Below are 220,441 nucleotides of genomic sequence, written 5' to 3' on the forward strand. Positions count from 1 at the left end.
TCAACATAATCACCAGTAATACAAGGGATTCCAGCGACAAAATAAGCTAAGAATCTACATACAAAGTATCTCTAAAAACAAATACACCATAACAACACGAGAGACTATCACCTTTCATGCAGTACTTGTGACAAGACACAGTTTGCTATCCCTATTGACATATTTTTCAATCATATTGGTTTGATGTTAACTTTTATGATCACAGAAAGATGACTTTGATTGGTCGTTATCTGCACACACACACAAAAATCGCAAACAGCTTGCCATTCCTCCTGACAAATTTTAAATCATATTGATTTAATTCACTGTTTCATGACCATGGAATGATGATTCTAATTGGTTGTTGTCTGCACAGACAAATAATCGCAAACAGCTTTGTATCGGACTGGAATGATGCCATGAGAAGCCTGACCACACCCACCTTTCTTGACGTGTCGCCGTCGTCGTCCCACGTACCGATCTCCCTCCCCGACGCTCCGGCGATGCGGGACCCGGCCACGAGGTTACCCATCATGACGGAGGCTGGTCCCACGTCCGTCGGCTTTATCCTTGGCTTGGGAAGATTCGTCACACAGCTGAGGAAATAATGAAAATTAATGAAATAGAGATTACTGATTCACCGAGAACTACATAAGAAATCAGAAATCATCTATTGATGACTAATGTGTAGTGGCTGTAGTTTGTGCGACAGACCTACATTGGAGAAAATCATAAAAAGCTTTGTACTTGGCCTGAAAATGAATCTATCATTAAGAATACAGATTTAATCAATTTCGCATGCTCTGCCTAAAATTGTTTTACAGCAACTTTTAAAAGACAGTTCTTTGATGGCTATTCCTTGTAAGAATTACATCAAGAGAAACTTAAAGGTGCATAGTCCCGGTAGTGTAGAGGGCGCTGTTGATGATACTGCCGATCACCGTCAGCATTGATACGAAGATTACCGAAGTTGAGCTGTCATCAAGAGTAAAGTGCGTAGGTGTTGCTAAGTAACGTTGCCTTCGTTGTCTTCTCTGCGTATCGCGCATTCTGTAGTAATGCCAGGGTGTGTGCATGTGTGCTTGTTATTATGACATCACAAAAGAAGTTTGCTAAAGCTGTCACCTCCATCAGTCGAATCATGAGCCGAACTGTGATCGGACCACTGACTACAGTGAATCTAACTTCTTCGGACTCGGGGAAGTGGGCCAAAGCGTAAGCGCTACAGAGGAGTTGATAGCGTAGGTCTCTATAGGAAACTTGCGCCGTGTGCACACTGGGACCAATCCTAAATCTGAACACATAATTTGCGACCATGGTCCATAGCAATACACAGTGTACAAAACACGACAAACGTGTGCTGTGGTACACTTGTCATGCAACTTACGTGTGTGGACACATGAGTACATTGGTTGGATGCAGGGCTCCTGAGATAAACCTCTGTTTGGTTTCCGACAGGTGGATGCCTCCAAGGGGTGTCTGGAAGACAAAGGGAAAAACAAACTAATAATTATCAAAAAAAAAAAGACACAGAAACTACCTGCCTGTAACATATCTTCTGGTACTCCTCTGCCAAGCTGCGGCCCATAACTATCATATCATCATCATAATCATCACCACCATCATCATCATCATCATCACCATCACCACCACCATCATCATCATCATCATCACCATCATCATATCATCATTATCATCATCATCACTATCATCATCATATCATCATCATTACTATCACCATCATCATCATCATCATCATCATCATTACTATCCCCATCACCATCATTATCATCACAATCATCATCATCATCATCATCGCCATCATCATCGCCATCATCATCATCATCACCACCTTCATCATCATCATCACCACCTTCATCATCATCATCATCATCATCATCATTATAATGCTGATGCGGGCTGAAGCTCACCTTGGGAAGGGAGTTTGGAGGGACCAGTGCCAGACAGTAGACGCCCACCTGGTGGATACTATCCACGGCCTGTAGTACTCGGCTCATCCACTGAAAGCACTGCAGAGGGAGGGTGCACAGAAAACGGAAGCAGCAGTGATAAGCACCATGTACGGAAACAGGCATCAATAAGTTAACAACTAGCAGATAGAGTAAAACGTTACCAAAGCCACGATGCGCATGAACAACATGAAATTATCCTACACTACAACATCATGACAAAACTGAAAATCAATTCCATAATAACAAATGCAATGGTATAGATATGTCTGGTTCATTCCCTCTCTTTCCTGTTTTTTATTGCATAACCAATAACTTTACTCTAACTAAAAATAATGAATATCAGGGTAAACATTCCTCCAATTTCAATCCTTAAACTACAGTATGGCAGCAACAAAATCTCATTTCACGCTTATAACACAAGCAGTTCAACTAAATATGCCCGACTTGCCGACACCTTCTTCTGAAGTGGACCATTCCCATGCTTACACTGCAGAAGTTGGGGAGGGTAGTACCATTCTTTATATAAAGGGGTGTTTGCACTCTTTGATGTTGTAACATTTATTTGTAGTTAAAAAAATGTACCTCTTCCTCTGTAGCTTCTGGTCTCTGCTCTGCGATGATGATTATTCTCTCATCCTTGAGCACTTTGATGGAAAAGACGCCGATTCTGAAACACAGAAAGGAGGCATGAAAGCAATTAGTAAGCCAAGGTTCATATTGTACAACCTTGTGATAGCTGTGGATTGATGAACTGCATAAGTTTCCTTTTCCAAAACGCAGTGATCTTACGACACACATTCACATTTGAATATATGGTTTCAATAAAACTATGAGCACACCACAATTTTACTAATCAAACAAATGATGTCCTAAAATTGTAACCAAGATGAAAACCTATGCATTATAATATATATGTATGTTCACGTGGAACTCACATGGAACCTGCTTATCAACAATTCTTTTTTTGTGAATACAAGCACGTACCAATGTAGAACAGATAGCACTGTAAATGACAAGATTATGATGAATTATCAAGAAAAAAGAAAGAAATTTGACGAAGTAGCTGTAATGCATGATTTCTTATGCTCATTATAGTAAAAATTGTACATTTCAATCAAACGCATAAACACACACACACAAAAAAAAAAATAGCTAGGACGACATACCGCCCTCTGTAGATGAACTTGAGGGGCTCCACGGCCAGTACCGTTGCAATGATGTCGTCCGTGTTGTGTCTCCGCCCACTGACAATCATGAGACCATCCACCTTGCCGCAGACGAAAACCAGACCTCCCTACAAATACAAATGCAAAGTTGGCTCATAAAGACTTTGTGATGATGTCAGGACTAATGTATGTCTGATCACAGGGATTGATAATGACATGAAATGAAGCATGTGGGACCAAGCAAACACACATGTACATACATACACAAATGAAAAATTCTTGTTGGTTATATTTCTTCTAAAGATGAAATTTCATCATGACACCACATAGTGTTTTTCATGAAACATTTATGCTACAGGTGACAAATGACCTTACAAAACATTCTAATTTTTGGTTCAATCGTATATGCTACTACAACAATGAAGAAGTAGATCTCACGGGTTACAAGTACAACTGTTTTCATATTCAACTTGGAATTTAACCACAGTTAGAATTCTTATTTCCAAAGAGAAATATGATTTCATCTAAGTATTGCAAGGACGGTTTGCCAATAAAAAGTAAGGTTGTGAGAAACGTCATTATGGTATGCAAGCTGGAGCACTTCCATTATTGGATTTCTTGTAAACTCACCGGCCCTAGGAAGCCGAGGAGACCCGTCTTGACAAAGTGCTGTTCGCTGATTGGCCGCTCATACTCCCCGAGTGCAGTCACCTGATAGAGAGAGGGGACCAATCACAGATCAGGATTATCAACAGGAATCATTCAATGTTCACAATGCAATGCAGCTGAGAGCAAACAAGTGGTTGTTAGTATCCGTCATCAGTGTACGAATACCCAGTGAAAAGCAAATTTGCACCTTCAAGCAAAATGAAAGACTGGTTATGTGACAGCTCTCAGCCAATCATTTGATTAGGATCCATATCACCATTTTATAATGAAAGCATGACGGTACTTGTACACTACATAGATTGTATGATTATCTTCACTTTCCTCTGATTAAAAGAGAATGAAATTTTCAATCTACACTGGAATGTAAAGATAAAATCATCAATCTGGCATTCAACAAGGTGCATATCCTTAGTTGATTTTGCAGGATGCCATCACGTCTTTTAGGAATCTTCCTGCTTTCAACCTCGGAATCTGTCCTAATTTCCTGCATCTATGCAAATCTGATTTACACGACCAACGTTAAGTCTCTATGACACCCCAGTCAAACTTTGTGTGCAATTTTAATCATTTAACCATCAATTCATAACAGGCAAACTTGCTAAAATCATAGAAGGGATCGAGCCTGAAAGTGTGATTTAGCCCGAAATGAGACACCAATTAAGTCGCTCTCTCATTTGATCAACAAAGAACAAAGTGATGCCTCTGACACCTTTCAGGATAGAAGGCATAAAGATCCTCAGCCAGATTAACAGATACTCAATGCTTGTAACATGAAGTTTTTGAGTGACACTCACATTGAATGTGGCATTAGTCTTCCCCTTCAGACCCCAGAAAGATCCGCCCACTGACTCCGAGGCCACGCACAGCTCTCCAATCTCGTCCGTCTTGCACAGAACGGGCGGTCCGTCAATCTTCACAACCACCATGGCAGCTGTTTTTCAAAGGATACAAAATCAAAAAGAGAAGGTATAATGTAGGTGAGATAAGTTCAATAATTTGAACTCTGAAAATATAAAACTGTAACACAAGCCTACTTTCAAGTTGGCATTCAGTGACGTTCTTTGCACAAGCTTCATTCCAAATCAAACAGATACATGCATATATGTTCATAAATTCTGAATTACACTGATTTCTTGGGAAAGGAATTGTTGTATTTGACAGAATATATTACATTGGAAATAAAATTTGATCTGAATTGAAACTGAAATTGAATTGAGAAGTAAAACCTTTCAGGAGTTGTTGAATTTAATTTCATTTCTTTTCAGGAATGACTACTAAGAATAACTGGTAGAATGCAGCTGGATTGACCATGACAGTGTAATTACATCCTTCTTGCTCAAAAGTGATGCTGTGCTTGTTTAAGTCCTAATATCATATGTAGCTTCAAAGACTCAGGAGTGCAGGTACAGCCTTGTTGTTCATAAGTGACTTCTATTTCTCTCAGCTGGTGGGTAATACAGACCTCCCAACCTTTCTGACTGAAAAATAGGGATGATTTGGCTCAAAAGTAGGAAAGAAAGAGCAGTTCCCATATGAGAGTGTAGCAAAATTATCCAGAAAAATAGGAAACTCCTGTTGAAAAAAGAGCTGGGAATGGTCAAAATTCACATTCTTTCCTCAAAATTCAGTATGGTTGGGAGGTCTGCTAATAGCAGTTATGTCCTTCTGGCTCCATCAAGCACCACCGTGCATATCTGCCAATCATCTCACCTCCTGGCATGACCACACCCACATCTTGCAGTGTCAGCGACGTGAGTTTGTCGTCGGTATCCACCCTCACCACACCGTAGCTCAGACCGGCCATTGACAGCACGCCCCGCCCGGATGCTGTCATACCGGTCTTTCCAGGCCTGATTCAAGGAGAAACAAATCAAAACTAATAAATATTCATATCTGACAAACATACACCATCATCACCTTGTATATCAATCCTATACATATTGATGCCATCATCATCATCCCCACCATCACTACCATCATCATCACCACCATCACTACCATCATCATCACCACCATCACTACCATCATCATCACCACCATCACTACCATCATCATCACCACCATCACTACCATCATCATCACCACCATCACTACCATCATCATCACCACCATCACTACCATCATCATCACCACCATCACTACCATCATCATCACCACCATTATTACCACCATTCAGTGCCACCATCTTTACTCTCATCATTTTCTTATCATTGTCAACATTTCACAAGTGGGGCATTCTAACTGCCCTTGTGGTTGATTGCTACACTGCAAAGAAAGCAAGAAAGGAAGAATAAAAGAAATGAAGGAAAGAAAAGAGAAAGCAAGTGAAAATGGGAGGACAGAATGAAAAAGAAAGAAAGTGAGCAAGGAATCCAAGAAGACATGAGAAATGGGGGGAGAGAAAGAGATTGAGAATTTGAAAAGAGATTGAGAATGAGAGAAAGAGATTGACAGTGAGAGACAGAGAAGAACGAGAGAGGAAAAGGAGCAAGAAATAGAAACAAGGGATGGTAATCTCGATCGTACCTTCGTATTGACACTGTCAGAGCTTCTGTTGCACAGGCGCAGGGACAGAGGACTTCTGGTTTGAGTCCTTTACTCTGGAACGTATTGAGGAAGGCATCGCATGATGATAATGACCCTGGAAAGGTAGATGGGGTAAAAAAACAAACACAATCACACACAAATAATCAAGAGTGGATGGAGAATTGTGGAAAAATATGTAACAAACAAGCAAGCAACATCAACAAAGGTGACATAATAACACTATTTCAAAGATGTCTCTGGCAATCAACCGCATTTCCTTGGGCAGAAAGTGGATTTCATTACAGCGATTGTCACTACGTCAGGCAGGGCTCTTAGTAACTCTTACAAAGTAGAGGGTTGTCCTTTGAGTCTTGTAAGATGAGAGAATATACAGAATGCTTTTCTTTTTCCTCTGGTAACATTTTGAAAAAGAGGTACATTCTTGTAAGGAAACGCACAATCACAAAATGGGGAGACGTAGGCTTATTCTAAAAAAAATAGAGTAATTTAAAAAGAAGAAGAAAGAGCGGGATAGGAAAGCAAACACTACACAGAAAACAGAGTCAACCTCATCTAAGTGGAATCCAAACGGCCTACAGAAAATCCTTTGACTTTTGCATTTTGACTTACTTTATAGAATGAATGTTCTTTAATATCCATTGTCAACTTTTTGACTAATGAGAGGTTGACTGTGGAAGACAAAATGAAAGAAACTAAAAGAAAAAGAGCGAATGTAAAAAGGAATGACAGAAAAAGGAAAGAAAAAAGAAAGAAAAAAGAAAGAAAAAAAGAAAGAAAAAAGAAAGAGGACGCAGAAGATGTCAGAGCAGGGCGTAACTCACAAGGGTTTGCTCCATCAGCTACCAGTAGCATCCTGAGTGTGTTCAGGTTGATTCCCTTGTGTTCCTTCTGAGCCATGAGACCCCAGTGCATGTCACGTGACTTCACAATGGCAAGAGTGGCTGGGGAAAACAAACGAACAAACAAACAAAGAAACACACATATGAGCAAAACAAAAATTTGTTAACTTTCGCATTGACAGCAACATTCTTGAATATGATATTTTTGATGCTGGCACGTTAGCTGTATTGACAAAACAAAATAATTTTACGCTTGACGGGGCACATCCGCATAGTACTACTTGGAGTGGAGTTACATCACTTTAATAGTTAGCCTGTTGAGGACGAGTCCCGAGTATACTTGGGCAGGTGTCTATGGGAAATGCGTGTTGTAGCAAAATCAGTCCGTCCTCAACGGGTTAAGACAATGAAGATTTATATCTAAATTTCACATATTTGCATGGGCAAAGAATTTAATTATCATTCCTAAACTTCGCATAATGGATTCCTAACTGAATTGTAACCAAAGTATATAATTAAACAAAAATTTTTTTCCCCACATGATAAAGTTTGAAAGTCTTATCACTATTAACATCTGATTTTCAATAATAGTACTGTTCACACAAACCATAATTAATGATTATTGAAAATTGAGTTCTGCAACACGATACAAAAACCACTATTTCTTGTGTGTAGACACTATCCCCAACTATACGTTGCAATGCAGAAGTCGATCCTGCATGATTATTTGTTGTGAGCAGTTCGTGTGTGACTGCTACGCAAAAAGAAACTTGAGGTTATCAATCCCATAATGCCACTTGCCACACTCACATACCCAGGATACCATTCTAGTCACTCTCGATTTATCTTCTTTTTTCTTTTTTTTTCTGTTATCATTGAAACATTGCGATAACTTGTCCTGCACAGCGTGTGTGAACAATGGCAAATAAACCATGAACCCATATGTGTGCATGCAGATATACTGACCTTTGTACTTGGTGACAACATGCATCCATGAGGCGGGGTTCACCTTCATTAGGGAGTAGGGCACGAAGTAGACCTGCATCCCATTGAAGATACTCTGGAAGGGGAGAAAAGAATTTGCAAAAGTGACTTTGAAATTTCTAACAATCATCACATTCATTTCAATTTTGACTACTGACAGAATCTCTGATTTGTATCTTTCAATCGGGAAATTCTGCTGGTTTGATTTATAGCATGTATCACATCACAACCAGTGTTTACACAATGTGATTAATACAGTATTTCATGTATAAACAAGCACTTCAAAATTTTACCTTAAGAAAATGGAAAGTTTCCTGACTATACATGTTAAAAACACAAACACAAATCTCCATACCCTTAAAAAAACAAAAACAAAAACAAAACAAAGCAATGCCTTCTCCCTGCTCCTGTTTCTCAATAGAATGAAACACACAAACAAACAAACAAACACAGGAAGAATCCCACACAAACAGAATTAAGACCTGGCTCATTGTACAATTGATTCAGCGCCACTTCCACAAAGGCCGTTATTTCCTGGCATGGCCTCAAAAACAATGCATGATGAGATGACCTTTTCATGTACTTCAAGACCCCCGACCCCTGACCTTTGACCCCATCCCTTCCTATCCAAGCCCAAACTGCACTCACCGCCTGCACACTGTGCCACAGACCAACGTCCCTCTTGAAGTCCAGGACGTTCACCATTGTCTCCCCCTCCCCGTAGCTGCACGCCACGGTCAGTGTCCGGCAGTGGTACAGCATGGCCTTCCTTGGCACCGTTACCCCCATCACGCTCCCCTCGTTATCTGTTGTGTACTGTAAGAAGGGATGACATAAAATGAATTACATTTGCTTGAAAAGGATATGTTTTTATTGACATCCAACAACAACCAAAAAAAAAAAATGGGCAGAGTTGAAGAAAATATTAGGATACAGATTGTGACTTTACAAATGGCATTAAAATACCACAGAAAGTGTCCAGTGGATGTCAGAACCAGAATACTTCTATATTATAGTGATGACCGTTTAAAAGAACCCTGTATTCTTCTCGTACATATTCCCTAATGCAACATACATATGCCATCACAAAACATTTCAATCAATACCTTAAGCAGTGATGTAAGAGTTATGTTTATTCTTCTTTTTTTTTTCCCCTGAAACCTCCGAGAGCAAAACTAACCTCAATGTATGCGGCAGCATCGTCTGCAGGGCGGGGCGGAATCTGCCAGTCCTTCTGTGGCTTGGAGAGGTGTTCGGTCACATACCAGGTCAATTTAGGCCAACCTGACAAGAACAGGAAATCAGTTCTTTATCATCATCATCACTGTCATCGTCATCATCATCATCATCCTCATTATCATCCCCATCATCATCAGTATCATCATTCATTCATTTATATCTTGTCAAGTGGTGAAAATCCTAGACACACCATCAGAAATCCCCATACAGAATCTGTGATACACAACATGAAACCTCATGCTTTCCATAGACAAGAAATGCCTCATTCATATCTGACTCAGGGAGCTCTGAAATATCACTTTCTCTGAAACCTGCCCAACTCATTCATATCAAGCCATTGAGAGTTCAGAAACTGTGCAAGAAGAGATCTTTGCATGCACTCTCACCTTTGAACCTTGACACCTCCCCGGATTGCGTCTTGGGGAGCTCCTTGAGACAGGCACTGGTCGTCAAGGCAACGGAGATGCCGCAGCCGCCCAATAGGAAGCCAATCTGCTGGCTCCCAGCATCCTATTGGTGGACAAGACGGAGTGTGTGAATGAATATGAGAAAAGGGAAAAGTTGTGTGACCACCACTCTGACAATAGGTAAGGGTGTACTTGTAAGGATATTGAGCATAATGATAGTACATTGTACATCGTATTATCACTACTGAGCCCTGTTGCATAAAAAGATGCACTCAAACATAAGTTTAAAAAAAAGTAAGAAATAAAACATATGTCAGGTGTCAGCCAATCAGATTTGTGCATTCAGAGAGATTTTCTGAATTATGTTTACTCTAAACTCTTATGCAACAGGGCCTAGCTCACGGTATTCTTTACACGCTTGTAAATGAGCTTTGATGTACAAATAACACAGACACTACACAACAGTATGAAAAGGAGTGAGTCTTACAAGTTCTTTTCAAAGACGAGGATGTTCTTCTTGAAAGACATGTAAAACTTTTGAGCTTATGAGCCGATACTGTAAATGATTGGTTGTTATATATAATTCTCTGTGATGGTTTCTATATGTTCCTATGCCACGGTGCTTTACCTTTCTTGTGACGGGAACGTCTATTGCAACCGGAACGATCCCAGCAAAGAGGCACCCGTAGAATGCACACATGAAGGCGGCGGGATCCGAGTTGGGGTACACTAGTGCCACCTGTTTCGTAGAAAGGGGGGGGGGGGCATGGTAAGGGGGTGCGAAAGGGGAACAGGATATAAGCAAACATATAACAGTATAGGGTATAAATGACATGACAGTATCTTTGTGGACAATACACTTTCATAAATGCAGCGTACTCTGAAAAGACGTGCATTAGTCATTGGACAGATTTGTTGACATATATCGACTCCAAAAACAAAGACTTGTTTTACATTTTCACAGCAGAAAATTTCATCTTCATCAATTTGTATGTCTACCTGACTTCTCCCCTAACAGACATAGAAAAGAGGGATAAGAACAGAGAGAGAGAGAGAAAGAGAGAGAAACACAGAGACAGACAAACAAACATGCCACAGACAGTCAGGATACGTAAAGAGGAAGTACCTAGAAAGACACAGCAGATTAACGCAAGTGATGAGAAAGAAAGTTGTGGCTGAACGCACACAAATTTTGCACACATACAAAGGATTGAGGAATTTCTTACCCTGTCTCCTGGCTTGAGAGTCGGTTCCTTGCCCCCTAGCTTGTGGAGGAGGAAGTATGCAATCTTGTTTGCTCTGCTTAGTAGTTTCCCTGTAAGTAAAGAAAACAAATAGCAGCTAAATGCTTAACAATATTCATTACAAGCTGCGTATTTGAAATTGCGTCCCCGGTAGAAGATCAAGCACGATGCGACAACTAAAGCAGTCATTAAAACAAATCTGAGATATAAAATAAACACATTCATTGTCTACCAAACCAATATTTACATTTGCTCTGAAAAACTTCCATTAGTAAACTAGACATATCGCTACGGCTACTGATATGCCTCCGCCATAATGCATGGTTCTCCTAATAGGTCTATAGTACAATGTCTTGACAATGTGTGATGACAGTTTCACACAATTGGCAAAATATTAAAAGGACAGGTTTGACACAAATGTGCTGAATGTTCACTTTCCTAGAACTAGGTTCAATTGGATGAATGATTAAAATGTCAGAGTGCAGGTATTTGGGGAACTGATGATTTTTACTTGACTTTTGACCCTTTTATAAGTTTATGCATTGAGTAATTTTCAAGGTATTGAGGAAAAGTATAATTTCAGTATCAAATGGGAAAAGAGCATTATCTAAACCTGGCCTTTGACCTTTGACCTCACAGTTCCAAAGAGAATCACTGTTAGGTTGAACATGCATAAATATGTAAGTTTCATGATGATACCTGGAGTTACTTTCGAGATATGGAGGAAAAAGTGCAATTTAGCACTTTCACTTGACCTTTGACCTTTTACCTTTTGGCAAGAAACTTCCCCAAAAATATATATTGGGTAATACATGCCATACATCAAGTTTAAAAAAAAAAAAACCTTCAGGCATATTGCATTCTAAGGAAAGTAGTGATATTTTGAGGAGTTGACCTTGATGTTTGACCCCCTGACCTTTGACCCACGACCCCAACTTCCCTAGATAATCACTGCCCATCAGTACAAGCATATATACTAAGTTCCATGAAGATCCCTTGAACCATTTGCGAGATATGGAGAAAAACATGAAATTTCAATTTTTTTTCACAAAATAACCTGTGACCTTTGACCTTTGACCCTGTGACACTAAAATCCACACAAAGTATTATCCCCCAAGTATATACCCTCATACCAAGTTTGATGTAAAACCACCACACGGTTCTTGAGATATCGACAAAAACAAAACGGGACGGACGGACGTACTATTTGTACGGACGTACGGACGTACGGACGTACGGATGTACGGACGGACGGACGGACGGACGACCCGAAAACATAATGCCTCCGGCCACTTCGTTGCAGAGGCATAAAAATGTGTGTGTTTTTTTTTAACCCACTTAGGGCTTTAATTTCACTCCTAACGAGCAAATGGTCATGATGTTAACAGTCATATACACATTTGTATTAAACATAATTGACAGTATTCATCCAAGAGAATACTTTATCAACATTTGGAAAAATATTTCATGGCAACACTTGATAAAAATGAAGAATTACAACGCAATGTACAAATTGAAGAGAAGAGAAATGTGTGTGTTGTTGTTTTTTTAATAAAAGACAACAGTGTGAAAATGCAATTTACAGAACATACAAAGTATATATATCTAAAGACATTGAATAAATTTGTCTATGCAGAGGGCACCCCAAAAGCGTACTCTTTACACGAGTGGCTTACCATACGTCAGCTGGAAGGAGATTTTGCCATTGGCATCCAGGGAGGAGACGACAGGCACCTTGGGGGTAGCCGTCCCGTACCTCTGCACCGCCGCCTCCAGATTCCTGGGCAAGCCCGTCGGTACCTGGACGGGGGGCGTGGGCGGGATAATTGAAAGTGATAACCGCATTGGTGAGCGCTCGTGATATCTTGCACGGCTGCAACATTTCTCTCTCTCTCTCCCTCCTGTCAAAATCTCCTAACCATGCTTGCTCTACATGTACATCTGGACTAGCCTATCGCTGCTAGTAACATTAAGGGGCTCTTGAATTTATTGTATAGAGTTAACCACAGCTTGGGATGATGCTATATGCAATTCAAATCAGTCAATTGATCTACTACACAAACAGTTACCCCAGTGAAGTTGACCTTTTTACTTTGGGGGCAAAGAGAGATGGAACATTTTGTCTGGGCTATTTGATACCAACACCATTTTCATTGCACACCAAAGCATAGTTGTATCTATCTGTGTTTAAAAATGTTATGGTAGCACCTTCTATATTAGGAAAATAATTTATATGAACAGAATAACATCGTTTTTTGACTTGTTAGCATCCATTGCGTAGCTGCATATGCATAAACTTCCAACAATAAACAATGAAGAAGTGGTGGTACCTGATCTGTCTGCATATACACACAATGTCAAAAAGAGACAACACAGAGTCATTAAAACTGGCGAATGATACAAACTGTTACATGAAACTGCATGTGAACAGAAAATTCAACCCTCCACTCATTACGGTAAAATTATCGTCACAGATATATGAAAGCAAAGCAAAATTTCTATCCTTAACTATTATGACTGTTGTAATGATGCATTTTAAGAGCACAGCGAGACTGCAGGTGAGCACGGGGACAACATACAGCAGTCATTTGTCAAACACAGTTGGTTTGCTGGTATGCTACGATGACTAAGCAAACCTGATGAGAGACAAGTTCCGCACATTGCTCAAAACCTGGAATTCTCTAATTCCCCAACCTCCCCATACTGGACATGTCCCCCCCCCCCCCCCCCCCCCCCCCACCACACACACACACACACACACACACACACACACACACACGCGCGCACACACACGCGCACACACACACACACACACACACACAAACTGAGGTACATACTTTAAAAGTTGAATTGAAAAAACAAAAACAAAATGTGCTCTCTCACCCCTCGATAAACACTATGGCCCGAATTCACGAAGGTAGTTTAAACTTAGACCATGGTACAAATTTAGACCATGGTCTAAAATAAGCGTTAAATAGGCGTACCAATACATGCGCGCATCAATGCACGTTTTTTTACTGGATGCCTGTTAGCGTACGCAATCTGTCAATCATATCTACGCAGAAGAAATTTACATAAACCATGGTTTAAATTTAGACCACCTTCGTGAATTCGGGCCTATGCTCCCAGGGGCATTTAAAAAGAAGTAGATCTTGTTGATTCTTCAGTACAGTCAAACTTGTCTAGCGAGTCTGACCACCATCTATACTGGCAACCTGTCATATGCGACCACTAAACACAATTCCCCCTAAGAGAAAAGCCACGTTAAAAACCCTGTCTATAGCAGCCACCTGTCTACAATGGCCACTTTCTACGTATCCCTTGGGTGGCCGCCGCTATATAGACAGGTTTGACTGTATTTTCCACTCATTGATCACGTGTACTGATCATTTCTGAGGAAAACACAAAACAACAACAACAAAAAATGAAGGCTATGACAGAGGCTACAATGTAGTGTATATAGCCCCTGGCTGAGCATTATGGGTAATGTTGTTGAGGTCAGGATGGCGCACACACAGGAAGGTGGTGTGTGACATCTCAAACAGCTGTCTCTGGTCTGAAGGGGTCCTTCACGTGTCTTGCCCTTTATCATTCTGAGCTGTGCCACAAATGTCACAACAAATAACCCTTCACATTTGATCATTCCCTGGATTTGAACACGCACACACAAAAAGCACCAAATAACTGCAAACAATTCTCTACACTTGTCTTCATACCAGCCACATAATTCTCTCAAGTACTCGGCTGATTTTCCAGATATCATTTTCATCATTTTTCCAAAATAGTTTATTTCAATGAATTTTCAGTTTGTTGATGCAAGATGAAAAACAAAATTTCTGATGTAATGAGTGAATAAGCATACCTGCAACATAAAGCAGTCAAGGCATATCTGGGACTGGCTTTGAAAAGCATAAAAGGTGGCACCCTCTAAACAAATGTTTTTGCTGATTTGATTTTATGGCTCAAGGTTGTAACTCCCATGATCTTCTCGATAAAGTGTTACTACATACATATCAGACTGCCTTTGTAACCCGAGCAGAAAATAGGGAGCATCTAAATCTTCTTTTCATGTGATGAAGTCACGCACATTTCTGCCCAATGAAAATCGTGCCAGCTTGTCATGGGACAAGGTTATGGATAGATACAGTTGGAAATGGATAGATGGACAGATGGATGGATGGATAGATGGATGACTATATGGATAGATGAGTGGATAAGTGGATGGATAAATGGATGAATGGATAGATGAATGAACAGTTTATGGATAGATGGATGGATAGATGGATAGATGGATGACTAGATGGATAGATGAGTGATAAGTGGATGGATAATGGATGAATTGGATAGATGAATGAACAGTTTATGGATAGATGGACAGATGGATGGATGGATAGATGGATGACTATATGGATAGATGAGTGGATAAGTGGATGGATAAATGGATGAATGGATAGATGAATGAACAGTTTATGGATAGATGGATGGATAGATGGATAGATGGATGACTAGATGGATAGATGAGTGGATAAGTGGATGGATAAATGGATGAATGGATAGATGAATGAACAGTTTCTGGATAGATGGATGGATAGATGGATAGATGGATGACTAGATGGATAGATGAGTGGATAAATGGATGGATGAATGGATGAATGGATAGATGAATGAACAGTTTCTGGATAGATGGATGGATAAATGGATGAATGGATAGATGGATAGATGGATGCCTAGATGGATAGATGAGTGGATAAATGGATGGATGAATGGATAGATGGATGGATAAATGGAGGGATGGTTGAATGGATAAATGGATGGATAGAAGGATGTATGAATGAATGGCTGAATAGACAGAAAAATGGATAAATCGATGGATGAATGGATTGATGGACAAAGAAATGGATAGATAGATATATTTGTTGATTGATTGATTGATTGATTGATTAATTAAATGATTGATAAATGGTGCTTTCTTGGAGTATCCATATATATCTCGCAGTCATATCAAGACTGAATTGCATAGGGCATTACAGTGAAGAATGTTAGAAAAGTAGCCAGCACTCCACATTGTATGAAGGGATCTGCCTTTGAAAAGGCTTGTCGGTGTGCACTCACATTTAGCTGCTCCCCAATGGCAGGTGTGATGGTGTTGCCCTCCGGCTGCGGCGCATTCGGGTCCATCTCATTGGCAGCTGTGTGAAGAGATGGGAATAAGATTCACTGGTAATCTCATTTCACGGAGATACACTATATCTGGGCATTCGGTTCTAAAACTGAGAGACCAATATTGTATGGAAAGCCAACTGCGCCAAAATTGATAATGCATTAATAACGGCAACTGATCAATTATTGCCACTGACTCTTGCATCACAAGCTCCCCATACTGACACTCCTGATGAAGTTTGTCTTTGGGTTCGCATGCAATTAGATAAGCACACTAATGCAAAAAGCGGAGTTTCCTGGCAGAGAGTAGTCACAGAGTACTGTAAACGTCAATTTTTTATTTTTGCACGATTGATTTTTCGCCATGAACACAAATATTTGTGGGTTCTTGAATTTGTGCCATGCCATTGTCAATTCTTTCAAACTGTGCAGAGAAAATAATGATATTTGTTGCGGGTTTTAGAATTCACGCTCGCCAAAAGTAGCAAGAAATATGTGGGAAATTAATGTACCACGAAAAAATTCACGTTTACAGTAATAGGATCTAGGTGTACTATGATTATGATAATGATGACAGTGGTCATCATTCTAATCAAGCTAACAATAATGCAAAAAAAAAATCAAAATAACTATCTGGGCTAAGATGAATGGTAGTATTCTATCTATGGAGCAAATTTTAGCACATTTTGAGATTCGAGATAATAATCTATTAGTCATATTACAAGCAAGCAATGTCTCATTGACTGAGCAAAACATTGCATGGCCTTCTTCTTCTCCTTCTCCATCTTCTTCTGTTTCAAAGACGACACAATGTCTTTCCAGAGAGACATCAAGCCATTTTTGATGGTTGCTACACCTGCTAAGTGTTGTAGCAGGTTAAGAGTCTCCTTCAGCAGTAGCTTGGGCAGTGAGCCAAACCAAAATGGCATTGCCACAAGTTACCAACAGCTCGTCAAGCAGAAGTGCCCCCCCCCCCTCCCCAAACCAATCCTTTATTTCCAATTGTTTGAGTAAAGACCAGTAGAAACTTTGCAACATTGATCGTTTTGATTGAACAACTTACGCTCTGTGCAATGCAGAGTGATCATAACCTTGGTCTTTAACATTGAGACTACCAGTACGTACATACCCATACTCTACCAACTACTACATCATATAACAGCAGTAAAACAGAAGGCACAGTTTGATGAGGGTTTGTAAAGTGTGTCTGTGTACCTGTGTGTGTGTGTGTGAACTACAATGTGTACAGTATGCTTTCAACTTACATACAAACACATTTACATGAATTCTGCATCATGACAACTTTGACTGAGGTTAAATTTGCCAAAGGTATACTGTGCAACTGATTTGAAAGATTGCTCATGCTCACAATCTCTCAGTCCCTCATATATATTTTCATGCATGAGTTCCATTTTGCAGCACCTAAAAAAAAAATGTGAGGAAAAAAAATCCCCTATCAGTCCCACATACACAAATTCATGTACAGTGAAATTATCTGACCACTGCACACTTTTCTAAGTCCCACATGTTTTATTTAGTGTATGTGCTACTGTGGCCAGTTCGCACTCACCTTCTAACTCTTCCTCCTCATCCTGGAAGAACTCCTGGAGCGGCTTCCTCTTGGGCCGCTTGAGTGTGTTGAGGAGCTGTTGGATCTTGGCCGACACCTTACTGTTGACTAGCTGGCCTGGTTGTTGGGAAAGACAATCAAGCAAGGATTGCATTATCATCACAACTCTAAATTCTTCTAGAAAATATTCTCAATAATTCATTAATGACCTGATGGACTCTATCTGATCATGACTTTAAGTTTTCTCTCAAAAAGTTAATAAAAAAAGAATGAATTCACGGAAGACACGATCATCATACTTCTGAATTTCCTCTGAATTTCCTCTTCAAAATATGGTCAAACAAATATATTTCACTGAAGACAATAACGAGGAAATCAAAGGGTAACCATAACGCACATTCAGAAATTAATATCACATCAGTACATATCATGTTCAACACATTCACTATCAACACGTAACATCAACTCAATCTATGCAGCTTAAACACAAAATTCTGACCCTCATTTATTTGTCACCTTTTAGATGTCATCCTTTAGACTTTACATCATGGGCAAATACAATCATGGGCACACCCTACCCAACATTTAGAATGCATGCCACAACACACTCCTAGATGTAGGAAACATTCCAAATCTGCAACAGACAGGGCTGTTGTTGTTGTTTTTCTGCTGTGCACTTCTTGAAATCTGGGACATGAGTACAATTCACTTCAAGAAAGCACATACCCATGTCTTGGAAAGGTGGGGAAGAAAAAAAGAAAAGAATAAGAAGAGGTACTACGTTGAAATGGTGCACGACTGTCATGTGCATGTTTTGTATCTGCTGGCAACAGCCTCGCAACACAATGCTTCCCCAAGGTGATAACATGTCACAAGGGTGTGACAGCGTGCGACATATTACCCCATCTACAGAACTTCACACACACACACACACAAATTCTGCACAACAATCCCTCTCCCCTAAAACAAAAATTTCAAACAAAAACAAAAGCCCAATCTAAATGCAAATGTATCCTTTATTTCTGAAACATAGAAGGCCTATTGTTCTTTTTTAACAGATAATTGGTGAAGGGAACAGGGAACATACATTGCAAATTCCCTTTGTCTTAAAATATCTACAAAATATTTAATATACTAGCAGAACACACACACACACACACACACACACACATGCAACATATTTAAAACCAAACATTTGAGCTTGCCATGATATAATAAAAGTACATAATCAATGATGTTTCTGTTCTAGCATCACATAAATTTTGAGAAAATGACTCATAATTGCATGGGCACTGTTTTATCAGTTTCCAGGAAATGCAAGCCCGCATTCTGAAATCAAGAATCTCGCAGAACAACTGCCGCAAAAGAGGAACACATCCGTATATCAGTGCTATAATCACCACCCTTAGTCCCTTAGTCCCACGTGGCCTAAAAGATGTAGTGTAGGCACTGTTGTCTGCAGGTACTTCCCCGGTCCCCCTACGCACTGCACACTCGACCGCGATGACAGAGAGGCTTGCGAAGACGTCAGGAAATATTTCCTCCACTTATCACCCTTCACGTGACGCGGGTTACAGCATTATCGGCCGAGACGTGGTTTTACATTGTATCACAGGGAGACGGATTCTCCAATATCAATCCATAGTATCCGATACTCTGCGAATAACCTACACATGTATGTGTACAATACCTGCATTGTAACTCCTGTTACAGTTACTCTCAGTTAAAGTGCTACAAATGAATCAAACGTTCTCCCTAACGGTATACCAGGGTGCTTAATACTCACACTTGCTCACCTACATGGGGCAATTACTAGAGTCACCACTGGGTAAGTAATAAATCTTAATGGATATTTGCCAGACAAAAGAACAGTGACCTTGCCCAATTGCCCACACAGGTAAATGGAAGGAATACTATATTTGTCCTGCCTTGAAAAACTGCTATGATACAGCTCATATAATGATGCATTCATAATGCCTACATACATGTACAATGTAAAAACCTGTGCAAATACCATCAACACCAGCTCCTTACATTCATAAAGCTTGTTTGGTGGAGGGGGGGGGGGGGGGGGGGGAGGGGGGAGGGAGTAAAATGTGCCACCATGTTCATACATAGTTTGGGATTTGCACTCTTTCATCACGTCCAAGTTAACCCGTTGAGGATGGGATGATTTTGCTACAACACGCATTTCCCATAGACACTTGCCCGAGTATACTCGGGACACGTCCTCAACGGGCTAATATGAGAATAAAGCAAGATTATGTACACACAGTGCTGAATGGTGCTCTCCTATACAAAAAGGTCACATGCGTGTCTTTTCTAAAGGCTATCCCAGTGGTGTGCATCTGAAAGTTTGTCTCGTGGGTCATCTGAAGGTTCTGGCTTGGTCTCCGAATGTCTGCAGGAAGCACTTTCCTGGCATCATGTCAAGCGTTTAAAACTGCCATCCACCAATCCAGCCTGTAAAATGCTGCATTCAGCCCTCTGAACAGGCAACAGTAACACCACACATTTTTGCGGGCATGAAACTTTCACAAATTTTGCAAGAAGCCAAGATTCATGAGAGTATAGTAGTGTACATGAAAGAGTTTGTCTACAAAATGTCTCAAATGCCAGGGGCAATTTGTGAAAGTTACATGCTGCTATATTAAAAAAGATCACCGGCTCCAATTCTTGACAAGTTCAGGCGGCGAATGTTTCTGGTTTCCCAGTACGTCAGGTTTATCCACCACTAACCACTAACAAAAATAATTTCCTTCATATTACCTGTATTTCCTAAATAAGATGCAGCATTCCAATTAATTATTTTTCTTTTAATATCTAAGTGTTTGCAAAGTATCAAATCCTGGCAAAAGCATGGTATGTGTAGCATTTCAGGGGTGAATGTGAGTGTAGCTAGCACAGCATTCAAACAGGACTTTAAAGGGACTGTACAGTACTGGTTGAGGCGAGGATTCATGTTTTGAACATTCCTAAGTGAGATAGTGAGAAACCTCCTATGAAATATGAAAGAGCATGTAATTCTAAGAAGGATTCAACGTTTGTTTCATGAAAATTGGTTTTCAAATGGCTGAGATATCCAAAAAAGTGATAATAATAAAAGGCGACAGGCCACGCCTTTTATTAGGATCTCTTTGTTTCACCTTGTTTTTGGATATCTCAGCCATTTCAAACCCGATTTTCATCAAATAAACTTTTGATACCCCTTAGAATTGCATGCTCTTGGACATCTCATAGTGTGGTTTCTGAATATCTTGCAATATATTAAAAGCTAAATCCTCACCTCAACCAGAACTGTACACACCCTTTAACGATTTTCAAAACAGGACTATAACAATTTCCAAAGCAGGAGCACCTTTAATAATACCTATCACAAACTAGAGCCTGAAAATGGTCAAATCCTACCTTATATTGTCAGGTAATGACCAATTACTCAAAGCCTGGATGCTTACAGCAATGTTATTACCTGATTTTTTTCCAGCTTGTGCACACTAATTATCGTCTACATCATCACTTTTGGGTGGGTCAGAGCGATATCGGTTTCTCTTTCCAATTAGCTGGTTATCTACGACACACAGCTTTATCAGAGCGCCCAGGGGGGAAAGAAATATGAGTTCATCTGCCACTGCACTGCTACTAGTGAGGACCTTTACTGAACATCTCCTCCGTTGTAAAGACAGGCCAGTTAGTTCATGACGTTACAGACAGATATATGCCCATTTTAGCTTTCACCTGCTGGCTGCACAATCTACCGGTAACAGATGAAGCACTGCTATACTCAAAATTGTTACATGGAAACATCAAAACTTTTCCACTCTTCTTTCAAGCTGACAAGATACCATGGAAATTTACTGAAATCATCTAGAAATTAACAAAGCAATTAGATAAAAAAATCTCCGTAATTGTCGCTGTAAAACTGGAACCGAGCTTGCTGTACTTATAGGCACATTCCTATTTGAACCAAATTGTTAGCTAATATGGAATTTCTTTTACGGAATATATGAAATAAAAAAGTAGAACATATCCACAGAATGAGAGTACTACTTCTCCACAGTTAGCTCAGTAATCTTTAAAAAAAAAAGTAAAACTATCATCGCAAATTACGGAGAGTTCATGGACCTCTTGTTTTGAAAAGAAACAAACAACTCCCCAACTTCCCGGTAAGATGAGTAGAGATAGCCTTCTGAAAAAAAAATCTACTTCAAAACATCCCACTAAATTTTCACTTCCAGTCATATTAAATGTGACGCTTGTCAACGAAATCAAAGGCGGGTCGTCGGTTCTATTGACATTGTGGGAGCGTGCACAGTGACAACCATATGGGCTTCTTCTGGCTGTTTTAAACATGTCACCTGCAGCAAGTACATTAAACTAACACTTGGACACAACTGATGAATACATGACGAATATAGTATCTGAATGCACTTTACTATAGAATTTTAGAATGCCCTGACTGCCGAGGTTGGTAACTTTTGAACGATTTATCTTTCCTCTTGGCCATGCCAGTGAACTTTCCCTGTTTTGGGATGATTTCACAGATTATTTCTAACCATACTTTTAATATTTCCCTAAAATATCTTTGTTTTCATTTTTCACACTAGTCTAGAGTAACATAAAATTTGCACAACCCCCCCCCCCCACAATTCTACACTGCAGAAATATTCCATTCATGTTCACCGCAATCCTAGCAATACAAGATTTCTTTTTTTCTCCAATGTAACCATTGCCATCACAAGGGGGCTTTTTCATATGCGCTGATTTCTGTGAAGTCAGCACAGAATAGAGCCATACCCCTACACTCCTGCCAACACAAAAGTGTCGCTGCATCTACCAAGAAAGAGTCGATGTTGTTCCTCTTGTTGTGAATTTGACCCAAAACTGAGTTGACTTCTGGCTGCTAATTACCATTCAAATTGAGTCGCACTCTCTCCAATATCCAGGACACTCACAGGCATGCATACTGTTTTCTTTCTGCTACAGAAGTAGAAAAACAAAACGCAGACCTCGGCGATAAATAACCTGGTAAGGAAATCGCTTCTTCCTCTGTGAGCTCAATGATAAGTCGCTTCTCTTTTTTTTCCACTCTCTCTCAGAACTGGGAGGGGGGGGGGGGGAGAAGGGGGAGGGGGAGAAGGGACTACGAGGAAAACTTTTTTTTTCAGTTTGTCTGTCTGAATCTCTATGTTGCAGAAGGAAGCGAAGATTAAAAATTGGGGAGTGCATTTGACAAAATGATGAGATCTGAGATTTCCTGAAGTCAAGATATGCATAGCAATTTGTTGCCTCAGGAAATTTCACCTGACATAACAGATAGGGGCACAAACATAGAAGGCTACTCTCATAAAGGAAAGTCTGAATAAATGCAAACTCTATAGGGCAATAAATTAAATATCACCATTTTCATATTTTGTTAAAGGTCAGACCTATGTAATCGAATATGAAACATCATGTAGCAATCACGATCAGGTAAGCTCTGAGATTGTAGTACTTCTGGCAAAGTAATTGCCTAATATTTTGCATCTTCGTCGTTACCGAACTGAAATCATGTTATTATAGTGCTATATTACACATTTCTTAACTATTTCTGTACATTCTAGAGCAAAAACTAACAATTCTGCAGCTGTACAAGAACTACGCTTTCACTTTAAAGATAATATAAAGTTTTGGTACCTCAAAAGTTTCCCTGAGTTTCCTTGTCTTAGTTTGTGTTTTAGGTTAAAGTACCTTTGATATAACTAACACTGTGAGACTTACTCGCCCCAAAGTGCTCTCATGTCTTAGTAATCATGCAATAATGGTTTCGTACCGGAGCAGAGCGGGCTCTGAAAAATTCGAACGAGCCGTTAGTTTGACTCGACGCGGTACCGCAACAATCAATATACACGTATTGTACGAAACCATTATTGCATGATTACTAAGACATGAGAGCACTTTGGGGCGAGAAGTCTCACAGTGTTAGTTATATGAAAGGTACTTTAACCTGAAACACAAACTAAGACAAGGAAACTCAGGGAAACTTTTGAGGTACCAAAACTTTATATTATCTTTAAGCCAAGTGCCTCAGCACAGAAGGGGTTTAGGACACCTGTTAACGAAGCGAAGGGACATCTAAATTGACGCTTCCCTTGAGTGCAACTCTCTTCTTGAGACAGGTGGTATTGTACAGACAGAACGTTGAAATTAGACGAATGTTTTCCTAGTGTCGGTCGACAGACTGTGAGTGGTACGCTGTCAGTCAAGAGGTCATAAAAGGCTTGACCATACCAGGGGGTTAGTGGCCTTGTCTCCCAGAGGTACGTAGAACAATGTTCAGTTTACAATGGTTCATAGAGATACATGCAACTATTATTCCACAAGGTTTCGACAGGTCGCTTTCAATGAATGGCTGAGCAATTTTGTAAAATCAGAAATATCATAAAGTGAAAACCTTCCATGTTTTCTTTCATAATACACATGATAATTTGTATCTATTTCATGAATGTATGATAATGGCACAAAATCAATAAATCAAATAAAATCAAATGATTGTGTGAAAGAATGCATTATAACAACACTTGTGTGCAAGTTCAGTGTACACTTTAGAATCACTTTAAAGTTACTCCTTGATAAGCGAATAAATCTGACATTTTTAATTTCATGAAGAAAAAGACATATTATAGCAGTCCCACATATAGCTATTCATGATGGTACTCTAGTCTAGCACATTCAATTTTGTTTTAACCTTGCAAGACAGACACAGTCAATAATCTGTGTAAATCTGGAAAAACAATGTTTGACAAGTGTTTCTCTCTCTGTTAAAAAAACAAATAATAATTACCATTACACTTGGGCCATAAGGAGACTGCTGGATCAGATTAGCAAATGATGCGCATAGGCAAACTCCGAAAACTTAATGTAGCTCCATATGCGAGAAGTATTCCATATTAGGAGATTTACAGCACAAGAGTCCTTGCAACTGCTATGAATTTCCAAACAATTCCACTCAAGGTCCGACGATGGTGACACAGTCAAAGTGTAGCCTCCCAGCACGGACAGCAAGAATGTCATGGCGTTGACAACAACCGGTACCACCCAATGCACGCGCGTTGTCAGGGAAACCGTCCTAACGGAAAGTCGCAAAGTACATCTGTTCCCAAAACAGACATGGACGCACAAAGCATTTGACAAATAGTTTTCCACAGCTGAGGCACAAAATAAATTGTTGTATATATTGCTCCCTTCCCGCCCCAAGTACGAAATGGTGATAGAAAGAAAATGGGGGGTAATGCTACATGGGCAGACTCGCTAGAAAAATTACTCACCAGTGATGGGAGACTTCTTACGGAGAGGAAACGTTTTTCCCCCCGTTTCCCTGAGGAAGCTACCGACCCAACGTGCCGACACACAGGTACACCCGCACACACACTTACACACACACACTTACACACACACACTCGCGCACGCACACGCACGCACACACACACACACACACACACAAATACATGCACACACACATGCAAACACACATGTTATACCAAGCATACTGCTTACCTCCATCTTCGGCATGCTTGCTCGACCCCTGCACATAGGCGATGTGGCCGGAGCTCGCTGTAACGTCTGGCGGTGGTTGCACAGCGCCCCCGGTCCCTGGAAATGGGAGAGGTTCGAGGGGTGTGTGTGTGTGTTGCCCCATGAAAGGGAAGGAGAGGAAGGGAGTCAGGAAAGGTAAGGGGGAGACACAGATGATGAAAAAGGGGGAGAGAATTATAAATGAGTGGATACATATGTGTATGTACAGATGGGCAAATGAATAGAGAAGGATAGATGGACAGACAGATAGGTGGGCAATAGACAGGTGGATGGATAGATAGATAAATAAATAGATAGATAGACAGATAGATAGGTAGATAGATAGATAGATACATTGTAGAAAGACAGATAGGATGATAGACAGACAAAAAGAGATGCCGAAAGAAGATAAAAAAAGTCCAATTAAATTTAAAGTATATACTTTATATATACAGTACAGCTGTATGAATGCACATTAAACATTAAACATATGAATCCATACAGATAACCATTCTAACACTTTTCTTAAAGGACAAGTTCACTTTCATAAACATAAGGATTGAGAGAATGTAGCAATATTAGTAGAACACATCATTGAAAGTTTGAGGAAAATCGGACAATCCGTTCAAAAGTTATGAATTTTTGAAGTTTTTGTGCAGTAACCGCTGGATGAGAAGACTACTGCAGTGTGTGAATAACTTAGATGTCATATGCGTACAACAATATAAAGAAAATATAAAGAGAATTTCACAAAATTTCATCTTATGAAAAAAGTTCACATTCCCCCGACTCGTTACCGACAAATGTTATGGGTAATATTATTCCCCCTGCCTTTAGAAAGAGCAAAGTCAAGTGCTCTTTTGTTATGTGAAAAAAGTGAAAATATGTTGAATTTTCTTTATATTTTCTTTATACAGTTGTACGCATATGACTCACAAGCTGTAGTAGTCTCCTCATCCAGCGGTTCCAACACAAAAATTTTAAAAATTCATAACTTTTGCATCGATTGTCCAATTTTCCTCAAACTTTCACTGATGTGTTCTACTAACATTGTTGCATTCTCTCAATCCTTATGTTTATGAAGGTGAACTTGTCCTTTAAATGTCATGTATAAATACAGTATTTTTGTGATGTGCTTTAATAGTTATGTTTTTGATGTTACACACAATTTGTGTGACCTGTGAACTTGCCAAAGGAAAAACAGGGAAAATATAAAAACTTGAGCATTAGCAGCATAAAAGGACAGCTATGCAAATAATTTTGTATGTTTGCCATTGCAATTTATTCCATTCATCAATTCTTTTGAATATTCTTATTCTATTTTCATTCATTTCTTTATTTATTCATCTCTTCATTTACATTTTATTTTTTGTCTTTTGCAAGGGGGAATTGTCTTGCTGAATTGTACTCAGGTCTGACTTTTCGCTGCTCCTTCAGACTTCTCCTTCAAGTTAACATCACAAAAGGAATTAAAAAAAAAGGAAAAACAGAACAATACTGAAATGCCGCAACGATCACACTTCTCTGAATCAAGTACAGAGGATTTGCAGTGACCAACTTTAGAAGTCCACTTTTGATTTTAACATACTCATGGGGAGAGTTGGTCACAATGTTTCACAAGACAGAGACTGACTTTGAAACAAAAAAATTGGTCAATCAGCTCAATTTCTCTGGCTGATGCCTTTAGTGAAAATTCTCTGGTAAAAATAAATACAGTAAGAAAAAAAACACAACTAAACAAAACAAAAACACTTTGAGCATGCAATTGCATACACTTGATATGTAAATGTGTAGAGATACAATTGTACATTGTACAATGTAAGCTGTGTGAGAGATATGCACAAAGAATGTAGGACAATAGAGCGAGAATGGACACACAATGGCAACAATGGTTTCTACTGCTCACTGACATTCCAAGGCAATGACACTGACACAGCAGGTCTTCCAGGGACAGATGTACTGATTTCAAACATAGAGGGCGCTAGAGCACTAGGCTGATGGCTGACTAGCAGCAGATAGACCAGGAAGCTTCACTACAAGTTTTATTTTGGTGAGACACTGTCGAACACCTAGGACTGATATTGGGCTGGAAACTATTGGAAGCACGTTCCCTTTTAAATAACTACATGTTGTTCTGTCTAGTACAGCAGTTACTACTCAGCGACCTTGCAAATAATCTAGAAATTCTTCCATAGGTTGCTGCCTTCGACCTGACATTTCAATTTCCACTGCAGATTTTATTTCTATTTTTTAATTTTTTGAGAAAAGAGCAGGACATGCAGCAAATACAATTGAAATCTACCTTACCTTTCCAAAGGAGAATGGAAGTTTCTTAATGTGCAAAAGTTTCATCAAGTATTTTGTATGTCATTAGCTATCATTGTATTTCTTTTCTTTTTTTTCCAGGAAGGATTTATTCTTTTTTTGTGCACATGCCTTAATCTCTAAAGAAAACACAAAACCCTCAAAAACACATGCTTTCCAAAAACAAGATGAATGTCAGTGCGTCTACAAAACAGTCTACAGCGTGCCTATATTTATGGTTTCCAAGCAGAGCCTGTCCTCAGGTTATTGCCGATCTGTATTTCAAAACGTGAGATCCTCAAATCCTCCTGAGGGCAGAGTGGGCACAATGCGCCCCCGCCACGGAAAATAGCGAGCTGCTTTTGGCTGCTCGTGAACTCTCTCTCCGCAAAGCAAATGGCTGAACGGGTCACATTTATGTCTCACTTTGCACATGCATAGCAATAATAAAGCTGAGTGAAGAAAGTATTATTGCTTTCAGGACACCATGAGTTATGGTGGAAAAAAAAAATCCACGCCTAGACTGCGATGGTACAAACAGTCCACTGTCTGGCGAGACTGGATTTTGCGCCAAATGTCACGCCGTAATTGGAAGCACTTTCATTTCTGCTGGGTATCCCCACGGGATACGGCCGCCGCGGAAAGGGAGGCGGACGATTTTTGTTGCCTCGCCGATGTGGCGGGACGCGAAGGGAGAATATGACGGCATTTTGCGATCTCTCAGATGGATGTTTGGGAAAAAACTTGGCAAAGCTAAGAAAATGTCATTGGTTTGCAGATAAACATTAGATTCTTGGGCTACAAAACTATAGATACAAACATTCTTGGTGGCCTATAGGGATTTGATGATATCCATGACATATTTTTGGAAATTGTCATTACAAGGGATGCAAACTTTTTCTTTGAAGCTCGAGGACTTTGCTTTTTACTCTGATTACCAACCCCACCTCCACGATATATTCAGTGTTGAAACTCAGCTTACTGTGGCTTGCTGCCAGCTTTGTGATAACTATATAAGTGCCCTCATATATTCCAATTCATGGATTTGCTGCAGTACTTGTTCTTAAATTTTGGGACCTGGCAACAAATGAATTTCATTCACCCGCTCCTACTGCATACATATCAAGTCATGGAGTCCTGTTTCAGGTGCATTACTTGTTGCTATGTGAGACAAGCCTTGGGCAAGCAGTTGTTCCCTTGGCACAATCGAAGGTTTGTGCATAAAATTTTGATTACTAATCCCATCTGTTCTTCATGTACCACATTGTGAAATGTTGAAGAGGACATGGGGGGGGGGGGGGTGTATCATGATGCAGAGAGTTCAGATGGGTATTGAGATTGATGGAGGAAGTCTAGATAGGGGAGAAGGTGCTCATGAAACCTACAGCTGCTTGCAATGTCCAGGCCCCTGGTGCCTTGGGCGCCGCCGCGTCCAGCGCTGACGTGTCCGTTGGCGGGCTGCAGCCGGTGGTACATGGGGTTGAGCCCTGGCTCGGCGCCCACGTAGTGGAAGCTGGAGGGGGCCGCGCCCATCTCGTGGGTGTGGTGGGAGGATGAGGAGGAGATGGAGTCATCATCATCCGTCTCCGATTCTGGTGGGACGAAAAAGAGAAGACATAAAGATAGGGCTACACGGTATCTGCAGGTCAGCAAACATCTACCCATCGGTATAAAAAAAGATTGAAAAGAGTTAGCCAGGAGATACCTGTGTGTTACAATCTCACATTTTAGGGCCAAATACACCGGTATTTCCTGAACCACAGAGATTTTTATATCCTCTTAAATATCTAGATGTGAAAAGATATTAAGGTGTTCAGGAAGCCTCCCGCCGAATCAGGGAGCCTTGGCAGCTACGAGTCTAAGAAAACAGTACAGCAAAATATTTTTTGGAACACCAGAAACAAATGTTATAATGATGATAATGACAAAACTCAATCAGCAGCACAGCACTACTATCCATATTCCTGACAAGCTTGGTTTCCATGTTTTCTAATCTTACTTCACCACCATAATGGATGACTTGCCACAACTAAATTCACCAATGAAATATTCTTTCTTTCCTACAAAACACCCATTCTTCCTCAAAATACCCATTCCTCCTCAAAACACCCATTCCTCCTCAAAACACCCATTCCTCCTCAAAACACCCATTCCTCCTCAAAACACCCATTCCTCCTCAAAACACCCATTCTTCCTCAAAACACCCATTCCTCCTCAAAACACCCATTCCTCCTCAAAACACCCATTCTTCCTCAACACACCCATTCCTCCCCAAAACACCCATTCCTCCTCAAAACACCCATTCCTCCTCAAAACACCCATTCCTCCTCAAAACACCCATTCCTCCTCAAAACACCCATTCCTCCTCAAAACACCCATTCCTCCTCAAAACACCCATTTCTCCTACTCCATCTCCAAACTCCCGGGGACCCTGCTACCAGACAGACAAACAGACAGACAAACGTTCACTGACCTGGAGGTGTCTCTATGGCAACCACGTTGGTATGCAAGGAATGCCTCTTGGATGGCAAGGGCATCTGAAGGTCATTGTGCTTGGCCAGGGCCGCCTTGACGGCTTCCTCTCGGACATCTGCAAAAGGAGAGAAGAGAAGAAAAAGAGAGAGATAGAAAAAGAAAGAGAAAGAGAGGGAAAGAAAAAGAGATCGAGAAAGAGAATATGGGGGGGGGGGGGGGGGGAGAGATAGAGAACATTAACATTAGTTGCAGGTCTGCACATTAGCACTCCAGAGCGGGTTCAACAGTTCAAGGTTAAGGAGACTCATGAACTTGCACTACTTGCAACCGTATCTCCCCCCACCCCCTCCCTTTAAAAGCAAGGTAATGCACACTACTAACTTCATCACTGGATTCCCACTTCATTTGAGATCACTGCCAGTTATGAAAATACAAAACCTAGAATTTTGCCAGGGGCCAACAGGGAAATACCATCGTACCAAAGCTTAGTTAACCACCTGGATGTAAATTGTACACTCACGGCCTTCCCGAGACTAAAGCGGTGTTGAGTGCAAAGCGAAAATCTGTCACAGTTTCAGATAAGAACATGAGCATAATGGAAATTAATCACGCAAGGTGAAACTTTATAAACTCGTGATGTCTTAATTTAGTTCTACTGTCATAACAGTGTCCCTGTAGAATGTCTGTCCAATGACAACCATAACAACAACATCTAAGTGCCACTTCTCGATGTCATCTCCATCCTCACATAGAAACTGGTCTCTTTTAATGATATGTAGGCCCTAACTGTCTTGGAACCAGTAAATGAAAGCGATATCGATCTGGCATGAACAGGCAGCACTGAGAAAAAAACAATGCTTGGAAGGGTGTGCAAGTGTGTTGTTGCGTGGAGTCTTTACAGGCACAAGTTCACCTTAATATACAATTGTATGAATTGAGAGATTGATTGATTGATATATGCTTAATGATACTATCAACACGTTTGTATGTAAGTGTCAAACAGTTTATCTTAATCTAAATGATTAAGTTCACACACAGTTTTAACATGCACAGTAAAAATACCAGGCATCTCAAACATAATATTCATATAGTGTATTAACTAAAGACTATGAACTATTTCACCGTGATAATTCCCTACTCTTTTGGAAAAGTGAATAGGTTCTTTAACATGCAAATGGTGTGACTCTCCTTTACACGGGACCGACATTAAAGTCTCCTCCGAAAGACTTACGAATTGAGAGAATGCTGCAATATTCATAGAATAGGCCTACATCAGTGAAAGTTTGAGGAAAGTTGGGCTACCCATTCAAAAGTTATGAATTTTATGAAATTTTTTTCAATCTCTGTGCAGCTATCGCTGGATGAGAAGACTACTACAATTTGTGATGTCAAATACTGTATGTACAATGATATGAAGAAAATCTAGAGAATTCAGCAAATTTTGATTTTTCATGAAAAGTTCATATCCCCTCGACTTGTTACTGACACATGTTAAGGATAATATTGTTTCCCCTGCTTTCTGAAAGAGGCAAGTCAAGTGCTCTTTCATTTTGCTAGAAATATGAAAATATGTTATATTCCATTCATGTTTTCTGTTTATATCATTGTACATACATCTACACAGCATCACAAACTGGTCTTCTCATCCTGCAATGGCTGCACAAACACTTTCAAGATACATAACTTTTGAACAGATTGTCTGATTTTCCTCAAACTTGCACTGATGTGTTCTCTTAATATTGCTGCATTCACTCTATCCAAGGAGTTGAGTGGGGGTTTTTGGTAATGGCATTCTTCTTGTGAATGACTTTTCGTCATCTAAACGATAACTTATGAATTTTCACAGCAGACTGTAGTTCACTTTAGCACAGATAAAGCAACCTTGAATCTTTCATATTCACAAAGATCTCTAAGGTGTCTTGCATAGATCATCTGTGATACTATCAGGCTCCACTCAATTAAAGCTGATCGTGTCAAGTCAATTTGATTCAATTCAATTCAATTTTCAACTCAATTTGTTTTTTACTTTTTTTCTTTCTCAGAACATAACATAAGAGAATTATAAATGATCCTGAGTCTGATGTTTGATGATTTTCATTTGTGCTGACTTTTTTAGTATATTCTACAATGTAGGCTCCTGTCCTGTTTTGACGAAAGAGGGTAACATCGCCTAAACTCACAGTCAGATATAAAACAAGGAAAGACAAAATTTTACAGGCTTACACACAAGTTTATTCTTTCCAAACTATAATGCAGGAAGCAATTTCAGCGAAACTCTGGCACAAATTCTACATAATACCTACAGTATGGATGAAAGTTCGTGGGGGGAAAATAACAAGTGTGCTAGAGATCCTTTAACCCGTTGAGGACGGACTGATTTTGCTATAACACGCATTTCCCATAGACACCTGCCCGAGTATACTCGGGACTCGTCCTCAACGGGTTAATAATAGGCAGTGGTTGCTAATGAGTTCCTTGTGTGATACTGGCATCAGGTGATCAGAGAAAGGCACGTACCTGGGATCTATGATAACTTTCACCAGAGGGGGAAACATGATAACTGGTGATGGACTTGTTTTGGCAGGATTTGGAAAAGCCACTTATGTGTTTAATATTGCTATAACCCCTGTGAACCTACATGTAGGAACTTTGCCTCTTTACTCATTCAGTACCATATGGGCCCCTCATTATGACAGTCACTCACTGCAACAACAAACCTGTTTCGACAGCCAATCACCTTGCAGGATCTTTGCTTGTTGCCATGGCAACTGCTCTACTTGTAAGGTATCATCATTACAGTAGAGCATGAAATCTTTATTTAATTTGCCTCATCTCTAAGTTTTCAAAGTAATTACAGCTGTAGCTACCCAACAATCCCCCAAAGGTAGATTTTATAAAATCCTCTTCTGGACTACTAGAATTAAAAAAAAAAAAAAAAAACACCCCAAAACAATGCTTAATAACGCATGGTAACATTTGTTAAATGATTTAATTTATAATGTACAAAATGCCAGGTTTATATAATAATCTTATATATGCCCAAATATTTATATACAGGCTTTTTTTTTTTCTTTTTTTTTTTTTGGGGGGGGGGGTAAAATATCAAATATAACAGACTTCAGATGCTAATGTTAAAGTTTGTTTAATTGGGACTTTAAATGAGCATAGTCTGCAACACAGGCTAAGTATAATATAACAGCAGCGTATTCTTTGACAATTGAAAATCCCCTTTGTATAATACACAGTAAAAAAAAAAGTGCAGCTTTTCATTATAACACAAAACATGGCTCCAATGGAATGGAATATCAAGAAAGTTTGAAAGATCCAAAAGAAAAGGTTATGTGGAGCATACACACACAAAGCGAGACAAACACACCACAACAACAACCCAAACTGCAGTGCAACCACACAGAATGAGAAGGGAAGGAGATGTGGAGATTTTTCAGTGTTACCCTATAAACACATTTAAATATGCGCAAAGCTTTACTTCACACTAAAGGGGATGATTTGTATTCTTTGTTTCAGAAAGAATTTTTGCATGAAACTGACAAATTGTGAAGGTAATGACAATGACAGCGAAGATAATACTGCAAACGATTAAGATGATGATGATGATAATAATCATAATAATCATAATCTTATAATGAAAATAATAATAATAATAATAATAATAATAATAATGATAATAATAATAATAATAATAATGATAATCATAATAATAATTATAATAATGATAATAATAACAATAATAATCATAACTTTAAGAATGATAATAATGAATATAACAATAATAAACTGTCCAAACAGAACCCTGTTTGCATGTTTTCTAGTTTCATTTTGGCTGACATTGATCAATACTAATACCTGTATTCCTTTTCATCAAATAGGCATTGAACGAGTATGCAGGATATAAATGTATTCCTCACTTGTCATATATCTAAAGATTGATGGTATTTTGTGCCAAGGCAGTCTAGTTAAATGTATTCCCCTTTCTGGAGCAGACGGAGAGGTATTTTCGTGCCGGTGGGACAGCTGTATTAAAAAGACAGGGTTCAGCGAAGTGTCATGAGGCAAGAGGAATCTAGGCTTCTGAGCTTCGGGCTGAACCAAAAAAAAACTGTGCCCTTTCTCTATCTGTCTGTCTGTCCGTCTCTTTTATCTATCCCTCCCCCTGTCACATGTATGCAGGTTTAATTTTAATTTCAACAGCTGAATCAAATTAAAAGGATCATATAGTTTTGGTTGAGGTTTCAGGTTTCAATTTTTTTTTTTTTTAGGTGAGATAATGAGAAACCTCCTATGAAACATGAAAGAGCATGCAATTCCAAGAGGGATTCAATGTTTATTTGATGAAAATTGGTTTTGAAATAGCTGAGATATCCAAAACAGAGCATTCCTAACAAAAGATGGGACCCATTTTTTATCATGATCACTTTGTCTTACTTTGTTTTTGGATGTCGGAGCCATTCCAAACCGATTTTCATCATTTAAACTTTGAATTCTTCTTAGAATGCTCTGTATTATTCCACACATGGTTTCTTGGTACACGTATCTCGCAGAAAGTTATTTAAAGCCCAATCCTCATCTCCATCAATACTATACCATCCCTTTAAATGCCTTTCCAATGATACACCATCTTTGCAAATAATGCGGCTTACAGTAGGAGTAGACCTAGACATTCAGGAGGGTGATAATTTGTGCATGCAGCCAATATTTTGTTTTTGTTTTTGTTTTACTAGATGAGAAAGACGAGCCAGAAAGTGAAAATGCCCATTTTCCCTGTATAGCGGACTATACCAGCTAATTTTTCACAAAATATTGCATATGATTTGAGTTTACTATTCTTTTTATTCTATTTCTTTTTTTTTTCAAGAAACATGAGCATAGGAAATGTAATGCCTGCCAGCTTTGTAATTATACACTCTTCAAGGCAATTTCACTCTCAAATGGCATGATCTTCCCTTTAACACTTTTTGTTACCGTTGGCAACCTGCTTGTCAACAATGCCCATGCCATTTTGAGATTGAAGTGATAAGAGAGTTAAATACTTGTATGTTTGCTACGTTGCCAAGGATACTTGCATGATTGCACATGTCACCTTTAAAAGAATGGAATAGTTTTGGATGTGATGGGGCTTCAGGTTTTTACTTTTCTTTTAAAAGACGATTAGAAAACCAATTAGGAAATATGAAAGAGCATACATTCGAAGAGGAAATCAAAGTTTATTTGATGAAAATTGGTTTTAAAATGGCTGAGATTTCCAAAAACAAAGCGATCCTAATAGGAGGTGGGACCCTTTTTGTTTGGATTGCTTTGTTTTACTTTGTTTTTGGATATATGAACTATTTCAAAACTTATTTTCATCAAATAAGCTTTGAATTCCTTTTCAGAATTGTATGCTCTTTGATATTTCGTAAGTGGCTTCTAATTATCTCAGAAAAAGCTGAAAGCTGAATCCCCATCTCAACCACAACTATACTATCCCCTTAAATGCTGCTTGTTTGCTTGGCAGGTTGCAGGAATGCACAATTATGCTAGAATATCATTGAATTATATCCCGCACTAAAAATAAAAGATAATAAAAATCATGTGACGATTTTGGATGGCAAGATTATTCCTATATCACTTTGGGGGGTTTCTGAAAGCAACACAGTTATAATTCAATAATGTTCATTCTAAAGAAAGCATCTTCACGTATATACTTTTTTTTTTGAATAAATGATTAGGAAAGCTGATGTGCAAACAAATTTCAAAAGGCAAAAATAGGGGAAAAGAAGAAAATATGAGAGGAAAGTAGGAAAACACAACAGTCACAATCACATGAACACAAAGAGGATTTTTCTTTACTGCCAGGGGAATGCCATTTCCCTGAAAACCCATTGTGCCCGCAGTGCCAATGCCACACTCCGACCAGACAGGAACGTCAAACCAGACGTGCTCAGACATGTTATGCACGAGCTATTGGACCCCAAACGAGCTCAAATTCTTAAAACCGTTTTGTGCTTCGCTCTGTTATGTTCCCTATTTTGTTTTGTTTCTGTTTTGTTTTGTTTCGTTCCCTTTTTAGAAAGTGCCCCTGGGGATAAGTCAAGCGAGTTCAGTGGGTCACAGGTCCAAGCCCCCCTGGGGGAAATAGGCAGCCAACAGTTTCGATACTGGCTGGTCTTGTCTGCTTATTGGTGCCCAGCATTCAGATGACCCATGACAGCACCTCAATGAGGCTACTGCAAAGTCAGAAACATTTGCAGCATGAAACTTTCGCGAATTGAAGCTGACGGCCTTTCTCGCAGCATAAAACTTTTGCACAGTGCCATTGGCATTCAATGCCTTTTTGAACACAAAACTTTTTGCGTGCATTTTACTTTCGCGAATCACGGCTCCTCGCAAAATTCACGAAAGTTTCATGTACAAGAAAACTTCTGGTTTTACAGTATTCTGCCGGGAGATGGTGCTCAAGATATCCTTTAATTACAACATGACTGCAAACAGAATTTTACATTCAAATTGTCTGAAACAGATATATTTATGGAAGCATTTGTCCACCCTTGTAAGGCTGCTTTTTCTGTAACCAGTACAGGCTTTCTGAACTAAAAGGGAAATTCCAGGCCAGTAAAAAGTCAGTTTATCAAGAAAGTATGATTTTTTTTTAAAGATTGTGAAAAATATATCACAATTGGATAAGAATCACGGAAGGTGTGAAGTTTTGCTAATTTTCACGAATCAATTCTTGAATAGTCAATCTGAATATTAAAATGAGTGAACTAATAATGTCATCACCTTTACAACTTGCCATATAATTTGTGGTTACAGTTCGTTATTCGGAAAGTCTGTTATTCCGAAGGTTCTTTAGTCTGAAGGTTCGTTATTCCGAAGGTTCGTTATTCCGAAGATTCATTATTCCAAAGGTTTGTTAATCCGAAAATGTGATAAGGTTTGTTATTCCGAAGGTTCGTTAATCCGAGAATGAAATAAGGTTCGTTATTCCGAAGGTTCGTTAATCCGAAAATGAAACAAAGCTCGTTATTCTGAAGGTTCGTTACGGTCCCTATTTCACTGTCAGATCAACGGACCCTATTTCACTGTCAGATCAACGAACCTTTGGAATAACGAACCCTATTTCATTTTCGGATTAGGGCAAGTCCAAGATAAGGTCCCCTCAGAAGGCAAAATTTCATCTTTGCTCAATATTGACATGTTTGGTATCATTTTGAAGCCTATGAGTTGGAGTTTTGATTTCCATGGAGGAAAAAATTATATTACGTAAATTTATGCAAATTTCAAGGGCTTCATTTGCATAAATGTGAAACACAGCGTTACGTATGGGACATTTATAAAAATTCATATCAATTCAAAGGAAAGCAAATGATATTTGATTAATATGTGGACATAAGAAGTTCATCAAATAGTTTAACTTGGTATGAAAATTTAAGGATTATGCAAATGATTATGCAAATTAGCTCATGTCCTATCATGAGATGTCCCATACGTAACAAATTGAGGTAATTTTTTAAGGTTTTTTCTGAAATTGCTAAGGTTATATTAATGCCCTTTTGGAAAGTTCTGATTTATTGTTTAGAGAAATTAAATACCATAGAAAAAAGAAAAAACAGTAACAGAAATATTTTTTATTAGGCATTGAAATAATGTTACGTATGGGACAAATGCGTTACGTATGGGACATCCTCATACATAATGCATGTGAATGTATGTAGCTAGCTGGGAAGGTCTCTCAGTACACAAATGGTCAATCATCCTAAAGAAAGCATCCCAACATTGTAGCTACTTTTTGAGTTATAGACACTTTAAACAATACATGTACTTGACTGAACAATTTTCAGAAAGGGGGAGGGGAAAATGGTAAAATACACAATGAAAAATCAGCATTAAAGGGATGGTATAGTTTTTTGTAGAAATGGGGATTCAGTTGTCAACATTTAATGAGATGATTGGAAACCAATTATATGAATTACTAAAGAGCATACAATCCTAAGACTAGAGGAATTCAAAGTTTAGTGATGGAGATCCAATTTGAAATGGTTGTGATATATATTAAAAAAAAAATAAAGTTAAATGATTTTTTTTTATTGCAAGTGATACACAAATTGTCCTTATTCAGTTTTCAATAATAGCCACGACAAGCCACGCAGCAGGTATTGCTTATTTATAAAAATTAATATTTCTTGTGTCAAGTTGTTTTTTATTGAAATGAAATGGCAAACTGCCCTTCATCAATGGAAGTAAACATTTTAAACTATTCAATTTTTCAGTAGTAACTATCCTGATAAAAATAGGGCATACATACTCAGGTTGGTCATAAAAATATAGAATATGATTAAATATGATTATGATGGTAAATATTTGGGGAATATTGTTCCCTTGTCAATCTGGATCAGTATTTGAGTAATTTTAATTGATTCCATTTCAATAATTATGCAAAAATTTGTTTATGGGTATTTTGCAAAATTATTTTGCAAAATACCCATAAACATGTCTCTCCACACACTAAACAAATGGGGGACAAAGGGCATGCATACTCAGGTTGGTCATAAAAATAAAAAAATATGATTGAATATGATTAGGATGGTGAATATTTAGGGAATATTGTTTCCTTGACAATCTGGATCAGTATTTGAGTAGTTTCAACTGATTTTACTTCAATAATTATGCAAAATACCCATAAACATGGTTCTTCACACACTAAATGAATGGGGGACAAACTGTCCCATACGTAACTGTCCCATACGTAACACGTCATGTCTGTCTTTAATTAGAACCTGTAATTAGAGCTTTTTGCCTAATGACATGAAACTTAGCTGTGATAATCTTGAGTGTTGTGACTTTCATCACAGTGAGTTACAAGTTGTAGAATGAAATACTTTCAGAGAGTTTAGAGGTTGAAAAAAATGTTCAAAAAAACAAAATTTTTCTGGTCCCATACGTAACGGCACATATTTTCTCTTCTAGAATATAATTGTGAAGGTCATTTTTCTCTATTTTTTGCATGATTATACTTCTCCTAGATATCAATCACCATGATAAAGTTTAATATGATCAAAAGCCATTAACACTATTTTTCAGGTCATAAAAGTCTCTGAATGTCCCATACGTAACATGCGCGTTATCTTGGACTTGCCCATTAACGAACCTTCGGAATAATGAACCCTATTTCATTTTCGGATAAATGAGCCTATAGCGAACCCTATTTTACTTTCAGATAAACGATCCTTTGGAATAACGCCACAAATGTTCGGATTAATGAACCCTTTTTCATTTTCGGATTAACGAACCTCTAAGTATAGGGAATGTGTGTGTTTCGGATTAACGAACCTTCAGAATAACGAACAGCACCCATAATTTGTATATGAAATTATGAAAGAACCATTTTTTGGTTTAAGTGCAATCATGCCCCAGTCTCAAATCCTTAATATATCTGACTGATCTTGATTTTTAAGTTATTCAGCCAGGAATATCATTATGTTTTACACTTTTATCGCAGAAAAATTGAATTTTCATCACCTTATTGTACACTAGCAATGGAAAATTGTGAGGTAATGACATCACTAACTCACTCATTTGTAACTACACATCAAATGTTTGAGAACCGCCTTGCGAAAACTCATGTTATAACTTCCCCTGTTTTATCTGATTTTGATCAACTTTTCACTGTTGTGCTTATAATTTTGTCTTTCTTTTTAGACTAGTCTTTTAACTGATCTGGATTTCTCTTCAAGAAAAATCTACCAAGATGATGAAGCTGTTAATAAAAAGCTCATGTACACACAAGCAGACAGTGGAACTTTGAGAGAAAACAGATAACTGTTAATTCCTCATAACTTTCCTGAAATTATCAGTTAAAATTCATCAAGTCCTCTGAATTCTACTGAATGATTTATTGGGCAAAGACTAGATGGAGCTGATTTAAACCATCAAATCTTCCCAAAATCTCCCTAAATCTGAGACCATGATGAAAACATAACCAAATATAGACAAAAATCTTCACTTCAATCTTCTAAAAAGTGTTGCCAATTTTGCTACATGAAGTTTCAGATTTGGCACTTTAGACGTTTTTGACAGTTCTGCAATGAAAACAAAAAACGGTACATCATGACCAAAATTAAGGGTTAAAATGTCAGATTTTTTTTTCTTAATTCCACGTCTTGAAATACTAACAATGAAAAGTAATATTTAAAATAACAAAATATGGGATCGTACGACGGAAATATGGTTCCTGACACTCGATGGATTAATCATGTGACACGGCATTCCAAAAGGGATCATAACAACAAGCTGTCTTGGGCATGTGATCATGACTTCATTATAGGAAATGACAAGAAACATATCGCACTCTCTTGTTACAAAAAAAAAAAAGGAGAAAACCTCTTTACACTGTGTATCGTGAAAACAGTGTCTCCTCCTTTATTGAATGTTCCATTAAACTTAATTCAACCTCACTCTCATTCCATTTTGGACAGTTTGTTCGGCTGGGAAAAAAAAAAAATTGCAGAGCTTGTAGATGCATTATCAGTACGCCGACGACCAAAATGCAATGAGTACAAATCAAATTTAATTCCATTTCATTTTTCACATTAGCCTCCCAGGATTGAACTGGACAGTACATTGTCACATGAAAAAAGAAAAATGGTGTTTGGTGTGATGTTTAACAATGTTGACGTATCTGCAGTGGGTCCTTAGAACTTTATATGTGATGTTCCTAAAATAAGATGAGTACTAATAATGTCCAATATCCAATGACAAAGTCATACTCACATGACCATGCAGACTTCATAACACATTTCCAATTTCGCTCAAAAGTTCCACTGACCTGTTGAGCTCTCCTACTGCTTTTCTAGAAACTTTTTTTTTTCTTTCCAATGAATATTCCTCAGTGGTAGTAAGCCTGTGCGCAACCCTTCCCAATACAGACCAAACTTGGTGTTAAGGTGCCGGTTGGTACAACAGAATAACACACGTCAAACTTTAAATGCATTACAGATTTTACCATGTGCAGAGAAATGAAAGCACTTCTAAATAGAATTTCGCCATATTTGTTTAAATGATGCTTACGGTTTCTTCCCGTTTCTGTAAGACAAAGGGGTTGAATTAAAGCAAAAGTAATGTCATAACATTGAACGTATACATTTGGGCTACAAAAAACAATATCTCACAGATGCCCCTCCCCTCCCCCCCCCCCCCCCCAAAAAAAAAGACTATAAAACAAATAGAGATGTGCAATCTTCAAAAGGTTCCCACAAGAGAATTTATAGCACACAGAAGTGAAATGCTGTATTGTACACAAGCAGTCATTAGGTTACACATCAATAATACAAGCTGTGTGAAATTCACTCAAATCATGAAAATCATGCACAAAGCTGAAATAGCTCAACTCTCCATAATACCTCCCTCGTGTATCTTTATCATGATGAACAGTTTACATCACACAGTGGTGTTTTGGTTTTAAAAAAAAAAATGTTTTATGAAAGGGCAAGGCTGGTCACAAAACTACATCATTATGTGATTAGTATTCCTCGTTTTACACTGTCAACAAAACACTTTCACTTTTCTTGAATTCACATATGAACTCTGCCTTCATCAAGTTGTCAGAACATGCTATCCTGGATGTACTTTGAACAGTGTTGTGTTTATTTCTCTCTTTTTTTACTTACCTTTTTCCCCATTATTCATTTAAAAAAAAATGTTTTCTGTTAAAAAAAGAGGACCATACAAAGGCACTGTTACAGTCATATGACCAGGGTGTGCCACTCTGGTCTAGCCAAAGGGCAACATTTTTGTTGTCATAGCGACATTAAGTGGTTTGTGATATTTATCCATTTATTTCTTTGTTCCCCCTCGTGATTCCGCTTTGTCCGATTTTCCTATTGGTCGCTGCCACGTTTTTGCTGCTTTCAAGTGAAAACAACTTTCCCTTTGGGAGTGGATTCTCCAGCCGAGGGTGCAAGCAGGGCAAAATATTAGCAAGGGTCTAGAGCTACCAATTTGGTTGAAAGACAACTCAAAATATCAAATCAGCAAAGCAAACAAGCCACAGCAACTATTACATTGAGAACATATGAACTTGGACATGGACAATAACACGTTTGTTATTGCTACAGTTTTAAGAGTATTATGGGGTAATGGGAGAACTTGATCTCTACTGTTTTTGACAGCTACTGTACACAAAATCAACACAATACTATCATGATTTCTTTTATTTATCAATAACTTTAAAGATGACATCACAGATCACAGATAAACGACATTCTTTACTCATACTGTAAGAACAGATATTCAACTCATACCGCTTATCAAAGAACAAAGTTGAATTTTACAATTTCAATTAATACATATTCGCACAAGTACATGCATTATTGGTCAATCATGGCTAATCCATAAATATCCAAACTATGAGGTATTCATGTACAAGTACTGGTACATTTCTTGCACATCATACCAAGACTCACAAGAGTTCCTCACAGAATCAACTTCATCAACATAGGTATTGACTCTTTCAAGGTTTTGATGGTGGTAGAATGTTAATAGTGGTAGGTGGTTTTGTGGTTTACCATACATTCTTTCTTGGATATGAATGTGGTCCTGAAAAGACCACACACCTACGTGAAATATGTGATATATTTTTGTCTCTGTCCTTTCTCGCCAGGATGGAGGTGGACAAAAAAAAAAAAAAAACCTCACCTGATCTGTATCTTGTCTCAGGCTCATGGTGTTCCCTCCGCCTGCTGCGCGAACTTCTCCGCCCCGCCCCAGAACTTGCACCTTGGTCTGATGGTCCACCTGAGGTGCACACAAAGAAAAATGGACGATAAAAACTTAGAATTAGAAATTGAGATGAATTGATCTGTTCAAAGTGATCACTGAGGAAGCATCATCATCATCATCATCATCATCAGTATCTTTGTACCCTCTATTGCCAGGATTGATGCCATCCTGACAATTTCTTTTTCTTTTTTTAACTATGCATTCCTATCAGTATCATCACAATAATGATTCATAATGATCATCATGCATTGTTGATCAAGATTTCTATCTTTATTTTATAATCATCATTATCATCATCATCAATTATTGTCATGACAACAAGAGCATCAATCAGGACTGTCATGACAACTTTGCATTCCTATCAGTACCATCACAGCACATTCACCATAATCATCATCATCCATTTTCGAAAAATTCATCAGGATCTTCATCTTCTTCACTGTCTTCCTCCTCCTCCTCCTCCTCCTCCTCCTCATCATCATCATCACCATCACCATCATCATCACCACCATCACCACCATCACTACCATCATCACCATCATCATCATCATCCTAATCCTCGCTACCATCATACCTACATAAGTGATCATTACTGTCACCACTACTACAACATACATCACTGTCATCATGTAATCATCACCGAAACAGCATCACTCCTTTCCATCATCAACAGTATTATTGGCTCTAGATACACCATCATCATTCTATCATCAAAAAACATAACTGGCTTGCGATCAGTTTCACTATAAGAACATCTTTACCAAGAGAGGAGCATGGTATCTATAGAAAATTTAAACTGCGAAGCAGTGCATGGACAAGGAAGTCCTTTGGGTATGACTACACGCCATGCTCTGGTTCGCTCTCCCTTCATGTTCCAGCTACCTGCATATCTTAACCTTTGCTGTGTTCCAGTAAAAGACTGGTATTACATTACAGACTTGAAATCCTCTTTTTCTTTTTTCCTTTTTTTTTAAAGGGGCACATTGTGGTAAGATGTATCCAGATGATTCCAATACCGTGTTAGAATGCAGTGAAAACTATTGGGTCAGATTAGTGAAGTAAATAGAGTGTTCTACATGATCATACCAGCAAATCACTACAAGACTGTCTGTTAAAAGGTGTCACAGATTTTTTTTTTCATCTATTTATTTTCTAGATCTTTTCCAGAACACGGCATACCCATTTCCAATTCAAAGTGCTCCATAAAACAACACAATTACACAATATCAGAGAATCTGGCAGCATGTTTAAGACCATGCAGAGCACTCAAAAGTTTTCAGAACTCAGATGCGCTGCTTGTTATGCAGTCCCTTTAATAATTGATATCGCTGGCATGCTGTCACTCGTAAAAACATTACGAGGTCCATGTAATACATTGACGTGCACTTCGTCATTACATTTGTGCGGCTGGGGAGCGCTCTCTCCACACCACACAGAGCGTGCCTGCATCTCGGAAGCGAAAGTGGGAAAATATTTGTCGACTTAATGATGATGAATGCACGCATCTGAACCATGGCACTTGCAAACATTCAGTGTCTCATACATGCTACAAATAGTCTCCATTTCCAGTCTCTTCTCTTTATTTTCTTTAGCAGAGACTCTGACAGCAAATAAAACCCTCTGCCTAGACTTCATGGGGTTCAAGACTAGCAAATACGACAAGACATTTTCTGATCATGATAAATGAGCCAGACATGTGCAGTTATGAATCTAGAATATCTGAGGGGGCATAGTGTTAGGGGGGGGGGGGGGGTGTGAAATTATCACAGAGTGTGAGTTGTTTTGATTGACAATCATATCAGTTGTGACTAAAGCAGCAGGTAAATGAAATTGTGAGCTATTAAAATCAGATATTACATGTATGATCAACATGTCTTCACTTCCGTATATCAGAAATTGCTAATCATCATAATTATATTGCATTCCACTGGGTACCTTCAACAAGCCGTCTCGGTCATGTGACTACGACAGCTGATATCTTGTGCCAATCATTTGCTTTGCCAGTTCATGATCACAAAATTGAACTTTTTTGTTTGTTAAGTGTAAAGTTTGCACAAAAGGCTGATGTTCGAGAACCTTTTGCCCTGGACACATCTCGAGCAAATTAATGAAAGAAAAGTTGGAAAATCATTCATACTAGGTGATATTTAAGTACTGTATAAAACACACAGAGAGCTTTATTTAAGTTACAAGATCAAAGTCACATGACAATGTAAGTCATGTATAGTGTCAGAAGGATGGAATGTACATGTTCAAGTACATTGTACTCTACAAAAAATGTTTGTGTTTTGAATATGAACCCACAACATTTGATAACACATCACCACAGCTGTTTTTGATAACTGTCCCCTTTTCCTGCTCAGCTTTGCTTTCTGGTCTGGGGCTTGACTTGATCCAGTATTGTTTTCTTTTTGTTTTTTTCACAGCCAATTATGTTCACATACCTTTCCAATACCTGAATACACTGTAGGTCTCCTTCCCGCATCAACATTGCAACTCTCCTTCAATGCTAGATACACATACATTCACAGGAACTATCACAGTGCTTGAAAGCTACTACACAATTTATCCAAATGTTACAAGCTGTCACACATTTATATCTATTGCATCTAAGAGGATTTCATGATGGCACAGGTCACCAGAAACCTTTATTTACTGTAATGATATCAGATTCTCAGAAACATATAGCAGCAGTTACATTGTAGTTGTGGTACACATATAATTTTTAGAGACTGTGCAATATTGGATTGTGACCTCCATAACAGTACTATGACCTCCGTCAACATCAGCGCAGTGAGTGTACATTGTACCTATACATACCATTAAAATTGTACTGTGCGTACACTTGGATGTACGGGTAGGTTGGGTTTGATATTGAACATAGCAGCAAGACACATGCAATACAATTCATTTGGGGTTATTTGCCTTACTAATACTCTCACAATTGACACAAAAAAAGTAAATAAAAAGAAAGAAAAGAAAAAGGTGTCAAGCATGGAGAAAGGCAGAACAAAGAAATGGAGACAAACAGAGCTGTTTACTTCATTTACGGCCGGTGGTCACCGGTGTTTGGCTTCTCGGTCACAGTGGCGAAAAAAACAAGGACAAGAACAGCAAACTAACAAGCATAATATAATGTAGGGCCTACGTAATGCAGTCGGAGAATTGGCGATTCGTGTCCTACAGATATGAACAGGGAAGTCTGCCATCATGCCGAGTTTTCGAAGTAGATATATCATCGTTGACTTTTTCTTTTACTGATGAGGATGACTACCACATCTGTATATCAAAAGTACTAACATCATTATAAATACAGTTTTTATTTATTTTGAACTCGTAAAGCCTTTTCAGTATTGACATTGCTATAAATGTATCATCCATCTTGTGACTACATATCATGTAACGATGACTTCCAACTTGGATTTGAACTTCCATGCACAGCCCAAACTTTGTGGGCGAAACCACAGACTGTCCTTCTAGGATTGTGTTTGACTGCGGGGTAAAGACAGAGCACGCCTTTCTGAGAAAAAAGTGAGTAACGCCAAGCAAGCAGTGTTGACAACTGCCTGGGCGTGTTGCTGTCTGGTGTAACCGCCCTCTCAGGCCAACAGGATGTATCTTTAACAAGTATTACGACGACGAGATGTGGGGCAGTTAAAACTGGTTACGAGCGACAGGATAGAACTCTGCGATGCGGTGGTGAAAAATGATTTATAGTTTGGTGATACTACTGCACAAATGTGCAGGAGGGGCCGTTAACACGGCCCAATGAAAGATTTGCAATGTCAGATGAATGCCCAACATTGCGCTGAATGTTGTAAAGGTAGCCAGGCCAGGGGCTGTCCGAAACATTGCACATCTCTAGGGCGATTGCTCTTGCTTGCATGAAGTTTGCCATCACGATTTAACATGACAAGGCTCATGTGAACGCGACACCCTGAGATGACATGCCAAATACCAGCTCACTAGCAAGGGCATTGTTTACATCATCTGCATACTGTAAAAGCAGAAACTGTCGCATAAATAATTTTTTTTGCACTTGGCCTTACGAGATGAAAAATCACATGTTTTTGATCCAATGGCATCAAAATACAGAATAGTGTGATATAACGAGCAAAAATATCGACATGGTTTTATTTTTGCACTACACTGTAGTATGTTGTGTGTAAAATGCGTGAAAAACATCTACTTTGACAGTACTTGCATGCAACTCTGTGAAAACCAACAGTGAATGCGCTTATTTGTGGCAAAATCTTGTGACATCTCTCAAGAGCCTCAGCACTGCGATTTTTTGTTGCAGTGTGAACGGGGAAAGGTCCAACATTACCTTTGTATATATCGCATTATTTTTCCCCAATGAAAACATGCCTAATCATCATAACCTAAACTTCACGTACAACAACACCGTGTGACGTTAACGAGACGAGAGATCATGTATCGGACTCCAGAAGATATTGGATGACATTTCCTTGAAAGCCATAAAACATCAAATAAAGCAAGCACTGTCCTATGTCATGGATCTCGTACACAGTTCAGACCCCAGGGGACAAAGTGATCTGATCCTTAACTTGAAAAAAAAAAAGAAAAGGAAAGAAAGAAAAGAGGGGCTTTCTTGTTCCTTTTTTTCTTTTGGGAGACAGAAAGCATGTCAGGATGATTACTCATCCCCCCCCCCCCCCCCCCACAAAAAAAAAAAAAATACAATCCAGGTAGTGATAGGGATCGAGTAAAGATTAAGATAAGGGTTAGGGTTTGGGTCAGGATTAAATTCAGGATAAGGTTCAGGATTAGGACTAGGGTTAGGGTCGGGGGAAGTGTCTGGGGTGATTGTCCTAGAACCGGAAGAAATGTGCTACCATTTTCCACTATAATGACTAGGTCTTATATTGACTATACAAGTACATAATATTGAATGGGTCCCATTTATAGTCTTGGTCCCATAACGAACACATCAACTTCATCCCATATTCATTATACTGAGTTGTCAAATATTTAATTGACTATGTTGAATAAGTCCCAGTTTTTATTATACTGACTAGTTCCCATATTGACTAGTCTTGATAAGATATTGACTGGGTCCCATAACTTAGTCTCACATTGACTTTAAAAGTGTGTATTGATTACATTTTGATTGACAATTTTGACTGATGTACAAGTACACAGTGTCGATTACATTACATTTAATCTGTTTTTTGCTTGCTTTGACCACAAAACAATCAAACTGACACGCGATACATAAATCAGTAGACAAGTATTGTGTAGCAAGTAGGACGTATATCTTTTCACTGCGATGGCAGACTACTTTAGCATATCAGATGAGCGTGCATACATGAATGTGGGTATACATTGTACAAGTACACATATATCATGTGTAACTTTGCATGTTTGTTCCCATAGAATTATTACAAAAGGCACCGGGGTTTCGGTTTCATAGAGGTATAAATATTCCTTGTTTCAGATGGACAAAGAGCAGTGAACTTTTGAATCTATCAACCTTGATGCATAAAAGTTTAAACCCTACTAAGTTCAAATGAGGGTTGATAATTATCACCATCGTTTTATAAACTGTATTTAGGGTCAACATAATACAATGTTATATACTGTCTAAAACTGGTATTTTTGCGAGGGTGTAATTTCTAAAAATTTCAACAATTTTGATAACAGTTGGATCACAAATTTAACAACACATGAAAATGTCACAATAAGCTAGGAAAATAGTGCATTTACGAAAGCATCAGTGTCAACTTGCAAAAACAACATCTTGCGAAAATGTCTCTGACGGTTTAGGTATTTGACTACCCAGAGGGTGGTAAAGCATATAGATGCATGCACATTATTTATGATGTCATGGAAGTTGGCCCATCGACATGGCAACGCATATCTCGTACCTGGAGGTGGCGGTGGCGGCGGCTGGTAGACGTAGTCATCGTTGTACTCGAGGAGGAAGTGCGAGAGTCTGGACCGGGCGCTGTTATAATCCATTATCGTTCCAGAGAGCGGGGCAACAAACTGACGAGGAGGCTTTTATAAGAAAGCTTGTCAAGAATTACAGTGTATCAATCCTCCAAGAAATCATCACATCTCCCTCTCTGGGACGGGACTCAGATTTTTAATTCAACTCCCCGGCAGACCACGATGTGGATATAAAGTATGTATGCAGCACGACTTCTTACGAGACGAGACGTTGCTTCACACAGGACGGGTGACTGACAGAGAAGTGGTTATCCGAAATCCAGCTGCACTGTTAATTCCTTTCTTCAACAATGTCTGTACTCTCCCCCCTCTCTTCTCTCTCTAAACAGGAGAAATAAACAGGTCCCGGTCGGTCCAGTCAGGGGCTGGCTTTTATTTTATGATAGCAGCGAGGAATTCCTTTACCCAGACTCCTACGAGGCAGAGTGCGCGAAGGGTGAGAGAGAGAGAGTGAGAATGGGGACCCGAGTGTGTCTACTGACTCCACCCGACTCTGAGCTCTGCCGACGGACGACGACGCCCGCCGAGGAAGAGCTCAAAACCAGAGGGCATAAAATCGGTACTGGAAGTAGAAGCTCTCCACTTTTTTTTATGATCGCTGACACCCTAAGCAATGAGTCAGACGGCAAAGAAGGAGCTCCGTCCTCTTTTTTTCTTCTCCTTTTCATTCACTCTCTCCCCCTTTCCTCTCTCTTCCTCTCTCTATCTACACAATGTTCCACCACTACTAACACACACATATACACACATGCACACACACACACACACACACACACACGGACGGACAGACTACAAAAGAGTGGATTGCCCTCCTCTGTTTCTCTGTACCACAAACCACTGCGGTATAACTATAAACAGTTCAATGTCACAGCTTCACACAAAGACGGAGCAAGAGAGAGAGAACAACAGTTCCTGAGCACTGTGTGTACTCAGTTCACTAGACCCAGACAGGTCTTTGAAACAGGGAGGTGAGGCACACCGCCCTGCCCCTCCCCCAGTTTGAAAAGGACTTGACACTAGCCTCTTCGACAAGGGCAACCAACTCTGCTGCAAGACTACTGGACATTATACGCAGAAATAGCTATCTGCTCCCCAGCAGCGAAACACGGCAAATGAATGTACAATGTAAGCTTGGAGGTGAGGGCAGTGCGTCTGATTCTGGAAAAGTGTATGCCTGTGAGGAACATGCAAAGCCACTTAATCATTATTAAAAGAGTAGGTGTTTTCTAAACTAGAAAACTTTCATAACATACCGACATCTTGCATGCTGGGCCAAACATTTCTTATGATCATCCTCAAGTGTACTGATACATAGTATAGTACAGTATAGTATAGTATAGTATAGTATAGTATAGTATAGTATAGTATAGTATAGTATAGTATACTGTATACGCCGAATATTTCGTGAGGTTTTTATTTTCGCGAATTTTGTGAATCGGGTGCTATTCGTGAAATTAAAGGACAAGTTCACCTTCATAAACATAAGGATTGAGAGAATGTAGCAATATTAGTAGAACACATCATTGAAAGTTTGAGGAAAATCGGACAATCCATTCAAAAGTTATGAATTTTTGAAGTTTTTGTGCAGTAACTGCTGGATGCAAAGACTACTGCAGTGTGTGAATAACTTAGATGTCACATGCGTACAACAATATAAGGAAAATATAAAGAGAATTTCACAAAATTTCATCTTATGAAAAAAGTTCACATTCCCCCGACTCGTTACCGACAAATGTTATGGGTAATATTATTCCCCCTGCTTTTAGAAAGAGTCAAGTCAAGTGCTCTTTTATTATGTGAAAAAAGTGAAAATATGTTGAATTTTCTTTATATTTTCTTTATACTGTTGTACGCATATGACTCACAAGTTGTAGTAGTCTCCTCATCCAGCGGTTCCAACACAAAAATTTAAAAAATTCATAACTTTTGCATCGATTGTCCAATTTTCCTCAAACTTTCACTGATGTGTTCTACTAACATTGTTGCATTCTCTCAATCCTTATGTTTATGAAGGTGAACTTGTCCTTTAAAGACACACGAAAATATTGACTCTGATCCCGATGTGAATGTGACGTACGCATGTAGGCCTACATTTCTCCGTTCAGTACAGGACTCCACGATCGCGAATTTAACCACTCGCGAAATTGTCGTGAAGTCCCGATTTGCGAAAATTTAGACTCGCGAAATATATGGCGTATACAGTATACTGTAGTATAGTAACTTTAAAGGAGGAAGTAGAAAGTAGTTATGCTGGAAAAAAAAAATCATCTTGTTCTTACTGTTATGTGTGTCCATAGTTTAAATAGGCCTATATATAAACATACATAGGGTATAGGCCTATAGGCCTACATTATGTATATTACACATGTAAAATGTACATACACACATACACTTTGTATATCATCAACATAGATTGACTAATCTCTAGACAGAATAGAAAGTGACACTGATGCTATTGAGAGCAATTATTGGTGTGAAAGCCAATCAGCTTAAAGGGATTTCTGCTTGTTGCTAGGTAGCTGTAATCAAAAGTAAGTTCGGCCTCATCCAAAAGTCCTCACAACAACTGGGCACTATGATACCGCCAGAGGGCGCTATTGATTCCTTTGGTGACACGAAAAATATGATTGTTATCCTATTGGGCTAATGGTGTTGGCTTTCTGCATAATCTGGAGAAACATTTTCAGTACTTATTACTTGCTCTAAAAGACAAAAATGAAATAAAAAAGACTTCAGATGCACGCTTTTGATCAATATAAGGCATTTCAGCAAGTCTTGGAATTCACGTTGATGAACTGTGGTACTAAGATTTGTTATGAACTCTGTGTGTCCCAAGTTCACAAAGCACTTGTCTCCCACCCCCCCCCCCCCATAAAATGGTTCCACTGACTTTACAGAGAAAGCAAGACCCCCGCCCCCAACTTACAATTAGCTAATGGTAAGTCATTATTTGCAGGAACCATGAACTTTAGGTGCCCTGTAAACTTGAAAAGAAATCAAAACCGATAAGTGACAATGACTCACACCGTCAATGAGCAGAGAGGTGCAATTGCACAATGAGCTCCTTGCTATGCCTTATTCATTTTAATAGCACAATTAACACACACAGATTTGAAAAAAAAAGAAGATCATCACAAATTGATTGATCACTGAGGTGATTCATGCATTTCTTTACAAGTACATTTGTACATTATGCCATGATATTCTCTTGCTGAATGCACAGAAGACCAGAAACCACACTCGTCCTCTTCCAACCCCTCCCTTTAGGGGAAAGGGATGCTCAGAAAGGGTTAAGGGAGTGGTTTAACCTCATTAATTAGAAGCCCTCGTTTTCCAATAAAACTGATCTCTCCACAACAATGGTACAGGCCCCGGATTTCACTAATCTTGCTGCCGCTCTTAAAGGGGCATCCCCTTGGATGGATGCCTTTCTACAATGCACTGAAAGCAAATTGACACTAACTTTCAATTCTTGCGTACAAATCCTTGGAAACTCCAGCTCCAGAGTATTAAAGCAGGGAATGGTACAACATCACTGCTCTATATATCTCTGAAGAATGCGCGATAGATTTCACGACATGGATGAACAAAATTGAAAGGCAGCAATCCACTTTATGGTGACGACGAACTCTGTTCTATTGTGAAGATCGGACAATGATACAAACAAACAAACAAATGAAAAGATCTATACAAATGTACATATTTTGACAAGCAGGATGCCAGGGAGTCTTTCCCCTGAACTGTAGGACGATGCAATTACGGGCGAGAGATGTGGTCTTCCGCTTTTCCCCAAAGAACGAAAAGTTCGCTCGGCACGTTAATCTTCATCTCTCTCTTTCTCTCTATTTTTCTTGTTTTTGTTTTTGTAATGATGTCTCTTGTCTGGCAGGAGGGGAAGTGCAAGATCGCCGGCTTGACAGCTGTTGATTTCATTCTTCCCCAACATTATCCCCCATCTGCTCCCCTCCCCCCCCCCCCCTGCTCCATCGTACCCCACTCCATCACAAAGCTGGTCCACGCGGCAAAAATTCCTGAATCAACATTACCCTCAATGTACCTCACAATATTGGGTGGATTTATATCATGGCTCCTAATAAGAAGATTACTCTATTCTTAACTGCAACCCCCCCCCCCTCCTTCTTATTCCCTCCCATATGATTCCAGTAAAGCAAATTCTAGTTTGGGGAAACGAGAGCTGACTGTTTTTTCCTGATGATTTCTACATGAATATTTACTAGATTGTTTGTTATCCACTTGGGCAATCTCAACTGCATGGGCCTAAGCAACACTCACACAGCCTTAAAGGAATTGCACAGTTTTGGTTGTGATGGGGCTTCAGGTTGTGACAAAATGAGAAACCTCATGAAAAATGAGAAAGCATACAATTCTATGAGAAATTCAAAGTTTATCTCATAAAAATTGTTACTGAAATGGCTGAGATATCCCCCCCTCCCCCCCAAAAAAAAAACAAACAAAGAGGTCCAAATAAAAGGTGGGACCAACCTTTCATTAGGACCACTTTGTTTTACTTTGTTTTCACGATATTTTGGCAATTTCAAATTCGATGATCATCATTCATCAAATAAACTTTGACTGAATTCTTAAGAAAATTTGCTCTTTAATATTTTGTATGCGGATTCTAATTGTCTCGCCAAAAAGTTAAAATCTGAATCCTCACCCCCAACCAAAAGTATTCCATCCCTTTAAAGGGGATTTATCTCAAATAGGCATGTGGATTTGGTGGGGTAAAGATATACCTATGTGACTTACACACATTTCTGGAGTTTGAGGAAATTAGCATTATCATTTTCTTCCTCCATTCTCCCTCCCCTGCAGGGAAATAGCTGCTTGAATTCGTTAAAGCTAAACAACGGACCCGCTGTATCAAAAGAGCAAAAAGTTCACTGTAGGGTCATGGTCATATTTAGTCTCTGTGGGTATTCTCCTCTGTAAATTCTTTGGGAGTATTATTAGGTATCCACAACGGAATACTACCTCACTATAGCATGTAACCATATACTCAAATTATTTATTCAAGCTGTTTGATGAGACATTACTATATGAGATTGCTAAACCAGCAATTGTGAGAAAGCAACCTTGTACTAATGAACAACATCAACAGCACAAACATAATAATAACAGATACAAAATTTAGAGAATTCATACACGGCTGAAACTTCTTGAAAAAAAAAAAATGCTATCACACACTGTCCCAGGATTTCAATATACCTGAGATAAAAATGAAAGAGAAAAATCACATGATGATTGTGCTCGTGACATTTAAAGGGGTAATCCAGATGATTTACATAATTCATTGTGGTCCCGAGAAGACAAACCACCTCTTCAAAACCCATAACATATTACACTGAACAAAGATGATGACATAGGAGGCTCATATACTCCACTATGAAATGTAGCAATGTAATTCATTACCATACCCCATGATTATTCACCTATATGTGGTGTAGAATGAATGCATACTTTCCTCTTTTGTTCTGCTTCCATAAGAACCCAATCATGCATTTTTCTGTGAAGCTGCTATGTCATCATCCTTGTTCACTGTGATTTGTTATCAATTTTGAAAGCATTCCTATCCCTTATCCAAATCCCTATAAATTCTGTAACTCTGTACCCAGTATAACCAGTTTATAGATGTTCAAATGCAAAAGTCTGAAAATCATCCGGAGGTCTCCTTTGAAACACAATGAAAACAACGCTTCCTTTATGGCACAGCTCACCTATCAAACAGTAACACCAAACCTTCTGAGCGATTGGCTTACAGCGTAATACTTGACAATGTGGATTAGATTTCACACCAAAGACTCGTTTAAGTTGAGAGAGAACTTTAAAGGGAACATTATCATCACAGAAGAAGCCTAATTAAATTCTTTGATTCTCGTAATAAATGACAGAAACAGACCAGTACAAATCTGAATAAAAACTGAAAAAAAAAACCCCAGAGGTGTTGATGTTTGAATGTGAGTACATATCATTGAAAATGCCTTCTAAAAGTTTGTTTAGAAATAACCTTTTCAAAGACTCCGCTACAACCATTGTACACAATGGCATCTCTTGTATATAATTCATGATTTGCTACACAAGATCATGGTAAAAATCTATTTGCTCTTTGCAGAGCTACCAAGTCTCACGCATTCTGCGTGAGACTCAAGCATTTAGGGTCTGTCTCATGATCTCACGCATGGCACCCATTTTTCTCACGCATCGGGTGAAGTCTGCAATTGGGCCTAAAATAAGTAGCATAGCTCAAAGGATTAAAGTGATAGTTGCAATTGAAGGTATATGTCCATTTTGTCTTTCAAAATTAGTAAAAAATAGTCACTTAAGTATGCACCAGATCGCATCATTAAGAGCTAATAATTTAAAAAAGCTCCCTACCATGGGAGGGAGGATAGCCCCCTCGTTCGCAGCGCGCATGCGTGTGAGCGCCGAGACGCCGAGTCATAAGAATCTCACTCATAAAAGTTTTTTGAACTTGGCATCTCTGTCTTTGCTGTATTTGTATTAGAAGCTCTTGGCTTTCTCTGTCCAGTGCCAAAAACATCATGCCTTAGAAATATTGAAATCGGAGCGGAGGCAGGGATATTATTTTTTTCTAGCAAGACAAAAAGTTTGATTCAGAAATGACAACTCTCATTCAAAACAATGGGGAACATTACTACATGTACTTTACACCAAAAGTCATATAACAAAACAGGCGTTTCCTGACAAGCTAATCTTCTGAAAGTCATAAAATCATCCTTAATTGTCTGTTGTACCAGAAGCAGCCCAACTCCATGAGCTGTTGTTACTGTTTTGAGCACACTCATTAAAGGCATAAATTTACCATTTGCAGATGAAACAAAAACCCAGCATTAGCACTTTAAAATAGTTCTTAAACGTGAGTGAGGGATAGAAACAGCCACTGTAAAAATCTGAATTTGTATAATCGATGTTAAGTATTGTAAAATACACAAAATGTAAACAATAGTTATAATAAAAATGTTTCCAGACTAAACCGTCTACAGTTATGGTTTATTGAGAAAAATACTGATATCTCCTCATATTTTTAGGCTTTATTGCAAAAATTTTATATGGTAGGATGTTTTGTGACACAACAGACCTAAAATGTGCATCAAATGTGATATTTTAAACATCTTTTAAATCATTACTCCCAAAGGTAAATAGGATCTTTAAGATAAAGAGAAAAAAAAAATCTATTTTTCCCTTTAAATACAGAGGGGGCGGGGCTTTTTTTTATGAGTGGCACTTGAATCCTGACAGGCACTGTATCAAATTCCACGGTGTATTGATGTAGCTGCTTGCACGCTATTTAACTATCTATTGGTCCTGCATTCAATGCTGGAATGCACATTGAAATCTGCATGACCACAAGAACACAGAGGCTACATTGTATTCATTCTCTCCGCATGAATGTCATCGCACATATCTCTCCCCCCCCCCCCCCCCTCCAACCACATTGGTCGCTGATTCAGAATTAGGCACTGCATTCATGCATGTGGTGGTGAGCTTCCGTAGCAGAATATAGAAGTGTTATACCATCTAAAACCTAAGGGTAAGATTGTGATAGTAAAATTGCATTTTGAGAAAAACAAAATCATATATTTGTTCAGATTGATAACTTTGAGGTAAACGTAACCCCAGCCCAGTCGAGTTGATAGATTTTGAAGAAACAAAACTATCTGATATTCTATTACAATGAAATAGCATTATTATCACAACTATCATAATTCTGATCCTCATTATCATTATATTTCACTAAAATTCATACAATTACTATTATCATTATTGTGACTGGTATAAATACTATAAGCATTCTCTAAATCATTGCAGCTACCTTCATTCATATCAATATAACACTTTAATCATTATCATCATCATAATCAACAATATCAATCTTGTTTCATATTCCAGTAATATTATTTTCATAGATATCACTTGCAATAAAGATTATGAAAACAGTAAAAAGTAACTTTCCAAAGATATATTAAACATCACTGACATTTCACACCTCAAGTTTTTAGAACTCAATGAACCTATGTGTACGCCAAGAGCATCACTAGTGTCCCTACATTTGATGTTATCATGCATTTCCTACCGGTATCCACCCCCCTCCCCCTTCCCCTCCTCCCCCACTGATCAGCAACATGATACTGTGATTAGCCTAAGAGCTTCTCTTTTACTTAGCTGGGTGGGATTAGTACCAGGAAAGAACGCCTGTCCCGGGCGACCGAACAAACGCGTGACAAGGCATGTCTCAGAACGTACCACTGTGTGCTCGCATGGAAAAGCACAAGTTACCCCAACATCTTGTCTTGCTGGCAGACAAAAATACCATCGTAAAATCTACTGGGTGCAAAAAAGGAATCCCCCCCCCCCCTCAAAAAAAAAAAAAATTCTGCTGACAGAATCTCATATATGACAGCACTGGGAATATGATATAATTATGATATATGATAATAACATAATATAATTATATTGATATAATATATATAGGCCTATCATATACTTATGATAAAAATAACTTGAGGATATAATTTTGGTAAACTGCCTTGTTTTGGTTATCATTTGGCCTTGTTATTGTTTAAATATGGATGTTCCTTGACCCTCACAGCAATGAAAAAGGAAAAAAAAAAACCCTATCATTATTATTGTATCACTTTATGACTATTGCTACTGAAATAGCCATAGGGGGGGGGGGGGGGGAATGCAGACCAGGTCACATGGTTTGAAGTTGTCACAGAATTTATTTTGGGAAGTTATATCATCAACGGACTTTGAAGGAAAAGGTCCATAAAAACTCTTTAAAGACCACAATTGCTTGGGGATTCATGGAGGGGTAAGGTAGGCCAAGTTCGGATATATTCAAAAATCCCCGTAACAAATTGTGTAGAGCTTTATCACTGATCATGATGTATTGAGGTACACACACAACCAAAGGAATCTCATTTGAACTCTATCGCTACCAATGAGCGTATGCTTTGAGATGCACAGATTCGCCGATGGGCGCTAATCGTGGTTTCTGAATGTAGCCCTCTAGGCAGCAAATGAAGACCAATTATGTATGCCCATGATTTTTTTAATTTTTTCATCAAGGCTACTAGTAAAACCTGAAAACTGTATACGCCGAATATTTCGTGAGGTTTTTATTCTCGCGAATTTCGCGAGTCAGCTGCTGTTCGCGAAATTTAAAACACGCGAAAATATAGACTGTGATCCTCATATGAATGTGATGTACGCATACGCATTTCTCCGTTCAGTACAGGACTCCACGATCGCGAATTTAACCACTCACGAAATCATCGAGAAGTCTCAATTCGCGAAAATTTAGACTCGCGAAATATATGGCGTATACAGTAACTGGTGATAATTTACATTGATAGAGGGCCATGTTGTCACTTGGTTATAGTGAAAACAACTTGTCGCAAGAATTCTTCCATTTGAAAACGATTCAGTCACGCCACCCATATTTACCTACCCATGCTACCAGGTTCCTTTTTCAATAACTCAAGTCATTTGATATGAAACGTCTGTCATGATTTGCACTTTCAACATCCCTCCAATGATCTGGCTGTGAACATGGGCACGAGACAATGGGATAATCTGTCTCAGCCTCGCAGGTGAGGCTGCGAATGCACTTTTGGCGATCTGGGGTAATTCAATATTGGGCATGTGTCTGTGCAAATACATCCATGTCTCAGGCTCAGCTCACTTTCTTTTGCTTCCTTTCACCAGGATCTAGATTGAAAAAAATCTTCCATAAAGTAGGTGTGTTTTTCATTTCTTGTCTCTTTTTTTTTTAACCCCCGAAACATAGCCATGTAGTGATGAAAAGATTTAGATCATGATCTATTTCATTTGAGAAAGAAGGAGCAAACGCAAATAAGGCAGCTACTCCAAAAATCATGAACTACAGTGTACCCCCAAATGCAGTCGCACTTGAATGAAATCTCAATGGAAAGACAAAAAGATTTGAACAAATTGTGAGAGAAAAATGTTCAGCAGTATTAGCTAGATGTCATCAGGGCCCTATTTCATAAAAGATGATAGGATAGCAACTCTTGCTGGAATGTCAACTTCCCATAGCAACAGCCAATCAGGAAGCTGGATTCTTGTCGTTACCATGGCAATTGCCATCAACTTTTTATGAAACGGGGTCCAGATCTACAACCACCATCCAAGAATTTTATATTGATATTTCATTTCGCATACAGCATATTGCACATAGCAGTAGAACAGTTAAAAACACAACACATACTGGGGAGTATTGTAGCAATCAAATCCAGAACATTTACTGTAAATACAATGCTCTCCTCTCTTCCCTCAACCTCACCCCGCCCCCCTTTTCTCTACTCTCAAACACACACAGACACAAACGTTTTACACAAACTGCTCTTGAAAGTTCCTCTAAAGAAGCCATCATACAATATAAGTCTCTCAGCAACAACAACACAGAATTATTGCAAATTGCTACAATGTACAATTAGCTCTGCTATCATAATTGATAGCGGCAGTTGAACGCAAGAAGAGTGCAAGTATCACAGGTTATATCATGTTGCTCTGCTAGAACCAAGGTTCTTCGAATACTCATGTGACAGCAATCTGTTCATCAGAGGCAAGATAATTCCACGTCTGCGTTACGACTTGCCAGCTGCTATCACATTCTCACACAACGAACTTTCTGGAGGCTCTTCAGTGCCTGCATACTTTCACAACTTCCATAAACGGCTACATGTACAGCGCGGCATTGGGTAGCTTGGTACCCAATAAACATCGTGACCCAATAAACATCATGACCTAATAAACCTCATGACCTAGTAAACCTCACGACCCGACTCAATGTGGTCATACATTGTACCTCCACATTTGCGATTTTGTGGGTTTGAATGATACAGGTTCCACATTTGGACTCAAGAGGACAACAAATTGATCATATAAGACGTCTCCTGAAATCACACACTCCTTTCTCAGACAGCACGAGAAACAACGGGTACAAATTCGATCAATTTCAAGTAAAAAACCTGCAACTATTTCCCACGGAGTCCAACATCAGTAAACTGCAGTAAGAATCCCCTCGCCTTTTTTAGCGCAAACAGTAATTTTGCACATTCATAGACACAGCAATTGCATCCTCAATATTGTGCTCTTCCTGTGCATGCGATGTAAGACTTTTTTCCGCAAAAAAAACAACAGCACAATCCCACTACATCACACGATCCACTGTCCACACTATTTCCCTAGGTACCCATGGTGTCATCCATTTGAACTGCTTTCATATGTAGGCCTTGTTGTGGTTCACAAGAAAGCAAATTACACAGTTGTGTATAGAGATCCCCCCAGAGCAGGGCAACATCCACAAATATTGAAGCAGCGCTACGCTACACACTGCTGTCCCTGCTGGGGGAAGACAAACTTAGCATAGAATCTGCTATGAAGACCTCAGCTTGTTATGAAGTATGCCACATCCTGACAGTATTAGCGAGTACACTCGCTCGAAGCTTGATCGAGGAAAAAGAAAAAAAAAATGATTAAAGGATGAAACACTTTGAAAAAAACCATCATCGGGCAAGAGCAGTTTTGATCCTCTCTGCTGATCTCACCATCCTGGAGGCTCAGCTCGAGGGACGACCTGAAAATCTTTACCTCGGAAGGCAAGAGGATTTGAGACGGCTGATACAAGACGTTTAGGAGGGGATCCCTCGCTTGAGAAGCGATAGTCTTGAACACATGGCCATGCAGACCTTTTCCTTTCTCAAAAACACTACTGAGGAAAATTATTGGTTGTCTGCTCTTCCTTGCTTGTCACCATGCATAACCTGCAAGTGCAGTTCACAGCATCGATGACATTGCGATTCTTATACGGGTGAATGTCTGATGCAGTAAAGATCAAATGCTCTCTTTTGTGAGGCTTCAAAAGTTTCACTCAACTCACATACAAAGTATATCAGCACGAGACCATGTGTGTTTACAGACTTGTCATCAGCTTACACTGTGCACAAAATCTTCCTTATTTGCTCCGGGAATGTATGGAAGACTGGGATATCTGTTTGTTTGTATATTTTCCTTGAATTGGTACAAAGGTATAGAATTGATTTCATCTGTTTCGGCAGATGTATATGAGATCTCTCTTTATTCAGGATATGCAATATGAGGAGCTATGGAAGAACATGTTTGTTTGATCTTGCTTAAATTCCTGTCAAATTATTGCTATGGTTATATTGTGTGGATTTCAACAAACTTTCTCTTGAACTCTGCCGTAATACACACGGAAAAGGGAAAACAAATAAAAACATGCAAAGATTCAGGAGAAATTGAAGAGAGAAAACAACAAATATCCACCTTCACAAGACAATATCAAGGCATTCATGAAGGCCCACACATTGTAATATTTGTTTGCTGTCAGGGCATTATCACTCTCATTTCTTTGACTGACAGAATTCGCCACAGTTTGTGATTACCAGCAAAACATGTTTACATCCCTCCTGCCACAGCCAGTGCTCTACTGACATAACCATACAGCTTCCTGCCTGAGTGTACAAGGTGAAGCATCCCTTCCACATCATATATGAGCATGGAAATGGAGTTTCAGACTCACAAAAAAACTTGTTTCTAATCCCATTTCTAAAATAATAATAATGATAATGATATTGATAATTACAATAATAATGATGATGATAATAATAATGATAAAGATAATAATAATAATAATAACAATAACAACAATAAAAATAAAATAATAATAATAATAATAATAATAATAATAATAATAATAATAATAATAATAATAATAATAATAATAATAATGATAATAATAATAATAATGATAATAGTTTCTGGAATTGTTAATCTGTTGTAGACTAGTCCTAAATTATACCTCAGACAGGGTCTCTGGGAAACGTAGTTATCGCACAATCAGCTCATCCTCAATGGTTTAAATGTTGGGGAGTGTCCACACTTTCAGTGGCCAATCCATCAAACACTCAACAACTCTGGATACACTTTATATGTGACAGCACACATTAATCATATCATGGAAGAAATTGTATACAATGTATGGTCACTGTAAGTTCCATCTATTCAATGATATTTTAGAGTATAGTAACTTAGACATTGAATTATCAATACTGCAAATATGCAATACCCATGCAGAGTTGACCAAAATATACTGGAAACCCCTCCAGGCCCATTCACGTCACAAGTGACTTCATTAACATGTTTTGGTATAGAAACATGATTATGCTACAACTTTATAATCAACAGCTTGGATTAGCATGAAACATTCTTTACATCCATTTACAAACAAGTTGTCTTTCTCCAAGTCTGAAACCCTTCAAAAGTTGAATAAACTTCTCTGGAAACTGCCAGTTTCATGGACTGTTGAATTACGATCTGTGGCCAGATGTGATTTGGGTGTAAATTGTGGGAGAAAGAGTATGGTATGATGGCGACTTTAAAGTCAAATATAGAGGTCTACCCTTTATGACATTGGTTTCTACAATCAGCTGGTTTTCCATCGCTGTCAATAAAGAGGCAAGATTCCAGGAAATGCATACTAGATTCACATCAATATGTTGCCACAAATCCTTGTGTATACTCTACTGGATGAACATTGAGTTGAATACATATCAAGCTCAATCACAAACGCATGGTACAACAAGATTTGTTTTTCTTTTTTCTTGACTGATACACAAATCATGTAATTTACAAGATAAAGAATGACAGATTAGAAATAAGGTAAAGATCCATATTTGATGAAAAGGTTGTGAAACAGACATCATAGATCACTTCAAAACACCATCGGTCATTTCTGTGTAATAAAACAACAATTTGTATAAGTTGTGAAACTTCCTAATTTCCTCTAGCAGATCAAAATTTTATTTTACTGGGGGGCGTCAAAAGAAAAATCCAATCAAAGTTCTAGCCAGATCAGGATAATTATGACTGCTCGAATTGCTGGCGAGGTGAAAATGTATACAACACAGCATTTAAAATGAATATCTCACAACAGCCATTCACATGGTGGAAATATTGCCCCTTTTTTTTCTGTAGAATATTTCTCTTCTGTAACAAGAAAATAGTCACCATTATTTTTCCTTACAGTCACAGGACATATTTTTTGCCATATACTCCCCTGAAGCTAAAATAGGTAATATCGTACCTGATTCCACATACGTGGGATTTAATGTCCACTCGCCAAACATCATAAAATCGAAACGGACTCTCCCCTCCGGATCTCAATTAGACGGGCAAGGCGATATCCGTGAAAAAAAAAAAAAGGTCTCGGAGCAAGATCTCAAATATTCCTCAATATCAAATCGAGTGTACAAACCACTTTACACGGAATGCCTGCGAATAGCGAATAGGCCAGATCCTTTGATTGCATTAATGACTAGTGTCCAGTGTATCTCCTAAACATCTCGCGACTTCTGCATTCTGTTCCATAGCATATCCAGTCCCGAGCGACAAGTTAACGAGTGATATATACATGACATATACACATGCACATATATGTGGTAGATGGTAGGATACCGGTCCCCTGCATAAAACAACCTGGAATAAACCAACAACATGCCCTCAGAAGCATGAGCACAGACGGAGCTCTCCCCCGCTATGTGGCACGCACAAATACCCTCACCTGCAGATAATATTTCCGCCGAACTCATGCCCAAATGTCTCGGGGAAAATCATGGCGGGATGGTAAAAAAAAAAAAGCAACAACAACAGAAATAAAGAGAGAAAGAGTGGGAGAGAGGGAAGGGGGGATAGATATGAAGGAGAGAAGGCAAAAAAAATATGCGTGGGATTCCTTCTGTCAAAATTACGTAGGTATAGGAACAGGATACCACAACATGCACTGGTGCTGTCAACATTTCCGATTCCCGGTAATCGAAAGAAATATCTCTTCATGGGAAGATGGCATAACATGATTACCAGCAAAGTTTAGTGTTTGTTTGGTTTTTTTGTTTTTGTTTTTGTTTGGGGGGGGGGGGTTGGTGGGGGTGGAATTTTGACTTCAGGATGTAAAAAGTACATCATTGGTCAAAGGTACTATTCCCAGGCTCAGCAACATTTTTGCCTGACAGCTGTGCCATAGAATGCGCTGATATATGTGACACATTATTGCAACTTTTACAGCTGCCAACATTCTTCACATCAAAATCAGAAAGGGCCCAGAAGGCAAGCAGGGATGCATGTCAATGGGCTATAAAATTATTCCCAAATAGGGAAGATGTTTGGCAGTCTCTTGTCAGGATACGAAGCGACAACTTTTGGAATGATTTGGACGAAAAATACTTCAATAACTGTCTAATATTACAGTTCCTTTAAGGATAAACTTACATTTTTCTCCCTTAATTGATATTCCTGTTGCGATTTTCATCATCTTGCTGGGCACTCTGTGTGCATGCTTCGCATTTCCTTCTTTGTGTCGGCCTCATCTTGCTCAGGTGACTACATCACTCTTTTGCATTTGCAACTACTGTACTGGACATTCATTATTTCTGTTTTCTCTTCAACGTATCCACTTTCCCATTTCATAATTGGTTATCCTTTACAACTGTAAATTTCCTGTTAGACTAACGTTACATCAAAAGCCCAAACAATATCCTTTTGGAAACCCAACACCAGAGCATACCCATGGGAGTGTTCATTTCTTTCACTGGAAAGCAAAACAAGTTTTGACCAGTAAATGACATAAAAGAGTAGTTTTGAGGATTGACATTGCTAGTGGTATTACATTCCAGAAACTTGGGAATAACTACTTTAGTAGAGTACATTGTACACGCACACATGACATTCAGTGACATTCAGATCTATCTCAGAACCTTCATCTAGGCTGACAGTAGAGGGCGACATACAAACAAAAGATATGCAGAAGAAATAAGTGTTACATCCACAAAGAGAATTGAGCTTTAATACTTTGGATTAGAGTACTTACCGATTGACTGACACACGAACATGTACGTCCCAGACAGATACTGGTTTGATGCTGGCCATCGCTTGAATGGCAATGCCGAGTGATTATTCCGAGTCGTCTTGCGTGAGACGACTTTCTTACTCATCTTCGGTTTGTAAAATCCAATACCTGAGCTTTTGATTTGTTCTGTTTCCTTTGCTTTGTTCGTTCTAACTGATTTCAAAGTTTCAAGCTTCTCAAACTACACAATGGGGTTGTGCCTCTTTCTGCCAGCTCGTGTCCGGGGTATCATTCCAAGTTTGATGCAGCATGGGAACCGAATCCCAAGGAAAATTCGATTCGGAGATGGGCCGCTGATGGTTTCATCGCCAGCCGAGACACTTCAAATCACGTCATCCATCGATTTCACGCTCTTGGGGGTTACGAATGTTTCAAGTGGAGCACCGATCTCTGCCGCTACATATGGGAAATGGGAGGAGATATCAGCACAGCGAAAGACGCATGGAACAGTCAAAGCGACAAAGACAAAATCTTTCTAAGGAGCAAAGTCCCCAGTGGATGGAATCCAATTAAAGGAAGCTTTAAAAGCAGTAGTACAACTTCCCATCAAAATAAATGCTCAGTGCGAATCATTTTGTCATATCCTACTACAGTCCAAAATTAACAAAGGCAGGAGAATGATTTTATATCCTGAAACAAAATTGTCAAAACTAAACCATTTCTTAATGCAGGAAGGAAAAGAACATTGGATAGAAAGATTTCCAATCATTTCTCCTATAACCATGTCCCTGTAGTGCACAACAGGAGATAGTGCGTTTCCGTCCTCTTTCAAAAGACTGCGCTAATAGTGGATCTCCTTGTCCTTGAGGCATCACGCATCCAGAGTATTCAAGCCCTTATCGTCGTTGGAACTCTTGATGGAGAGCAGGATGCCGTGAAATGCGTTCCCTTCGTGCTTTGCATCCACCGTCACACAATGACAACGACAACAACAACATCTAGGCATGGGACTAAAGACACAAGACCAATATGTCCTGTCCCCTAAACACAAGCAGCCTTTCTTGCATGGATTCCCCCCCCCCCCCCTTCCTCCATCCGAGATAGCTCCTGTTGTGTTTTTCCCTGGGGATGCCCTCCAGCTTTGGTTTCAAGACCCCATCATCTATCCCAGGGATGGCATCATCTCTCGGACTCCAGTCTCCTCCTGCTTCCCTCAATCAAGATGAGAGGAGGAGTTGATCCAAGAATGCGATGCCTGTCTGGTCAAGATCCTTAACCCTTCCGATGCCGAATTCCTGCCTTCAACACGACACAACAAAGTGCAAACATTTTGTGATGGCGCAAATCACGTGTAACCATGCACAAGGAGACAAATTAATTTTCCCCCGCAGCCTGTGAAAAATCTGATAGTGATTAGATGCATCCGGTACATGAAGTTAACAGCATGAATATCTCTCATGTCAATGACAACTCAAAAGAGGTTGGTTTCAGACATATAGAGGAACTTGTACTTAAACGTGTATAGACACAAACATCATCCTTACTGAGCTAGTCTTCTACAAACCAAAATCATGTTTTTCCGAGACACATTTCTCAAATCGCACTTGGCCAAATGTACTCTGGAGGTATTTTCTGAGGAGATTTTTGCTTGATTACTTCACTAGCAGTTTGAAAGGCTTGAACTCTACAACACTAACAAAGAGAAGTCCCGAAAGGTCATCTTTTGCCATGCCATGTGCATGTACATCTACAGCATGCATCTGTAGAATATTAACATAAAGAGTTTGAAATAAGATTGGAAGGCCATGAAATATGTGACAAAGCTGTTATACAGGTAATGTTCTTTGCAGTTGAACAGCAGCCAATCGAGGAGATTTTATTTCAGAGTATGAACACTCCGCAACTCCACACATGCTAGGAAATGTGTTTCAGAAACGTGATCCCAAGCAAGTTCCTCTGTACGTCTGCAACCTCTCATAATCGTCTGCGACGGAAGAACGAATGAAAAGTTGAGCCAAAAGTTTGCTGCATCTTCCTTTGATATCATATTACTACTGATAATCAGAAATCCACATAGCATAGATGAACTTCTTCAAAGACGAAAAGAGGCACATAGAAAAATTACAGATCTCACAAAAAATGGAATGCCTGTCCCACTGCACATCACACCAAGGGTGAACAATTCCTCAGAATGATATAAGATGACCATAAGACCTACCTTAACAGATCTTGGCACCTCAAATGAAACACACCAAAATAAGAAAAGAAGAAAAGAATGAGGGTCGAAAACCTCTTTGAAGTAAACGGCAGATCATAAAACATTTCAGGCCACTGCAAAGGATTCCCAAGCCCTCGATGTCAGAGGAGAAAGCCACACATGTATGGGTTTATCGCTGAGAGTAAACATACATCAACGATAAATAAATATGCACTTGACTGCAGAGATGTCATTGACACGATGGTCGCACGGCCTACTTCCATTGAGCCATCTTGGAGTACTCCTTGTCCAAGTTCACGTCAGGTTATCCTCCATCGCAGCGACCCATGAACCCCACATCAGACAATGACTCCCAACAATACCAGAGAGAGCATACTGATCGTCAAGACATGAAGCCTTTACTGGAATCCACACTTGTGTCTTCCAAGAATTCTACAGTCATAAAATTCAACCCATCCTCAGTCGATTTACAGTCATCAGCCAAATATGAGACATACCATGTACCTGCTGTGATTAACAACCACCAGTAACGAGAATGAAAAAAAAAAAACCTCTCCAAATGGGCGCTACTGAATCCCCTATTTAGAATGACTGCAATCCCAAATATTAATTGTATTCCTGAAAAAGAGTTTTCCCCTTCTGGTGTTGAGACATCTCATACAGACCTATCGCTGCTGGTTGAACAGCAGCAGTGGATAAAATCACGAGCTTGTATTAAAGATGTGGAAAGACGTTGAAGACAAACATATACCCCACAAGCAATTTTGATCTATACTTCAAGCAATTTAGTTGAACCGTACTCGGGTGACGCACGATTTGTATTACTGCACTGAACAAAGACGCAAATTCATAATCTCTGTGAGTCCTCACATACATTGTGTAGTCGTACCAGAAAATACATTTTTGCTTGCTGCAAGCCCTCACTGCTGCATATTTTGGGAATGCATGATGGTATCCTCTAATCAACAAAAGCTAACAAAACAGACAGACATGGTACAAATAAGCAAACTTGGAAAACCAATAGCGACGGCAATGTTTCTACCGAAAATCACTCCATCCATTTATCTGGGATGCTCCTGCACTGGCAAAAGAATCCAAACAGCATTCCAAATTCTTGCACGAATTATGGTATATATGTATGCTATGCTACCTTACAGGCAAATAACTGCCATATTGATGCTGTCTCTGCATGATAAGAAATATGAAATGCAAATAGTACCATCAACTAAAACCATAATTCAAACGCAATTAATCAACGCTTGGCTTCGTCACAGCTGTACTACACCAAATGATGACTCCACACTTTCTCTGGCACAAATAACAACTCTGCTCTGACAGAAATTAACGAGAATCCGCAGACACAAGTGCCACATTTAGACAGAGCATAGTCTCCAGGTGTCCCAGCTACTGACCATCAATAGGATGACTGACGCAATTTGCCTGCGACAAAATCTCAGAAGGGATTCATCGACAGGTGGAAGGACCACTACCTCTACGCGATATCTCACTCTGGAATGACGAGTAGCATTATGACACAAACAGTCAGATTACGGTACAGTGGCATCATACAGGTTTTCAAAATGTTTGCCGGCCGAGAACAGACGAGGGTCAAAAACTACTCATCACTGACCGACAAAGCACACACTGGACGGTGTGCACCGCTTGTTTACGGATCCCTGTCCACACTGTTGACCAACAACAGGGGATCGTCGACGACAGTGATACCACCTGAACTTTGAAACGGCGCTTCCGACAAACATTCCAAACTATAATCACCTTCATTCCAAGAAGAATATACAACATATGACCCTCCTGTGCATTTGCAGTTAGTGAGTACCAGTCAAACGACAAGTATCCACAGTCGTTGATGGTGGCACGACTTCCAAAAAAGGTCTTAAAATATTACTGACACATCGTGTGTACCTTTCCCCTTCTTTTTCGAGTTATTTTAGTGGGGCGACACCCAAGCTCCAGAAGAAAGAGATACCCACAAAAGCCCTCTTCTGGAGCACGCTAAATCACCTACAAATGAATAGCACACTTTAGTTTAAAGCCTTGAAAAAAACCCAAAGAAGCCTTGCAAACTCTTTTTGTTTTGTTTCGTTTTCTCCCTCTATATCTCTCGCCTGTACCACTGAGACTGTAGTTACGGACAGTTACGTCTGCCCAACCAAACAAAAAAGTGTCTTCCTAGCGAAAGGGGGGGGGGGTATGGACCTGGAAAGGGTGAGAAGAATGAATGACAAAGAACAAATCTGGGAATCCTTTGTGAAAACCAGTTAGAAAAACCACAGATTAATCCTCTTGAACCCAAGTTAACTACTGCAGAGCTTTTTTTCAAATCTTTGCTTTCTCAATAGCTTTATTTGTCCCCTCTCCTTTTTCTTCTATCTGTGCGCTCTCAAGCCAAGCTAGGACCACGCTGTGCCCCAGAGTTGCGTGAAGGCCATTTGAACCTTTGTTCCGTCTGTGTACCTGTTATGCAAATCAACCCCTTATTACCCCAAATTTGTGCCTAATACCTTTTTTTACCCCCATCACATGATTCTACTACTCATTTATCAGTTGCTGTAGAGAGCAAATTACTTCCAATTTGTTATCAATCAGATGTAAAATACAATTGAACTGTTCCCAAATCAAATGATCATTCATTTGACCAATGCATTCACATTGGCAGCAAGACATCAAATCCCTTGGGGTAAGTGTTTGGTTTGGATTCCAAAGATACTTGCTGTCCCTGCATCTGGGAATAATGATTTTTAAAAAAGATCAAGAATGTTTGATATGACGAGCAGAGGTTGCAGTGTCATAATCAAATCAAGGCAGATTGGGGATTTATCTGAAAATGCAGTATTTTAGAGCAAGTATAACCCAAGTTTTTAGGTATCATCATTACTACCACAAAAGTCAGTCCTCTGCATTTGTCTTTTATCAACGAATAGTATCTATGAGACAAATCGAGAGAGTAATTAACAAAATTCAGTTGAAGCCAGCACAGATACTAGATATGATCCCAGCGAAAATGCTGAAAAGATATTATTCTGTATGGACCTCTCCCGCTGTAGCAAAAAAAAAAAAACCAACAGCAAAAAATAACAACAAAAACAACAAACAACAAACACATTTACACAAAGTGGTATGTGAAGTGTTTCACAAAACAACTGGAAATTCTGTCTACACAATACAGTTACGACTAGTCCACTAAATGATATTCCTGTCTCTTTCTGAAATATTTCTTGCACTACAATACAGTATGTCTTATGTCACAAAGTAATTACTTGACATGAAGTCTAGGGGAAGAAAAAACAATTTCAAAGATACCAGACTGAGGAGGTGCAAAAATGATTGGACAATTGCAATAGAGATAGAGCGTCCTGTTCCTCATGTAAATCACGACCTGCAATGTCTCCAATTTCGTTTATTACACCACACGATACGACTCTTCCGAGAACAGATGGAGGGACGTGTGATCATGGTCGCCCTTGCAGATCATCACCGCTTCGTTGATGAATTTCGATCCGAGCCGGCGATACAGTCTGATTATCCCGAATCACACCTCAGCAGACCTGGAGATGGTTTTAAATACTACTCGGTGGGGCAAACCAGCTGTTCTCAGGTAACAGATCTCAACCCTTTTTTGTCTCATTATGGCACAAAACATGACTTACAAAAAAAAAAGGCATCATTACTGACAAGTGCCTTCCAGGAAGTGTTTATGACCATCGCCTCACACACACTTGGATGATTTTTTTCTCTTTTTTTTTTCTTTTCTATCCTCATTTTGGAGGGCGGGGGTGTAATGAGGTGAAACCCAGATGAAGTACAAGACACTGATCTTTACTGTGTCACTACGAGACAGCAAGCATAATGATCATGATTACTATCATCATCATTATCATCATGAAGTTTCGTCGTTTTTTCTTTTTTTCTTTTTTTTTTTTTGGGGGGGGGGGTAACTTGCTGAGTCATTTAGTCATACACCTGTACGTACGTACTTGTACAAGTAGAACGTCAGTACTTTTCAGAAAACTTGCTATATCCGAAGCACACCATGTCTTCTCTGTGCATACTACTGACCATCTGAAAAAAATCACCACTATTGCAGTTTTACTGCATGGAAATACTGGGAAGAAAGCAACCACACTGCCTGCAGTTTCTAACACAGAGAAAAACAATACCAGGGTCACTTCTTTGCAACATACATGTGCGCATTTATTGCTATGACCGTGCATCTATTGTGCGACTCCATGGCACGATACGCCGACTGCCCTCAAAACACTTCAGGACCGACACTCGCACGGCTGTCAACGTCGAGAGTCACGGCACGATCTCACCTTCCGCGACTCCCGGAATTTTTTCCACTTCGGCCACCGGTGAACCGTACGCAACTCACCTCCTCCACAAAACGCCTGTGCATCTCCCTTCGAAAGGAACAGATACTCTAGACTCGTGTTTTGATCATATCAAAACTTCACTACCTTTCTGAACCAAAAAGTCAGAGAATGTATGCTCACAATTCCTCCTTCCACATTACTTCCAAACAATCCACAGCGATCTTCCTTGGACTTGAGTTACAACAAAAAATGACAAAGTTTCTTTTCCTCAGCCACAAGAGGTGAATCTCCCTTCACTGACTGGCCGGGCAGAGCTGCAACTGTTGTCGGAGCCAACGATTCTGAAAGTATGATGTCTAAACCACGCTGCATTCAATTTTTGAAACATAATTGGTGGGAGCGTTGGTGTGACTAAGCCTGCTCTTCATTTTTTGCCAGGTTTAGACCAAAAACTTCGGGGAAGCCATTAGCAGTATTTGCTCAGGATTTGTGAGATCAATGACGACCGACAGACAACAAACAAATAAATGAACTTGAGTTCAAGGTACAAAGACACAATCATCAAAAACTTTTTTCTCTCCCCTTTTCTTTGTCCTCCCTCCCCCCTCCCTTCCAATTTCAGGGATCTGCTTAATGATACGTAACATTTATTCGATATGTTGAGTCACAGTTAGGACTTTCAGTAGGTTGGTGCCCATTTCATTGTTGCATTCTTTTTAATCAACACTTTTCAAATTAATTCATTTTCGTGGCAAACTGCGGCAAGCAATTTTTCTCCCTTCAGTAGCAAAGGCTGGAGGAAGAGACTAGGGGAAAAAATTGATTGAAAATGTGAGATTTTTATTCCTATAAATCACCCACAACATATGGCAATTTTGTTCCCGATTTTCCTCACAAAGGGAGTACAAACCTCAACATAATATGTCTCCCACAAAACTGTGCCTTAATGATCCCGACTATTGGTATTCCGGCAAATAACTTTGCGATTGCTCTTCCTCAAAACTCAAAATGCAGGTGAAAATTTATGAGTCATTCTTATGCAGCTATACATGGACGATGTGATGAATGAAACACAGAAAAATATCTGATGGCTTTAAAATGAGTTGCAAAGAGAGGACTGTTTTCATCACTCAAGATTTTTCTTGTTCTTTTTCACACATTTAAAGGGGATGGCTAGTAACTGATCAGTGGGAATCAGTGGGAATGCTGGGGGATGATTGTTCCAATCCTTGCGGGATTCATTTAGGAGTACATTATATATCTAATGTTGTGTGAAAATTATTTGCTTCAGAATGGTCTTATATTAGAGTAATGTGCAGTTCAATGTTTCCAGGTTAGCATGCCTGTACAGTGATGGGGCGATCGTTAACGGCCCCATTAACAATCTGAGAGAGCTGTTCACCCATTTCAAATTTAATCTTTTTTTTTTCTTGATCTCAACTGAACCTGTTGCCTTTGATCTACTGGGGAATGTTCTCATTATACAGCACGCCTAGTTATACTGGTAAAGGGATTGGGTTAAAGGGATGGTATAGTTTTGGTTGAGATGGGATATTCAGATTATAATGTTTTGCGAGATAATTAGAAATCTCTTATGAAATATGAAAAAGCATACAATCTTAAGAGGAATTCAAAGTTTATTTGATGAAAATTGGTTTGGAAATGGATGAGATGTCCAGAAACAAAGAGATCATAATAAAAGGTAGAACTCACCTTTTATTTGAACCAGTTTGTTTTACCTTGTTTTTGGATAACTTATCCATTTCAAAACTGATTTCCATCAAATAAACTTTAAATACCCCTTAGAATTGTATGTTCTTTAATATTTCATAAGTGGTTTCTAATTATTCCATAAAAAAGTTAAAATCTGAATCCCTCATCTCAACCAAAACTACACCATCCCTTTTAGGTGTAAGCTACGGCAGCAATCGCACAATGGCACAGTGATCTCCTCTTTCGTCTGGTACACTGGATGACCAAGCTGGGAAGAAGGAGAATCCAACATTTAAACAGCCCTTGGCCCACTATTGGTGCCGGGGTCTGAGGTTGGATTGAACTAGCGATGTCCGTGACGTGCCGCTGCAATTATCGGTCGGGGATAGCACCGAGATTAGATGACAATGGCTGAGCAATGACTCATGAGATAGGAGTCTGGCCTGGCGGACAAACAGCTTGTGGACCCAAAAAAAAAAAACACTTTGTTTTTAAGTCTGTTTCTCTCCCCCTCTCTCTTTTTTTCTCTCTCCTTTTCATTCTCACTCTCTTTCCTCTCTCTCTATCTCTATAACAACTCCTCTATCTATTTATCTATCTATCTATCTATCTATCTATCTATATTAGATCTATTGATTGCTTCTGTATAGTTTGCATAGTTGTTGCATATCCACCTTTCTACATACATGTCTGTTTATCTATCTATCCATTTATCTACTTCTGTTGATTTGTATAGTTATCACATTGCTACTTAAAAAAAAAGCATCTAGTCATATGTTAAGCAGCAAAGCATGACGATGCTGATCAAACACAAACATAGTGAAACAAAGTAATGCAACAGAGCAGTGTTGGTAAACTCAAATACATTCAAAATCTGTGAATATCCCCCCAACTTGCGTAACTCAATTCACCAGTTCTTTTAAAAAGCAAAAACAAACAAACAAACAAGCAGCTATATTCCAGTTCGGCATACTACAAATCAAGTTTGTACACAAATTGTTGCTATGTCTGGCAAAGCCCTCTGGCAAGCTTCCAGGTTGTTGGAAACAATCTTCTTTGTAGTAATATGCACAATAATTCAAACATATTCACGCACCTGTACAAATTAAACCACCATCACCTCTGCCAATATTGCTCTATTTGCCCCTTATTTTCCCACTACACAGACAAACAAAAAGTAAATAAAAATAAACAGAGAGAGAGGTTCATAACACAAGTTTTCAAAGTCTACTTCATACAGAGGATGTCACATAAAAAAAATAAGACAGGAAGAACTCATCATCGCAGTAGAATTTTGATTGGCCTACCAGTTTCCAGTGTCAACAAACACACACACCAAGGTCTTGACCACAGAGGAGTGCCAAACCAAATATGTACAGACCGTTGACGATTCAGCCTTCAAATTCATCGGGTCAGTCCGCAGTCGTCCATTCATTGTTGCTGACCAACAGAATGGATGTCAATATTAGGCCATGTTTCGGGCAGATCCATTCAAAATCTCTACTGTTTCATTGTGTTTCAATGTGAACACGAGTTTGAAAATTTATCGTCTATCTATAGAGGCATCCTAACTACTTCGCTTTGCACATTCTTTTGATATTGGTGATGGGGGGGAGGGGAGGACTGGAATGTTTGAAAAAAAAAAGACAGATTTGCTGGTGCAATGGACTTCCTACTGTCATTCTCAACCTTCTTCTAAAATGATATGTTACCATTTTTGTTGAGTTTTAAAGAAAAGACAGATCTATATACAAACAAGGAAAACACAATAAACAATGTATGCAAAATTCATCATTTATATCACTTCTGGCATTTTGAAAGGATCCCCATGCTAACAATCCCAGTTGACAGTTCATGAAAACCTATGGCATACTCTTATCACATCAAATTGAATATGACATGATATTTGTCTTGCCCAGGTAATACTTAATTTTTCATTATATGTAATTGTAATTCTGTGGCAAAGGTAAGAAAATTGTATACTTATGACTTCTTCCAGCTAAAGTGGGTACTGTTGTTAAAGGACAAGTTCACCTTCATAAACATAAGGATTGAGAGAATGCAGCAATATTAGTAGAACACATCAGTGAAAGTTTGAGGAAAATTGGACAATCGATGCAAAAGTTATGAATTTTTAAAATTTTTGTGTTGGAGCCGCTGGGTGAGGAGACTACTACAGCTTGTAATGTCATATGCGTACAACCGTATAAAGAAAATGTAAAGAAAATTCAACATATTTTCACTTTTTTCGCATAATAAAAGAGCACTTGACTTGCTGCTTTCTAAAGGCAGGGGGAATAATATTACCCATAACATATGTCGGTAACGAGTCAAGGGAATGTGTACTTTTTTCAAAAGATGATACTTTGTGAAATTCTCTTTATATTTTCCTTATATTGTTATACGCATGTGACATCTAAGTTATTCACACACTGCAGTAGTCTTCTCATCCAGTGGTTACTGCACAAAAACTTCAAAAATTCATAACTTTTGATAATTGTCCGATTTTCCTCAAACTTTCAATGATGTGTTCTACTAATATTGCTACATTCTCTCAATCCTTGTGTTTATGAAGGTGAACTTGTCCTTTAAAAGCAAATAACACTGTCATTACTCTCAGATTCCTTCGTTTCGCATCAAGGCCACTGCTACATACGAAAGCTACTGCATGTCTAGCTCCTGGACGACTCCAAATGATTAAATGGTGATTCATCAAGGTACTCGTTTGGAAGAGCTCTGAACTACTACACGACACCAACCAGCGCTGCCCAGAGGTGAGGAGTGCCCCAATACATTCCCCGTGGTGCCAAATTTACATCTGGAGAGCATGAAGCTAGTCAATGGGGGGGGGGGGGGGATTCACTTATCTGTACTTTCACAACTTTCAGAGAGTTTCACAGCCTTTTGGTCTCAAAAGTTAGCAGAGAATCTCAGTGTCAAGCACTAATATTGAGAAGAATTATCCTTATTGGCCCACAGGAAGTTCAACAAGTGAGCAACAAGTCAGTCTGAAACTCTGGAGGCCTTACCCCTGCTGTGATATACATTGCTCAGAGAGGGGGTAGGAACACATGGTACATACACCAAAATAATCACAAAGTAATCATGACCAATGACATGTGGTTAGACACACTGCACAATGAAATAATGGAAAAGCTTTTCTTAAACAACTCATGATTCAACTTGTATCACTTGTATATGCCTCAATGACTTGCCTATTATACAAACAACACAACAGCACAAAAGAATTGCACAATGGTCAGTTATCGCTTCCAATCAAAGACAAATTCAGAACAAAATGCTCGAGTCTTGGATGCACTAAACATCCACAGCACCGGAAGGCACATGATCCATGTTTGCTATAATAAATCTCCGATAAAATATCGCACTGACAGCAATGATACACAGACAAAGATGAATGATACCCCACGTCAGATCCGGAGTCACTCTCTGCGTGTGATGCACTCATGTGTGCTTCCCTCAGCAGTCTGACACGCTTTGTCATGTAATGATGATATTCCCAATCACAAATGAATGAATTGGGAACAGAAGATGAGGGAGGAAAAGGGGGGCGGTGGATGAACAGAAGGCTAATGGGAGAGGGGAGGGGAGGGGGAGAAATGGGATGGAGTTTTGACATCGCCATCAACTTCAACCACAATGGAACATCTTATGTCACTTCACGGAAACAGATCTTGACAAACCATTCAAGGAGCTTTTTTTTTTTTGTTTCGGTACCCTCTCATGCTCGGCTGCCCCCAGCCATGCACGAAGGTCACGATCCGTAGATGGGTATTCCAGCCCCTGTTTGTCCAATCAAGTTCTACCCTCTAACCCACATCCCCATAAAGCTCTGCCTTTAACCCGCTGAGGACGAGTCCCGAGTATCCTCAGGCAAGCGTCTACGGGAAGAGTGTGCTGTAGCAATGTGCTATAGCAAAATCAAAACGTCCTCAATGGGTTAACAGAGCATTTCTGTCAAAGTCCTCCCCCTAGGCGTATCTCAACATATGTACTGACACTGTAGTCAAAATGATGACTTCTTTCACTAATGGACAAGATAAGAAAATAAGAAGGATGCTACAGTCTGTATACCTGAATGATCTATAGTGTTATCTCATTAGATGTGGCCATTCTTTGGCAACATGACAGATTATGCAACAATGATTCATCTCATTTCAATTCAATGAACTTGAGTCCTTTTGTAATACTGCTGTCACATCATGGAAGACTGTCTCCGTCAGAAATTATGAGGGCTAGAAAACCTTGCTACACCAAGTGATGTTGCTCCAGACAGTATCAGCAGCTTGGACATAAGCCTCTGACCTCCCCTTTGTACTGCATCATACGACAGAAGAAGAACTGCATTTCTGTTTCTTACGGTAACTGTGACATCTTTTAAACTGGAGATGAGGATACAGACTGGTGATAAGCTGAGAAGAAATGTAAAAAAAACCCAAAAAACAATCACACTTCATTACAACGAAAACAATGAAAATCCCCCAACACACAGACACACACATACACAATAGCTAGACATGATGTACTTGCAGCGTATAATCTGTCTCAGCCATTAGGGAGGGGGGGGGGGGGGGGACATGGGCATGGGCTCATATTTTATCGGTTCTCCTTCGGTGACATGATCTCCACATTAAAACCATCACTCAATGCGGGCCAGCAGAACAGACAGACCATGAGAAGAAGGCTGGTTTGTTGATGAGGGTCTTCGTCAGCCTCTGGAGTCAACTGGGGGTAATGTGGGGAACAGTAAGGGTGAACATTAGAGGTCAACAAATGAAGGAAGTAGGTCTAAAGATAGGCTGGTGATCTTTCCAGATATTCTTCCCTTTTTTTTGGGGGGGGGGGGGGTGGATCAGAGGGGTGATGACAGAGGAGACACAGTGAACAAAGGTTTTTCCAACAAATGCTCATACACTCAGATAGGATATGACATTCTAGGAGGAACGGGATAAATCAAGAACTGTTGCCTCAAGAAAGGTGCACATAATAATCCTGCTCTACATTTGATTTCTGTTGGGGGAAAAAACAACAATAATACAGCAAAAGCAACACAAACATAAATTTACAAGGTTTGAAAACCAGCACACTCACAACAACACACACAGACATCGTACACAAAACATGCATTAATCATCACTTCTGTTCTTAACACTCTGGAAATTTAGTCACTATTTTTCAGGGAACATACTTTTTTTACCCATAAAGATCTTTTAACAGTGTGCTGTGAAGAACATTAGAATGTATCCCCTAAAGACTGACATTTGGACAAAAAGAAGAAGAAAAAAAATCCTACAGCCAAGACAGCTGGCTAAGATGTTACTCTGCAGTCATAAACTTGGCCATGTTGAAAAACATGAACTCTGTGATACGTGAGAGTCAGAAGGGCTTAAGTTAAGGGGGGGGGGGGTGGGGAGGTGAATTCTTCTCATATGTTCCACATGTCTGGTCTGGATAATTTGACTAAATACTTCATACAGATATCTGTTATATGCTTCAAGTAATCTGTTCACAAAATGGGAGAGAAAATTTGACTAGAGCTTCATGAAAAATTACCAATGCACTAGGTTAACATTCACATGTGTTTTTAATAGCATTCAGGCAAACATATCTTAAAGGGAACACATGGCCATGTTCCAGTTGTCTTCAACAGATCAGTATAAGTTTTATTCTTGTTGGAAACATAATAAATAAATGACAGTGTGATATCACTGTGAGTTAACATACTGTGTTTAGAAAACATAAAATAAACCCTCAAAATCCACTGCCTTTATCATTTGTCTGATTTAAACGTAATTGCTATTATTTTGTTTGCTTGATTTCATACTTGTTTGTTTCATCAATCTACAGTTCTGAGAGAAAGCGATTTTGTGGACATGGCAGGGGCTGAATGACTGGGGTAAACTTTTAATACGAAGAAACATAGATTGGGGAATTACCTGTTAAAAATCAAGGAAATACCGCATCACATCAATATGGTGGGAATGATGCCAGCTGATCCGTGCGTCACACCAAAGAACCATGCTGGTAGTTCTTGGGGTCAGCAATGCATGTCCATGATATCATGCACTATGGTGACTCATGCTTTTTTCTTCCTTTTTTTTTTCTTTTGGTCATTTGTTTCCATGGGATGACTCTTTCTGAGAAGTGGAATATAATATCCATCCCAAGGAGACGGTACATGTATTCTCTAATGTACAGCATGGATTCCATTTCTACAATGTCTTTAGGAAGGCCAATGACCTTGTGCTTAAGTCAAGGACGGCCATTCCATACACAAACACACGTAGGAACTGATATCAAATAAAAAAAAAAACATGCAATGCTTATTCAGAGGGTATTTGCATATTAATATTCCTATCTATCCATATAGGGGCCTACTATATCACATATGAAGATCTTATAGATAGATATTTAGATGGATACATTATGCATGACTAGCAATAGTCAGCAAACGGTATCGACCAGGCACATCGTGCCATATACTTGAATGAATGAATGAATTACGACTTATGAATGAGTGGGGTCTGTGATGAAAATCAGTCATCTCAACAGAAAATGGCTTTGGCCTCTGGCATTAAAGGAACTGTACAGTACTGATTGAGGTGGGGATTCAGGTTTATAACATTAATAAGTGAGATAAGGAGAAACCTCTTATGAAATATGAAAGAGCATGTAATTTTAAGAAGGATTCAACGTTTATTTGATGAAAATTGGTTTTCAAATGGCTGAGATATCCAAAAAAGTGATAATAATAAAAGGTGACAGGCCACGCCTTTTATTAGAATCTCTTTGTTTCACGTTGTTTTTGGATATCTCAGTCATTTCAAAACCGATTTTCATCAAATAAACTTTTGATACCCCTTGGAATTGCATGCTCTTTGACATCTCATAGAGTGGTTTCTGAATATCTCGCAAAACGTTAAAAGCTAAATCTTCACCTCAACCAGAACTGCACACACCCTTTAAATACAAGCTCTGATGCTCTGAAGCATTTAGTCATAAAAAAGAGAATACAAAAACAAAAACACAAACTGAACATGTATTTGTCTCCTAGACCCTTTAAGAGAGGCAGACAGTCTATGCATGGAAATAAATCACATTTTGTTTTTCCCCTCTCTTTCTCTTGATGGAGACAAATATTGGCAGCGATGACAGAGGCATAAAAGTATTGACATCTATTGGGGCAGGCAGCGGCCTCGAGACATGGCGGAAAAAACAAGACGAGAATAGAGGATCGCCTTTGTGACGGTTCCGAACTTGGGTTTTCAGGTCGGCATACGGGTCAAAGGCCCTCTAACCACACACCCCATTGTGTCCGAATGTTAGGTGGGACCGGGTTGGCGACGATTATAAGTTTGATGGCAATGCCACGTTCACAGTCGCGGATGCAGCAGAGCCGCCGCGGGGTATGTATACATGAGACACTGCGGTTACACCACTAGGGTGTTGATGACTGACCAGAATTCAGAGGGTGTGTGTCAGTTTAAAGGCCTTGCAAATTTTTGTTTACAAAAGTTTACAAATTCAATTTCATACACGCATGATATACATACAAAATGTTTCAAAAATAAATTGGATGAATTTACAACTACGGAATAAATCATAATGCAATGCTGATTAAAACATTAAACTCAAGGATTGGGACATTGGACTATGATTTAAGAGAATATTATCTAAAATGTATGCACAAAGAGCACATCTCAGACTGGATGAATTACAGTGTATCTTGTAGATCCATAATTTTGCCAGAAATTCAAAATATCTCCTATAGGCCACTTCCGGGAGGTTTTTTAAACTTGACTTTACTTTAAAAATATTTACACCAAATTCCACATCACATAAAAGTCAGCAGTTCATATTGATTCGAAAAAAAAAATACAATCTTTTTTTCTTTTTGCCTTTAATGTGAGCAAGAGATGAAGCGATATTCTGGAGACAAAAAAAGAAAAGGCATGACATCTGAAAACATAGTTGCAACTTGACAATGATGGAGCCTAGACTGATTTCACCTGAAAAGAAATCATATTCACGACCCTCGTCTCGCCCCTGGGGTCAAAGGGTGTGATGCTAATTGACATATTGATGGAGCGAGGGGAAATCTTTCATGACATTGACGTGGGGGGGGGGGGGAGTGATTCTGCCTCACCCTTGCTGTTTGCTGCAACAGATGAGAACAGACTAAATCCATATTCACACAAGCATACACACATAAGACATAAACAAAACACCACACACATACACACACTTACAAACACACACACATACATCATCAGATAGTTTTATCCCACTTCAGTCCCTGCGAATAACGAAACACATCCACTTGTAGCTAGTGTTCATCTTTCCCCTAACGTCTTGAAGGCATGGCTGTTTATTATTCTCTGACAAGGATCACTTGTTCCATGTATCAAGTTGACTACCAAGAATAGAACACTACGACACAATGGTGATTTATATGAATCAAAATCATCCCTCCAAAATGAATATTTTACGGAAGCTTCACTTTGTTGTAACATAACAGTGATGTTGATGAAAATTACACAGGCAAAAAAAGAAAGGGTGACAATGTCACTGACTAAGTACTGTAAAATGAGGAATGTTCGCGTGCATTTTAATTTTGCGAATTTCGCGAGAGCCAAGATCGTGAAATTAAAATGCATTCAAAAGTTCTTACCTGCACTATATGCATTAAATGCCAGTGGCAATTTACGAAAATTTCATGCCGTGAATATATCGTGTTTTTAACAGTATGTAAATCTCCACCTTCTATCCTTTGCTTTGAATGAATTCAAAGAGACAAGATTTATCTTTAATATGAAGTCAATTGAAAATTGTAATGATTTAGTAAATATCTTTCTCCCTTTTTATTAGATGGGGGAGGTATACAGTGTAGCTGCAAAGTCTAGCAAAATTTGTTTGGACGATATTTTCATATTCATGTAGTCTTCCAGTACAGACCTGGTGTTGCTATTCACAGATGCTACCCTGGCAGGAAGTGATTTGAGAAAGGAGGGGTCTGCGGTATCAAGGTCAAGAATCTGGAATCATTTAACATTGTGGTGACTTTTAAAATCAAACTTGTGCTTGATAGACTGATGATATCTGCTGCCACAGCTGTATAGTGATGCTAAAGTGGATGACAAAACAGACAAGCATATAAAATTTTTTGTACCTTTATCTTTAAACTGTTCCTCACATGGTCTGTTCTTACACTTTAGTGCGTGAGAGAAAAAAAAAGGGGTAGGCTACAAATGTAAATCTGGTCATTCTAAATCTTGTCACCTCCCTGCATCCATAGAGTTCCACTCTTCTGAAGTCACTGAAAATTACTTTAATCCAGAATTGTGTAAATCACATCATCTAAAATAAAATCAAAGATACTTGTAGCATGTTGTATGGATGCAGCTTCTCAGTCTGTTCAAATAGAAACATTGTTTCTGGGAATAATTTTCCTGGTATGGCATTGCAATTTGTTATGTTGCTTTTTTTTTCATACTACTGCCACACACACTAACATTTATGAAGCAGCTTTCTTCCATAGAAGTGTCCAAGATACAATTTGAAATATTACTCATCAGCTGAAATTGCTATTAAATCAAAGAAGAGTTGGAAAATCAATCCCAGTGTTTGAATGACACCTTTAAACATGACCATAGCTACAGAAAAGAGGTACATAATTGTACTGGGAATCAAAGAACAGGATAGGATCATAAGAGGATCCTAACTCTTGATTAGGCTTAGATACCAGACATAATATCAGAACATGGCCAAGGTAATGATCTCACATATAATAGCATGTTGTGCTACTCAGCAGCTCTGAGTGTTTTTATATAGGAACATAGTTTGATTGACACCTTTAACATGTCCCCACAGCTGCGGAAGGAGGAAGCTGGAATGAAAGAACAGGATCATAACAGAGTCCTATCTCTGGCTACGCTCGGATACCAGACACATGAGAACATGGCCAAGGTAGTGATGTCACACTTGGGGGGATGCCTTCCGCTGCCGCACCGGGTCTCGAGGCGGCTGCAACGTGGAAGAGGATGATGTCATTTCCTATCTTTAGAATATGAGTCTGGCGCGTGGACACTCCCTACTGTTTGGCTCCTGTATTTTTGTTTCGTTTTGTTTTGGCTGCTTTTGTTGTAAGTCCTTCTAGGCAAAGACTTTTCTCTTTTTGTCTACCACCATTCTCTGAAGGAAAGCAGTCAATTTTGTACAATTTTGCATTCTGTGCTTTTGACAAATTTCCATGTATTTATCTACAGTGGTTGCAGTGCAGATATATGATATGATATGATATGATATATGATATGATATGATATGATATGATATATGATATGATATGATATAATATGATATGATATGATTTTATATGATATATGATATATGATGATATGATATGATATGATATGATATGATATGATATGATATATATGATATATATGATATATCGTCGCTGGGGTGACAAGACCTTGTATCTGCAATTTTGGTGAAAATGACTTTTTTGGATTAATGGTCAAATAATGGGTTAAGTGATGTCTAGTCCAAATCCCAACTGTTTTACTCCAAAAATGCAGCCACCACGGCATGTCAAAGGAAAGGCTATCCCATTCACCATAGTGCTTTGGCCGCCATATTTTTTGGCTCTCTTGAACATTTGACATTTCGTAGATACGAGGTCTTGTTGCCCCAGCGACGATATGATATATGATATATGATATATGATATATATGATATATGACATGACATGATATGATATGATATGATATGATATAATATGAGCTAGGCAAGGAAACATACATTTTTACACTCTGTACCTCAACACACACACAGCTAGATAGACACGGACTGAGAGACAGACACACACATACACATACAGACAGGCAGACAGACAAGTGCACAGACACACACAAAGGACAGCGGTGGGTGGATCAGGGGGCTAAAGGGATGATAGATGCATACTCCTAGAAAGATATTATCCAAACCACAATCATTTACTTTGATGTACATAATCAGTATACTGCTAGGGGAAGAGAATAATCTTATGTAAATTTGTCCATGTATGGTTAGAAGGTCAACACATATTATTCAGGAATAACCCTTCTCTATCATAAATACATACGAGCTGCCTTTTTGCTTCAATTTTCATTTCCAAGAGATAGCATGAATACTATGAATAATTCTTTCACAAAACTGGCTTGATTGTGATTTGCTCACTTACTTATGGCATGCACTTCTTTCTACATGGTGCAATATTGGCCATGCGTGTGAACGAGCACTGAGATAAAAATTTACAAAATTTAAACATACAGGAAATTCTGTATGGTCAAAGGAATATCTATTTGTTATCATTTAAAACAGAGCCATGTATAACAAGATGAATGTTGAAGACCTGGTCTACGAGTGATAATCTTGAGTGCCTCTGATGTGCATACACATAACATGATGCCTTCACTGCCATGGCCTTACAAACTTGTTCCTGTGGTTTTCCATAAACTACGATTGGGTAATACAAATTTTCATATTCTGTGTTCTGTGACTTGTGATTTATATTTCACTTTCACTGAACTGCGAGTGTCAGTCAGCAAATGATGACAGGACTAACGGAATGATTTGACACATTTGTATGTCAACAAGCCCAAATGATAACTTGTTTTGTATAGCAGTTCTAAGCACTTTTAGTTTGTGAAAACTATGATGCGACTGTTTTTATTTTATAAAGAGAGTGACATCAGAAAAATTTTATTTTTATTGTGGATAAAACTTTGACTTGACAGAAGTAAAGCTCCCAAATCTTTGACCCCTCAAAAAAAAAAGAGAGAAATAATTACAGTAAAACAACAGAAGTGAAAATAGAATAAGATGCATACCAACATCGACTGGACAACCAGAAGTCAAAGTTTTGAAAAGTAGTGTAATTTGCTGGAGGACTTGCCGAACAAATGCATTTTGTACTTGTCAAATTATTGTTTAGCGATAATGGGAAGAAAAAATTTTACTCTTTGCTGTCCATTTTTATGTACTGCCATGTGAAATGATGATGCACAAAGACCAGAATCTACTGGAGGAAGTGGCCCAATAGTGTCAAAGAAGGTTAAATAATTACCACCAAGAGATGGCAGCAAACCACATTCTATCACATGGACATGTTGTCTTGTGGGACAGCCCAACACGAGAGGGCGCTACTCCAAACTAACTTCACCTCAATTATTGACCTCTCGGTTTTCCTTTCCACAATTTGCATCGTCACAACCACATGTGTTTGTTTACAGTTACAGTTGTGGGTTTGTTCACTTCTTCCCTTTTTGCTCTCATATATAATGCTTGTCAGCACTTGCTTGGTTTTTTTTATCTCCTTTGCACTCATTGTAATTCAAGTCACATGGGAATGAGCAAATGTTAAACTGACCCATTTTTTTTTTCCTATTTCCTACGGCTACTTTCACTTGAGATAACATCAATTGTGATGGTAAATTCTGTGAAGAGACGGACAGATATGTTAATGAATCATGAGTTGGATGCAGGCAGTGCTGATATTCAGTTTTGGCATGAGCAAGGCCAGGAAATAACATCTGGAAGAGAGACACTTCTCCTGCATAATGGTGTGTATGCCGGTGTATACACATACATCATAGTACGTTAGTCTTCCTATTCTATTGTACAAGCACTGGAGGGAGTTCACACTCACAAATTAACCCATTCCATACCTTATCAAGTTGTTTTACTAATCTGAGAGCAACGTTTCAATCACACTTCTCCAAATTTACGTTGCACTTCTCGATATATGTGTCTGCCCAGTCAGAGGCTCAGAGACGTGTTTCCAAACTTGCTCAATATGAGAAGATGCACTTTTGTAACTTGAACTGTTTGACCACTGAAACACAAACAACGAGGTGGAGTCCAGTTGACTTTCTATTCACATCTGCCACGGTACATGCATATTATCAACATTTACTTTTGCACCTCAGCATCCTCTGAAGTTGAGTCAATGTGCATTGACACGACTTTTGTATGGAAGGAATGTCATTTGCAGCTGCCTTTTAGTGAGAATACTCACGACAATGTCTGGGTTAACCATTAACTCTTCACACATTTAGATATTCATAATATATATGCGTTCCACAAACATGATTTGTGAATAAGTTCCTTTGCAAATCTGAAACCCGCTCCCTATCTGTCCATCTCCATCTCCGCCTACAAAAACTTCCACAGCTGAGCGGAGCTGACGAGATGCCCGACGACAGGTAGGCTTCTAGGAGGCTGTCCTGGTATTCTCTCTCCCTCTCTCGCTCTATCTCTCATCTGTTTCCAGCATTGAATTGAATGATCATTAGGCCATCTGATTGTTTGACCTGTGCTGAATGAACATCTATTCATGGAGGGTGACTAGTCTAACTTTCAGACTTGCAAACCAGAGTAGAAGTACTTCAGTATTCTCTTCTTCCTCTTTCTCCTCCTCCTCCTCCTCCTCTTCTTCTTCTTCTTCTCTCATCATGGTCCTCAAAGTTTTGAAAAATTCCCATTATACCACAAAAGACCTCAATAAAACAGAACTAAAGAATACATGCTAATTTTCTATTTATGAAGCAACTAGATCTGTGTAATTATCAGGTTTTCTATATCATCAACTGTTACATGTTCGGGGGGGGGGGGGGGGGGGGGGATCAAACCATTGTTCTGCTTCAAAGCTTGAAGCCTCCTTCCTGTACAGTGTTGCTACACTTTTAACATTATTTACTAATATTCTAGGTTTAAAAGTAGAGCCTGGCCAGTATGTGGTCCTAGTGTATAGAGAAAACCAAACTTGAGTCCTCGGTAAACCAAATATTCTACCAAAAATGTTCAGGCTGCCTGATCAGGAAACTAGCATTTGGTTTACAGACCCCTCTTAAAAACAACAACAACAACAACAACAATAACAAAAATAAGGAGGAAAATTGTCTATATGCCATACAAACCAGAAATTTTTTAACTGCAAATCTGTAGTCAAGCATGTTCAGAGTTTTCCAAATACTTCTACTGCATCAACACTAAGTGCCAGCAGTGTTTTTTTCAACTTTGTCCACAGAGCCCATTTAAACCACCACACCTGCCTTCTTATTAGTTTTGTCAGGAACCAATTAAATGAACACTGATGAGTAAAAGTACATGTAATGGATATTCCATTAAAGATAAAACACACACACACACACACACACACACGCATGCATGCATAACCGATGACACAGTTTAACAATGCCAGACCAAAGAAAAGTTTGAACGACCCTTATGGGGGTGTCAGGAACCGTCTTTGATTTGAATGAATTGATAGTGACACAGGGGGGCGTGTCCCTATCCAATGCAATCACTGTTGGGAGCAATGGCATTTGTACGTAACTGGAAATGCACTGCCCGACCACTCCCCTTGCAGTGAAACCAAATCTAATAGCGTCCGAGTTTTAAAGTCGACAGAAACGTATTAAATGTTTGCACTTGATTACACAAGCAAAAAAAAAATACATATTTATATCACATATATTTCAACAACAAGTATGTGCATCGTGGAACAGAGTAACATGTTTGTTTGATGACTTTAGTGGGGAAAATGCAGATGTCACATCTAATGATCAAATAACAGATGATGCAAAGAGGAATTTATTTTCATATCATGAATGCATCATTTGATAGGAACACATGAACCTACTGCTCATATCAAAACACATTTAGAAAAGATTTCTATTTCTACTACAAATAACAAAATCATACAATTCTTTTGCAAATGGTGAATTTCTCACTGCATGTGATCAGACATAGTATTGCAGACATGTTACCATATGCTTTAAAAAAAAGATATCAGAATCACTGTCGACATGTCCATTCAAAATTTCCTTTTTAAGATTTCATTTTTCCTTCCACCTTTATTACAAAACATCATCAGGTGAGAACAAAAAGGGTGATAATCGGGTCTTTCATGTACTACATGGACAACATCCTTCTGATACTACACACATATATGCTGACATTCTCATTCCTGGCATACAACTAGCATATATAACAACCACCACCAAAGTGAACACCGGAACAATTATTAGCATCTAGGTGAGCCTATTTTCGGCACAATCTCCATCTGCGGCTGATGCCTGAACTTTTCACCGCTTAATTCTGACGTTGACACGTTGTTAGCATGCACACTCCACATGGAGCCAACATCTAGCCTTCACTCCAGGCCAAATTACAATTATCGCCCACAATAGACTGCCATTCCACTTTCCTATATATATTTGTTATCCTACAAAATACACTTAAACTTCATCAAATCCCTCCCCCTTCCCAAGAGAAACAATACAGAAAAAATTAGAAAAGTATTTGCTACCCAGTCTTCATTCTCCAAGCTGTCTACATATTTTTCTTTCTTTTCATCTTGAAAACTGGAAGTAGAACATTACAAAATTTACATCTTCTAAAGGGCTTGGAGGTCGATACTACAGGCATGGGTTTCATGCAGTGTCAGAACAGAGTCTATCATAATATTTCACACTCAAATGTCAACAGACTCTGTCCAGCAAGCTCACACCAGAGCAATGGCACGGACTCCCTGCCTACGAAATGAATGGCATAAAGGTCAAGTGATGCACTCTCCCCACTAGGCTTCCACACAGGCTCTATGTTGCTAGCATCCATATAAGGTAGGCACACACTTTTACAGGTTATCCCACCACCCCCACCCACACACACAGCCCATATAATGAAATGATATTGAAAGATCGTGTAAAAATGAACATCAGAGCTCAAAATGGCAGACACCTTTGCAATGATATGAATATCCTTTTATATTAATTGTTTCCTAATAATGATGGTCATGACTGACAATCATGAAGTAGCAGCAGTGGTACATGTAGTACAAAAGAATAATGATGATGATGATGATGATGATGATGATGATGATGATAATAATAATAATGACAATAACAATAATAATAATAATAATAATAATAATAATAATAACAACAACAACAATAATGGTAATGGTAATAATGACATTGATGATAATGATAATAATAATAATAATAACAATAATAATAATAATAATAATAATAATAATAATAATAATAATAATAATAATAACAATAATAATGAAGGTAATAGTTTAATCAACAACGGTAGGGATGATAATAAACAGTTTATGGTGATCTTGGTATTCTCTTCGAAAGTCCAACAATGACAGGTACTCATTTACATGTCTCGGTCAAAGGAACACTGCCCTGCATGACACTGCCACCCCCCCCCCCCCCCCTCCCCATTTGATGCCATTTGTGTGGGAATCCTGATCTGGTCATAGGCCTACATATGTATGTATGCACACAGGGGACAAAATCGTGCCATTTCAGAATTTTAGGATGCGAACGTCTCCTGTCTCACAAGATATAATATGACAAAGATATATAATCCTGGAGCACCCATCATGTTTCATGATCGAAGGACACTCAAGTGATCGTAACGTCCTTCACATTTTTGTCCTGTTGCCCATCACTAGGATTTCCACTTCCATCAAGCCAAGAAAACATCTCATTGGGCGCGCGGTCCACAAGGGACCCACTGCCGCACTAAACGTTCTATCATAGCCTTCATTACTACTGTATCTATTTTTATCTATCCTAACTATTTTTGGGGTCTAATTACCCACTGACTTGACTGGAGACTAATAGAAGCTGACACAAAAGGGCCAACTGATGTCCACTGTTGTTCTTTTAACTGCTTTTGGTTGCCTTTGATTGTCGCTAAATGAGGCAGGAAGAAGTGTGGCAGGTTTGTGGAGGCATCTAGCCTTATTTCAAGGCTACAGTTCAATCGCCTACCCAACACTGGGAGGAAATGCAGACACTTTAAAAAAAGCATGGCTTGCAAGGCTCTTAAATGACATACTGATCATAAGCCATCTCCTTCAACTGCTAATTACCTACCTTACATGGTGAAACTAGAGGATGTTACCCTTATATTTGAGAAAATTGAATTGCTGATCATTATTACAACCCTGCATACCTGAGATATACAATAACATGTCAACTACATGCATGTTTGAACTCCACCACCCCTCTTGCATGCAGTGGCCCAGTCACTATCAACTGTGCCAGTCTCTATCACCAGGGGGAGGACCACTTAAATATCCATCCTTATGAAATATGTGGAATGCACGTAATATAGTCCGGATACAAATTGGTGTAGTCTATTCCACCATACTGTTTCATTTCCTGGTATACTTTCAGCAGTTTGTAAATTTTCAACTGTATGACCTTTTTTGTTTTGTTTTGTTTTGTTTTGTTTTGTTTTGTTTTGTTTTGTTTTGTTTTGTTTTGTTTTTTGCAGTGTTCCATTTCTTTATTTTTTTTTGGAGGGGGGGGGGGGGATAAACTAGTTTCTGTTTCTTTTCTGCTTTTCCCAAAATGAACTACATGGCAAAGTATTACTCTCGATACATGAATGCAATGTAGCTTTGCACACAGGATACACAATACTTTTATTATTAATCAGCTACACTGGTGCACTCATGCACAGTGTTTTGGTTAATAATCATGAATATTTAACTTCTTGAAAATTTGCTTCATGAATAAATTTTTAATCTTGCAAAAATTATGCCCCCATTATATACATAACATATGACTCATTTGGCTATCTAAAATATGAATTAGTTGCAGTAACAAAAATGAAAATGCTACGATATGCTGCACACTGTATGTTAGAATTGAAGTTTTCAGAGAAATGGGACCAATGCATGATATTCCTTAGATACAGTCACTGAATTCCAAATATTTTCTGGATGAAATTGTGTGCTATCAAATTCATTTTCCAAACTGACCGATGTATGTTGTGAATTATAAATATATCATTTGCAGTCTATGCGGGAATAAATAAAAGAAAATCAATACTTTAAGACCAAATATCATTGTATACTGCAGCTGTAGCCATCGCTCTCTCTCTCTCTCTTTCTCTCGCAGTTTAGATTCTTACGACTGCATACAGATTTGTTGCCGTTGCTAGAGAAACGTGTGCTTCTCTATGCACTGACTTGGGGGTGGGGTCAAACAGATATTTTGTGTGCAACCAGATTAGTGTATTTTAAGAGTGGTTTCCCTCGAATCGGAACAAGTTCTTTTAAATGACAGATGGATCAATTAGTCGTTAGATGAAAATCAGACCCTACAAAGAGCTTTTTCATTTGGCTGTGGTGGTCGGATTGCTCTTCTGTTTTTGTTTTGGTTTTTTTGGTTTTTTTTCATCCTGTGTACTGTATGTTGCAGCAACTGCCAACTGGCTGCCCATTTCCCAGGGGTTTGTTCTGCCAGCCCTATCACATGATAACATCGCAGATTGCATAATGGATTTTGCGCTTCTTCAGCACACATCACTAATAGGATGGGAGATTTTTTTCTTTCTCTTTTTTTTTTTTTAAACTCGTCTCGACTGGGCCAAGAGATTCGATCACATGACCAAATGAACTGGAAGCCACTTTGAGTTCCATCCGCAGGCGTACGACGGAAAGCCGAAGTTAGCATAAATTATGATGGGGTTTTTCTCTCGGTATAGTCGCCTACTTTCAGCCCAGTAATTACATTTGGATTAGCTTCTGGGTCGTGCGGCCATTAAATCTGCACACGATCATCGGGGGCAGAGGGGTTCCTTTTGAGGGGAAATGGAAGCATCGGTGGTGTAAAATGGCGCCTCACTTTGCTAGCATAAAGAGCATACAAAAGAAGCTATGAATGCAGAAATTAGGCCATCTTGTGTCAAGAATTCAGATTTCTTATTGTGAAAAAAAACACAAGGATGACACCAAAACTGAGCAACACAGGTCAACAACTCCCTGTTTATTGTAATAACGTGCCTCATTTCCTCCAAAACACATTACTGACACCATGGTCAATCACTGATAATCAACCATCATTTCCAAAGTATACTGAGACGTGAATGCATTGAATGAGATCGGATGTAACTATTGTCTATCTCTACATCTATGATTCTTTTTAAAATTCTGCCAATGAAGTATCATATGGCGTCCAGTTGCAACCAAAAAGACAAATTTGAAGCAGCAAATTAAAGGGAGTGTGGAATCTCTGATTATCCCTCATTGTGACATCTCTGATTAAACCTCATTGTTCTTTCTTTGCCAACTGGTGCAGATGTCTGGAAACTAATTGTCAATGGATTAGAGATTACCTAATCTCCTTAATCCCTATTGTGTTACCATGGCCTCCCATGGTAGACTGAGGCACATTGTTATGCCTGGGTGGGCTGGCTTTAAATAGTTACAATTTATATAGGTCAAGTCTGGATAAAGTACGTAGGCCCTATCTAAATGCTGATTTACCCCCCCCCCCCCCAAAAAAAAAAAACAAAACAAAACAAAACAAAACAAAACAAAACAAAACAAAACAAACAAAACACCATCATCAACAACAACAACAACAACAACAGTTATAGCAAAGAGACTGGGCACAAAGAGGGTTTGAACATTAAAAAAAAAACACATAAAATGCTACACTTTTCTGTATTGTGTGTGTGTGCGCCTAGCAGCAGCCTGCACCCCTCTCCTCAGCCTTGACTTTTTTCTTGTGACACTGTTTGATCTACTGGATTAATTTTACATCAGTCTGTTTGGGATATCTTCCTGATCCTACTGGCCAATTGTGGACTTATTTACTTGTTTACTCTTTATGGTCTATGAGCATAAAGATTTTCTGTTTTCAATTCAGAAATTAGAGACCAGTGGCCATATTTCTTGTACAGTGACAACATGGCCTATTGATATTTGCTCAACCATACTACTGAGTGACACACTTGGAAGTGAACAATGGTGTCTTGGAGGATTACACCCCTTGCTCTGATTCTTCTATGCTGCACTTTCAACTTCAATCAGGGCTGCTTGACTGAACCCATTCAAGTTAAAAAAGGGTATACAGAAGACTCTTGGAGGTCTTTTGTTGGAGGAAGAGTCTTGTATCATACCAATGGTACAAGCAGTTTTCGCATTGAACTAATAAAACATGGCGACATCCATCCAAATCCAGGCCCTCTACAGCGAAGCAATTCCACACTCAGTCATGAACACAATGACTCATCACCAGCTGTTTTGTCTTGGCAGTGTTCGTCTAAAGAACACATCAAATATGATAGGGAAGAATTATTGAACCTTAGACCCCTTTCCGCCACTTTAGTGGATGCAACGTTATGGTCTACACTAAAGTCACTCGGAATATCTTCTAAGCGCCCCACTCATAGAGGAGTTAAGGGAGGACGTCGAATTCAAAAACAAATCAGAAACAACCGGGCTCCGTCATCTCAAAGTGTACAACATGGAGAGAAACGGCATGAAGTACCTCATCTTTCTCAGTTTGCATTATGGAATGCGAGATCCATTAAGAACAAGTCCCATATGATTTCGGACTTGGTGATTTCCCGCAATATTGACATACTGGCTATAACAGAGACTTGGCTAACTGGTGACGCCCGTGATGACCGGTCTTTGGCAGATATAGGAGCAACCCTCCCTTCTTATCAATTTCTTCATTCCCCACGAACTGACAGACATGGTGGTGGTATTGGTGTCTGCCTGCATAGGAGCTTTAACGTACGGGAAGAAAAGTGTGAAACTCCAGAATCATTTGAATACATGAATCTTCTCCTCACTGGGAAAAAACTGCTGAAGCCACTTCGTCTGGTTGTTGTTTACCGTCCGCAGAGGAAAAGAGATGGAAGGATCACTGCTCCAATATTTTTTCAAGAGTTTTCCACCCTTCTTGAAGGATTGATGACTGAACCAAATTTTCTTGTCATAGCAGGTGATTTCAATTTTCATTTTGAAGATGAGAATGATCCCGAGGCATCTACGTTCTTGGACATAACTACCGGAGCAAATCTTAAACAGCTCATTGATTTTCCAACCCATGTGAAAGGGCACACACTGGACTTGGTCTTGACCCGAACTTCCGAAGACATAGTCTGTCAGACATCATGCACTAATTATCTACCATCTGACCATTCAGCCATCATTTGCTCTCTTTCAGTGGGCAAACCCGAACCTATAAAAACCAGAATTCGGTTTCGGAAATTGAAGGACATAGATATTGTTTCATTTCGTGAAGACATTCTGCAGTCCAAACTGTATACTTGTCCCCCAGATGATGTAGATGAACTTATCAATCAATATGAGTCGGTACTTGAGAACCTTTTTGATAAGCATGCTCCTGTGATTAATAGAACAATTACATCACGACCGCAGTCACCATGGTTCAACAGTGACTGTCGTGAGGCTAAAAAACACCTTAGAAAGTTGGAGAGACGCTGGCGTAGTACTGGGCTGGAAATCGATCATGAAATCTTTGTTCATGCAGCTGCAAAATATAATAAAACTCTACTTCAGGCCAGGAGGAAATACTATTCGTTGGAACTCGAGGACTGTGGTCCTCGGGAGTTTTTCCGTAAAGTTGATAGATTGTGTCAGGCCAAATCTACTAGAACTTTACCTAAGGATGATAATTCAAGTCCATCCTTAGCTGACCGTTTTTGCACATTCTTTGCAAATAAAACTGAGAAAATAGTAACCTCCCTTCAAGAAACCTCCTATCGAGAGATAGCTGATATCGCGTTTCAGATGACTGAACAAAGATTTGAGGAGTTCCATGCTGTCACGGACGATCAAGTTCTCAGGGTACTGTCTGCTTCAAAGTCAACAACCTGCGGGCTCGATCCTATTCCAAGTGATCTTCTGAAAAAGTGCTCCATGGAACTGATTCCATTTTTCACCAAGATTGTCAACATATCCCTGACTAATGGCTATTTTCCGGACACGTTAAAGTTTGCTCACATCACTCCTCTGTTGAAATCAGACAAGCTTGATCCAGAAGTCCTGAAAAATTACCGTCCCATTGCTCACTTGAAGTTCCTTGGGAAGCTGCTTGAACGGTTAATGGTCTCCCAAATGCAGGATTATTTGATGAGTAACAATTTGTTTGCTAGTGCTCAATCTGCATACAGACCTCACCATAGCTGTGAAACTGCTATTGTTAGAGTTGTAAATGATATTTTGTTAGCTCTTGATAGGGGACATGAGGCAATCTTACTCCTTCTTGACTACACAGGTGCATTTGATACCATTAGCCAACAAATGTTAGTATCGCGCCTAGAAGAAAGATATGGATTTACCGGAAATGCACTGAAGCTAATCGCATCTTATCTTGAAGGCAGAAGTCATTGTGTAGTTATTGGGGACTCAAAATCCCAGGTTTATTCATCTACCCATGGTGTCCCACAAGGGTCGGTAATTGGCCCTTTAGCATTTACATTGTACTCTGCTCCACTGCAGGACATCATTTCACATCACAATTTGAACTGTATGATGTATGCTGATGATATTCAAGTTTATGTATTTATTGAAGGTGGTAGGCAAAATGATGCCATTCAGAAGCTACAGGCTTGCATTTCAGATATTAAGCATTGGTCTATTCACAATTGTCTCAAACTTAATGCAGATAAAACTGAGGTTCTTCATTTTACCAGTAGATTTAGACAACGTAATCAACTTGAATCTGTTACACTGGATGAAGGAGTTGTTAATACAATTGCCGACTCTGCTAGAAATCTAGGTGTCAGACTCGACAAACATCTCATGCTGAATTCTTACATAAATGATATTTGTAAAGCTGCATCCTTCGCACTCCATAAAATTGGGACAATACGACAGTACTTAAACCGGAAATCAGTAGAGAGACTTGTTCACGCTCATGTGATGTCACGTATTGATTTTTGTAATAGTATTCTGTATGGTCTTCCTGACATGCAAATAAACAAGCTTCAGAGGATACAAAACTCTGCTGCGAGATTGGTGACACATGCTCAAAAGCATGACCACATCACTCCTATTTTACATGAATTGCACTGGCTACCAATAAAGGTCCGTGTGCAATACAAAATACTGTCGCTGACTTTCCTATGCTTACAGGGTCTGGGTCCCACATATCTCCAAGACCTCATCCAAAGGTATCATCCGACTAGAAATCTTCGCTCAAAATCCAAGTCTCTCTTAGTTTGTCCCCAGACTGTCACCAAATTTTATGGAGCACGAACATTTGCTGTAGCGTCAGCAGAATTATGGAATAGTCTGCCTGATAAAATCAAAGATGCTGAAACAATTGATTCATTTAGAAGAATGTTGAAAACACATTTATTTTTGCAATGATAAGGCTCATGGCCATCAGTGTTTCTCAGTGTCAGCTTAATCTTAATTTTCTATTGTTCATTTACCTGTCCCATTTTCACCTTACTTCCTTTACTTGTATTGTTTCATTCTTAAAGTGCATAGAGACTTCTCCCTGAATGTGATATGCGCTATACAAGCACAGTTTATTATTATTATTATTATTACACTGCAGGATGACTTTAGGATGCTGACTGTGTTGTGGCCACAATAACATTGCCCTTCAATAATAGCATATCAATTAGCATGCACCCAAATGATACCAGCTCAGTACATATCATCTACTGCAGGCATATCGCATTTGCAGGTGCATGAACAGAAATCATTCAAACTAGCACTGACTACCCTTGTATGCCACAGGAGGGTTTATGATACAATTTACTGGGTGAGTACTACCAATATCCTCCCATAACATCTCACATAAGAAAATGTAACATTTAGTTTCTTTGCAACTGTTATGATGAATAAAGGGCGCCCTCCAGTGTCAAAGATAGAAAGGAGATTCATGGCCTCTGACATGTTATAGTTTCGTCTCAGAAAACGACTGTGTGATTGGAGATAAATGATGAGAATGGTAACTCACAACACAACAGTGGCCCTTCCTTGATTTTTGTGCAATGTTGGAATATAGTGATATTGCCTTACCTGTTAATCAAATTGCCATCATTCGTGACCCATTAAAATATTTTTTTTTTATGCAGGCACTAATTTCTTATAATAGTTATATCTTCATCATGGCTACATTGGGCATACATGTCCTTGTATCAGCAATGCACGACCCCTTTTAATACCGACAGACACGGCTACATTATCGAATGGTAACGCTCCACGACTTCATGCGACATACGGCTCAGCAGCAATCTCGTAACAGTCCGTACATGCATTAGAGGTGAATAAAGAATTCATTGCATGTGATGATACTACCCGACCCTCGCCCCACAACCACCACCCCCAATTCCCCCATTTAACTGTCAATTAATGTGGCTTTCACATTATTACCCACACAGCTGATTCCATGAGAGTCCTCCTAAGCTAAATACCTAGGGAGCCAGTGCACTTTCTCTCTTGTCTCTCTTCCATACGCGTGTGTGTGTGTGTGTGTGTGTGTGTGTGTGTGTGCGTCAATAAACCACATACACATGTACTGTCACATTAAGTGGGCGTGGCAACATGGCACTATCGGGATCACGACACCCTGCAACAATTTGAAATAGACTTTCTCCCACCCCCTCCCCCACCCCCTTCAGACCGGGCAATACAAATCAGTTCTACACGCAGTTCACCTGCTGCAAGTTTCAGGTCTGAAATTGCTATGCGATGAACTCCAGACAAAACACTGCTGAAATCTGAGCTACGGTTAGTTACCCCTCCATACCCCCATCTCATTCTGTACGGAGTCATCTGATAGTTTAATGGTGGTTCAAAGAAAGACCCCCCCACCCATCCAACCTGAAGTACTCTTCCCCAGAAATGATGAATTCTCGGATGCTCTCGATGATGTTTTTATGCAGCTGGTCGTTGAAGTCGAGGACTCATGTTCTCATGTTTGACTGATTCTCATCGGGTTGCGCAATGTTTCCATATGGTAAGTTAGGAAGAAAAATTTGGCAATTTACGAAAAAGTTGATGGATGATAAGTAGCTGTCTTCCTGTTTGAATCATCAGGAGTGCAACAAGTAACTAAAGGATGAATTAATGTGACAGGGTTGTAGCATTTTATCCCCAAAACCATTATCGTTTTCAAACATAGTCTGTTCCTCTCCATCCAGCTCCAGTAGTCATTAATGGGTAGCATTCTCCATTGGTCCCATTTGGAGAGCACAGCTGTCATCTGCACAATTATGACAAGCAATGCTGCTTCACATTTAAAGTCATGATTTAAGGGCAGTGACAGCCACAAACTTTTGCAATTCCACAGATGATTCCAACACGCTTCAAGCAACATTAAAATCATTTTCTCCACTTGCAGTCATTGTACTCAACATACTTGCTCAAGTTGCAGGCATCATCACTCAGTCAATAACACACGTACACACTTTCACACAACCACAAATCAACAAGCACAGATGATGACAACTCCTATGGAGATTTGATGATGCTGGGTGTGGTCCGTTGCCATGGAGATGAGGGAGGATTTCAGACATACCTTGTGGCAGGATGATCTCCGGGGTTCTGAGATAGGGCTCCAGAAGTTTGGCCTTCTTCTTTTCGAAGCCTTTTCTTGTGATGTCTCCTGCAAATAGGATAGATCAAAGACAAAGCAGGTTACACCCCTTGAATGACATAATCCTTCTATTTTTCTCCCTTTTTTCTATCATTTTAAGTGAAATGTCATTTCACGATTCCAGTTGACTACAGCAAAATAGAACGAAATGGAGCATGCACAAAGGTAGAACTTTTACATAGATTGGGCATGGAATATTAAAGAAAGGTAAGAATGGGAGAGATGCAAGATTTGGCAAACCAGGGACCAAGGAAATCTTGGGGCAATATCAACAAGCAGCTGGACACTATCTCTTGACCATCTATTCTGAAGTGCGAGATTGGACTCCGAGATCAGACTCCGTGATCGGCGTTTGAGATCTCTCAGACCTTGAGAGACGGGGCCAAAGGGTGCATATTTGCACTCAGCACATTCCCTGACTGGAAGATGAGCTCTGAAATCATGCACGCTAAAAGGAAAATGTCTCCGAATGTGCTTGTCCCCACACATCGATTTTCCGGTCCGGGCTCAGGGAACGTTAGTCATCCGCATCAGGGCTGGCACCTGAGGCTAATTGAATTGATTTATGATAATTGACGATCGCAGTAAGACGATGCCAACCGGGGCATCTACCTAGTGTCTGGTCAATACCAGGTATACCACCATCTATCTGTTTTTATTCATCTTTCAACACCATTCAAAATGACAGGAATCACACACACACACGACAAATATCTAATTTCTCCTCCCTCCTCTTCTTCTTCCTCTACTTCTCTTTCTTCTTCTGCTTCTTCCTCTTCCTCTTAATCTCCTCCTCATCCTCCTTCTTCTCTATCTTTCTCACTCTTTCATTTTCCTTCACCATTTTGAACCATGGAGCAAAAGTCTGCTATACCTTTTCAATACCTCTCTGTCTAGTTGTTGCAATTCAACTCTTTGAATGCCATCTGACGTTCACTCAAGATTCCACTTGTGACGAAAGAAATAATCTTTGAGTTTCATGTGCTGTTCACTCTAATAAACTTGATTTGTGGTGGAAAAGATTATTACAAAACTGAACACAAATCCAAGAAAAAGAAGTGCTCTGCAATGATTCTTGACTGCTCCATCTCCTGCATGTGTCTCATGACATGTGATATCTTAGCCTCTCAATTATTCCTCCAATCATTTCCAGGAATCTTCTGCAAATTTTCCATCATTTCTTATTTTTATAATTTCCCTCTAAATGTCTGCCATTCTTGCATTAAAGTCCATCCGTGGAAAGCACCAAGATTTGCACTTTTTTTTTGGTAACCAATTTTCAGATTCATTATGGAATGTGAACAATCGATGACCTTATCTTCAGTATTTTAGTGGCTCCACAAGCTGCCTGGGTCAATTTCGTATTTTTCCTTACAATTTACAAAGCTGTGCCTTCATGGCATGTTCCTCTTGTTTCTTCCTGCGTTCTAAGAGTACTTGAAGTATCTCACCAACTGATGAGATTGTCTCTTTCTTCTTTTCAAAGAGTTGGACAGCCAAGCAATGACTAATGTGCTTATAAGAACATGCAAAGCAACCATACCTGCAGACAATGTAGCATTGACTGTAGCGAGCATAATGGAAACTGCTTTAATACCAATGTGTGGTCAGCTGGCTTTATTATGCATGCAAATTCACAGACGTTTCATGATGCACAGTATGAAAATACATTGATGCTTCAGGCTAAAACCTCTTAATGTGAAGGAATTATGCATGAAGCTATGAGAGAATGCATTAGTACTGTGGTCGACGCATTGATTTTAAAGCTTCCAGACCTTATCACTGTCTCATGAGCTAGTCAATTCATCTCCTTGTGTTCATCTCAATAACATTTGTTGTTGCCAGTTCAGGAAAGGTTAATGAGTTTATACTGTGGTTTGTTCCATTCATCAGGACACATAATTATGCAGTGGGCTTGAACATTTCACGAGAACTTGCTTTTGTGGGAAGTACATTTGTACAGGGGGGTACAGGGTAGGGGTACATTGTAGCATGACATAAACATTCAATGAATTTTGAACACATTTAGCTGCCGGCCTACACTGTACATAGGGAGAAATGTTCAAATCTTTATTCCTATGAACCTGCATCAGAAATTTTACACAATAGCATGGGTGGAAACATTCACCATGCCTTATGTTTATGAGATATAACCAATAGAGATTACAGAAATTTTATGAAAAACATAGACGAAGAAAGAGATAAGAGACACAAAAATGGAATATATCAAATAGAGATAACAAAAAGATGAAGAGACATACTGAGATATAGATTGATATAGACAGACACAATAAGAAACAGAGAGAGAAATAGAGACACAGAAACTGTGTGGTGAGAGATAGAGAATGTAAGAGAGAATAGAAAGAGATTGAGACAAAGATAAATATAGAAAGAGAGACAGATAGAGAGACATAGAAAGAGACCACTAGAAGGAGATCAAGACAGAGATATATATATACACAAAAAGATATATATATATATATATATATATATATATATATATATATATATATATATATATATATTTATAATACACAGATAAAGAGGGAGAGGGAGACATAATAATAGAGAAAGAGAGTATAGAAAAAACGTGCATATGACTGGTCTGCTGCGAATTCAAATTTTATGCACACCTCCGTGAAGCCAGAGACGTACGTGGTAAAGGTGTGTTCCTGGTGAGTCAGACATCTCTGAATGCATGCTTGGACACATAAGTGAGGGTCGAGTTAAAGGTATGGCTGCTTTACACTTTGAAATCTAGGGCACTTTCTTTGAAAAATGCCATTCACGCTTCTGAATAAAAATCTGGGGAAATCACTGAGGAGAAACAGGCTGCTCTTGCTCTAAATGTAATTGCTTACAAGACAATGACATGTGATAATGCATACCACATGAACTCTCAATATCATCCTAAATTTATTCAAGGTTTCTACAATCAAGAGAATGACAGGATGCTGTCTGAATGTCTGAAGACAGCATTTTGTCTAAACACAGAATAACTGAGTTTAATAGTCCCACATACTGTGGTTGATTTTGGTACCTTATTGCATACACATGTTTCATTTCACTTTGAATATCACTGTTTGACATTACAAATGAAGAAATTTACACACGCATGATCAATCCATCAAATAACACATCCTTATACATTGGTGCCTTTTCATCTATGACCTTATCTTGCTACACAGCCTCCAAAGTTGATGGTAAGGAAGAGGAAAAAGTATTTTAAAGAAATGTTAAATTTCATGAGAGTTTTGAGGTTTCTCCTCTTCCTCAGAGCTCAGAGGTCAGTCAAGGAACACACAACACCAAAAGGTAAGAAGAAGATTGTTGGAAATAAATCCCTCTGGACCATAATTTCAGTCAAATCGTCCAGGAAGGTTAAAAATATTACTTTCACTGATGAACATTTGTTTCCCTAAAGGCATTATTCGCCATTTGCAGATGAAACAAAAACCCAGCTTTAGTGCTTCAGAATGGTTTTACAATGTGAGTCACGGATGGACACAACAAATGCATAGATATTGAGCAATATAATCAACATTAAAGGGTGTGTACAGTTCTGGTCGAGGTGTAGATTTAGCTTTTAACATTTTGCGAGATATTCAGAAACTACTTTATGAGATATCAAAGAGCATGGCTGAGATATCCGCAAACAAGGTTAAACAAAGAGATCCTAATAAAGTTGTGGCATGTCGCCTTTTATTATTAGCACTTTTTGGGATATCTCAGCCATTTGAAAACCAATTTTCATCAAATAAACGTTGAATCCTTCTTAAAATTACATGCTCTTTCATATTTCATAAGAGGCTTTTCATTATCTCACTTAGGAATGTTCAAAACATGAATCCCTACCTCAACCAGTACTGTACAGTCCCTTTAAGTATTATGACAGGATGTTTTGTGATACAACTGAACTACAAATATGCATCAAATCTGACAACTCAAACATTTTTTTGTTATCACTACTGCCAATGGTAAACAGTAAACTTTTAACTTTCACAGTTCTCACACTTGTAGGTAAAAAGGGCAACAAATTTGGATGTACATTGTGTACCTTTGTACAACAGTCACTTTCCATAGAAAAACACATTTTGACAGATACAATGTATACATAAAGCTCCATTGCAACAGGTGTCAAGTGGGCACTGTTACAGAAAAGATCGTCATTTACAAAATATGCTAAAAATGCTGACATTCTTGAAACATGTATGTCTGTGACAATGGCATGCAGTCTGTCCTTCTAGTGTGGTCTAACCCCAACCACTGTCTAGACTATAATAATGGTTTGTAGCTCTATGGAGTGCCATTTGTAGCATCATTAAAGAATTTACACTTGAATTTCTTTCATTCCTACACAACACACATGCTATGCTGTTTCCAATCGAGACGCAAGAACAATTCACAATGGCTGGAAAGGTGCATACTGTATTTGATAGAGGAATGTTTGCACAAGTACAGTGTGTCTACTTTGTATATCTTTACACTTGCAAATCTTCATTTTGTTATTTTTGTATTTTTGTATTTTTTTTTTCTTTTGCATTTCCAACTTTCTGGTAAGGCTATTGCATCATTCTACTCAACCGTATCAAATCCAGAAATTGAAGGTAAGAAAATACTAAAAATGTTCATATACACTTTACACACAGCTACAGCAAGTTCATTCCAATTCATATCACTGCAATTGCCAGATTGCAATCTGTAGAAAATATATTGACCTGAATTTGCCAATAAAACAAACAGTTGGTATCATGTGTAAATCAGCATATAAATGATGTACACAAATGCAAATTACAATTAAAAGAGAAAAGAAAAATACCAATAGCAAAGCCTTGTCAATATCTACGCCACAAACATGTGGGCTAATTAATCTTTTCTCTTCTGTACTGATTTTAAGTGTGACAATGAATGAGGTAAATTCAAAAACCAAAACCATATGGCAATCAAGTCATCAACCTGGAAAGGTTGTTTTGTCAAGAAGATTAACGCACAACGCAGAGGGGGTATGAAAGAAAGAAGCGGCAACACTTGCCAAATGGGGAAGGGGGGGGCGAGGGAGAAGGGGAAGCAAGTATGGACTGCAACAAAATATTCAACAGATTCTGAAACGAAGGAAAGCTAGACCAGCAAAGAAGACATCGGGGGCATGTGCAGCAGCAGCAGCTGAAATTAATTAGCCCGCGAGACCGATTAGACAATTAGTGCCAGGAAAACTAAATCAGACTCACCCGAATTAGTCTCCGCTTGGGCAAAGCATTGCTCCTCAGCCGACCTTGGCTATCTATAGCGCTGAGACTGCAAACTTTTTTTTTTCTTTTTTTTTTAATGGCTCACAGCTGAGCCTCATGTAATTTCTGATCATGAAAGCATTTCAGTCTCAAGACAAATACATCATTCCCTTCAGCATGTACTGTGCAACCTCTATTCTCCCTAACACATAACTCTGCGATGCTCTTTTCTTTCAATGTTAAAGACAAATAAAAGAGACAATATCAAACATCAGATGTATAGCACCCGATGATCAATAACTGAATATATGATTTGATATGATCTACAACATTTGTATTCTCTGCATGGCATGCTTTACAATTACATCAAATTTCAGCAATCTTATTAACATTGTTTGAAAAAAAAATGGCATTACACAGTAATAGAAGATTGTAGCTACTTTTTAAAACAATTTCAATAATTGTGAAATATTTATGTATTTAAACTACACACAGTGTTGTCTCCTGATTTATTCTTGTTTTCAGGAACCCTACTACAATGTACATAAAGCCGACGGTGAACATTTTCTGTATGAGGATATTAAAGTTCATTTACAAAGTCCCCGAGTGCAAATTAATTAAACCCTTTGTTGGATTTCTTTCTCTATGACCCATTGATACTCCATCAGGAATTACCTTTGTGCCTTGGCTGCTCTGGCAATGGCACTGTGACGAGACTATACGGTTCTGTTTCCGATGCCATGGCAACTCAAGTATTGTTTGCAATTCTATCATGTGCACCTCACCAATGTACAGTGCAGGATACCTTCCAAACACAGCCAGCCATTCTACAACGTATGCATCCTAATTCCCATTACCCATTTGCATTGAGAAATATAGAAGTTGGCCTTGACGTACTTTAATCTATACTCTGTTATCCCATGCATTTGAAATGATGCTGGGCAGAGGCTCATTGCAGTAATGAACCAAATCCAGAGGGTGAGTTTACATTGCTAAAATAAGCATGTACAGAATGGCAGACTTTTTGGCCTGAATTCACAAAGGTGGTACAATCTTTGTCCATGGTTTAAACAATGGACAAAGACCGTAGTTTTGTATGGGGCGCCAAGTGTCACATGGCCTATTTCGTTACAAAATCAGTCATTTCGTTAACGAAATGATCATTTCGTTAATAAAATGGTAATTTCGTCGATGAAATGACTGATTTCATAACAATGAAATGGTCATTTCGTTAACGAAATCACTGATTTTGTAATGAAATAGGCCATGCGACACTTGGCGCCCCATACAAAACTACGGTCTTTGTACATGGTTTAAACCATGGACAAAGCTTGTACCACCTTCTTGAATTCGGACCTTTTAGTCTACATTTGGCTGAATACTGCAATAATTCTCTTCATACTTTTTGTAAACTGACACTTACACTGAACTTAATATCTTTTCATTCGCTAGATTTACCAAAAACTTAAACTGATGGTGCATGTGTATATATCACACACAACTTTTTCCTTTGGTAAACCATATTCTTCTAGGCATACAGTTTGGAAGGTCACATTTTGCCAGAACTGCATATGACACACACCTAAGTATAGGTCAATGCGCATCTATAGGGATACATTTTAAACTCTGACTCCATATTACTGTGTTGTCTACTCCTTTTCTATGCTGATTCATTATCTATCCTTTTCTATGGCTTTCAGTGACTTAGTGTAGGCCCTTTAAATAATGTGTATGTCGGTGAGACAGCCTATAGCCAATTAACCTTTTCGGTCTGCCAGTAGAATGCGTGCAGCAGGAAATGAACGACCAATTATTCCTCTTTTCTTAATATGAATCTTACTGTGCTGAAAAGTCCTCACGTTGAACGAGCACATGCATATCTCGAGCAGTTAGCCTATTATCCAGGTTAAGCATAACTATTTTTCTCTATCAAAAACAGAGGGCGTCTTTCATGTCACGTACACTACCGCAATCCTCCTTCCCTCGCTCCATACTGCTGAGGGGGAGGGTAAGTTATTTCCGCGTAACCATAATGGGAGGCACGTTTCATTTCAAAGCATTTGCGAGACTTAACAACTGCTGTGCATCGCGAGCTAATGAGCCGAGACAAATTAAACACTTACTGGACAAGCCAGAGCTGCGTTTAGCTTTACGTGCACTGTTCTCATCCCTATCATCGCAGCGTAATTCATCACCACCCGGTAACCCAGGGATGGGGGCATGCCCAGCCCACAACCGCACCGATAGCTGTTTCGCCCACACCTCAGATCACGCAAACATGAAATTCCATTTGGCCTGATGCTCAATGATGGCAGTACGTTATTGGCATGAAGTTGACACCAACTGGCTTAGTCTTGGCACCAGACCCACACACTTACTAAATGAAGGAGACGGACTTGATGCGGCTACTGTCTACACTGCACTGCACTGTCTTTTCCCGAGAGGTGATAAGACTACACTGCAGTTTTATCTCATCAAAACTTCAGGAGCAGCAAAACCAATGATCAAAAATTTGGGTTAAAATATTCAGGCATCATCATCATCATCATTTATTTGAGTTTCATGGAATCGCACGCAACTATACACCAGATATCATGCATTTAGAATCCATGAATACTAGATAGAAACTCTCAGTCTATCAAGAAATATTATGCATGAGGGCAATTTATGGTCACCAGACATACACTACTGAATGCATGCAGGCCTTCCTGTACTTGTACAGCTGCTTACTTTTCTTTTAAACTGTACCTCAAACACAAGCTGAACTTTAAAGACAAAGGCAAACATGAAACATTGACAGAAACTGTCACAAAACCCCTCTGTCAATAACACACATCCTCAATCCCCTCTTCCTTCTGACCTATTTACCCAAACTTAATGTTGTATTCTATCTCCGCCACGATAATTTTCCTGGTTTCCCTGAAAACTTGGCACAATATCCTTTGTAGAAGGTTTCTTTTGGTCCTTTTTATACCCCCCCGCCCTCCGTTCACTTCCTTCACATGATAGCCATGAGATATGTGGACTGACAGACAAAAAGGACTACATAGGCCCTATACAATGCATCCCCCATCATTCTCCATTAGAAAACCAATACCAGCTAAAAACAGTAAATGAACAAACACAAAAACAGAAGAGCAAGAGGACAATGAATAAAATCCCTGCTGAATGATAATGTATTTTTCATTATCTTCATCATCATCATGATCATCATCATCATAATCATCAACACCATCATCGCTATCATCGCCATCTGCATCACCAGTATCATCATCACCATCACCATCATCATCATCATCATCATCACCATCACCATCATGATCATCATGCTCATCATCATCATCACCATCAACATCATCATCGTCATCGTCATCGTCATCGTCATCGTCATCGTCATCGTCATCGTCATCGTCATTGTCATCACCATCAGTCATACAATGTCTCACAAAGAAAAGATGCCTCCAGCACCTTTCTGCCTTTTTGGGCAGAGGCATAAAAACTCCCCTCCATTGATTCTCAAGAAGGAAATGTTTACAAATTATGAAATGTGTGTCTTTACAGGCACTCAAAGAGCACCCTCTGCCAGAAGGTGAGATCTGCTGAAGGACCTCGCTAGCTGACATAATTATTTGCTACCAATCTGTCTTCACCGCTTATCCAGGAGGAATCTGATACTTCCTTCCTCTGCATCTCTCTCCCTCTCTGTCTGTCTGTCTGTCTGTCTGTTGTTGGTTTTTTTCTCCCTCTACTCCTCCTTTATTTCTTTTTCCTACCCAACTCTAAAAGCAAGCGTAAATTGCTTTTTTCAACACATGGAAAATCATGGCTACCTGTATGTATCTGAAATCAGACAAAGTAGTTAAAGAGAATGTGCGTCACTGTAATTTTTTCTATATCTGTTTAATACTACACGACGCAGGAGATGTATGGCACATTTTTTTCTTAATATTTAGAATGTTGTTTCCTACATGAACAGCCCACAAGAACTGGCATTTCCAGGAATTCATCATGATCACATGATGAAGATCGCAGTGAAGGACTGCCAATATACACAAGTTCTTCCTCGCACTACATTTGTGCCAGTCTCTGGCTGACATTTTTGTTTACATTCACTGTACATCAGTTTTTTGAAAGACTTGTCTTCTTTCTCTTTTGGAGATGACGGTATCGGTATTCCAAAGGTCATTTCCGAGGCGGGTTGGGAAGGGCAGGACGATTCTATGGAAGACTCCCGCAGTTCTGCTCCCAGTGTGTACATGTAGCTCCAGCCTCCAGAGAGAACTGAGCACCCAAGAGGTGGAGGGGGGGGGGGGGGGGGGGGGGAGGGATGCATTACATGCAGATATCTGATAATACACCCAGCTGTCTTGTTCTCGTATGTGACACATTCCACGATTAATTACATGTATACTGTGCGCACCACATTCTATGGGACACACAAAATCGCTGATATACAGCATGCATAAATTGCACGAACACTCTTTTCTCAGAGAGCAGACGTAACATCAATAGAAGAAAATATATCCATGTCATTCATCAAACCATATATCTTTTGTTTCTAATCACAGCCAGTGCCAAGAGTGTACTGAGTTACCCATCAATGCAGTCAAAACTATCAGTAACTACTGTCACTTGGTACTGTCTTTCAACATCCTTACTTCATTTTGATGAAAACATAATCGAAGACAGCAACACTCTTTGAACTGATAATTCCTACTGCTGTGAAAAAGAGAACAACCTCAATGAACTGATAAAGAACTTGAATAGGAAAATAAGATATATGGCAATATTCTTTCTAGAGCAATGGAGTATCCTTTACTCTGGATTGTACATAGAGATCCCATATGGCGTTCTTTACCTAAGAAAGGCAGGATATAGTTTACCACCTAGCGGCCTTCTTCCTGCGACAGTCAGTTGGAGGGAAGAGCTTCCATTTCATAGGAGAACCTATTTGTGAAGGATACTTCCCGTTTCATGCCACCTTTTGTGATACATCATGCTGACGACTTGAAAGAAAAAAAAAACATCCCGGATTAGCTTTCTTTTTCTGGTGTGGTGGTAGTCCCTTGGTTGATAATCATCCAAATTAGGTCAAAAACAAACACTGATGTTGCAATGCTGCTGTTGATTATCAGTTTGACTTGTCATCATTGTTTTGTTTTATTCCATCGTATCATTATCACATGATTTTAAAGCAGCGCCCTCTGGTAGAATCATTGCTCCCGGCACTGACTAGAACACCTCTGGTAAAAAGAATCCTCCACTACACGAAAGAAAACTACACGACCAAACTAACAAAACCTGTTGTATTCAAATGATATGATAGTTCAATCAATTATTAAGTCAATATTTAAATGAAGAAAATAAATGAAAAGATCAAATGAATACATGCGGTATCATATACCTGGGTTTGAGTGATGTTAACTTCCTGCTACACGCATATATAGCATTTAAATCTATTTATCTATCAACACATGATAGATAGTTAAAACTAGATACTGTTGTATGCAGGCAGTTCATAGAGAAAAAATAAACAAACAAACAAAGTCTGCCAACTTTAGTCTGAATGGTATGAAGAGAGTTGAAATAAGCACAATGAGAGCCATTTTGTATTAAAGTAGAATATTACAGTTGTAGATATGTTAGTAGAATATCAAATACTAGTAGAACATTAGGTTTACTTATTACATGTATCATTATGTACTGGAAAGATGCTATCATTTAAGGCTACATATACATTTGGATCATTAACCATTTTTTAAAGATGCCACACACAGAATTTAAACAAAAACAATAGAAAGATTGCACTCCCGCAAAGTTTAAGCACGCAAGTTAAAAAACCCCGACACCATCAGATAAAGTGAAATTCAACAAGACTCATTTGAATACAATTTGATGTGGGTGTTCTGGCTTGCAAGCATACACAACAGAAATTGTGTAACAAAACCACAGTGAATTATGGCAATGTCAGTATGTCCTCTAAAGATGCGATCATCTTCCGCTTTCGACCTAATCTCAATCCTGAATGAAACTAATTATTGTTAAGGGCTTTTTACACTTGTGTTTCTTAACCCCGGACTTTCTCTGACCCAGGACTATCGTTAGTCCCGTACCAATTTTTTCAGCTTTTTACACTCGCCAATTAGTCCCGTACTATCTCTTGTCCGGGGCTAAGGAGAAAACTGACCTTTTTACACTCGTATTTCTTAGCCCCGGACTTTCCAAACCACATGAATATTCATAATTACGCTGTGTACTGTACACGTACACGCACGCACCGGCAGCACTTGATTACCTCGTTTCTGATTGGTCAGTGAGGGTCGGACTTCGTCTCCGTCGCTTAGCCCAGGATTATTTTTTCGTTCTGTTTACACTCACTTGCTTGGCACCGCAATTGCGGTGCTAACCCCTGCTATTTTGCAGGGCCAGATAGTACCGTACTATCGGTGGGGCTAGCCCACTTTGGCAAAAACGAGTGTAAACAGAAAGTGGGCTAAGGATAGTCCCGTACCAACGGTGGGGCTAAGGCCCCCCCCCCCCCCCCTTAGCCCCACCGTTAGTCCGGGGCTAAGCAAAATTTTACAAGTGTAAAAAGCCCTTTAGAATGGTACAGGAGGCAATTCAGCTTTTATAGTGTATACGGCCACTGACTTACTATGAATGCTGGTCTATCTGGCAGAAGTTTTGATAGATGAATTTGAATCAGTCAAGCTATCAATTTCATCTGCCAACTTCCCATCAAAATACTGTCTGATGGGGTTTCAATTTTCTACATCAAAGAATGCAATTTGGACTCCCAACCATGAGTGCCATTGAGGTCGGTACAAACTAAATTATTACAGACTGCTGGTAAACAATCACAATGCGTTTCACAAAGGATCGTTGCACCTGTTGTCAAAAATAAATCAAACACACATAGTAACATTAACAAGCAAACAAACACATTTAATAACATTCACCCACACCCAAACACCCAAACCCAAACACACACACACACATACACACACACACACACACACATGTGATAATGACGAATAGCCACCAACACAAATTCCACGTGTGAACATCCCTCCCACACACACACACACAGGTATGCTAAGTAGGCACTTGTTGAATTCTTGTGTGTGATTTTTCCCCAATCCCAGCCAACTTGCGAAAAGGGCTAATCTCAGTGAAAGGGGGACATGCTCCGTTTTCTCCTATTGTTCACCTAGGTGACTCATCAGGGGTGCCGAAAATTCAGAGAATTTACATACTCCATTGTCAAGATTCCACACCCACTCTGGTCTAGCCTCATTAGTCTATACACCAGATCCTTACAAACCATGTTTAGGAAATAATTTCCCCTAACGACCTCTTATGTTTCATGTCTTGCTAAGACTTGCCATTAACTTGTGCACAATAAATCAACCTCCGCATGTTTTCTTCCCATGCTGGATGTCAATATTTACAGAAGCCCAGCATTCAACATCAACATTGAAAAACTCTTATTCAGGGTCTGCATGAATGAGACTAATAAGGAATAGAATGGCATTGGTGTGTCTGTAATCAATGGCCTAAAAACTGAGCTAACAATAGAAAATGTCAATCACAGTGCTAAGGGGGGGGGGGGGAGGGGGACAACAGGTATACTGTATGTGTATGCAGGTGCTTTTCCATCAAAACATGGCTGTATGGCAATATCATCTCTTGATCTTGATGATTATTTTCGAGAGTCACTATCTCACAGGGTCATCTGCGGGTTAGATTCTGGCATGATCAGAAATTGTGCGTTTTCCTTGTGGATATGAAAAAGAGGCTCTAGGAAGTGAACAAGATTAAGCCACATGATGAGATACATGCTCCTACCTGAATACATCTCCCAGAGACTCCAACTCTCCCACTTTCGACAGGAGATCTCCCGCCGAAAGCCCATTTTTGCATAATCTCCCGTTCTCCCGCTTGAGATTTGATTTCTCCCGTCCTGGCTCTGTGTCTCCCGCTTGAGATGATTTCTTACTTAATGTCATCGTATGTTGAAAAATAAGCCTGAGATAGCACGAGAGCCCTGGACCCCAGCCGCAAGAACTTCGCGCTCATGATGTACGCTTCTCGCACATCAAGTTGGAGTCTCCCGCTTGCTAGGGGTTTCAGGCGGGAGAATCTCCAGATCAGAAGGTGCTTTGGGTTGGAGTCTCTGATCTCCTACACTCATTATGTGGTGGTATGCAAGATACACTGTATCAGATCTGAGTCTCTTTTCAAAATAGTGATGACACAATTACACTTGTATGATAATATTAATCTTCACTAAACTATCATTTCTATTATTCCCATCACAATTTCTGATCAAAGTTTATCAAAACAATCTAGCGGTAAAATATTGTCATGAGACACACATTACTAACATCAACACACCAATTTGGCTTCAACAAAAATACGATTGTAATGACCTGTATAAAAATTGTGCTTTATCGGGACTCAAAATCAAAGTTATGCAGCAATATCCATATGTACTGTCAGGTTAACTGTTAACTGACAGTGTTTACACCATTCTTACTTTCTATGGGTACCTTTAATGGCAAAAACAATTTAATTTTTTTTTTTAAATTTAATTCTTTTTTTCATACAATATGGTCATACTTTTGACAATGTCACAGAAGGTGGATAACTGTTCAGTAAAAATCAATTATACATTGAAAGAAGTCTAATGAGAAATTGTAACAAGGTATTTGATGAAATGCAATCATTTCCAAAAAGTATTAAGAGTGATTTTTGCCTGGAGAGACAAAGATAATCGGCATGAATCTCTAATGCTTTTTGACAGGGACAAACAATTCATGGATTTGATTGGTGACAGATTTACTTTTTATTCTTTCTATAATTGTACTTTAAATATGACTTTAGTATTTCAACAAAGAGAATTTAATAACATACATGTAAGCTTACAAATGTTCTACATGAATATGTACATGCTGAAAGGGCAGTCAAAAAATTATAACAGTTGGTAAAATACATTGTGTATTACTATCCTATAATGAGCATTTAGATAGGCAAAGGCTTTATTCTTCTGATTTGATAAGCAAGCATCCATTCATTTTACTAGCTTGACACAGGCTGGGACGTTTGCAGTACACTGATTAGACCTACGCAGTGGGCATGGTCAAATTGTAAAAACGTCATGGTAACAAATAAACTGTGAATCTTTAGAAACTAGGGGCATACCACAGAGCCTTTTGCCTCATAACTAAAGGCAATTTCATATCCACAATAATACAACGACATTTTACCGCAGTGCAATGTATAGAATGCAGCAATTAATGTATGTGTAACGAATGTGTACCTGTATCAGACCCTATGTGGCTTTATAGCAAACTCTAGCAGGAGTACACAGCGTGATACAGTACAGTCGACATACATCATACAGTAGTGTCACGCATGGATCCCTACTGTACAAAATTCGGCCTCTTCAATTATATACATTATCCACAATGCATCCTTATAGCACATGATCACCTTCTGTTTTATCGCGATAGACTGCTGGCACAGTGGTCCTAATGAGTCTCGCCGAAATGTTGCATGTTTTTGTCGGCTGCGGAGGGGAAATATCAGATTAATTTCCGTAATCACTCCCTTTCCTGATGGGGGAAGGGAAAAAAATGAGGAGGAGAGTGCATATACAGCCTCACATGAGATTCCCAGCCGCATTTTAAAGGAAGTGACAACTATGTGGCTACTACATCTTAGCATGGAGTGGCTCCTTGAATATAAGGTGGTTAACTCTTCAACGATATTCATACAATGTACATGTTTGTAGCTCACTTGATCGAACCAGCTCATTGGTAAATCAATGGCAGAAAGAAAGGGGTCATTTTCTCAAATATATGAGATTTCTTATATTGAATTCATTTGTATTGTATACAGATGTATAGTATTGTTTCTTGGTTGAATAAATAATGATGATGATGATAATGATAATGATAAACTATCATTATTATTATCATTATCATTATCATTATTATTATTATTATCATTATTATTATTATTATTAATTATGTGATTATTATTATTACTATTATTATTATCATTATCATTATTATTATTATTATTGTTATCATTATTATTATTATTATTATTATTATTATTATCATTATAATTATTAATACAATAACAACAATAAAAACTTCACGGGAGCAAGGTTAAAGTTGAAACTAAAAAGCCAAACTAAAAAATATATACAGATTTGTGTGTGACTTATGTCATTGAAGCTTTACATGCTGCTGATTTACTTTGTACAAACTTTGCCTGGCTCATAAATGTAAAATGCAATCCAACTCCCGAGCTGCGACATTTGATATCAAAACAGAACTACAACATGAATACCATAGTACGTCTGTGACCACTGATGACTATCTCTCTGTGTGCGGATCCGGTAACGTTTTGAGACGAGGCGGTGCTGAGCAGGTTAAAACACGAAACGACTTCAAATCACGTTGCTGATAAAGTGCCTCGTCGGTACTGGAGATGAACTTTGAAAGGCATGGGGGCTGAACTCTTCCATGATATGAATGATTGTGCAGTAAATATAGAACACAAATTCCTCTCAGATTTCTGTGATCTATTACAGAAAAATAAAGTGCACACAGAAACAGCCTCTATCTACTGTGTGGTATTTTTTAAAGAGCTATTTTACAAAGGCAGGAGAATGTGAAACAAGATATTTTTGAAATTACTACATTTGCCCCCCCCCCCCCCAAAAAAAAAAAAAAATCATTCAATCATTGGATGGACCGCTGCAGTTTTGGAGTAAATTTCTTTGCAACACTGATGCAACATAGCACAAAATTCGTCATTGTTGCATGGTATAGGCCCTACAGTGTACAAGGTAGTTTTATGAAAACACCAACAAATTTTTGCCTGACATTGAACAACTGACTACACACCATCTGTGAATAGCACATCATTCAACTGTCATTACACTTGTAATCGAAATCTAATCTGAATAAATTCTATAAATTTCTGTTTGGGAAACACAGAATCAAAACAATACAATCACTATCAAACATCAATTGTTCCAGATACCTGCCTCCAATGCCAGCAGTTTTGAATGAGTAAAGACCTACAAGTGTACATGTGTGATGCAAAATTTTGCAATTCTGTTTACCTTTGGATTGCCTGGTGGATCTGCAGCGCTATGTACATTTATAAATTAGCTGCGTTAAAGATCGCCACTTAAAATTGCTCTCAGAAGGCACTACCTTTCAAAACAACAACACAATAGCAGCTGAGATCATTCCAAAATGAAAGTGAGAATAAACATCACTATTCATCGGGACTGGCTTCTCGGATAATGTATCATTTGAGCTTTGTACATTCATTTGTTCCAGTGATCTGCAGACAGAACGTCAACGAGATTGTGTGTGCCTGCGACCTTTAAGAAGCGGCAGACATACGGCATACGGAATGCCGGGGACAGGAAAGGGTACATTAACCTGGGGCAGTCGGGCACCCCGAAATGAACAGATGTACCTTTTTCTGGATGGGTGGGTTCCTGTGCCGAAATTTCTGTGGCTTCAGAATGGCTTGCTGTGCCTCCGCATAAATCAACAAGGCCTACGACCAAAATAAACTTGTCAGTACAGAAATCTAATGCTTTTAAGTATGTATGATAGTAACATGGCTGCCTTAATAACAAGACATTATTCTGTCTATCTTTCTTTTGTTTTGTTTTCCCCCTGGGAAATTTGTACAGTTATGTAGTCTGCTAAATATATTGAAAATACTTTTGTACTAAATTCCAGTGTCTGATATCTTCAGTGGGAGCAATTGTCATAGTACTGCTGTAGTACATAACAGACAGTCCATTGAGCTATAGACCCATGTAATTGTACATAACAGTGTCTTTGAGACATAAATTTCAGTTGCCATGGTAATAAGACAGCTGAGGGCATTTCATCAAAATGCAAGATTATTACTTCAACTCAGTCTGTGAAAAAAGAGCCTGTTTCTAGTCTGAACAACTGCAAATAATGTGTCTTATCTATCTTAACGACCACAATCACTCAAATAAAGACCATCATTTGCTCTCTGGGGATACAGAAAATGGACACCAAACAAAGGCGACTGACTGCATTCCTATTTCACCATAGAGATGAACTCCAGCTGGCTATATTCTATACACACACCAAAAGGCACACACAATAATATGCACACGCACACACACAATGCACATCGAACACACACAAACACACAAACAAGAAACACACAATAAACACAAAACAGACACAAACACACAAACACACACACAGGTAGGCTATATAGACTATGTAGTCTCCAAAGGTCTTCCCTTTGACACCTTTCAGGAGTTATAAGCAGAGATCAAAACATGACCAAAATTTTACTGTCAGCCCACCTCCTTTGCCTCCATCTTCTGCTGGTCCTTGGGACATGGCGACGACAACTCTTCAGGGAATTTAGAGAATCCACAACAGCTCAGTTGAGCTCTCGTTCAGCAACAAATCACAGAACTCCAGGCTGGAAATACAAAGAAGTTGAATTGCACGCAACCAGGGAGGAGGTGCGATGAAGACCAACAGTACAAACCCAACTTGAACCGAGAAAGTACCCAACTATGGTACCACAATCATCTTCACTCGCTTGTTTCAGGGAGAATCTCCCTACTGGACGAGCTTCGCTGCATGTCAACACTAACAAAGCATTCTTACTGGCTAGTTCTACTCCTTCTCCTCCTGGGAACTAACCAAGAACTGGACCCCCATGTGAGCGAGGTCAAGTCAAGGTGACTCTTTGTGTGTCCGAAGCTGAATTCGGCCTTTTTACATCTATCCATCCATCAACAGCTTTCTCACATTCAAGATCAAACTTCTAAGCAAAATTAGGGCACAAAATGGATATCAGCATCTTAGCCTGCACTCTGAAGCAATCTGTAAACACATGATACTATATTCATTGTAGAATTATTTACCAGTGGCATTACATCTGTTCAAATGGATTACATTGCCTTTTAATTCACCACATCACACTCAATTTGACCTTAATTGATACAGAGAAGTCAAAATCACCAACATGGTAGCAATTTTGTTGTAATTTGACATAGGCCTAAATACAGAACACTATGGAATTCTAAAATTTTCATATATTTTACCTAAATACAGAACACTATGGAATTCTAAAATGTAACATATTTTAATGAAATAGTGATATTGGTTGCGAGCCCATATATGCAAATTACTGGGTTGATTACAAGACTACCACAGATCAGAAATAGAGATACAGTGTACTGGTACTACGAGAAAAAAACAATACTGTAAAATCAATGTTGATATTTTCGCATGATTAATTTTTTATGCTGAGCAGCTCGAAAATGTATAGGGCTACGCGGGTTCTTGAATTCGTGCTGTGCAATTGTCAACCCATTCAAAGTGTGCAATCAAAATATTTTAGACCTTGCGCTAGCAGAAAGTGGCACAAAATATGTAACAATTAATGTTCCATAAAATTTCCGTGTTTACAGTTTCTACTATTAAACTTAGTTATCGTTGAGCAGTTTTGAAAACACCGCAATTAATGCACAGAATGCTGGGTATTGTCATTGATCTTATTGTTAAAAAGCAGAAATTTGGTGAAGATTTGTGAATGGGTCAATGGAAGACATGGAAGACTATAACATCATCATCTCATCTAATTTACATAATAATTGTGACCAATATCACTGGTTTGTGCAAAAACTTGTGGAATTCCAAATTCCCGCAACTTTCTCAGTTCATGTTCGCTTCTCAAAACTTTATTCATTCTGGTTTGGTAAATATCACCGCTCTATATGTGACATTGCACTTTGCATTTAAGGATGTGTTTTCATGGCAGAACTACGCATCTCCCGACCATGACCAAAATTATCTCGTACATGTGACCAACCGCAGTTCAGCCTTTATCAGCGACAAAACACTAGTCTATGCCCTTCAGACTCATTTACAAGCACCACAAACCTGGCATGTTGTTGTTCTTTTGAGGAAGTGGTTCAGGATTGTGTCTTTTTATCAAAAAGCTATTCAAACTGGTCAGCTGTATGCATCACAAGAAAAGGAAGTATGTATAAAATCTCATGAAAGAGGAAAGAAGATAAGAATCTATGATAAAGAGGCTACCTCTACCACATGACTGTGAAGTAATTAGTTTGAAAACACCTCCTTTTTGTACACAAGAATATGAAATACTAGACAGATGTTCCTCCCGGAATGAGAATCAAAAGAATCAACACATTTTTCTCGATGGATCTAATAACAAAATTTTTGCAATATCTTGGGAAGAGTTGAGGATAAAAATGAGAAGCTACGCTTGCTCTGAAATCTTTGATTAGTAACATTTCATGTACAAACTGGTCTACACAGTATCGCCTGGTGACATTTAATCTATGGGACCAATCAGATGAGGTGCCAAAAGAAGATGACGTCTCATGATTTCACATAGAGTGAACTTATTATCTCTTGCTTACTGTAAAACGAGAAATGTTCGCGTGCATTTTAATTTCGCGAATTTCGTGAGCGCCAAGATTCGCGAAATTAAAATGCACGCGAAATTTCTTATCTATATTATATGCATTGAATGCAAGAGGCAATTCGCGAAAATTTCTTGCCGCGAAAAAGGCCGTCGGCTCCAATTCGCAAAAATTTCGTGCCGCGAATATATCATGTTTTACAGTATCTCACCATTTTGCTGCTTTGTTCAAGTCTTGACAAATTTTACATCTGTGATTTAGTTTTCTTTTCTTTCTTTCTTTCTTTTTCTTTTTTTTTTTGGGGGGGTCACTTCCACAACAAATTTTCATGTTGTTTCCAGCATTAACCTTATTTCCATTTGTAGTAGTATTGACCTATAATGTGGGGGCACTGTGGCACAGTGGATAAGACTCCTGATTTTCAATCAGAGGTTCCAAGTTCAAATCCTGTCAAGTGCCTACTATGCATCCTTGAACGAGATGTTTTTACCCACCATGTCCCTCTCGACCCAGCGGTATAAATAGGTATAATGGCAACACTAGGGTAATAATAATGGAGGGGCCGTGTGGTATTGGCAACACTGAATAGGCTACCCTGGATAAAGAGGTCCATATCATTATTATCATCAGCAGACTAATGGCATTAAAAGTGTTAACCCGTTGAGGACGACTGATTTTAACTACAACATGCATTTCCCATAGACACTTGCCCTGGTATACTCGGGACTCGCCCTTAACAGGTTAACAATGTTCAGTTGTCTGTTGTAAAGAGGCGAGTGTGGCAGTCTCGATGACCTTGCAGTAACGGGAGTCGCTTGCGTTGACAATCGTCAGTGTCGTAATCCACAGGACACAGATAAAACGAATGAGAAAGGACCGAGATATCATCAAGCTCAGTATGGTTGGGGGGTAGGGTGAGGTCCTGGGGAGTGGATCTATTATACTACTATGATTAGCTGGACACAACAGCGTTCATTAATTTTACTTGTAGAGTTCTCAATGCAATGGCTACATACAGTACAACATATCCTCTTGTCATTCCCGCTGATAGGCTAAGCATCATGAGTATTTACTTGAACAATTGAGAAAATCCTATCCACTTCTTTCATTCTGATGAAAGTTTGAACTAAAAATACAATCTAAAAAAAAAAAAAATTAAGAGCCTCTATTAGTCACTGTGCAGAAAATACAGCTTCCATATATTGGCTTCACACTGTACCATTGTATAATGCATTATAATGTAGCAAACCGATTACAATATGAAGACATAATCAGTGAGAATGTGAATATACATTGTATGAAAGAGGGCTAACACGAAAACAGACAATAAAATAATTTATGCAATATTAGTCCCTGCATGCAAAACATAGCTACCACTGGCTTTGCACTGACCAACACAATGCAATATAATGTAGCAAACCCATTGATACCATAAAAATGGCATTTTTGTATAACAGCAAGGACGTGAATATATAAAAGATGGCTAACACAATAGCAAAACATATTTCAATAACAAATCAGAACAATAATCTTCATGTGCCTTGTGCCCCAATTCTCAAAGTGAAGTCTGACTCTTCCAGACTAACGCCAAGCAATGCTGGACTGATTACGCTTTATCTGCCCTGTGTGTTGATGTTTGAAAACGTCAGGATTTTTTTACGGCTACGTTTATCGCCCATGCACCCAACACAAAAGATTGATTAATCAGCGCCCAGACAAACACATGTTACACTTCTCCAGTCTAGACCTACATGTACAATGTATGAATGTATGAATGTCAAAAAGATTTTGCCACCATCGTTATCTGGAGCACTGTTTACACACACATGTAGGTTTGATGAAAATGCCTAGTCTGCTGACAATGTTTATTATGAACTAAGTTTGCAGTTCTATACTTTGTTCCAATCTTTTTTTATGTAGGAAATTATGGGGAAATCATTCTCTACTAGCACATACTATGTGTTAACTTTTGGTTCCCAATTTAATACATATAATTTCGAAATTAATGCCTCACATATGTTAGTTAAAAGTCGATGTGATTTTCTTCTTGTCAAAATGAAGATTAATCAAAATATCATGGACAAATATGTACTGTACATATGTTTGCATGTATCTACAGTAGATCTGTAGGGCTACATTTCTTTTTTTTTTAATGTATTCATATATTCACTTGCTCATGCAAATTATGTGTTATGTATTCATGTATTCATGTTAATATGTTTCCTGTTAATAAACTCAACAACTCAATGTAGATGAACATCAAACATCAATGCACATCAAGCCAATACCCTCCTAATGCAGAGCAAAGCCTCTCTTGATATTGAGTAGCTTTCCAACAGGGTGTTCAGATGCAAAAAAAAATTATAGTAGAACGGTAAAGCTATACCAAAACGGTATAGCTACACGATGAATTTATACGTCTGAACGCTGACTAACGACACGACGTATAACGAAACTACATAATAACGAAACGATGGTCAGAGCATTGTTTCAACTAGAGCTCGATAACGAATCAGCATTCCATCGTGTCCATTGTGCGTCTGAAAATATGGGGACCATAGAACGATATAAGTGGGCGGGGCTTAATGGGAGCGCGCACAAAAGATGACCCCATTAGCTGTCACTCATGACCATAACAGCATGCGCAGGGGGAAACTGCACATATACAATGTTTTCCAGAACGGTCAAGATTTGCGTCTGAATGGTCTGTTGGCTATACGATTATTCTTTATACATCGTTTCTTTATAGAATTTTGGTAAAAACTGGCTTGCATCTGAACAGGGGGAGAATCTTTCTCGAACACAACAAATGATATTAAACAGCAATAATGATGCTATGATAGCACAAACCTCTCCACACAAGCCCAAATCCTTTGATCAGTTATAGGCCTTTAGGCGGATTTATGACAGTGAGTGCAGCATTCCCAGGGGGCTGGGCTGCAAAGGTCTTGTAATTAGCAGACTGGTTACTGCGATCATCATTGTTTTCTATGTGTACGGGGATCAGAGCACCATTACCTATTACAACATGACCGGTTTATTTGGCTTTGGAAGGTTAGCCATGTCACCTATAAATCTCACCATTGTATCGGTTTCAATGTGTTTGCCACTGGCACTAGCTTAATCTACTTCTTTTTTCTTTATTATCCCTTCTCATTTTTTCCCATCATCTCCTCTTTATCAATATCTTGCTTTATTATCATTATCCCTTTCTTCTCATTTTTATCATCTAATGCCATTATTATACATTATGTTATATATGAAAATAGAATTGACAACCCGGCTTCATCTTCAAGCATGAACTATATTCAGGGAGGATTACAAATGATTGCAATTTACCATATGCGTAAACTTTGTCATGGCATAGCATTATGCAATTAAATAAAGATAAACACATGCTAATGGAATTCAATACTGTCTCCAGATGAAATTTGTCAGTATTTAAAGTAATGTAGGACAAGAGTAGAGTTGTGCACAGTGTTACACATGATTGTGCTGTATATGCCATATATTTTATAGAGAGTCTAATTTTTTGTGCATCGGGACTTTTTGACAATGTCACTAGTAGTATAAAGGCATGCATGCACATTGCATTCATGTAGCGATCAGTGTTTATAATCGTTTTGCGTGTGGTTAAATTTGTGAATTGCACCCAACTCGCCAAATTCCCGAAAATGAAAACCTTGTGAAATATACAATGTATGGCGTATACAGTAGGCCCTACCTCGAATGTTTGCACTGTGAAATAACAGCACAGAGTTTGGGAACAAGGCTAACTCTGCTCATCGGTGGCCATTGTTCTATCTACCATGCTTGACTAATGACAGGAGTAACAAAGGGCAGGAAAACATCCCATAACAGGAAATCTCTCCCAAGTGGAAATTGGGGTTTAGGTTAAAGGAGAGTGTTGATACAGGATGAGATAATGTATACATGTGCAATGTAGCTCACACATCTGACCTTATGCCCACCTTGGTCTGTACATATGAACTTAGCATTGAGGTTACGGCAATTTCTGTCCTACAACACACACAACTATGCATACCAGTATCCAGATTTGTGTCAGGCAGTACCTTTGTACATAATAGGGTCGATTGTTTTGATTGCATGCACCAAACAATGTGTTTTTAATACAATGGGCTACTGCACGCAGCATATTTCATGAAGATCTAATGGGGAACAGAGAACTGTTCACCAGCTCCCCCCCCCCCCCCCCATCCCCCAACCCCCTCAAAAAATAAAACAACAACACATAAATGGAAACTACTAAAATTTGTTACGATTATAAGGCTAGAGCAGCTGAGTATAGCTTAGAGTCTATAAAATGAGGGAAACCATTTGTGTTAAGACTTGAACACTGTCTATAAAAGTGCTAAAAATGTTACCATGAAAGAATTAAGCTAGTCTCTCATATTCATATTGGTGCATTTTAGTAGATCCAATTTCAATTCAGGTGTTCTTATACCACAGCAAAGATTCCTTTGTTCATAAGCCATAGTTAAGGCACACTGCATCTTAGACCCCGTTTACAGTGCGAGGCTCGGCCGCGGCTTGGCCGCGGCCGTGCCCAGCCCCGCTTCAGTGTAAATGCGCAAAAGGCCAAATGCAGGGCCAAAATTGGCCTTGCATTTGGCCTCACTCTGGAGGTGGTCCCGGCCGTGGCCGAGCCGCGGCCGAGCCCGGCCTTTTCTCAGTGTAAACGTAAACTGGGCCAAATGCGCGGCCAATTTTAGTCTGGCTTCCAAACCCTCTGCCTGTACTATTTCGCTGTTCAGGATATTAACCCCCTCAACGTCGAAAACTAGTATAGTTTAAGGTGTTTTTGTCCTGCAAAGGATTTTTTCCTTCGGCAAAGGCCTTTGCCCGAACGGCGACTTCGTCGCCATGGAATTCATTTGGCAAAGGGTCTGAAAACCAGACAATACCAAATTGCATTTGTTTACAAGCAGAGCGTCACTACAACAAAATATTGAAAGGTTTGAATCAAAAGCGCGGCCGAGCCCGGCAGTGTAAACGGACAAAATTGCGGGGCCCGGCCTCGCAATTGAGGCTGGGCTCGGCCGCGGCTCGGCTGCGGCTCGGCCCAGCCCCGCACTGTAAACGGGGTCAAATTCACCTCGTCAGGTTCACCTCTGCCACATTAATGACTGAACTAATCATATTCTATGTTGACACATTCACTGTCTAACAGTATCAAAAATCTTGACTGTTTTTTTTTAATCAATTGAAATATCATATACATATCATGACAAATTTGTTTCTGAAAAAGTAATTTCATATTGCTTTTAAATAGTTATATAGAGTCACCATTGGCAAAGTCTTCCCTTAAATGCTCCATAACCAACAACAATGTTATTTTTTCTTAGTACTTGAGATATCCAGGCATTAGTAGAGATGTAGCACATACTGTAGAACTAGCAGCTTCCCAAGTGTTGCCAATTTGATGACTATGGAGAGTGATTAATCAAGCCCAATACATACTAAGATGAAAAATAAAAAGCAGGTCATACCTGTTTATCTTTCTTTGACAGTTATTGATTGGGCAACATACTACACACCAGATGATATTTCATATAAAGCTTCGACTTCGAGTGCGTGCACTTCAGACTTCTCAACAACATCTGGGACAGATACGATGGCTGCCTAGTTTTATAGGTTGTGGAAGGTTGGTTTTTTTTTGCGACTTCTCTCTCTCTCTCTCTTGAATGCACTAGATAATTCTCTTCCTCTGTCACCACGGCTGATCTATGGTCCTGTTTTGACAAATGTCATGCGTTTCTGTTGTGTCCCGGAGTATTGCATGTCGATTTGCATTTCCCAACTGGAATGTGAAGGATGGCGCGGAGTGATCTTGCCAACAAGTTTGACTGACATTTGGCTTCACCATTTTTAAATACCCCTGTGGAATTTTACTCTTCTTTGAGAGTATCAGTTTGCACTTTAAACAGTTGTATTCCATGTCAGGCTTACAGTGTGTATGTATGCATCAATCGTTACATAAAATATTCACCCACCGGGAAAGGCGTTACTGACTCAAAGAGAGTAAGATTAGAAAGTGGTAGAAACATCAACAAGTATCACAAAGTAAGGTGGGCATCTCATTGGCTCGGAGACTAGGTGGCCACCTGGTGGCGACTTGATTCTTGCTGGTGGCGGTGTGGTCGCAGAGATGTCTCTGCGACATCTTGATGATACATTGTACATGATACATGATACAATTTTTGTTTTAGACTTTTTTCCAGTCTCCACCTGGTCTCGGAGTCATTTCCGCTACATCTCCCAATAGTCACGACCAAGTTGTGGAGACGCCTCAGAAGGGTCTCTGAGAAGTCTCCACAACATCGCGGAGATCCATTGGCGATGTCACTACGACGTCTCTGAGAGGTCTCTGAGAAGTCTCCACAACGTTGCAGAGACCCATTGGCGATATCACATCGACGTCTCAGAGAGGTTTCTGAGAAGTCTCCACAACATTGCAGAGACCCATTGGCGATGTCACGCCGACGTCTTAGAGAGGTCTCCGAGAAGTCTCCACAACGTTGCAGAGACCCATTGGCGATGTCACGCCGACGTCTTAGAGAGGTCTCTGAGAAGTCTCCACAACGTTGCAGAGACCCATTGGCGATGTCACACCGATGTCTCAGAGAGGATTCTGAGAAGTCTCCACAACGTTGCAGAAACCCATTGGCGATGTCACGCCGACGTCTCAGAGAGGCCTTCGAGAAGTCTCCACAACGTTGCAGAGACCCACTGGCGATGCCACAGCAACATCTCGGTGACCTTCAGGCAAATAAGTTGTCACCTCGTTTGGGGATGTCCAAGACGTCGCCCTGGAGTCAACATCTGGTGAGTACGCCACCTATTTCTTGGCCTTTAGAGTCGCACGAGTTGCAGTGACTGATCAGTCGCAGCAGTTGCAGCAGAGTCTCCTCCAGTGAGATAAGCTCTTAATTCTTCTCACCCATTGTCCAATTCATCATAGATCATTTCTAATTCATCTGCTACCCTGAGATTAATGTCTTGCTTGAAAACAACTTGCCCTGGTGATGCAAACTCTCCACCATCCCAACAGAACACACATCTGCCTAAGTTATCCCAGCAAACTGCAGTAAGGGTTTTGTTGTAATCTTATACCTATTATGCTGATATTAACCACAACACTGGTTCTTCTTGTCGGCATACACAATGATGAAGATTGGAATTATGCTGGCAGCTGCAGATGGTAAATTATGCAAATGTAACACTACAAGACTTTGAAGATAACCATGCTTGATTACTACACAGTATACAGCACTATTTTCAAGATTCAGATTCAGACAGATTCAAACTTCTGCAGGAAAACCTAGCACTGAGAATTGGAGGCTTACATTTCAAATCATATCATACAGTGTATGAATATTCATCACATTAAATCATTCTTGAGCAGGCTCCTTGCACACATCACACTAATCATTTGTAACTTACAGGGTATCTAACTCTGCAATGTATGACTTTGGTACGTCTCTGTGTAGCCATTTTTGTTTTTCACAGGGCCTGTGGGGTGTCAAAGATGAAGGAATAAAGAAATGACAAATCACACAGATGAACACTTCTCTAGCTCTCTCTTTTAATCTATTTCTTTTTGAATCTTCCATTGGGCTTTTTTTTTTCCATGAACAGTTTTGAGATACACAGGACACTGGGGATCTGATGATGGAATGGGTTTTAATCAGCACAGCTCTGCTTTTTTGGCAGAAATGATCTGGAACAGCCTTTAGCATCTCTACATATACACACGGTTTGCGGTGCATCCGTGGCGTCATCCTCAAATCATGTAGATGGGTGCTTTCCAGTGCAAATTTCCGGGGGCCCGAGCAAGAGGGGGAGAGCCGGAATGTCATGGCAAGTATGGGCTGACTTTCAAACAGAGAGAGATGCACAGTTTTTATTAATTCTTCTCTTTCCTACTCTTGTTCTTTACCCAATCTCATCTGAGTCAGTGAATTCTGGGTCGGCATTTCCCGCATGGCACCCATCACAGTATGTGATTAGTGCAGGGGTAGATGAATGGCACGAGATATGGCCTCGTAAATTTTTGGGAGTGGGGTGGCACTGTTCACACAGAGGAAACTATTTGATTTGATTTTCCAAGACAAACACATTGCTGAGAGCCTTGGCTCGGAAGGAAATATTTGCTCATGAACAATCACAAATACAAGCACACACAGACTTGTTAAAAAACATTATACAAACAATCCGCGACATTATAAACATCCAAAACAAATAGCATACAGGGAAGAAACAAAACAAATCTCGAGACAAAGCATGAGGTCTATGATATGAGAAACTAATCCAAACTACCTTTGTCTTTAAAATAATCATCATCAACATCATCACAAGTCATCACTGACAAATCCAACCTTCATCACTACATTGCGCCAGCATCATTATTAATGCAACCACGATAAAACTACTTTCATCATTAATTGCAATTATCGCAACCACCACGACTGCAGAGACAAAATCAATTACAATCTTCATTATTATCACCAATCACTTTCACTTCCTAAATACCTTTATCATATTAATCATAATTATTTTCACCTTCATCATCATCACGATTGATGATTTAGTCTCTACCTTGTAGTTTGTATGAACACAAAGTATACCATATCTTCTTGGAAGGGGGGGGGGAGGAGTAGTTATGGTATGAAAAATTTCTGTGGGGTTGAATGAAACTTGTTGACATTTCATCATTACATAATAGCCCGCAAACACAATTTTCAAGACAGGTGACTCACTGGTGAGACCCATCGTCATTCGGCTCAACGACATCCCTAAAGAGCTCTCGAGTCAAAGCGGACCGCCTCTGTGGCGCCACAGGCCCCTGCTATGTTTATCGGATGAAGCTCATGCCGTGTGTGGCGATCCATACACGACGTTATAATGGGAGCGCGCAACTGCGATCCACTATAATTTGCCCCCTTTTTATGCCCTCTCCTCCCACCCCCCCCCCCCCCCCCCCCCCCATTGGCACAATTGGTAGATGGTTGATTATCTATCGCAAAAATCACAACTTGGTATCGAGGGCATGGATCACTTTCAAATGAGGATGCACAGAACGGCATCAGATCTCGCTCTTGAAATCTCAGAACAGAGATGAACAACACCGCAAGACATTAGCCCTCACTCTCCAGAAATCGAAGACAGATATAAACATACAAGTCGGCAAACTCCCTCTTCCAGTGAATAAACTAGACCAAGACACTGCTTCATCTTCTAGCCCATGCATTTTTTTTTCAAATACTTCTGACATGAGTTGACTTGATTACTTGGGCTTCTCCATTATCCTACACAATTAAAAGTTCCATGACAAAGACGATTTGTCTCTTCTTTCATTGAAAGAACGAATCATGCTTATCTTTTGAATTAGCAGTACTTGTGCCAAAATGAAACTTAGTTGATTCTGCAGATTTCCGTATATGTTCTGGATTGTGTGGATAAATGACTACAGAGACATTTATGATAAAAAGTCATTGTTCCACATCATTTGTTCCAAAACTTACACAAATTAGGATATGTGGGATAATGAGGGAAAGAGAAGACATACAATATATACAATTAGAGTTAAGCACAGAATTGCCTTGTTGTATGCTTGGGTCTCCATTTCAAGGATATCGTAATTTTTAGTTCAGCAGTTCCTCAAAGGCACATGGGTAGCAATTCTGACAAAATGAGATCCTAAACAGTCGTCATTCAACAGACATTGTTAATAAAGGTTAATCTTCAGTCAGTACAATATCCAGGGGGGGGGGAAGAACATAAAAGGCCATGAAAGACAGCTTTCTTTATACAAAGAAAGCACATGCTCCTATATCAATTTTTATGAGCCTTCATCCTTGAAGATACATGTAGGCTTAGCCTTAGAAATACCCTGAACATGTAAGGTGAGAGCTATTACTGTTTATAATCGTATCTCTTACAAGGTCCCTGAAACTCTGTCAACCCTGAAGGAATGTATGAGTTCATCACGACACTAAATTGCCCATCAATTCATGATAAATTCACTTGAATTTCTTGCAAGTGTGTAGTAACGAGATTCACTTTGTTTCAAATGCAAGAGTATCATATTTTCTTAGTTATATCACCATACACACATTGTAGGTGCTGACAGTGCAGGTACTTAGGAATGAACATCGACTGACGGTGATGACAGAATACATCGAGATATTCTCAACTCTGACATATAAACACAATCCAGCATTTTTTGTCACATTCCTTCCAACAGTTCTTCAATCAATGACAGGCAGACAAACACATACGCGCACACACACACACACACATACATACACACACACACACAAATACACAAGCACAAATCAATTGCAGCTAACGTGATGCAGGGAAGATCAACAATCGTGCAGCGACAAAAGGTGTTTTCAAAAAGAGTAGCTCGAGGGCACGAAGAAGATGATGGGGGAGAGAAAAAGCCAATAAAGACGGATGAACTTGACTACGCGATCATCTCTTCAAATCTAGCGAGCGCAAAACGTCCAGGGCAAAGCCGGGAGAGACTCCAGGGAGCTGATAATTCTATGCCTGTGAGACGGAGGATGGCTGTAGCATTCCCCCTCATCATGGCCGAAAATAAATACACTTGGAAAGGCATTACGCTCCTCTGTTTGGTTTGACTCGACGTCTCTCTTGGCGTAGGTCTCCGCCTAGCACAAACACAAGACACCGCCATCTAGCCCTTCAAGACTTGTAAAGATAGTCTAGTAAAGCACAGACCCCAATACATATGAGCTCTAGCAAAACATTTAACCCATAACATTCTCCCGAACCATAATCATGTTGTCTAGTGCTGTATATTTCTATCTGTCAATTTTAGGTATTCATGGTTATTGTTTCATACTAGTAGAGTGGGAAAAATCTTTTGATTTCATTTGAGTTATTTTTTTACTCATCATGTACAATTACTTGTTTCGGTTGCAGAAATTCTAAAAAGTCTTTTAATTGCTTAATTCATAAGAGATTCTTAAATTGGCACATTTTAGAATTGAAAATCAAACATTAAAATATCATGAGTGATGATCAGGGTATCATACATATAAATCAACAGCCTAGGTCAACATGCACTTTGCATTACAAAGGTTCTTTATTAAAGCATCAACATGCCTTAAGAGACTAATCATTCACCTATGTGGCATGATAAGAGTTGATATTTTGTTAAAAGAAAAATGCTGACAAATAACAATGTACATTGTAGATGAATAACCCATTACACCAGTTAGTCCTTGGATATATAGGAGTACCACGCACATGCTCCCTTACTGAGTAAAACAAAAATGCTAGAGTCTGGGGACAAGGCTATGGTAAACATTGGCATTTGAACATGTCAGCCCTACATGAGATCATCACTTCACTCTCATCACACGCATCTCCACATGCTAACATTAGCCACATGTAGTCAGAACTTGAATGGAGGGAGTGTGCCTTCAAGCTTAAATATACAAGTAGATTTGGAAACTGGATGAGGCATAGATAATAATATCCACAATAGATGTCTAGTTTTCTCGAACCATCTCACACTTTTCAACATTATCTTCTTTCAAACATGCCTGCAAATAGCACTGGGACATCAGACACGGTCGATGAGAGAAACTGGCAATAGTTTGATTTACTAATTAATGTAGTAAAATCTATGAGGGTTTTCTTTCCTCAGGTCAAAATAACAAGCTTTTCCATTCACCTGTTCCTGATGAATGAATGTCAATGCTTAGAATCCACCCTGCATACATACGGTACAAGTGGTTTCTTTCGCGGTGGTTTTATTTTCGCGCTTTGAGGTTGAACCGCGAATTTAACATCACGTGAAAATGTTTTTGAACTCGTCGCTTGTACAACGCTATCATTACTGACCGCGAATTTAAACACACGCGAAAAAGTCCGCACCAATGGAAACCGCGAAAGTTTCTGTACGTGAAAGAAACCACTTTTACAGTAGTTGTTTTTTATATGTTGGGGGGAAAGGAGCTTCTGATTGTGAGAACAACCTTTGAGTATAAAAATATACATAAAATTTGCATGTGTTAGTAAACCCGTCTATTTCATTGGCTGAGGTGACGTGATGAATTATTCAGAAGGAGTAACATGCTGGGTGGAGCTTTCTCCGGGCTTATAATAATCGTATGGACACATCTCAAAGGGTCCTCACATGGATGTGCTAAGCTTTGCTTCACTTGCGATTGTTGCATTTAAAATTGTTGCCTAATTTTAACGGGTGATGCTCTTTATTCCGAAGACTCATTAATCCAAAAATGTAATAAGGTTCGTTAATTCAAAAATGAAATAAGGTTTCTTAATCCGAAAATGAAATAAGGTTCATTGATCCAAAAATAAAAAGGTGCATTCTTACAAATCTTCAAATTTACAAACCTAACTTTACTTTCTGATTGATGAACCTTCGGAATTACAAACCTCATTTCATTTTCAGATTACTGAATCTTTGGAAAAGCAAACTTTTTTTTTTTCCATTTTCGGATTAACGAACCATCAGAATAACAAACCTTAATCAATTTTTTTGAATAACACACCTTTGAAATAACAAACCTTATTTCATTACAGGTTAACAAACCTTCTGATAAAAGTGTAACCAATTTAACATCCTGAGGGGCTTTGGAGTAGGTTAGATAAATTGACTTTCGAATGCAACAAAATTTGGAAGCAAATTCATACTGATGTAGAATAAAAATGAAAAAAAAAACTGTGACAGTGATTATTTTCTGAAAATACTACCCAGGATGGCCAACAGAATTCATATTTGCACAAACAACAGGACTGACTGCTTCATCCCTTTCATTTCTTCCCAGCCCATCTCCCTTCCTACTCCCTCATCTTCCAACCATCCCCCCCCAAAAAAAAAAGAGAAAAAAAAAAACCAGGGTAGCCTCCATCCCCATCTCTCTCGCAAAGCTGAACTGGGTCCGCACCAATTCATGTTTTGTAATATGTCATACAGAAATACGGCACACAATCTTTCCACGCACAGAGGGAACAGATCGATCTGAGAATAGCACCCAATTTTGCCAGTGAGGACACAAATAGCGCACCATTCGATCAAAAATTTTTCCAAAAATACTCTTTGGGCTGGTTTTGCCAAGTCGGATGCTAATTGGCAAGCGGAGTGTGCTATTTCCGTAGCATCTTCGCTGGCACCATGTGCTTGCAATGTAGCAGAGGTTATTACTGAGCTCCTGCACAGTATCATTACTGGCTTTACTGCTATTGAAGGCACAATTATTCAACCTTGGGCTGCTTCTCCGCTCGTCGTTCCCGTTTCTCACACACAACCAGTAGAGGGAAAAAGGATCAGGATGTTTAGGAGAGTGACAACACAACAAAAAATTGTTGCAAGCATTACGTGAAAGTTCTTGGGCAACCATGCTAAATGCCATCTTTCATTTTGCAAGAAATACATGTTTGTACCACACAAAACACTATGATTTTTATCAGACTTTGTGTAATGTTTGCTGTAATACAAGTTGGAGTCTGAACCCTAGAGTGGCAGAACATCCCCAATTTTTGTCACATGGTGACCATTTATACAGTTTTAGAGCGCTTCAGAAGTGCTCCTGAGCCTAGGCTCGCGAGGGGCATAACTTGCGAGCGCTCCAAGTCCCAACTGTCTGTTCATACACAGATCAGAGGGGTTCAGAAGCGCTGCTAGAACACTCCAAATGCCCTGTATAAATGTGGTGTCAGACACTGTAGGATGACGCAGCTCAAGATTGTTCAGAGGGGAATTACAGTACTGTATTGCTAAAGGGTACCTTTAATCAACTCTGTGAGAACTTGATTGTCTGGTGTCATCGAGATACGTGGGGGAGGGGTATGGGCAATACAGCATATTACAATATGTGATACTGAGAGTACTTGCCAGTTCCCAAGTGCAATTCACACACACTCGACACTTCTCTTGCAATTTGTCATGGTGTCAATGTCCCTTTATACCTTATATCATATGCACTACTGGTGATATCCATAGACATGAGAACTGAAGTCTGATCCATACACACAGGTAGGGGAAGGAACAGAGAGAAACTTTAAAAAAAAAGAAAAAAGATGAACAGGAATTATTTGTAAAAACAAAAACAACAAAAAGAGCTAAATAAAAAAAAGGAAAGTGGAAAATGATGTAACAGGAGAAGGAGAACTGTTTGTACACACTGTAGTCTAAACAATGGAGTTTCTCGAGTTCTTTAAATTCACAAACAGCACCTGCATGCGAAATTCATGAAAATAAAAACTTCCCGAAATTCCTGTACCCATTGACGGATACAGTACCATCTTGGGCCTATTGTACAGTTGTACATACACATTGTAGGCATGCAAGTAGTATTCTTTTTTTTTCTCATATCACATGGTCAAGTCAAACCATTGTTCATTGTAAAAATGAAGGAAAGAGAGGATGATGTGATATTCAGCAGGCAAATGGCAGTTTCACTGCTCAGTCATGTTTACTGTCAGTGTGAAGATATATCGGGCAACATAATTTGCAGACCCTGATGTTCAATATTCTACCAGGATGATGAACGGCATGAGAGAGATGTCATACTAAAAATAGCATCAGCATTGATTTTGTGTATATATATTTACTTTTTTTTTCTTCAAGCTTTCAATCCAATATGAGCTCCCAGGTACATTCACGCATGCAAATGGTGAACCAAGCCTCGATTTTGAGTGATCCATCTACTCGTATTATGTTCCATCCATATGGTAACGACCACTTTGGGAGCATTCTCCGTTAGGAGGGGATCAATGGATTGATAACAGAGATATATTTAACAAGAGAGGTATCAAGCTACATTGTAATGGTTGCCTACGTGTTAAACTATGAGCCATGCACACCGGTTATTTGTAGGGCTACAAACGTGGTTATGGCTATGTGGGACAATATTTGTAGGGCAACAAACATGGTTATGGCTACGTGGGACTGTTGGTTTCTCTGCTTGTTTATGAAAATAAATTTGCCAATACAATTTCAGTTGCTAAAAATTTGGTCTAAGTGCAGTCTTAAAGTCAAAATCCTTACATTGAGAGGTTACAGTATCTTTTGCAACAACATCAAAAACAGAAATTAGCAGTTTTCATCTTGTCCTTGTCTTGTTTTTCTTGCTTTATATTTGAGCTATCGCCAATCCTACAGTGTATCAGTAGCACATGTCTTCCTCTTGCAATTACCACAAACTACAGTAACTGTACACATTGTGTGATCAGCGAACCCTCGCGTACACTACAGTGGCCACAAATACAATGTACAGTTGTATACAGGAAATGTGAATTTTAGCAGTCTTTATGCATCTCTGCGTAAAGAAGTATGTATATTTACTATGTATAGTATACTCTTTCCCTCTCTCTCTCATTGCAGATGCTTGTATACATTCATATAATCACTACGCATATACACGTACATTACAATAGACGGGCAATTTAATACATAACAGCAAAGTCCTTGGGACAAACAGTTTTCTTTTGTATCAAAATTTTGTTATAACTGAAGGGAATTTTGTACTATACAGTTAGTGATAATAATCTAAGGAGATGAATTTTTACTCCTTGTAAAAAAAAAAAAAATTGTTGTAACCTGTATTCGTTGTAACGGGAATGCCCTTTATATAGTACTTGTATATTACACAAACATTGAGTATAATCAAGTATGTTGTACTGCAAGCATACAGTATGCATTTTGTGTAAAGTGCATGTATAGCTTTGAGGGCAAGTCACATGATAAATCAAGAAAAGGTGGTGGTGTGTGTGTGTGTGTGTGGGGGGGGGGGGGGGTTAGGGAGAAGATAACATATAATGTACTTGACACACGTGCACGCAGGATGTATGTTGCATTCACCATGCATGTATTCCATATGGCGTGCCCCTCCCACGGATTTAAGCACAGTGGATGTATGGGCTTCCCTGTCTTCGTTGGTTTCTTCATTTTTCTTTTTTCGTTGCTGGCTGGCGGTTACTGGGGCAGCTGTTTTTAGCTCCTGTCATCGTCAAGATGCCGCTGCAGAGCGGAACACCAACAGCGACTGGTATGTAATTCACTCGGTGGGACATTTTCTGATTACCGGTATTAAAAATCGCAACAACAATCACAACAAAACATGAACCTGTATTATCTCAGCTCAGCTTTGCAGTTAGGGCATATAAATATGAAATGATTTAAAAAGAATAATAGTATTAAACAAAGAGTCCATCGGTCATAAATGTGCGGACAAGAATAAATGTTCAAAAATACCCCCAGAGTGTGTACTTGCTCTACTCTCTCATGCATAATGAGACTGGGATTTTGTTGTTGTTGTTTTCTCCTCACCCCCTCCATCTCTGTTTTTCATCTCTCCCTCTCTTTCTCTCCGTCCTCCTCCTCCCTTTATGCTTCTATCTTGGGCATCCAGTCACTAGACGAACGGCACGGATCCCTGTATGCCGCAATTCAGAACGGGGAGTGAAACGAGCTCACTCAACGGACATTATGCAGCGGCTAGCGATGACCTGGTATGCACACAGCTGCCAGGGGAGGGAGGTATCGCCCCCGCTTAAAGGGGCACACTATCCTCTCATTCCACTTTTACAGTACATGTATATTCATATACGCACAGAGATTCGAGCTATGGCCTTAGTGTTTGCTTAACCATCAGAGAGGTTACACTAAAAATCTTCACAGCATGCAGATTATTAGCACAGCATGTTCATGAGCTTATACTAAATACAATACAACTCTGTATACTTTTTATATCTACATTCTAGATTTTGCTTTGTTCTATAACACTATTTTTTCACCAATGTTAATATGTTTGATACACACACAAGGCTGGCGCTATAGTGTACAATGTAGCAAACATACATGTAGCTTTTGATCTATATGAGACACAAGTATAAATCCCTACACAATCAGCGCAAATACTGTACCAATATACTGTGAAACAGAAATTTTCATCATTGCTGTGTATGCTATCCAAAACATAACAGATTCTCCCATAAAAAATAAGTTGATACTATTCTGGCTCTACCACAAAAATACATGGAAACCATTTCCATACAGGCACTTAATTAACATAATCATGAAAATAATCATATTTTAATGTGCATCCTCATGTCAAGTAATAATACTGATTGAGCCAAGGACATATTGTGAGGCAGGTTCCAACTACTATACACCACGTGAAACCAAATTTGAGGAAACAAGGCACAAGTATGTGTTGGATGTGAACATATTTGTGCACATACACACACACATACACACACACATACACACACACATACACACCAAACAGCACACACAAAAAAATAACACACATTAATGTACAATTGTAGATTGCGTACTGTAGTACCGTAATTATCAACGCGCTAGCTTTTCTTTAATAAAGCAGTATTCAACAGCAGGCTACTGATCTGGCCAGCTCATATCAAAACTACTGGGCTACCTGCTGAGATCAAAACCTAGTGCCACTTTCTATCCTCCATGATACCTTCTGAGGTTACAGGGACAGTGCAAAACAAGAACGAACAAACAACACCCAAAAAAAATGTAGTATAAAGTATAAAGGTTAAAATGCAATGAGGTACAGCTCGGTCTTTTACTCATTTGATGAAAATGAAGATGATGTGAAGTGAGCCGCACCCTGTATCTATGATGAGCTGGTCTTTTGGCATGATGGCCCCCCATGGGGTACTTCACATCGGTAATAGCACGTAAAAAATATACTATCGCCTCATCCAACATTATTAACACCCTCCTTCTCCTCCTCTTTCTCTTCCGCATCTCACCAGGTTTTTCAATTTCGCCTTGTTCGCTGAAGCGTTCGCCTGTGTAATTCATGCAGACTTGATGGTCAGTCACTGTCTGACCGAAACAAAGGGGGGGGGGGGGGGTTGCCAGACGGGCGGCACGAAAGTGCATTCAAGAGATAGATCTTCTCCTAGTTTCGTATCACGCTCACGCAACAATTAATCCCCGCACAATAGAGCACCTACTTAACAACTTTTAATACCATAATGAAAGTTCATATGTGGCATCACAAAGGCAAGTAGATCTGATATTCCCACAGAGTTTACTTCATGTCACAAGTCCCTAAAAGCAAATGCCATGAGAAATGTTGCTCAGAATATCTACATGTAGCTATCTTATTTTCTACACAAGAAGAAAAAAAAGAGAAAGATATTAAAAGAAGGGAAGGACTTCCTACACTGTAAATCATCTACATCTTATTTCATTGTGTGTGCCCTCATTGGGCATGTTCACACATTACTGTGTCATAGATGACTGGACATATTGCTTTATTCATCAGAAGCTTGTGCACATGTCGCATATCATCAAGGATTATACTCACATTTTTCTTCCTTTTTTTTAGCACCTTTCTATTCAAGTCAGAAGTTCATAGCATGGCTTGGGGCAACTCCCATTTTGTGCATTTACATTGTATATAATGTCTGCAGCTTGTATTCACAAGAAACTTTAATTCTCTGTCTTGAAATGAACAGCGCAACCACATTTCACAATGTCTGTAAACACAATCTTGTCTAATAACACGCACGGCTATAATATTTGATGTATGAGACTAGGCATGTAAGTTGTATTCGAACATTTTGAGGTAATGACTTGCCTGGAATTATCCAGTGCACACTGGTGGTGTCAGGTTTGGCCACAAGCTCGGTGATAATTGCTTTCACTTGAGTTTCTTCAACTACAATCTCTCCATTGGGGATATCCCCTATCATCAACCTGTTTATGACTTATGAACATGAGAAGCTTTATGGTTATGTTGTATCATCTGTTGTAACTTGAATGTAATACAGGAATTCAATACCTTTGTATCAAGAAGTTACCAAGAATTCTGCACTGTGGCGTTGCGGTCATTGCAACAGTGTCTTGAAATCATGGTAGACAGGAACTGTATTTTGTTTCCACTTTCACATACCAACTACTGTTGTGCATGCAAGAACTGGATAATTGTAGAAACCACTGATTTCAGCTGCATCTTTATGATGGATATCCTTTCGCACTATCATGAATTCGGCGAGATTGCTATAAAAACTGCTCTAGAATATCAGAGCCACCTTCTGAGCAAACCCATATTCAAAGAACCTTTCACTTGAACCATTTTAAACTCAAACCATTAATTCAGACCTCTCTTTGAATGTTAAATACATACTATTGAAATGTTTGTTGGTGTGAAGAAGGCTAGGTGGCAAATGTTTGTGAGCATAGCAAATTCTAGGGAATTTCGGGTTTCATCAGGGTTAGTTAACTGTTGCAATCAAATTTGCAGTCTTCATTGTCTTAAACAGTCTTTCTTGTTGCAAACAAATTTTGAACATGTTCAAAGGGCTGATTCAAATTTGTACAAATCGTGCACTGTACCTTCACAGTCTGGGCCTGGTGAATAGGCCAGTTTGATGACATGGTATAATCATATTCACACGTTACGCAGACCTTCATAACAAGGGAAGTTCCTGGCAGCCAGGAAGCTTGCCAGTAGCTTGCCCTGCATAGCAATATCAACCAATGCGAGCAAACCGGATTCCGAGAATTCACATGCACTGAGTTTGTATTGTAAAGGTGTACTGAAGAGCCTGCTACCAGATCCGCAAAGAAATGATATCCATCAACTGGAAATAACACTAATTGTCTGCCTGTGCATTCACAAAGTATTTGTTTTTAATATTTTCTTCCACATGCGTACACTGTACAGATGTATTTCAGTCCAATCTCCATGGTGACAATGGCAAACTATGCCAGGCCAACTGAGGTGAAGCGACCCAATGAATATACAACTATCAAGTGTGCTTGCAAATATGCTGGCATGGTAATCAAAAGATATAATGTGCAACAAAGTAGCAACACACCTGCAGATATGGCCTTCGAACATACCAGCAAGTGTGAATGATTCCAGGCGGGAGCACCACAGATTTCCTTGGCAAAAGACCAGCAGAAATTTGTTTGCTCAATGTGATGGTATTATGATGAACAGGCCACATGGCTGTGTGATTTTGACCACTGACTGACAGTAGAAGGAAAAAAAAAAAAGTGTTCAAAACTTAATATTGGGGATCATGCGAATATGTTGTTGTTGGTTTTTTTTCGAAGGTATTTGAGGGTACATGTAAATTAGTTTCATAGGAATTACCAGAACGTCTTCAAAAAAGACCAAATGTTCTTTGTAACAAAAAAGCAAGTTTCTAGTCTAATTTTTGTTTGCTCACATTCTATACAAGATCCTCTTTCATATGATTATGAGATGCCCATTATACTGTAGCTTACATAATCTTGTAGCTTTGCACCATTTCAGAGGCTTTTTTTTTTTTTCAAAAATCTCTCATGAAGGCGTAATGGAATTTATTCATTTCAGCATACAGTTGTGTACCTGGGCGACATGTATGTTTCTCTTCCCTCTTCTCCGACCATCCTCCATGGCACATTGTATATAATACTGTATTCTCTGCAAGCATTGCAAGTGAGAGTTTGGCTGTGATCAGTGGGAGATTAATGATGTGGGCATAAATCGATTCCAGCAGACAAGCTAATGAATCTGAGAATACACCTGACTCTCGAGAGAATGTGAGGCTCACATTACAAAATGCACCTGCTAGCAAGGACACCATACACACACATACACACACACACACACATACATTTTGTACATGTAGTGTAGCAATTATTATGTAGTGATTAACCTCCCTCATATCACAGCCAACATGACTACATACATCATGTACGTACCATGTACAGTGTAGTCCTACACAGCGTACATTTATATCATTTGGCTATGCAGAATGTAACAGTTTCCTAAAATTCAAACAGACATGATGGGCCTACATACAGTAATTGTATAATATCCGCTCAGTATTTGCAAAGCACATTTTGGGGTTTATATTAATTAGAAAGTTTACTGTGCAGACACGGTCCCATACTGTAGCATTTGTTGGTGATTCATAACTGTTCCATGTATTGTACATGCATTGCATGCTGCATGCCGACTATGCGAATTTCCATGACAAGTACAGTGTACATTAGGTCAGAGGTCAGAGGTCAGACGTGAAATACCCTACAGGTACAATGCGTGCTTTCTAAAGGAGGTATGCTCTTAAACTTGGCAGGGTCATACACAATGTGATATGCTGAAGCCTGTTCCAGTGACATGAACACATAGTGAGAAAATGCACACAATGTATAATTTATCATTTTACATCATGGAATTGATTTTCTCCTATCGCAGACCCCCCCCCCCCCCCCATGACATGGCCAGTGAACTGTTAATGTAACATTCCTAGATGCATGGATGGAGACTGCTGAGTCCATCGCACACGCCCAAAATAGCGAAAAAACACTAAAAAATTTCTAGAGTGTGGTAGCACTGTACGTTTTCATTGCAGTGTGGATGGAAACGCAAAGTTTACTGTCCTCACATATTCCCAATGTGGAATGGGCCCTGTACGTTTCTTTCCCTGCCTTTATACACCAGTATCTTTCTGGAGCAATTTTGCCTTGTCTTCCTTGGTGGATACATATTTGAAAAAAAAAAAAAAGAGTTCACACCAAGTTCTCTGATTTCTATACACTTTAGAGCCCCAACCTGGACTTTGATCTGTATCGGTACTGCCTTGCATGTTGTGATATGAGTTTGGACTTTGACTCGTGCCAAGATCAGGTTTCCGCACATAAACAGAGCCACATGTATACAATGAATCTGCAGTTCAAATCGATCCATTACTTGGTCTCTAGAGGTATCTTCGGCGAATAGTCTACCACTACTACCAGACCCCAATCTTTTCCCTCATCAAAATTCGCAGCAATTCAAGGACAAGTTGGTCCGACAGGCTACAGTATAGTCTATCACAGTGTTTTCAAATCATCAAAGATACTACAAATCATCTTTGTGCTGTTGATTTTAGATGATTATAATAGGAATTAAAAAACTCTCTATTTCCTTATTTTGTATCTTATTTTAACCCTCACTCACAAACAAATATGAAGAATTTCCATCACAGACACACTATCTGCCCAGCCAACAGGATGACACCTCTACAATGTACAATATGGTGAAACCAACTTTTTTAACGGTTGGAAATGATTCAAATTTTGGCTATGCCTACAACTTGACAATAACAGAGGTAAATTTGGAGGGTGGGGTATCAACTTGGCTAAATCTTGTTATCAAAAAACAGAACCAAGTAGAAGTGTGTTAAAAGATGTACACTGCAGACCAGTTCTGTGCATGTGCCATTGTATGCCATTGTTGACACAGTGTGTTTGACACAGAGGAGCCAAACAAAGGCGGGTAGTCATGTGGAAAAACTCACAGTACCATGAAGTGGGGAAAAACTTCATTGATTTTGCATAAATCTGCTATTCATACAGACCTCTTTGAATTCATCATAGGGCAAATGCATAAAATAAACTGTCATTATAAATCGGGTTATAAATGCCCTTATGCTATGCAGCTTATTGAGTCAGACTGGAGAAATACACTGTGCCAGCAAACCCATTGTATTAGCCTAAAATACAGAGCTGTACAATGTACGGGTACATTGTACAACGTATTTTGCTACCTCAAAGCTCTTTTATATTCAAATCGATCTCACCCTGGACATTAATTTTTTGCAAATTCCCATATGCCGTCTTCAATTTTGTCAATACAGACAGGCTGCTCAGTCCCACACATTTAAATTTATGTTGGCTTGAAGTTTATCTTCCTGAACTGTGATACAGTTTACAGCTTGCCCATGAGAGCCTAAACACTAGATTGAAATTATGGAATAATTGGAATCAACACACAATGGAAAATATGGCAAGTTTATATACATTGCGTGCCTTTATCATCACGCTAGCTTCTGGCTGCGCGAAATGCACAAAAATTTCCACACTGCAAAAATGTCCACCTTTACAATACATTATTTGGTATCTACTGCATTTCAACATCAAATTTATTCACTCCCACGTCCTTGATACCTGTAAGGTTTACCACTGTGTTAAGTTACATACCAGGGAATCATTTTCAAACTCAAATTTGATTAGCAATTTCAGCTGATGAACAATATTTCACATGGTATCCTGTACATTTCTATGGAAGAAAACTGCTACACAAAAGATAGTTTGTGTAGCAGTGGTGTAAAAGTGCATAGCAAATTGCGATGCGATACCAGGAAAATTATTCTCTGCATACACATGTACGTATAGTAATAACCCCAAAGTACATTGTACAAAAGAATAATTAACAAAAAGGAAAAAAGAAATAATGATAATACTATCGCAGATAGTTAGTTAACATGAAATAGAAGAACACACTCTTCTGGGGAAGGTGAAACCACATTGCAACTCTAGCCAGAGGAAGGTGGCAAAGTCTAGACGAAGAAATCCAAGAGCATCAGGAACAGAGGATACACCGCCAATTGGAGCCTGCTACAACAATGTAGATTTAAACAGGTACAGTACTGTACCTTTAAACTGGATATGTAAAATATTCATCACTACGTGTATGTGCATCACAACTGTCCCGTGTTGTTTCCAGCACTACCTGTACCTGACCTAACCTTACCTAGCTCTTCATGTGCGTCATTAGTGAAGGTGACAAGCTCTTCTCAATGCGAACCAACACCCCATATGACAAAACTGGAAAAAGAAATTATTAGATGGTGATATGTGTGTCTTCAATCGAGGCACTTACTATGGTGTAGTATTCTGTGCCATGTAACATGCGAAAAGCAAGAAAACAAGGGGAAGGGGGCATCCCTCCACTTTTATAGTCATGCTGATGCCACTTGTGGAAAGATATTTTCAAAAAGTGTACAAAAGCAGCTGACTGACAACCCAAACTATCATGCAACAACCTGAACTTTTTGAACTCAGTCACTCCACAAAAATGCAAACAGAACCTGGAGAGTTTGAAAACATTTGCGAGCAATAATTCTAGATTAATTTTCTTCATATTTTTGAGCACGACACAGTGAAGGTACAGGATGTAAGTTTCCCAGAATTTAACCAGCAATAGTCAGCTTGGACAAAGAAAAAATATATGTGACATAATACACTGTGTGTGTACCTTTCTGGTGACCGATTATACAAATTATAAATCTATTCCTCTTCAAAGCATTACAAAGCAACATCAGCCACCCCAGGGGCCATAAACACCTTCAAATGTTTCTTAAAATGGTATATACGCCAACTGCACAGTTGCCTTTTGGGCATCCCCAACTCCCAAACCATCTTTCATAATGCAGTGACCTTTTGCAAACACAGCGGTGGGATTTGCTGGCGATGCCCATTGCCATGATGCACGTACAGTAATATAAAGAATGATGTCGGAGAAAGCCTCCCCTCATTAATATTCTGCACGATCAAATGACCGTGATGCACTCTCAATATCTCATTACATCTTCATCTGGTAAGGTGTCTTCATACTGCTTGATTTTTAAAACATTATACACAGTACATGTATGTACTGTACTCTGTAGCTTACATCCAAAACGAACAACATACAGTTGTACTTTCCTGTTTACAGTTTAATAAACAAAGAGGGAATAGATTTAGGCGCACCTGGTAAACTAGGGACGGCGAGCGACGCGGTGCGACGCTTCTGCAAATTTCTTTCAATTTCCGACGTCAAAGGACATCCAGCGACAGTTAGCGACGGCGTACAATCACTAGTTTAGACTGCGTGTCGGCGGGCGCCGCCGAGCGTCGCAAAGCGTCGGCTAACTCCCAAGTATACTTGTAACAGACGAGCCCTCACAAATGGACCGTTGCATGTACGAAAAGGAGCTTACCTGGTGGCCGTCTCGCTGCGTCCGCAAAATAAGCTCCTTCCCTCTACCCTCCCGATGCGTCCCGATGCGTCTCGAGGCGTCCCTCGTTGAATGGCGACTATTGTTTCGTAATGAATAGAAAGCTAAAGTGCGACTACCAGTGCTAAGCGGAGAAGCCATCGGCAATCCAGGATTTGGGGCCACGCACTGTTTTGACCTGAAAATTACACTTACCGGGTACTGATTTTCTAGGTTACAGAAATGAATTCTGACATGATTCAGCTCCTCAGTAGTGCAGCTTCGAACCAAATTCGGCATTAAGTATGAAGGTAGAATTGCTGCCCGATGCTTACAAAAATCGCGAATTTACCGTTTCGCGCTACTCGTTCGCTACAACTCCCGATATCGATCCGAAAATCCCCGATACGCATAAAGTATTATGTGTTATAGCGTGTGGTATAGTGCACATAATCTAAGCACTGAGCTTGGGAAATTTCAGTAGTTGTGAGAGGTAAAGCATGAACAAATGCAAGTTCCCGCCCGCCCGAGAGCGAGCCGTACGCAAATTTGCATTTTATTGCAAGCAAGTTCATTGCTAAGTAGACCGGGGGCCCAGAGCATTTATTCAGCTGAAAAGGGTCACACTTTTTGATGGTCTCATCATATAAGGATGTGGTCAAGGGTCAATAAAATGAATTGCTGGCAAGTCACATCCTGTACCGTAAGCCTAGGGGCCACAAAAAGGGACCCCGAAAAATGGATTTATTCAGCCGAAGGGGGTCACGGACAAAAGTTGGTGGATATTGTTCCTTTGGGTGTACTTATCATGAAAACAGCAATGCCAGCTATTTTATCCTGTACGGGGCCCCAGACAGTAGCCCCAAAGGGCCCCACAAATATGGTGTTATTCGGCTGAAAAGGGTCACGGCTAATTTCTTTTGCAATGGAAGTAGTTCCCATCAGAGATATCCAAAACATCAATGCCAGCTATATTATCCTGTACGGGGCCCCAGACAGTAGCCCCAAAGGGCCCCACCCCCATAGGCCCTACGTACAAACACACACAAACATTGATTTTATTCAGTTGAAAAGAGTCACGGCTAATTTCTTTTGCAATGGAAGGAGTACCAATCAGAGATATCCAAAACACCAAAGCCAGCTATTTTATCCAGCACGGGGCCCAAGACAGTAGCCCCAAAATGCCCCACCCCCTACAAGCCCTACGTACAAACACACACACACATTGCCTTTATTCAGCTGATAAGAGTAACGGCTAATTTCTTTTGCAATGGAAGTAGTACCCATCAGAGATATACAAAACACCAAAGCCAGCTATTTTATCCTGTACGGGGCCCCAGACAGTAGCCCCAAAGTGCCCCCCCCCCCCCTACACACATACTCACACAATAGTTTCATTCACCTGAAAAGGGTCACGGCTAATTTCTTTTGCAATGGAAGTAGTACCCATCAGATAAATCCAAAATACCAAAGCCAGTTATTTTATCCTGCACGGGGCCCCAGACAGTGTTAGCCCCAAATTGCCCCCTTACCCCCTCCCCCCTCCCCCCCCCCCCCAACACACATTGATTTATTCAGCTGAAAAAGGTCGCGGCTACTTACTTTTGCAATTGGAAGTAGTACTCATCAGAGATATCCAAAACACTAAAGCCAGTTATTTTATCCTGTACGGGGTCCCAGACAGTAGCCCCAAAGTGCCCCCTACACACACACACACACACACACACACACACACACATATTGGTTTCATTCAGCCGAAAAGGGTCACGGCTAATTTCTTTTGCAATGGAAGTAGTACCCATCGGGTATCCAAAATACCAAAGTCAGATATTTTATCCTGCACGGGGCCCCAGACAGTAGCTCTAATGTGTTTTGCTTTATTCTCTTTATTGTTTGCATCTCTTCTTCTTCTTAAATATGCGCTCCTTCGTCTTCATTTTCGCGACAACGACAACGTCCTCCTCATCATCAGTTTTGCTGTTCTGGCAAACATTTTCCAGCGTATCGGCTACGTTCGATATTAGAGCGGCGAGAGCGGAAGACATGCGTCATTGAGTCTGGGAAAGCGTAGGAACAGCGTAGCTAAAGCGGCCAACAGCGTTATCGAAACAGGAATGAAGCGTCGTAGGAACAGGCCTTGATTTTATACGAGAGTAGAGAACTCAGTGAGAGCGTCGTTAAATCGGGAAGGTCGTGCTTTGATCAAGAAAGCGGCGCAGCAGCGGGACCTTGTCGTCGGTGTCTAGTCCCGTTCTTGTGCCGCTGTTACTACGGTCAGAAAAACCTGGAATTGTTACGTTCATCCCGCGGTATTTACACTGTCACTGCTCTCTCCCCGTTTGAGCTACGATTCAAAATAGGTCAATCTTGATGGGGAGATGGGGAAGAAATTTTGAACCAGTTCAAAATTTCTTCCCGATCTGTAAACTTGCCAGATCCAACCCCATCACCCAAACGCTGCTGCTATGATGCTCCCGGTCCCCGTACACTTTTGCCGCTCTCTCCCGATCTGACAGATTGAATAGATCGGGATGCAGATCTTGATAGTGGAATTACATGTGGGGACACTTTAGGAACACTCCGTGGGGCCCCACACAGCTACATGTATATAAATCTCATCGACATACTCATAATTTGCGCAGTTCTAAGGACACTCTTCTTTTACAGATTCCAACACGTGAAACAAAGGTAACTTTGGGAGACAGAGCATTTGCCTGTGCAGCTCCCAAACTCTGGAATCGTATACCATTAGAAGTCCGGAAATGCCCAACAGTAGCAGTCCTTAAATCACGACTCAAAACACATCTTTTCATTTAATTGTTCGTTATTATTAAGCACATCAGAAGCTTTTGCAGCGCAGAAGAATATATGTCTATAGGTTTTGCGCTTTATAAATTGATATATTATTATTATTATTATTATTATTATCATTATTATTATTATTATTATTATTATTATTATTATTATTATTATAGAACTGGTTTCGGTGGTTTTGATACCTCGTTGAGTACTACTTTCATTGCAAAAGAAATTATAGCAGTGATTCTTTTCACTTAGAATAAAATAATACGGGAGCACTTTCCAGCTACTGGCTGGGGGCCCCTTAACTGGATGGGTTTGTGCTTTACGTATCTCAGCTGTTAATTCCACTGCCAAGGAAAATAGGCATACATGACTCTTTTCACCTAAAAACACTTAATTCATATGGGGTGGGAATACCCTGGGGCTATACCTGTCAAAGGCCCTGCATCCGGGCCAATTTCGCACCTCTTTTAATCGAATTATTTAATGTTGAATTAAATTTAGCAAAAATTTCGCCTAGATGACATGGTAGTTCAATGTCATAATCTCTTCATTCAAATTCATTTTGAAACATTCACATTACCTCAAACCTTATTCTGAATAACACTTTTTTCAACTGAAATCCATATATAAGACAAGCACCATTCCACTATCCGTTCATTCATAAATTCATAATGATATAGTCACGTGATCACATGCTGCGCTCGTTCATTCAAATTGATTTCTGGCCATCTAATTTAACATGTTCTGCAGTCAATTAAACAGATATGTTCATGTTTGACCTCTTTCCTTATTTTCTTTCATCGTAGTTATTGTTTTTTAAGTATCATAGCTTTTCATGTTTTCGTATTCGTTTAAGAGACTTTGACACCATTTTTTTTTAACGTGCTTTTTGAATCCGAAGAAGTAAGAAGCCACAAATTATCTGGCCGTTACGAGCGCTTTATTACGAGCGGTCGGTCAGTTCCAGGAAGTCAAGGTTATGATCCTCATTTTTTTTTTAATAATTCTTTCTATGTCTTCTAGAGATATAGTTGTATTATGTCTGTATCTATTGTGCTGTCATGACTATAAAAAATGAAGTTAATCTGCATTACTGGTACACGTATAGGCCTATAATGACATGTATATGAAAGAGAAGGAGCGTTACCAGTCTGGTTACAGAACAACCAAATCCAGTTATACTAGATAAGAAATATGATACTTTTACTGCTTTTTAACAGTAATTTAAAGATGAAACGAAAACACACATAGAAAAACCCGTTAAAATGATCTGAAACACAGAAATAGCATGATTTGAATTTGAATGAACACGTTTGGAATTTGACTGTCTTTCGCGAAATTTAATGACTGAAATACTCTTTTCGGCAAGTCAAGGCGAATTTGAATGAACGTATGGTACCAGCCAATTTGAATACCCATTTTACGAATTCGAACCTTCTATCAAATGAACCGACAAAAGTGCGAAATTGGCTGGGAAAACCTAACTGGCTTTGATGTTTTGGGTATCTATGATGTAAACTAAGGCCTACTTCGATTGTAAAAGAAAAACAATTATGACTCTTTTCAGCTAAATGATGTCATAATAATTATGTGGGGGAGGGGCACTTTATGGCTTCTGCACTGGGCCCAGTACAGGATGAAATGACTGGTTTTCGTATGGTCATCTCGGTTGTGCACTATACAGAAGTATGCTTCCTTTGCAAATTTCTTGGTGTTTTGCTACTGTAACCTATAGGACTCCGTATACAGGATAAGATGACTTGCTTTGGTGTATGTGATATTGTTCAGTAGGCCCTGATATTTACGTTACAAAAGAATTTGTAAGACCATTTTCAGCTGATTCACAGTACATGTATAATGGATGGGACACTGTGGAGCTACTGTCTGGGGCTCTGTACAGAATAAAATAACTGACCTTGGTGTGTTGAATATCTCTGATAGGTACTTCTTCCAGTGCAAAAGAAATTACCCGTGTTTGGGGCTATACTGTCTGGGGCCCCGTACAGGATAAAATAACTGGCTTTGGTATTTTGGATATCTCTGATGGGTACTACTTCCATTGCAAAAGAACTTAGCCGTGACCCTTTTCAGCTGAATGAAACTAATGTGTGTGTGTGTGTGTGTGTGTGTGTGTGGAGAGAGGGGGGGGGGGGGCACTTTGGGGCTACTGTCTGGGGCCCCGTACAGGATAAAATAACTGGCTTTGGTGCTTTGGACATCTCTGATGGGTACTATTTATACTTCCATTGCAAAAGAAATTAGCCGTAACCCTTTGTGGCTGAATGAAACTAATGTGTGTGTGTGCGTGTGTGTGTGTGTGTAGGGGTGCACTTTGGGGCTACTGTGTGGGGCCCCGTACAGGATAAAATAACTAGCTTTAGTGTTTTGGATATCTCTGATGAGTATGCCTACTACTTCCGATTGCAAAAGAAAGTAGCCATGACCCTTTTCAGCAGAATAAAATCAATGTGTGTATGTGGGGGAGGGGGGGGGGGGGGAGGGAGCAATTTGGGGCTATACTGACTGGGGCCTCGTGCAGGATAAAATAGCTGGCTTTGGTATTTTGGATATGGTGGGTACTACTTCCATTGCAAAAGAAATTAACCGTGACCCTTTTCAGCTGAATGAAAGTAATGTGCGTGTGTGTGTGTGGGGGGGGGGGGCACTTTGGGGCTACTGTCTGGGGTCCCGTACAGGATAATAGCTGGCTTTGGTGTTTTGGATATCTCTGATGAGTACCACTTAAATTGCAAAAGAAATTAGCCGTGACCCTTTTCAGCTGAATAAAATCAAGGTGTGTGTGTGTGTGGGGGGGGGGGGGGGGGGAGGAGGGGGAGGGGGCATTTTGGGCTACTGTCTGGGGCCCCGTGCAGGATGAAATAACTGGCTTTGGTATTTTGGATATCTCTGATGGGTTCTACTTCCATTGCAAAAGAAATTAGCCGTGACCCTTTTTAGCTGAATGAAACTATATGTGCGTGTGTGCCGGGGGGGGGGGGGGGGGGGGCTCCTTTGGGACTACTGTCAGGGGCCCCTTACTGGATAAGATAGCTGGCTTTGACGTTTTTGATATCTCTGATGGGTACTCCTTCCATTGCAAAAGAAATTAGCCGTGACTCTTCTCAGCTGCACGAATAAAATCAATGTTTGTGTGTGTTTGTACGTATGGCCTATGGGGGTGGGGCACTTTGGGGCTACTGTCTGGGGCCCCGTACAGGATGAAATAGCTGGCATTGGTGTTTTGGATATCTCTGATGGGAACTACTTCCATTGCAAAAGAAATTAGCCATTACTCTTTTTAACTGAATGAAATCAATGTTTGTGTGTGTTTGTACGTAGGGCCTATGGGGGTGGGGCCCTTTGGGGCTACTGTCTGGGGCCTCGTACAGGATAAAATAGCTGGCATTGGTGTTTTGGATATCTCTGATGGGAACTACTTCCATTGCAAAAGAAATTAGCCGTGACCCTTTTCAGCTGAATAACACCATATTTGTGGGGCCCTTTGGGGCTACTGTCTGGGGCCCCGTACAGGATAAAATAGCTGGCATCGCTGTTTTCATGATAAGTACACCCAAAGGAACAATAGCCACCAACTTTTGTCCGTGACCCCCTTCGGCTGAATAAATCCATTTTTCGGGGTCCCTTTTTGTGGTCCCTAGGCTTACGGTACAGGATGTGACTTGCCAGCAATTCATTTTATTGACCCTTGGCCACATCCGTATACGATGAGACCATTAAAAAGTGTGACCCTTTTCAGCTGAATAAATCTTCTGGGCCCCCGGTCAAAAGCGGACGCTCGATTTCGTAGGGAAAATATCGAACGCAACCTTGACTAATCCAATGCCAATTTGCGTTTGTTTCTAATTCAACGCAAAGTTTCAGGCAAAACTGTATTACTTATTTGCAGTTGCAAGTCAAATCTCTCACAGGGCCAGCGAGCCCTGGTCCCAACAACTTTTGTTACTGTCAAGGCACGACGGACATCCACTCGTTGGTATTCCAGAATGCGTTCGGAATACCTTTTATCTCAGTGGCGCAGGCAGGCATGCACTCGAGAATGCGCGCATTCTACACCCATTCCGGCCGTCGCCTGGGAATGCTCAGCTTAACAGGGCCTAGAAATAAGCCGGGCATTCCGGAATGAAACTGAGAATGCATCATTAACAATGAGGGTGACTTTGTCTAATCTCTCTATTGTCTGTTAAAACCTAACGGTAACACTACTAACAGGATTAATTTGCCAGGGTTCACAGCCTTTGTCTTCTAGAATGCATTCGATCAGCCCCACGCTTTCACCAGTGAGGTGCATTACGTACAATACATGCCGCTACTAGTTGTAGCTCACCGTTTTGCTTCCTTCGTTAGCTCTCAGCTCAACGATCGAACAGAAGACGTGGCTCTAGCTAGCTGGCCTGGGCCCCGTTTCATAAAGCTGTTCGTAAAGTTACGAACAACTTACAAGCGACTGGTGATCAGTTCTGATGTGCTATATAGGGTGCCTACTTATCAGAATGTTCATAATTCAGCACAAGAACTGATCACCAGTCGCTTGTAAGTCGTTCGTAACTTTACGAACAGCTTTATGAAACACCCCCCTGGTACATTGCGAAGGTACCAAGGTAGTCTTCATCTAGGCATGCTAGATTTCGAATTTTCTATCAAAGGACATTTAATTCAGTTTTCGCCTAGAAGGGATAAATTAATCCTTTTGCATGGCTACGTGAACATTTGTGATATCAGGGGGGTGAGGTCTGTTCGTTATGTTTTTTTTTTTTTTTAGGCGAAAAGAAAGAAAAAACAGTATCATATGACGTTTACAGGATCTCAAAGGGGGCTTTTACTCAAGACTAGTGCTAGAGACATGTCCCTGGCTCACTCCCACTCCCAGGCCAGACTGTCTAATTGATATCTACACGTGGTTTACAACACAGGTGGGGTGTGAAGGAATGCACACGCGCATTCCTTTGCTGGCAGGCAACACTAATTGATTGATCCACTCTGCTTTCATGGAAATTTCCACAAGCTTGGCCTGGCTGGGGCATAGGTATCATTCCCATTTATTCAGCTAGCACATGTTCCTTTGTTTGTTTTAGTTTTAGTTTAGTTTTGTTTTTGTTTTTGTATTGTACCGAACTTCTTCTTTGTCGGGTGGGCTGGGGAGAGGAAAGATCAAAGTGAGCTGAGAGGGAATGAGACAGGGAGAGGGGAATCAAAAGGAGGAATCGTCTGCTAAGCATGTTGTCTCCTATACTTTTGCACAGTTCCATATTAAATTGTCATCAAATGCCGATCATGTGAAATTAACCGGATTTGGATCAAACAGAATTGAACTGATATGAATAATAATATGAAAATCAGTGCTGTTGCTACAATACAAACGCATTCTACGTCACTACGAATGATTACAAGTTACTGATCTTATACTGCAGGACCTATAATGTATTACAAAGCGTTTTTAAAGCGACAGGGCTGTATATGAAATTACAAACCAGCGTGGCTAACGAGCTACCCTCACAACCATGAAGCAAACGGGCAAATTACAGATATGAAAATTATTCGACATGTATTCTAGCATGTTCCGGAGCTGCATGTTATTGCTATTTACTTTCGAACGTAAAAGCAAACATCAGACATCTATTTTATTATCGTAAGGAGTTGAATATTATCGTTATTGATTTCCGAAAGTTAAAGGAAACATTCCACATTTATTTTAGCATCTTCCGGGGCCGGATGTTATTGCTATTTACTTTCGAACATAAAAGCAAACATCCGGCATTTATTTTACCATCGTACGGAGTTGAATATCATTATTATTCATTTCCCAACGTCAAAGCAAACGTGCGATATTTATTTCAGCATCTTACACAGCCGAATGATATCCTTATTCATTTCCCAACGCAAATCAAATACTCGACATTAATTTTAGCACCGTACGGAGCTGAATCTTACCGTTATTCATTTCCAAAAGTATAAGAAAACATCCGACATTTATTTTAGTATCATACAAAGTCAGATATTACCGTTATTCATTTCCCAAAATTAAAAACAAATATCCGACATCTATTTTAGCATCTTTCGGCGGTAAATGTTATTGCTACAGATTCGAACATAAAAGCAAATATCAGACATTTATTTCATCGTCGTACGGAGTTGAATATTATTGCTATTCATTTCCGAACGTCAAAGGGATCATTCGACATTTATTTTAGCATCTTCCGGAGCTGACTGTTATTGCTATTTACTTTCGAACGTAAAAGCAAACATGCGACATTTATTTCAGCATCTACCAGAGCCGAATGTTATCTTTATTCATTTCCGATTGCAAAATCAAATATCTGACATAAATTTTAGCACCTTAGGAAGCTAAATCTTACTGTATTCATTTCCAAAAGTATAAGCAAACACCCGACATTAATTTTAGTATCATACAAAGTCGAATATTACCGTTATTCATTTCTCGAAAATAAAAACAAATATCCGACATTTATTTTAGCATCTTATGGAGTCGATTGTTAGCGCTGTTCATTTCCAAAAGTATAAAGGCAAACATGCGACTTTTCTTGGTGGCCCGATCGGTCCACCAAAATCTTCATGATATGAAATGTTGGTGCCCGACATGCGTTTTTTGATGGCCCCGGGCCACCGCTAGTGTCGAGACCTGACGGTATACCTGGTAGGTACCTCCTAGCAACAGGGTTGGCGTCTCAATCTGGCAAGAAAAAATACGAATGTATCGAACTGCAGTACGAAACTCAACTGTTTTTAGGCGACGAGTATTATGTCGTAAAAAACAAACTAACCAACACACAGAAAAATCGAACAAAAACAAAATCTCTGTGTTAGAAATCCGTTTCCAGAGACACTTTTACTCATTTTTTTTTTTCACACTGAAACAAAACGTGTATAATAATATGGCGCGACTTTTCTTTCTCACAACGCAACAGGGCGGCGTGTCGTTCTTTTGAAGGTCAAAGCCAATAGTAGAGGTGCACGAGGCCGCTATCATTCTTCGTGAATGAATGGTTTCAGTAACGCGTCTGCATTCTCGGACGCATTCCGGACGCCTTGAATAGAGGATTTTATAATCCCCATTCTCGGAATACGACGGAATGCCTCTATTCACAAGGCTGAGGGAAGTAACAATAGGGCATTCTCAGTGCAGGCAGAATGCGTGGACCCGGAATGAAGTAGAGAATGCCTGCATGCCGGACGCATTCTGGATTACTAGCGACTGGATGTCCGTCGCCACAGCATACATTTCATCACATTTTATTTTGCTTTCTACTTGAATGTGTGTCATCATGCGTCCCGAGGCGTCCCTCTCTCTCCCTCTCCGACGGCTGTTTTTTAATGAATAGAAAGCGCTACACTGTACTGGCAAACAAAGAAGAGAAGATTAATCAATATCTTACAATGTCTTAATGAAGTGTAAAGTTACTCTAAATACTACGGATTTGGAAGTAAAACGTGATTCGTTTTCTTCTCTTAAATGCGTTCTTTGAGACCTTCAGCAAATTGTGATAGTCCCTTACGTGCTACTAAGTAGGTTATAGCTCGTTATTCCGAAGGTTCGTTATTCCCGAATTTTATTTTCGGATTAACGAATCTCCGGAATAACGCCACAAATGTTCGGATTAACGAACCTCTATAGGTATAGGGAATTTGCGTGTTTCGGATCAACGAACCTTCGGAATAACGAACCTTCAGAATAGCGAACCTTCTGAATTTTGAATTGATTTGATTTGATTTATTTCATTCTCATTTTCATTTTCATTTTTTTTTCATTCCACAAAACATAACACAAAGTAAATCTCAAATTGAATCATAAGCATATATACATTACAAAGTATCGTATAACAGTCAATGGTATAACAACAAACTTACAAAGATATGCACACATACTAGAATTACAGTTATGTTTTAAGGATAAAAAATGAGAACTGAGGGGTCCACTAAAAAGCAATGCTTGTAGATTGTGGACCACTCTAAAATATCTTCAAAAATACTTATAATTACAAGTACATGTACATAATACATAATACAGAAAATAAGACAAAATAAAACAAAGAACAGAGACACAACAACATGACATGACTAAACTGAGGGGGATACGATTGAAAGGAATATAGCAAAAAAAAAAAAAAATTAAGGGAAGAAGGGAAAGAAAGAGATAGAGAGTGCCTACACGCTGGACAGAGAAACGGAAAAGGGGATTGTGGAAGTATTTCGGACAGCTGGTGACTGCACGCGCAGCTGTGGAAAAGTTAAGGATATAAAATGCCGAATTTCTTTACTTTGTAATGCCATTCTTTACTTTATAATGAATAACGAACAGCACCCACTAAGTACAGTTGTATTTAGTGGCAAGTATAGATACGAGGCCGATCGTAGTCATTATCATGAAGCATACTAACGTAGTATTTAATCTTCCAGCACGCGTTGGTGCGTTGTTTGTAATTCTTGGTAAAACCATTGTTTTCAAAGAGAGAACATCATCTTGCTGATATAGATCTGCTCTACATAGCTGTCACATTCATGACAGCAGTTTTAAATTCTGTATAAACCTATGTCATTAAACTTTTCGTCTAAATTTCGTCTTTATATACCCACTGATTAAATACGAAACGATTTAGAATGTTCATCAAAGAAGGGGGTCTGGACATTCACATGTTGGCATCAGTGACTGTTCATTCATCACGATTTATTTTTCTCTGTCCATTCACGAATCAACAGTATCATCATTCTTCTAGTATTAAGACAAAAAGGTAACGTATATAGATAGGGAACATAACTGCATCACCAATAAAATGTTATTATCGATGTGTATCACAACATACCTTGGTACCAGTGCTCACATTCGTGTTCATTCATTTGTTTTTGTTTCCATAAAATTCATTCTTTCCTATCTTGGTGGTACCTTATAAGCAGCCGTTGGGTTTGCAATTCCCTCGTCGATTGAACGTCGACGGACTCTTCGATGATTTTCAGCGTCGATTGCTAACTTACCTTAACACCCACAGACACGCACGACAGCTTTCAAAGTCCCTTGGCGGTAAACTTGGAGAGGTGCTCACATGGACTGTTATCTCGGTGTCGTAACATGCCGAAACACACAAATTCCCTATGCCTAGAGGTTCGTTAATCCGAAAATGAAAAAGGGTCTGTTAATCGGAACATTTTGTGGCGTTATTCCGAAGGTTCGTTATTTCGAAGGTTCGTTCATTCGAAAATTAAATAGGGTTCGCTATTCCGAAGGCTCCTTTATCCGAAAATGAAATAGGGTTCGTTATTCGGAAGGATCGTTAATCCGAAATTAAATACGGTTCGTTATTCCGGAGGTTCGTTGATCCGAAATGAAAGAGGGTCCGTAACGAACCTTTGGAATAACGAGCCTTATTTTATTTTCGGATTAACGAACCTTCGGAATAACGAGCCTTATTTCATTTTTGGAATAACGAACCTTCGGACTATTTAAAGATCCTTCGGAATGACGAACCTTCGGAATAATGAACTGTAACCCTGCCTTACGGGGGACGGGGAATGCTTTCATCTTCTCAAGAGACCTCTTTGTGTGAGAGAATGCAAGACTTTCTAAGGATGTTTTCAATTATTGTTTACGAGAAAACATAGACATGTGTTGTTTTCAGGCTTTTTCATTTTTCAATTTATTGGATTTTAAACATCATTTTCCGAAGTACGTGAATCCAGTTTCTTTTCCTCTGTCATGACTGAAATCAGAAAGTCTGCGATAACAATAATTATCGCTAAATGCCACGCTGTGTTTGGACGTGCCAGTGTGCGAAACACGTGGTTTTACTTTCAAGTTCAAAGGAAGGCTCTATGTGCTTCTGGCTTCTTTGAGGTTTGTATACTGCAAGTTCGGATCCATGGATCGAATGCGCCGTAGTAGCTGTGCTTAATAACGGTAAACAGTTTACGTTCGATACGAAGAAATATTTTTGAATCCAGTGATTAGCAAATCCCTTTTTATATTTCAGTGAAGATTTGAAATGCCTGATTTAATACACTATACAGACAACTGTTCGATATTTCTACTATGGGCCAAAAAGAAAGGCTATAGAACCATGGTGTGTAGCGTAGAATCATGAGATCACGAGCTAGTTCTTCCATCGATTTAACTTCCAGGCTATTTACACGTTGTTTACAACCAGAATTCCAGTGCGCGCATTCTTTCGTCTGGCCAGCACCTGGGGTCTGGTGCATGCTTCTTTGGAAATTTCCCACAACGAGGGCCGGGGGGGGGGGGGGGGGGGGGTGTCGAACGCATACAATCCGTTCGTGTTTTTCCCCTTATTTTTTCCCCTTTGCTGGTAATGAACATTTAGCTTTAACTTAACGAAGGTGAGGTGTATGTATTTTTTCCATCATTCATGGGAAGAGAAGAAGAGTGAAAGAGGGAGAAATGAAATCAGACGGAGGACACGTAGCTCAACAAGCTGTCTTTTACACCAGCATCAGTAATTATCATTACCATTACTCAGATCATTTGGCCCTTTTCGTATCAAAATTAAGGAACACGACCACCATCATCACTCGAGATAACACCTAAGCAAACTAATCACAAAGTACCAACAACCTCTCAGACAACAACACAAACACTACAAAATATCACACAGCACACCGAAGAGGCTGGGAGCGAACTTCCTTCGAAATACTACACTACAGCAAATTGGAGAAATCGCCGTTACGAAAATGCATGTGCAGTAACCAGAGAGACACCTGAAAGAATTTTTACATACCGGTACTTCGAAACAAAAGGGAACGAATAAAGTGACATTAAACGAAAGAAATCGTACCAAACGAGGTATGAGAAACAGCGGAAATAAAACAATGAGTAAAGGCCCTCGCCGAAGTTTGCAGCACCGAACAACACGCGAAAATTATACAAAGTCAACACGTGGCAACTCGCTATGACGAGATCTTTGAGACAGACATATTTTGTTCTTTGTAATCTTTATCAGTAGGCAATAAACGATACAAAACAGAACATGAATTCGTTGGGACCGGAGAAATTAGTTTGTTATATCGGGTATTATTTTGTTACATCAGGATCTCCAATGCCTATATCGAGTTTCCACGGTACACTGGAATCAAAGTTCGAACGCTTTTTCACACGCACAAAATACATGCAAGAACAATTATCGCAGGAGCAAATGTGTCATCATCCAGTTCATTCTCAAAATTGTTGTTTTTGTTTTTTTCAGTCACAAATTATCTGAAATTGTTGTGAAAATTGTCCCGAAACTGGAGAGTGCCACAGAACTTCTTTAGAGTTCTGTGGAGAGTGCCCGTCACCTTCTTCTTAGGGAATTGCTAGTAAGCCCGACCAGACGCAGTGCAATTCTATGCAGCGACAGGGCTGGGTAGTTAAGTGAATGAGTTGCCTCCTAATCCGTCTTTTGTTCGCACGAGGCGTGGCGTGGACATTCTGTTTTGAAATCGACAAGCCTTATTTCTTTGATCAAAGTTACTCTGTACAATGTACTTGAAAGTCTGTGGCGTAGAGGTCATTGAGACACCTTCCTTGCAAGACACAGTGCGATGCGTGAAAAAAAAGAAGCTTAGTGCTTGTTCATTAATTTTCTACGCCACCACGCCAATGTGCTGAATACGCATTGTATCACGATGTGCATCATCTTGTTGATGAACCCTATGAATTTGTTTAATCAAATCGTTGCTGACCGTAAAAGAGAGGTGGAGATCATAAGTCACGAACTGCCAGCCGCATGACAGAAACGTACCAAGCAAGCAAACAAGCAAGCACCAGTGAATGCCGTTTACAAACGCAAAAACTTGAACTGTTAATAGCAAAATCGACTGAAATCGTGTTTAGACTAAGTAAGAAGCTAAAGGGCCTACTCGTACATTAATATTGCAGAGATCAGTTACATGATTTCTAACAGAAAGAAAACTCGCCTTTTAAAATGCAAGGTAAATCTCGCTCCACATCACAATAGGGCAACGAGTAAGTTCAGATTGTCTTTATTCACTTCCTGTTGTCAAATCACTACCCTGATTCAATTTTGGCTAGTCCGCAAAAAAATTGACTAAACAAACATTACGACATATTAGTATGCCTTAGTAATAGCATCGTCCAGCTTGTGTACCAGCAGCACGATTATAAAGATTCTCGAGTACTACGTGTTTATGTACTGAGCTACTGTACGCGATGTATACATGTTTGTGGATTTACAGATCAGCAGTTGCGATCTTAACAAATTTAATTTGTGAGGGAGACAAAGTGAAGAAACTCGCATCTGAACCTTCACCCCTCTGAATAATATCTTTCTTTCAATGCAAACTTTTTTTGGGTATATTCAGTTATTGTTTACTATAAAACATAGTCATGTGCTATTTTTCAGGCTTTTTAATGTTATTTATTGGATTCTAAACATCTTAACTATTCGAGTTTCTTTTCCCCTGACTGATATCACAAAGTCTGCCATAACGATGTTCGCTAAACAGTTTACGTTCCATACGAAGAAATCATGTCTTTTAAACGAGGAAAAAAAAAACACGAACGAATGTTGATAGCCAAATAACTTCACAGTTCGTAGGTGAAGTTCCTTCAAACTTTCCAAAGTAATACGTAGTTTTGAGCGTGAAATTGTCAGGATTTTGCTGTCTAACCGGTTAGTGGCTGCATCACATACTCGTAGTGAATTTGTGTGGGCATACGAGGCCTTTCGTATATTTCTGTGAGTAATCAATCCCTTCCTATACAATTTGTAGTTCAGTAAACATTTAAAATACTCAAGTAAGTACACAATAATAAACTGTTCGATATTTCTACTAACGGTCAAAAGAAAGGCTATAATTAGAATCATGATCTTTGCGATGACAACTCATGAGCTATAGTTCTTCGATCGATATCTCCAGGCTATGTACACGCGGTTTATTCCAGTGCGCGCATTCTTTCGTCTGGCACCTTGGGTCTGGCACCTGGTTTTGTGGAACTTTGTGGAAATTTTCCACAAGGAGGGGAGAAGGGTGGGGTGTCAAGTTTCTCGTAATGTCAGAGAGTGCATACACAATCTCTTTGCTTCAGTTACTGTTGTGTTTTTCCCCTTTGCTGGTAATGAACGTCTAGATTTAACTTTACGAAGGTTGCTAGCACGTGGTTCTTTTTGTTGTGAGGTGTATGTATTTTTTTTTTTTCATCATTCATGGGCCGGAAGGGAAAGAAGTATGTTCAGCAAGCTGTCTTTTACACTCGCATTATAGTAATAACTTATCATCACACCATCACTCAGATCACTCAGCCTTTTTCTATAAACATTCAGAAACATGACCAACATCATCATCAATCAAAGATTATTCCTCCCGTCTATATTTCTTTTCTGAATTATCCTCCACTGCTCGCTTTAATGATTAACAAAAGATCGTAACTGTTCGTTACTTTGAAAGTTTGCAATTTCCGAAGTCTCGTTATTCGAAAAAAAAAATAAAAGCAACAACAAAATTGTGTTGCTGTTCTGAAGATTCGTCAATTCAAAAACGAAGGAAGGTTTGGTTTTCTAAATGCTGCTAATCCGAAAACAAAACAAATTTTCGACCACGTTATTCGTTTTCAGATTAACGAACCGTATTTCCCATTTTCAGATTAACGAACCTTCGGAATGTCACAAAATGTTCGGATTAACAAACCCTAGTACACTTTCAGATTACTATAGTAACAAACATGGAATTTGCGTTTTTCGGATACTGAAGAACGAACCATCGGAATATAAGTATACCTAGTATCATCATACCTGACTCTTTGGAATAATAACCACCACGCAAAGAAATTAACAATGTCAAACTGAGAAACTGATTTCTTGCCTCAAAATTTTCCCTGATGCCGTCTATATATTTCTTTTCTGAATTACCCTTCCCCCTCCACTGCTCGACTGAAAAACAAACAAACAAAACAAAACATAAAGTTACAGTTCGTTACTTAAAGTTCGTTATTCCGAAGGCTAAGATTCGGAGGAACGAACCAATGGAATAAGTACATGACTCTTTCCAGAATACAAACATTACGCAAAAAAAATTAACGATATCAAACTGAGAATTTCACTTACTTGTATTTCTTGCCTCAAGATTTTCACTCCCTTCTATATTCATTTTCTGAATTGCCCCCCCCCCCCATCCCCTAATCGACTGAAAAAAAAAATAAACATAAGTTACAGTCATTCCGAAGGCTCGTAAATCCCAAATTGACGAAGGGGGAAAAAAGTTTCGTTTTTTGAAGAATCGTCGACTCGAAAACGAAACGGGGGTCGATATTCTCAACGTTGTTAAACTCAAAAGATAAATGAATAAATAAACAAATAGATAGATAGATAAATAAATGAATAAATACATTTTCGTGCCGGATTAAGAGTTTTCAGACTAAGGCACCTTCGGAATAATCCCACACACTGTTAGTTAGTTAAAAGTTGATGCCTATTTAGGTGGTCAAAACTTACGTTTGAAATGAGAAAGTGCATGGGAGCATTTACAGACATTAACGTTTTAGCACTATAAAGAGCCGAAAGTTACCGTTATTCATTTCCGATTGTAAGAGCAATCATGCAACATTTACTAGTAGTTTAGCACCTTACGGAGCCGAATGTTACCGTTAATCATTTTCAAATGTAAAAGCAAACTACCGACATTCATTTTAGCATCTTAGGGAGCTGAATGTTATCCTTATTCATTTCCGAACGTGAAAGCAAACATCCGCTATCTATTTTAGCATCTAACTGAGCCGATTGATACCGTTAATCGTTTCCAAATGTAAAAGCAACAATCTCTTATTATTTTAGCATCGTACGGAGCAGAATATTACTGGTATTCATTTCCAAATTTAAAAGCAAACATCCGACATTTATTCCATTATCATACGGAGCCGAATGCTGCTGTCCACTTCCGAAAGTGAAATGAATCATCTGACAATATTATTTTAGCATCGTACGGAGCCGAATAGTAGGGCCTACTGTTGTTCATTTTCAACGTCAATGCAGATATCAGACATTTACTTTCCCATCAAACGCAGCTGAATGTACTGTTATTCATTTCGAAATGTAAAAGCAAATATCCAACATTCATTTTAGCATCGTATGGAGCAGAATGTTACTTCTATTCACTTCCGAACGTAAAAGCAATCATCTGACATTTATTTCAGCATCTTCCAGAGCCGAATGTCATTGATATTTACTTTCGAAAGTAAAAGCAAACATCCGACATTCATTTGATCATAGTACGGAATTGAATATTATTGTTATTCATTTCCGAACGTCAAAGGGATCATTCGACATTCGCATTTTATTTTAGCATCTTCCGGAGCTGAATATTATTGATATTTACTTTCGAACATTAAAGCAAACATCCGGCATTTATTTCACCATCACACGGAGTTGAATATTATTGGTATTCATTTCCAAACGTCAAAGGGATCATTCAACATTTACTTTAGCATCTTACAGAGCTGAATGTTATCGCTAATTTACTTTCGAACGTTAAAGTAAACATCCGGCATTTATAGCATCTTCCGGAGCTGAATGTTATTGCTATTTACTTTCAAACATAAAAGCAAACATCAGACAGTTATTTTATCATCGTATACGGAGTTGAATATAATTGTTATTCATTTCCGAACGTCAAAGCAAACATCAAACATCAATTTTAATGAATCAATGTTACTGTTATTCATTTCGAAATTTAATAATGCCTCCGGCACCACTTCGTGGCGGAGGCATAAAAAGCAGACATCCGACAATTATTTTAGCATCGTATGGAGCAGAATATTACTGCTATTCGCTTCCGAACGTAAAAGCAATCATGTGATAGTTATTTTAGCATCTTCTGGAGCCGAATGTTGCTATTTACTTTCGAAAGTAAAAGCAAACATGCGGCGTTTATTTTATCATCTTACGGAGTTGAATATTATTATTAATCATTTCCGAAAGTCAAAGCAAACAGTCGACATTTATTTCAGCATCTTCCGGAGCCTAATGTTATCCTTATGCATTTCCGATCGCAAAATCAAATATCTGACATCAATTTTAGCACCGTATGGAGCTGAATCTTACCGTTATTCATTTCCAAAAGTATAAACAAACATCCGACGTTTTAGTACCATACGAATATTACCATTATTCATTTCCAAAATTAAAATGAAACATCTGACATTAATTTTAGCATCTTGCGGAGCCGATTGTTGCCGCTGTTCATTTCCAAAAGTAACGGCAAACATCTGAATTTTTCCTACGGGAGAAATAGGACGACTTCGTAATACACTGTATTTAGTTCTTGAGTCACTTGACAGATAAAAAAAGGTCTCACCTCATGCATGCAAAATTTTACCTGTATGGAGCTGCCTAATTAAGGCATACATTCGCGTATGAGTGTAGACCTACATGTGTTTTCATAAACCCTCTTCGATCGCTACTTTCAAAGTGTTCCCCGTTCAGTGAGATCACACCCCATAATTACGTTTTCTTTTCACCATCTTATAGCCAAACGAAACGCAAATCAACTCATAACCAATGTTGAGACAAAGGAAAGCGTCGGGACACGTCGCTCATCGTCGGGCTATCACGAGCATCATTTGTAATCAGGAGAGGTGCGTCTGGACACGTCGCTCGCTATTCAATTTAAGCACTGGCCGTGACCATTCAGAAATCTCGCTACATCTCAAGCGCCATGTCCCGAAACGTCGGCACTATTAAAACGAACACTTGCGTGAGCGGAGGTCACGCAAAATCAACAGCTTCTTTTGAGGGTGTCGGCAAGTGTCAGCAAGCGTCGGCAAGCGTCGCGGTATCATCAAAATGATGGCGCGTAGTGCTTTGACCGACGCTTAGCGACGGAGTAAAAACATACTGCGACGCACTTCATTGTTCTCGCAATATGTCCCCGTCGCCGAGTGTCGCTCTCCGTCGCTCGCAGTCCCTAGTTTACCAGATGCGCCTTACTTGAACAGCTATCATGTTCAGGTGTCAGTGGGCTAAAAAAAAAAAAAAGGAAGAAAGATGGAAGAATAGCAAAATATGAGCATTATAATACACAGAGTGTAGATAAGTTTACATCAGAGACTCCAACCCCAAGCACCTTCTGATCTGGAGATTCTCCCGCCCGAAACCCCTAGCAAACGGGAGACTCTAAGTTGATGTATGCGAGGCGCGAAGTTCCTTGGGTTCTAGGTGTTCTCTGGTGCTATCTAAGGCTTATTTTTTCAACATACAATAGAAATAAGTAAGAAATCCTTTCCACCGGGAGACACAGAGCCAGGGCGGGAGAAATCAAATCTCAAACGGGAGAACGGGAGATTTTGCAAAAATGGGCTTTCGGCGGGAGATCTCCCGTCGAAAACGGGAGAGTTGGAGTCTCTGTTACATCTAGGTACAATGTACAATGTAGGCAGGTTGATATCGCATCATCTGGTGCTACAAGCTATTGTGAATGTCTGAGACATACATGTACAGCTGTAAGGACAATTAAACACAGGCAGGGATGCATAATTTGTATGTACCGTGGAACCACACACTATATGTTACCCATTTACTGGTTCAAATCACAAACAAATCTTGTGTAATAATATCCCATAGTTTTAAGCCCTTTCCAAAATTCAAGGACTACAAATTGTACTCCGTCCGTCGTATTTTGATTGGCTCCCCTTCCCCTATGGAGCTGTGATCACCATCGGCATCTTATTTGCATACCGTGTCTTCGGCACTGAGTGGGTTAACCTCGATATCCTGCACATTACAGTGTGATGTCCGCGCGCTGCACCCGGGGCGACCCTGTGCACTGGGGACTTCATGCTAGTGCGAGAGAGAGGAAATTATCAACCTTCCCTCGATGGAAGTCGGGCTTCCTTTCTAGGTCTGCGCTGATTTGAGCCTGTGATACTTGTGAAGTACCATCCAGACAGGTTATCATATGTAACAAAGCCCTTACTTTCTCCTGTGTATGTGTAATGTCTGCTGTTTGTCTGGTGCACAAGAAGTAATATCTGAAGGCACTGGCTGCTGGAAGGTGATTATCTGTACCCTGCATATCCTATGCTGTCCAGACTGTACATGTACAATGGATACTTTTGTTAATTACAATTGTATTCATGATGGAAACATGAATGAAGAGTTTCTCGTACTTTGTAGTTCTATTCAACACTCAAAAGTACTTTATAAATGTACATCTTTGTAGTCCCAATATTTAGTTGAAACACAAATCTCCATTTCAACACTTAAAGCTAACATAACACTCAAGCAAAGAAATTGGAAAAAGAAGCTACAATGTACAGGTGTATACATGCAGCCACACTACACAGGATTGGGATTACACGAATCAAGGCTACCCCTACACAATTTCCTTTCAGCACTATCATAAATTTACACTTATTCTCAGCTGCTCATAAATTTGGAGAGAGGTTTGAATAGGGATCTTTGGTCAGAAATACAGCCAGCCAGCCAAAAGAAGCTGCATATACTGTAGTAGCTATCGAGTATACCAAAGAAAGGTACATGTAGCTAAACCCATAATCTCATCATTCACCTTATTGTCTATTAATGGAAGAATCCTCTGTTCACTCATGCAAATCTGATCTACACATGTACTCACACATTTCCTCTTATCTTTTATTTTAGACAATAGCATGTTACAGTGAGTGGTTTCATCACAAGTGAAAATGAATCAGTTGGCATTCCATATCTTTTACTCATCCACAGCATCAACAAATTAGTGTTTACAGTGTGTAACCTTTACGAGGCATGCAAAATCCACCCCCTAAAAAGTTATTGAATGGTATTCAAAGGTATACAAAATATGTTAGTATGTTAGTATACAAAATATGTTATGAAATGCAGACATGGACATAATTGCACAATTGCTAAGAATAGTCCAAGACCAAATTAGTGGATAGTATGCGGGAATGTACTGTACATGAAACAGAAAGTAATTTTTATTACATTGTATGTACAGTATTTACATTTATTGTGGGGTACAGTGTACATATGTAGATCCACTACATTGAAAGCCCTAAATGACAGAAATTTGAGATCTGAAAAAAAAGAAATCGTGATTTCCAATTTTGAATGAATTCATGTGCTAGATACACAGTGATTTGGTTGTTGTTTTAAAGAAAGAAGAGAAAGAGAGAAAAATGGGGCAAACAGTGATTACAGTGTATAACATGTACAAGATACAATAGGTATTAACATAACTGCATAGCCTGATCTTGCCATGTGCATCACAATTAAAAACTAAACCAAACAAAACAAAACAGCAGCTTAATGCTTTTCATACAAAAAAGAACATTAAAGATCAACAAAATATTTGCATTGTTAATGAATAGGAAAATACAATTTGTCGTTTCCTAGTCCTGTTACAGTGTTAACTCATTTTATACTCTTTTCATTATAATTAAAGCAAAGACAAGATGAGAATGAGCTACATGCAAATGCAAAATAATAACCAGACATGTAAACATGGAGACATGCACACTTTTCATGCCCTTTATATTGTCATAAATCAGTGATATCTTGGACTGCACAATGTGGTCTGAAAACGTCACACAGACATGTACCCATCAAATCCAAGATTAAACAGCATGAACTCCATATTTTTCTCTTTTGCAGCTCATATTCTTTTTTTCTCTCCCTCTCTCTTCAGTCGGTTCTACTTCTACCTTTACCTTATTATTTTTGTTTGTGTGTGTGTGTGTGTGTGTGTCACTCTGGAGAAGATACACATGACATGTACATTGCATATTTGCTACCATAAAATGTAGCCCTGCCCCCCCCCCCATTAGAACCACTTCTTTTCTGTACATCAGAAGAAAACAACAGCAAAGTCAACTCCTGTACATCTATCCATGTACATCATGCGAAAGAGATGACAGCCACCTTTAATACTGTGACAATGATTTTACAATGATTAATTTTCAGCCAAACACACACACACACACACACACACACACACGCACATACAAATCATAGATAAGGGTAGTAGCGAGCCATAAGTAGGCCAGACCTAGTCGACCTGTAATGTATTGATACTCTGAAATGCAATTCCCATATTCATTTGGCAATGCAATGTTTATGGTGTACTGTATGGCAATAATCAATTTCACTATTTATGGACAAAAAAGGAGGAGAGTTGCATAGATCTACTAATAGTACTATGGGAAAGTTGAAACATGATCCGAGGGAGAATCCCATAAACTGAAAATGAACAAGAGGTGTTGTTTTGAGGTCATAACTGTGCATTGCTCAAAAAAAAAAAAAGCCATGGATTGCCAAAATCAGGTAATTTACATGTACTATCTTATCTGTCTATAGAACTCTATACCATTGTATGCTGTAAAGAACAAAAAACAAAAACTAACTACATTGTTTTGTAGATTGCTATAGTGAATAGCTTGGTGTGATACATCGTCATCGATAGGCCACAGCACAGGATCAGGAAATGCAACAGAATCAACTTTTGTTTTGACAGAATCTAGCACGATAATACACTAGTCACTATGCTACAGTCGAAATTTGAGAAATTGCACAAAGATCTTACAGTAAGTGCATGTATCTTAACATAACAAGAGTAACAAAGGAACAAGAGGGATATAACGACATAAATTAAACAACAAAATTCTAGCTGCGAAACAAGATACAGCGCCTGAAGCGCAGCGCTGGCTATTCGACTGCGACGCTGGTACACTGGGCCCTTACCTTCGGCCAACTCCTGTTCCAGTTCAGCTAGCGACACCTGAACGTGGGCTGGTATTTGAAACTGGGAAACGTCCATGCCCCTCTCGGCCATTTTGGCGGTCCACCGTGATAGTGAAAATGCCAAAATTCCGTAGACGTGAATTAATGGAGTACACGAAAAAAATATCCAAAGAAATCCAATGAGGAAATCAACGATTTTATCATTCAATTTGATGTACGCCCAGCAGAACCCTTTGCGCACACTGGTACAATGGTTATTACACACAACAAATGCGATGCTTCATCTCACATAATACACACACACACTTGAGCACGGCACAGTACGTGCATGCAAAGCATGCACATCTCGCTCGCTCGTTGTACGCGCGTTCCCTGCTGTGCTTATGCATTGCATTGCGATGGCACATACGAGCTCGCTTCACAATTTTACAGACGGCGCGCGGTTTGTTTATTGTGCGCTTTTATCTCACGAACATTTTTATTTACGACTGTGCCAAAAGATTAGAGAATGCTAATTACAAAAATATAACTTGTGAATTGAGGGAATGCAGCAATATCGGTAGAAAGCAAAGTTTGAGGAAAGTTCGACAGTCCGTTGAAAAATTAGGAAATTCTAGTGATTTAGTGCAGCTATCGCTGGATGAGGAGACTACAACATTTAGTGAAAGTCAATAATGGACAACGATATCAAGAAAATTCAAAGAAAATTCAACATATTTTCACTTTTCTGGCATAATGAAAGAGCTCTCGACTTACCTCTTACAGAAAGCAGGAGGATTCTCATCCTTAACTTATGTCAATAACAAGTGAAGGGAATGTGTGCCTTATAATTAAGAAAAAATGAAATTTTGTCATTTTCTCCTTATATTTTCATTATATCTTTATACATGACATCATGGACTGCAGTAGTCTTCTTGTTCAGCAATGGCAGCACCAAAACTTTAAAAAATTCATGATTTTTTTTTTTTTTAATGACTTGTCTGATTTTCCTCAAATTTTGCTGATGTGTTCTACTGATATTGCTGCATTTCCTCAATCCATCTGTCATATTTGGGTTTCATTTATAAGCACTTGCCATCACTGATGAAGGGGAGGCCCCAGAAAAATGTGCATTTCAAATAAAATTTATTCCTCATGATCCATGTTTCTCTTTGATTTTCACATTTCTCCATCTTTCTGACACTTTTGCTGTACGTTGTACTCCTTCGCCCTTTCCTCACTCCATATTAGTAGGTTTTTATCATAGATCAAACTTCATCTGATATTCACTGGTCTATGGACCATTTCAGTTTGCCTGGAGTACTAAAACTCGAACAATTTAAGTTCACAAAGAGAAATACATGTGTAGACTGTATTGCCCTAAACTAAATTGCATATAAAGAGTATTTTATCATGGGGGTTATTGACTCCCTAAAGTTTGGTGGGTGAATTTCCCTTCAGACAGTTCCCTGTTTCAGAACATGCTGTCCACATAGTCATTCCCCAAGCACATCATTAGAAAATACTATAAAATGATGAAGCGGATCCCAATCAAATGATTGGTTGAGAGCATACATGTGACCAGGCATTTAGCTTTGAATCCGGTAATTTTGCTTGTGATCACCATTAGTAAAGTAAAATGACAAGTCATCAGTATTTTCATGCTGCAATGTATGGTATCAATGAGGTTTTAATTTCTTTACTCACGAGAATAGCTGCAATGGAATTTTATTAAACAAGGATCTGCTTCATCATTTTATAAAACAAATAACACACATCATTGTGTTGGACTGCTCCAAGGGGATCTTGTGTGGGAAATTGTTACTTATGCCCAAAGAGATTATAACACAAGAGGGCGTAGTCCAGTGGGGAGGCAGCCGCGCGAGGTAGCTGCCATTTCCCGTTGTGGGAGCCGCCATTGCACGGATCCTGGCAGCGCACTGTTTAATGCGCTCGACTTGAATATTCGGCGCAGTGACCTTGCGTTGTTTTATTGTGACGTCACAATGGTCATGTTTAAGCGTCATAATGGTGCTGAGGTTGTTTGATTTTATGGCTTGAGTGGGAATGTACGCGAAACAAACGTCATAATGCTCAAGTACTGTCTAGTCTACACCCAAGTTCCCACTCTTTATTTTGCGAACAACAAAAAGGTCTGGACTCTACCAAATGGTTCAAATGATATGATACCATCGTAGAAACTAATATTCAAACAATTAACCACATTGTGATTCTGAAAATGAAAATGTGTAATGAAGAATAACATATCATTCCAGATATGATATGAGAAGATATGACTTGAACGTAGACTTAGATCCAGTGCCAGGAGCTGAGTGTGCGCTCCCTCTTCAATTTTGGACGCACTATTTGTACGCACGCGTATGGCGACTACTTACTCTATAGGTATAATCTCTTTGCTTATGCCCTCATTGATGTGTATTATGTATTTGTATATTCATCCATGCAGTCTGGATTTCACATGTGCATCCCTCATCACCTCTGTCTGTGGCCTGAATGAAAATATAAGTGTACATCAGTAATTTCAAGAAATTCTATACAGTATCTCGGTGGAAGTATATTTTCTTTTCTTATGTTCAACCAACAAATATGGACTGTTAAAAGTCACATATAATTTCAACACAAATCCCACCCCCTCCCCCAAAAAAGAGTACAGTGCATAAACACATGCAGACACACAAACACACACACACACACATGCACACACACACACACACACACACACACACACACACATCAGCATAAAACATTGGATTTTGATAAACACCTGCAATGGGTGGTACAATTGCAGTCGCATACCTCTACATTTCTTAGTTCTCATTCATAACATTAAAATCTGTGGCCACATATCCAGAGGCAATGTCAAAAAAATAAAAGAAAAGAGAGATAGAAAAAAATTCACTTCTAATCTCTGCCAACATTTACAGGAAGGAACAGGAATGAAACTGAAGCAACGTATCAGTTTACAGCAGTTCATACTTTAATACTCACAACTGAAATATATAAAATTCACTATTTACACAACAATGAGCAGATGCCTTTATTTACTCTGCCAACATATCCACATAATGATGTTGCTTTTTTTTCTACAATTAACTTTTTAATGAAGCTTGAACAGAAAAATGGCATAATGCAAACATTTTTGCCTCTCCTCCTCCTCTATAAATTTTTCAAACAAGCATTCACAAGAATTAAGTTAAAAAAAATTGCGAAAACACCAATCATGCATTCGCTTTCATCATCATGTTTACCATGGGAACTTTGAAAGTTTCACTTTTCAAAACTTCACATGGGATACCACTGCCGATGTATGTATTACTGAACAAAAATATGCAGTGCATTCACTGCACTGTTGTAAGCCATTACTAAGGCTGCATTTGCATCAGAGTACCCATTTCATAAACTCTTGCTGGAATGGCAATTGTCATGGTAATGACAAGAATTCAGCTTCCTGATTGGCTGTTGCTTCGGGAAGTTGCTATTCTAGCAAGAGTTGCTATCGTAACATCTTTCATGATGTGGGGCCCTGGGAATCTCAAGAGCTCCATAAAAAAAGTTACCGAAACACAAAAGCTAGCTTGAATGTGACTTACAGTACAGAAAGTTCCTACTTCTGGCTAAAAAGCAAAAAATAGTAAGAGTTAAACCATTATAGATTTGTGGCCAAGTACGATTGATCTATGATGGGTAAAGCCCGCCACACACTATACAACTTTTGGTCGCATGACTGAGTAAATTTGGATCTGAGATAAATCACAACAGCCTTGGGATAAAAACGCTTGTTTATTTCAGATCCAATGTCTGTCAGTCACACGACCAAAAGTTGTATAGTTTGCAGTGGCCTTAAGGTACGATGGTTGTAAAATAGCTTTAAAAAAATAATAGTAAATAAATCTATCCATCCACTTTGGGCCTTTCACAAAACACTTGTAAAACATGATCTGCCTATGCCAATACCTGGAGATCCTGTATCATTATATTCTGGAGGGACCAGACTGCATGCCAAGTCTTCATCAAATCAAGCCCCAAGAAACACATTTTATGGTTTGATGCTGCTAACTCTTTAATTTAATCTTTCTTTGCTTGTATTTCCATTCTTAATTGCTGGTACCTGCTAGCATTCAAGGCAAAATACAAAAAACTTCTCTCTCTTTTGAACCAAGTTTTGGTCACATACCACTGTTTGCTTCAGAATCACCAAAGCCTCTACATTGCTTAATTCATATTTGATCCTGAAATCAGCAATACTTGTGTGCTTTCTACAAGATTACCATTAATGTTTCTTGCTATTGGCAAACTTAGTATCTTTTTACCTCATTTCATACATATTTAATCATTATAACCAGTTACCTTTCCATTACAGGAAAAAGAGCAGTGCCTCTCAGACCGTGCGCCGTGATGTCTTCCCATAATATCATGTGATATACACATGTCACTGGGCATCAAAAAAAAAACAACTTTATAGGAGCCAAAGTGGGCCTCGGGTTAGAAAAGGTTGAGAAGTGTGGATAGAGAGTAACATTTACAGTTACTCGTCTAAACCACGACAAAATGATATCATCTACGGGACAACGACAAGATGATATTATCTACAGGACAATAGTGCAAGGACTTTATGGGTAGCATAATTAAACCCGCAAGTCATTAAGTCAAACACGCAACCCAAACAATGAGACAAGTTTTATGCAAGCGAAACAGAAACCTGGCTGAGAGACCATCTCATGATTATCTGCCTCTAAAGACTCCACTTGCGTCAGAATAAAAGAAGAGTCGTTGACTGTGACGTAGCAAAGCACATTCTACGACAAGCTCCATGACTTGCATGATTTATGTGCAGAGCTTGGTTTACTTCTTTTTTTTTGGGGGGGGGGGGGGAGGGTAGTTACAGTAGTGTACTTTTGATCACAACCATTAAATCATTGATGCATGCACAATGTACAAGGTGAATTTCAATTTGCGGATAATGTGCAATCATAAAAGTGTGAAATTTGGTGTTTGTGGATAATAAAGTACCTTTAATGAGGGAAATAGAAACAAATCTCTGGCCCAAATATTGCAACAGCATGTCTTGAGCTGGTTCCCCTTGTGATTCCAGACTGCCGATTCATCATCAATCACCACACATTATTTGACTTTTGATTACGACGAAAGTACTGCAATGGTCTCAAAAGGATTTGGCATGGCTGAACTGGCTGCATTGGCTGAACTAAGCCCTCATCCACTCGGGGTGGAGGGGGGAGGGGGTGCACGACAGGCATCGACCTTCAATGTTTGACCAGTTTATCACAAGGCCGTAACTGACCTCAAATCAACAGAAATTCCGCTCATTATGGAGAGTCATTGTATCTAGAAGATTCACAGCTAAAGAAATTCTCTTTCGTGGAGAATGGTGAAGGGGGTGAGGGTTGCAGAATTTGAAGATTCTCTTTGGACTGGAGAGGGCGGCACTTGATCTTTTGTGAATCTGTGAATTACATGAAGTGCACTAACTCACAAACTCACAGAGATCTAGACCTGGTTGAGCTCTCATCAGCTTTTGAGAATACAAGGAAACTCCCGCTACAACAAGGTCGCCAGGACCGCCTATGATACCTCACTAAAACCAAGTACCTGGTTGTAAATGTACTAAAAATGAGACCAGCTAGAAACAGTGATGGAAAATTAGGACTGCCGAATTCATCCCATTAAAAGCAGTACTTTGTTGTAAGCAGGCTTGTTATAACAGGGTTTCCCTGAACGGGCAATGTTTTTAAATGACACACATTTAGTTTTCCTTTCAGCTTTTCATACTAATAACTATCTACAGCTAATTAATTCTCTAGGAAGGCTACAAAATCCGTCAACTGGGCGATCTGTTGCTCGCTGGGCACGGGCTGTTCTTTCCTGGGCACTGCAAAATATGACGGAGAAACGAAACACAAGAAAATGACGATGAAGATGGAGAAATGATACCTTAGGCAGAGATAGAATACTGAGGGCAAATGAAGTGCGTGAATCACTATGAATATGTGTGTCAATGACTAATTACATAATTGTGGTTCTAACTTCATGTCACAACACTCTAAAATATAATAAATCTTGCAACAACAACGACAACAACAACACAACAAATATATATAGAAATGTATGCAGATGGCAGATATCAAACACTTTTCTATAACGTAATCAAGCATTAATAAAGCATTTTGATCATGGAATAATGTTAAGAATCTTAACATTAGAGTACAAAAGAAACGTCTGATGAGCCTTTTTCTATCACAAGTCTAAGAAGCTAGCAGCACTCAAAAAAAAAAATTTAAAATAGATGAAATCCCTTCTTCTCTATCACTGTTACTAGTGCAATTTCTCAGAGTGTAGTGCTGTCCATGATTTCTGCTGTTGCTGTTGTTCAACGTTGCTCTTTTCCACTGTGGGTAGTTTTAGCGGGCACTTGTCTTTCCACAAGTATTGTGTAAAGTAAATGAACAAAGTGGATATATGTGACCCGCTACAACAAAATGATCCTAAAGTCGGGCGAGGTCGATTATTTGAAAATTGCATGATATAATCCCCTAATCTTTCTGCTTTAAATTGATATATAACACATTTTATAAAAATAATCGGCTGCGGAGATATCGATGTTTAAAAGAGAGCATGTCCAGACGTCTGGAAAATCACTGTTTCGAGAAAAGTGCCCTAAAAGTCTTCCTTTCGACGCAATCACGATCAAGGGACACGCAAGTCAGTTTTCACCTCTGGACAATAGAAGGTAAGCCCTAGCAACCCCCGTAGAGTTCATTCAAGCACATCAGCGTCGGCGGTCTCCTCACTAACCAATCAGTGACCAGGGTGTGAGAAGCAGCTGAGCATAGCGCACCCCGCGAAGTGTGCGAGCTTCACGCTTCGGTTAGCAGCAAGCAGCAAACTGACCAATGAGATCACTCTGGTCGTTGTTAGGGGCGGAATCTATCTGTGGCGCTCTATCCAAATTTTCGAACCAGTTTCTGCTTCGTTGAAACGCCAAAAAATATGGCTCAGAAAAACGCTATTTTTTATCTTTCCTTTGATCATTTTGCTTCAAAATTTCGACAGATGATAGAAGACATGTTAGACTCCAATAATATATCAAAATCAGAAAATCATAAGTTTTGACCAATTTTAATGCTCTGACCTCAAACTCGATTTTCACGGCTTCGACCGTGCGCGACTTTAGGACCTTTTTGTTGTAGCGGGTCACATAGTCTCTCCAGGCTAAAGAGTCTAATGACAAGAGAAGTGGTCAGCGAGAGATCTCACCTGGCTTCTTTGGCAGAATCATTTGACTTTCTGAGTTGTAAGCCCATCCTTCCTCTTGGACAGCTGAAAGTAGAAAAAGACAGAGAGGAAGGGAGCAAGATAACAAAACATTTCATATTATCACTGCTAAATATTGTGAAACAGCGGTCCAGTCATTAACATTTTCACATTAAGCAAATCTCTTGAGTATTATTCAATTCAATTCAATTCAATTAATACATTTATTCAGTAATAAAATTGTTCAGATATAAAATGTTTACATAATGTAGCAGGTACAGTTCAGAGAAAGCCAGAGGCTTGTTAAAACAGAATGTACCCTTGAAAACAAATCATATTGCAGTTATGGTTTAACTCTGACAGTTAGGCAATTTGGAATAGGCCATATTTGCCAAATGCTTAGAATGGGGGGGGGGGGGGGACTCAAAACTCGCTTTTGATAACCGAGTTTTCTACTTTCTTTTCTTCTTCTCGGTTTTGATAACCAAGATACCTATCACTTGGAATAAAATGGAAACCCTATTACAATGAGATTGCCAGGACCGCCAACTATAACATGCTAGACCAGCCAAATAGAGTGACGAAAAATCAAGACCACCAGATTCAACTCATAAGAACTAACTCATATGCAAGCTCAATAAAAGGGGATTTCCCTGGGTTTTAAGACAATTATCCCTTGGACAATTACATGTACCCCAGACTCTTCCCCTGACCCTAACCCTAATCCTAACCCTAAACCCACATTCCATCCCTACACCTAAACCTTAACCCTAATTTTTACTCTAACCCCATAGATCACTAACCGGTATTTAGCTGGGGGGGGGGGGGGGGGGGGGGTCTGATTCAGTTTCTTTTCTTGTACATGGAGATAAGTACAAACCATTTATTAAACTATGTGCACACAGGATGAATAACACACTTTGGAATTTATTTCCTGTTTCAGTCACACATGTCCACGAAAGTTAATCTCTATGGAAGATGCCATGTGAAAAATTCAGTAGCATAAATACAGAAACTGACAGATTCTCATCAAAATGGTTTCCCAAAACTTCCTATGAGGAGATAGAGTAAAAGTGTCCATGTTAAACTGAAAAGGAATGATTTTTTGATCATGAATTATAGCACAGAAAAGTCATCTCTGGCGTAGAAGTGTTGCGGTATGAATGCACCCAACATTATACCTTGCACATGCCAATTCCAAACTTGGCCCTGTTCACACTCACCATTTATGGCTTGCTCCTTGGACATCCCAAGGTAGAGTGCGAACTGGTCAGCCTCGATGGATGTGTAAGCACTACCTATCAAGTGGAATAGTCTCTGCCTGATTGAATCTAGTACATGAGCAGATGGAAAACAATGTCAACAGGCAAGAAGTAAGTTTAACATGGCTGAAGTCAGTCATTTCACTTGAATAGTAAAAGGTATCAAATTCTGCATCAAACACTTCATCCAAATGCACACAGTAGAAAAAAAAAATCTTTTCAATGTAACTATTAAGCCTGATTATGGCATACAAAGTCATGATTTTAACCTATCGGCAATTCATACAGTTCAAAATGCTACTAAGAAATTTAGAAAGTGACCTAAACAGTATGCACCCTATTTAACCCAAGTATTCCAACTTGCATCATTAGCTAGCTGTGGATAAAACTTGACTGTGGGCTAGTCTGCCTTTCAGACATGTTCATGAAATGCAAAATGACTTGCACAATGGAAGACTTGAGTCCAAGCTAGTCTACTTTTCAGACAAACTCACTAAATATAAAATTCCTTTCAGAATGAAAGAGTGATGGATCAAAAGGAAGAGAGGGTGAAAGAGGAAGAGGAGGGAGGAAGATAGGAGAAAGAGACAACAGATATACAGGGGAAGAACTCAAAGAAAAAGAAATGTACAAGAGATGGACTGGAACATATTTTGAAAAAGACTAGAGCCAAAGGCAAGATTCCCAGCATGTAAGCAAGGACACAACATTCTATGCAAAGTATCAAAACAGAAGAACAATAGAAACTAGAAACTGAGAGATAAAAGAGGAGGTAGCGACAGCTGATACCGACTGTCCGGGTACTTACATCATACTTTGGAATGATAACAATACAGGAAATCTGTGCGTGTGTGTGTGTGTGTGTGTGTGTGTGTGTGGGGGGGGGGGGGGATACACGAGCACGCAGATTTCTTTTGAAGCGTGCATTCTTATCTCTTGCAATATCTCAAAATAGAGCTACTCACATAATATGCTCACATGCACAAAGAGACTCAAAAATAGTCAAATGACACACAAATGAGAAAATCAGACTTTGTACAATACAGTAAGTGGGTAAAACCATCCAAAACAGACAAAGTAAGGAAAAAACACATGGGAGGCACCATGTTATCTGAGAAAGACACTGACTGCAATTGACCGACAATTTGCCCTACATTGATGGAAGTAAGCATTGAAGTGATCAGTGTTTTTAGAAGTAGCCATGACAAAAGAAATCCTGTATAGAATGCTGCAGGTACTGGATGATTGTTGTTGTTGTTGTTTTGGTTTTAATGGCGTGTATATTATTCAACTAGATGGAAATTCTTGCGTCCAGTCGTTTAAAAATTGACACGAGAATTTCATCCATTGGAAAGACAGTGACTGCCTGTCATACACAACTTCATGCTCAGGGTAATGTTGAGCTCAACTTGGCACCCCGAGTGACTTCAAGAGGGGGTAACATTTAACCCACTGAAGACTAGTTCTGAGCGTACTTGGGTAGGTGTCTATGGGAAGTGCGCGTCATCATAGGAAAATCTGCTTATCCTCAACGGGTTAAAGGACAGACACAGTTAACATTGTGTGACCTGGCCGACCCCAATTCACAAGCATATAACTGATTTGTTGACTCCTGAGGACCCACTGTATTCACACATACACACACACAAAGACATTGTTGTTATTATTGTTGTTTTTCTTCCTCTTCCCCCATCCCCTTCTCATCTTTACTTGATACATGTACATACTTTGAAAGCAGAAGCAATCATTCCATTAATCTTTATCTCCTATTGTTACACCCTCCTTCCTTCTCCATCCCCCCCCCCCCCCCCCCCCCCACCCATTCATCCCTCAACGAGCCACTAAGTCAGGTATCAATAGCCTCATTGTTCTTCATAGCACTGATTGGGACACAGCCAAAGCAGTGCTAGTGTGGCTGATCCTTTGTCTAGTGATGTACATAAAGAAGCACAGCTTGGCTACCAATATCACAGCCACAGGAAGTCCAATGCCATTTACTTCACACCCGGTCTGATCCTGATAAGCTGCTCAGGACAAAGTCCAACCCAGGCTCTATTTCATCCTCCTAATTCTCCTCAATCTTTTCTTCATGAAGCTCACCTTACCTGAGACTGCTCAATGAATTATCAGCAGACACCAGAGTCAATTTGATCTGCCTAAGTAGCCAAGCTACCACTTCATCAATGAATGGGGGAATGATTCTGCCAGTGTGTATTAATAAAGAATGTGCCAAGACTTAACTTCCTGTCCTTAGACTTAGCTCTCGCTTGCTCTGTATTAACCACAGAGTTAATCAAGTCTGTCCCGAGTCTTTTAAAGTTTCAAAGACTAGAGGATTGTGATTAGAGATGCCAGTTGAAATGACAAAGAGGGTTTGAAGTACATCTACATGAAGCTCCTTTGTACATCAAAAAGCTTGAACTTTGAAACTGCCAGGGCCTGAATTCAGGCTTTTGCCTGAAAACTGGCATTCCTGTGTGATTGATGGTATACTTATAATACATGAACACAGGTAGGAGACTCTCTCTATAAATGCAGCACAACATAACAAAGCAAAATATTAGGCAAAACAAAACCAAATTAACAATGACAAAAAAAAAAAGAACAGGAAATTGGTATTGCTGACCCTGGAAAGGGCACAAACTGATCACACAAGGGAGTGGAGCAACTTAGTGAGGAAACGGTGTTGGTTCATGGAGTAAATTGAAAGGAGATAAAATGCTACAAAAGTATCAAGTTATTAAAGTGTCAGGAGCACAGGGGTTTTTTATTGTATTCCAGAGTCAAGTCTTCTGTCTGTTTCGGTGGCTGCAAAATTACATGTAATTGTTCTAACCACATCTGGCACAGACTGAGGAAATGAATCAGATCTCGCTGAAACAAACTCGAGTGCATCTTGTTAAGGGCATATATCAAAATATGTGATTAGTGGGGGAAAAAAGACAATTCAAGTCCCACTATAAAACCATTTTTATTGTCTTTTTTTTGGAAACATCATTTTACTATTTCTTGCTCATGTTTCACGAGGTATGGTTAACAAAAAGCATTCATTAGAGTCATAAATAGTTCACATGTAATTGTTTGGTGCCATTGCATAATCTTCCACCCCTTCTTAATTGCTAACTTGATAACTAAGTCTTTAATTTGTGACATGTTTTATAAGGTTTCATTTTCTATTTCTGCTTGAAATTGTCAGACTTTTCGTAAATCTCTTCCTGGTTTTGAGTAGATGTAATGAATTCAGTTCATTCAGTCTAATACTTCTCCAGTGTAACATATGAAGTGAACTTCAGAGTTTACCAATGCATTGACTACATGATCATATTTCTGCAGTAAATTTTGCCACCACTTGGATTGAAATGATTTCCCAAGCTTTGCAGATGTTGCTTTACATGCCCAGTAGTCAAAGTTTAGAAGGTAGAGACACTAACGGCTGCAGTTTGCTCATTGCAACATTTTTTTTTCTGCCCATCAACTCAGATTTTACATTCAATTTAAGACACACTTATTTCCCTACTTCATTTGATACACATTAAAAAAAAACTCACAAGAAATAACTGTTATCTAAGTGACATCAGAATTCCAGGTTAAAGGGTAAATTTTCCAAAATTTGAATTCAAAGTAGCAAATCTAATACATAAAACATCAGATATCTTACCATCTAAAAGCGTTTTCCTGCTCCCTGCAAAGGGCTGTACAACTCAAACTTTATGGGGGTGGGGGATGAGGGGTTACCATTAGAACACACATCTTTATAGACATAGCAAGTTCTGCCATCCTGTTTTTTTCCCCCGGCTACCTTTTCTGTTGATTTGTTTTCATCCCCAACTTACCTTGAAGAGAAGAAATGATCTCCTTGATACTGTCTGACCATTCCCGATTGAGGGCGGTATACAGTTTTGAAGAGGTGAAGTCCCTCTGCCACATGTTCTGGCCAATCTCCCAGATGTACCCAAGCTCTGGATCAGCCTACAGGTGGTGGTGATGTGGTTTGGACAGAGCATAGTCAGCACATGATGCTGTGTTACAATACCAGGAAGCATTTCACGCTGGATTTAAGTCTATCTCAAAAGCTAAGATCCACTAAAAATCGTGGTATTCTGTGTGTGTCTTAAATGGTAATCTAACATCCTGGTGAGACTTTTAAGACTCTTTTTTTCTTCATGTGGCCACTGATAGACAAAATGAAATAAGTGACAAATAATTTTTCTGTGAATTTGGACAACAATCTGAAGTGGATTCTGAAAGGCTGATAACACTTAATGTGCAGGAAAACCAGTGATATAACACAATTTTTAAGTTGATTTGAACTTTCAACATCAACTTAAATTCTTTGCGAAGGTAGTTGCTTGTTTGGGGGTTCATTCAAAGTTTGCTTGATTCCCAATATGCCCACTGTGTGCGTGGGTATTTTTTTCAATATTCGACCATAAGCAGGAAAATACCTTCAACAGAACAGTGAAAAAACAAAACAAACAGATGATGAACATACAGTCAAAAGATGACATGTCCATTGTGTGATAATATCAAAGAAGTGTATATTTTAATATCAGTAGGCCATCTGGATAATGCTTTCATTAAGCACAGGAAATTTGTGACATTTCATGTGCACAAAATTTAATGCCGCGTTTACATCATGTTCCCGGCGGCCACTGCAGCCCTGTCTGCCCAAAGCGTATTCCGCCATGGGTGGATGAGACATTCTCCCGTTTCCCCTCTTCGTATTCTACATATGTCATTCCAGTACTCACCCCGGTGAACATATAGCTATCAGATGCTGTTCTCACAGCATCTGGTCAGGCTAGACTATTAATATTTTCCGTTACGGACTGCCACCAAGTTTTGTCTATGGCCTATTACATGCTGTTGTATTTTGTTGCATTCACTTCATTTTATTACGGCATACACGGTTTCTCATAAGCACACGGATTGCCGTGGCAATTTTTTTGACAATTTAAAAATCTGACACAGCATCCACGGCAATTACAGCCTGTCACATTTGCCTCTCCCGTTTCACCACGCTGTCTCACGTCCATCCCATTTTGTCCCCAGTGGCCCGAAATGTGACTGCCTTTGCCGCCAGGAATATGGTGTAAACGCAGCTTTTACATGATTGGGTGATGGTGGCAAGTGTCTTTATTTTCCCAAGCAGCATCATTTTAGAAGGCTTTCTGACATTCAAAATGTGTTCTAACTTGTAGAAACATAAAAGTGATCATGTGAAAACACCAATGCCGTAACTTGCAACTTTCATAAAAGGTTCGGCTTGGTTTTGTTTCATTTATTTCACTTTCCCTTGGATCATTCCTAACAGCCAAAAATTTGCAGGGATTTTACACAAGGTTTGCTTGACCTTGTCACTACACCATCTTCACGGCTAGAAAAACTCCATCATGAGTCATGAAAAATATAGTGCTCATCTGACATCACCATACAGTTGGTTCATAAACACCTACATATTGTACAATTCATCCCACATTGGAATGCCATTCTGTTTTGTTTTGTTTTTTGGCTGACCCCTTTTCCGTGTGGACAACGTATGTGTGGACTCTGAATGCAGTTGGTTTGCTTTTTTCTTCGTTCTTAGTTTCTTTGTTTCTTTGTTCAGTTTTGTCGGCTTGGTTACCACCCGCTTCGGATTGTCATTAATGTTTGCAGAATGGTTGTTTTTGTTTTTTGTTTGTTTTGTGTCAATGGTTGCATGAAGGGGGTCTCCGGGATTTTCGTTTTCATTTTTATTGGAGGGTTGAGCAGCATTGGAGACACACACAGCATATCATGGTTTTTGGTCAGTCTTGGGATTGGGATCGACTTCGCTTCTTGTGAGGCAGGCCGCAGATCTTCTTTTAAAGTCTTATTTTATTGTTTATTTCAATTTCGCAGATATTGTATTTTGTAGTGTCAGTTTGTGTTTTTGAATATTTTTGTGAGGTAATATGGGGGGGGCGACGGGTGGCTGACTTTTTTTTTTTTTTTTTTGGATCAGATTTTTAATTTGGGGAGTGTGTGAGGGGAGGGTTGGGAGAGTAAAGGGATCTGTTTTGTAACTATGTCACCCTTTTATCGGTGTGATCATGAGTTTGTAAATTGTGATTTGATATTGTGTAATATACAATGATACATAGCTTGTATTTTTATGCAAGAGATTTTAAAAGGTACAGTTATGAATAGTGTATTATGATAATCAGTGGCACATAAATCTGTAACGCTGGATGCGCCTGGAAGGGATATCAGCGGACTACAGTTATTTAGTTAACTTTGCCCAATGCCTGGCAGCCCTGTCAGGTGCATTCAGTGTTTGGGTATTTTTGTGTTATTGTATTGATTGATTATTTTGAGCTTTGTAATTGATTATATATTGTATGATTTCTGCCGAATAAAAAAAATAAATAATAATAATAATAACAATTCTCAGAATATCAGGTGTGTGTGTTTGTCTTGTAGAGAGGAACTTACTGTTTTCACTGAAGGTGGTATCCTCTTCCACAGGAATTTTGCATTATTTCTGCAGACAAGAGGAAAGAATGAATGAGTCAGAAATTGCAGGATATTCTTGTTATTAATATACAAAAATAACAATAAAACAATGGATTAAAAGACAACAAGATGCATGAATAGATAAAATCCACCAATCAATCAAATAGGAAAAGAAGTAATTTGTCATAACTGCATGAACAGGAGACAGTTTAACAAGTCTATGTTTAGTAGCACTATAAGAGCTTTTCTACACAAAGAACTTCACAAACTTTGTCTCACAAATATCTTGCATGAGAGATTTTGCAATTGTACCTATCCACAAAATGTCTCTTTACTAATTACTTCTGGAATAATACTCATACACAATGAATACATGAATATATACAGGCTGTAATACTCATACACGATGAATACATGAATAACAATACAGATATTACAATCATAATAAACAGTCTTCTTACACTTAAATGGTAAATATATGGTCTACAATCTAACTGGAAAATTACCATGAACTCAAATTTTATGTACAAGTGCTTTTCCTCATTTCTGCACTCAAAACATGGTAAAACATGGTCATACTTGATTATAGACCAATGTCAATCTATGCAGGAGCAGTAAGAAAGCACTTTGAAAATTACATCACAGCCATGTGACCAGTATCAAATTAACTCTCTACAGACAACCATTTCATGTCATTCACAAAGTGTACAAGTTGGTGGCTGTTGATATCAGAAAAGTTCATGTTCCCATAGTACTCTTCCACAACAAATAATCTATTATTTCAAAATTAAAATTTTTGTGCGGTTTCTTTTTCAAATCATATTCATACTATACACATTACAGTAACCTTTTCCTCTCACTTTCCTGTTTGTTTGTTTGTTTGTTTGTTCTCAGAATGACTTCACAAGAGTTGGTGAGCCTCTGTTTAAAAAAAAAAACAACAAAAAACAGGTTTCCATGCTACTTGCAGTTGCTATGGGTAGGTCAAAATTTACACACAATTCTTTTCACTTCAATACATAAACGAACTTTTTGATGTGCACTACATGTATTGATGTGACATATCGATACTAAAAAAAAAGAAAAAAAAAGGACTTACCTTTTGATACAAATGGGCTACCTATAAATTAGTCATTTATGTGATAACCCCCTGTACAATACTCACAGATCATTTTGAAGTAAGTAGAGTGTTAGCAATTTCTTGTAAACTTCAGGTGCAGCAACCCCACCTGGGGCCTGGAGATGAAAGCAGAACAGAATGGAAAGTGAAAAGTGTGTTACAGATCAAAGCTGATCCATGTTACGGACAGCTCCTCAGATAAATTGAGGAATATTTTTTTTTCCAAAATAAAAAAGAATTATAGTAACTGTAATAGAATTGGACATGAAATAAGCTTGATAATTTATATGTTACAATATAACTCTACAAAACTTTTTATGCCAGGGATATAACATGTATTTTTTTTTTTGGGGGGGGGGGGGGGGGGCGTGCTTCTTGCAGAGATGCCAACTTCTTGACATAACTAAGACAGAATATCCTTTCTACAAAATCAAATTTTGGAGAGGAAAATCAGATTTTCATGAAATCTTGACACCATCATTAGCCCGTTGGCCCTGGGCAAGTGAAATTTCAGGAAAAAAAAAAATGTTTCTCCGGTAAGAACGGACAAGTAAAATGTCGCTACTTCATCAACATTGATGAGAAAAATTGCATAGCATTCACACTTTTCACACCCATTTAGGCTTGTCTTTTAACATTTTTGTAGGGGTTGCAAGAATTCAGTAGTACACCTTTTTATATGATGACCTGGTTTTCCAGAGTTTTCGGCAGTTTATACTGGCTCCACTTGTTCATTTCTTTTATTTGACAGATGAAAAGTCATACTTTCAAGAGGCAATATCACATTATTGCTATTTACTCTGCTTATCATCCTAAATACTATACAATCATATTGCTTGACTTTTCTGTTTGTGAATTCATTTTAAAGTAATGAAAAGTGGTACTATATGTATTGTTTATGTATCCATGTTACATGTACTGTAATTGTGTTTGAACTTGATAATATGATGTTTTGATGTTTATGAATACATGTGTGTATTGTCCATGCAGGGCCTCCAAACACAACAGTGTTCAACTCACTGATGAAGCCACCCTGTGAAAACAAGACCAAATAGATAAGTTAAATAAATAAATGAATGAGTACCTATACCTAGGCCTCACTCTCACATCCAAACTCTCCTGAAGGAAGACACACATCCTTAATGCCACCCTGAAAGCAAAACGGATGTTAGGATTCATCAAGAGAAACCTGAAACGTTGTCACCTAAATATCAAAGAAAAAGCATACATCTTCTTCATCTGGCCCTACCTGGAATTATCTAAATTACTGCTCTACTCTCTGGAACCCTCATCATGCAACTACTGTATACGCTGTTATTTTCGTGTGCAGATATTTTCGCAAATGAGGAAATGAGGAGATCATACGGCTGTTTTCGCGAATTGACACCGACGCTAACATTAATACACTATCACCCAAGTGCGTTGAGACATATTCGACCCAACTTTGATTCGCAAAACAACAGCTCTCAGAGCTAACAATACCAATCCAATGAAGAGCTGCCAGGTTCGTGCAGAATGTGCACCAGCGCACAGAGAGCACAACAGCTACGCTGCAGAAAATGCAAGCAGTGGGACACACTACAATCCAGGAGGGAAGCTGCCATCAAGGCAATGATATACGAAATCACCAATGATCTCATTGCCATCAACAAAGACACCTAGTCCTATCTGATGACTGACGTAAGACTGCAAAATTATCATCCTTTCAAGTGTCAACCTCTGACAACTCAGGGGGTCTACAGGTACTCCTTCATGCCAACAGCAGTAATTTTAAGGCTATATGGAATACACTACTGCACTCCCTGCAAACACATGCCAGTCGTCAATTCAAAAATTCAAAAATGGCGAGTGACTACTCAGCAAATTAAGCATGCGCGTGCGTGGCTGGAAGTGCAGCGATCTATTGCGTGCATGCGCTCTATGGTAGCAGTATGCACGGTCGACAGATCGAGTGAACTGCCGATTATCAGATGTACCATTTGCACATGCTGCATATTAAATCATCATTTTCGGTAAGTTGTAAAATGTGAATTTCAATTTTGATAGCATAGATATGAAGTCTCATTACTATTTTGTTTGTTCGATGAGTTTGAGGTGACAAAAAATGAACCAAAGTATCAAAATTCAAGCCGATCGCCATGTGATCATTGAATTCTCTTCATGTTTGTCGGTCCGTTGGTACAGCCCTGTCGCGCTACTTACAGCGACTGGGCTGTGTATAGCTATAGTTAACTTTTGTGTAGCAGTTTTCTTCCATAGAAGTGTACAGGATATCTTTGAAGATATTTTTCATCAGCTGAAATTGCTAATCAAATTGGAGTTTTGAAATTATTCCCTGCATGTCTTTTCGTGCGTCAGGTGGAATATAGTGTGCATGTGGTAACTATAAACCCACTCGGCTTCGCCTCGTGGGTAAGCATTCCATAGTTTAACTATACACAGCCCAGTCGCTGTAAGTACGTAGCGCGACAGGGTTGTACCAGCGGACCTCCAAACACGAAGAGAGTTCAACGATCGCATGCGATCGCTTTGAATTTTGATACTTTAGATCATTTTTTTGTCACCTCAAACTCATCTGACAAACAAAATGATAATAGAACTTCATATCTATGCTATCAATATTGAAATTTGAATTTAACAACTTACCTAAAATGATGGTTATATGCAGCATCGTCTTTCACGCCAGGGCCCAGGCCATTCCGAATATCGGGAGGTCACATGATCTGAATGCCCTTTCAAAAGGTTGCGCTGTCAACGGTGCTGCTACACCAACACTCAAGGAACGCATCGCACGCACGCAAAAGATATCTCCGCAGAGATCAAGGCGCCATCTTGAATTCTGCAATGATGAACCCGACGGTGTAAGGGAATCCGCCAGAAAGTGTCATTTTTTTTTTGTTCCACGGACTTATCGCGAGGGCTCTCAATGGACTTACAAACCTTCTATAATACAAGCATGCACTTAAGTTGACCGAAAGATCGGTCTGTATCTGTCCGTCGGGGAATGTTCCGCGGAGACTGCGTCTGGCTTCACGGATCCCCTCCGTATACAGACCGAAGTCAATGATTGCGGCTCCTGTGTGGAGCAGTCGCGCACAGATCAAACGTTACGATAAACCAAATTTCAGACAGCTTTTTTACATTCAAACAAGTATGACATGACATGACACATTATGCAGCAATATTTGGGATAAATTTCTCACATTGTGCAATCGAAATACTCACATAACCTCGGTTATAATGCAGAAATTTTATCGATATCGCAACATCGCCGTTCGCGAGCAGTAAGTCGCCATTTTGAATCTGTAACAATTGCTAAGCCAATCACATGCGAGGTACGTGTTTTAGTAAAACAAACACGTAGAAACTACCTCGCATATGATTGGCTAATAGATTCATAGTGTATGTTTCTGCAGTTTGAATGTGACGACGCGACAGGCTGTGTTTTACGTTGAAAATTCTCCTAAAATGTTGGATTATTCATTAATCTGGTGAGTGTAACGTATTCTTAAAAAAATAATTTCACCATACAAGCTTAAATTTGCCGACCTAGGGCCGTGAATTAGACGCAATCGAGAAGGGTGAGGTACCTCACCCAATTTTCCATAGAGACAGTGGTTAAGAACATCCACACAGCAATGGGTACTGCAACCTTCCGTCTGTCTACGGAGGACAGCGTTAATGGCAAAATATAAAAGAGTCCTCCGGACTGACGGATCTTTCTGTCTAGCACTTAAGGTGAGTAACGTTTGGTAACGTGTACATTGTTTATAAAGAACGTGTAAATTTTCATAAGTTTTGTAGTTGTGTTGGGGTTCCCCACTTTGAAGGTGCCCGCTCGCTTGTCAGACGCTGTATTCACACAGCGTATTAACAGCGCAGAGCTACCAAGTCTCACGCATTCTGAGTGAGACTCGAGCATTTAGGGGTAGTCTCACGATCTCACGCATGGCACCCATTTTTCTCACGCATTGGGCAAAGTCTGCAATTTGGGCCCATAAAAAAGGAGCATAGCTCAAATTGAAGGAATATTTTCCTTTTGTCTTTCAAAATAAGTAAAAAATGGTCTAGTCACTTATGTATGCACATGATCGCACCATTAAGAGCTAAAAATTGAAAAAGCTCCCTACCGTGGGAGGCGCCATGGGGGGAGGCGGGCCGGGACCCCTCCCACACCCTCGCTTGTGCGCACATTCGCTCGCCGAGATGCCGAGTCATGAAAATCTCGCTCATAGAACTTTTTTGAACTTGGCATCCCTGACAGCGTCTGGTCTGGCTATCCAATCATAGTTATCTTGTGCACACAATTCCGACTGACGCACTCAGACCTGTGCGTCATTTGTATATTGGACTTTGCTGAGGTATAATGGCTAGATGTATAAATCTACTTTTCCCCGCAGTTGTTCGTAGATAGGGCAATCATGCCATGCCAGCAATGCAATGCCCAATGCCACTGCACAATGCATGGCAATGCCATGCCATCACATCCAATGGCAATGTATTAGGCATACACAAAAATCAGTATATGGGACTTGAAGATGGCCGTGCGAACCCATTTGTCACTGCTCCCGTATGACAAATAAAATGGTGCTTATTGACAATCTCTCCTGTCTGCTATACTAAAAGTCACGGCACACAACGGACGGCAGCATTTCACATCGCTGACAAAGTAACAGTTCACGATACATACCTCCAGTTCTTGCTGTTCACACTGTTCTACGAGAGCGAGAGCGTCGAAGGAAGCCATTTTGCTTCTGCTGAAGGCAAACAACCTGAAATTGGAGGACAAGTTCAGTAGGTGCCCGTGCAAGCGTACGATCTTTGATTGCAATCGCATTGGTGATCGAGTGTGAACATGCCTACGCTTGTGCAGCGCAGCAGTGCAGCGGCGCAGATTGGAACGCGCTGAACGTAGCTTTATATCTGCGACGCGAACGCTAAGACGACGCAGACCCGGATAGAACTTGGCCTATTTTTGTTTGTTTGTTTGTTTGTTTGTTCGTTTTCCATCTGAGAAGATGGCTGGATAGCCCATCCATGGGGGTCCAGTTGGATGCAGGGCCGGCGCACTGTTTTCAAAAGTGTGGGGCCCACTTCAGCTCATCTCTCCCCGTCCCCGTCCACTTCCGTGTTTCTTCAGCTGACAAGCAAAAAAAAAAAAAAAAAAAAAAGAGGGTCCTCAGCTCATCTCTCCCCGTCCACTTCCGGGTTTCTTCAGCTGACAAGCAAAAAAAAAAAAAAAAAGGTCCTGAACTCATTCTCTCCCCTCCCATTGTAGTGCCTCTTACGTACTTCCGGATTGAAAAAAGTGTGGGGGCCCAAAGTGATGACACCTTATATATTCCTTTGTATGGTGCACAAAAAGCGTAGGGGCCCGAGCCTCCACGGCCCCCACGGCTGCGCCGCCCCTGGGATGTGAGGTAGGACCACTTCACTGGGTTAAACACCCTAACAGCCTAATTAGCGTCGTCTTAGCGTTCGCGTCGCAGTCCTAAAGCTTGCTAGTCATTGCAACCCCCGTTTTACCATTACTGCCTTTTCCTTTTCAAGTATAAAAATATAGGAGTAGGCCTATTTACTCTTTATTTTTTTCAAGCATCAATTCTAAAATAAACAAAATACTGGTATAGAATGATGGATCGACGTCGCAGGCAATGATACAAAGAAGAGAGAGAGGGGGGGGGGGGAGGGGAACTAAAACATGAAACAAGCATTTGATTTTACAAGTGTAATTAGACTTTTAATTTGCTAAACACATTATTACTCATTAGTCCATTACTTTGTAGGCCTATGCGGTAACAAAATAAAGCAGAATGGTTAAGCAGTCTTCATCTTGGGAGAATGTACGATTCAACTGGACACGCGCGCTCACGCACACACGCACACACACATACAAACACTGTTCTTTTTTAAGTTTTCCAGTAATCTTTGTTTCTGATTCCATGTACTACATGCTGAATATACGCAATAATTTTGAATATGTTAACAGATTGGATACAAGATTATGCAATAATTTTTTTGATATACAAATTAAGTTCAAGTGACTGACCAAGGACAGCTCTAGAGGCCGAAAATTTGTGTATTCTTCAAATAAGCTGCTGGTATTGACAGCATGATACATTTCTTGAATTCTGTTCTATTTTTGATATCAGTCGTACCAACACGTGCATGGACTACGAATTACTCAACACACACACACACACACACACACACACACACATACACACACCCATAGATGTGATAACAATTATATATATACGTTTATATTAACCCAAAAGCCCATGAGGTCAATAGCTAACCTCAAACTCTTAACAAACAGACGAATGCAAAGCAAAGCTAAAGACGCTCATAAAGCATATTATAGATATCCTTTAAAAACCAATTTAATGACGATGAGTATCTTATTGTTCGATAGGAACATCTCACAGTTGAAAAAAATAGTACAGCGAGAGCTATTGAATCATACGGCAGTATAAATGCAATGGAAATATAGATTACAAGCCACACATGAATATGAATGATAATGAAATTTAAAGAAAAAAGATCTTGTATTGCTTGAGAAGGCAGAAGAATTATCGATCGTTAGATGCCAATATCATAATCTTGTTTGCTCGCGTTTCCTGTGACCGCACTGGCTTTATGATACAAGCAGACCGATATTGTCACAGCTATGCTAATAGTCAGTGATGACCAAAGAAAATTTGCACTATTGTGTGATAGAATCAATAGACGAGAAATTGAAAAACAGGTGTGTGTAAGTCATGTATAGCCTTTGACATCCAGTCGTCCTGTGTGTTTAACACATGAGCACCACCTTCCCCCTCCCCCCCCCCCCCAAAAAAAAAAAGTGGTGGGAAAATGATACGATAAAATAAAAACTCAAGAATTCAACAACAATTATAATGAACATCGACGAATCTTTGACCGATAATCACTGTTGTCTGTCTCATAGTCTTCCAAATTCAAGAGCAAAGTAGTTTTTGTTTGTGAGTTGACTTACTAAAGTCTTAGAACTTACTGTAAAACTTCATTAAGATTTGATATAGAACAAGAACGTTGTGCAGTTATTACATTTCACATTTTTTTAACGAAAGAATGCATGTTATCAAAAGTAGACCTAATCCACACACACACAAAAACCATGATAAGATGGTGCTTTCATCTTATACAGCTCTCCCCTTGGCCTGTATAATGCATTATAATATACTCACAACGTTTATAACAGAAATCATATATCCTTAGTCAATATCTTATATAAGGAACTATCAACAACCAACTCTCCTTTAATGTCGCCGTATGAATTATTGCAACCATACAATCGTTAGTTTTGACTCGATGGATAGGGTCTACACTTTCTTCGTTTGAATGTTCATTGATGCCTGTAATGGCGATTTGTAACCAGTTTTAATGTCAAGGAGGAGTTTGGAGGCAACCTTGCATAGGTCGAATGATTACCTTAGTCGAAGAAGAAATTCTACCTTGAATGAATACAAACATGTGTTAATTTTAATGCCTAAGTCAAAATTATGTGCACATGTCACTTTGGATTCGAGGGGTTGACTGTAACTTGCATTGTTGCTTGAAATCATGTTGAATTGCGCGGTATCATGATTCCGTCTCATGTTTATGACACATCTCGATCAACAATTCTGTTCTTACAAATCATGAATTGCACTTAGACTCTCCTCTCCTAAATCGCGCATCTCGACTTTATACGCCTTTAAAAATTATTGTGGGTAATTTTAAAGGCGGATTTGGTCTAGATACCGGAGCGCACAAGACAATAAATATTTGCGACATGCCTTATTGATGGTTGTACTAGCTGAATGGTAGTAGGGACACTGTTACTCTAAGCGATTTTCATATTATGTTTTTTATCAGGTAATAAAAAGTATCACTATGCAAAATTAGGGGAAATGTAATGTGCTAGAAGATTATAATGAACTGTTTATTTTCAATAAAGAAAATAGTTTGTAATCGCAAAAATTTTTAGGAAGAGCATGGGGGATGTCTTTGCTCCTCTCCCTTAAACGATCTTGATTGATAATTATTATGATAGAGGGTTATCTGTTTATAATCCTGGGCAACTTTTATACGCACTCCCGTTTAGCAATGTCGGGGAAGTCATGAAATCACGTTGATATTTGTATAGCCTTCTTTAAGTCAGTTAGCGTTCTTCGTCGCCCAACCTCTTGATGGGTTCTAATCAAAATCATTTCATTTACTTCTTACTTTTGAATATTCAACCTGGACACATATGGGGGTTTCTCATCAAATGCTGCTCTTACGGTGGCTGTGATATGATTTTCTTTCTGATTCCATAACGTATAACTCACATATTAATTGATTTTCTATCCATTTGTCAGAAGACTAGCCCTTTCAATGGACGTTTGATTGCATTTGAGCTTGTCCTTTCCATTGATTCCGGGCCATCGGTTAGTCTCTAGCGCATTCCACACCAGTTTCATCTGCTCGATGCCGAGATCCCAGGTGAGGTAGCCCCGACGCAGCGCCAGGAGGGTATTATTCGTCTGAATGATCCCATGAGTCGAGTGACGAATGCAGTCGGAAAAGCCGAAGGAAGTTCTGTCCACGGAGTTGACGCCCTGGAGTTTCCTGAGAAGAAGGCCCACGTAGACGTCTTCCCATGGGAAGAGGGGAGTCTGTTGGGAAGCGCGGAATAGCTTATCCGCGACATCCGAGGACACGATGTAGCCATGCCCTTGAGGATAAACGGGATACTTATCTTCGGGAAACAGATCTAAGGGAGTATACCATTTGCTCCTGATATCTCTTATCGGTGATACTATGGTCATTTTGCCCACGACGAAGTTGGTCCTGAATATCTGCGATATCGCCGCCAGGTCATGCACGAGGTTGGGGATATTCAGGACGACATCGTCGTCCGTCTTCATCACGAAGTCACTGTTAGGGCAGAACGTCCTCGCCCACTTAAAGCCCATGACGGTCTTTATAGATAGGTTGAAGTAAGAATCGCGGAAGTCCTCTTGGACGATGTCATCGTACCTTGCAGCTTCTTCGTAGATCGTCTTCTGGGCTTCTGCTGAGTCAGGAGAGCCCAGGAGAAACAGGCTCCTGACGGACGCATTGTAAGCTTTCGCCTTTCCACCCCAGGTTTGGCGGATGACGTCGCGTCGGTCTCTGTTTGAGGGCGCTGTGGCGACGACTATCAACAGGATCAGGTTCTGTCCCGGTTTCACGTCCTTGCTGCACGTTTCTTTAGGATTGAGGAGATATCTGTAATTATGCTGATCTATGCGAGGTTTCCACACCGTCATATTCTTAGAAATTCGCACATCTTTTGGAGCCGCCTGCTCTGACTGCACGTTTGAGTGTTCGACGCCGGTATCATTACCCACTGCGTTCACTTCGAAAACTTTTCTCTCTTGGTTGCCTACCTGTGAATCCATCAGTCCCTTGTCCTGGCCTAGAACTTGTCCCCCTGGCTGTAAGCCCGTCAGTCGATCCTTGAGCTGACCTAAAATCTGTCCCCCAGATTGCTCTTTCGGATTGTCGTGCGGTTGCTCAACGGGTTTTTCCACAAATATAAGTTGTCCAATCCTGCGTAACAGCGTTCCGTTGGCCTCCATCTTCGCCAGAATCGCATCTACCAGGTCATCTGATAGTGGTATCTCTCTCTTATCCTCGCCGTGCAGGACGCCATCACTTTTCTTCCGAACTTGAGACGGGTCTCTCACCTTCTCTAGTGTCTCGTTTCGAGGTCTCTCCAGCTCGGAACCATTATGCTGATGAATTTCGGCCGACGGTTTCTGCCTCGTATTGTCCCTAATGGTCCTTTTCAAGTCCAGTGTCTCCTTGCGTCCGTTCTCGACCTCTGCGACGTCATTTTGGATCTCTTGGATGCCTTCACGATCTTGTGAATCCAGCGGTTGAGGTGCTACCAACTCGTGGTTCTGATCATCTTGCCCGTTCCCCAAATGTTCAGGCTCCCGATTTCTCGAATCTACCCGACTGCTAACTTTCTGAGTTTCTGATGATAGCCCAAGCGGTGTGTGGAGACGGTGATTAATGATAGAAAAGTCAACACAAGCAACTATAGTCATGAATAGTATCGCAACAGCGAAACATAGTCGTCCCTTGCGAGGAACTCCCATGATTTCAAGATTTTTTTTTTTTTTTTTTGGCTTTAAGCAGATTTGCTCTACCGACCTCTGTTAATAGGCAGAATGCAAAGGTGATGACGAAATGTATAAAACTCGATTACTTCTCAGCCTGATCAAAAATCGCGGGAATCGTGAAACCGTCTCGAACGATATGATGCCCATTACGATTTGGTTGTTACAGATTACGTTAGGCGACGAAGATAACCGTTCGCACGATTCCAATATCAGTAACAAGTCGCAGATGTTCACAGATCAAATAAATCATTCACTGTGGGCGTGAGCTGCTCTTTGTCACTCGTGTGGTTGGTCATCAAATGATAGAAGAGTATTTGATTCCACTACACCTACATTTCAATAATTATTATTTGTGTTTATGGGGGGGGGGGAATAATGCTCGTAATTGTGATTTGGTCAAGGATCAATGTCAACCCCCACCCCCCCCCCTTTCGCCTGGAAGTATATCGGGATGAAGCCCTCCAAGTCGTTGGTTTTCTGCCACCCCCCTCCCCTCAAGCCCGGCACTTTTTTTTTCCTTTTTTTTTGGGGGGGGGGGGGTAGAGCCAAAAGTGTGTGTGTGTGTGGGTGTGTGTGGGTGTGTGATGGGTGGTTGTTTGGACTCCCCAACCCCTCCCCGTTTCGCGGCCTGTGCTATGCGCACTATAAATTTCCACGTTACGTGAAACAGCAATCCAAGATTGCATCAGACACAAAAGAAATGCTAAGCCCCTTAATAACAGTTATTTACATGACAGATAACAACATTCACGGAGGGAACTTAGAGGAGTGAGAACCACACCCCTCATTAAAAGAAGGTTATGCAGGAACTACATTGTAAATGTTATGTCCATGAATGTGGAGTAACTGAAATACTGATACATTCTCGTATAAATGCACATTCAACTTGGAGAGAGAGAGAGAGAGAGAGAGAGAAAACGTTTTCAACTGAAGTAAAAAGGTGTGTGTGCAGTTAAGAAATAGCCAAGAAAATGTAAGAAGTATAACCATTGGGTTTTTCATTGAGTCAACAGGTCAGAAAGTGTAATCGACTGCTTTGCCTTGGTCAGCGTCATCCGTGTGGTGGCGCTGTTCCCGAGAAGGTTCATCATCGTTTCTATATTATTGTTTGTGTGTATTTTTACGTGTATATCCGTTCTTACAAAAATTAATTTATTATTCCCGGTATGCTCACACTGTTTATTGTAATTGGATAAGCTCTTTCGACGAAAAAATACTAGCGAAGTCAAAGCAGTTTTACATTTTTAACAAAAATGAAAATCGTACTAGGCATTATTTACCATTTGCAGATGGATGAAACAGAAACCCAGCTTTAGTGCTTCAAAATAGTTCTAAAATGTGAGTTAGGGATAGAAACAACCAATGTAAAAATGTTACTCAGTATGATGTTACGTTTCATTAAGGATACAAAGGATGAACAATAGGCCCCTAGTTGTAATAGAATTTCTAGAATAAACAGTTACCGGTATGGTTTATTGATTAAAAAAATAATGGTATCCCCTTATATTCGATGCGCGTCTTCAATGCATGTGTAAGTTTATGAAAGGTGGATTGAAGGGGCCGTGGAGGCCACTGGAGCCTATTCATTTTCAGAATTAAAATTCAACGACATGATGCGCGTCTTTGGTGGAATATTTGAGAATTTTCAATAAAAAATTGTAATCTTTTGAACATGCTAGCATTGCAGTTACAAGCTCTATCAATAGCACTAAAAAAATAAGACAAAGTTAGAATACTAAATTTGACAATAAAGGGGGATGATCCCCGGAAAAAAAAAATCCAGGGGGACATGTCCCCCTCCCCCTCCCAAAGGTGTGATATAAGGCAAAAAGAGCAGAAACAAGAGAGAGAAAGAGAGCTAGGAAGGGATGGATGGAGAGATCGAGAAGGCCGCTTCAGTAGTGCCTATATCTCGAACTTTCAGGGACTGCAGATTCGAAAATAGTGGACATTTCTTCACTTTTTTTCGCCTTTTTAGGCAACAATGACGCTTCTAAATGGAATTTGGAGGACTTAAACAATGCTGTACCGCTGTTTGCTCCCTTAAAACGGAGAAAATCAAAGGGAGGCAGAATTCACTCCTATATAGGTCACGTATTATACGCTCGCGATAATCCAGCGGTTTGCTTCCTGAAATGGCCGCTGTTGGGCTCGCTCCATGGCTTACACCTGCGAGAGTAGACCAGCCCTGAGTAGACCCTCTTATTATTGGTATTACTTCTACGCTGACTGACTAGTAGTCTACCCACAGTCGTGGTCTCGAGACTTTTGCAGTAGCGAAGGGTGTGTTCACACTGACCACTGCACCGACCCATGTCATTCTAGTGCGGCACTATCGCTAGACCCCCGGTTCGCGCACACACACACATGCAATGTGGTTTCTTGCTTCAGTCGACAACACGGTCAAGTAGGAACAATCTATTTTAATATTAGGGATGCATGAAATCCTATGTTCTTTAAACCTTTGAATCATTGGCAGTTATTGAGCATATTTTGAGGATGTACATGGATAAAAATACATAATGACACATATTTTGTGTATCCATCTCCTCGAATAATACATCTTATTCGTATTCTCACATAATTCCCCTAATCATATTCTTCAATCTAACCCTTAAACAATATGGAATGGGCACCAGATGTTCCTTACACGAAGGAAAACAAAGGGGAATCATGCTTGTCGTCGATGGTCGTTGTCTGTCATTCGTGGAAATTTCATCATTTCATCGCCTAGATGACGCGGAAGTGTATTTTGTGAGATGGGTAATGAGAAGTGACATTTCTGAGCAGTGCATATGATTTGAGTATCGTAAATATTAACGAAAATTTAGTAATTTATGGAGGATCAGCGACTTCACGAGAAGGACGTGGGTTCAATAGAACACTCGCTAGTGCGGGAAAAGTGCTCGTGCCACTGCACTTCCCCCGGCACCGCTGCCTAATTCTGTGTCTTGTTTATGACACTGACAGCCATGCGGGCTAACCTAACGTTAAATCCTAACAAAAGTAACACTATTTGAAACACTACAACAGGGTGGGCAGGGTACTGGGCGTAAACTAGTTGATGAAACGGAACGATTTCTAGTTAGGTCTAGAGTTAAGCCTTTGCAAATAATTTCATATTGTGAGTGTGGAGAGGGTTTTCATATGAAATGATGTTCCCTTTTGACTTGAGTTGTAGTACAGCAAGTCGCGACAATAACGAAAGGCTGTGGCTAGCTGTGCTGAGCAGCATTTGAGCTTGATTTTAATGATGGGTTCTGCTAGTGCTGGCCTGGTCGAGCTTACATTAGGTTTCTACACTAACAGTTTTAACACAATACAATAACCTTTCTGTTTTGATGTGATTTGACCTTGCAGCAATGTTATGTTACTGTCTACTGAGTTAAAGTTGTGTTCGCGACTGCGTTCAAAATTCTTACTTTACTTGGGTTTACTTGGGTGTGACCGTAGCAGCGACCCCATATGGACAAATACGTACCGTACTATGTTTATAGCGCCCCGCGACGGGGTTAACTTGGGTGTAGAGACGTAAAGCATCTGCTTATGTGCCCCTTGTCACTGTTTGTCTCTGGTATGGGTCGTACTTCAATGGGTGGTTTCCCCAATGTCTCTCTAGTGCTGACTTGAATTGGTTTACACTGGTGGCTGAGACTGCTGCTTCTGGTAGAGCATTCCAGTTATTTATGCTTCTCACAGCAAAGGCATTTTGTCTCAGCTGCAGTCTAACTCTTGTTTTCTTCAATTTCAAGCTGTGGCCTCTGCTTGACTTAGACTTTGTCTTACTATGAATATATCTCCAAAAACTCTTTGTGTTAAGTTGAACTTCTGATGAAAGCTTCCGTTCAAATTCACGTTTAGCGTTATTTATCATTCTTGTGGCTTCATTCCTCCTTCTAGCATACACTGCCTTTGATTCTAGAATGCTACTTCCCTTGCATCTATCCTTCCGGTACACATTCCATGCTTTGTGTTTTTCTTTAATACTTCTTTTTACTTCCGCATTCATCCATAAAGGCCTTGGCTTCCTAGAGGCAGGAACCGCCGGTACGAACTCCTCAGACAGTTTTTTAATGATGTTCATAAAAGCCAAATACTTCTCCTCTACATGGTTAAGATGATAAATCACATCAAATAATCTATTGTCTTCCGTGAACTTCCTCATCTGATCATATTTTCCCTTGTAGTAGGCGTATCGGGGAGATCTCCTCCTGTCTTCTTTTACAGTTATCAATTCAAAATAACTCTTTCTTCAGTTTCAAGCTGTGGCCTCTGGTGTTGCTGCATTCAACCATGTCAAAGAATTGAGTACTGTCAAGATGATCTATTCCCTTTATGATCTGGAAAATCTGAATGAGCTTGGCTCGTTGCCTTCTGTATGCAAGGGTGGGTAGCTTGAGGATTTTCAGACGTTCTGCATATATTCCAAATAAATGACGATGGTGGGGTAGCAATCTTGTTGCCCTCTGTTGTACTTTCTCAAGTAGGTCTTCATCCTTTTTGAAAGTAGGAGACCACACCATATTGCAATACTGAGTGTCGGTCTTATTAGTGCTTTGTACAACTTGAGCCATCCCTTCTCATTCAGCACCGAGAAAGATCTCTTGATGATTCCAAGTTTGACATTAGCTCTTTTGGCAAGCTCAGCTGTTTGTGCACTGAATGTGCAACATGTCCAACGTTGTAAATTGTATTGCTGAATAAGGTAGGGACAGTAGTAGAGTTTACTCTAGTCTAACTGTTAGAGATCTAACTAGCTGGATGTCTATACACACAGCCCTGTCACTGTCACTGTACACAACACTTCACACGCCGTCTCACTGGGTTGGGCTAAAATAAAGGACTGCCCTCACTCAACATGCCCAGTATCGTTTTTGTGGGTAAACTCGACTCTGCCTAATGGGTAAAGTAAACTCCTTGTAGAAGGAATTGAGTCAACTAGATTCTATCGTAAGTAACTATATGTACACAGCCTCAGATTATAGGGTAACTTAGCTATACAGAGCCCTGTCACTGTACACAATGCAGCGTCTTCTTGGTATAGGGGCCAAGTTTACCCACAAATACGGTACCCTGTTAAAGACATCAAGTGATAGGAAGGTTACAGGATATTTCTCTAGATAGTCTAGATTGTTCCATTAAATTCAGATGAATCCAGCAAGTGTTAATTTCAGTACCGTACTTAATCTTTCCACTCCATGCAGATCGCAAGTCAATGCTGAAGGACGATGACACGGTGTCTGAGGCGGACAGCACAGATTCGTTCTCCACCAGTCCCCCGAAGAAGGAGAAGGCCGTGACGGGGCGGGGCGTCACCCTCGGCATGCTGATGGCCGACGGAGTGATGGAGGCGGGAGAGGGGTGCTTGACCATTGAGTACCTGGTAAGTATGATAATTCACATCAAGAGAATTATCCCATTAAGCCTGCCTCATTCCCACTGCAATTTCTTGTGATACAATGTTGCATTACAGAAGATTGCCAGATGACACACAGTGCAACTGGTAGTCTGGAGATACAACAGCCGGCAATTTTTAAACATCCTGCAATGGAGAGCAATGCAGCATTGCATGAAATTGAGCTCAAGTTTTGTGTTGAGACGCATCACAAGCTGTCGCCAGTCAAACTCGCACAGTATGAGACAGGCTGTAGGGAAGCTATTTCAAAGGCGGTTTGTCAGCGAAGCAGAGATACAGGTTATAGTAAAATTGACAGGTACACCTTCTTGTAGGTAACCCTGGAAGGACATGTATTTCATACACATGTATGTTTGTTTAGCATTGGGTTTTATTTGTAGCTGTTCACTGTTACCCCTATGTGCTTGCTTAATTGATTTCATGTGAGCTAACAAGAATACAATTGATGTTTATTACAAACATGAGGATAAACAAAAGCAGAATGGTTGATCCATTTAGCATTCTAAGCAGGATTGCTTATCTTATGTGGAGTCTTAGCAGCATATCAAAGGAGATGACATTTATATAATTCTTTATCCCGGTAGGATGAGAAAGCTTTTGTTGGTTGATCAGCATGTGCGCACCTGTAAAATAGCTGCGACTGGCTGGAATGCTTCCCAGGGAGTGGAGATTGAGCACTGTCAGTGCTGGTTGGAAATAATGTATCTAGTGACCGGGGTAATAATAGTCTGGAAAGCGCATTGAGATACTTAACAAGTGTGAAATGTGCCATATAAAAACCAGTTATTATTATGATATCAATATTTATAAACCTTGCTGAAAATGTCATTGAGCTGTTGCTCTCAATGCTGTTACTATAATTTTTCATCAAAAAAATACTGTATGTATTTTTAAAACAATTTTCCTCAAATTGCGGTTGTGCTATTTTGAAAAATGTTGCAGAATGAAGACATATCATGCAGTATTTACTTGTTTTACAGCAGTTTTGGACCATGTTGATTTGGGACCTGCACTGTGGTACCAAGATGCTGCAAAGAAACCTAAAGCAATGAAATGCCAGCACAATGAAGAGGAGATTTGTGCAATTTATGTCAAGACTTAGCTCGTCTCGTGTAACATTTTGTTTGTATCATCTTGCCGCTGTCTCTATGTAGGGACGGAAATTCACAGCAGACCTGATGGAGAATGGCAAAATCTTCTGGCCCCAGGAGAATCAGGTTTTCAACTCGCCCAGCGCGTGGGCCATCCACATCAAGTCCATTCTGAACCCTGGAAAGCGATCTGGGTGCGGCTGGTCTTCGGTAAGATCGATGGAACATCCCACCGCATTATCTATTTGTTTTTAAATCACTGCTCCCAGTGTTAAAAAGTACCTTTAAATTTAGGAATGAGAACTGCAGTGACAGAATGAAAATGAAGTGCTATCCCTCAGCAAGAAGCAAAGGCATTAGTTACCCCGCAAAGAAGACGATGTACATGGAATAAGTGTAGCGCAGGGTACAAGTTTGGCTTATCGTCCATTTTATGAACTTCAGTTGATGTGCAAAATCTAACTAACAGTATCTCCTCTTGTCTGATTAATTTTGCCATGCATACCCTTGGATATAAAATTGTACAAGAGCTTGACAGTAATGTGATGGAAATGACATTTGAATGCTCACTTAAATTCTTTTTTTTTTTTTTCAGGTGAAGTACAAAGGGATGAAACTGGACATGGTCAAATCTCAGTGGTTCAGGAATATGAAGATTCCCTACTTGGTGAGTTTAATCTTCAATTCAAGTTGAATAGAAAATACCCAAAGTAAAACAAGATGCAAAAGCAAAACAATAAAATGAAAGTGCTAATTCTTTTGTGTGTAAAAACCCTGCAGAAATTGATATGACCATCAGTTGTTGGTACCAATATACATGACTTGTGTAGTGGGATAAGGTTGACAGGTTGACAGGTTTTCAACAAAATTATTGTGAAAGACCAGTACAAGGTTTTGATTGTGAAGAGTTCAAAGCAAATATTGAGTTGTTGACAGTAATTGTATAAGTCACAATGTATTTTGTTATTCAAACTTTGTTATTCAAACTATTTATAGTTTATTATTCAAACTATTCAAATTCTGTTAAAAAAAGATTACTGACACCCTTCTTAGTTAACCTCAGCCACACTCAAGTTAGCTATCGCGAATGTTTATCGTCCTGCGTCCAAAATGTGTCATCTGTTGTCAGTTGTGTATTTTGGGTAAACTCGTTTTATAAATGTTTTCAGCATTTTCTCAAAAAACCCATGGTGGGCCTCAGGTGGACCAAAGCACCAAAATCAAGAAATGTTTGAAATAAATCTTCCTCTGGTTCAGGGCTGTAATGGTATGCTAAAAGCATTCGCAATATACCCCATCATTATGCAAGAAGCAATTTGTAAACAACAGGAATCTCCTTTAATTATCCAGGATGATGAGAATTCCCATGACAACTCGAGCCTGCTTGAAAATGGCAGCGACTCCCCAAGCAGATTAGCAGGTAGTGAGGCTGACGAGGAGGCGCTGGGCAGCGACGAGAAGAGACCACACCCACCTGTGTCAGAGGTCGTTCGCCGTCTCAAGCGAAAGATTCCAGATGAAAATGACAGTGATACAGGTGAACATTCTGAAATAACCATTTTTTTTTTGGTCTCTATGTGATGCTGAAGTGGATATTTTCGCACTACTAATTTTTTGTGCTCGACCGGGTAAGATGAGTTTTGCGTGTTTTTAATTTTACGGAATCAAGACAGCAACTACTGGAACATATGGCATGCAAAAATATTTGCGTGCTTTTATTTTTGCGTTGTTTCTGGTTTGCGCAAAATGTGCAAAAATTTCAACACTACAAAAATGTCCACTTTTACAGTAGGGGGTAGTGGTGTGTGCTTTAGCTGCACCACTTCACTAAAACTGAATCAGAGAAGACTTGTGTTTGTGAATGTGTGATGTGAATGATGTTAATGTATTTGAGGTTTCTGCAAACACACTTGAACCATGTTTGTGTGTGTTTTACAGCCATCATCACCCCTGTCACTAGCTACAGTCTCACAGTCTCTCAAGTGTCAGCTCCTGGAAGTTGTAAATTCATCATTCATCATTCTCAAATGATAGCATGCCATGGGATGGGGATGAGACTAATGGGATGCATGGGTACATTTCCCCCCCCCCCCCCCCCCACCAATGGGCCTTATATCTAGCTGAATAATTTCCCTGTTTCTTGTGAATATGTTTGAACTTTGGACTTTAAATGTCTCCATTGGTTGTTGCCTCTGTTGGGCAGTTCACAAGCAAACTTGGATTTCAGGAATAAACTGTGTGATAGAGGTACCAGTTAGAGATGCAAAAATGTGAACATATTTGGTGAATCTTTCTATTTGCCACGTTTGATCAGGTGCATGTCCAGAGACCAAGGTACAACGAATTGAGAATTTGTGAATGATGGTCTTCTTGAAAGGCATCTTCCCCCTTGATTCGTGAGTCGTGATTCACATTATGTTTATGTTGTATGTCACATACAGGCCACCACAGGAAGAGGAGCGGTGGCTATCCGATGCATACCAAAGTCGTTCAGTATTCTTCCCTGGGGAAGAAGAGTGAAAACAGGTCAGTGTTTGTGATAAATTAGCCTTCTTTATACAACACCTTAGAATGATGTCGAATTGTGATTGGCCAAGAACATGTCACATGACATTCAATAGAAAATACCTATCAAACTCATTGAGAGTGACAGCTGTGCAATAGGCCCCTGGCATGGGCCTATTGCACGGCTCGAAGGTACTATAGCACGGCTTCGCGGAGGCTACTAATGCACGGCCGCTCACACTAGCAAAGTGCCAGCAAACTACGTGCTGGCCGGCTGCGCTGCCGGTAAGTCTCACAGATCTACGCGCGGCGGAGTACTGCAACGTTAACGTGTACGCGCAGCTACTTTACCTAGCTAGTTGCATGTATTGCAGCCTTACCTACGGCTGTGTTTTTACTTTTGACTGTGATCTGCTATGTGGACCACAGTGATCCCAAAATCAAGACTTCATTTCAAGTTGAGAAACCGCAATTTGATTATTTTTCTGTGTTATACAAAATCATTTTCGGAAATAGACAAAGTCTAGACCTACTACTAGATCTACCGACATCTCAAATCGGCCTAACAGTCAGGCCTAACTCGATCTAACGTTAGTGTAGAATGGGTATAGACCCTGCAGAGTTTGTGATTCCTGTGACTTTGTGGTCGAATCATGACAGGTGTTTGAAAGCAGTACACTGGGTGGTTTACAATTCTCGGCCTAATTGTTACATTTATTTTTGGGCCTTCCTGAGTTGGTGGTCACTAATTTAGTACTGTGATTGTGGACAAGGTGTTGTATAAAACGAATGATTTATGATTTTGTTCGTGCATTGGGGCACGTAATATCGCACTCGGCTCGAGATTCGCCACTGGTCTATTCAACGCGGCGCTACGCACCTTGTTGAATAGACCAGTGGCTTATCTCGCACCTCGTGCGATATTCATGCCCTAATGCACTCACAACTCATAAATTATTTGTATACTATTCCTCCTACAGTGCATATAGTAGCTGCATTGACAGTCACAATAAAGAATGAATACTGGAAATGCAGAAATATTCATGGTGCATATTTGTCAGTATTTTTGGCTCGCGCAAATTCTTTGACCCGCAGAAAAACATTCACAATTTTCTACATATAATTTGAATGGGTGGAATTGTGCTCTTTATCAGTAAATACCTCCCTGGTATGCCTGTGCGCATGTGCCCTATGAGGTGGTACGATTAGCAGGATTCATTTGAAGGCATGTGCACATGCTAGTAGCTTCTGTGTAGGCTGTGCATTCAAAAGGATTGTGCAGCACGTTTGGTTTCATACAGGGAAATGGCAAATCAAATTTTGCCTTGTTCTTTTGTTAATTTGGTAAAAATGTACAAGAAAGCAATTGTGTAACACAAATTCAAAAACCTGCAAACATCTTTTTGAGTCACTTGGTGAGAAAACTTAATGGCGCAAAAACATTTACGTTTGGAGTATAAGTCTGCCTTTGTTACAGAAATGCCTTTTCCAAGCTAGAGCTCCTGCCATGGTTGGGGGGCGGGGGTGGGAGTGCTTGTGTATCTATCCTTGTGATGAATCAGCCTTCTTGAAGATGGTGAGTTTGTGTTATGTAAGGAATGGGAATGATGGAAGTTTGTTTCCTTGGTAAATTAGCCCTTTTCAAAGGTAGATGCAGTTAGCCTGTTGCAGTTGGAGAATGGGAACAAATACAGGCCAGTGTTTGTGATGAAATCACAGGTAATTGCCCTAACCTTTGCCAGGGAGAGAGAGAGAGTAAACAGTGGGTTGCATTCTGTAATGATTAAGTCCTCGAGGAGATAATGGTCCTTAACCCTTTCAATGCCAATTAGTCAAATGTGCAAAAATTTTACAGACATATCAATGGACAGGGAATCAACATGGCACACAGAGGGTTAAACAAGCCATCCATTTGTAACGTTTCATTGAAGTCATCAGGGAATGACAGTCCCACTCTGTCCCCTGAGAAAACAAATTTGAGAGAATACAGTGGTAGCAGCCATTTGCTAATTGCCTTACTATTTTTTGGCCAATTTACCAAATCCTCACATGTTATTGTCATGATTTTTAATGGTCCTTTTTGTCTTCCAGACAGTGTCTTTTGTCTATTTCTTTCTTTATGCTTTTAATTGCAATGTTTTCCACTACAAATGACTTTTTAATTTTCCCCCTTATATTTTGATTTTGAAGATTTACATTTTCTTCTCCAACAATGGCATTGTGATTTGTCTCTTTGTTTTTGTGTCCTTCCTTAGAGCTTCCTGCAAATCTGCCAACTTAGTCTGTTTTTATCATGTCTTGTTCTTATTACTGAGCCATATTACTTTTCTTTTTTTCCCTCCAAAATGAGAAAATGTGGCTTCATAACAACAATGTTTGTTGCAACTGATTTACAAATTGCCCTACATCGACGTAAATAATTGTTAATCAGTTGCAATGAAAACATCTCGACGGAAGAATTTCATGAATTTAAACAATGTTTGTTGGTTTTTTTTTTAAATTTTGATTTTGCATGCTTCATGCATATTCAGTTTCTTAATTTCATTACTTAAATATGCTTTGTCTTAAGAATTGTTTTTTTTTTTTTGTATTTCAGTTGTAATTTTCATTTGAGAACAAGTACGGTTGATGGTCTGTGAAAATATGGCAGACCCATTTCCATCATATTTTTGTCTTTTCATGTCAATGTGTCCGTTCCTTCTCTTTTTTATGTGATTGCCAAACTCTGTGTACAGGGATCCCAGTATTCTCGTCAAATGTCTGTCTTTCAAGGAGCGGGGAAAGATGCAGCCTTTCACCTTCTCCATCACTACCAATTGTCTTCTGATCGTGGTAAGAAATGCAAGATCTTAGTATTCTTATTTTTTTTTAACCCATTGAGAACAGGCTGATTTTGCTACAACATGCATTTCCCATTGACACCTGCCTGAGTATACTCGGGACTTGTCCTCAACGGGTTAACGCCTCCACCCCAAAGGTTGTCGGAGGCATTATGTTTTCAGATTGACCGTCTGATTGTCTATCTTCCACCCCGTGTCACTGCAGTTAAAGAGAAATGGTTGATGAATTTTCTTGGTACCTTGCCCAAGTATCCTTCATGAGGTGTGGATGGACTTATGATATATTTTGGGCAAAGGTCAAGGTCAAGGTCAAGGGTCATGGAACTTTGGCTACAGCTGGCACTTGCTCAGCTGTAACCTCATGTGGAAATGACTGGTTGTAGTATAATTTGGTAGGGAAGGTACAAATATTGAATAACTACGAGTGGATAGTAATATGCATGATGTGATAGTGATGAAAGGTCCGAGGTTGTGGTCAAAGGTCACAGCACTTTTGCCAAAATCTGTCAGTTCCTGCCATTCTTTCAGCAGCCAGTAGAGGTGAAAATTGACAATTATACATGTGTGCATGGTGATGGTAGGCGGTAAAAGGTCAAAGTCAGAGGTCACTCTACTTTAGTTAAAGATATTTTTTTGCATCAGAGTAGTGATATTGTCTGTTAAAGAGATCAGAATAGAATATATTAGACAAATATACATGTATGTGATGGATTCTAAAAGGATATGCAAGAATTATCTCCTTATCTCACTGCCTAACAGATTTGAGGTAATATTTGGAAGTACTCTGTTCTGAGACCAAGCTTTTCATTTCCAAACCTCTTGTGGTGGAACAAGCTGCCACATATCATGTATTGTGTACTGTGTGACACAAGAGTTCTCCACATTTGTTTATTTCTTACTTTAGTCAGATAGACTACATATGTGTCTGAAACTAGAACTTGCACAACTTGCTTGCATGAATCATTGCAGTGCTTTAACAGATGACAAAGTGTTGAAAATATGACCAGATTGGAGCGTGCCATAAAATATCTGATGACATGATTCACTTCTTTTTATTTTTATTAGCTTAAAATTGTAATAGTTGTTGATTTTGATTGACTATGATATTTGTTTATTTATTTATTTGTTTTTACTGTAGGACTTCCACTGCCATCTCACTACGAGTGAAGTTTTGGGCTACCTGGCCGGCAAATGGGATCCGGAGTCACAACGTGAGTACAGCCTTAGAAACAATGCTTATTACTCTGCCACATGGAAAAGGCTTCCAGCAGAGCAAGAAATGTTGATCAGATTTTGCTTTAAGAGAAAGTTTAGATGCAGTAAGTCATGTCATATTTTTTTTCGTATAAATTTCACAGTGGGGTATACTTGAAAGAGGTATGCTCTCAGCTTTGTAGTGACATGTTAATGTCGCTGAATGTTCACAGAGGTGTGCGCAATGTAATTTGATGGGGAGAAAAACAAGTGGAAGGTTTAACCCTAAAAAGACTGGGGGGGGGGCCTAAAAGGCCCCCCCCCTCGACATTTCGCGCGATTACTCAGCAACACGCAATGCTCTCGCCGCGATGCTTTATGACTTTTTTCTTTCGAGTTTCCCGCACATTTTGACACCAAATTTGTGATGCCCGGGGGTACGGTTCTGAAGATACATAACTTTTTGTACATGCACGTGAGACCGAAAATGGCTCAAAAATGTGATTTTGTGTACAAAGTCAATACAAATTGAGTTTTATCACATGGTTCATATAAATATGCTTATTTTTACTCTCAATGGCTAAAATCAATTTGTTTTAGTAGTATTATGCTTCAAAAAGGGTCTGCCACAAATTTTGCTGAAAAAAACAACAAAAACAAAAGGTCGAAAAAACAAAGAAATACATAAGAAATTCATAAAACAATAAAATAAATAAGAAATTAATTTTGATACCGAATTTTTTTTCAAGTACATTTGCTAAGAATGCTACAAAGAATATCTAGACCACAAATGAGCACTTTTGGAGCTTTATTTACTGATTAAGATAAAAAAGTCTGATTTCTTGCATAAATTAGCATAATTAATCAAAATAAAATAAAAGAAGACTATTTTGGAAAATTTAAATATACGATCTTGTAGATTACATCGCACACTACCATTGTGCAAATTTCCGCGGCGATCGCGCGATCCACGGCCGAGATCTTAAGGGGGGGCCCTTTAGGCCCCCCCCCCCCCCCCCCCCAGTCTTTCGAGCTACCAAAATAGCCCAGTCTTTTTAGGGTTAAACGGCAATTCTTCAGCCCGGATAAATATATATCAAACTTTCTCTTCAAAAGCATCTACCCTTGATTGCAAGGCTTTCTCTGTTAATGTGTAATTTTGTCTGTGTATGCCAGGTGTAACCGGGAGAGTGTGTTTCAAGGGGTGGTTTAATGCTGCTGTACCGTGCTGCAATCAGGGAGGTGTTAGAAAAGGAGAGACAACTCTTCGTAATTCATGCAACACATGTTTTGGTTCAAAGTGTTGCAATGGGATGTCTAGCATTCCACTATACGCTTTGAAGTCATGCTCTGCACCGCTCTAGTTGCAAGGCGAAGTTCGGAGACGAAGAACGCATTTCACCTTTCGTTGAATTACAAGCTGTATTTTCCCGTAAAATTTTAAATGAAATACTCGAATTGATTAAGAGTAGTTTAGGAAAGAATTCAATATTATAAACATGTATTTCTAGTTTCTTCGTAATGCGCAAATTGAAATGAAATGAAAATTAGGCCATCTTAAAAACCTAATATTTTTCTATAATGCGCACATTTCCGTTTGTTAGTTTTCTATCCTTTAATCTGGGATATTTTGATCTTTCAAATAAAGTACTCCGCAAAAGCGTGCACCAGCGTGCTTTTAAACTATTTGCTGTTGAAATTGTCAGTTTTACACTGCATTTTGATTCGCTGCTCCAATTCAAGGTACACAAATTCATTGTTGCCATCACATTGAAAGAGAGAGAGCGAAATACAGTAGGGGCAAATATTTCTAGATGTGAAAGCGCTAGTCCCGATTATTGATGCTCTCTTTTGTCAAAGCACCTGATTTCCACCTGTAGTTAAGCGCATAACTTCTCGGCGGTGCCGCGCATGACATCAAAGGAGAGCAGGAGTTGTCTCTCCTTTTCTAACACCTCCCTGCTTCAATCAGTGCAAAGAGATTGGACGTGCAACATCATATGAATAGCGCACTAGATCGAATGCACTATGCTAGATTGGGTGCAAATGCATGATTAGCTGAAGTGGATTTTCCTTTACAGGGGCAGAAAAATCAGAGATGAATTGCACGGGAGCTGATTACATTATGGCGTGCATGTAGTGTAAACTAGCGATAACAAAAGACTGTATGTGCCTTATATTCTGTGGGATTTTTATTTTCACGAAATAGTGCGAGTCGGGTGCTATTCATGAATTAAAACATGCAATATTTTTATACTGTAGTGTTTTAACTTTGATCCTAACACGAGTGTGATGTGCATACGTATATGTGCTGTATGCAGTACATTGTCATGTGTTGTCATTCAGGCGAGCCCAAAATTGCCTCAGGAATATGCTGTTTACGACTTGAATATGCTTGCATTCCCAGACATGAGCATTCTCCAGGCCTTCCCCTGCCGCTGCCGCCTGGGGGACCAGAGCGGCGGGGCGTCGGTGGAGGCGGACATCCAGCGCTCCATGCGCTCCCGCGGCCTGCAGCTGGTGGGCTGGTACCACAGCCACCCGTGCAGCCCCGCCCAGCCCTCACTGCGGGACATCGCCAGCCAGATGGACCACCAGCTGAAGCTCAAGGGGGACGGGATGTCCTACCAGCCCTGCGTGGCCCTGATCTGCGGTGAGAAATTCTGAGCGGAGATGTATTTTGATATGATTATATGATGTATATGTATATTCATAAATTGTGTGTGTGTATGTACAATGGGATATCTTATACGATTGCGTATTTGTGCATTGTATGTGTACTCATGTATATTATGTGTGTATGTATTTCTTTCTGCTTTAATACATAAATACATACCAGTATCGCATTCAAGGTTGGTAGATGATGAAATGTGATATGTTTATGTGGAGAGATATGTTAGATTTATACTTTTGTATGTACATACACGTAAATAGTGAGGCATGCATACCACATGCACACGACAAATATAATTATATGTGTAGATAGATAGATATTCATATTGATAGATAGATGGAGAGAGAGAGAGAAAAAAAGGAAATATAAACTAAACACCTAACTTGATTATGATTTCACGTCAAATATTTTATGAGACATCATCCTGGTGTGATAATCAACCATGATTCTTGGATTTATTACTAATAACATCTGTGTATATTGGGCAATACCATTATCCATGCTTAAGTATGGCAGTCAGTATTGAAGAGAAAATAAGGCTAAGAGTTTTCATGCCTATTGTAATATCTGTTCTAATGTCCTCTTTTCCCCTTTCTTCTTCTTGTAGCGCCATACAACTTGCACAAAGCCACCAAAGATTCTCAGATGAAGGCTTTCTGGGTCATGCCACCTGCTGAGGTAAGATACAAAGCCTCATCATTTCTCTCTACCAAGAACCCCGGGGGGTCATTCAATATGAATTGCTCGTCTATCTTGATGCCCAGCAAGTAGTGTAGGATTTGTCGTTACAGTTTAGTTTAGATAGTGCCTGTGGTGGTATGGTCGTGGCTGCATCTCTGTCTGCTCTGCCATGGACGTCACTGCATGTTGGCGATCGCTGATGCAGTAAGCCTCCTCCAGCTCCCTCTGTGGTTGCATGAGTGCAGCAAGGTGGATGCTGTCTTACCAGCTATCCCAGCCATTGTGGAAAGGAAAGTGAGCTATTGTCGTCTGTGTGATCTCTTGCCGTTTACAAATCCAGTCGGGACGCGATGTTCCATTTGCCTATTCAGCACGACGTGCCGAATAGAACTGCATCTGGTGTTTTCCGATGGTTAGAGAGCAGCTCATGTTCAGCCAATACCATGTCTAGCACTTACGGATGTATGCTGAGTGATAAAAAATCTCGAGGCAACAGTCCATCACAGCTGCAGTGACTGTTTGCGTAGCAACAGGTTAATCTTGTAGGCCTTGGTTCATAATGTGCTCATGCAGTAACCAAAACTGCCACAAGGTAGAAATCATATGAAGCTGTAGGCACTCCAAAGTCGTAGGCACTCCAAAGTTATTAGCTTCAATCCTTGATCCACATAGAAGTGGCCAGCAGAACATTTTGCACAAAATTAATTGACCTGCATATCTGTCAGAGGGTACCACAGATGAATAGGAGCAGGATGCCTTTCCAGAGGAAAGCAATTAGATGAAACAAGGCAACTGTTAGTGTTTGTTTCATCAAGATCCAAGTTATTGTCACTTTAAAAAATAAAAAAAAAGGAAAGAAAAGAGGGAGATTATCCTGTGTTTCATTCAGAATTCTGGGAGCAAATGTAGATTCATCAAGATCCGAGCTATTGTCACTTTAAAAAATAAAAAAAAGAAAAGAAAAGAGGGAGATTGTCCTGTGTTTCACCCAGAATTCTGGGAGCAAATGTAGATACTGAAGATTTGGTATTCATCAAGGGCTGACCCAATACAGTTATAATGAAATTTTATAAGTGAAAAATTGAGCAAATAAAATGGGATTCCTTTGGGATGATGGAATCCCATTTTCTTTGCTCATTTTTTCACTTACAAATTCTATACATTTATGGTCAGTTTTCCTTTGTTTGCATTTATTGTAATGAAATTTTGTTACAATGAAATAAAGATTCAGGGCCAAAAATTATTATCTGTGTGTATTTTTATACTTTATTTGTTTGGCTATAACAAAATTTCAGTGTAATGAAAGAAAACTTCTGGCCCCCGAGGGCTTCAGTATACAACGGGGGTCATCCAAATGTTCTCTTTTATCACCTTCAAACATTGACTGAGAGTTCTCCCCCTTTTCTCCTCGTCCTTCCCAAAAAACAGGACAAAGCCAGTCTGTACGGCATGCCAATGGATATGACTTTCTCCTGCCAGCAAGATATCTTCCTCACACAGGAAGTTCTTGCTGAGATGGTGAGTGTCGGTTAGACCCCATTTGCTGTAGGTTCTCATTGTAATAGATGAGCTTATTGCCATACCTGTTTTTAGCCGTCCTCAGGCGCCGGTGTCTGTTTGCGATTCATTTTCCTCCAAATTTGTTGGGTGTCATTGATAATTTCCAAGTTAGACTTGTTGCTTTGATTGTGTTATGAATTGATGAATGGGCAAACGTGAGTAAAGAACCTTGTTCAATCAACTACGTATTATGTGTCAGGTCATTGATAGAAGATCCTGGTTGGTCTATCAAGTTCAAAATCCTACAATTTTTATTAGTTTGGATGTAAAAGTCTTGCAAGCATTTAAATTTGCATTGTGATTCAGATCCCATAATTTTTTTTTTTTATTACTATTTTTTTTTGTGTGTGGGGACTAGCATAAATGTTTGCAATATGGTTACTCGAGTGAAAAGGGTGTTTTTGTTTTTATTCCATGATGCAAAGTGCAGATCAGCTGCAAAGTCTCTGTCACTCTTTAAGGGCATTAAAATCTAGAGATTGGGTTCAAACTGTACTTACATTTTAAGATGTTGCAGTTTGGTATCCACTAGAGCCTTGCCAGCCATAAAGTCAGATATTTGTTTTTTCTCTGTGAAAAAACAAAGCAAATAAGAAAAGAAAAAAGTATATATTTGAACATGTTGTTCTTGAGTGAAGGACTCTAGAAAGGAGCCCCCCCCCCCCCTTATTCTCTCTCTGTTTTGTTTGCCCATGATATTTGCTTATCATGCCCTTCCTACATATTCTAATTAGTATGTTTGTGTCTGTTGGTGTGATAGAAACATCTCGTAGAGTACTACAAGGATTGCTCGGACATGGTACAGCTCAAGGAAAAGTGGTTCGAAGGAGACACGTTCCTGGACAAACTGAAGGTGAGGCATCTGGACTGTCGATTTCACCTCGTTATAACTGGTATCTTGTAAGCATAGTAAAAACAGACGTCATCTAGATACAGTAATAGAAAATCAGTTTACCTCGTGAAAAGAGGAACCTCATGGAAAGCGGAATATCATTGTAAGCTAGCTCGTTAAAACAGGGTTTTCCTCTACAGACCCTTTTTTTCTCAGGGTTTTCCTGTACAAACCCTTTTTTTTTTCAGGGCACAGTTTGCTGTCAGAAAAGAAATACTACAAGGTTGTTTAGTAGAAGGTAATATCCAAATAGCATTGTCGTCCTTATCTTGCTTAATAATGACTGTAAATGCGGGAATGGAGTTCCTTGTTGACTCCCCGTCTGCTAACCACATGACCCAAAATTAAGTGACGATCCCTTCCCACGTCTTCATATCTGTCCCCAGGGCTCCCTCTCCAAGAAGTTTCCCAAAGATCGGTCGGACAAGAGATTGCTGGACTTCATCGACAGCATTCTTTCATAGCAGAGGGTTCAGGGTATGTTGTGAGGGCGCGATGTGATGTACCCCTTTAAGAAGTTGACAAAGAAGTCATTGAGGATGACAACAACATGGAAAGGCACTTGCTTGCCAGTGTAGAAATTCACCCGAGGCCAGAACTGAGAGTCTCCAATCAAGCCCCGTTGGAGTTTCCTCAATTTGAGAGCCAGAATGTTTTGCATAAATGCCATGCTCCTTTTCTAGGCAAGTTTTTTACATGTGATGTGAGCAATTTTGGAAGACCTGAGATGAGTTTCAATCTGCGTATGCCTCACGTTTATCATATAATTGAGCTCCAAAATAATATTTGCTACCCTACTGCCTTTATTTGTTTATTCCTTTGGGTAGTGGTTGAAAAGAGAGGATGTCTTCTGTCAATTATGCAAGTAGCGATTTTCCTTACTGTGAGGCTAAGCATTATGAGTTCTCCCGTGCCAGATTTGTGATTGCGTCAGCAGACTTATTTTGGGGGGAATGGCGATATGAGATATGAACCAAATAAACTGTAGACTTTGTGCATTTGTCTTTTATTACCCTTTTTGTTTTGTTACCGCAAATTCTCCTTTTTCTTCTCTCTGTTCAATTGGTTGTGTGAAACCATGACCTGGTATGCTTTTGATTAACTCTGATGCCCAGCATTCTATCTTTGTTGAAAGATGAACTGTTGCTGTGTTCAGACTGCTGCAAAGACAAAAGGGAATTACTGTCATCGTTTTATGATGCCATCATGCTAGTATGTACCTTTCTTGAGGAGATGATCAGGGCGAAGAGCTAGACAGAAAAAAAAAAATGTAAAAATTTAAGAGAAAATCAAACACTGCTAAATGTAATCTCGACATGAAGCTGCGGAGCTTCGAGATCACAACAAGAGTATTCATAAATGCCAGAAGTACTAACATTCAAGTAATGCATGTGTGTGTTTTGAATGTCCATCAGATGTACAGGTCTAATCTGTAGGTTAAATGGACGTACTGCCTTATTTTAATGCCTGAATGAAGTGATAGTGCCATGGTATGCATCTGTATGTCTCTAATGTTGTTGTGGGTTGCTGTTGTTGTTTTACTCCTATGGGGTTGAGAGAGAGATGCTCGAACTCGTATTTTTTTTTTCATATGAAGCATTGTCTTTCCTTATTCACAAGTGAATGTAAAAGAGCAGTCTGCACTTTTTGTGTGGAGAAAAAAAAATAATGTGGAAGGGGGTGGGAGGGGACTTTGAAGTGATTGAAAATGGAAATAGTTGTATGTCTTTTGAGTTTGTCATGTATTCCATTCATTCCTCGTGAGAGTCCATTCAAGGAGTTTATTCTGTATTCTGTTGTAAAGTAAGGTTGATGACCATTGTTTTTATTTTGCCTTGTTTCTATACCTTTGTAAAAGCTGCCTTTGTTTTGTTTGTGTGTGACAAGTTTGAATCAAGTACTCTTCGATACTCTTTCCAAGCCTTGAGAAATTTAAAGAGGATGCGTGTCTGAAATAATGGCAAAGAGAGAAATGTTTGTATGAAATACAAAATTTGCAACTTCTTATGTATATATCTTGTAAAACTGTGTAAATAATTGAGTTTATGATTTCCAAATCCATGTATTATGACAAAGAGTGTGTGTTGGTTGTTTGTTTTTTTCCATACTGCTGGCGCTAATGCATGTAATTCTTCAAATTTCAAAAAAGTCATTCCATTTAAAGTCCAGGTGATGTGCAGTGGAATGTATTATAAATGTTGTAACATTGTCTTTGATATTGTATTTCATTCCATAAGCCTAAAGTGCATTCAAAGAATTAGAAGTACTGTACACTTTAAGTATGTTTATGCTAACTTTAAGATTATTCAGTCACATAATGTTTTGGCACACCTTTTGTGTGTGTGTGTGTGTGACCGAATAGCTTAATGTTGAATTTCTCACACAAGTTTGATACTGTGCCGTAGTTTCTTACATTTCTTTTTTCAGGAAACCAAAAGAAAGTATTCATTTACATTTATGAAGTAGATCCACCCCCTGAATAGTTCAAGAAATCGTTCATTAAAGGGCCAAAGTTTCGGAAATAGTTGACACCCTGTAGTCCCACATGTTGACAGTGCCATTGCAAGGTGTTCCTGTGTCATAACTAGCACTCTCAGAAAATGTCCTAGGAACTGCAATGTAATGACAATCTTTATGAAGGCTGTTTCTAACTTTCTCTATTAAAAGAAAGAATGAGAAAATAAGTAAAACCTGCTTGGCAGGTTGATTTGAAATGTTGAAAATATCTTGATCGTCACATGCAACTACAGTCTCACTGTGTGAATTATGTGTCAAAGCCTGTGATTTGTCTTTCAGGAAACTCTGTTTGTTACTTTTTATAAAGTTTTTTATAAAGTGTCACGCAGGGAGAAAATTATTGACGTTAATAGCGTAAGCGCCAAACATAACACCTGTACATATGTGTACAGCATTGTGGGTATCAAGCAAAATATTTAACAATCTTGCACTGCCTGTATCTGGTAAAAAATCATGGTTTCATGGCAAATTATTTGTTGTTGTTTTTTAAGTTCATGGCCATACACAGTGTTGGCGATCTGCAAGTAATGTGATGCTAGGAATTGTAATGTTAATAAGAGAGGCAGCACACATCCAGATCACAGTGACACAATGTCACTTTTGGCATCATAGATATTAGTTACGATCAGAAAGTGATCCTTACTCTCGAGGATGAGCTAACTTCTAGGATAAGTTGTATGGGGGGGGGGGGGCAAGTGTCGCATGGTCGCAGTACTAACAAAATCGGCCGCGCAACACTTGGCCCCCCATAGAACTTATCCTCGAGGTTAAGGATCACGGTCAAAACATAACTAATGTAGGTAATGGATTAGATTGTTTCATGCATTGATATATTATGCAATTCTTTTACTTTCTGGAGAATGCAGAATAATAGGCTTTTGAGAGATTGGCATTGTGCTCGTTTCACTAATATCAATTATTATTTTTTTTTATGCTGTGTTCTCAGGTTAATGGGTAATCATGATACAGAGTGGATTTGCACTGCAGTATTTTCCTTCTTCCTGAACATACCTAGTTTGTGTTTCATCGTTATTTTGTCATTAACTCTGCAGTGAAAAAAATGAGGTGAAACAATTGACTTTTAAATCAGGAACACAATACATGTACATGTACTTCATTTGAATGAGAGTCTTTTTTTTTTTTATATAAGTCATTTCTTATTTTGAGAGAGTTCAAAGTACTGGTAATTTTTTTAATCTGCCTTTAATCTTGATTACTGTGACTTCCACATTTACTTCGTACATGTAGCTCTGCCTCAGACGGAAATGAGACTTTATTATAAGTCTATACAAGTTATGTGCCTTCCTCTATATTGAACAAATGAAACAGATTCACATCGTTCTTCAAAAAAGTCTTCTGACCATGCAGCACAACCAAAGCAGTGTAGTAATCAAGACATGATGTAAGACATGCTAAACAATGGAACCGATTAGTGCTGTTCTGGCTTTCACTCTTTATGCGCCATGTTCGCACGCCCGACTCGGTGGACAGCATGCCAAGTTTGCATATTCTGCTCAAATGCACAATCCCACCCAAAGCAATCGATAAATCGCCAAATGCCATGATACAATGAATGCGTTTCTCGCGATTCCATTCCCATCACTTATAGCATGCATTTTCTGTGGTAATAGACTATCAAGCGGTGTTCCCTACTGAATTTGCAAGTAAATTCTAAGTTTCAGTCACTGTTTTGAGTGCAAAAGTCATGCCTCTACCATTGGTCATTTGAAAGAAAAACAATCATAAATTTGTCATACAATTTACATTGCAGTAAGATCTGGCATTTTCTTACCACTTTGCTCTTCACGTCGTGTCCAGGGTAATACGAATCCATACAAGTTTCATAGATTTGAACAACACAACGTTTTCCCAAAGGATGACTACATTGCTGTCTCAGAATAATGTGGCACATTATGGCGTTTACACCATGGCACATTAAGAGTTAATTGCAGTGTTTCTCATGTATAGGTGCTGAGTCTGGAAATTTCCTTTTCATTGCCTAGTTATTTCGTTTTCTTGTGCATAATGATGCACTTCAGATTTTTAAATTGAGAAATATTGATTTCAGTGTGAAAAGGTGAGATTGCTTCTTCTGTCTTCTGTGTCCAATCCATTATGCTGACATTACAGGTTTAATTCCAAAGATTCTATTCAATCTATTACGAGTAGACAAATCTTCCTCTGTAAACAGACCAAAGAGTATTTGAAACTAAGGAAATGAACTTGGAAGAATACAGCTGTTTTTTGAAAGAGTGTACTGTACAAGCTGAAATTTTCTCGGGGGTTTTATTTTCGTGAATTTCGGGAATCACCTTTAACTGCGAAAATAACAACGCAGGAATAACTAAGTTCAGTTAGACCCACGCAACTGCGAAATTAACAACACGCGAAAATGTCCTCCAAGTAGCAATTCGCGAAAATATCTTTACATGAAAATTTCAGCTCGTACAGTATTTCATTCCACTTCCAATGCTTGTAATACCATGCATCCCGTCGGACAGCATGCCTCAAGACATGTTGGTTTCTCTGCCAGTCTGCCAGAGGGCCTATTTGCATTTGTGAGATAAAGCTGTTCATAATACCAAATGATTGCTCTCCATAACATAGTAGGGATGCTCTCTTACATTAAAGGTAGGGAATACCTTTTACAGACCTCCCAAAATGCAGCAAAACATTAAATATGAACCTCAGGGGACTTGTTTAGGCCACTGCTGAGAAATTTGGAAGTCAAGAGTTATCTACAATTTGAATAATGCACAAAACTCAACTACTCAGTAGTTCTGTGTGTCAGCCACACTTAAGCCTTTTTGTTGCAGTCTTCTGTATTTTTTATCTATAAATACAAATCTAAAAGTATAAGAGCTGATGTAATAACATATAGAGTGTGTGGCAAGAATGTATATAGAAATGTGTGTAAGTTTTGATGAACTTTCTTAACAAAATATACATGATGGACACACATGCAGTGCATGGTTCTGCAAAGGTAGCCTAGTAATGTACTGGAATTTACGGTGAGCCCCGAAAAAAATTCAATTCAAAATCTAACGGTCAATAAAAATGTACTAAATGTTACTTTCCACTTTCAATACTTTATGGGAGTTTCTAAAATGATACTCTCTTCAACATACCACTGTATTTATACAACTCTTCATTTAAGGCATGCAAATGGGATTCCCTACCTGTAATACAATTCTCACTGGGAGAAAACTTGATACAAAACTAGGGGGTCCAAATGTGCCGTTTAGAATAAACTTGTTGTATTTGTGTGTGTTTTAACATCCTTTACAACTGACGCATGTAGTACCCTTAACGTAATGTAGCATGGTATGATGGATAGGTAAGTCAAAAAAACATAATGAGGATGTTATGGCCAGATGTGGATCTTATTGAATACATGTGTATGGTGTTATTTTACCCGAGTGGTTTATTGACCATACTGAGATTGTCCAGAAACAAAAATCAATTGCACTTTGTCATTTTACTTCTATTTCTCCCAATGAACTGTTGGTGGTTTTTTTTTTTTTTGTTGATTGCTTGAAATAACAGTTTATGCCTTTCAACTGAAAGAGGTATAGGGCTTAAAGGAATTGTATAGTTTTGGTTGAGTCCTAACCTCAGGTTTCTAACATTTTTGGGTTAGATAATAATGAGAAATCTCTTATGAAATGTGAAAGAGCATGAAACACCAAGAGAAATTCAGTGTTTATTTAATGAAAATTGGTTTTGAAATGGCTGAGATATCCAAAACAGAGTGATCGTAATAATAGGTGGGACCCACCTTTTATTAGGATCACTTTGTTTTGTTTTTGGATGTCTCAGCCATTCAAAAACCGATTTTCATCAAATAATCTTTGAATTCCTCTTAGAATGGTATGCTCTGTACTATTTCATAAGTGGTTTTGTGGTATCGTGCAAAAAGTTGAAAGCCCTGTCCTCATCTCCACCAATATTATACCATCCCTTTAAAAAACAACAACAAACAAACCTGAATTGAAGGATAGTGTATCCCAATAATCACTTGCAAATTTCAAGCTGCTTTTTTAAATTCTTAATCACTGCATTTTCTTTTAGTGTCTTGACATCTGAACTTTTTTTTTCCATTTAATGTTTGCAAAGTTTCAAGCTTCTGTATGGCATTGCTACAATACCAGTGTATTCTTTCTATTGTAAACTTGCAATTTTGATTATAGTATTCATTGAATAGGAAAGTCCAGCGATCATATGATGAGAGGATAAACCTACTCTTAAGAATTCATGCGGAGATTGAACTCTTAATTCACTGTGGTACATTTCAGTTTTGTTGTATTTTTTTTTTGTGTGTGTGTAGAATTATGCATTCCTGGAAACTACTGTCAAACAGTACTACTTTCTGGATGTCGTGTGTTCCTATGCAAGGCAAGAATAAACATAAATAAATTATACAAAAGTAGATTTGCGTTTACCGTGTCGCTTACTAATCTGTTGTCTTGTGAATGTGACAGTGATGAAACATGACTCGTAAATACCGATACATGCACGCAGCTACAGACGTGTTTCATGTGTTTGTGCAATTTTCTTTTTCCATTAACCCACACACTACTGAGCAGGAGGTCCAAGGTTCAAATCCCATATCTGCAGCAGTTGTGTCCCTATTCTGGGCACTTAATTGTCGTGGCCAGTTTCATCATGTTAGGAACTTGGACATATGTAAGATTTCAACACAGGTTCAACACAGCCTTTCTTGACACATTGAATACCATCTCCATAATATGGTCAAGACTAATTACCCTGACTCTATCCTTGAAAAGGCTAGTCAGCTATGAAATGAAAAGAGAAGCTATAACGAAACAAAACATATTGAAACAATTACAAGAAAATGAAATGAAACTAACTCTATACAATAATCATATAATCCATAAAGGAACTCCGATTGCCACAGAGTCAACCTTACCAGGAACAGCTTGCTGGATCATCAGCTTCTACTCACTTTTTGGCCTTTTTCCAATTTCATGGCTACCCTGATGTCAACCATCGTGATAAGTTGGTCAAGACTTTCATCAGTATTTTCAGAATGGGCTTTGTTTATTATCGGTTAGAGGTGCCGCTCTTTTTACACTTTTACCATTACCGTATACAGTTGACCGACAAGTATGTCTAATTCCGCGAAAAACTTCTCATTTATAATAATGACATTTGCTGGGTCAGTTTTTCGATTCTTAACACAATTATCACAAAATGAAACATATAAAACAAAGTGAAGTAACGGAATGTTAGAATTCACTGCTAACAAAAATGAGCTTCCCCGCTTTAGCAAGCATAGTTATAACTTCCCCGCTCTATGTGTCATATCGTCATAGTCAACAATTTGTTCATTGACAAAACTTCACACAAATTAAGGGATCATTCAAAGCATGAATTCTCGACCAACTATATCTCATTATCAAAAGTTCCTGAATCACTGAACATATACTAATTGTCAGAATGCCATGTTGCTCAGCTTCCAACTTAAAAAACAATGAAATCTGCCTTAATTTTTCATTAGCTTTAGCTCCTTGGTCTTTCCACGCAATAGTGATTTCAAATACTTTCATATCACTATTCCAATATCTCATTAAAAAAAAATTCTTATCAATCACATATCAATTAAAACAACCATTGGTTTCTCGCATTGATATTGAATCTATGAATGCCCATAGTTCCTAATTCCATTGATACCTGAGATGGTATATGAAGCGAAAAACTGACCCAGCAAATGTCATTATTATAAATGACAAGTTTTTCGCGGAATTAGACATACTTGTCGGTCACGGTATACAGTGGAAACTCGATATAAAGAGATCTGATTTAACAAAATATCTCATATAATGAACTAATTTCTCCGGTCCCAATTAATTCCATTTTTTATCTCTTTTTTTTTTGTATATTGACTACTGATACAACAAGATACATGTATCTGATATAAAGAATACATCTTCTTGCTTCCAAGGATCTCGTAATACCGAGTTTCCAATGAAATTGACACTGGCTTTTATCAGTGCCCTCTATAGTTGTGTATAGAGAGCTCCGGCTATTACCAGTGGCTATTGCGCACGAAGAATATGAGCTACCACGACGAAACAGCATTGGAAAGACTGAATACGGGAAAAAATTACTGCACACGACTTCGCTTCTTGCACCCATATTTCTCATGTCTCCGCGGGTGCACTGCCACCGCCGAAGCCCAAAGTTTCATTAGAGGGAAGT

At 39.4% G+C, this 220,441-nt stretch overlaps 3 protein-coding genes across 3 annotated transcripts; 1 reads left to right on the plus strand and 2 right to left on the minus strand.

The window, feature by feature from the left end:
- Positions 1–251: 251 nt before the first annotated feature.
- LOC139735942 (disco-interacting protein 2 homolog C-like) lies at positions 252–166,812 on the minus strand. The gene is made up of 26 exons (XM_071646695.1): positions 166,562–166,812; positions 98,448–98,534; positions 42,798–42,896; positions 41,172–41,186; positions 30,106–30,222; positions 29,018–29,224; positions 25,311–25,406; positions 17,778–17,894; positions 16,160–16,236; positions 12,724–12,847; positions 11,030–11,118; positions 10,432–10,542; positions 9,783–9,906; positions 9,338–9,441; positions 8,806–8,973; positions 8,140–8,233; positions 7,156–7,275; positions 6,314–6,428; positions 5,498–5,637; positions 4,582–4,718; positions 3,749–3,829; positions 3,119–3,246; positions 2,535–2,619; positions 1,911–2,009; positions 1,367–1,458; positions 252–575 (listed from the first exon to the last, which is right to left on the minus strand). The coding sequence occupies exons 1-26, from the start codon at positions 166,650–166,652 to the stop codon at positions 311–313; spliced, it is 2,982 nt and encodes a 993-aa protein (XP_071502796.1). The 5' UTR covers positions 166,653–166,812; the 3' UTR covers positions 252–310.
- A 5,503-nt stretch (positions 166,813–172,315) lies between these two features.
- LOC139735943 (COP9 signalosome complex subunit 8-like) lies at positions 172,316–187,462 on the minus strand. The gene is made up of 7 exons (XM_071646697.1): positions 187,380–187,462; positions 182,735–182,805; positions 181,549–181,597; positions 178,926–179,061; positions 175,054–175,161; positions 173,834–173,896; positions 172,316–172,448 (listed from the first exon to the last, which is right to left on the minus strand). The coding sequence occupies exons 1-7, from the start codon at positions 187,434–187,436 to the stop codon at positions 172,369–172,371; spliced, it is 564 nt and encodes a 187-aa protein (XP_071502798.1). The 5' UTR covers positions 187,437–187,462; the 3' UTR covers positions 172,316–172,368.
- A 10,597-nt stretch (positions 187,463–198,059) lies between these two features.
- LOC139735944 (MPN domain-containing protein-like) lies at positions 198,060–212,389 on the plus strand. The gene is made up of 12 exons (XM_071646698.1): positions 198,060–198,232; positions 199,420–199,566; positions 199,952–200,023; positions 200,707–200,893; positions 201,798–201,882; positions 204,597–204,693; positions 205,840–205,912; positions 208,303–208,548; positions 209,177–209,247; positions 210,679–210,768; positions 211,571–211,663; positions 212,089–212,389. The coding sequence occupies exons 1-12, from the start codon at positions 198,065–198,067 to the stop codon at positions 212,164–212,166; spliced, it is 1,407 nt and encodes a 468-aa protein (XP_071502799.1). The 5' UTR covers positions 198,060–198,064; the 3' UTR covers positions 212,167–212,389.
- The last annotated feature ends 8,052 nt before the right edge of the window (positions 212,390–220,441 follow it).

Source organism: Diadema antillarum, unplaced genomic scaffold (assembly GCF_040938485.1).
Source record: "Diadema antillarum isolate AM-2024a unplaced genomic scaffold, OU_Dant_1.0 seq00000611_RagTag, whole genome shotgun sequence".
NCBI classification, from domain to species: Eukaryota; Metazoa; Echinodermata; class Echinoidea; order Diadematoida; family Diadematidae; genus Diadema; species Diadema antillarum.

Excerpts from the sequence above, each read along its gene's own strand:
- LOC139735942 (XM_071646695.1), bottom strand. The coding sequence starts at position 166,652 with ATGGCCGAGAGGGGCATGGACGTTTCCCAGTTTCAAATACCAGCCCAC. Across the intron at positions 42,897-98,447 it reads GGAGATCATCCTGCCACAAG|GTGGACCATCAGACCAAGGT; the intron begins GTATGTCTGAAA and ends TGTGCACCTCAG. Across the intron at positions 2,010-2,534 it reads CAGAAGCTACAGAGGAAGAG|TGCTTTCAGTGGATGAGCCG; the intron begins GTACATTTTTTT and ends CTCCCTCTGCAG.
- LOC139735943 (XM_071646697.1), bottom strand. The coding sequence starts at position 187,436 with ATGGCTTCCTTCGACGCTCTCGCTCTCGTAGAACAGTGTGAACAGCAA. Across the intron at positions 179,062-181,548 it reads TACCACCTTCAGTGAAAACA|GCTGATCCAGAGCTTGGGTA; the intron begins GTAAGTTCCTCT and ends CACCACCTGTAG. Across the intron at positions 175,162-178,925 it reads GATCATTTCTTCTCTTCAAG|ATTCAATCAGGCAGAGACTA; the intron begins GTAAGTTGGGGA and ends CTCATGTACTAG.
- LOC139735944 (XM_071646698.1), top strand. The coding sequence starts at position 198,065 with ATGCTGAAGGACGATGACACGGTGTCTGAGGCGGACAGCACAGATTCG. Across the intron at positions 200,894-201,797 it reads TGAAAATGACAGTGATACAG|GCCACCACAGGAAGAGGAGC; the intron begins GTGAACATTCTG and ends TGTCACATACAG. Across the intron at positions 209,248-210,678 it reads GGGTCATGCCACCTGCTGAG|GACAAAGCCAGTCTGTACGG; the intron begins GTAAGATACAAA and ends CCCAAAAAACAG.